This window comes from Epinephelus fuscoguttatus, linkage group LG12, assembly GCF_011397635.1.
Source record: "Epinephelus fuscoguttatus linkage group LG12, E.fuscoguttatus.final_Chr_v1".
NCBI classification, from domain to species: domain Eukaryota; kingdom Metazoa; phylum Chordata; class Actinopteri; order Perciformes; family Serranidae; genus Epinephelus; species Epinephelus fuscoguttatus.
In genome coordinates, this window is record NC_064763.1 from 17,945,883 (window position 1) to 18,193,084 (window position 247,202).

A 247,202-nucleotide genomic window follows, 5' to 3' on the forward strand; every position below is an offset into this window, starting at 1 on the left:
CCTTGAGTGCGGCTGTTGATGACGTCGATCTCATGGAGGGACACTGTGTGCACCACCTCTTTCCTTTTCTGTAGCTCTCCCTCTGGGCACTGTACAAACTGTGTCTACAACACAAACACAATGAACCGTGAAAAATCTGTCCCATTTCAATGTACAAAATCAGAAAAATAACAAGACACGGAGCAATGCTGTCATTGCAGTTAGATTCTCCTGCTTAGGATTTCCCCGGTGTTCATCACCCAGAAAGTTTTTACCATGTGACGAATTATCCGCAGGAGTCTCTTCCTCTCCAAAAAAAAAAAAAAAAAACAAAAAACGGACCAGGTGATTAAACCGGGAAAAACACTGAATAAAGCAGCGTCATGATACAAATCAATGTTCCTCCGACCCTGTTCGGCTGGGCTGCTGGCCCAATTCCTGCTAACCTGTGCTCACCTTTTTTAACTGATAACTTAAGATCCAGATATTGAAGAGGTTTTTACCAGGAGCCGAATTATCTGCAGAGGTCTCCACCTCTCCAAAACAAACAGGCCAGGTGATTTGAACTGGTATAAACACTGAATAAACCAGCTTCACGTTAAAAATCAGTGTTTTACTGATGCTGTTTGTTACAGCAGGGGCTGGACCCAAACTGCTGCTAACACTTGCTCAGCTTTTTGCTCTAATAACTTAAGATCCACATGTCCGATAATTAAATTTTCATCATCCGGTTAAAAACGACAAAGATCCAAAAAGCACATTGTAAAAATTTGGCTTAAACTGGATAAAAAGTCAATTTATGACAGCTTCTGGCAGACGACCTTGACGAATGCCTAAAGGGGGTCTGATGCCACTTGAACACTGTCTGTACTCAACTCAACAAAATATGTATCATTGGTCTATTCGAGTATGGTGATATTCAACAACGAATTGTGTGAAGGCAAATGGACGTTAAACATCTGCTGTTGTTTGTGAATCAATGACTGCACCAGTGAAGTTTTAGTGATGTGACAGTTTGTGGATACCTGAGCTCCCATGGCATCATAGTCTCTGGCTCTGGTGAAGGAGCGGCCCAGCTTGCTGATCTTTCCGGTGGCTTTGTCGATGGTAATAACATCTCTGATAGAAAACATCAGAACGTTAAGATGACGTGTGTCTATCCGACAGGCCTGAGTGATCCTGATTAATGAACAGGAGATTAACTCACCCTGCTTGAACCTTCTCTTTACTCAGACTGTCGATCATCTTGTTGCCTAAGTCGTATATTGTCTCCATCTCAGTAGTCTTTAGAGTCAGCTTGCCCACCTTGGCACCCTGAGAGACAAAGATAAATGTGTAATTTCCTTTTGGCCATGACTGCCTTCAAACAAGTCAAACAGTGTGGTCTGTTAAAAAGAATGACTGTGTAAGACAGCCCGTTATGACTGCACAAGGAGCCGACATGTGAGCAGCTTACCGTTCCAGTGGCCGGTCTATCAATCTGGATCTCCACCACCTCTCCTTCAATAATCTCTGTCTCTTCTCTGTGACAGAAACCCACTGTGAATACAGATTGCTTTCAAACAATAAGAATCACAAAACACAATTATTGCTTACTCACTTGATCCTCACTCCGATGGCTTTTCTAAAAGCTTGGCTGAGTGCCTCAGTTTTGCTCATCTCCAGAGAAAAGATCTCACTACCGGCCAGCGCTGTGAAGGGTGTATCGGGGCCAAGAGACTGGGCGATGCCTGCATGAAAAATATAATCTCATCTGAATTTATACTCAGCTTTTGAACCGGAGAAAATAAACTTATGCTTCAACGAAAATAGAACTTAAGCCAATTACAACAACAATATGACTTCCAGAGGAGGATGAAATGATATTGTGTTCTGGAAAGCCTCCAACGTGGCCCTTACCCATAGCGATGGCGGTCTTTCCTGTGCCAGGTTGGCCAGCGATCAGGACTGCTCTGCCAGCAATGTGACCGTCTTTGATCATCTCCAGGATGACCCCCGCTGCCCGACGGGAGGCCAGCTGGCCGACCATCCCCTGAGACACCTGCAGGTGAATAGGAACAGGTACCCTTGAAGCCAAACACATATTAACTCACATCTGGATATCATTCTGCGCTGTAATCCAATATATCTGCTAAATTCATAACATCTGTGCTAATAATCAAATACTGAGCGTTCACTTGACACACACTGGAATCCAAGAAGCAGGATTACCTTGCAGAGTTATGACCGAAACACATCTATATACATTTCTTTAGATGCTAAATGCCACCTGAAGAGGGAACAAGTCTCAAAGCTACACAATATGAACTTAACGCTACCTGTCTTGGCTCCAAAGCATCATCCAAACCGAGACCACGAATGTGAGAGTGCGCTCCTAAACACAAGATAGAAATGAACACTTTAATATTAACCACATTTGGAGGAAGGACTAAAGACCAGGTACAACATATATTAGGGCTGACCTATGACAACATGCATGCAGCAGTCATCAACTTGTATCCATAAACAGCTGGACAGTCAGTTTACCAGTGTAAATGCAGATGCTTACCAATTCTCTCAATCCGTGTGATGTCACGAACCTCTGGAACCTTTGTAGACGCCATCTGTATTTAATTAAAAGCAGACAGCCGAGATATATGTAATATAAAAAACAATTATCAGTGACAAAGTATGAACACTTCTCCTGTATTTTTACAAAATATATCACAGATATGTTTGCTCTCATTGGATCGAAGATATGCCCCAGCTGTAGCCATTTTCTTTTCAATAGCCTTTTGTTAATCAGGTTTTATGGTACTTTTATTGATTTGATTAATTTGGTTCTTAAACGTGTCTGTGCTTTCATATATTATATTTTATTGTTCTATTTTTAAAAATAATTTTATTTTTCTCATCTTTTGCCTGTAAAGCACTTTGAATAACCTCTGTTTATAATAAGATGCTATATATAGGCTATAAGCTTGCCTTGCCATGCCTAATGAACACTATAATAACACTGCATCAAAGGAATAAGCAAGAGTGGGACTCATCTTACAAAAACACTGCCACAAAGCAACCTTCCTTAGCCGCTATGATGCTTTAGGCTCTGATTACTTTCTGGCTGAGTAAAGTTTAGTATATTTGTATGTAACTAGGCACATTGCAAACAAAGTATTCGGCTGATCCCTGATATATCTTCCATATTTTTCTGTCTCCCTTTTGTGCTTGCTTTTATGCATATCAGTGGCCCAGATGATGGTGGTGAACATCTCTGGACCCCGAACAACTTCAGTATCTATGTATTATAAATATGTCTTTCATATTGGTTAGTGTTTTTTTCTTTAATTTTCTTTAACTATGTTTAGTCTACATAGCTTATGTTGTGTGCCGCCTGAATTCTATCATGGTGGGAGAGGAGGAATATCAGTCAAAACATCTTTATACAGTGTCTTGTTGAAGATAAATTGTTTTTAAAAAGAAATCTGAAATAAACCCCATTAAGAAAAATACTGCAGGAGGAACTAAAACTCTGATATAAAAAATAAAATGTACCTGAAATGAATAAACAAAGTCAGTATACAGGTTCTTAACAGAAGGCTGGCTACAGCCAAAATCCAGCCACAGTTAGGAGCCTCAACAGTACGAAAACATACTCTGTAAACTGGGCTGAGAGCAACTCAGAAACGTTTATTAAGTCATGAAAACAGGCCACAGAGGATTGGAAAGTGGCATACTGCTAAATAGAAAACGGTATTGTGCACCATTGAGTTCAGTTTTGGTTCATTAGTATCCAATAACGTTATTAGTCACAGACATTTTACAGTTATATACTTTCCACTTGTCTTTACAATAAGCCAAGTGCCTGAGTATATGTGTTTTACTCCTGGTCCTGGATCAGAGCTATTTACTTCAATACCTCTATTGATGCTTAAGGTCTTTTGTAATTAAATACCAAAAGCACCAGGTTTCACCCCAAGTCTCAGAGCTAATATTAACCTCATTAACCAGTCTGTATCACATGAATTAAAGTACAGTCTGTCCTGTCCAGCTGGTTGTCATAGTGACAGCTGTAACGCATGCCACAACACAAGCACACGAGAGCGTTAGCCATAGTGCTGTCTTTTAATTTGTCATATTTATCACTTTTATAAAATATCCATATCAGTCAAAAATATGACTCAAATTATATGCGGAAGCCACAACTATTACCTTTTATCATAAATCTATTTTATCGGCAGCGCTAGTACTGCAAACTGTAATGCTAACGCTAGCTAATGTTGTGTTAGCAAACTAGCTAGCTCCATTCATCGGTTTTCTGTTTTCACTAACGTCAAGACACCGCAGAAGATTTGCTCATGAAGCTATTTTAATCAAAAGTAACCTGCTACGACACCAGGAAGTGAAAGAGCAAGATCTTAAGTATTTACTACAGTTATCAGATGAATGTAAACTCACCTGTGCTGCCACACTTCAGAAATGTGAGAATGCGGCGCTTCTTTCTAACGGTGCGCAGAGGAATTGGGTCCGGGGAGAAACAAGTTCCTATTTTTCTATGTACGTATTCAAGTTTAATGCCCTCTGTCGACACGGAGGCTTGTGTGACTCCTCGTTTATGTCGGTTTGGATCACTTAACTGTGTATTTTAGACTTTTTAAACCGCTTATATCTGCCTCACATCCCCATTTGGTGCACCGAAGAGAGGTAGGAAGATTTTAACGTGCCCCTCTGTCTGCTTTTTCTAATTAACAAACCCCATCTTTAAACTACGTTAAACCTTTGACTATTTTTCCTCTAGCTTTCCTTTATGTAATGTGGGATTAACAAAACAAACTTGCACAAAGTTCACAGATAGGTAGGGTGAATTTGTTCAGGGAGGCAGCCTCTAACATGTTTGAAGAGACTAATCCCACACGAAAAGGGGAGGTCTGTGTTTGCAGGTTATAAGACATAGGCATGCTGGGACAGTAAAGGCAAGCCAGTTAAAACTGCTTTGTTATGCCAAACTACTTGCACTGTTTCAAATTGTTGTGTATCTCCAACAGTGAATCATGTCCCCACACAGAGGCCTCCACAGTGGGGTGAATCCTGGTGAACAGGGGCCAATGACAGCCTTGGTGAGCACTGTGTACATTTATCCACCAGAGGTTGCAAGGCTCAAAGGTAATTTTACAGGTTTAACAATTTCAGTGCAGAGCAGCTGCAAAGTTACAGCAAACTGGCAGTGACGATTCAGACAGTATATTAATATTCTGCATTTTGTCTGGAGTAGGGGAGACTGGGGTTGGTTGGAACACTTTTCACTCTCAGGGTATTTCTTTGTCATAATTTATGTTGGAATATTCAAATTAGCAGCAAATCATAGGTGAAGGTGCATGTCACATATTACTAAAATCTGTGAATGTACACAATTGTTTTATAAAATTAGGTGATTTGTGATGAAAGTCAAGCTGTTCATTTGTGCCAACGAGCCCCATTAAGGCTCATTTATACTCCCTTTACATACATCAGTTTTTAATGTAAACATTACTGCCCTCATACTCTCATTCATCTTTTATGATGGCATAGATACAGCCAATAGATAGCGCTAGAGGGCAGAGTCAAAAGTTTCATACAATGACAAACGAGGCAATGGTGGAAGAGGCCTTAATATTGTACCTTTTAACAGAGGCAGCATTGTAGAGGGCAGTGATCTGTGCAGCCATTAACATTATATACATCCCTACATAGACTGAGAATTATTTTCACTGTATTACCAATTCGTTCCATTCTGCCTTTATTCTAATTTCTTCATTGTGTCCCACAGTTGTATCTCACTTGAACTATGCTACACTGCCTTAAGATCTCCAGTGGTACTGTTTCGTTTCATCCGTAACCATAAGCGTTTCGAAAACATGCACAAAAACATATGGACAAAATGAACGCAGATCCATCTCCATATCTAACACTGGGCATAAAGGAGCCCTTAGGGGGTTGCTTTGCACAATCTTAAAATGCAAACAATAGAAACAAAAATTAGAACATTTAAATAAAATAAGAACCAGAAAACATGAATATGTAATAGATCAAATCACAATGTTTCTTTACAATAACTTCCGGACAGTACATTGCTTTGCTTCCGTGCTGGTAGTTTTGGTTTATCAAGACAATAGTGAAATTACACAGTACAAAAAAAGCACAGCAGAAACATCAGATAGGTCGGACCACTGTGTTTATCTGTATATCTGTAAATGTTACAGTCAGCTGAAAATTACCACAGAAATAAACAAATCTGCTGATTTCACATAGATCTGCAATGAAAACAATTGCCAGTTGTCTACACAGTTGTCATTTAAAATAATAATAGACAATTAACAGTATTAACAGTTTTTAAAGGGCCAGTGTGTAATATTTGGCATGGTTTATTGTCAATCTGAATCTGAATCTGAATATTCTACCCATTAATATGTTGTGTATTGTATTGTGTAAGTGTATAATCGCTATAAAATAAAATTCATTTGGTTTTCGTAGCCTTATAATTATGCTTTTTATATATATATATATATATATATATATATAGCAAGGGCCTTGCTTTAGAGAGGTCGCCATCTTGCGCCACCATGTATGTACGGCAGACCAAGCAGACAATCCAGCCAGCCAGAGAACGCGTTTCGCGTGTATAAATAAACCAACGAAGACAGCGGAAGGAAGGAAGGAAGGAAGAAGGAGGAGGAAACAGCAGAGAGTGTTAGTAGTTCGTGGATAGAGAGTAGTGAAAAGTTTTTTTAGTTATAAAGTTTGCGAATGGACCACACTTACCACGCAACAGGAGAGAATGAACCCGAACCGTCATCTGCGAGGAAAAGAAGACGCAACTTCACTCCTTGTGATGCACTCTCTGCGGCGCTTTTCCTCCTGGTGATATATCTCCCCAACGATGGTAGCAGTAGCACCGAAACCCATTCTGTGCATTCAGCCTCTCTTCTCGCCCGCTCAGCATCAAACACATGGAGTTCCTCATCTGTATGCTCCGGCTCAAACAGGTATGGCTCTGGGTCTGTGTCCGCTACAAGAAACTCTTCAAAATTGCGTTCAAAGTCATCCATTGCAGCTGCTATAGACCATTCAGAGACCAGTCAGTGTGCAGGCTGGAGGTTGATTGAGCAGAGAGGGGAGGGGGTCCCCACTCAGTATGGTAAACGAGTATGTGTGTATTAAGTGTGTCTGTTACGCTAGAAGAGTCAGAGTTTGGGACGGAGTCTTTTACCCCCTGGAGTGTTACCGGAGTTTTTGGAGTGCTCAAATAAACTGGCCTTTTTCCCGAACGCTCCTCTGGTCTCCTGCTCGTGAGGGATTCATTACAATATCGTAACACGGTTTAGATTTCTAAATAAATATCCACCTCGTCGCTAGATAGACCTACTCCTGAAAAACTCGTGTGCAAGGCTTTTTGTCCCTACGAGGCCACCGTCATTTACCCGCCGGGAGGGGTGAGCGAGTGAGCCCTGCAATCTAGAATTTGACCACTGATGTCACTGTTTTCAACCCATTTTACACACTGGCCCTTTAATTTTTGAAAATAGTCTAATTTTCACAAGATACAGTTACAGTAACAACTGTTAACTTAACAGTTGGTTGGCTCATGTGGCATCAAACCCCAAAATCATTGTTCCATCCAGCCCCTCTCACATTCGGATGAAACTTTGTGATGAAAGCATGTCAACCAGCTACAATAAGTCTTCACAGACTTTCAAATCTTTTATCAAAATGCAGCTGTTTCCTTTGTCTATTAATCTAAAGTTACACATTTCCTATATCTCCATCTGTCACAGTTTTATAATACATTAAATCCACAGACCACTTTTTTACTTATAAAACTGAATTGCTGCCCTCACCAAAAGTTAGCAGAAAAAGAACATGTACAATTCAAAAGAAATAATGGAGATGTGAAATGGAACACCCTGATAAGCTACCGAAAGCTTAGGAATAGGGGCCCAAATTGTATTTTAAAGTTAGTTTATGAACATGTTGTTGAGGTTTAAGAAAAGAAACAGCAACCGTAAATAACAAACCTTTTTAATGTGATCAAAGGTGATGGAGAATGTCTCAAATACATGGGGACTGGGATCAATTTATGTTTGTCTTTCTAAGTTCCATATTTACTCAAATTGCACGACTCCTCATCTCTGTGGTAGCAGGCTGGAGCCTCTCTGTTTTCAGTCTTTCAGTCTGACCCCCTTGCCTCGAGTAACTGTGGAAAAATGTACTTCCAGAAAACAATCAGTCAGGTATACAATATAACTGAACGATGGCAAATCTTAGCCGCTGACCATAACCTCAAGGATTCTGGAGAAGTTTTTCATATCCTCTACTATATCTTCAAAGTTTCCCCTTAAGGCAGCAGTTTTAGGAATCCACAATTTAAACTCAATGGTCAGAGCTAAAGGTTTTGTTTGTCTGTGTCATCAGTTTGGCTGTTTTGTGGTGGCTTGTGTTTTGTGTTCTGTCCTATTTAAGTGAGCCGTTTGATGTTTGTGTGATGTGTTTGATGAACTGTTAATGTCAGGTTAGGAAGCAACCAAAGGAGAAGATGGTTAAAGAAGCAGATATGGGAATGTGTAACTGACAAAATGCATGTACCCAAGTCCAAATGAACAACATATTTGTCATTATTCTTGTTCCAGAGCTCTAAATGCTGCCTAAAATCTAAAATACATTCTTATTGTCAGGCTGCTTTGACATTAAAAGCCCTTAAAGACAAAATGGCCACTAGCTTGAATTGCATATAATTTTATCTCCTACAATAATCAAGTGTAACTCAGCTACTTTTCCACCTACCTTTGTAAAGAAAAAACAACTTGTGTTGCATCACTAATACTGTAATATCCTGAATCCAGCCTCTTAATGACTAACTCAATGATAAACATCTTTAGAGTCAGACTGGACGAAACCACAAGAAACTGCTGCTAAATGAGGATCAGCCATCTGTGAACTCAGGAGACTCTCAGTCACACCTCAGCTACTCCTGTACAAGTCTTCTCTCAAACCTCTCAGACCTCCACGAAGCCAAAACACTGCTCTTCACAGACAAAGCATTAATTATAACACACAAATAAGTTCTCTGTTTCATACTGTCTCACAACCAGTATGTTTAGATTTCAAAGGGGACACAGAGGACACACACACACACACACACACCCCTCCCCACCCAGTAAAAACATGAAAGTAGCACAAACGACTTTTATTTTTACAAAATTTAAGACTTCTACACCACAAATTGATGCAGAAAAGGCACAAGTTGGTGCATATAAAGGAAGGAAGGAAATGAAGGAAGTAGCAGGGTTGACCTCTAGCTCACCTGGTGCATGCCCCAGGAAGGCTTATGCCTCTGTCTTCGGCTGTACTATGAATAATCCAATGATAACACCCAAAAACTAATCTTATTACAGTATGTAACGTGCTGACACCCAATCACAATTCTTTTCAGAAAACTGATCTAAGTAACTTAACTTTCTAAGTCTAATCCATTTAACTTTGCATTCCTTAACTTTACTGAACTGACTTTACGTTTAGCACAACATGACAATTCCCAACCATGATTCTTTTCCAAAACCTAACCTACATGACTTTACTTATCGAAACCTAACCTACTTAACTTTACATTGAGTACGTAACATGACAACTCCCAACCAAGATTCTTTTCCAAAACCTAATCCACATAATTTTGCTTTCTTAAACCCAGCTTACATAACTTTACACTAATTACATAACATGACAACGCCCAACCATGATTCTTTCAAACAAACCTACATAACTTTACTTATCTAAATCACATCTATGTAACTTTACATTCCTTAACCTTACCTACATAACTTATCTAAACCTAACCTACTTAACTTTACGTTGAGTACGTAACATGACCAACAACAATTTCTTTCCAAAACCTAACCAATGTAATTTTACAGTAAGTACATAACGTGTCGATGCCCAACTGCGATTCTTTTCAGAAGACTGACTAACTTTTCTAAACTCAAGCTATGTAACTGAACTCATCTAAATCTAACCTACTTAACTTTATGTTAAGTACATGACATGACAACTCCCGAGCACGATTCTTTTCCAGACCCTAATCTACGTGACTTTACCTAAAGTACATAACGTGACCACGCTGAACTGTGATTCTTTTCCATAACCTAACCTACATGACTTTACTTATCTAAACCTAACGTACTTATCTTTACGTTGAGTACATAACATGATGACTCCCAACCACAATTCTTTTCAAAAACCTAACCTACGTAACTTTACGCTTAGTACATAACAGGACGATGACCAACCATGATTCTTTTCCACAAACCAACCTACATAACTTTATTTATCTAAACCTCATCTACATAACTTTAAATTCCTTAACTATACCCATGTAACTTTACTTATCTAAATCTAACCAACTTAACTTTACGTTGAGTACGTAACATGACGACTCCCAACCAAGATTCTTTTCCAAAACATAACCTACATAATTTTACTTTCTTAAACCCAGCCTACGTAACTTTACTTATCAAACCTCATCTATGTAACTTTTAAATTCCTTATCTATACTTACATAACTTTACTTCTCTAAATCTTACCTACGCAGCTTTACTTATCTAAACCTAACCTACTTAACTTTACGTTGAGTATGTAACATGATGACTCCCACCCAAGATTCTTTTCCAAAACCTAACCTACATAATTTTACTTTCTTAAACCTAACCTACATAACTTTACACTAATTACATAACATGGCAACGTCCAACTATGATTCTTTTCCACAACAAAACCTACATAACTTTACTTATCTAAATCACATCTACATAACTTTACATTCCTTAACCTAACCAACGTCACTTATCTAAACCTAACCTACTTAACTTTTCATTGAATACATAACATGACGACTCCCAAGCCACAATTCTTTTCCAAAACCTAACCTACGCAACTTTACTTTCTTAAACCTAATTAGGTACATAACATGGCAACACTTAACATTTATTTTTTTCCTAAATCTAACTCATGTAAATTTACGTTAAGTACATACTGTGACAAAACCCAACCAAGATTATTTTCCTAAACCTAACCTGACCAGTAGGGTTACTAATTCATGGGGAGATAATTCATTTAATGTCATATGAACCATTGTATGATGTTGTTGTATGAGGATATGTTGCCAAACCTACGTCCTTGAACTGATGCATTTCATTTTGCTTTTTTTTTAATGCTGGTGATGTTGGTAACACATTTTTATTAGCTGTGTCCATCGGTCGGCTGGTTTTTCCAACCCTTTGGCAGCCACAGTTTTTGACCTTGGAGGCTGAATAAGGCATGACGGTCAAGTGTGTGTGTTTGTGTATTTGTGTTCATGCCAACTGCTTAAAAGGTGCATAACTTCCACATAGAGTCACAGACTTGCACAAGATTTTGTCTCAAGATAGGTAATGAGCCAAAGAACAGCTGATTAACTGTTTGTGCCAGTTGGTAAACGTAGGACAGTGAAGAGCAGTCATAACTCATAAACCGGTTGTCATAGAGGGTCATCATTGTACAAGTGACAAGTTTTTGCAAGGCTGTGTGTGTGAATGCATTAAAGGGAAATTTTGGTTTATTTCAACCTGTCTCGTATCGTCCTAAATTTGTTTCAAGTGACTAGTGACATAAAAATAATAGTTAGCATGTTAGCTGTTAGCCTAGATACAGCAGCGTCAGACTTGTTAAAACGTAAGTGAACGGGCAACCTTCAAGTGCAAAGTTAGTCCACTAAACAAGCTTTTTTTCCACAAAGACCGCCTCATATCGTTAGGATAAATGTCAGAGAACTTATAGAAAACGACAAGTAAACGTGTTGTCTTACCTTACCGGTGTGGTACCATGTTTGTTTACCATCTAGCTCTGCTTTCCAAAGCGCGGCCGAAATATCGCGAGAACAAGCAGCAATCTCATACTGTGCCTGAAATCTCACGAGAACAAGCAGCAACAGCTGGAAGGCAGAACCGGACAGTAGCCTGAAAAGTTCATTCATTTATTTTATGAAAGATTTATAGAATAATGGCTGACTTTTTATCAGACTTCGACTTTGTGGAGGAGGAATAGTTTGAGCCAGAATACACTGACGAAGAGCTTTGTGAAATTAAAGAACGGAGGAGGAGAGAGAGAGAGAGGCACAACAGGTAGAGGACGAGAGAGGAGGAATGGCTGCTGCAAGGCTGCGTAGCTTGTGGTGTACCTGTGAATGCTGTGGCCCAGTGCCCACAGAAGAGGAATGCCTCTGTTGCAAGGAATGGGACCGGTTGCAGCCTTATTTTCAGGATTTCAGGATTATCTTCAGGATTTCTGGATGTGACCGAGGACGAGACACCTCCACCTGGAGTAGTATCCAGCTGGGCTTTATCTAGAGCTCGCGAGATATATTTCGGCCGCTTTGGAAAGCAGAGCTAGAGGGATAAACAAACATGGCAGCACACCGGTAAGGTAAGACAACACGTTTACATGTCATTTTCTATATGTTCTCTGACATTTATCCTAACGATATGAGGCGGTCTTTGTGGAGAAAAAGCTTGTTTAGTGGACTAACTTTGCACTTGAAGATTGCCCGTTCACTTACGTTTTAACAGGTCTGACGCTACTATGCGCCCCAGCTGTATCTAGGCTAACGGCTAAGATGCTAACTATTATTTTTATGTCACTAGTCACTTGAAACAAATTTAGGACGATAGGAGACAGGTTGAAATGCTGTTGCAGCTATTGCTAATTCTCACTTGTTAATATTCTTATGGTACCGTAGATGTGATTTTTTTTTTTTTTTAACTCAAACACTGGAGGATAGTCTTGAATCAGATTAGATAAAGTTAGAATAAAAGAATGAGTAATTTTCTTCAGTCCATAGGAATATTTTGCCTTTGAGCTTGTCAATTCCTGTTGTCAGTGCTGGCATTTTTTTCGGACAATTGGGCATTACAGAACAATTAGATCAAGCTCATGCATCCACGCTAATGAAAACTTGCAACAAGGAGTCATGACGTAGAGGAAGAAAAACTGCCATAGTTTGGTCTGTGTCCTGGGGCCTGTATCACGAAGCAGGATTAATGTCTTAGCGAGGTAACTTCAGGGTTAACCCTGGGTTTTCGGTCTCACGAAGCCAGTTCAGTTCTTATCGCGGTAGATCACCATGGTAACTTACTCTGAACGACTATCCTGCTCCGGAGCAGGGTAAGTTCAGGGTTGAATCTGATCCTATAAAACGCACCACCCACTGGCCAATCAGCTGTTCGGAAAAAAATGACTCCGCTGACAGAAATGCAACCCAGTCATGATGGGAAGTTTAATTCATTTGATTGATTTTGATTTGAAAGTTTATTTTGAACATTAAAAAAGAAAAGAAAGCAACAACAACAGACAATGAAAAGATTGTTCAAAAAGGAGTGGAAAGAAGTTGTAATTTCATCCCACCCCTTCATAAGAAAGAAACTGATCATTTGCGGACACTTAATAGCACCATTAATTAGTGCCAACATTTTGTTTTATTGGAGGAAATGATCCCTGTTAAAGATAATGGGCCTAATTGACAGCTTTGCTGCTGGAAGTGTGGAAAGTAGCCTATCATGTCTACACTTCATGGTGTTTCAGGGATTTTCCTTTTTGTTTTTTAAAGAGGGAGACTAGGTATATTTTGCGCAGCTGTTAATTTCTAACACAGCTCAATATCAGGATGATTTTATTCAGACTATCAATTTGGTGTTGATATGATTTAATTGTGGCGTCAGCTTTAAGCTTTATTGTAGCATATATAACGTTATGACAAAGAAGACCAATTTATCAGACGCATTGATGTTAGACGATAATACACGCAATTCATCTGCGCAGCATTGATTTCATGGGATTCAAGGGTGTGATCAGTGTCAGATGTACAGGTGCAGGTACTGTAGCTACTTGAACTAGTGATGAATAATTTAACCTACACATCATTTTATTTGCTACCTTGTTTTGTCTTGATTTTTCCCTCTCTCCTCCTCTATTTCTTCTTTCCTGACCCGTTTTTTTCTTCTCTATTATGTGATTTCATTGATGTTTTGACAGGGGAATTTCTTTGATAAGCTTTTAGTGGCTTCTAACCTCTCTGGCATTTTTCTTTTTTTAATCTTGTAAATTTTATACTGTCTGTTTTTAATATGATGTGCAAATAAACTAATCTAAACTAAAACTAAACATTATTCATACTGTTATGCGTTGCCACGCATGTTTCCTCCTCCTGCAGCTGCCACGGTGTTGGCCTTTTCTGTAAAGTTGCTTTTCTCCTCCTCATATTTTAGTAGAATTAATCTCTGATCCTCACGAGTAATACCTTTTTTCCCCTCACATACGGCGCTCTGTGAGGACGCTCAGTGACGCTGTGCTTCTCTCATGATTGTGATTGGTCCGCTGTGTGCGCGTTCACGGCTCTTGATAAAGCAATCCTGGGTTGAGTTACCGAGTTGATATCCAGCGTCGTGATACCGATCCTGATTGCCATTGTTAGGGTTAGTCAACCCAGGATAGGTCTGGGTAACCCAGGAAAGGTTGATCTCGCTTCGTGATACAGGCCCCTGATGCCTGTAGACTTTTTGGGAAGACTGGACTGAGTTGTATCTGTAGAATAACTTCAGCTGCCTTCTCTTCACTCTAGTCAGTTTATTATTAACAGGATTGTGTTTTCTGTGTTTTTAAGTTTTGATTTATTGTGTTTTTCCCCTCCTGTGTTCCTGTGCTGCCTTTTCCTCATTTGCCAATCTACACACTTGCCCTGCATCAGCCTCATTAGTCTGTCCCCTTTCCAGAGCTTCTCTCAGCCAATCAGCTCCCTGCCCGCTCTCCTACCTTATCACTTTATTCCCCTCACCTGAGCTTCTCCACCCTTTTCCACCTGCACTTCATCCCCTCGTCAGACTAGTTTGTATTTAAGTCTTGATTTTCAGTTCAGTCTTTGAGGCCGTTGACACATACACGGTGATTTTGATAAACGGAGACATCTTCCTTCGTTTGTGCCCTTCGTTTACACGCAAACGGAGATTTCTCCTCTGAAAACGAGTCTTTCTAAAAACTCCTGCCAGAGTGGAGATTTTGGAAAACTCCGGTTGCGCGTTTGCATGTAAACTGAGATAAACGGAGTTATAGGCAGCCAACGTCACAGTATGCGCCGTAACTTGCGCCTGTGTCAAAAGTGCGACCTATGTTGTTATGGTGACAATGGATACATGGAAGGCTTGAGCTTCTCGTTACACTGCCACCTACAGGTATGGCGTGTGTATATATACATGGGTAAGTGTAAACGAAGATCTTTTTGAAAACGGAGACGGTGAAATGTCCGTTTATGAAAATAGCCGGCAACATGTAAACGGCCTCTCAGTTTGATCCTTTGTTTTGTCGTGTGGGCTTCAGTTTTGCTTTTTTTCTACGCTAATCTTAACCAAAAAGTGATTTATTGATAATGATAATTTAAAGTGAGGGTAGAAATACCATGAAATGTCTTTCATCATGGGCTGAAAATCCAGAAATGTAATGCATTTAAAGACTCTACGCAGGAGAGTCACTGCTTCCCAATGAGCAGCATGTCCGTTATATAGAAAGTAAATATCCTGTCATAATAACAAAAACACTACGCAAGCAAGCTGAACAGGGTTTGAACAATGAATGTTCTACATATATTCTTTAATTTCATCCATTTTAGATAATGACAGACTGTTGCTACAGCTAGCTCTCGCACTGACAAATAATGCAACGGGACAAAGAATCTCACATGTGCATGCACATCTCATTTGCTTCTTGACAATTATGATAATTCCTTGAAGGGTCATTGTAACTAATAATATTAATAATTGTAATAATGATGTAATATTGTATACGGTTATATTTTCTGAGACTGTTACAAAGAAAATTTCACAACGTTGTGACCCCAGTGATAATAGAGGTGAGATGTAAAAAATGCAACAAGGATATTACAGTTTGCCTTTTTTATAAAATGTTTATTGATAAAAAATAAGTGTATCATAATCAGTATAAATGATCATGACATATTTCAATCAAGTAGAGCCTTCCTTATTTGTAATTATAAGTTAAATGCATTTACTTCATACACCTGATCTGACAGTTCATTCACACATGTTGATTTGCAGAACATTCACAGTCATCAAGAACAGCTCCCCTGATCCTCAGCACATTGTGTATATAGTCTAAAAAATTCAATATTGCAAAGTAATTATGACATATAATCAAAGAATAGTAATGTTTTTGTTCTGTAAATGTATACCAAAACTAAATCACAGTTGTACATTGATCATTGGAAGTGTAATCACTGGATGAGCGCAATGGCTGATTCGTACCAAACCCAGAAGCCTGGATAGACCGCCTCGCTGAAGGAGGCCTTGAAGCGGTGGATGAGAGTCATGGTTTCCCCTACGGAGTAAAAAGAGAGTGTACCCCCAGCGTGGTCTAGGAACACCCCGATACGTGATGAGTAGGGTGCGTTGATCTCTATCTGGTCTTTGCTGTGGCGGGCGGAGTAGCTGGAATCAGAGCAGAAGAGGCTCCAGGACTTGCGGTTGTAGCCGATGCGGCAGCTGTCTCCGTAGCCCGTCCTCTTGATGCCTTTGTAGGTGACTCCAATGGCAGCCCCCTCCCCACTCCAGTCAACCTCCCAGTAGTAAGCTCCTCCAGCGAGAGCCTCCTTACACAGGACCTGGGGCAGGGAGTCGAACCTGGCAGGGTGGTCAGGGTAGGACTGGGGGTCTCTCTTAAGGGCGGCTTTCCTATTTCCTCGAGACAAGTAGAGCTGTCGGTAGGCTGTGTTTGAATCCAGGGTGAGGTCACAAGCATCTAGGAAAACAAATTGAACATTTACCTCACAAAAGGAAGCAGTTAACTTGAATTGTTTGTAAATGTAAATGAGGAAGGTTGTCAAAGCCTTGAAGCACCCCTCACCATTGCACCATTAGCTGCAAGTAATTTGGATTATTAGTTCTGTTAGACTTTAACAGACTGCTGCAAAAGGAAAAGTGAGAGACCCTCTGGCTGCACACAGAAATCAGAACAATAACTGGGCTTGGACGTCACCTGCCTGCTGTTTATTTCCACCTCTGCTGGTCACAGTTGGTGGGACACACGGTGGCGTCTCTTAGATCTGCCCGGCCTATTATCTTCCGGCCTATTATCTGGAATGCCAGAGGTATCAACACTGTTTGTGAGTTTGACCACAAACAAAGTCCATCTAACAAAGTGCATATTTAAAAGTGACGTTGGTAACGCTCATAAAAAAGACTTTATGTCATACTTGCTATAACTGTCACTATATCCACACAGTAGTACGCAAAACAAACGAACGTTCCCCTCCTCGTAGTGCTCCTAATAGCATTTGCTAGAAACAAATGCGGCTAAAGGAAAGCAACTAATCAGAGCAGAGGAGTCTCTAACACAGCTGTCAATCACTGCTCAAGATCTATGGTCGAACTGTCAAACTAGGCAGCGCTGATCAAATATAAATAGAGATCCTTTTACTGCATTGCCTTTGTGTGATATCAGACAGAACTGTCAGCTCGTCGCACTCCATTTCCATCTTCAGCTTGACTTTGCTTCCACTCTAACCAATTTCCATTTGATTTTCCAGAACCAGTCACTACAGACCAACCTATCCACTGATTCTAACGTCCTTTTAAGTCCAAGCTGCTGCGTAGTCATGCCAACTTAGCTGTTTTGCAGGGGTTTCAAGAGAGGAGCGGATTAAAGTAAAAACAAACTATGATGTCGTGCAAGACGTGAGAATTTAGAGCAGCCTCGATAGCAGCATCTATCTTGTCAATCATCATTGTTGTTATTACTCCCCATCGGTTGCGGCAAACTGCTTGACAACAGTTTAACAACAGCATTAAGCCTGATTTATGATAGGGTGCTTTACGCTTTTGATTAGTGTTGATCAATAGAATTTATAAAACAGTGTAACATTTTCAGTGTATGCTTTGACGAAAGGTTTCAGTCATCTCCATGGTAACCAGAAACCCCTTGCATTTTTTTACACAGGGGGTCTCTGCGTCCGAGTCTATCCGTGTTGCATTTAATGAAGTGTAATCTGCGCAGACAGCTGTTTTTTAATTTATTAACTGTATATTTATTGATCAGCTCCCAATCTGTCTGTGAGTGGCAGATTCCCCTCACTCACTACCGTGGTTGGGGAAATCAATGAATCAATAAATGTAAACACTGTTGATTTCTTTTCCAATGAGCTGACGTGAAAAATGTTTTTGGTTCAGTAAATGTCTGTTGTCAGTCAGCCTGGCGAAGGCAGTTCGGTCAGCAGCAGCTGCTTCTGTTCACAGAAATGCTAATTGCAGGTCAGTGTGGATTGAAAAGAATTATCTCCATGGCGATGATATTAACACTACTAATCACATGCACACATTGGTTGTATTGGTTGTATTGCTTTTTCATGTCACGATGCCAGACAATATCAGTCAACTCAAACCCAGTGGAGGAGGTGGATTTAAAGGTCTGGACCAGCCAAGCATTGCCTATTTCTTGCATCAAATGTTTTGAGAAACATATTTTAGTGGACTGTTTACTGTAAAGTGAGAAAATTTGCTTCGGCCGGTAGAGGGTGCTTCATTTTGGCTTGACGTGATTGACAGCTGCATTAGAGACTTTTCGGCTGTAATTGGTTGTTTTCATTCACGTGAAGTGGATTCTTGCAATGACGAGGAATATGATTTTTTCACAGACCATCTGTCTTATGTACTACTGTCAGGATATAGTGACAGCTCAGCAAATGTGACAAAAAGTTCATTTTTTATTAAGTCACCAACTACAATTTTAACTGTAACAGCAAGGTGAGACCCACAACCGTTTAACCCCTTAAAGACGATAAAGTTTGTTTTAGTCAACTATTAGTTATAACTGGCAATGTGCTCAAAGATCAGCATTCTTATAATATTACAAATAATAAAATGATTACTTATTACTTTTGTTTGTAATCTGACTGGTTAGTGAACATCAGCTTGTTTTGCCCTCAGTTGAAACAAGGAGGGAGCTCTTAAACTGCAAACTTAATCGAAATCACACAGCTGCGTAAGTGCCAGCTAATATATTTGTAATGAGTCAGTCCCAGCCTCTGTCAACACTGCAGAACATACAGTAGTTACTAGAACCAGATTTTGTGGTCAGCCACAGGGTCTGACAGAGAACCTCATCAGCAGCTAATTTGCCTCATGCACTGAACAGAGCAGGGAGAGCAGCGATCTGTGTCGTAGCAGAAAACAGTATGAGTGGAGCTGAAACTCACATTTCAGGAATTCGTCCCTGTACTGAGGCTCCTGGACTGGAAGAGACTTGTACACGGGGGCTTCTTCATCTGTGAAAGCAAATATGTATATGGTATTAGAAAATAGTGATAGTGGCATAATGGATTATAAAGATTTGTGTTTTTATTTGACTGATCTGAACAGCAACATTGTATTTCAAAGGAGTGTGTTTATTTACTGCCGGTGGTTTGACATTATAATCACAGTAAAAATTTAACCATGTGGTAACTGAGTGACCTCAGGCTGCCCTCTTATGAATAACATCAAACAGGACTACACAAAGCCCTATTGAAGTCAAGGGAAATTGTAAATCTGTCCCTAGTTCAGTGATGCTTCAAGGGACAATTCACCCTAAAATCCAAAACACATATTTTTCTTCTTGCATGCAGTGCTATTTATTGATCTAGATCACTTTGGTGTGAGTTGCCGAGTGTTGGAGATTTTGATCATAGAGATGTCTGCCATCTCTCAAATATGATGGAACTAGATTGCACTTGGCTTACGGTGCTCAAAGCACCAAAAAATACATTTGCAAAAATCAATAGCAGTGTCTCTTTCCAGAAATCATGACCTGGTTACCCAAGACAATCCATAGACCTCGATGCGAGCAGTTTATTGTGAGGTGCAATAAGGGGTGCAGTGTTTTTTCAGCTTCATGCTTCGGTTGCATCTTGTTGCTATGATACTGAATATCCACAGAAGTAAAAATGTTGACACAACATAGAGTAGTCGCTCTGGATGAAGGGAAGGTTGAAGCATACAGGGCGAGAGGACGGACCCACCACTCTGTGTTGGTCCAGTATTTATTTCTCCTTTTGTTTTTGTTGTTGTTCGATGTGATGGTTGGTCTTTGTGGAATTTGTCCCACCCCTCCTCTGCTGTGATTGGACAGCTGAGTAAAAAGTGACAGTGACGAGCAGCTGCAGCATTTTACCCAAAGCTAAATATTTTTCTACTCTCGGTGACCAGAAAAAAGGCAAACATACAGCGCTCAGAGCAGAATAGAGGCTTAACGGCTCATCGTGCTGCTGGTGTTTATATCATAGGTCGCTACCATGAAAACATGAATATAGCAGTTGTTGCAGTTGCTTGCCATGCTTAGCAGTTAGCTTGTCAATAGCAGCAGTATTGAAATATAGCAGTTATCGTGACAGCCCTAGTTTTGTATAGGATCCATTTTCATTCTACCGAACTACACTCACCAACCGCATCAGTGCCCAGAAGGAAGGGTGCATCTACTGCTAGCTTACCTAGCACCACTGAGCTAGCTAACATTACAGCTCAGCCGAGGAGGACGCCATAAATGTGTACATCTCACAGTGTCACAATCGCGAGCCTCTCAGCCATGAGTAGATGCACACTTCCTTCTGCACTGTGATATGGTTGGAGAGAGTAGTTCAGTAGAAAGAAAATAGTTCCTGCATGAGACTGCTCACAACAAGGTCTGTGGATTATCTTGAGTAACAGGGTCATGATTTCTAGGAGGAGACATTGCTGTTGAGTTTTCCAAATGTATTTCTTCACACTTTAAGCAGCACAAGTCGAGTGTCATCTGGTTCTGTTATATTTGAGAGAAGGCAGACATCGCTACGGCCGATATCTCCAATAGTTATTACCACATTACTTTGCTGTCCACATAAAATCAACAACAGGAAAATAATTTTCTTAAATGAATGACTCACTTTTTGTTGACCGTCTCTTTTTGGATTCATCCAGTTGACAGAAGGTCATTTTGTTCACTGCAAAAAAAAAAAAAAAAAATTAACTTGGCAACAGTGGAGTTATGTTCATAGTGAAACCAGAGAATTGAATATATATCCAAATATTTAAATTCACTTTTACAATTTTCTGTGTTTTTGAACTCACCTGCCTTGGCTACCTTCACCAGTTCATCGTTGCCGAATTCATTCAGGTGCTGTTTCATCTCAGAGACGGCCTTAGTGACTGGGCCGAAGGTGAAGTAGGGGTTGACGCTCACTGTAGGCAGCTCCTCGGCCTCTGTCTGGGCTATCAGCATGTGGTAGCTCTGATAAGGAGAACAAACAGAAACGCAGTCATGATAAAGTACTCCTCAAATTAATGTTCTGTTCTTTTGTTCCATTTTGTACCTTGAACTACATTTCAGCTTCTTGCACGTACATTTGCACTTAGTAGTTACAGTGGCTGATAAACATTGAGACCTGATATGCACAGTGAGTGTTGGATACAGGATGTTTTAATGTTATTCCCTAGATCGAGTTAAATCAAGTGTTTGATACTCAAAATTTCCTGTGGGAGAACCCAGAACTCCCCGTTTTATATGTGTCTCACCCCAATGTTAAGACGAAACCAACGCCCCTGATTAGAGGTGATGTTTAGTAACATAAGTTTGTCTGTCTGCTTGGTTTGTGAATGACTGGTGACCTGTCCAGGAAAAAAACTTGCCTCTCCACTGGTGCATGATAAGATACACTCTCGGAAATTGGTGAATATTGTGCCAAAATCATACTGTAAGGGTGGTACTGAATCTATCTCGTGACTCTGGAGTGGCTACCTGGATGAAGTGGATGTGGTCCTCGGTGCGGGACAGCTGGGTGATCTCATTGTCTCTCCTCTTCAGATCCGCGATCTCGTGGCTCAGACGCTCCATGTGGCCCTCTGCGTTGTTGAGTGCTGATCTCTTGTTGGAGGAGATGAGCTTGGCCATCTCTTGCTGCATCCTCTCAATGGAGCGCAGCATGTCGGCAAACATCTTCTCGCATTCCTGCAGCGCCGTGTGGGCTGAGTTCTGCACCGGAAACAAGGATGCATAAATCAACAGGGTGTTGCACTGGTTTCGCGAGAAACAGGCTGTCATCACTTTTACACAAAGGAATGTTGTCTGTGTTGGGAGCTAATTCAACTTTCCATTCATACTTCAGTGGTTCGTCTGGTTTTATCTGTGATGGATGATGGTGGCACAAACCTTAAGTGAGTCCACAGCTTGTTTTAGTTGCTCCATCTGCTTGAGGCGGTCATGAATCTTTTCCTGGATCTCAGCCTGGGTGGCGCCCAGCCGTTGCTATGGGTAAAACAATAGAGGTTGTTGTTGATGATGACAGTAGCTCCACAAATCAACAATTCAAAATGACAAACCATTCAATCGACAATACTTTAAGCTTAGACTCTATCGTAACAGTTAGCAGATTGACGTTGACAGTGGAAGCAACACATGCAGGTAGCAGTCTTATTTTCGTATGGGTGCGTCTCACAAAGTGCTTGCTCTGCTGCTTTGTCATGCGTTACCTGCCACTGTGTCACTAGTGCAATAAACCCTGATAGTTACATGTGTCACCATTGAGTCACAAATTTCACAAGGTTTACGTGCATTAAATGATACTTGTCATGTTGAGCAAAGCATTTAAGAATTGCTAGTACACCTGTTGACAGTCAGAAATCCAGTGCTGTTACTTTAAGTAAAACATACCTGCTCCTCCGCCCTCTCCTGCTCGGCAGACACCATGTCATGACCTTTGTGCTCTTTCACCGTACACAGCACACAGATACACATCTGGTCAGTGCGACAGAACAACTCCAGACCTTTCTGATGCTGGGGACAGATCTGTCTGTCCAGATGGCCGATTTCATCCACCAGCTTGTGCCTTTTAAAAGTGTTTGACTCATAATGGGGCTTGAGATGCTTCTCGCAGTAGGAGGCCAGACACATCAGGCAGGTCTTGACAGCTCTGTGTTTCTTTCCAATGCAGATGTCACAGCCTACATCCTGGGGTCCTGCGAAGTTGTAGTCAGGGGACGGAGGTGGCGGCGGAAAGGATTCGGCGTTGCGTTGAAGGGTGGAGTGCCGGGAACCTCCCAGGCGTCTCGGGGTGGGCCTCTTGTTGTAGGTGACCCTACACTGCGGGCACAGGTACGAACCCGTGTGGTCAGCATGGTCCCAGTAGGTTTTTAGACACACGGAGCAGAAGATGTGGCCACACGGGATGGACACAGGATCCCTGAGGTACTCTTTACACAGGTGGCAGTCGTCCCCGTCAGATGACATGGAGGCAATTTTAGTGCTGTTCCCTCTGATGCAGTGAAGATGCTGTTCAGGCAGTCAGTGACTCGTGTCAGCACAGTGGCAAAGTGATCCCACAGGTACTACTGGCGCAAGTTATATAGAGTAAACAGAGAGGGCGGCTCAACAGGTTAAGCCGAAACCAGTCAAACAAGGGCGGGGCAAGAAAAGGACACAGTGAATGCTTCCATCAGTTACAGAATGTAATGAGAATGAATGAAATGTGTGATCATAGGATACAAGGTTTGGCCTTGAGTGTTGACAGAAGAAGGGATAGTTCCTCAATTTTTTTTTAAATTATCATTATTTCCTGTAGACACCTTAAAAATAAAACACAATATAGGCCTTGAGGATTTTATACTTTTTGAGCTTTTAAGAGATTCAAACAGAACATGACAAATGCTATTTGGAATAATATTAGTCATAATTGCATCCCATATATAAATGAGCAATAAAGTACATTAGGTATCTATGAAACTATGCAGTGTGAGGAAACCACAGGTTGAGCGTACTCTATTGCTGAGTGCCTCAAGACAGACCGTCCTCTTTGGGGATGTGACAATACCCACTTAAGTCACAGCACAAACTGATGTCACACTAAATTTCCAACATTATAAATGATCATTTTTACTCTGTTATTCACTTCTACAGACTTTACTACTGCTCCTACTAGCTATATAGCACTACTGTCGCTGCTGTTTGACCTATGAGTGTCAGGCATGGATCTTTTTTGAACTGACAATAATCTTTAAATCTTTAATATACTTCACTTTGAAATTCTACTACTCTGCCTTCTATTATCTACAGACTTCGTTTAAGCTTTAAACAGGTAAAAAGTAATTGCACTTATCAATATTTTTCGATTGACTGCTGCTTCTGCATACCTTCAGTTACAGAAACCATTCAAATGTCAAAGCATTGTGCTCTTTTAAGACATCTGCTTTCCATGCCTTTAAAATGCAAAGCAGCCTTTTCAGGTAATTTTCAACCTGTGACAGTGTTACATTGAAGCTTCCACCTTTTCTAGCAATGTTTTTCAGCTCTTAGCTTTTTTGGTAATTCAGTTCAGCTTCCAATTCTGACAGTTTTACATTGTAGCTTTGAGATTTTTTTTCCAGCAGTGTAGTCGATCCATTTGAGCATCTTTTAGGCAATTTGTTTAGTATTTCTGCATTTCAGCTGTCAGCATCCACACGCTTCATCAGAGTAACTCAATGCCACTAGTTGCGGCCACTGGCTGCTAACAGCTAACATTAACTAGCTCTCCTGTTGCTGATGTCAGCACAGATTTGTTGTTCACAACAGAGCATTATCAGGGGAAAGAAAGGGTGCCTCCTCTCACCCAGCGATAGTGAGTTTACTAATTCCTGAAGATGTTCTAGGAAGATACGTGTTGGTCCCAAACACGTTTTCTATCATCCACAGGATGACGGACGCTGTTAGCCTTGAGCTTTGCTTTCTTAGCCTGCGCAAAACTGATGTGAGACAACAGAAAAACATCTGCCATCAGTGGATGTCATCTTATTTGCTGATAGATCAAAGGCAGTCAACAGGGTCAATATTGGCTGATATCGACTTTCAGCCGATAAATTGGTGTGTTCCTATAAAAGCCAACAGGTTTCACACCAAAGTGGTTCACAAAAACAGATAGAAATGTTTACACATACAAGCATAGAGACATTAAATAAATATAAATTAGCATGTTAAAAACTTTTTTCCTGAGTCTTTCCACTTTATTGCACAGAAACCTGATGCCTCCACATCAGCAACAGCCGTGGCCGGAGGCATGTTTTTGGGTTGTCCGTACATATGTTCCATTCTCAATATTCACGATATCTCAAGAGAGTGTTGAGGGAACTTCTTCAGAGTTGGCACAAATATCAACTTGGACTTAACAATGAACTGATTAGATTGTGGAGGTCAAAGGTTAAATCTAAAGGTCACTGTGATCTCACAAAACAAGTTATTGGCCATAAATCAAGAATTCATATGCTAATTATGACAAAATTTCACACACTTGTCAAATAGGATCAAATTATGAAGTTATGACATTTTATATCCAAAAGGTCAAAGGTCAACTTCACTGTGACATCATAAAGTTCTGCAAAAACCCTTTCCTGGATAATATTCATCGCCATAACTCAGGAAAAGGTCAGATATTGAATTGGTGACTCTAATCTTGAACTGTGCTGACTGTAGAGATCGTCTGTGCTGCAGGGGGGGAGACACATGGGCAGCATCCATGTTTTAGAATCTGTGGCCTCTTTAAAGCAACATCCATATTTGAAACCTTGTCTACTGTCATGGCTTCATGAGTCTGCACTGACATGGATGTAAACTTTCACTGCGACTTGACTGATTCACAGAGGTATAAAACCAAGAGGAGATCATTCTAGTTTTGGATTGAAGTGTTACGATTTCTTTATCAGTGTAGTTTTATTGAGTTAATACCAACGTCTGGTCTAGATTTCATGTGAATAGCTGCAAAATTTCAGTTTTCATGTACAGTTTCTGTCTGTGAGCAGCATTGACAGTGACTCTTCTCATTGTATTATACAGTCAGTGGCTGAAGTGCAATGACACCATATACTGTAAACCACTTTGTTGCAGTTTGTTAATTTCAGTTTTCCTTCTTGAGCCAGAGGGACGTCCCTAACCTTCACCTCACCTGTAACCAGTTAATTATCAACTCTATTTTACACTGCCTTTCATTACTGCAGTTTCTATAGGTCAACACTGGAACTAAACTATAAACTAAACTGAACTGTAACACCATCAGAAATCAGAAAATGTGCTCCTTGAAAGCAGTTCTAAGAATTCTTCCTCTCCTCAGCAAAATACCTCCCTCTGTAGATTTCACCTTACAGTGAACACACCTCCCAGTCAACATGGAGTTTCAGGGTTGTTGAAATGGAGATAGGAATGCGACTACACTTGATAGCCCAGATAACAGCAGGGCCGAGAAAGCCTCCTAAAAGATTCCATTGTGTTAGAGCCAGCAGGGCCAGAGCCCAGTGCCAGGCATTAAAGGGTCTGTTGTCCGTCAACAACAGTAACTACAGCTGACATGCAAGACTAAATGTGTAGTGTCTTATTTTGAAAGAAAAATTCCTCTCATACTGTTCAGTGCAAGTGCTGCAACACTAACCGAAACTCTGTGTAGTGATGACAGTGAGGTAAAAACTATCAGTGTTTAAAAAAACGTATTTGTACATTTAGGTATAAAATATTTTCGGTTTATTTCAAGTAATAATTTTGACCTTCAAATGACCTTCAGCTGCTGATCTTCTTTCAAATTTGCGAGAATGAATTTATATAAAGACATTTTTATCTTCTTTGCTGACGCTCCGGGCAACTACCCGAGTATAAAAAGCAAGAAGGTTCGCATGGTGCGAGGGGCAGCGGATGGATAAAACAAACTCTGGACTTTGATGTGGAAAACCATTGTTTGTGTCCATTGTGAAACCAAAAATTCATCCATTTATTCATTTTATGTAACCACTTATCCTGTTAGGGGTTGAAGGGGGGATGAGAGCCTATCCCAGCTGACATTGGGTAAGAAGCGGGGTACATCCTGGGCAGGTCACCAGACGAGCATAGGGCTGACACATAGAAATGGACAACCATTCATACTCACAATCACATTCACATTCACACCTTCGGCCAGTTGAGAAGTCACCAGTTAACCCAATCTGCATGTCTTTGAACTGTGGGGGGAAGCTGGAGTACCCGGAGAATATCTACACTGACACAAAGAGAACGTGCAACCCCTACCCTGGGGTTCGAACCCCCAACCCAGGTTTGAACCAGGAATCCTCTGACTGTGTTACTTTAATAATGACATAGTGTACTAGTATGTGTAGCATACTATGCCAGTGATGTATGCCACATGACATGAAGTTATATCACGTTAGTAACAAACAGTTATTTTACGCCAAACCTCAATGTTTTTTTTCTAAAGCTAGCGGCATGCTTTTGTTTGAAAAACTTTTTTTTTTTTTTTTAACCAATGTTCAAAATTTATCTTGAAAAAAGACTTAATGCATTTAACAAGCAAAAACTGTGCAGTCCTTGTGCAAAGGGAATTTTTTTTAAAAAAAATACATGGTGCATGTAATGAGCGGAAATTTACATGCCATCCCTGAACGTCCGAAACTTAGACTCGCATCATATTTATTTTAGCAAGCATCAGTATTGGACGAGATAGGAGTAAGAAATGTGAGTGTTTGTGTTTTACAGAAACTTAAAGACAGTTCAGTTACATTCATATTTACATTGATTCAAATAGGTAATTTACTTTTTTTGCCAATTTTTGTGTAGTTTGTAGTTAACTAAAGGCTTTTTTAACAATGCTTCTCCACTGTATTTGAATCCCATTTGACAACAGTTAGTCACAAGTTTTAATTTTTGCTGTTCAGAGAAGTTATTTTATTTTAGTTACATGGCTAACAGATTAATCCTGCTTGGTGCAACACCTCCACCTGGACTGATGGACATTGTATAAAAAAACAAAGCTGACATTTAGTTTATTTATTTATTTAGTTTTATGTATGGCCTGTGAACAAGACGGCACTATTAGATTATATGTTGTCAGAATGTCATATCACATGTTTATTGTCAATTTCATCACTTTTTATAAAATAGTCTGAACTACTTTTTTGGAGTAGCTTTAATCAAACTATATTTCTCCCTCGAGTAGTTTTGCTGTTGTTAAACTTCCAGTGTGAGGTAACTGATAGCTTTCAAAGCAGCTTCCCCAACATAATCAGTTGAGTCACTGTGACTTGTTTGCTCATCTGATAACAAATTACGCCAGTGCCAGTAGCATTTAAAATGGAACTCAAACTGAAACTGGTCTTGATTCAGTGAGGTGTTTTTCATTGTCTTGCAAAACATTTTCACCTCTTTACAGATTTTGTTGTTGTTGTTGTTGTTGTTGTCTGCACTTTCTTCTACCAGCCTAGCTTGGCCTTTAACCCTGTTCTAGCCAGGCGATGGACTTTGCTTCCATAAAACAAAAGTATAGAAATTTTATGGAGAAGGAGAACCTCTTGGTCTACACTTACTAAACTTAACTTTGATTCTGAGCGACTGCGTGCACAATCATTCTCCTCAAATTCTGCAGCTACTTAAAAGGCACCTAAGAATCAGGTTCATAGCCGACAGGTTTATAAGGGCAAACATGATCACATGAACATCTGTCAGGTATGCATCACATGCATAAGTGTGGGTCAGAAAAAACAAACATGCTTCTTGCCTTGAACTTCCCCTGAATAGTTTCTAAGACAGCTGCTGCGCTCTGACCTTGTTGTGAAGTTTCTGTTTGGCTTGTTATCTTAAACTGCTTATCATGTGTAGTATATTGTGCCAAGCAGAGCTGGAATGTAACCAAGTGCATTTTCCCAGTGTACCGTTTGAGGTACTTTTACTGTACTTGAGTATTTTAATCTCATGCCACGTCTTACGACACTTCAGAGGGCAATATTTTTCTTTTTACTCCACTAAAGTTATATGTTCCTTATCCGCTGTGAGGGTCCAAAGGACAGAGGGATGTTGTATGCTGTAAAGCCCTGTGAGGCAAATTATAATTTGTGATATTGGGCTTTATAAATAAAATTGATTGATTGATTGATGATAACTTGAGTTATTAGATACTTTACAAATTGAGATTTTTGCGCACAGACCATATGAAAATGTACATGTGCAGCTGAAACGATTAGTTGATTATTTCAAAAATTAAACAGAAACTTTTTATAATTGTTTATACATTTTTCATGCAATAATATTTTATGGTTCCAGCTTCTGAAAAATGAGGACTTGCTGCTTTTTTTTTAATTATTTCAAATATTTTTATTTATTAAATTATTTTTTTAAAAAATGTTTGCATTGAATACTTCTACGTTTAATTCTTAGATATGTTTTTCTGATTGTACTTACATACTCAAGTAACATTTTTAATGCAGGACTTTTACTTGTAACAGAGGTATTTTCACAATGTAGTATGAGTACTTTTACTGAGGTGAAGCATCCAACTTATGGGTTGAGCTGAGTACTTGAATGAAAGAAGTATCTGGTACAGATAATGTGCTTCTTACGAGTACAAGTATCATCCCAGTGAAATGTGGCAATATTCATATTTTTCATTTGGGTAGTTGTGTTCAGTCTCTTACTCTTGGGATCAAAAATGATCTGAAGCTGAATTCTAAGACTGCTCTGTCAACAGTTTCTGATAAATAATAACTATAGCGGCCTCTGATCAACTCATATCAAATTCAAGATATAACAACTTCACCTTAAAGCAACTCTTACCTTTCTTGCATTTCACAGAGCACTTAGAAAAATTTGAATATCCACAACTCCCGCCTCCCTCCAAAGTCCCATCCCCCTCCTCCTGCAACTCCACCTCCCCCCAAAGGCCTACTCCCCCCTCCTCCATTACAACTATGATAGACATAGGCGTTGGCATGGTAACGTTAGATACACGGAAGAGGAGAGCGAGTGTAACATTACAACCAAGACAGTCAAACGCAACCCTAGAGTTTTAAAACTCAACCGGAGTCAGTGATGACCGATGTGTTTTAGAATAAGGTTACAGTGCTAACGTTAGATAGTAGCGTTAACGTTACTACTAAGTGGAAACGCACAAGGAAGATAACGTTAATGTTTCAGAGGCTACACTACAGTAGGCTAACGTTAGCCATTAGCAACTGGATGCTGTGTTGTCATATATAACATTATAGCCTATGTTACATTAGAGCAAACTAAAAATACCTGACCCATCTCGTCCCTTTTTAGCGCAGGATGAAGCTGCATCAGTCTTCGCCATCGCTCGAAAGCAGAGCTGATGTTGACCCAAGTTCTGACTCTTGCAGCAGCGAGTTCTTTGTTAGTGTTCGCTCTTTCTGCAATATTCTTTCAGTATTAGGGCGGTAATGTTACGCGAGCAGTTACATCAGTCGGAGGCTTCCAGGTGGGGAAGACAGACAGCACACTCGACCAATCATCGCATTCGGTCCGATTTGCCGTGGTTGGCAATGGTTGGAGTTTTTTAAAACCATATAAGAATGGTATAATTATGAGTTTTTATCTCTGGTGGAATTCACTTACATTTTAGTGTGCCATCAGCTTATTAACAGCATTTTAACCTAAACAAAGAAAAGCGTAAATTTGTGTCGCTTTAAGGCCACCCATCTCCAGTTTAAGTCACACCCACTTGTGATTAAAACCCCGCCCATTCAGAGTGCAGATATAGATACAGATAATATAGTTGGTCGAACAGATACAGATGTAGATAATGGTGTTCTCACTCATCCCTACTGAACTATTAGTGCCAGGCCTATAGTCCATAAGTCACATCTGCTTAATGTTATGACACCTTAAAAATATGAGTCCACTAGTTTGGATTACTTCAGTTATTATCAGCACATACTCATTTAAAATGTGCTGGTTTTTGTCCATCTCCTGGCTGAGGCTGTCGTGACAGCAGAGATGCGCCTTACAAGTGCTGTGTTCCCATTCACATTTGGTCTGTTTCAGTACTCCTCATATTTGTGTATCTAACAGTATCGCCAGAACATGTTTCTGTGTTGTGTCTTCCTGTTTTTATTACTCACACTCAGTGTAGTGTGCCTCATTTCCTTTAATCAAACAGCCATTTGTGCTCTCCTGCACTCACTCTGCAGAAACTAGGTTGACCTCTCTCCTTGAACTTGGACTGAGCCATAGTCTGCTTTATTAAAGAACACTGGGACTTGTAGCAGACATGTTACTCCTTTTAGAGAGGCTTGTTATTAAAGGTATACAAAGCAGGATTTCCCTAAAAGAAAGAATGTACAGACTCATACAGAAGTGATCCCTCTTAATAATTACTTATGACCCACTGGCAGTGTGTGATGGTGTGTTTTCCTGCAGAGACTCTGCCCTCTGCCTGTAGTTTCTTATTATCTGCTGTGCTCGGGTCCCACGGCACTCAGGTGAGGTCAGGGCTTTATTAAAAGGTAGTAATCAGGTGCCAGACTGTGAGGAGGAGACATCCAGGAGACAAAGCGCTGCAAAAATACAAATGGCAAGGTGAATCTGGGGCTGGATTTTACTTTGACTTGTGTGTGTTTTCATATGGTAACTGCATGGTACACCTCTAAGTCTTATTAAAGTATCATGTAACATAAGCATTATCATGCTGCATAATGGCTTTGTGGAAGAAATATTTTGCACATGTGCACTGTATAGTCTTCACATGTCTATCAGGACTTAGACATAGAGCTGCGATAATTATTTGATAATTGATTTGTTGATCAACAGAAAATTAATTTGTACCTATTTTGATCATGGCATAATTGTTTCAGTGGAAAAAAGTCAAACATTTTCTGGTTTCAGGATTCTTAAATGTGAGAATTTGAGGCTTTCCTCTGTCACACATGATGATTAACTGTATTGTTTTGGATTTTCGGACTGTTGGTAGGATAAATTATACCATCTGAAGAGGAAATTACACAGGGCATGTTTCACCATTTTCTGTCATTTTATTGACAACAACGATTAATGCAAGTTACTTGATAACGTAAATAATCGTTAGTTGCAGCCCTACTTATGAACTCTCAAACAAATCAAAGCCATGTTGAAACTCTTGTGCCTCGGCTGTGTTGCTCGCCGCTAACAGGTAGTTAATCTGTAAGCACAGAGCGCTCCCTTTACTCTGCAGGAAGGAAGGAAAACTGGCTTATCAGAAACCTGACCAAACATGGAGAGGTGAAACTGCCTGCTGTATAAAGTAATGCAAGACGTGACTTTAAGGCGTAGCCAGTGTACTTTTTACAACCTTTAATTACCTTTTTTCTGCTACATGATTTTGCATCAGGCAGGAAATGCAAAATGAACTGCATGATTTGTATTTTAAGCAAGATGCCTGTCATGGCAGGGACTCTAAAAGACCAAAAGACTTGCAGAAAAGTACTGGGTCATCAGTATAAGTCGAAACCAGTCGACTAGACTTCATTGAAATGCTAATACGAGGCTATGATGTCAGCAGACACTTTATTTTGCAGGGTGAGCCAGGGTCCCCTCTGAAGTTTTTCCCCGTGCTGCACTTGTAAGAGTGAAAAAATGTGACATAACTTGTCATGAGGAGTGCACACAAATATGCAAAACATGCATTGCAACAATACACCTGGATGTGACAGGAATGTTCTGTGTGTGCGTTTCCGTTTGGTGTCTCAATATTTTCTCTCTCTACACAGTTACAATCTGACTCGTAGAAGTACCCAGACTGGTCTGACTGGACACAGTGTAAATACTCCAACTCTGAACCCTGGCAGCTCTTAGACACACCGCCTGCAGCAAGTTAAGCTTTTAACAAATTTTTTGGGTGATAAACATCCCCAATGTTTGAAATTACTTTGAAACAGCCTGAGTTCAGAGTGTCTCTGTTTGTTTATTGGGTGGTCCCAGAAATTCCTCCAGTACTTTAGGCTGCCTTTATGTTTGTCGGACTATAACCGGTTTAAGACAATGGCGATTCTGTCTGACAACAATAGGTGGAAACACAGCTGCCGAGAAGTGTGCGCACAACTCACCCGCAGATGAGCCACATGAGAAAATCGAGAATAAAGGAAACTGTCAGGAAAATGGAAGCTTTTTTTCTGGTGCACTCGTTGTCACTTGGTGTGCTTTTTACTTTTCATTCATTCTCTGTCTTTTACTCTATGCTCTCTCTCCTCTCCTCTCCTCTCCTCTCCTCTCCTGTCTACCCGCCCTCCCTCTCTCTCCCTCCCTGCTTGTTCAACCTGCTTATCTGAACTGGGCAGGGCTCGATATACTCACAGCACAGGGGGAGGGCCTTGTCTGCTTTCAATCAATAACCTCTGGAATTCAGAAATACAAGTAGGTCCTGTCTCTGGCAGGCTGTACCACACTCTTGAGGGCGGGCTCCCAGGCACACTCGACGGACTCTATCTACTCCTGGCTGTGTGTGTTTTCGCAGGTCTGACTGTGTTTTGAGCCCATCACAATGGCTGATCACAGTTCACCAGATTATTTCAGCTGCTCCCTGTGTGTGAACCTACTGAGGGACCCTGTGGCGATCCCCTGTGGCCACAGTTTCTGCATGGACTGCATCAGCGGCTACTGGAACGAGGCTGACTACACAGGGATTTACATTTGTCCCCAGTGCAAGATCACGTTCACCCAGAGGCCAGTGCTGCGGCCCAACGCCACTCTCAGCATGGTGGCTGAGAAGATCAAGAAGAGTGGCCTGAACCTCAACCTCAACACATCCCAGGGGAACATCTATGCCGGACCAAGCGACGTAGCCTGTGATTTCTGCTCTGGGAAGAAATTAAAGGCTGTAAAGTCCTGTCTTAACTGTCTGGCGTCCTACTGCGAGAAGCACCTGAAGCCACACTACGAATCAGCCACCTTCAAAAGGCATAAGCTGGTGGAGGTGCTGGGAAACCTGGACAGGAAGATCTGCCCGCAGCACCAGAAGTCCCTGGAGCTCTTCTGTCGAACAGACCAGATGTGTATCTGTGCTATCTGCACAGTCAGTGAACACAAGGGCCATGACATCGTCTCTGCTGAGGCAGAGAGGGGTGAGAAACAGGTAAGAAATCCTCCTGTCTCTTTTCAAGGATCCTTTTAATAGATTAAACACTCAAAGCCACATGAGCAGTATAATTATAGTACAAATCTTTAAATCATCTTCTCAGAGAGGTAAAGATTTCATGTCAGGAAGATATTCAGTACGTGAGAGAAACCACAAGCTGTCGAGGCGGGGTGGGGGTTTCCGGCACAACTTCACCTACTTCCAAGGTGCATGGAGGAGGCAAAGAGGTCAAAACTCCAGCAACACTTTTAGAATAACGTTATTGTAATACAAAGATTGTAAGATCAGGATGACCCCAAGGAAGGCAAGATGCAGAAACACGTTGATCTTGTCATATGTTAAGTTTTGACCGCCTTAGAATCTCTCTTACTTCAACTGTAATATGTTTTACAGACTGATAAACCTCTAAAAACAGGCAAATACTTGATACATTAGATTATACAGTCACTGGAGTATTTTGAGTTATAACAAACAGGCTGTTTTTCCCAACTCCTGCCCCTGCGCTACGACTGGCGCCTGTACTTTGACCCATTTCACCAACACTATCAGCTAAACTGGCAGGCCTTCACCGCCAAAACAAAATCCAGCTCTCTGATTAGCTGTATGAAGGCAGGGGGGAGTGTCTTAGAGCCTCTGAAAGCTGCTTTTCACAGAATGTGGTGTTCCAGCTGTGGGATAGATACACAGAAACTTCCTTTCGCTGCGCTGGTTCCCACCTGTGGGAGTGGGGCTGTAATGATACTGGAATGCCAGGGAGTCAAGGCCTTCAGCACCTCATGATCCACCTATCAGGATGTCGTAACCACATTCAAATGACTCACAGATCACATTGTCGGTAAAAGGATGTTCAGGAGATAAGAGTGTCATCAGATACTGTTGTATAAATCAGAGCAATTCTAGTGTTTATGCGCAAGTAATTCAGGAGTGTTTTTATGGCAGCCAGGATTTTTAGGGCAAGATGAAGTCATAATTCATCCTACAGTTTTCTTTACAACACGGGGAATCTGGTTTCTCTCATCTAAAGATTTACAACCTGAGTCTCACACATCTCACTCCATCTCCCGCTCTCTCCCCTCCCCCTCTCATGTTCACTCCCCCCTTTCCTAGATTCCCCACATTCCTCAAGCTTATCTTGAAGAATGGGTTGGTGGGCTTGAGTAAAAGCTGAATTAGAAGCCCTCTATTCGGCGTGTCAGTGCTGTGTGCACCTTGAAACATCTCTTTAAAAGTCAGGCAGCGGTAGATTCACATTCCTAACATGGCCAGAATTCCACTACAGATTTTTCCCCCCCTCTCCCTCTGAGATAAAAGCTGGCCGTATTAAGAAGATTCTTTGAGCAGGGGTTTATTAGACATGCCGAAGGGCCTCCCCAGATATTCCTTGATGAGAAAGAATGTTTTTACTGAACCAACAAATATGGGGCTTTATTTGTCACACAAAAAAACAGCATGACATTCGACTACAGCTTAAAAATCTAATTTAATGCAACTTTTATTATTCTTAACACTGCATAATAAATTAAAGGAGGCCAGCCAGCATGGGAACTCATGCTTAACAAAACAGTGGAATAGATGGGCGTGTTGTGTGCTTTTATCTTGCAGAAACTCTTGGGAATCTCCCAAGCTGAGATTAGACAAAAATGCCAGGAGAGGGTGAAGGAGCTGGAGGAACTAAAGACTGCTGTGGATTCACTGAAGGTAAAGATTATTAAGATTTTGTATTTTTAATTTCATGCATGGAAAAAAAAAAGACGTTGCATTTCACCAGAGCTGCATCTTTTGTAAAACACTGACACCTCTGAGTTCTCTGTGCAGAACTCGGCCCAGAGAGCCATGGTGGAAAGCCAGAAGATGTTTGAGGACATGATCCGCTCCATTGAGAGGATGAGGTCAGAGGTCACCAAGCTGATCGGTATCAATGAGAAGGCCGCTTTCAACCAGGCCGAGGCTTTGATCGAGAGACTTGAACAAGAGATCGATGAACTGAAGAAAAAGGAGACCGGCCTCAAGCAGCTCTACAGCACTGAGGACCACATCCACTTTTTGCAGGTAATGTACAGCTGGAGAGCAACTGTTGAAACAGAAATACACAAAGTGAGGGGGGCTAAAACCCGAAGTAATGAGCACATACGAGCAGTGTTGGGGAAGCTACTTTGAAAGCATAGTTTGCAAGCGACCAGTTACTTTACACTAGAAGAAGTTTAAGGTTCTGCATTTAATCGTTGTTAATAGGTGATCAGGTTGTAACGTAACTTAGAAACTGAGACTTTGTTGGTTGCCTTTAGCTGCCTGTGGTCTGATTCTATGTAAGGGAATTGGAAAAATTCAAAAGATGTGCAGCAGTGGCAAACATTTGCAAAGTAATGGAGTCCCCTAATGTGAACACAACCGGCACCCACCACAACAGAGTCCACACACGTTGTTTGTGTTGCATACATTTTGTAGCAGTAGCCCAGCACAGACAGTTTCACTTAGTGCCCTTTAGCAGCCCAAATTCAGCCAGAGCAAGACAGAGCGCTCTCTCTCAACTGCCGTAAGTCCCCGCCCGATCAGCATGTTTTTCTGTTGCTGCCCTTACATAGATTAGACCCATTACCACCAGCCACAAGTCCGCTATGAACCCCAGTGCTGGGGTTTATACTCGCTGAGTTTGAGTTGCTCCAGTGGCTGAGGTCCAAGCTGCTGTCCACTCCTCTCTTGGGGAAGTAGTGTCGTAGAAGTGGGGAGTGAGACGGAGGATCGGTAGGCTGTGCTAGCTGGCTAACTCCAACAGAACTTTTAAACTAAGGCAAAGCTAACCTAATGAGAAATCTAGTTTGTTTAATTAAAGCTGCTCAGAAAAAGTAGTTCAAATGACTTGTGATGTTAAATTATATAATACATCTTTTTTTTTTTTTTTTTTTTTTTTAGCTTTTGATTATTTCCCTCCATGACCCTTCCATGGGCCCTGTACAAATTTACCGATTTAAATATTTCGCTGATGTTAATACAGACAGAACTTATAAACACAGTGATTTCATGAACAGCAGTAGTACTTTTTGTTATATGCCATCTGTCTTGTTCATGTGTTGAAGGCTTTTTATACACAGGCTGCACTAAAAGATGCCTGAGGGATGCCGTTAGAGCCAAAAATTGCGACTACCCCATGACTAGACACCAGTGAATTTCATAATGCTAATGATTCCTTATTACACATCGAGGGCGTTAAACACATTTACCCTTTGGTTGGCGGGGGGCAGATACAGATACTCAACTAAAGGGAAGCTTTAAAGTATCCTGATCTCAAAAAGGATAAAGACTTCACATGTTTTCAGTGATTTGTCTCTGTTTTCTCTACCCTTTCAATTTGTTTTAGCTGTCATGTTATTATTTGGTTTATGTGATTGCCTCCCATTGGTTGCTGTGACCATATGGGTGAGGCCGCGCCCTTGTTGTCTGCTCTTAAGGCCCAGAGGAAGACTGAGAGTGGTCACAATATATTGGCTCTTTTAATGATTTAGCAGCTACAATAAAGGCCTTTGAATATTTCCTTCCTCACGGAGGATTGGTGGAGTGCCTGGAATGACCTCTTTTGTACTCTTTTGTAGTTTCAGAAGTTAACCACACTAAAAATGGCAAAAAGTAGTTTAACTATTTGAATTATTATGCAGATACGAATCTAGCTGAGCTGCCAAAAATTTGTAGTTGAACTACTACTTTAATAGTAGTAGTTCACAATGGGTGTGGTTTTTAATAGGACAGCCTCCTTACACAGGTTGTACATGACTACATTGGCAGTGTAACGACAGTCCTTTGTATTAATTTGGGCGTTCTGAAACAAGCAGTTGAAGCGTTAATAGCAGCACTTATTATGAATGGAAATTTTGATTGACAAAAAATGTCCCCATCTTTGGATGTCCCTCTCACTGTGAATTGAGTTTTGAAGTGATGTGTTTTAAACACTTTAAAAACCATGTTTCATGTGTTTAAGTACAATTGGTTAAACTCTATGTGTTGCTCAGATAGCTCACATTGATGTCTATTTGTCCTCGTCATGACACCTGTTTTTCTCTTCCCGTCAGAACTTCAACTACCTCTGCACCCCCACTGATGATGGCTTCATACCCAGAGTGACCGTGAACCCTGACTTCTCCTTCGGGGCTGTCAGGAAAGCTGTGGCTGAGATCAAGGATCGCCTGGAGGAGTTTGGCAGAGAGGAGCTGCTGAGGATCTCCAAGTCAGGTGTGACCTTATCAGCAAAAACACTTCTACATGACGGGCAGTAAACACACACAAAAACCCAGTTTGCTAAATATGAATGTTCTGTCTTTCAGTGAGCGAGGTCCCAGTGTACACTACAGAGAGCCGAACATTGGACAGGAGGAGCAGAGGTGAGTTCTGTAGTGATATAAGTCTGCCGGAGGTTAATTATTATTGAGGTTGATGATGTAGTCACTGTAAATTGTCAGAGGCAATCCCACAAAGGGATTGCATGAGAGTGTTTAGTTAATAACACTGCAGAAAAAACACATTGACAAAAGAATTAAAGGTATGTGTGTGTGTGAGTGGGTGTGTGCAGATCACGTTGACCTAACACTGTGCTTCTTCATGTGCAGGCAAAGAAGTGGTGGACAACACCCCTTCTCCTCCTCCAGAGCCAAAGAGCAGAGCAGATTTTGTGAAATGTAAGTTACGTTGTTTGCCTGAAATATAAAAATTCAACTTACTAGATAGATAGATAGATAGATAGATAGATAGATAGATAGATAGATTGACCTCAATAAGATGCAAAATTTACCGAAATGAGTTACAAAATTACCTCACAGAGACCTAAACTAATACAGACAGACACAAAACAAACACAAGGAGACACACAATTTCAATATAATGACATAAAACAACTAAAAAAGACACAAAGTTACCTCAAAGAGACACAAAATTGCCTCAGTAAGAGACTAAATTACCTCAAAGAGACCCAGACAACATAAAAAGACACATAACAACCACAAGGAAACACAAAATGACTACAAAGGGATACAGAACGACAAAAAGGCATAACATTACATCAAAGGGACACAAATCAGAGACCCATAAAGACATAAGATTATGTTGCAAAGACCTAAACTGCTAGAAACAGACACAAAACAACCACAAGAAGACACAAAATGATGATAGGGCGACAGAAAACGACAGACAATTACCCCAGTAAGTGACAAAATTACCTCAAAGAGACACAAATTTACCTCAGTTAGACACAAATATACTTTTGAGAGGCCAAAATGACCGAGAAAAAACACAAACATAGGATAACATCATTGATAAAGTTTTTTTAAATGCAACAAGGTGTAAAGATATGCGAATTCACCATGTAAAACAGAGGTTGGTTGACGTAGCCACCATTGGTTTGTGGACTCTGGTGTGGAAGCCTCGAGTTTGGCATTTTTGCCATTGCCATCTGGGGTTTTTGGAACCAGTGAGTGTAGAGATAACCCTAACGCTAGCTGCTAGCTCGGTTAGCACGATGCATTTACATCCAGTGTTGGGGAGTAGTGAACTACATGTAATTAAACTAGTAGTTTATTAGCTTGCTGGCCATTCAGCTACATTCGTACAGTGATTTAACGAGTTGACTACAAGTAGCCAAGGACTCAAAGGCCTGGCCCATATAGAAGCCTGTCACAAGAATAGGCCTGTTGATTTCAGTGATATAAGCAAATAATAGCACGGGCTGTTAAAAGTTAGGACTAGTTTTACAGTAGATAATTTTGGCCATTTCTTGTGTAGTTTTTTTTTTGTGTGTGTGTGTGTGTTTTTCTTGTGTAGTTAACAGTTGATACTATAAATAATTTTGGGCCATAAAAGAGGAATATACAGGGTTTTTTTTTTTTGTTTTTTTTTTGTTTTTTTTACAGTGCTTCCCCACTGTAATTGAATCTCCTTTGTTAACAGTTAGTCATAAGTACTGATAAGTATTGAATTTGTTGCCTGCTATATTTGGAGTTACCGTGGTGCAACAAATCCACCTGGACTCTAGTTTCTGAATGCAGGTGTCTGACTGATGGAAACAAAAGCTGCAAAGCTACGTTTTCAAAGTAGCTTTCCCGACACTGAGGATAACATACATCATACACTAGACAAGTGTTTGCAAGTGTGCAAATTTGTTGAAGGGTTTTGTTTTCTTATGCAAAGAGTTGGAGTGTAAAGATGTTCAAACACACTATGTGCAATGTTACTGAAGGGGCAGAACAGAGGGAAGATTTGTTGAGACAAAAGTTATAAAGAGAGTTATCTGTTAGTCAGAGGTGAGGTGTTGTGGGGAGTCATTGCTTTGGGCAGGACTTTAATTCATTTACCAAATGAAGACTATAAACTGTATTGATTCTTCTCCTGCAGACTTCTGCCAGCTGAAGATGGACCCTAGCACGGCCTACAAGGAGCTGTACGTCTCTGACAACAGCAGAAAAGTCATCCGCACCAGGGAGCTGCAGCCCTACGGAGACAACCCAGAGCGCTTTGACAGCTTCGCCCAGGTGCTGTGCCGGGAGGCCCTGTCAGGAGGCCGCTTCTACTGGGAGATCGAGTGGAGCGGGGAGTTCTCCATCGGAGTGGCCTACAGGAGCATCAGCAGGAAGGGCAAAGGCTCGCTGTGTCTGCTGGGCTACAACGACAAATCCTGGAGTCTGCTCTGCTCTGACAACGGTTACTCTGCCTGGCACAACCGGGTGGACAAAGCCGTCAGCGGCCCCCACTCCCCCAGAATAGGCGTGTACCTGGACCACACTGCGGGTGTCCTGGCGTTTTACAGCATAGGCAACACCATGACCCTCCTGCATAGGTTCGAAACCACGTTTGTTGAGCCTCTGTATCCAGGCTTTGGAGTTGGAACCTCAGTCAAGATCTGCAATGTGAAGTAACCACTGATATCCGAGCTGTCGTTTTAAAATATCCTCCACGTGTTTCTCATAATATACAGCAGTGCTTTTGGAATATATATTTTTGCAAAACTGTACCAAACCACATTACTGAAGTTATATTTCAAGAAAAATGTTCCTCCTCAGTGTGTTCATACATTTTTTTTTTAACGCTACACATCACGTATTACGTTTTGCATTTTGCTGTCAAATCACGTTTTCATGATAGCTTACGAAAACATTATTAAAACACAAGTAGTACATCACACAAGTACAGTATGAAGTGTTATCCCTTTTAGCATCTGATCATAACTGCTGGGTAATATTATGACATGTCAGTATGTTATAAACGTCTCACTGAGCCAGACCTGTAAATGTTATATGTTGTATGTGTAACTATAATAAATGTACCCCGAGATAACCTGGTGTACATTTTCTCATGAGGATTTTTATGACTGCATAATTCATTTAAAACATATCGCAACCTTATGATCATCTGAGTAATACAGTAACATTCATTTTGGTGCATTAACAGGTATTATTTTGGTTTCAACACATTTTCAACAACATATTTCATTGTCATGTTCTGATATTATCTGATAGTTGTCGCATCAGTTGCTGAAAGTCTGCATTTTTTTTTTTTTCACTTGAACTAACCCTTATTTAATTGGATGTATGTTTACTTATATAATGGAAAACCAGAGTATAATTGATATCAAGAAAAGACTTGTTTTGTAATAAAATTATTCGATAGTTCTAAATAAAGAGCTGAATGAATGGATTTCTGTGGTTTTGAGATTTTCTATTTCTACATTTAAAAAAACATAAAGAATGGTGTTACATCTATATTACTAATTTAAAAGTCTTTTTGGATTAGAAATAATAGGTCTGGGATTTAAATGAGAAGATAGCTACAATTCTTGTTTGTCCTTTAACAAAGGCAAGGTCTGACAAATTTCAAACTTACTAGTATCAACAGAGATATAACTTGAACTTTTAATCTGGGATGTGAATCATTCAGTTTATAATTACAAGCAAGGGCGTAGGTTTTCTTTCAACATTGAAGGGGGGTACATATGTATAGGGGGCTTGGGGTAAATCTTGAGTGTCAAACACAATTGTCATGCACCAATTTGTGCCTTATATCCATCAATTTATGCATCTGCTACGTTGCTACTTGCATGTGTTTGGAAAATCCCTGTGGATCACCTGCTTCTCGGGACTTGTCCCCTCCAAAATCACCTGAAACAATCTGCGCTAACACAAGTTACAGTTGCAACACTACTCCAACATTGACATTACTGACTGCTCCCTCTGTTGGTTGGTTACAGGAACTGAACCACAATAAATATATAATCATTTCTGTCACTTTTGGGTCCAGTGCACATGAGTCAATTCATAGTCAAGCTGCCAAAATAACAGCAACACTTCTGTTTTAACAGTATCTCTAAAAACAATTCAGGTGTCATAAAATAAGACAATAACTCTGGGACAGCAATACGCTGCATTACCACATATGTATTGTACTGTAGATCTTGTCCAAACAACAGCTTATTGATATACTGTATGTCCAAAACCAGCTCATTATGTATATTTATCTTAGGGTGTAAAACCCTAGATTGCTTTGGAAGCACAAACATGGTAAAGACATGTGCAAGTATTTATTTTCTTTAGTACGTCTGGTTTTCCCAGCAGAAATTAGATTGGAGGACATACAGTGTTTGCATGACTGCCTTTAGAAATTATTGGTTTAACACTTTGAAACCAGGAGTGACACCACTTTACTTGCTTTCAGATACCTTTTGCAAGTTTTTAAACCTTTAAACCTTGAGCAAACGGGTGTGATTTCTTTCAGAAACGGGGAAAGGCAATGAGCAACTTAGGGAGAAACTACATTTAAAGTTTATATTTTTGTTTTAAAATTATGTTACAGAATTATTATAATTTTTAGGCACTCTTTCTGGGTTATTTCCATGTTTGTTTGTTTTTGACTGTCCTCTATATTTTTAACTTTCTCTTTTTACAATTTTTTTGGTTCATTTCTTTTCGTTGCGCCTTTTCCCCATGTTTTTAAAAGATATCAAACCAGTTTGCTCAGGTTTCAAAAGGTTAAAATGAAAAACATTTTAGGGCAACTGGGTGCCCTTATTTTTGGTTTAAGTCAACAGTCTTATGTACGGTGAACTGCAGGTTTTTTTGGGGGGACAGGCACTTTTAGGGGGTCTAACCAGTAGGTCAGAAGATTTATGTAAAATCTTTTTATCGCTAATTATACCCTAATTTCCCATGGAAGTAACTCAGCCTTTGCATGTGAGTAAATATTAGGTGTGTAAAGTCCATCAGACCCCAGATTGGACCCTTTGGTGGGCCGGTTCTGGCTCGTGGACCATATGTTTGACACCCCTGTTTTAACCAGTAGGAAACTGACAATACTAAGCCCCTGAGACTGAGGCAGAAATTCAGCCATCATAAATTTATTTTCTCACTTACACCTGAGTTTTTCCCACAGTGGCATGTCAAAATGTCCTCTGTGAAAAACGTCTATTCCACTGTGTATAAACCATACCAAAAAAATTAAATATACTGGGAAAAAAGTGTCCTTCAGACTTTTATTCATATTACCTTTAACTGTACACTCACATTTTTTAAACACATGCATATTCTACACAGAGCAAGGAGTCAGAGGACAAAACTGTCACTTGTAACAATAGATATCTGTTTATTGGTTCCCAGGATTCTTGCAGGAGGTTGAGCATATAACGCTCAAAAGAAGAAGAAGAGAAAAAAAAAGCATGACAGTCCGTATTTTAGACATCATAGCCAACGATGCCTCCTTTGCCGATGCACTCTCCAATGTAGAACCACATCAACACTTCAGTGGCCACCAGTCCATTCCTCGCAGCATCCTGTGAGGAAACAAAACATTTAGTTAGATTTGTTTCTGGAACAATCAAGTATATTGTGATGTTGGACACAGATGACAATCTTCAGGGTTTCTACAGCTTGAGGCAAGTTAGATTTAAGACTTCTAAATACTTTTGTTGCCCAAATATTTTCTGTAACATAAAACACCTGCTTCCACAGTACCATCAGAACCGTAAGACATGTTCTATGACTTACTTTTGACAACAGGATTATTTAAAATATCCTGTTTCACTGACACTGATCAATGAGACTCCATTATTCTGATTACACAATATCTCCTCAAGCACTACTCTACAAAACCCATAATATATCATGACACATTTTGTTTTGTGTTTTATTTTTTGTTTAAATATAATTATTCAAAGCAAAAAAATGTCAGAAACTTTAAGTGAACTCATTTTATAGGTAAGTATAAGCCAGCTCCCTATGTAGACAATTGTAGTTGATTTGCCCGGATTTTTCTGAGCTGTATCGCTGAGATTTCGGCCTCCACTCCAATTCATAAACCTCACTGTAAACGAATTACACTACAAAGAGAGGTCTATGGGTGACTAAGACATTAATGCTGGGAGAAAAAAAATACAATTATGTGTTATTTTTTAGTGCTTGGTTGTATCGAAGTGGCAGCACTAGAATTTTACAACTTAGGCAAAAAAATTAATAATGTGCATAGCTAGATCCTGCGAGGAATAAGTGGGCATCTATCACAATTTTGGAGACTTATGCCGGCCTTACACCAAACAACTTTTCAAGCAATTTCACTGTTGCAGTCAAATTTCTAATTTCGAGATAAAAATCATAGGAAGCTCATGGTGACCACTGTCAACAACCAGTAGCTGCACTCTCTCCAGCACCAAACAGAGCAGCAAACTGGGAAGAAAATATAAACAGAGGGGAGGCGCAAGAACATGAGCGAGTCTTGTCATGAACAAGTGGAGTTGTGCAGTGAAGATTGTCTCTTTAATGTGTCCTCCCATTTGTATCATCAGAGGTTAATCTAGCACAAGGTGATGCTTAGACTGCATTACTCAAAATCAAAATTAATCCTTCGGTGTCTCCCAAAGTGCCGCCCTGCTGTAGGCTTACTCGCACATCTTTTCTGGTTTTGTCTGACATTATACAACATTTGGACTGCAATTTTTAAGTGGCTCTCAAAAGCCTATAGACACATTCAGCCCGACCACAACGTGCACATTGGCTCAGGAAAATGTTGTCTATAACACAAAGTGAAAGACTGTGCCTGTACAAATCCAATACACGGAATAGATCTGAGACAATTTGGGGATCCTTCGTGGCACAGTGTCGCATTATCCTGCAACCATAGGGACTCTGATCTGCCTGGCTACATGAGTGTGACTGGTGTTTACCTCAATTGCTCATTTATGTTGCTTTGCCTTGCTCTCAAGACGTTACTATTGTGAAAGTGTATTTGCATACATTTTTAAACACTGCATTGTTTAGTGTGTCCTTTCTTTCATTGAAAAATTTAAAGTATTAAAAAAAAGTTTGACAAATTATCTTCAAACATGAGAGAGTGTCAGATTTCAGTCTTTTCTGAGTGTTCTCGTGTGTGGTGGGTATTTGTATTCAAGGCGTTTCCTACTCTACCAGGATATTAGAAAGTGTCCACATCTTGTTATTTTGAACGTTCACTTAGTTACAACAACCTGTCAATGAATCGAGGAGACAAGTCCTGAGAAGCAGGTCTAAAAGTAGCATGGCACATACTGTACAAAGCGGTGATTTAACTTAACACATTTGTATTGGGCTGATGATATAGCATGTCATATATTTTAATAACACAAACACAACAGGGCCTGTCTGTCAATAACACTCACCCTCACTGTGAGTTGACCGAGACGTCCTGACTGGACAGCCTTGAGGACGTTAGCGGCCCCCTGGATGGCCTTGGGGATGTCAGCAGGGGAAGGGGGGACAAGCTCAACACGGGCATAATACCAGAAGGTCTGTAGCCGAGGTTTTGATGCGGTGACAGCGGCTACGAGAGAAGAAATAATGCAATTAGGAGTCTGGTTTCCTATGCTGCGGCAAAAGTTAGCTTTCAGTTGCACAGCTCCTCGCATGCCGGTTGGTAGCTTTAGCCACTTAGCTACATGACTTGTGCTAATAGAGTGTAAACATGCAAGCTAGCAAGCTAAATAATATTTAGGAAGACAAAAAAATAGCAAGATGAAACCTCAACATAGTATGTTCTGCACCGTGTAGCATTAGCTAGCTAGCATTACACTCACTTCATTCATCGATTGAATGAACAGAATGTACTGTTAGCTAGCTTTGTTAGCCAGCTAGGTCTCGGTGCAGTTGACAGCAACGACCTAGCAACGTCTTGTCAATAAAGATTATACAACATACAATTTAATCCCACATTGTAAATAAATATTATGTTTGCTAAAACATTAAATTAACTTACCGCCGACTAGTGAAGGTACTTTAGCAACCAGTTTTTGCACTGCCTGTGCCATGTTGAAGCGTTTGTCGATGCTAACTGCCCCCCGCTAGCCGACTGAATGTCACCTCCAGGTGAAGGACCCCTAGCTGCAGCTGACCACAGAACTGCCTGAACAGAAACAGCTGCGGTTTCTATTTATATTGTTTATGGGTTTGCCTCATAAATGTCAAGTTGAAAAGTCACTAAGTACAAGTACTGTAGTGTAATTTTGAGATACTTATACTTTACTTGAGTACTTCAATTTTATGCAAATGTATACTTCTACTCCACTACATTTGTGTGATAGTAGTTAGTTGCTTATCAGATCGAGATTTTAATACAAAATAAACTAAGCACAGAAAGTAAGGAAATTTGTGTTTGGTGGATTATTTCTTTGTTGCAACATTGCTTCTTGGCAATACATCTTATACCGTTGAAAAAAAGCCTGGTCATTTCCCTTTTAAATGGTGCCACATTTGTAAGGAACATCCATTTGTGGGATGAGCAGCAGAGCTGAGTATGTGGGTTGCACCCATGAAAAAGTTGCCAGATCTCCTCTGCCAATACCAAACAGCTTTTTCATGGCTTTAATATACGGTAAGATCAGTTACATAAAAATCTTGGGTTAAAGTTACATACATTCTGCTAAAATACTTATGGCACATCATCATTCTTACATTAGTCTGGAAACTTGTATTTTAGGAGCCATTTTACCTGTGTGTTCATATTTTGCATGTATCTGTTTGTGTATTGTGTTTACAGACTACACTATTTTTGACCACTAGGTGGCAGTGTGTGTGTGTATGGAATATAAGGTAATACTGGTAACAGGTGACATTATTCAGGTATTTTATGGTCACGGTGGAGGGGGAAGTCATTTTGAGCATTTTAATTTCCGGAGGCATAGATAAAGTACAGCACAGAATAAACAGCCAAATTAATCTGGATAAATTCACATGCACATCAAGTCACCAAGGTAATCTATTTGTCTGTATCACCATTTAAAATTAATGGGAACATCTGCCAAAGATACTTAATGGTTTAAGACATTAGCTTAACACTTTTCACCAATGCAAGTGACTGTATTGGGACATTTTGAATGTGATGAACAGTCAACATGTATCTTGTCATGCTGTCATTAATTTTCATGTGGCCCTTTTATGTGTTTGTTATGCATTAGTTGATGTAATCTTTTGGAGATCAACATGGCAGATGGTTGGTGAATGTCTAGAAACACAAGTGAGATTTAAGATTTTTTTCATCACTACTATATTGCTCTCAATTACATTCTCAAAAAAAAGGGGGGGGGGGGGGGGGGGCATGGATCAATACTTTAAAACACCTTACACCAACATACAGTCATTTGCAGCATAACCCTTTGAATTATATCAACCCATATTCAAACAGAATGTTAAATGGAATCTTACTACAAACTGCATCATACGTAATAAGTGGTCCCATGTCGTTACTCATATCCATGGACTGCTCAATATTCAGCTCTCACTCTAATTGTTATGATCAAAAACAACAAGAAAGAAGAAGGGAAAATGGATTGCTTTCTGACCTTCTATTACTTTTTGGTTTCTTCCCTTCTTCTTTTTAATTTTAAATAGCTTGCTTCATGTTTTTTTTACTTTCTTTCGTTGTTGTTTTATGTCCCCCCATGCCTCCCCCACCCCCTTTGTTATTAATATTTACCTATGTACTCTGCTATGTGCTGTTACATAAGAAAATTAATAAAAAATCATTTACAAAAAAAAATAAAACCCAGCATCATACTATATAGCTGTCCCACATCCAGCAAAATCAGATGGGGACTGTAATCAATAAATATGAGTAAACTATGGATGTGTTACGTCATCTGAGCTGGCTTTTATTTTAAATTTCTCAAAAACTGCACAATAAAATCACATTAAATTTGACTTGAACAAAACAATGGAATCCTGTCTAAATTTCACTTTACATATCACACACATACATTATATGTCATAATATGTAGAGCAAATTTGGCATCTGTACTTTATCTGTGTGATTATAATGTGGAGTGGACAATAGTTATTACTGTTCTTTTATTCCTTTTTTATATTTTTTTTCTATATATACACATTAGAGTGGATGTCTGTTGTTTTCTTCTTATGTTTATGTAATTGTTCAATCAATTGTATTGTTGATGAAAACTAACTAAAAATTAAGTTCTTATAAAAAAATTCACTTAACTTTTTTAATTTCTCAAAAACTGTACAGTGAAAGCAGTCACGACCACAATTTAACTTATGTCAAATTACTAATGCATGATTTGAATGTCACGTTGTGTAACTCTGATACTATAAAGATCCGAGTAATCAATCACACAACTGATAATCACCATCGAAACTCAGCTGCTCAGCCTGCCAATCTTCACGTGCCTGGTTTCTTTTCATATCAGTACAATGTGAAATTATGGTTCTTTCAGACACTGACGATTTTATTGATTCTGTATTTAATCTGATTGAGATCATATTGTCGTTGGCTAAATGTTCGACATCATGACATGTATAACACAATACCAAAATACGTTTTTATATCATACACAAACACACATTACAACATTTCTTTGTCATTTATACAGCTGACACTGTTCCAGTTTCATTATTAGCTTATGTTATCTGATGTTTTGGATCCTTTGTGAAACCCCAGGACTAGATTAAGGCAATACTGTCCAATAAGATAATACCAACAGGCAAGTTTGTCTTGTTCAGCTCAGTTTGAAGTCTCTTCAGTAGTTAGGACGGGGAAGGAATGTTTTCAGTATTGTTTGAGTGTCTTTGCCGCTCACAAAGACGATATCTCATAACTATCTTCCTCCTGCTGAGACACAAACAAGAACATATTGTGGTCACTGATTAACTGATGAATGTGTTGACAGATTATGTAATGGATATAATCTTTTAAAGGATTTTTTTTACCTCACTGTCAGAGATATCTCTAGTAGGTGTGTCATGCTGCTTCAGCTTGTTGTAGCCAGTCTTATCCATGACTACTAAGGAAAGATAATGTCCTCCTTCCTTCACAAGCAAAATCACATCCTCCAGGTACTTCTCCTCCACATTTTGTCCATTGACTTCCATCACCACGTCACCCACAAGTAGCCCTGCACTCTGCCCAGGGCCTCCAAAAGCCACCTACAAGGGGGGAAAAGCAAAATCTAACACCACATTTGTCAAAATAATAATAATCATTTTGTTCTTCTTGCCTCAGTAATCTCAGCTCCCAATGTGTCTTAGCGAGTTCTCAGCTGATGACCGCTAAATAACTTATTGTGTTTGACATTAGCCATTCAGGTAAATGTAAATGGTCCCATTTGTTTCCTTGGCTTGGAAAATATGCAAGTACTAATCTTCGAACCAATTTGATTTATCATGAGGGATCCAGCTAAAAACAGGTTATGGGTGGTAGCCATTTTGAAAGTCCAAGATGGCCGCCACAGAAACGTTGAAAAGCTTTCCAAAAATGTGCAGTTTATAAACTCCCCAAAGATTTTGAACAAAGGTTGAAATCAGGACATTGTGAACCTGTTTATCAGTGCTATGCCATATTTCATCCCCACCTGGCTGATGAAGGTCCCAGAACACTGTGGGACGCAGCCCAGGTTAAAGCCAAACCCCAAAGGGCCTTTTTGGAGAGAGCAGCATCTGGGCTTGCAGGAGCCATCCATTTCCTTTTGTGGTGACTGCTCTGTTGCAGAGGCTGATCTGCTGCTTTCCTTTTCTCTCTCAACAGAACCATCCTCACAGAATAGAAGAGGGGATAGACCCAACTACAGATACAAGAATAAGAAAAGAAACTGTAAGAACTATCTGAATTATTTTTAGATATCGCTTCCATATAGATTTATGATGCATATTTTTATTTCTTAATTTTTGCTTTTAAAGATAAAACAAGGCTTGGACCAAGTTACAGAGAGCACCATTGGAAATATAAAAAAAACATTTGCATTTTGGAAAAGACATGTATTTGGTAAGTGATGCCCACCCGGGTGTAAAACTCCAGCCCCTGCTGAGTGATGGTGGTGAAGGAAATCTGTCGTCCACTCAGTCTCACTCTGTCCACAATCTCCTCATGCTTCAGTGACTCCACAGACTCCCCGTTGACCTCCAGCAGCAGCTCTCCGTCCTTCATACCTGCCCTCTCTGCTGGACTGCCTCTGTCCATCTCACGCAGAACATGAACTATTAATTGGAAATAAAATGCACAGATATTTAAGTGAAGGACTAAAGTCTAGAATGCATGTGGTTATTTAACACTCGTTTTGTCCTCTCACATGTGCGTCCTGATGGCGCCTTCTCCAGTCGAAGGAGGAAGCCGTAGCCCTCAGGCCCAGACACCAGGTGCAGTTTTTTGGCTCTGTAAGGCAGGTTATGTGGAACAGCCATGGCGGGCAGGATGGGCATCCTTTGTTGCATGTAGTTCTTCTCACTTTCACTGTCAATCACCAGGATGGTGATGTGATCGCCACATTTTTTCATCTGCAGCAAAACATTATTTATTACTGCTACAAAAAGGCTGTACATGATGACTTCAATCTCAACCCAGACACCAGAAGAAAATGCTGGCATTGTACATTACTGAAAACCACGGATACATTACATTTGCATGGCATTATGTAGCAAATACATTGAATGCTGTGGTTAATGTTAGGGTTAGGATTAGGCACAAAACCACTTGGTTATGGTAAGAAACAGTTCATGTTGGGGAGCACAAACCCAGCAGAAAAAAAAGCAATGTTACTACCGCCGTTGACAGTTTGCTGGAAAAAAAACTGATGGATCATTACAAAACACCCATGTTTACAGCCTCAAAAGCCGCTGGGGAAAAAATGACAGGTTGCGACAAAGCACCCATGTTTAGAGCCAAAAAACACGCTGGAAAAACACTGAAGGATTGCTACAAAACGCCAACATTTGGAGCCTAAACAGCTATTGGGGAAACAGATGCGTGGCTACTGTAAAAAACACCCACATTTAGAACCTAAGATCCGGTGGAAAAACACTGACTGGTCACTACAGAACACCCACGTTGAGAACCTAAAGGTTGATGACAGGTTGATACAAAATATCCACATTTGGAGCCTAGAAAGACGTTGGAAATACAGATGAGTCGCTACAAAACACGTATGTTTAGAGCCACTGGGAAAGAAAAATCGACAGATCGCTACAAAACACCCACATCTTGGACTAAAAAGCCGCTGGAGACACATCAATGACTCGCTAAAACACAATTAGTTTTGCTGTTTGTTGATCTTGAACATTGGTCTGCAACATGGCCTCTTACCTAGTGACACTCCCTCCATCTTCTGATGACAGATCAGCTCATATACCATGTCACCTTTGAAACTTTGATGTGGTGCGTATGAAACGTGCGAATGTAATGTATTCATGGCTTGCACAATGTATAATGCCAACATTTTCTACTTGCGACTGGGCTGTCAATATTGTAATTGAAAACCTCTTTTGTAGGCCATACAAGTTTCAAAAGGTTTGAAATAAACAACAGCACGATAAAATGGGGCCAAATTGTCGTGACGTAACTTTTAAAAAAATGCTTATAATAAAACAGGCAAACTTTGTACCATTCTGCTGAGTGCAGAGTGTGTGAGATCGGACACTGCTGCACCATTCATCCACACCAGGTGATCTCCCTTACACACCCCAGCCTTTTCAGCAGCACCTCCTTTAACCAGGTTCACAGAGAAGCGACCTTTCCCTCCTGCAAAGCAGAAACAGGAGGAGCAACTGAATACCACTGCAAAGAATTCAGCTCAACGCCCCTCCATTAGATATCTAATCTTGAACCTTGGACTTGTTGTGATTACCAGGAGTAGTGTTACCTTCTATGGGTGTGAAGTTGATGCCCAGACCTGAGACAGGATCCCTGGTAATGTGGCAGAGTCTGGGTTGTTTGCAGCCCTTCCCTCTGGCCAGACCTCGGAGGTCTTGACCTCGGGACATGGCCTGCTCATACTCCTCACCATCCAACACTAATAAACATAACTGGTGTCCACTTTGCTTTATCATCTTAGCCACCTGATTCATAAAAAGGAAATGGTTCAAGTTAAAATCCTCTCAGTCCTTTGGAGAGGCGTCTGTGAGTTGAATAATGTATGAAGCTCATCTTACCTCAGGGTGAGGGACATCATCAACATAGCAGTTGTTGACTTCCAGAAGCCTGTCTCCATCTTTAAGGCCACTGCACGCCGCTATGCCTCCTGACACTACATTTCTGATTACATGACCCTGGCACCCCCTCTCCACCCGCAGATGGAAGGCATAGGACTCCCCTTCCTCCCGTTTAAGGACACACAGACGAGGGCTGGGCGTTGACACAAAGTCTGAGCCAGGAAGAGACAGAAAAGCGCTGTCGTACCTTCTCAGAGCAGAGTTTACAAAGAAAACAATTATAAATGTGTATGCAAGATACCTTCTGTGATCACCATCACTGGGTTGTCTATTCCCTCTTTCGGATTAAATGTAAATTTTCTGCAAAGGGTGAAAGGAAAACATTTGACTCAAGGTTTAATTACAAACTGTTGAATATTAAATCTCATAAACTGGTAGGTGTACTGAACAACAAAACAAAGCAAAGTAAAGAACACAATTTCCCTTTTCTTTATGACCCTCTAAATCTGTTCTTGCTCAAGCAGATGAAGGAACAAGAAACGTATATGTTTCTCGAAATTTTAATGAAAGCACTCAATTAATTGCATCAATTACAATTTCAAGATCAGTTGCACAACCTCATCTGTTATGACGACACCATCAACATTTGTCTGTGAAAAGTGGGCCTTATCTGGGGCCCAAAGTCTTAGCAAAATACGTGACCTGCAAAATGACAATTTGTATACCAGTAGCTCACCATGTGTTATGCTGAATTCGTAAAGGAATATTATTGTTTTAACAGGATAAAGTGGTGTTGTGTCAGTATGCCCTTTCCTAACCCTTTCTCCGTGACGCTTAGTCTGTCGGAGCTAAATCGAATGATTGATTACTGATATATTGTCTAAAGCGTCATTTTTATTCAAGCAATATTCATAATGGTTTAAATAGACTTTTTTTTTTTTTTTAGATATTTTTTGGCTATTTTGCCTTTAATGGACAGGACAGGTAAGCGTGAAGGGGGGAGAGAGAGAGAGGGGGGATGACATACAGCAAAGGGCCACAGGCTGGATTAGATTAAATAGACATTTTGATATTATCTCCTGATCTTTGCTGAGCAACAGTTATGTGTAAAAGGAATTAAAGGCCTGTCCCATATAGAGGTCTGTCCCAAATATACACATGTTGATTTCAGTGATTTCAGCAAATAATAGCCTGGGCTTTTAATTGAAATAAGGTAATTGGGAACCACAATTAACAAGAGCAAAACTATATCAAAATATCTGTTTAAAAGCTCTCACACAGCTCGTGTAGTAACATCCATGTCTCATTTTTCCAGTCAGGCTCTGTATATTTTTCCAAACACATGCATTTTCACAAAAAAATGCAATATGAAATACTTCCAACTTACAGTAGCATACCCTGAGTGTACTTGAACATACTTTGCCGTGCATGAGACTGTGCTGAAAATTGTGACATCTTAATGAAAATGCATGTGTTTGGGAAGTACTGTGTGTACTGTGTGTGAGTTGTGTGAGAGTTTGTTAAAGTCTCCTCACGAATTCAAGATAACACGCTGTGAGTAATTGATATAAAAAAGGTCCTTTTGTGGATGAGATTACTATGTTTCAAAAGTCAACATGCCAATTACATCTATATAATTTCTGCTAGGCTGTATAAACTGTAGTGTGGTCAGGTCCAACTCTGTTCTATGCTGTGCTTGATCATCAATGCAGTGTCAATGTTTAAGTTTGAACTGATACTGACATAATGAGGGTATTTAAGAATGTATGAACACTGGTGCAAACATTTAGATAAAAAGCAAACTTACTCTGTCAACCCTATGATTTCCACCACACCTTGAAAAACAGATATCAAATGAATTTAACATCGTTAGCAGCACAACATTCACATAGTGAAATTCAATATTCACACATTTCTGCATTTATTTACCAAAATACATGACATAGAATTCATTTTCACCATTGATACCACACATCCTTTGCATTAAATTTTACAGCATACCAGCACTAATCAGACATGATCATAAACTGTTAATCCCTTGATGTAATATTAGTTTGAACTTACAGCTCTGTGAACGTCTGCGTGGTTCTGTCTAAACTGTGAGGCATCAGCTTAACAGTAAGACTTGTTTTTGTGCCTTGGATCACCAATGTGTTGACTTTAACCTCTCAGCTGAGGGATCATAAAACAGGGTTTGACTTTATGTAATTATCTTTAGTCTTTGCCCTCTCTTAAAGGGAGAGGTTATCAAACGACATTAAACACCTTAAAGGTGCAAATGTCCAACTAATGACTGATATAGAATGGAAACTTGGCAGCACCTGGCACATAAACTATCAGTCAGTCAATCGGCAATTTCAAATAAATCATTTGTTTTTAAGTGGATTATTGCATCAGGACAACTGAGACCGTAATATTTTCGGGAAAATACAATTAAAGGTCCAGTGTGTAAGATATAGGGAGATATACTGTCAGAAATGGACTAAAATATAATTAGTATATTTTTTTGTGTACATCACCTGAAAATAAGAACTGTTGTGTTTTAGTTACCCTAGCATGAGCTTTTTATATCTAGATAGGGAGCGGGTCCTCGTCCACGGAGATCACCACATTGCACTACCATGTTTCTACAGTAGCCCAGAATGGACAAACCGAACAACTGATAGATATAGCAATTCACGTTTTCATGTTGGCCACTGTAGTTAGCAGCCCCTCCACGATGAGCAGCATCAGAAAACAGTGGGTTTTAAATGTGAATTGCCTTATTCAGTGTTTTTAACTGTTTAAATCAACTGGTCCGTTTGTTTTGGGAAGGAAGTGACCTCTGCAGATAATTCAGCTCCCGCTAAAAACCTCCTGAACATCTGGATCAGAAAATAAGGTGAGCACAAATTACGTTATCAGAGAAAAAAGGTGAGCATGCACGCTCTTTGGAGACAGGCAAAACCATGTCTGAAAAACATTGATTTTTCATGTTTAACTGTTTTATTCAGTGTTTATACTGGCTTTAACCACCTGGTCCATTTGTTTTGGAGAGGATGAGACCTCTGTGGATAATTTGGTTCCCAGTAAAAATCACTTGAACTATGAAGGATTTCCAACCAGTTTTGGCAGTTTGCATTCTGCATTCCTTACTGCGAGATGCCACAAAATCCTCCCAAATCTTAAACTGCTCCTTTAAATCTTCACAAACAGTGTAACTGTTAGTCCATGACACCTCATGGATTGAAAAAAAAACATCCCTCTTACATGAAATGTTATGATTGTCTCAATAATTGCACCATTTATTCATTATTTTTTATTCCTTCTTAAGTGTTGTTCCACAGGGATTCGTTTTGGGCCCTGTCCTGTTTACATATATGTAGATTAGATTGTCTTTTGTGTGTCTATCGTGTTAGAAATTACAGCTCAAGTTGCGTGTACTGTTATTGAATTTCGACTAAATGAAAAGAATACAACATTACAGTAATATAGATATATTTCTGCTCTGATCATTTAATTTTGAGAGTGTCACAGGCTTGGCTTGTTGTATAGACACAGAAGCAGCTTTTCTCTGAGCTGCAGAAAGAGGACTGTTGAAGCAACTTTGCTCTCAGATCTGGATACACTCCCTTTCTGCTCTCAGGCTCATTACTGGTGATAATTATAACACTTGCTGCAATCTATATGATAATGTTGGTCAGCCTTGCCTGTCTGAGTGAAGTAATAACTAGTGGCACTTATTTATCTCGTCCTTGCTGCTCTGGTACTGTGACCTGTGCTTAGCCTGCAGCAGCCTTGAACGAGAGCTGATCTAGGAAAATCTGTCTTTTCTATCAGGGCAACAGTCTCATAGAATAATCGGTGATGTCTCCAGATAATCAGAACACTCCTACCTCCCTGCACCTTATAATATTTATTGATTGATATCATTCTATAAAAAAAACTGTCAACAGGGCTTGTGTATGCTCAGCCAGCCTGTCCAGGACAAATCAGGGTTCAATAGAAATAAAATAATGGCTCTTTATGGCCATTAGAAGGAATAAAACATTTCTACCCTCCTGAGACCCAGTAATTCATATTTGTCCTCTGTGAGGGACATGACAGTGAGGCCTTTATTTAAACGCCATGCATGCAGTCTAGCAGTCTACTTGAGTACTGATGTACTGTACAAAGGACATCCTGGGCTTTAATGGAAGCAAGGGAGACAAGTGAAGGAATCTGTTATAAAAACATTAATAAATACATTTTTTGAGAAAAATAAATCTTTGTGATAGGTTTCTTACATCCTAATTACATAAAGGAACAGCGTGAAAGGTTTAGGGGGATTTAGTGGCATCTAGTGGTGAGGATTGCAGATTGCAACCAGCTGAAACATCTGCTGGTTAGAATTCCTTCAATGTCCATTGTTCAGAAAGTTTTTAAGGGGAGCCGTATCATCCTCATCCGTTTCTCTCGTTGTAGATAGGTCGCTAGCCCAGCACCTGCTAACGTGTGCTCACCTTTTTTCTCTTTAACTTAAGATCCAGACATGAAATAAGGTTTTGCCTGGAAGCCAAATTATCCACATCATGGAGGGACTGCTAACTAACACAAATGACCCTGATCTAGAGCCAGTCACTACGTTTACATGCACAGTTTAGTCTAGCTCAACTAGGCCATTTAATTGGATCACTGTCCTTGTCCCAGTATACAAACATGGGAGGGGACCTAATTTATTGACCAAAGTATGTATGACTCCGCTATGATGGGTGGCGATATGCCCCCTTACAGCTAGTTAGTATTGGACATTTTTCCAGTTTCCCTATTACATCACAGACCAAACAATCCACAAAGTAGTTAACTACAGTTAGCTAGCAGCAAACTGGTACCATGGTGGACAACTTTATGGCTCTGTACATTTTGTACGTGCTGTACACTTTACTTTTTCTCTTTCTTCTCTTCCTCTGTTATGCATTTAATGATATTCGACTTCCGGGTCAAAGCCTGGGGCAAAAACTGTGGAGCATGCGTAGAGCGCCTAGACCAGTTCGGGTCCGTTTGACTGTATACATGCAGGAGGAATTTGACTCCCGATTGCTTTATCTGGGTGTATTAGTCCAACTTTGAAATTAGTTTTCCTCTGGGCTACTGTAGAATCATTGTGGTGATCTCAGTAGATGAGAACCGGCTCCCTACGTAGATATGAACGGCTCATTCTAAGGTAACAAAAACACAATGATTGTTATTGTCAGGTGATTGTACGCTAAAGAAAACATACTTATTATATTTCATTAAATCCTACACACTGGACCTTTAAATTATGTAAATTAAATCAATTTTCTTGCAGGTCTCAGGAGACTGTAGTTGACACATTTAACTGTCACTGCTTATCTGTTTGGTTCAGCATGTCAGCGACACTGAGCCCTTGTCTCTCTGACACAGTGTCAAATAAAAACAAACTGTTACAATAACATAAGGCACTTAGTAACTCTGCTCCCAGATGAAATGCATCTCTCACATCTACATGGCTAAGCAGCTCCTTTCCTGAATAGCTCATACCAGAGGCACTTCAGTGCAGCTAATGGGTCACTGTTTGCTTTTTACCCACCATAAAGCTTTTATTTAATGTCCTACAGCATAGCGGCCCTCTATAGACACACTAAGACAAGCTGCTGAAGCTTGATGGTCGAGAATTTTGAATGATCACAGTTCGAATGTATCATTTTTTTTTCAATCTTGGAAGCACTACCCAAACACATAGATTGAATTTGTTCCACAGGGCAAGGTATAGTAATCAAGTGTACTGTTTAACATCTATCTCTCATTAGACAAATAGTTAACTCAGATCTAGGTTTGAGCCTACATGCAGCACAGTACAAAGATAATATATACAGACAACCTAGACAAGATAGCTGACTAACAAAGATGAAGAAACGTTTAAAGGTTTGAATTCATTACCTGTGCTTGCTTTCATGTTGTGTCTCTTTCCCATCTGGGCAGCAGTCACTGACACAGAGAGATGAAACAGTGGGAGTACTGTACGCACAAACATTTATTCTGACCACAGAGAGACTCCTCCCTTAGAGGGACAGCGGGCTTAATGTTTAAACTGTATGTGAAATTTTGAGCACACGTGATTATGTGTAACAACCGCTTCGCATTGTACCATGGACTGATAGTACAAAAGCCATAACGAGATCACTCCCTAACTGTCTGTCTGAATTTTATCTTGTTATTCTGTTAAAGTGAGAACTATCTATGCATGTGTGCGTTCTATATCTGTGCCCTGTTCCCATCAGGATTACAGCCAAGACTGACTGTCAGTGTCAAGGCCAAAGCCTGGTGACAAGTTGCACAAACACACCAACATTCCAATAAAAATAACAGTGATATGTGGTTTGGCGGCAGAGGGAATAATGCTGATGGTGAGCAATGACTAACAACTGATTGACTGGAAATACAGAGAGAAGGAGGGAGATGAGAAAGCAAAGCATTATTCATGGTCATATCTATTTCCCTTGAAGGGTTCCAGGAAGCCAGACAACACTTAGAGACACAGTAATGGAGATGGGAGGTTTATAACTGGGTTCAAATTTTTATGATGTCACTGTATTTTTCCAGCATTTTCTAAGATGATTGGATTTCTCTGGATAAAATATTCTGAGGTTAAAGTGATGACATCCAGCATTTTTAAAGGGATAGTTCGGATCTTTTCAAGTGGGGTCATATGAGGTACTTATCCATAGACAGTGTATTACCTACAGTAGATGTCAATCAACACGCCTACAGTTTGGAGAAGCAGGCTCGAGCCCGACACGGGGGCTAAGCAATGTACTGCTGTGAATGGGGTCAGCAACAAAATGTATTTTAGCTACCTAAAAAAATCAGAATCAATTCAAGTGTACACTATATTTAGATTGTTTTCACTGCTTTACTTTAACATCAGACAGCACTTTTCGATGGGGAAATGAAACCGACAAATCACTCTCTTCAAAGCCAGACTCCATTGAGAAAAACAGTAATTTAACATCATTGAACACAGAAGCTGCTGCTCTAGTCCTGCCTCGATCAGTTATTTTGATTGTGTTTTTAACGTCTTTGGTGTTCAGAAGGGTTAGTTCAGAGTCACCAAAGTCACATAATAACACACACTAACAAACGGTAGATAGAGTCCACGGTAGACCAGCAGCTCCCATGTTCAGCAAGCCAAAAAATTAGAAAATTTGACTTTTTTTTAGGTGGTTTAGATACATTTTGCTGCTGCCCCCATCCACAGCAACACATTGCTTAACTTCCATATCAGCACTCCTGCTTCTATACACTGACTATACATAAGTACCTCATACAACCCCATTTAAAAAATCCAAACTACCCATCTGATGTTCATATGAGCTACAGATAATGATAATACATAAACACGGGCAATTCCAGTGAGCTTTTCTGTGTGCTAAAATTCCAATAAACCATCCACATGACAGCATTGCTATCAACTTATATGTATTCATTATGCGCTCACATCCCTTGCCCCTTTTTTTTAACATGCGCAATGGAAAATATGCTCTAAACTTTTGTCTTTACTTACTAATCATTTCTGAGTGATGCAAGTTGTAATGACACAAAACCACAGTGCATGACCTCTCACCCGCTTGTGTGTCTCCTATGAACTTGGGCAATGAGAGTATGTGAACAAAAAGGTTTTCTTTGGAGAGATGATACTTTTGCTGCAATTCAGGGTAAATTTGTGCAGAGTCACACTGGCATTGCCAGATTTGAGCAAGGCAAATATTCAGGTGCTTTTAGGCAAGTGCTGTATACATGGATTTGGTCAGATGCTCAACAGGTGGCACTGCAGCATGTCCAGAATATTCCATTGTCAGAAAATAGCATTACTCTGTTTGGTGATATCACTGTGAAGTATGGACATTCATTTTTAGGGGGCTTCTGTTGTTCCCCATTAAAATGCATCAAAAACATATAGTTGTTACCCATGTGAACATGAGAATAGAAGCAACACAACATATTGAAACTGTCTCCAACAATGTTTAATTGAGACCTCAGTCCACTAGATGGCAACAAATTCCAAATCAAATATGTGTGCACTGAAAACAGCATTTTATTGAAATTACACATAATTTGAATCACAAATGGGAATGTATTTGCTGAAACTTGATAATGTTTTAAAATTTCTGATAAGATAAGCCAAGTCAAAACCTATAAGTATGGGTTTATGTTGGGGAGGAAACAGGTTTGAACTCTCTACTGCATGTGTAAATTGCTTTATTTTTAATTTTATTTCTGTTTATATTGTAGCCCTATGTTTTAACTTGCATTATTTTATGTCTTACATGCCTATTGTGCTTTTATTTGCATGCGTTTCTTTTCTTTTTGCACATTTAATAAGCATTGTCAAAGGGAGGTCCAAGATTTTCATTGCCAACTACTGCTTCTATAATTGTTGTGCATTTTGTAAGATAATGTTAAGATAATCCTTTATAAGTCCCACAGTGGGGACATTTGCATTGTTACAGGAGCCAAGGTGAAAGTGTAAAACAAGAAGCATTATAACAAGTGTGCATCAGAAAAAAACACAGAGCAATATGACAAGTAAGCTGTAAAAATAAGCAAAATATAGGCTAATAAATAGACAGGCTGAATGGCTGAATTCACATTATTGCATGTAGGAAGTATTGCACAGTTTAGTATGTACAGACATTGCACCTGATTGATGACTGCAAACACTGACAACATTTTAAAAAAGGATAATGAAGAAGTTGAATCGTTGTATTTACCACAAAGAAGGCAGCTGACCCATGGATACAATTCAAAGACACTGGTCCCAACTTTGAGCCATTCACTCTTCAGACCTTACGTCAAAATGATCTGTCTTTATTGGTCCCTCCTCTGACTGGTATTTGTAGCCAGTTAAAACTACTCATCCTCCTGCCTGTTAGGTGCAAAGGCTCACACACAGTCAATTAGTAACTTCCCTTCTGCTGACATTCAAAGGTTAGGCTACAACAGTGAGTTTGTGAAAATGAAATGAAAACCCAATGACCCATGATGGTTTGTGAGGGCATTATTTAGCCTGTCTGTTACAGTTCAAGTCAGATTAAATATTTCTAAGTTGACAATAGGGTGGTTTTACCATCCTCATATGACAGTGAGTGTGACAATAATTGGAGGGAGTTCGGTGAACGTGAATAGTGGTGGATCTTCCTGTAGGTGACAGGTAGCTGCATAGGATGCCACCCAGGGGCCACACAGTACAAAAACAAGAAGACGAAATCTGCAAATTTACACACACATTGTATTCTCTTATTGTTTGTTATTTATAGTCATAGTTTGTTGGCTAAGCTGTTTATTTGTGCTGATTTGTCATTAGCTCTTGTTAGTAATAAATACAATAAATAAAGATTATGTGGATTATCAAAAAAATAAATAAATTATGGTAATTGTTATTTATTTATTTATTTAAATGGGGCACCAATTTTCTTTTTGTTTGTTTTTTCCTATGTAAAAAATAAATAAAACATAAGGGAAATGGTGAGGTGTGTAAGTGCAGAATATTAAAATAAAAAACAAGAGGAAGTGTTTGTGTTGCATTAGGGTTTAAAAAAAATATGTAGACTAATAATGATAATAATAAGTTGTTTTTATTTATTTATTTATTTTCATTTATTTTAATGCTGGACACCAGGGGAAGCCTGCCAAGGGCACCAAATGTGCTAGATCCAGCACTGAGGGTGAACCTTTTAAAAGACAGAGAGAAACAACAGAAAATGAGTGTGTACACAGTATGTTCATTCCTCTAACCTTTGCCTCTGTAACGTGGAGCAGAGTGAATGATAGAGAGAAAGAGAGAGAAAAGAAGAGAAGAGCCAATAGGGCTTTTATGGGACTTTTCAATCCTGGTTCCGGATCCAAGTGTCAGTCCCTCTCAGTCATCCCTGATGGGATCCTCCCAGCCACAGGAAGACACGGAGCTCCCATCTGTGCCTAAATCCTTGCCAAAGCACTGGAGTGTACTAACGGTCAAATATCTGTAAAGGAGACAGTTACCTTTTTGTACGCGTGATCCCATTTGCTGCACATATCTCAAGTCCAAGCATGGCTGCTCTTCTGTGGACCTCACTTGACTCCTCGATGGGCTGCAGGAGCTGAAATGCAAAGAGAGATGGGGGCATGTGGTTGGGGAGTCTATAAGGAAAGACAAGGGCAAAGGCTGCAGAACCACCAGTGCTGCCCCTTTATTTTGCATGGAGCCTGAGGCTAATCTCAGCTTCAGCGGGCCTGTGTGACATCCTTGCAGAAGAGTCCAAAGGCTGCTCTTTTTATCGTGACACACATGGCTTCTCTGTTTGTGTCTGAGTCTTGCGTTTCCTTGGTCTGTGAATCCATGGCAACAGCAGCAGCGTGAATGGTCTATTCAGGACGGCCTCCACTACACGCTCTGCCCCTGAGACTATAGATCAGCACACGAATTGCATGCTTGGTTTGGTCCCGGTTTATTAGACGTGGTCCCAGGTGTGAAACAAAAGTCATCAATTTAATATCAGGAAAAAGGAAATGGGAAACTGCTGTTTGGGCTCCGTGTAATCCTCTGTCATCTCTGATATTCATTCTTTTAACTCTGGAGTGCAAAACCAATCATTTGCTTATTTATTCATGATTGCTTTCCCTAAAATGTTACCGCTTGTGTTCAGAAATCCAAGTACTGTGGTTTTTAGGGGGTTTATTCATACCTTCTGACAGAACAGATGGAGAGAGAAACATTGGTGGTACATCTTTAACATTAATATGATGATGCATGTTTGCGATGCAGGAATTCTTTCTTGAACCTTTTTGTAAATTATATACCCTACCCCAACACTTTCCTGTAGAATCTCTTAAAAATGTGTTTCTTGTCTTTTTTTTGTCAGTAGTTTTGGCCTGGATGGATAACAAGCCAGATGTTGTTTAGTAGGACTCCGATGCTCTTGGGGCAATTCATCATATGACACCTCGGAAAATAGAAAAAGTCAACATCATGGGGAATTTCATCATCATTTCTGGCAAAGTTTAATAACATTTAATCTGTTTTTGAAACTCACTTGATGAATCTGCGATGGAATTATCTGAATCCACATGGACATTCATCATTTGGAGGAGCAGCTTGTGGGGATAAGTCTTAATGTTATGACGCTGGAGAATCTCCACCAACAATTAAAGGGGAACGCCAAACATTCTCATCTCAACTCATCAAATACCGGCGCTTTGTCAGTGTACATGCACGTCAAAATATGACTTGCTAGGTACCCTCCTGTGTCTGTTTTGGACACTCATGGATGGCGTGTCAATGTACACTTACTACGTGCATCATCTCTTTTCAAAATAAACTTCTGTTTTCACAGGAAATGCACAGTTTCTGCTTTTAACATGTAACAGGGTCAGTTATACAGCAGTAATATCTGTAACAAAGTCAAATGTATATTTGTGATATTAAGTATTATAATTACACAAAATTTGTTTCAGTTGTTATTACCTGACATGCTTAGGCCTCCATAGTCAATATGCTGAATGTCTGATACTCAATTTCTGTACCCCTATGTTCACCTTTGGGGATACCTCACCTAGAAAGGGGTATGCTGTTGTACTCCATGGGAGAGGTAAGTGACATTGCTCTCGTAGTACTTTCTGTGGTATAGCGCTGTTAAGCTGTTTTTAAAGTTCTTTTAGCCTAAACTTATTGTATAATATGCTGACATATTCCTGTGTCACTTAATTTGTGTAGGGTTTCGAATTATGTGGTTGTAATTAATGGAATTTTGTTTTTACCTCTTGCTGTCAGGTATGTTGTGTGGGTTTTTATTGTACTGAATTGAATGTAACATGGCCGTCCTTTTGCTGTTGTACTCCATGGGGGCTCAAGATATGTGGTAGTAATTGACCGAGGATTTTGTTTTCCCCTCTTGCTGTCAGAATTGTCAGGAGTAAACGGAGATCGCCTCCAAAGATATCCACGGTCTGGGCCTCTTCATATCAACACAATGCAGACTAGCGTCCATTGGTTACATACAGTCTTTTTCAAAATAAACTTACCACGTAGGTAAAACACTTCCTTTTTAGGTTCATTTCCTTAGATTTAGGCAACAAAAGCATATGGTAAGGTTCAGGAAAAAAAGACATGGTTTGGCATAAAATTCACACAGGAACTGAACAGCAAGCTCCCAGGTGAAAGTCCAAAGTTTGTTTGACCCATCCACCACTCCTCCTGCTCTCCTTATGTGCACATTGTTGCTGTTAATGTTACGTAGTTGCCAGCAGCATTACAAACTGCTGCCGACCAATACGAATCATACCACCATGAAGGGTGCCTCTGTGCGCCTGTATCTGATGCCAATGTCCACTCACAAAGCAGCGGTATTTGACAAGTTGGGTTGTTGCCTCTGCATCTACAACTGATGCCCCTACTGCATATCATACTGCCATTAATTGTGCATCTGTGCGTCAGTCTATGACACGGAGATCACTAACAAATTAGCAGTATTTGACAAGTTGGGAGTGAGAACAGGCTGCAACACCATGTAAATTAAGAATTCCAATATGTTATTTCCATGGTCTAAGAAAGTTTCGTTAATATTTGTGAACATGAGCTACTCTCTCCGAAAGCCGGAAACCAGAGAATTAAGTTTCACACCAGTGAGGTGATAGGGTATAAAGTCTGGAGCAGCCCCATAGACAGAGACTCTTTTGTAGTGTTCTCAAACAGAAAATATACCCATACGCTCAAATTCAGTTGTTCATGTGTACCAGTATTTTTGGACTGTCTTACACCTCTTCCTAACATACAGCAAACAAGCTAACTCTGGCGGATGGAGTGCAAAAAAGTGTCTAAATATACTGCTAGCGACAACATTCAGGAAGCCTGTTGAGCCCTAAGCAGGTCTGTTGCTCTGAAAGTAGGTTGGAGGTGCGTGAGACTTCACCAAAATAGAGCCAGGCAAACAGCTTTTCAAACAAGCGACACGTCACAGCCTGTTTGCTGATGAATGGAGCAGGTTAGGATTTTAATTGGGGACAGCTGACGCAATCTAATGTACACTCATTCACATCTATTGCATCCCTTTAGAAAGTGTTAGACCATTTTGAAAATGGGCATAGTTCCCCTTCAAATACTGATGTTGAACTCTTAACACATTAAAACGTTTACAGCTGATCTCTTTGTTCATGTCATTTATCCTGTGAAAACTCAAAGCACAAATATGCATTTGCCTGCACTGCTTACAGTAGATTTTTCGCACTGATCTGGTCCTTTCATTTGACTGGCATCTCTATATTAATGTTTTTTGCATGCAGATTGACTTGAATTTGCTGTTATTATTCAGTAGATATTAATACAATGAAACACTGCTGTAAAAACAGTATTCTGGTTGGCAGTTTTACTCTCTCACATCTTCCCTAATTATCAGAGACAAACTAATTATCAGAGACAAACAACAATAATCTTCCCAGGTGACCACTGCTTGAATAAACCTTTATTAAACAGGGGTCTATCAGTATCTCTATATCATGTCCTTGTAGGGAGAAGATCGGGGATCTTACTTCATTCCCCAGGCATCACGATATGTGATTGACAAATGTACTAATGTTCCTGCGAACACTGTCTTCTTCAGAGCCCATAATTGCTGCCTCAGCTGAATGACATCTCTCTGCAAAGAGGTCAGCTCATTTGAGGAACGGTTTTCCCAGAATTCAGTTTTACGTTGAGCAACACCATTACATCCTCTGCCAACAGATTGTGGATGTAAAAAAGGGAAATGATCACTTAATGTGCACACTCCACCCAACAGACATTGCATGAGTCCGACCAAAACACACTCTGCCTACAGACATTTGTGAATATGTCATTATTTTACATTATTTTATCATTTTTATTTCTTAGAGTGTCTTGAGAAAATGACCTGAACAGGCACTTATTTTACATTATAAGCTGCATTTTGGTGCAAGAGGGATAATTTAGTTCTCTAAAAGCACTTCATATTTTGCTTTGCTTGCAAGCTTTGAATGGCGTAATCGTTGAACCGGCTGTCAGCTCATCCGCTTGTGACACAAAAACAGTTAATACTACAGAATATGTTGTGGGACACTATCACACATATACTGCATGCTTATGTTTTCTGGGTATACATTTCAAGAAGGATGCAGGGGACACGCCCCCCTCAATATTTAGAACATATGCATTTGTTCCTTCCATTGAAATGGTGGCTTTTATTTTGACAAAATTAAAGACATTTACAGAACACATGGCACGTAAAAATCCACCTCAATGCAATAATTAAGTGTTTGATATTCAAAATTTCCTGCCCCCCTGTTTCATATGTGTCCCCTCAATGTTGTAACAAAACATATGCCCTTGAGTTTATGTACAAGAGGTTTGTTGTCGACATTTTGTCAGCAATGTGTGTCCAGATAATGAGTGTATGGGTGAAAGTTCAGTCCATTCAAGTAAGGGACTGTACTTTATTTATCAGAGGAGGGCGCCAGCTGAGGTGTGACTTCCTTTTTATTTTCATCTTGACCCACCCCAAAGCTACAAATATTTTTTACTGGGGGAAAATGCGTGACCCTCCTTCCACCATTAATAGGTCCTAACCATATTTTTTCTTACACTCACACCAGATGTGGTTATTGGAGCCAATGCAATGAGCAAACAGCACAGAAGTGAGAGTTATCAGCCAAAACGAACAGCAAAATGCAAATCCTCCTTTAAAAACACATCATCATCACACAAGCTTTGTGTGCACTTCAGCAGAGTAAGGGTACATGACAGTCACCCATTGTACCACACAAAACCAACAAAATGTAACACACATTCCCAGACGCACGCATGCAAACACACACACATCATAGCTGGTATTAGTAACATGCACCTAGTGACAATTTTCCCAAATAAACCATAACATATACAATAATGACAACAGTTTTTAGACTTTCTGGTTATGATACATGGTAAGATCTTGATGTTTTTCAAAGAAAACATGCCTTTCAGACACAGCTGAAGTTTTTGAGGTTCAGGTGGTACATAATAATTGAATTTTTTATTAGGTTTTTAACAAGAAAATCAGAAACAAAATAAGACGACAATTAAAAATAAAAACAAAAAAATCAGGCAGGTAGTCTAGCAAATATTAACAGACATTAATACAAAAAGGCAGCTTGTCACAGTAATGTGTCAATCATGAGTGCAACATGTCACTCACAAGTGTACTATACCACATCATCACTGACTTCACTTGGTCAGATTGTTCCCTCCAGACATATATCTGCTGAAACTGTCTCATTGTTCGTTAACCATGTCATTTTTTTCCCAACATCTTTTTGCATGCAGTAGTTTCTATCATTTGAACCATCCACATATGCAGTGTTGGAGTTTGAGGCTGGAATGATCCAAGCTCAGGTTATCAGGCCAGTTTTTAATATTCTAAATATAAATTTATTTAAATTCAGCACCTCAGGTAGTATTTAAAATTTATTTGGCATGCCTCTCCCAGGTTTTGCACCACCCTCTTCCCCCTCATAAGTAGCGAACAATCCCTAATTTGTGGATATTTACCAGTATTGTCTAACAAAAGGCAAATAAAAGGTGATTTATGGTCATGTGATAATAGAGGATGTGTAGCAGACTGACTGGGAGCATATCAAAACTTAATTTAAATGAAATTATTGTTGGATATATGGTTATTGAGAACAAGATAAAGTCGAATTTCTGACTTGAGCTCAGCGTGTTCTGATTGGCTGAGAGGAACAAGTGCACAACACGTAGCACTGACGTTAATTTACAAAGACGAATGATGTGGCAAAAATCAAAGGGCGAACAGAAAGAAGTAGTTCCACTTTTACATTTATTTTTATATATTTTCATGTTGAAGTCTCTTGTCGCTGTTTGGTGTTTCAAGGAGAGTACTATACATATAATAAATATTTTGAATTTTAATAATGAAATCGTCATTATACGCGCCATGATGCACTTTTAAAAAAGTGTGACTCGGTATTCATCCGCCGTATCGAGTGCACTTCCATTTCCGGGATGTTTTCTCTGCAGACCAACCTCCACCGCCATTGCAGGTCCAGGGAGTCGGTGTAGTGGCAGTCAGTCGTTAGCCAGGGGAAGCCCGCAAGTAAACAGTTTGGGGACGAATAAAAAAGTACCATCACACCGACAGCACGTTTTACACCAGGCTTAGAATCAATTCATTTGGACTTTAGACTAGAGGCCCCCTGGCTGTCCGGCTAGGATCTGAGAGGAGAAGTCGTAGTTTGTTAGCATTAGTAGAAACCGGAGGAGAGTGCGAGAGGAACCGCCATGGCTCAGATCCTGCCTATTCGCTTTCAGGAGCACCTGCAGGTATGTGGATGAATGAATTGTCAAATTGTTGGGTAAAGTTTGTCTTTCAGTCGCGATCGCCACGAGATTCCCAGCGGCTCCGGAGACTTTCCAAACACAAGTTGCTAACAAGCTGAGTTAGCTTACTCGAGCTATGCTAACTAGCTTGGCAGGGTGGATGACGTTTATCTTAGTTAGCATCTAGCCTTTTTGCTAACACTTTGAGTAGCCACCCTTGTTCGTGATATAAATGAAAAAAATGTCTGTAATACCAAAGACACAGGATATATGAATATTGCTTAGAAGTCGTTATCTAAAATGTTGTGTTATCCCGGCCCTTTCTTATAAGTTAACGTTATATCGGCCGTTAACACATTAACAGAAAAGGTACTCGTTTATCTGAGTAACGTTAAAACTGCTATAGTACAAACGGGCACTGTCAGTTTGCGATAAAGTTTGTTTGAACAACTTAAATAACTATTCACGATCTCACAGTGACATGGTGGGACCGCCTTCTAGACTCCATTTACAATGACATAGTAACGTGACAGCTGAATGAAAAGTGAAAATATTTCCTCTTTGACACTTCACTTATTTGTGTGGCGTTCACATACTCTGTAAGTTTCACATTGTCCTACAACTTTGAAAATGATTATCCGACCTCCGGAGGATATCACGTTGGCTGATTGTAGAAATGGTCATGTGGTGTGTTGGCTTGTCCCACTGCTATCCGACTACACATATTGAATGACTTTGCCGAAGTTGGCTGCGGCTCAAGTATTCACTGACTTCTGTGTCTGTTGATCTGTGTCTGTTGTCAACCCCTTTCGATATGGTAATAAACCTGATATTACACGCTTTTGTAATACTTAAAAAACAGGTGTTTTATGGACTGAACTAGCTTCTCGGTTTAAATGGCCACACCTTTACTATAACCTCAATAAAGCTGCCAGTTCGTCAGGTTGAGGAAGTGGAAACATGCGCGGCTCCCTGAGCTTATGGATTCAGTCTGGAGAGTGCTGACTTTCAAGGTGTTATGAATAAATTATAGTGACTTTTGGTGTTTCAGTCAAGCCTCAGATGAGAAATGTGATCTCCCTACCTCTTGGCTTTAAGGAAGTAATTTGTTTATTCAATCTTTTTATTTGTTTTCTGGCCTGGTCTAAAGACAAACAGCATCGGGCCTCACAGGCTTATGAGGCTGATGACTTTGGGCTAATGTAGACAATTTTACTTAAAATCCTGGTTGTTTCTCCAGTTTCCCTAAATTTCAAGCAGCCCTGTCTACGCGCAACACTTAGTAATGATAGCAGTGTTTTGACATTGATCCCTCACATGAGGTCAGAGGTCATGGTCAGTACCATTGGAGTAGATTGTGACTTGTTCAATGACAACTCAGCAGAGTGAATGTTTGAACCCAGGCCTCCTGGTCTTATTATTGCTTCCTGCTACTCTGAAACCATCATTTTTCAAACAGATCTTGTGAAAATAGTGAGGTGAGTCTTGTTCAAAGCAGGTGGATGCTGGCCTCAGATTTTGTTTGCTGTTGATGATGTTTCAATAAAAGATATGTAACATTCCTCAAAGTCACAGTGTGGCACAGCATTCTCTGTTATTGCCATATTAGTTTCAGCAGCTGATGAGTTAATACGTAGGCCTATCACAAGGGATTATATGGAGACCAAGCTTCACAAAGCTAAGCAAAGGTCTTTTGTGCATACAGTTACAATGAAATGATTATGGACTGATTTTTGACTCCTTTGTTAAGTCCTCTTGATTGTGGGAGTGGGAGTGAAAAGAGAGAGCAATACAGAAGTGGTGAATTACCGTGGGCACTGTGAATTAAAATTGAACTAATATTTTATTGTCAGCGAAGGGAAAGGCGTGCACAATCATGTCCTGACACTACATCTCTGCAGTTAAATTATATTGGAAGCTTTCATTTCAGAATTTTATCGACACGAAACTTCAAGTAGCTTTTTGTCATTCATACTCGTTGATATGTCTTAACTTAAATATATGTTTTCTGTCTAATAATAGAATTACTTCTTGCATTTTATTTAGATTACTTAGTGTACTTTACCGTAGTTCTCTGTGATATGAACTGTGTGCTTTTCCTGATTTGTGTCATTGGCACGTCACAAGGTCATTCTATGTGACTAATCACCTCCCAAGGGATCTCCACCAACTATCACTAATGCATGACCTGCATATGCTGTTTCATGCATGTTTCAGCACACGTCACTTGAGTCGATCATGCAGAATATTAGATCTGAACAGACGGTATGACCTAAAATCTGTAGCAGGATAGTCCCACAGTTGTGTGAGTCAGGTGCCATAAGGTGAAGGCATGGTTCCTCACAAGAGCACCCAGATAGCAGGAAGTAAGTTCTCCCAGTGTATTGATGCAGTTGATCCACAGGCTCCTGGAGAGACCTACCTGTCATTAGCTTATGGTTGCTTTGGTACGGTCATGATTTTTCATACAGCTATTACAACATCCATGCTCAGCAAAGTAGGTTAAACTATAACAGTAGAGTTTGCTTTACCACTCATAGTGTAAGTTGAACTTGATTGACTACTGTGACTTTAATTATCCTGTTTTCCAACTCTGCAAACAACAAATCAACAGGGCCACTATTTTAATTTTCCTCTGTATATAAAAGCTATGTAATTATTTTAAAATTTATTTCACCATGCCACCATATCACCCAAACTGTAACGCAAAACTCTGAGAGACTTTATTCCAGTAGACTGATGTTTTAAATTTGTAACAGTGGCCTTGTCATTTTACAAATTAGATTTTTTAGGCCTCAGTGTTATGTTATAGGGTTCAAGCAAATCCCTCATTTGCACCAAGTCTTGTAAAACAGCAAAAAATAACCCCTCCTATTTCTTATACAGTTTAAGATGCTAGAAAATTTAGATGTCTTAAGAAGTTAGTATTAAACAGAATCATAGCTGTCCATTTGAATGTGATGTTGGATAATCACTAGGGCTCTAACTTAAGATTTGTCATCATCAACTAATCTGTCAATTATTTTCACAATTATTCAATTAAAGTATATAGAATTTCCCAGAACCCAAAGTGGCATCTTTAATTTGCTTCTTTTGTCCAACCAACAGGCCAGAACCCAAAGACTCTTTCCTTAATATCTTAAATGACAAAGAAAAGCAACAAATTCTCATATACGAACTTGAACCAGCAAATGTTGACACGATTGATCGATTATCAAAAAAGTTGGCAATTAATTTTCTTTCGATTGACTAATCAATTAATCCACCAATCGTTGCAGCTCTAGTACCACAGAGAAGTATCAAGGGCCGGTTGATAAGTTTATTGTCCATTTAATTAAAATACAGTAAAATTGTGATAAAACTCTCATATGCAGATATTATACTATTGGGTCCGTTGCCACATTGAGATGAACTTAATAAATGGCCAAATATGTTGAAATAAAAATAATGCTAATTTAAAATTTGTTGTATCCCATTTATTGCAAGGGAGGATAACACACATGATTCTCACTTTGACATTTTCCACAGAATCTAGATTTTTCTGGACTTAGTGTAGGGAGCCTAAATACAGAGCCAGCTGGCCTTTGCCTACGACAGATTAAAAGCATGCATTTACCTTGGTCTGTGCTCTCTGTCTGTCTCTCCCCCCTCTGTCTTCCTCCCTTCCTCCCTCCCTCCCTCTCCCTCAAACGTTGCAATTGTGTGTCCTCTGTCATCCGGTCAACTTGCATAGCTTGCATTTTTATATATCATCCATTTATACAGTGTCGTGCAGACTTCAGTTAAAGAACTTAAATTGCACAAGTGTCGAGTGAAATACTCAGAACTCAGTGCTTCACATCTTTCTCCACACAACATTGTATATGCACTCACATTGTCATGAGCGCTGCTTTGTACACTTACCCTAACAAACTGAAAGTATTTGACGCTGAATGAATGATGTTCAAAAACCAGTAGTAGCTGCTACTGCTCAGGAGCTTATCATTTTAATGGTTCTTATCATTTGTGAACCAGCATCAATTTTAGACTGGTCCTCGATACCCACCCCCGCCTGGGAGATGGCTGTCTGTAATAATTAAAAATGGCTGTTGATCCTGTTTATGTAATGACAACATGGTGCCCATTCTTTGATGAGAAAGGCATCTCTTGCATATAGTATTTAGTAAGCAGGGTTTCCTTTCCTGATGAAATGGTGTGTTAATTCAGCACAGCATTTCACGCATGTGTCCATAATGACATGTTATAATTTCTTTACTTTCCCTGCATATGTGGATGTTTTGTAAGTATACACAGTAATCACTCATGTTTACAAAACATGTCGTCAGCTTTTCTTTTCTTACTCGACTAAGTGCAGTATAACCACTGAAAACCTCTTTGTTAAAAAATAAACAGACAAATAAATGTATAGTTCACATTTCTGAGGCAAGAGTCTTTCAGAACACCTGGCAATAGTGCTATCATTTATTTAAAAAAAAAAAAAAAAGTATTGACATTTCTTGTATACTAGAGTTGTTCTGATACTGGTATCGGGATAGGAAATGCCTCCGACACTGCCTAAAATTTTGGATCTGTTACATAACCTGTCTGAGGTTTCACACCCAGATAAAACAAGTTTTACCGACAATCAATTCTTCTCCTCCCTAAAACTGTAGCCTACACAGCAAATTGTGCTGTGCAGCCATTGGCAACCGCTGTTGTAGAGCTGAGAAGTAGCAAATTTCGCAATTTCTGTGGCTGTAATTGTTTATATTGTAGGGTTTAAACTGAGCCATGACGTACAACAATCATAGCAGTTATTTCACATCCATACAGGGTCAGAAGTATGCAGCTGTTAATTTAATTTTTGTTTTCATTTTAAGGTAATGGTATCGGATCAGTATTCAGTATTGGCTGATACACAAGTTCAGGCATTGGAATCGGTATCGGGAAGTATGAAATGGTATGCAACATCTCTATTGTGTACTTAATACTAAAACAAACATTTTACTCACATACTTAATCAAAGCAGGGTTAGCCACATGAGCAAATAATCAGACAACCCCAAAGTAATCAGAATTTTTGAGAGTGGAAACAAAGGCATCACAACATTAAAATTATTATATCTTTCCATTGTAAACACCTGTTAGGAGTCATTAGTTCAGTGGACACAGTACCCTCAGATTCCAGTAGTTAACTTTGTGACTAAAATGGTATTTTAACCAAAAGGAATAAAATAAGACCCAGAACACAGAAATACATTTCCTCAAATACCAGGATGACAAAAGTATGCATGATTTGGGCAGCAACGTTGTTCTATTATCTAAGGAAAGCTGTGAGCACACTTAACAAATTTTCCCAGAATGCTGATATGAGGGAAAGAAGACGAAGGAGTGTAATTGGTAGTTTGGTTTATTCAGATAAATGTGGGTAGTTTGAAATTATATGTTTGTGGTCTGAGAGAGGATTCAGTTCCCTGAATACTCTGAAAACATGGGTGTTGAGACTTGGCAGCTCTGACAATAAATGCATATATTTCAGACTTATTTTCATCGGTGTTTGATAGTATATTCATTTTTTTTATATCCATATCATTAAATCGCTGCAGTTTGCCTGGTGGGAATGACTTTAGCTTATAGTGCCACGCTCTTTAAATACCACCTTACAAAGTTTGCAGGTTGCACTTTGAACTGGGCTAGTAACTGACCAGCTGATGTCTCGTGACAAGCCAGTGAGGATACAAATCTGCTGTGCACTTGACATTCTGCAGCCCTGTCTAAATGTAAGATAAAGCGTACGTTTGTGAGAAAAAGGAAACTGCAGTCCCAAAACCACCTCAGCAGAACAAGCCTGGAGTGGAGATGGACGAGCTCCAGAAATGCATGCATTCCTTCTCTCCCCGTTCTCTTTATCTAACTGTAAAGGCAGCCCTCTTGGTCCTCACCCCTGAGCTGGTCACATGTCCCCCACTAGTGTCACATGGTAGTGGAGGAGGCAGCATTGGGCAGGCCTGTTGTTTCAGTCCTGGTAGACAATGGGTCCCTGGTTTCCTGTTGTGGAGCACTGCAACGAAGTGCTGCAAGCCTCAGCACATTACATAGCACATCCTTCCCTGCCCTGCCTTGAACTTTACATGTGGGGGGGACACATTCAGGGTTTTTTTCTGCTGAGCAAGATGCTGCTTTCCTTTGAAGGAAGAGCATACAGGTTAAATCAACAGATGGGACTCCCTTTGGATCTTTAGGAATAGTTCAAATCTGCTGGCTCATTCCTTATCTCTGTAAGATACAGAAGCAACCATCAGCTCAATTTTATGGCTTTCAACAGGAATTTACTCAGTTTGACGTAGCTCCCTTACAGAAACGCACAGTGACCTCTAAGCAGCATGACTGTTTTCTATGAATCAGCTCAAATTAGCAAGAAGGCTCATTTTGGGACCCATATTAAATGTATGCCTGATGTTGCACCTGTGTCAGTGAAGCTTTTACGGCTCCACATGATAAAGAAAGATACAAAGATGTTCATTATAATACTATGCAAAAGTTAATGTTTTCTCATTGAAGTTGAAGTACTTTGTTGCCATTCCCTCAAAATTATTTTCGACACCAGGTAACAAAACATTGTTAAAAAATCACAACAGGTATTAATAAAGGAGTAGGCTATTTCTGAACATCTGATTCTGAACCAAGCACGATAGTCACAGCATAAACCAGAAATATGATGGTACTGCAATGCTGCTAAAAGCCAAGATGATTCTTCGTCTCCACCAGGACTCAACAATTAGGATTGCCCGATTGCCTAAGGCAAGTAAAATGGCAAGTCGGGCCAGTAAATTTAGTAAGTCACCATCAGGCAAGTGGTGAAAAAAAATTAAACATGTCGTTTTTTTCCTGAGCTGCTGATGGAAGTTGCTAAGGAGTGAACCATCTTGTTACCTTATCATTTCTGTTGAGAGATGTATTTGTGCAGTATCGATGGGGCACTTGCGAGAAAATGGCGCTGGGTTAAAGATAAAGTTTTTCAGATGAAGCAGGCATTTCGGGTGATGTTAAAGGATTTGGGCAAAACTCCAACTACGTTTTGTACCATAAAACATGGTTGTTCCTTGAATGCATATCAAGTTTCCAAAAAAGGTCCCTGGAGTGCCACAATGAGCCATTTAGTCTTTTGTCTTGACTGTTATTTGATAACTGCTAATAGATAAAAACATTTGTATAGATGCAAGTAAAAATGGACTTTACACAAGCAGGTTTCTGACCCACTTGTCTGATTGGACCAGTAAAACAAACAAACAAACAAAAAAAACCTGAACCCTTCACATGCAAGTGAACTTGCAAGGGATTTTTATTACCTCATTTTCCCATTAGCTGATGAAAGGATGGGATGTGCATGGACTTGAGCTGATGTGTTTTGGTTCTTCTCTACAGTACACTGTGAATGGAGCTGTTTATTGCAGAGGGTCCAAGCCCCTACTGTGAAGTTTATTACACTTAGTCCATCTATGACATGTATACTGTAGGCTGTGAGTGTTTGCCTGCTTGACCAGTGTACATTTTCTGGTGGGCAAAGAAGAATGTGAAGGGTATTGTTTCCAGTGTTGTATTCAGCATCAGTGCTGTGTTACAGCAACTGATTTTATCTCTCATGGAATAGCTTCTTTGCATATGGCATACATCAGTGTGCTGTTCAAATGGAGGGCAGGCAACTGGAGGCAAAGACTACCATCACAGCACAAACACCTATGATGTGCACCATTTACAGCTGTTATGATTGATCAAATTGGAAAAAACAAGGTCCACTTTAAAATAGTAGGATGTAAAGGGGAGAAGTTAAAGATAAAAAAAACCTCACTGAGTATTAGCGGCAGACGTGGATCAAAAATCTGTCTTCTGGAGGAGCAGAGTCAATTAATGTTTGACGTTGGCGTGTTAAACATGCCTGGAATTATATGCAATCACAATGTGCTGTGACAAGTTATCTGTGTTTTTCGCCACGACTTAGATTTATTTTACAGTGTTTTCCCAGACCTCTGGGAATGGTTGACGTAGTAGGTAGAAAATAGTAGCTAAAGTTAGGGTTATGGAATACATCCATGTAAAAAGTTGAAATATAAAAGACAATTATATTCAAGCACATTTCGTCACCCTGCAAAAAGTAAGACAGCTGTCCTTTTAGTTGAGGACCCAGCTGCACACAAATTTGTTATAGTCCACCAGACCCGGCTTTCATCGGCTCACCTTGTAATGTTAGTAATGTTAGGAAGTCTGGAGGATGAGATCATTTGTAACAACGGTCATGTCCACACCAGGCAAATCAGCCAAGTAGTTGTCTTCTTTTTGTATGGATCACATTCAACATGACTTTCAATTTTCAGACGATACCTGCTGCCTACAGGTAATCACTTTCCTCTATATCCAATTCACACAGTAATTTATCACTTCCTGCCCTGTATCTACATTTTGTGTGTCCTAATAGTCATGTGATTGCAAAGAAGCTATTAACATGTACAAAATTGTCAGCCAAGGCATTCTTTATCAGAGTTTGTGGTGTACTATAAGTCAACTCATTCCTGGGAGCGGTAGTCGATCATCATGTTAGCTCGACTGATTGATGTAAAGGCAGTAAATCTTCAGTAAAACATCCTGTGAGTGAGCAATAAATGGCACTCATTTCCTGACACAATAAAATTGTGATGGTTGGCATTAACCTCTGAGCTTTCAGCGGAGTTCACTTTCTTTTATTTATTTGCATGGAGCCTCTGCTGTCTCTGGTGCAGAAACATTGCCTTGCAGAGATACTAATTTGGGACATGCCCCACTATAATGTCATGTCATTGAAGTTGCAGTTCTGATAGTCATTAGAACCGAGTGAGGCAGAGAGGTTGAGTTAATGGTTTGTCAAGGGACCAGTGATAGTAATTCATAGTGTAATAGTGAGTCACGATGCCTCTCACTTGCAATTCATCGCTGTCATTGCACTGGCTAGTTCTCTGCAACATTAGCCTTCAGGTCTGCATGTAAATTGACTCTGTTATCCCTCCTCTTGACTGTGCTTTTTCCTCTTTTATTTAGCTTTATACCACAAGTATAAAAGACAATCACCAGATAAGTTTGTTAATCATCATGCTGGAGTTTACATGACACTCCCCTTCCCACTCTTCCTTTATACTCGTGTCACACAGTGAGCTTTAATTTTGTGTTAGACGTAGGGATGTCAACCGCTATTCAGATACCACTGAGAATACTTTTGACCAGTTATGTATGTTAATGTATAGGTTTATCAATTTTGAGCTGCAAACCCCCTTTAGCATCACTGTTAGCTCTGTTAGCACCCTTAGCAATGTCAGCATGGAAAGTGGTGCTAATGTAGTTAACATTCTTAGATGGGTTTGTGGCTCAAAATGACTCACCGGGGCTACCTGGGGGAGACTGGAGGGTAGCAACCATGTTTCCGCAGCAACATCATCCCACCACCTGAGTGGTGTTACCAGAGGTAACTGTGAATGAGCGGCGCCGCGAATATCCATGGTAAACTCGCTGCCAACATGTGAAATAATTGGTATGCATTGCTCCTGGGTTGTGACTCAGGTCATATCTGAATTGACAATCGCACCAATGACCAGTTCTGATCCTTGCTTATTAGTGTAAAAGAGGTATTAAATTGCTGTCCAGTCTCCCTTTTGCTCTCCTCTTGCTATACTTTTGTTAATTAGCAGATATATTTAGAGGCTTTGGGCTAGCATCTGGCTATGAAAGCTTGTGCTAACAGCTAGAAGCAGCTGCACCCAGGCTAGGGCAGGCTAGACTAAATGACTAAATGATTTTCCACATTGGTTGTAGCTCTGCTGGTTTGACCTGCTTTCACCCAAATTCCTGCCCATTGATGTCACGGCAGCGTTAGTCTGCCACAGGAGTGTTTTACTATAAGGTTTCCATAGCAAACCAGTCTGACAGACCAAACTGTGGCGTGGTCATCTTCCAGCAGTGCAGCATCTGTCTGTGTTTGTTGTTCTTTATTCCTAGGAACTGAGGTAACATATTCATTGTGATTAGGCCGCACCACTCTTTCCTGTTTTACGACTGCTATTCATTGTGAATGAAAGCACTTCCTGCTGATCCCAGAATAGATGACAGACGGTAGAGTGGGAGAGTAAGAGACAGAGGGTGCACGTAAATCTGTCTAGAAAACTATTGTGTAATGATAGAGGATAACTCTCCTCTTCTGCTTAATACATAGACACACCTCAGTCTGGTTTACAGAGATTAGAGAGACGATCGAGGGAAAGGCAAACAGTCGATTCACACAGTCTTAACTGTAGATCTCGCAGCCAGTCCATGGGATCTTCTGATATTGTTATAAAAGAAGAGTGTGCTCTTGAAGGAGGATGGCAGTTTCTAGTGATCTGATAAAGCAAACAAACTGTTGGTGGTTATTACTGAAATCAGATTCATGTAGTTTCTAAATAATATTCTCCCTGCAGGCTCTTTCCCTTTGTCTTGGGTTTCAATGAATGTTGGCTTTGTAAACAACTCTTCTGTACTGGACAATGGCAGTGATAAGAGGCATGGAGGCTCCAATGACATTATTGTATGATGTCACACTCCACGGTGATTAAAAAAAAAAAAAAACCCCAACTTGAAACACTGCGGTGAAAGCTTGCTCCACAGCAGTTTCTTTCCTCAGAACTGCTACTTACACTTGTTCTGTCAGGTCATTTACCGCAGTGTCATTGAGAGGGAACCAGGTTACACACCAGTGAAAGAATGTGGGTGGGGCAGGCCGAGGGGAGGGTGTGTCCTGTCATTGATAAAAGGTGTTCCCATTTGGTTGAGCAAATTCCTGGAACTGTGGTTTCTGTTTGCTGATTAGGACTCAACCACGGCAAATTGTTGACAGTAGAATCTCATTTTATCATTAGCGAGCCTTAAAATGAATTTTCACCACTAAACACTGTGAAATTGTGGCTTTGACTGGGAAGCCCACCAGGCTTTTTGGCAGAGATCCATTTTGTGTCAACAACAAATCATGAATGTGCTAACCTCTGTGGCTGGCAAAGTAAAACAGTCATTAATCATTGTCATTAGTAGACAGAACATGTCATTAGAATGTAAATTTACCATTTTTCTGTTCAGCTATTAACTAAATGGTCTTTAGGGAAATTTTATTAGTTATTTATGACCGTGGGTAAAAACATAAGTACAGCGGTCTATGAAAGAGAGGTTATGTCAGATTGTGTCACAGTTTAGATTTCTGCCTCTGTAGCTGTAATGCTAATGATGCACCAGGTTTTCATATTAGGTACAAAAGAATTGTACTCTACCCAAGTACGATGCGGATGGACACTGCTGCCCTAGGGACCAACATCAGCAGGTACCAGCAGAGCACAGAGGGGAATCTCTGCTCCTGGCTAAAGGAGGAGCCTCTGCGGTCGGGTGTGGAGCTCTCTGCCTCCCGCAGGAGCTCTGACTGCAGATTAAAGGCAGCAGCGAAGCTTGACCTGGGTCTGTCCGTTCTGCACTACTGTTGATAAAGAGGGATCAGTATGAAATTGAGACTGTTACATAACTAGTTAAAAACTTCTTGTAGTCATGTTAAATATCAGTCCAGTACAGTTGGTGTTCACACCTGATGAGTACTGCACCAGTGTGCACATGAACTGTATTCATGACAAACCATTCACGTGAATTAGAACATGCATCAGCTTCCTGTGTCCAGATATGGTACACAGTGTTCATACTAATCAAATGGTCTGGACTTTGAGGTCAAGTGTACTCTGATTCAGGCCTGACTCCCAGATGTGAAAGCCCAGAGTCCCTCCAGCAGCAGCCTGAGTGTGAGTCCAGCCCGGGCCCTTTGCTGCATGTCATCACCTCTTTCTCCCCTGCCTGTCCTGTCTCTCACACGCTCTCTAATAAACACAAATAACAAAAAAACTATTTGTAAGTACTTATTTGTATTTGCTTGTAAATTAATGTTCAAGGTAATATGAAGTCTAATGTGTAGAAATAATTTAATCCGGTAAATTTGGCAAATGGAAATTATGACACATAAAAGTGCAATTAATTGACTGCAAAATACATTTGTAAAGACATATATACAAAGCCACTATGTCCCAAGTTTGGTCAGAAAATCATGCTTCAGATAGCTTCAGGTTGTTTTACTACATTTGTACAACTGTGTATTGCTAAGACGTTGCAAAAGTAGAGGAAGTTGCAACAGCAAGCATGGTCTATATGACATGTTTTTGGTAGTTTCATTTCCTTCTGATTTACTTCACAGCAGCTTTGCAATTTGTCAGCAGGAAGATAGTGAAGTTCTGTTTGTGTAATGATTGCATTTTGTCATTTGCCGCGTTCAGTGTTATTGTTAAAATCTGGTTTGCCGTGGTGTCACCTCAGAATTGTAACCGTTATACATGGTCTGTACATGTTCAAGAGTCTCAGCGCTCCTGCCCAGAGCTGTTTTGGCACTGCCCTCAGTAGGTAGTGCTGTGTCAGGGTTTGTGTGGGGCAGGCAAGATGCCCTGTTTCCAGCCTTGGCAGTAAATTAGGCTGCAGAGCTAGCTGGTGTTGTGTGCTGCAAAGCATTTCACCCACAGCCTCAGGGTTTTTGCTTTAATGCAGGTTAAACCTCTTTATGTCCTGGATCACATTGTTTGTTCTGCTAGGACACCAGGAAGTCAGGGAAACTGAGGCAACACTGCTGAGCTGTGGAGCTCTTGTTTTCTGATTGAGTTGTTCAAGAGTTTCATGTTACTTAGCTTAACGTAATGATTCCTCATCACAGGTGATTGTCAGGACAGGTGTTCCTCATGCAACAATAGTGCTACTGCATCTTAACCTAATGCAATAGGTTGCAAGAAGACAGACCCTGACCAGCTGCTAATATTCAGACTGCTGTGAGACTACAGTGTTGTGTAATATGGCTAAAGTTGCCTCTTTGGCACGCGCGCTAAGAACTTGGCGTTGAATTAGCCCTCCACCCAGCCGAGCTCTCCAACCGTTGTAACCACGCCACAGCTCCGTGTGTGAAGAGCTGCTGCTCAGTGTCAGGCTTGGTGACCTCATCAGCTGGCTGTGGTAGGGCGAAGCAGCTGACCACAGAGTCAGAGCCTTCATATTGGATGCTGTTGTTGTTTGGTCAGCAGTAGGGCTGCACAGTTCATCTAAATATTATCAAAATGTGCAGTATGACCAAGTGCAATCTAAAACGCAAGGGCTGCATTTTTTAAATAAAGGTAACATGTGCCACAACATACCATTCTAAATGAAGCAGTGTGGTGCTACAGAGATGCCCCAGTCTACAAATCATATTCCAGATGTAAGGAAACATGCTTGTTTGGTACAAACCAAATCAATCAAGCAAAAATCACGCCATCATCTTTTTTTTTCTTTTTTTTTTTTTTTTACTGAGTGAAATTGAAATGCAAAAGTTACCCTTACTACCAAAATCTTCATTCATTTCGCAATCGCAATATCTGTTGGATAATTATTTTTTTGCATGTCGTGCAACCTTAGTCAGCAGCAGGCATTCTAATGAATTTGACTGGTAGAAATAATGTGCACAACTTGAAAGTCACTTCCTGCTTTCTGACAAGTATGTTGTCCATCCCCTCTTTATTTCGCCACTTGGTTGACAAGGCATCTCTTGAGAAATACTGCACTGGTTTGCAGTGAAATCACAATAAATTGGAAGTACCTCTTTTCCAGTGAGGAAAACTGTGATACTACTATTGTCATTGAGTTTCTTGGCAAATTATATTTAAATTGCGAGTTCGTCTGTGGTCTCTTCTGTGTTTGTTTTGATTTAGACTCCCACTCAGCCATCATCAAAGCTACAGAATGCCATAAAAACCTCAACATAAAAAAAAAAAAATAATGTAGTTGTCCCCTTTAACTAAAGGCTATTTATGTTTAACCTAACACGTACCTCACATTTTTTCCCTTTCCTCTTAGCTCCAAAACTTAGGGATCAATCCAGCCAACATAGGCTTCAGCACCCTAACCATGGAGTCGGATAAGTTCATCTGTATCCGGGAGAAGGTGGGCGAGCAGACTCAGGTGGTGATCATTGACATGGCAGACCCCAATACACCCATCCGCAGGCCCATCTCAGCCGACAGCGCCATCATGAATCCAGCCAGCAAAGTCATTGCACTTAAAGGTAAGGCAGCGTGTTGGCATTGCAGAGGCCACATTTTTTTATATCAGTGAAGGAATTACCAGAGAGAGAACTACAATATATTATTTCAGTGTTGTATTTTATTTAACACCTTGTAAGGGGCCTGCAGCATTCAGTTCTGACATGTTTGTTCAATATAGCCACATTATCCATTTAATAATTGAGTATTTACAAATGATTTTCATCTATTTATGTCCATACACATCCAGCTACTTTAGTTTTCCACTGTGAAGTAGTTTTTATTGGCCAACATGTATGTTTTTTCCAAACATTTGTCCTGTAAATATTCCCAAAGTAGCATATTTTTATTCTTTTTGTCCAGCATCCATGATTGCTTTGACTTTTTTGTTGTTTTTGTTTTTGTCTTTTCTATGTTCTTTTTTTTTTTCTTTACTGCTTTCTTATGTGTTTGCAGACGGTGAGTTGAAATTTAACTACTTCATTGTGGAAGTAAAATCCTGTTTTCAAGACTGTTAATGAAATATATCATTCAGCATTGCCTTCAGTAAAATAATGAAGCATATGGACTGTATTGATTATAGCCGACATGACGTTATCCAACACTGTGTACCATTGGACACAACTAAGCTCAGGTTTTGGTACAGTGCTCTTCAAGCCTGTATGTTAGTGGCCTAGCTTTTAATATTTTTCATATATCTGAATCCATCTCTGGATAATTCTTTGGACCTTCTTCTGGGCCATTGAAAATATTTCTTCATAAACAGGATTTAGCTTTCACAACCTTATAGCTTGCTGGCATTCCATCATTTTTATTACATGTACAATTGATTTAGAACCTGTGTTACATGTGGTAATACTGTGGGTAAAATGATTTCATTTTAATTCACATCTCCTCTCAATTTTCATTTGAAATCCATGTCCTTATCCATCTATGTGAAGTGATAATTCCCCAATCCTGTTGTTTCACTTGTTTCCCAGCTTTGTTTAATATTTCTTAATTAATTTAACAACATATGTCAAACTTGTGGTTCTCTTTATACCAAGCACTGAAGTTTAGTGTTTGCTCCAACAACCAGAGAGCGTAGACTTAATGCGCTGACATGTAATCTGTAATCTGAGAAGTCTAATGGCATCTGATAGATGCATTGATTTGATTTCACATGTTCTCGATGGGACATCGTTCTGTTACATTGGGTTCCAGATGAGGAGCGAACTGAGTGAAGAAGAGATATTTGGTTATAACTAGGGATGCACCGAATATTCGGTAATCGAATATATTCGGCCGAATATTGCAAAAAAAACCACACATTCAGTATTCGGTGGAATAAGTTAAAAGCAAGGCCGAATAATAGTGGCATGTTTTGATAACGCAATCAAACAGCGTGCCGTGACGCGCGGAGTGAAATGTCTGCAGTGTGGCGATCCGTCCATCACGGCACTTGCATTTGCGACTAAAAATAGTTTTGAGCAAGCAAAATAGGCTTAAATCATTCAGCACGCTGTGTGAGCAGCCTACAGATTTCAACCAGCAGCAGAAACGAAAGGCGAATCCCACCGATTGTGGGTTGAACGGGGGCCAAACACAGACAGTAATGTATTCCTGTCAAATACGGCGGCCATCGGCTTACCCGGCGACGGAGAAGTCAGTTCCAATAATATCTTCTTCTTGGTGTCATGACTGCCCAGAAGTACCTGAACAGCCGAGCCAGCCGAACACAGGTATGTGACGTGTCAGAGGAGAAACGAGCCTTTCACATTTCTCTCTTTCTGGCAGTAACTGCCCACAAACCTCACCGCACTTTAGGGACTGTTCGTTACTTATGAAGGGACTGTCAGGGGAGGAGGGTGGCTGGTTGATTTTTATTTTATTTATTTATTTTATTTTGATCCCCTCTATGTTAATCACTTATTGATGCTGTTTTTGAAGTATGAATAAGTCAATAAGTAATTCATTCCATTGAAATATCATTGATGTATTATAGAAAAGTGATTTATCTTTTTATAAATGACAAAAGGCACATCTGCCTCATTTTTGCTGTGGTATCGTGATACTACTCAGAACCATGATATTTTCATTGGTATCGCACAGTGGGTCCCAATTTTGGTACTGTGACAACACTAATCTGGAGGGGGTTCATCTGCAAAAACTAATGAAAAACTAAACAATGATATTCGGTATTCAGTACTCGGTATTCGGCCAAGCATTTAATAATATTTGGTTTCGGCTTCGGCCACAAATTTTCATTTCGGTGCATCCCTAGTTATAACCTGTGAGGCTCGCTTGTCAGGTTGTGAGAAGTGGGGTTAAAGGAATACTTCAATGCCAAATGACCATTGTATATCAGTTATTCACCCTGTGACTTTGTGAAGAAAACTGATTTTGCATGCTTTCATGGTGAACGGAGACTCCAAAAATAGGGGAGATTCTTGATGAATTGAAGTCATGGTCGACTGTGTTTAACAAAACTACATCAAAATATACATTTAAAAATTCTCACACAGCTTGTAAAGTATAATCCAAATCTTATTTATCCAGTCAAATGCTCAGTACTCCGCAAGCAGACAGTAATTTTACCTCACTGAACACAGGAGCTGCTGGTCTGTCACTGCCACGATTAGTTTGTTTATGTTATTGTGTGACATTGGTGAATCTAAACTGATCAAGGCAGTGGTAGACCAGGAGCTCCCTTGTTCTGCGAGAAGAAATTACTGTTTTTGTCAGTGTAGCCTGGCTTTGAAGAGAACTTGGATGAAGTTTTCCTTTCAGATTAGTTCCCTGTCAGAAAGGGATGTCTGTTTGGGAAGCTCTCAGCATATGACCGGATAAATGAGACGACATGGGTTATACTACAGGAGTTTGTAAATTGATATTTTGATTTAGTTTTGCTATTGTTAAACGCGGACCCTTATGATTTCAATTCATAAAGAATTTTCTCTGTTTTTGGATTCTTCATTTACTGGAGGCATGCGAGTAAAACAAAGTTTATTGAACAAATTCATCGTAACGAGGGATGAGGAATTGATACACAAATGGTTATTCGGGAGATGAATTACAGTATCCCTTTAAGAAGCATTTGCTGTCCAGCTGATCCAAGAGCCAAACAGCCATGTGTTTCCATTTGTCTGTGTTCAGCTCTTGGCCTTGTCCTTTCTCAGCTGTTAAAATAACAGTCTATGAGCCAGACAGCTTGTGTGTTAGCGTTTTGGCTAAACTATTTCCCTGTGGTCAGAGCTTTATGCAATGCACTTAGTGGGTGTCTAAGGCCCTTTGTTCTTTCAGGTTTCTGTAAAGTGACTGTATTATTTTCATCACTTAAAACCATCATTAGGGCAGCTCATTTTACTTGAACAATTTTTAAATTACTTACCGGGCTTGGATGTATTGACTTCAAGTAAACATACGTAATGAACAACAGCAAGTGTCAATATCTTACGATGATGAGGTTATAACCGGTAGAACGTCATTGTTGGTATGATGCCAGACTAATTATGGTAAAAGAACTTTGCAGTTGGGGTGGGACAAAATATCAATATGGGAACATCAGGGTTATTTCCTCTTGTGCAACATTTTCAAAACACTGGCACCTAATACAAATATTTTTTATTAAAACATGCAAAATAGATCCCTCTTATAATTTGATGTACCAGAGTCACTACTTCATGACTCTTTGTCAACTGAGTCAAAGTGAAGTGAAAAGAAAAGTGGCATTAACTAACTTTCAGTAAAGAAGAAACTCGCAGGAGGAAAATGGCAAACAGTTCAAACACCGTTAGTCTAGGCCTACTTTGGCTTTTACAACACATCTAGGATAAACAAAATTGCTAAAGACTAAACGATATGCAAGAATGGTCTAATAAACTTAAAGTATGTGGGCAAGGCAACCAACATGCCCGGTCACCATCATTATCCTGCTCTTGTGTGGAAGAAAATAGTGTTTCTTCTGCTTTTAATTTCATTTCAGTTTAATCTCAGTCATCAGATTCTGTGAAACTGACACCACAATTCAGTGAATAATTACATAATGGCTCATTTTTGCCTTTCAAGGAGTATTTTTTCTTCTTCAGCTGCACAGTCATGGTGATGCATCCTTGACTCGCTGTGTCATAGGCAACATATTGTGGTAGTTACATATCATGAGTTACCCTGCAATTCCCACCCCAACTTTGCAGGTGTGACAGTGAGCATTTGTGTGAAACTTGCCCTCCTATTTTCAAATGTATTCATTAAAATAAATGATTAAATAGCCTTTCTTAAGTACTATTCGGACAGTATTAGTTTTACATAGGGATGTGGACTAATGTCAGTTTACCACAGGATGTCTGTAATATAAATGTCCGATTCGCATGGGACAAGAAATCTCCGTAATTCTACCAGAGATGGGAGTGGTAACTGGGTTTGCGCCCTGGCGTCACCTCCCTTTTCGGCATGTGCGTGCTACCTTGCTTCCTGTAAGCATCAGCTGAAGGATAATAATAATTAATGATTAGCCCAATATGAAATATTGCCCTTGATCAGGATCGTGTATACACAACGATTAGCAATATGGATTTATATTAGGCCTACCTAACACAACCAGAAGTCTTGTGGCTCTGAAAAGTGCTTTCTTCTCGACCTTTTTGATTGGTCTCCCACGTAGAGCTATGCGATCATTAGAAGAATGTCCACTATCACGACTGCCGACAACACAGAATGCTTCTTCAAGCACCCCCATCGTCGAAAAAATGCGGAAAAATGGTTGTAAACAGGACGTGACGAAATATTTACATACATTTTTGCAGAGGATCGTGTTCGCGCAGGATTAATATTACCTGAGGTATTTTCTCTGGACTGTGTTACAGAAGGTAAAAGTCGCCGTAATTTTTACTGACATTATCCGTAATGATTACAGACATGGCGCGTTCGGACAATCCCTGGTAATAATTTCTTTATCCCACGTCTCCACGTTAAACTAATCTCGTCCAATAGGGCTTTAGCTGACTGTCCTTTCTACTAAGGACGTGGTACAATGTGCAGCTATAAATTGTGTGCTGAACTTTTATAGAGTTCTAGCTTATTGCTGACAAACATGTGATATGCAGACATGAGCAGGAGTGAACATTACAATAGTGCTGTCTCTGCCTGTTATGCAGCCTGGTTAAATGTTACACAGGAAACACATAAGTCTTCATTTTGATTCTTTTAGAGGACACAGACTAGTTTGAAGCAACTTTCACCCTGATTATATTTTCACATTTATACCAAAGGTATTGTGTTAATGCTGCAAAGATGAAGGCACGGTTCACTTCAGTTTGCAGTAAGTGGGGTCCTCTTGTGATTAGGATGGCTAAGAAAATGCTTACCGCAAAAAAAACTGAATTAATTGGAAGAAGTGCAATTGAACTTTAAAATGAGTTGTGTGATTACAGACAATATGTTAGAACTTTGTGAAAAGTAACAGTCTCAGTAGCTCAACAGTGTATGGAGAGCTCCAGATCTATATTGGATTAAGTAGTAGCACCTGTCTTTCTCTCACTCATTATGCAGCGTAGGGTCAGATTGTTCCTCACTCTTTCTCCCCCCACTGTCCTCCCTGCTCAGTCTACCATTATGATGCTTCTCAGCTGACCTTGTCACGTGACACAGTATCGAGCCTTAACCTCTTCATGTAACCATGTCTGAAGGATGGACACAATGTGCACACACACACACTTCGACAGCTGATCATAATTCAATTAAAAATCCCTTTGCTTGCTCTTTGAAATTTGGCTGCTGCTGCAAGTGATCCATTCGCCATATCGCTTATTGTACTCTGATCCCATGGCTTAGTGATGGCAAAATGATCTTGACAGTTGTGCTAACACAACAATCTTTGCTTTTTTTCTCACTTTGTTGATGAGAATTGAATAATGAGCAAACAAGGAAGTCACACTGCTTCTTAATTCAGCTTTAGCTCACTAAAATAACCTTTACTAATAAACAAAAAAATGCAGGTGAGTGAACCTTTTTTGAACATTTAGTGAATGATCTGTTATCAGGACAAACTTAAGTTGTTGTCAGTCAACCATAATCATTATTGGAAACCTTTCCTGCAACTCTTGTCTAAAATAGTTCACCCTTCCCCCTTAATTGTGCCTTTATCTGTTGTACTCCAACTGTTGTATTCCACCGCTATATATTGGACTCAGATGCAGATGTGTTTGCCTTTTTTGTGAGTTGTTTGTTTCTTGCTTCTACCCTCTGTCCGCTTTGTTTCTCTCAATGAAGGCTGTCCATATGATGGGGTGGGCCAAGTAGTCGGACATGACAATACATGACATCTACTGAGTACATTTATCAAACATTTTTAAAGAGCTGTGGTCAGTTTACAGTAAAATACTGTGTTTATTAGTGAGTATTCTTAAAGGGAAACGTAGGTGTTTTTCAGCTTGGACCTTATTTTCCCATATTTTTGTATCTAAGTGACTAATGGGAGCAACAATTTTTGAAATTGGTCCAAGAGGTAAGCATGTATTCAGTCATTTATAGCCTCCAAGCAGCATCTATAACCTTTTTTGTCTTATTTTGTGCTCGTTAATGCACATTACAAAGAACGTTTTTCCTTATTCTTAACTTTTTCAGTCACTAATAATTGTATATGGCATTAAACAGCTCTGCAGTTACATGTTCTTATTGGCCTGCCAGTTCATCATGTACCAATATAGTTTGGAATAGATACATTTACTTGCTTGAAGTGCACTTGATTGACTTGACTTTAAGTCACTTATTCCATTTTCCTGTGCCAGTGGTCTCACTACACTTCAGATATGACACTATTTCCGACTACAGCATGTATGGCATCCCCTTTCTATCAGTCATGACGTCGTTGCTTGATGAACTCTGTGTCATGACGACCAATTTTTCAAACTTGAATCTCCCTTTTCTGTTGAAACTTCGTGTTTTCTGTGAATGTGTGGACACACTGTCACCAGATGCTATAACATTCCTCTTGGGCCTGGTTCCTGCCCTCCTTTCTCCACTCTCTAGCCGCCAAAACCCTTCAGATCTTCAACATCGAGATGAAGAGCAAGATGAAGGCACACACCATGACGGACGACGTTACCTTCTGGAAGTGGATCTCCCTTAACACAGTTGCACTTGTGACTGACACTGCTGTCTACCACTGGAGCATGGAGGGTGACTCACAGCCTGTGAAAGTCTTTGACCGCCACTCTAGCCTGGCAGGCTGCCAGATCATCAACTACCGCACTGACGCCAAGCAGAAGTGGCTCTTGCTCATCGGCATCTCAGCCCAGGTAAGTAAAGTTTAATACCAGATATGTAAAGTTAAGTAGGTCAAGACTGAAACATGCCGTCATCGAAGATAATATTTACTAGATAGCCTGTTAGCATTCATTGATAGCCATAAATACACAGTAGCTTCAGCAATGGTTAGCCAGTCAGTTATATATGTATGTTTTTATACATATTAATGTGTTGTTTTGCCCTTTTCAGCAAAATCGGGTAGTTGGAGCCATGCAGCTCTACTCAGTTGACAGAAAGGTGTCCCAGCCCATTGAAGGCCATGCTGCCAGCTTCGCCCAGTTCAAGATGGAGGGGAATTCAGAGGAGTCAACTCTGTTTTGCTTCGCTGTCAGAGGGCAGGCTGGAGGGAAGGTGACTGGTGTTGTAACGTAACAGAGGAAACAGATTTTAATGTCAGTCTCGTAGCAAAATCTGAGTCTATTTCTAACTTGTGTGTTTTTTCTGTGTGACGCAGTTGCATATCATTGAAGTGGGGACCCCACCAACTGGAAACCAACCATTTCCAAAGAAAGCAGTGGATGTGTTCTTCCCTCCAGAAGCCCAGAATGACTTTCCTGTGGCCATGCAGGTATGGGGCACATTTACAGAATTGACCACCTGAATCACACTAGGGCTGTCTCTTTTCAAAGAGTAAAGTTTGAAGGAATTTGAGCTACATTAAGAGACAAAGAGTGTGTCTTTCCCTTCAATATAGTCTATATATTTTCCTCTGCTCTGTTGTACAACTGCAGTGTGTCTTGAGACTGTGGTGTGTTTTGAAAATTTAGCTCCAGTTCTGTCATTATTCCCAAATACCTTCTCCCAAAAAGTGAGTCTTGAGTAGACAGTCAGACATACTTGCCAACCTTGAGACTTTAAAAATACAGGATATTTCTTTCTCTCAGTACTCTGCATTTTTCTCTCCATCTCTCACTCACTGAGAAGGACGAGGTGAAAGCAGCTTGTTTACTGCGTCACATGTATGCCAAGAAACGACATTCAGCACAGCTGTGTTGTTGTCAGAGTGGAAACAGTAGACATTTAGAGTCGGAAAGCTTATACATGCTGTCCAGTGCTAGAAACAGGTTGTGATAACAAAAAGGAGGAAAAAAGTTGTTAGAATTTAGCAGCAAGTTTGGAGAAATTCGGTAGAACTCTTCTCTCCTGGATAAATCAGGAGCGTTGGCAAGTATGCAGTCAGATGAGGTTGTACAAATGGCGTTGCTCCACTCATTTTTGCTGCCTCACTTGTGTTGCAACTAGCAAGTGAATCCTCAGATTTATTGTCTTTGTGAAGGCAGCTGCTTTGTGTGAAGTCAGCAAACAGCCATGTCTTTGCTGATTTTTCCGTATTACGATATAAAACCCAAAACATATCCAGACGCTGCTTCTCAGGTCCTTTGGCGGCACGATTATCCCATCAGCACAGCTTTGCTCGCTACTGTCCTCATCCATTTTTATTCATTAGCTTAATCGATATGGCATGAATAAATTTTAAGAGCACCCTCTGCTGGACCTCCAGACAGACTACTTCAGACAGTCTGTTGCACTTTAGACTGTAAATCTTGAGTTCGAACACGTCATTACAGTTCAGATATTCAGTTTTTTTCCCACATTTGAACAAGAGTTTAACTATCAAATAAAAAGTGACACTCATACAAAGTGAAATCAGTCAGACTGATAAAGCAAAATCAGCTCCATAGGTTTTTGTGAGGTTACCTTAATCAGATTTACTGACCCAACATTTCATCTTTGGTTTTTCACAGATAAGCTCCAAGCAAGATGTGGTTTTCCTCATAACCAAATATGGCTACATTCATTTGTATGATTTGGAGACCGGCACCTGCATCTACATGAACCGCATCAGCGGAGAGACCATCTTTGTTACCGCTCCACATGAGGCCACCGCAGGCATCATCGGAGTCAACAGGAAGGGACAGGTAAGAAGGTCAACCTTTACTCAACCTGTGGGTGTTCAAGAAAATTAAATGTATGTTTAGCATGGCTGCTCAGTCTTGTAAATGTCAAAGTACAATTTTTCTGTTGATTCTATCACACAGCCACATCAGAACCACCTCTTTATTATTCAACCCTTATGTCATCAGCAATCTCATGTACAGCAAATCTGACACAGGTGAATGAATGTAAACAAGCACAAAATCAACATTCATTGTTGCATGTGCTTATAACAACAACTCCTTGTTTGTCTGTCGTCATCAGGCAAGCTCAGATTTTTCCAGGACACATTATAAATAATCCAAGGTGTAGTGTTTCACACAGAGAGTCGGGAGAGGGTTGTATCTTACTGTTTTTGTAAAGCCGAACCAGAGAGGAGAACTGGATCCAGCCAGCTGATGAATAATGTTCCAGCCAGGCCACACACCACATGAATAATTGAGTGAAGAGAGGAAAGCTGATCTGAAGCAGTGACAGATCTCGCTGTATGGCAGGGCACTGAAGTGCGTATGCATGTGTGTACACACATCACATGCACACAAACACAGAGGCAGTGATCTGAGAGATAATAGGCCAGGGTCATTGCCTCCAGTTGAGTGGGTTGGTTACCAATGATATTGGTAATCTGATACTCGGTACATTAATACAATGCTTTTCCCATACATTTCTTTTAAATCTGCTGCTGTCTTTGGTCAACAAACATCAGGACTTGCATAAACAAAAGCTAAGCAGATAATGAAATAATTGTTTTCTGTCTAATATATTTTATTTATTGCTCTCTCAGGAAACTAAAAGAAGCATTGGTGTAATTGCCTTCTTAACTCGTCACAAAACACGCTTCATTCAACCGTCTTAATTAGTCTTGGTAGTTTTCCAATTAGTTAGTCCAACAGACACCAACTCTGGTTTGGTCGAAATAAGTCGTATGAGTCGTATTGACCAATAAGGTAAGCAGTTCATTCGGCGAGGTGGAACACATTGGCAGAAATGCAGTCCCGGAACCCGTCATCATATGATGATGACTCAGCTTTATATTAGCTTCTGTTTTGAATGTTTTTGCACTCATATGCAGATGTATGTTTGTAGAGATTAGCCGAAGTGACTCGTGGCGTACAGAAGAAAGAGGAAGTCATGGCTCAGAGATCCACTGGCTACACTGGATCAGTCCAAAAAAAAAAATGACCCTCACCCCCAGAGGCTTATCATCGTCAGACCAAAAGTCAGTGGGTTTTGAGATTGGATGTGAAAATGCTGATCTACACACTGTTTATCCGGCCAATCTCTCCGTCTCTCAACCATCCACTGAGCAGTGTCTCCTACTCGTTCTTTAGGATACAGCTACTGTAACATTACATCATGTTTCAACCAACATGCAATTGATGGCAACAAAAAAACAAAACAGGAAAATTGGAATTACAGTAATATTTTAAACTTGTCAGCAGTTTTGTAATTGGGAGCTATGGACTGAGCAGGGCCTGCTTGTGTGTTTTGAGTCTCAGCATCAGGATGTCTGATACTCAGACTAGGCAGTGTGTATGTGCCAGACCTGGCCTGACGTTGACATGCAATAATGATAGCTGCAGCGGCAAAGCAGAGAGGGACAGAGGAGGGAAAGGAGTGAGAGAAAGGAGTGAGGGAAAGCGAGGGCCCACCACCCATCAGCACATGATGTCAAGCGGGAGGCACAGCCTGGTGCCCTCAATCCTCTTAGTGCTGGTCCTCTCATCCAATCACAACCTCCACCTTATCTTCCACGTCATGAGCATGGCAGAGACCTGCGATGTCTGCCCTGCAGTTTTACTGTTCTGTGTGTGTGTGTGTGTGTGTGTGTGTGTGTGTGCGCCCGTCTGGGCTAGTGTATCACTTGATACGACAGCTCGTGTCATCTGATGCTCTGTGCTCTCTTGTTGAGAACACTTGTTCTGCCAGGTTTGTCTCTTTTTCCATCAGACTCTGGTCATTGCATTCAGATGGCAGTGTTACATTTAGAACAATTTTTTCCCCACTCAATCACTGGCTTACTTTTGAAGAGGATTTATTGAAGCTGCCACATTTCTATTTGTTGTGATTCCTGACTTTAATGTTAGCCTCTTCATCTCTTTCGGTTGCTGTATCCTCCACCCTGACCACACCTACATACTGACTAGAGTCTCCACTAAGGGACCTATTTATACTCCCTCTTTTCTGTCCATTTCTTATTTCAACTGCCCCCAATTAGTCCGCCCACATTAGTATAAGTGATTCTGCTTTAGTGGCAGGAAGAATGAGGTCTAGTCACCCGTGTTAAAATCCGGGGCGCTGACCTGCTGGGCTTGTTTGTAGAGGGGCCAACACTGGCTGTCTTTCTCCTTCGCCCCCCCTCCCCTTTTCTCCACCCAGTTCTTTTCATTCAACTCATTCTCCTTTCAGTCTCTATTGCCAGACTGCTCACAAAAGCCATGCGTTACACTGACCCACTAGTAATACATTTGCATTCAGCAGCCACAACCCAGGGCCAGACAGCATTTAATGGAGTTTAGTGCCATTGCCCACAGTTATGTTCAGCTGAGCTCTCCCACTCTGCTAATTTCTGGCACACAACGTTAATAAGGAATGTGCTGGTTTATTCCAATGTTGTTTAAATGTATCTAAGGGAAAAAAAAGACCATCCATCTGTATTGGTCTAGCTTTAACTCAGATCCTTGATAAACATTGTGGGGGTGGGGGTTAGGAAGCAGTGCATTTAACATCATGCTTCATTTAGATCCATGCCTTGAGTTACTGCAGATTGACTTTGTTGGCCTAGTTGCCCTTCCTAAGCCCCACCCCTTTTTGCCCTATGCTCCAGTAACTATTAAGCAAGCCCGGAACCAGGCAGAACCTCGATCAACTCTCCTCCTTCCTGTTATACTTAAATATACTGTGTGCTAGGCTCATCTATATTAAAAGGGGAACCAAAATTTGAACATGCTTAAAAGATGTCAGCAGAGTACTGTCACAGTCTTCACACACATATTACATTTTAAATGGCACTGTTGGCATCTCGAAGCCACCAAGGCTAACAATTTAGCAAGCTTGCAAGTGGAGGAAGTGCAGGAAACGCAGAGGCATAATGACAGAGGAAAAGGATGAGGCCGTTGGGAATATCATCATTTTCCTCAGACATATAAAATTCTGAAGAAAAACGGCATATGACTAAAATAACAATATATTTACTCGCCATCCAACAAAAAATGAACTTCTGTGGTCTCCGCCATTTCTGAAAATGTCAGCAAACACGGCACAGCTCGTGAACTCGAAGCTTTCAGAGAATTTCCACTTAAGAGGTTGTGAATACCACAAGAAGGAGGCGTTCATATGGACTGTGAACACGGTCAACATGACTCCATTTGAAGACAGCAACAGAGATTTGGAAAGGACAGATAGGTTGGTTGCTCATATATTTTTAAGATGACGTGGCTTATTGAGATCAAGGCCAATGTTTCTTTGTTTATACCACCATGGTTTGTACTCAGTAATAAATACACAGAGTACTTCACTGATCACCAGAAAGGTAAAAAGGGACACATAACAAGCAGTGCAGGAGCAATTTTTCCATCAGAATTATTCAAAGAGCTTTTAAAGAGGATAAAAGCTGTCAGCATGATGTCACTGTCATCTCATCTCTTGTGTAATGTACTGCAACATTGTCTATTTTCCCTGGAACACAGGTGCTGTCAGTCTGTGTGGAAGAGGAAAACATCATCCCCTACATCACTAATGTGCTCCAGAATCCAGATCTGGCTCTCCGCTTAGCTGTCCGTAACAACCTCGCCGGTGGTGAAGAGCTCTTTGCACGCAAGTTCAACACCCTGTTTGCTGCTGGAAACTACTCTGAGGCCGCCAAGGTTTCTGCCAATGCGCCAAAGGTACTCCTCTTGTCAGCATGGGGCCAATCAGCATCTCTCTAACATAGTCTGAACAAAGTGTAATCACAGGGTTATATTATTGGATTGCATTATATTCAACCCACTTGTTTTTCCTTGTGTGAGCCATTTAGCTCTCCTCTTACCTTCAGTTGATCTTTCCCCTCTCAGGGCATCCTGCGAACCCCAGACACCATCCGTCGCTTCCAGAGCGTTCCGACTCAGCCAGGCCAGACCTCTCCCTTGCTGCAGTACTTTGGTATCCTGTTGGACCAGGGCCAGCTCAACAAGTTTGAGTCCCTCGAGCTCTGCAGGCCTGTCCTCCAGCAGGGACGTAAGCAGCTCCTGGAGAAGTGGCTGAAGGAAGACAAGGTATTGTATATCTCCATCTCAGCCTCCAGTCACAGGAAGACGCTCTTCCTGAGCTGCCTGTTTGTTTACATGACCCACCTATGATATTGGATCATGTGAGAACATCTGTTATGCAAGGAATTTGTGACGTTGCCCTTTGAAACTGTAGATTTGGGTGGTTCTGAGTAGTGACGTTCCTAACGACTAAATTCCTTGATGTTTAAACGGAAGTGTCGACAAGATTTTAAGTACAAAAAAACCTCAGATAACAGTGGTATTTTCTAGCTGTACCGACACAACTGCTATTATTGTTTCCAATGCTGATGTTACTTGTCCTGTGTTTCAGTTGGAGTGTTCGGAGGAACTGGGTGACCTGGTGAAGGCAGTGGATCCCACCTTGGCTCTCAGCGTCTACCTGAGGGCCAACGTCCCCAACAAGGTCATCCAGTGCTTTGCAGAGACCGGTCAGTTCCCAAAGATCGTCCTGTACGCCAAGAAGGTATGTGTGTCCGGCTGAGATAAGATTTAAGCCCTCAGAGGTTTCATAATTCACAAATGATGCAATGCATGGCCAATAATTGAGAGGTAAAGGTAAAAAATGTTTCACACTTTAATGAAATTGTGTGTCTCAAAGAAGTATAATGAACATAAGAGCCTTTTTTGTTGGACTTAATCACCTAAATTAATGGATTTAAACATTGGCACTGAAATGTGATTGTAACGTCGATGCATCAACTTTTTTGTTGCAGGTGGGCTACACTCCAGACTGGATCTTTCTGCTCAGGAATGTTATGCGAATCAACCCAGAACAAGGCCTGCAGTTTGCCCAGATGCTGGTCCAGGATGAAGAACCGCTGGCTGACATCACACAGGTCAGAAGAAGGAAGAGGGATTTTAAGTGATCCATCAGGAATACATGGACTTTTCTTACTCTGTGTCTTATGATTGAAACTAAACAACATCAGTTTAGTTGGAGTTTAAAAATCAGCTGTTGCCTTGCAGCACAGGGTGGATTGGGTTGTGCTGCAGAGTCTTTGAGGTTAGGATGAGACCTAACTTTTTCTCAATTAAGATAAAAATTGTGGCCCTCTTAAATGCCAAATCTGCAGCCAACAAGTCGACCCCAAACTTTCCTTGAAACTGGACAATGTATTTGACTGTGTCATACGACATGCCAACATCTGTGAACCTCAGCTATCCTGTAGTATAAAGGAAATGCACCTCTTCCTTTGCTTCCTGCTGCTGCAGACACTCTGCACTGCAAATGTCAACTGCTGACAGAGCTTTCTGTTGCCTAAAGTGCTGCACTGGCAGGTAAGAAGAGTAAAACATAGCATCGAAGACTTTGTTCAATCTTCAAAAGAGGGAATGTGTTGTATTCAGCCAACTTTCTCTTTTCACTGTAAGTGGCTTTTAAGCAGCTTCAAAAAATGATGTGGTCTTCCTGCATCTCACCTTAAATCCTGTCAGTGGTGCAGAGTTTTAGGAGACTGTAGTGGGAGTAGTATGTTCATGTTGGAGGGAGGTTTTGTGCACTGATAGCGACAGTGCGGTGCTACTTTTAGGGGTGTAACTTAACATGCATTCATCCCTAATGGTTTTGGGATAGGACGTTCAGTTCGGTATGCAACATACATACACAGCCCTGTGACCCAAACAGTCAGAATGGTTTATAAATGTCTACTATTCATGAACTCTGAACAAAAATTCTAGAGTGTGAGTTTCATCTGGGAAAAGTTTGGCAGTGTACTAGTTACTGTCTATCAGCTGTAGCATGAGCATGCTTGGCAGTTTAGCCTGTAGTTTACCCCGACTAAATTTTGTTCAAGGAAAGGTTTTGACAAGTCGTATTTCTGTCAGGGTTTTAGCAGCAGGTGACACATGTTTCCTCTCTTGAGCGGTTCTGTGCCTTTGTGTCTCCATGTCTGTACAGATCGTGGATGTATTCATGGAGTACAACCTGATCCAGCAGTGCACCTCCTTCCTCCTGGATGCTCTGAAGAACAACAGACCCTCAGAAGGACCACTGCAGACTCGCCTGCTGGAGATGAACCTCATGCACGCTCCACAGGTCGACACATACTTCACTAAACAGAACCTGATTAATAGATCTGGGATGCACTTTTTTTCCTAATTTTTTTTCGTGCTTCATGTGATGGGTGCAGGTTGCTGACGCTATCCTGGGCAACCAAATGTTTACCAACTACGATCGTGCCCACATCGCCCAGCTGTGTGAGAAGGCTGGACTCCTGCAAAGGGCGCTGGAGCACTACACTGACCTCTATGACATCAAGCGTGCTGTGGTGCACACACACCTGCTCAACCCAGAGGTAGGCTTAATTTACTGACTGAGTGAAATTAAAACTAGACGCTATTTTTCTTTTTCATTGCCTATCATGGAATTGTTCATTAATCTATGGTAGATATTGTATGACCTATCACTTAAACTAACATCCCCTCCTCCACCTCCAGTGGCTGGTGAACTTCTTTGGCTCCCTGTCGGTGGAGGACTCTCTGGAGTGCCTCAGGGCCATGCTGTCAGCCAACATCCGCCAGAACCTGCAGATCTGTGTGCAGGTGGCCTCCAAGTACCATGAACAGCTCACCACACAGTCTCTCACTGAGCTCTTTGAGTCCTTCAAGAGTTTTGAAGGTGAGATCACAAACTTTACACTGGCATATGGCATGATTTGATGTTTCAGTCTCTTTTTAGTGAAACACTGTGATCAAAAAATCAGACTGGACTGAAACAGTTCCTCAAGAAACTTGGGGAACTCGATCACTGAAAATCATCAATGCAAATTATATGTATTGTCACCCATATAACTATACAGTGCACTGAGCTTTGCACAGATTACTATAACTGTCACACAGAGAGACCTGTATTATTTTCTCTTTTGTATACTTACTTTTCCTCCTGAAAAAAGCAAAAGTATTTCTGGGTTCATGTAGGGTTGAGCTTGAATTCTGGGCCCCATCATAGCTCTAAAGCAATCAGGTAATAATAACATGAAATTTGATCTAAAATAAGTTTGGATAAAATGACAAAATTATTGGTTTATGTTTGACTAGACTGACTGAAATGTTCACTATAATCTAAAGACTAAAAAGTTGTCATTGACTAGAACTAAAATAGTCATGGGTTTCTTTGACTAAGGCTAAAAAGCACCAAACTTTTAGTTAATTGACACTTGACTTAAAACAACAGGGTATTGACAGGACTGAGACTAATTAAAAAATACCTGACAAATTAACACTAAGTGGTATTTGACTCGTCCTTCAGTTGTATTCATGCGGTCACGCACTTGATGACAGATGTCCCCAAAATATCAATTAGTAAAGTAGGCCAGAGCAGCGCAGAGGCCAGACAATCAATAGATTGAGCAGAATGGCCTAGAGGTGATTTAGTTCACCTCAGCTATTACTGGAATAATGAAGCATAAAGGCTAATGGAGAGGAGCAAAACTGCAGTCACGGAGCTAAATTTTTAATGTCTTTAATATCTTTAGGATGTATTACTGGATCTATAATGCTATCATTAGAGTGGTAAATGACTTCTCTGTGTCTCTCAGGTCTCTTCTACTTCCTGGGCTCTATTGTCAACTTCAGTCAGGACCCTGAAGTTCATTTCAAATACATCCAGGCCGCCTGCAAAACGGGCCAGATCAAAGAGGTGGAGAGGATCTGTAGAGAGAGCAACTGCTATGACCCTGAGCGCGTCAAGAATTTCCTCAAGGTAAAGCCGCAGGGATAGCTGGAGTGATCAAACGCTGACATCTTACATCTGCTCCTATCTTTCTATTCTTTACTCATGAGATTTACTTATCTCTCTCTTCTGATCCACTCTGTTGCTTTTTTCAGTGTTAAATCTTGTCTAAACCACAACAGCCTTTTCAGGATTTAACACCATGTTTGTGGTAAGAGGATAGTTGGGTTATTTTTTTGGAGCGGGGTTGTTTGACGTACTTCTCTAGTCAGTGTGTTACCTCCAATAGATGGTGGTTGGCATGCCGCCAGTTTGAAGAAGCAGACAGGAGTAACCCCACTGAAGCCCAGCAAAATACTTCTGTGAACAGGTGACAGCAAAACATATTTTAGCCACCCAAAAAATGAATATTAGTTTAAGTGTACATAATATCTCTTCAAAGCCAAACTCCCCCTGACAAAGACAGTAATTTTATCTTGTAGAACACGGGAGCTGCTGGTCTACCACTGCCTTAATCAGTTACATTGTTTTGTTAAGGTTGTTATATAGTTGTACGTAGGCTCTACACAGACCCAACACTGTAGCCTATGCAAGTGGCCTACGCCGCTGTGCACTTTTATACTTGTGCAGTGGTGTGTCTGCAGGGTTTCTACGCCACTGTGTTGAGTTTCTGTGAAGTGCAGTTAAGTTTGATTGATTCGGAACACCTAATACACTCATAAAACATGGCTTAATAGAATTAAACACAAGTACAAATTTGGCTCCATTATAACTCTCAACGTTCACAGACAAATCACAAGACGTTTTTTTTCCTCATATACATGCTTACATTATGTTATTAGCTTACACCTGTGACATTTTAGATTGCATAAATATGCCTCGTGCCTAGCAGACTTTCCTCCTCAAATATGAAGCCAGGATAAATCACACGTAAGACTTCAAACATTATTTTGTGGGGGTATTGTTGTCTTTGCAATTTATTGTTTCTTATCTGTGAAATAGAAGTAGATAAAAGCTTAGCTTCTGCAGAGGGAAATGGTTTCAGCTTACAAAAATGAACAGGAGGTCTGCACACCACAACTTGTAATATTTCTCGTGATGTGCAGGTCAGGCCATGGCATATGCCACGGCATAAGCTACATGTCTACGCAGAGCTTACGCCATATGTAGGGCATCAATTCAACGCAAAAGTATAAATCCCACTTAATTGTGTGACTTTGGTGAATCTGAACTAACCCTTTCATATGCCAAAGTCGCACAGTAACACAAACTAATTGATCGAGGCAGCAATAGACCAGCAACTCCCATGGTCTGTGAAGTAAAATTACTGTTTTTGTCAAAGGAGTCTGGTGGCTGTAAGGAGAGCATAGATAATGGCTCCAGTTCCCTGTCAAAAAGGGCTTTCTGATGGCAAGGTACAGCGGTGAAAATATTCTAAATACAGTCTACACTTAAACTGATATTGATTTTTGTAGGCTGAGAAAAAATAGTACATCATACAGTCCCGCTTCAAAAAAAAATCTGAACTATCCCTTTGAAGCAAAATTTTCGAGTGTTGCAATTTTGCATTCATACCACATATCGTTTAAAGTGCTTTAAAATGCTATTAAAAGAAAAGAGATAAATATTTTGACCGCTTTTTATATATTAGAAAATGATCACTGTCACTAGCAGATCCCCAGCAGTCAATTATGTTTTGTGCTTTTCCTCCTTTGTCTTTGGAATGGCAGGACATGTATCAGGTAAATCCATCCCTCCCCCACAGCACAGGACCTCTCCCTTCTTTTTTTGCTTTCACCCTTACCCCTGAACTTCAGGCACAGGATTGAAACTGGGATTCGTATGGAGGAGTATATACTTATACACCACAATCCATACACCCATACTACATAGCTTTATGTAGTCCTAGTCATTCATTAGATGTTCTGTGTGTAATTACAGTTAATGCTGAACAAGTCAGGGTCCTGTAATACGAGCCTCTAGTCAGTGTAGCATGTTGTTGGATGACACAGACAAGGTGCACAATCCCAGTTTGTTAATCCTGTATGAGTGTGGATAGCAGCGTTGTGGTACAGAGGACTAGTGGGTAGTGCTGTCTAGTGTTGACCCGACAACTGGCAGCTCTCTTCTGCGAAAAAGTAAGAAGGCTACTTTAGAGTATTTAGAGGTTTTGTTCTGTGACTCTACTGTGAAAGACACTAATTTTGCAATGTGACATCCATTTGTTGTAGTGACAAACCTTTTATTTCCCATTATTGCTATTGTTTTAAATGTGTATATTTTTAATCACTTAAAGGGTAACTTCTGTATTTTCAACCTGGACCCTGTTGTCCCATGTTTTTGTGTCTAAGTGACGAATGAAGACAACTGTTTTGAAATTGTTTCACTATTGAGACACAGTGCTGCAGCAGTTAAATGGGCTGTAATGTAACCACTTGGGGTATTTGTGCACCATCAGTATAGTGTACGTCCAGTGAAGGTGTTGTTTTTGCCACTGACGGGCTCAGATTAGTAATGTAAGTGTTTGGCAGCTTATGCAAAGGATCCCTACAGAGATAGACCTTTTTGTAAAAAGAATAAGATCCTTTTTGTTTAACCAGAAACAGCCTCACAATCACCAGACTCTGTGTATAGAGGCATCATATTTTTACATTTAACTGGTTGAATTAGCAGTTAATTTCAACCAAACTAGAGTCATTGATTGTTTGAACAGTGTAAAGACAAACCAAGATGGTTTTTGTGAGTTTTATGTAGTTTCTTTTAACTTTGAATTAATTGTGTATTATGATTATAGAATCGCTGTTGATTTAAATGGAGTCTGGTGGGTTTGGCAAAAGCGATTTTGGTGCTGTCTCTCATTCAACGAAGAGGATCTTACTCTTGAAAAAAAGATCTATCTCTGTTGGGATCTTAAAATATTAATCCGAGCCTGTCAGTGAAAATAACAAGCGGACAAAGATTACATGGCAGCCTGTTTTGCTGCTACTGGCTGCCGTGCTGTCTCTCAATACTGCCCCACTTAAAAGGCTGTTGTTCCCATAAGCCACTTAGACACAAACATGGGAAACAGGTTGAAAAATACCAAACTTGCCCTTTTAAGGAGGGTTGACGTAGCTGGAAAATGATATCTTATATTTCATTTTCAGTGACTGAGAATAAAAAGTCTATATTCTATATGAAAAATACATGTAAACACGTTCTAAGTGCAGTGGTAAAAGATCAGCCCTGTTGCACAAAGGTTGGTAGATGTTGTGTGGCTTGTTTAGAGCAGTTTTGTTTGTTGTGTCATCTTACTGAACGTGGCCTCTATCCCTCCACTGTGTGTGACGACAGGAGGCCAAACTCACCGACCAGCTACCGCTCATCATCGTCTGTGACCGCTTTGACTTTGTCCACGACCTGGTCCTCTACCTGTACCGCAACAACCTCCAAAAGTACATTGAGATCTATGTTCAGAAGGTAAGGCTCAATGGAGAAGCATTCAAATGCATCACGATTACACTACATCCTCGTATTACAGTAATAAATTCATGGGTTTTATTGTTAAACGTGTGTCTCAGGTGAATCCCAGCCGTCTGCCTGTTGTGGTTGGTGGACTCTTAGATGTGGACTGCTCCGAGGATGTCATCAAGAGCCTGATCCTGGTCGTCAGGGGACAGTTCTCCACTGATGAGCTGGTTGCTGAGGTGGAAAAGAGGAACAGGTACTGCAATATTCCACTTACATGTTTCATAACGTTACTACAAAAAATTTTAAGTAATTTTGTTTTACCAGATAAGGATGAAGTTTTGACTTCAAGTTCGAAAAGGTTAATCATCAAGAGAGAGTTAGCCAGTAGGCACAGTGATGTAGATCAATTAAGAGGTTTATTTAACTTGATTGTCTTACTTTCTGTAACTTTATTATAACAGTGATCTTACGAGGAACCTGTGACTTGCTAGGTCTAACACGGATCCCCACATGGAGAGCCGTGTTTATCTAGTGCTCCAAGTAGGGTTTGAATCGTGCTCCATCCCTATCTGACTGCTCACACTGCGTCTCCGCAAACATCCTGACATCCGTTTTCTCCTGCAGACTGAAGCTGCTGCTGCCCTGGCTGGAGTCTCGTATCCACGAAGGCTGCGAGGAGCCCGCCACCCACAATGCTCTGGCCAAGATCTACATTGACAGCAACAACAACCCTGAACGCTTCCTGAGGGAGAACCCGTTCTACGACAGCCGCGTGGTGGGAAAGTACTGCGAGAAGAGAGACCCCCACCTGGCCTGTGTGGCCTACGAGAGGGGACAGTGTGACCAGGAGTTGATCAATGTGAGAATGAATTTTCGTTTGTGGATCTAAATTTCTCTTGTTCCACTGCACCTTTGTTGATGTAGTACGTTAAACCATCTTCACTGTAGCAGCAGGAATTCTAATTTTTGTTCTTTTCATATCAGGTCTGCAATGAGAACTCCCTGTTCAAGAGCTTGTCTCGCTACCTCGTGCGCCGTAAAGACCCTGACCTGTGGGCTAGTGTGCTGCTGGAGACCAACCCCTTCAGACGCCCACTCATTGACCAGGTAAAGTATACACAAAACAAGTGTTATCTGATTTATACAGCTCCCTAGTGCCTCTCTAAGCCTCTACTCCTCTGCCCTCAGGTGGTGCAGACAGCGCTGTCAGAAACTCAGGACCCAGAGGAGGTATCAGTCACAGTCAAGGCCTTCATGACCGCAGACCTGCCCAACGAGCTCATTGAGCTGCTGGAGAAGATTGTGTTGGACAACTCTGTCTTCAGTGAACACAGGTGTTTAGATGTAACACTTTTATGTGTGTATGTGTGTGTGTTCCTATTGGGGAGGTCACAAAAGACAATATTTCAGTACCAAGTCAATGCCAAAATTCTGAAAACATTTCACCAGGGATGCAGTTCTTCTGAACCTGACGAGGGCAGAGGTAGCATTAACCAAATATTGTCCATCATTGGATTAATCTTTTTAATCAGTGAAAAAAATCTGAAAGTTGTCCGCCATTTTGCCAGATTAGAACACTGAGGGTGATCTGCCGTAACTTTAAGTAATTCACACATTCACACACATTTATTAGCTATTGTCCAGTAATATCTATGATCTCACGTACATGACCTCGCTCATCAAAACTAAAGCTTGCTGAGGGTTTCATGTCTTCTCTTCTTTCCCACAGAAATCTGCAGAACCTGCTGATCCTCACTGCAATCAAGGCCGACCGTACCCGTGTGATGGAGTACATCAGCAGGCTAGACAACTACGACGCTCCCGACATCGCCAACATTGCCATCAGCAACGAGCTCTTCGAGGAGGCCTTTGCCATCTTCAAGAAGTTTGACGTCAACACCTCTGCTGTGCAGGTCAGTCATCAGCTCTCAAAAAGCGAGGCTAATGCGTTATTGACTTGAGAAGCGTTGATGGTCTGTGCTTTGTGTTTTTTTAACCTAGGTGCTGATCGAACATATTGGCAACCTGGACCGGGCCTATGAGTTTGCAGAACGCTGCAATGAGCCGGCTGTGTGGAGCCAGCTGGCTAAGGCTCAGCTACAGAAGGACTTGGTAAAAGAGGCCATCGACTCCTACATCAAAGCCGATGATCCCTCTGCATACATGGAGGTGGTCCAGGCTGCTGATAAGAGCGGTAAGGAGACTTCTTGGGGTCAAGGAAAGATGTCAGAGGGAAAAAAAAGCACCAGGCTTGGTTGAGGATTTTACTAAAGGCGCAGTTCACCCCAGTATCATCATGCAGTAAGAAATGGGCGTCAACTGATGCACAACAGGCTCATGCTTGTGACAGCATGAGATTCAATCATCAGTGCCGTCCTCCTCGGCTGAGCTCAAACATTAGCTAGCTCAGTGATGCTATGTGAGCTAGCAGTAGATGCACGCTTCCTTTTGCACAGTGATACAGTAGGCAGGTGTAGTTGAAATAGGTTGAAATTAAATAGTTCCTACATGAAACTGCTCACAACAAGCTCTGTGGCTTAACTTGAGTAACCGGGTCATGATTTCTGGAAAGAGACATCGCTGTTGAGTTTATTAAATGTAGTTTTTGGCACTTGGATCACCACAAGCCCAGTGCCATCTCTACGGCTAATATCTCCAACACTCTGCAGCTCACACCAAAATACTCTAGATGAATAAACAACACTACAGGTAAGAGGGAAAATATGTATTTTTGAATTTCGGGGCAAACTGCCCCTGTCAGTTTATGAGTGAGGAGGAAAAGAACACCACTTAACTTATTGTGAGCAGATCGATCACTATGAATAGAAGGCAGGGTCCCAGAGAAAGCTGTTCGTTGTTTGCCAGCGTCACTTCGATTAAAAGCAATCAATATGAATCACATCAGCTGTGTTGTGGAGTTTGTTGTTTGAGTTTTATCCTTCGGGGGAATCTGCTGATAGTTGCAGCTAATGCAGCAATGCTTTAGTGAAACTGCACACAGTCAGCATAAAATACAGTTGAGGCAGTGTTCTCCATCTAACAGTAAAGATAAAAAGGTTAATGCAGAAACACAACAAGGGCTTAACCCTGTGAACTCTGCAGTAGAAGTGGTCCGTTCTTGTCTACATTGTTTTGTTTTTTTTGCTTATTGTGTATCATTTCTTGAAGTATCTTCAAAACGTTTATCTCCCTAAAATCTGTACAACCCAAGCTAAACGATATTTAAGTCAATAAATTGTAATAACTGATTAAAATCATTGAAATCGTGTCATATATTGATCCAAAAGATTTGTAAATGTAGAAACATGTCGCGCAGGTTTTTCACCACACGTAATATAGTGTAATGACATCATCATGAGCGTACAACATGATGACACGACAGAAAGAAGCCTTAGCTTTCTGCTGTAGAAAGAAGAAATGTTCTAGATATTGTGGTTTTCATCTTATATTGGTTGAAACAGGATCATGCAAACAACAATCTTCTGCCACCGGGACTGGGAAATACTGGCGGTTTTTAAAGGGTTAATATTACTGTCGATGTGTTTCAGGTAACTGGGAGGACTTGGTCAAATTCCTTCAGATGGCTCGTAAGAAGGCCCGTGAGTCCTACGTGGAGACAGAGCTCATCTTTGCCTTGGCCAAAACCAACCGCCTGGCTGAACTGGAAGAGTTCATCAACGGACCCAACAACGCTCACATCCAGCAGGTGAGCTTTGCTCTCATACATCCCTCTGTGAAGAGGCTGTCAGGTCAAGAATTAAACACGATGTCTTTATTGTATCTGTTCTGTAGGTTGGTGACCGCTGTTACGATGAGAAAATGTATGACGCCGCCAAGCTGCTCTACAACAACGTCTCCAACTTTGGTCGTCTGGCTTCGACTCTGGTGCACCTCGGGGAGTACCAGGCTGCTGTGGATGGCGCCCGGAAGGCCAACAGCACCCGCACCTGGAAGGAGGTGTGCTTCGCCTGCGTGGACGGAAAGGAGTTCAGACTTGCCCAGATGTGCGGCCTCCACATCGTGGTGCACGCTGATGAGCTGGAGGAGCTCATCAACTACTACCAGGTCAGACATCATTTCACATCATCACCTCAAACAAAAAACCTTGTTAAACAAAATCCTCAGTTTGAATTAAGTGTTTCAATAAAGTGATTCATCAGATTAGATTCATTCAAGGTTTTCTTCTTATTAAATGAACTTTCTGTAATGAGTAATATAAATATTGTTCTGTTATATAACATTATAAAACTAGCTGAAGCTTATTTACTGATGGGTCAAGAAGGAATCCAACAGGTCAAGCTTATGGTGAAGTTTTAGTGCACCCTCTGCTGGATCACAAGGCAAACTACTTCATAAAGTCTCTGGCTATTAGACTGTTAATTTTCATTCAGTCTTACATAGACGCACATTTACCACATTCCATCCTCCCCTCTTCTCTCTCAGGACCGCGGTTACTTTGAGGAGCTGATCACCATGCTGGAGGCCGCCCTGGGTCTGGAGCGTGCTCACATGGGGATGTTCACGGAGCTGGCCATCCTGTACTCCAAGTTCAAGCCACAGAAGATGAGGGAGCATCTGGAGCTCTTCTGGTCCAGGGTCAACATCCCGAAGGTCCTGAGAGCAGCAGAGCAGGCTCACCTGTGGGCCGAGCTCGTCTTCCTGTACGACAAGTACGAGGAGTTCGACAACGCCATCATCACCATGATGAACCACCCTACAGATGCCTGGAAGGAGGGACAGTTCAAAGACATTATCACCAAGGTACAATTTAATCACTTGGCTTTTTTCCATGTCTCAAATTGTGATGTTGTGATTCTGTCTGAATAAGAAATACTCATCTGTCATTGGAGACAGTTTTATAAAATGTACTAGTCTCATATTGCACAATATTCCCTGCACCGGTGTTGAAGCTTATTCTTGTCTCTAATTGTTTTCCTCTGCACCCTGTGTAGGTGGCCAACGTGGAGCTGTACTACAAAGCCATCCAGTTCTATCTGGAGTTCAAGCCCTTGTTACTGAATGATTTACTCATAGTGCTTTCTCCCAGACTGGACCACTCCCGTGCTGTCAACTTCTTCACCAAGGTACTCTTTAGAGAATTAACAGGAAATAATTGTCTAGAAATTCATCATGATCACTTGTTTTACGCAAACTTCCTGCAGTTAAGCATTTGGGTTAATTGTACAGTTGTTTAATCGCTCCTGATAGGAGAATAAGCACGACCAACTGTTCATCATGCAGCACCTCAGAATATTTACCTAACGGTGGTGGATGGAAAAGATATATTCACATTTCTTTTGCATATTTTCATGCTAAATTTGGATGGAGTGAGATGATCAGTGTTTGTGTGTGTCCACAGGTGAAACAGCTGCCTCTGGTCAAACCCTACCTGCGGTCAGTACAGAACCACAACAACAAATCAGTCAATGAAGCACTTAACAACCTCTTCATCACAGAGGAGGACTATCAGGTGAGAGGTGCCTTTGACAGTGCTACTGAATGTTGTTAAATATTTTGTTAATGTCATTCTTTGATTTAATACTCTCCCCTAATCCCGTCTCGCTCGCGTCAGGCACTGAGGACATCAATAGATGCCTATGACAACTTTGACAACATCTCACTGGCCCAGCGCCTGGAGAAGCACGAGCTGATTGAGTTCAGGAGAATCGCTGCTTACCTCTTCAAGGGCAACAACCGCTGGAAACAGAGTGTGGAGCTCTGCAAGAAAGACAAGCTCTATAAGGTTTATTTCTTTACTTTATTTGTGAATGTTTCTGATGCACTGCCTTTATCGGCTTAGAACATTCCTGACCCTGCGTGTGCTGTGTCTCCCCTGCAGGACGCCATGCAGTATGCGTCAGAGTCCAAGGACATCGAGCTGGCAGAGGAGCTGCTGTCCTGGTTCCTACAGGAGGACAAGAAAGAATGTTTCGCCGCCTGCCTGTTCACCTGCTACGATCTGCTGCGGCCCGACGTGGTGCTGGAGACTGCCTGGAGGCACAACATCATGGACTTTTCTATGCCATACTTCATTCAGGTCATGAGGGAGTACCTCAGCAAGGTGGGTCAGCTCTTTTCAGGCTGGAGTTTAGTGCATTGAGGATATTTTGATATAAAAGAAGGCCGCACAGCTGTGCAGCACTACTGTCATCCTGTCAGAGAATCAATATTGGCCATCGGTGAGCGTCTGTCGCCCTAGTTTTTGCGGTGCATCCCACACTGTTGGCACTAGTGGGCCAGTGTCTGCTTTTTTTTTTCAGCCTGCTGAATTACTGGCGGAGCTGAACTGTCAGTCATTGACTGGCAGTTCAGCTCAGCACAAGAAGAGAAACAGAAGTGAGGAAAGCAAACAGATGACTAAACGAAACTTGTTATAAAAGTGAGATTATTCTTTTTAGCCATTGAGCTCTTTAGAAAAGTTTCATGATGGTTCATGTTATTGTTCACTGGCGCACGGAAAATATTATCTATTCTTTCAGCATCAGGTTGTTGTTTTTTTATGTGCTAACTGGCTAATTAGAATCTTGAATTCGTCCTTTGGTTTCTCTTTTTGAATGAAGAATACAGACTGCCACCGCCTGCTGGTATGGAGAGTTAATTCCTCTCATGCAGGCACAGAATGTACGTGCCACTTGGCCGTTGGCCGTTGGCTGTAGTCTGCGGTGTGTTCAGGTGACACAACAGTATGGCTTCATCACCACTATTTCTTTGATGTAGGTTTGGTGAATCTGATCAAGAGAATGTCATGGTGGCTGCAACGGCAAATAATCAGAGCTTCTGGCATGTTTACACATATAAAATCCTAAGGGCGGAGACACATGCCACGTCTTTAACTATCTTGAAAAGCTAATATTGTGCCTACTCGGTGTCTGCTTACAAGGGTGCAGAGGCAGGTTGACCTGACATTGCTAAGTCAGCATAACTAGCACCACATCATTGCTGACTTAACCAGAAATCCTGAGTGCGGAGTAGATCTTCTTCCAGGCCTTGTTTGTGTTAAGTGTGTTTATAAGTGTGTTTTCGGCATTAAAATATTGTCAGTGAAACCGATGTAACATTCTGCGTCGCCCTGCATTTAAATGGTGGAACTTCTTTTCCATATTTACATGGGACTTATGCTTACTGAAAAATAGAGAAGACATCTACCAGCTGTGATTGGTTGATCCTTGTCACGTGACATGTGGTGTGTGATACTGCATTACAAGAGCTTTGTTTATTTAAGGGCGCAGCTGTCACACCCTGAAAAATATGCACTTGGGAATGGTTGCATGCCTTGATGGTGTCACTCACTTTGGAGCATGCCTTATGCGCATCTACACTGAAAACAATGGCGGCATCTCAACAGGCCTTTCTTGTATTTAAAATATGAAGATACTGCTGTTTCCTCTTTGACTCAAGTAACAATGGAAGGTATCAAATGAAGGACAAGGTTGTCTGTTTGCCAAATGTCTTCACGGGGGAATATTTTTAATTTTCTTTTCTATGCTGCACCTCTTCTCTTCCAGGTTGATGCAGTTAAGGAACAGGTGAAAGCTAAACGCTCTGTTTTTGATCTTTGAGTTTTTAGCTTGGAAGACTGCGGCCTTGAGTGTGCATGATTTTAGCTACACTCTCACTTTGACACAGTCACTGAGACATGTTGCAAGCTGAAATTGTAGTTGTTTGGGAACTTTGTAGACATGTAGTCTCTAAGAGGAAACTAACCTGTAACCGTCTGCTGCAAGAATAGAGGATTGGAGATTTTGTATTCCCTAAATTGACATTAGCCACATCAGAAAAAAATTCAGATGTGATTGGGTGTAATAATTGAAATGATGGCCGCCTGACCTACAGTGCCTCTGTAAGGGAACCAGTGAGTATGACAAGTTGCAAACTCCAGCACACTCACAATACATTTATTTCAGCATCTAGATCAAGCACTGAAACGTCACAAGTAAGTAAATGTGTTTCTGCAACATAGACAGTGTGCTGGAGTTTGTTTGCAACTTTTGGTCGTCCCTCTCCTATGCACCTGATGGATGTGAAAGGTGTTTTTCTGAGTTGTAAAGGACAAGAGAAAACAAGCTGCATTCTCTGAGTGAGAATCATTGCCTAGCGAACTCTGTATTCAGATTATTTTTTAAGGGCCCATAGTTCTCCTTTATCCCCTGCTTTAACGAGCCAGCAGCAGACTGCTACAGAGATTAAACCAGAGTCCAAAGAAAGTCTACCCAGAGGAGTTTGATGGAGAAAATGCACTGTACACCACAGCTTTAATCATGGTTGAAACATCTGTTGACTTTCTGAATTCATCATTTTGTTTTCCACTGGAAAAGCTTTAGAGATTATAATAAATTATCTGTAACGTCACTTAAATAATTTTTCATTTGTGTATCTATTACTCAGCCCATGTTGTGTTGAATTCGTGACAAAAACATTTTCTCTCCCATGCCTCCATAATGAATGAAGAATCCAAAAAAAGAGGAAAATTCTTGATAAATTTAAATAAACAGGGACTGTGTTAAACAACAGCAAAACTATATCAAAACATTTCACTCTTATACAGCTCCTGCAGTATAGTCCAAGTCGTATGTTCAGTACTTCCCAAGCAGACAACCTTTTCTGAATGAAAAGTGAAACTTATCTATGCCCTCTTCAACGCTAGACTCAACTGACAAAAACTGTAATTTTACCTCACTGAAAACAGAAGCTGCTGCTCTGCTCCTGCCTCAGTCAGTCAGTTAGTTAGTTTATGTTATTGTGTGACTTTGGTGTTTTAAAGGTTAGTTCAGATTCACCAAAGTCACACATTAACACTAACTAACCAACTGATAGAGGCAGTCGTCGACAGAAGCTCCTATTTTTAGTGAGGTAAAATTACTGTTTTTGTCAATGGAGTTTGGCTTTGAAGAGAGTATAGATTCTGAAGGTTTTATATCATAAGGTTTTAGACAACATACATGTGTTTGGGAAGTACTGAGCACATGACTGGATAAATGAGACTTGGATTATACTGTACAGGTTGGGTAAGAGTTTGTAAAGGGATGTTTTTATATAGTTTTGCTGTTGTTAAATGTGGTCAGTTATGACTTACAAAGAATTGTCACCATTTTTGGATTCTTTGTTCACCATGAAGGCATGTGAGCAAAGTAGTCTTGACACCAACATGACACAGAGTGAGTAATGATATACAAATGTTCATTCAAGGTGCATTTCCTCACAGATATTAACGCTGCACAATATGCAGCTGTTTTTTAAAGGTTGTGATGTATTAGCTAGTTTTGGGAATAAAGCATGTGTTGAACTGTCTCTTGCTGATATGTAGCAATCTGGCTTTTGGTTGTGCCTGGCTTCCTGATGGGAGAACCTTCAGTTGTAGGGAGCACCTGGCCTGAGACTCACCCTCCTTCTCCTCCTCCTCCTCCTCCTCCTCCTCCTCCTCCTCCTCCTCCTCCCATACTGCATCTTAGTCCTGCAGCCTCTCACTCACAGAGCATGAGACTGTTTCTGTTTACGGTGAAGCTTCAGCTTGTTGTAGATGTGTGCAGAGAATTAAATTTAGAGAGCTGCTGTTTTCTGACGAGGCATGGAGAAACTGAATGATAAATGCATTTATACAAGATGTGGAAGTGCGCTGCTGAGCAAGCCCTTACTTTGAACTGTAGAAATAACCTGCATCCAGGTGCTGCTGCTTTTCCCTCGAGGGCTTGAAATGTACACTTTGCATATTGTCGCATCTGACTTGCTGCCTGAAGAAGTTTTTTTTATTATTATTTTTATTTGTTTGTGGATTTATTTAAAGAATTGGCTGCTTTTATTTTTACTGTCAGGCCAGCCATCCAGACTTTAAGAGCAGAGGAAATGAAAATATGTTTAAAGCAGGGGTAGGCAGTTTAATTTTGGCTTCATTGGACAAAAATCCCATTATGGACTTTGAGCATATTGTTATTCAAGTGGACTGAAAGAGCACTATACTTGTGCACCTCCTCTTGGCCCCTCCTCTGTTTTCAGGCCCTAGAAAATCTAGCCCATGACGGGAGACTTTGGCCAATCACTTATCATTCACAGAGAGGGTGTTCCTCTTGGCTGTTCTACATATGCATGTGCACATGCATGTCCCTTTAGTGAAAGTCTGATTCAATGGTGGAGAATCCTGCAGAGAGAGTCTAAAATAGTCTGATAATAAACAAACTAAAATGCATGTCAATATCACCAAAGTGTTTCAGAGATTGAGAGAAAATGTTGCCAATAATGTAGCCTTCTGCTAACTGGAGCTAAAGGCTCACGGCTGCGGCCTCAAGTTGACATTTATACAGCTAAAGTTAGATAGAGCCTCAAATCTCCACCTCACTGCCCACCAACACAGACCACCTTGCTGTGAGGAGAGTGGGCAGCAGCTCTGGAGACGTTCCCCCAGTCATATTCAGAAAGCGCAAACCCCGGCTCCAGGGGAACAGTCAGCCCTGACTCCCTGCCAGATCAGCAAACTTTCTGTTGCTGTAGTTACAAAAGTTAAACTGGAGCTGCTGCTGGTCATCAGCCTGCTGTGAGACCCAGCACTGAGGGGTTTGCGCTGGCTGAATTCAAGCCGCTACAGCTTACGACTGACAGTCCATCTGCGGAGTTGCAACTTCACAATGAAAAAATTATGAAGCGTGTGCATATGCCCGTGGTCATCTGGTGGGAGGGGCTTAGGACAGAGAGAGGAGAGCTGCGGGAGGAAGATGTATTTATAAATTCTGCTCTTAATTTTTTCAGATTTCTGCTTGCCCCAGCTTCAACTTTCTTTTTGTTTTGTTCTTTATTAATTTGTTTAGCATTTCTTTTTAGACTTCTTCCTGTTTAAACTTAAGATCAGTACAAAAGATGAAAATCTCTACATCCTGTCTGTATACTAGATAAAAAAGCGATCTTGTCCCTGACAGTTTTGTCTTGCTACTGCGTGAAATCTGCTGTCGGCCCACACTGTTGTCAGAAAAGTTGTCACAGATTAGTTAACAAATAATGCATCACTTTTGTTTTTCTTTTTTGTTTAGTATGTTGTTAACTTATTAATCATTGTTGCTTTGCTCTAAATGTTCTGATTTCTTTGCTTTGCAGGTAGATAAACTAGAAACCTCAGAGTCCCTAAGAAAAGAGGAGGAGCAGGCAACAGAGACGCAACCCATCGTCTACGGTATGTCCTTTAATGACATTAGCGTCCATGTCACTGTCATCAAAAGCATAGGCAGCAGTCCTCTCTTCATGACCATATCAGAAGTTATTAAAATTATATAATTATACAAGTGGTCATTTTGGGGGTAAAGTGTTTGAAACGTTTCCTGTGTGTGTATCTTGCAGGCACACCTCAGCTGATGCTGACAGCGGGCCCCAGCGTACCCGTGCCCCCCCAGCCGGCTTACGGCTATGGCTACCAGGCGCCTGCAGGATACAGTCAGCCAGCAGCTCAGCCAGGCTTCGGCTACGGCATGTAAAGACCCTGACCCCTTCTCTCCACATGCAGGCTGGAGCAACCATCCATCCATCTCCCACAGTCCTTCACCAGACCATGAGTGTCTCTCTCTGACCTCTACAGGCAGCGGGGGGAATTACACACGACCCTTGTTTCTGTTTTTTTTTTTTTTTTTACTTTTCCCCCTTTTTAAACTGTCATGAAGGACTCAGTTTTATTTCTGTTGTCAAAGAAAAAGATCGAATCACAAAGATTAATTTTCTCACATTCCGTGTTGACTAGATTAATTTTTCTTTTGTCTATTTTATTTGAATGGGAAATGGTTTATGTACAATGGGCGGGGGGGCTTGTGGGAAGAGCTAGTCCTCTTCTCAGTTTAAAAAAGAAAAGGTCTGTTGTGAAGCATCTGATTTGCACTCTGTAGTGAGAAGAAATTAATGTAGAACCTCTTCCTTTTGATGTGTGTGAGCAGCTTCTTCTGTCCGACTGTAAAATGCATTTAATTATTGTATATTCAGACACACACACACACAAAACGCTACTATGTTCCTCTATATTTGACTGCCGCTACCATGACCACAATCCTGAAACACTACGTCGTGTCCCCGCACACACACTTCAGGGCTGTTTCTTGAAGAAAAACCCAAGAGAGTATTTTACACACAATTCCAGCTAAGCCTATGCAGGACTCTCCAAATAAATTTGCATTCAGATGACATTTCCATGTGCTTTGAATACTGCTCTAATGTGGGACCATTCCACCTCAGGAGGGTCTGCAGACCTGTTTGTGTTTGACTAACATGCCCCGTGCCCCCTCTCTATGCTGCGGTTTGTTTCTGCTGGATCTCATTTTAGGTGTGCAGGAGAGAGATTTTTCAGACTTGGGGGGTTGCCTTTAACCTTTTCAGTCAACCTGCTCATCCAGCTCAGAAACAGAATGACAGGACTTGTGGTAATTTGAAGTTTTTATCAAAGGCTTGCGTGTATACAGGAAATCAATCATTAACTCCTTTGAACTTATATTCTTATCTAAATTACCTTAGATTTAAATTGTGCACTTAAGATACTTGATTGTGCATAATCAGGATCATAATGAATGAAACAGCGGTTTTGTTTTCCACTTAAAAAAAAAATAAAGGCTTCTTGTTTGTCAAGAACAGTCTGGTTGTGTCTTAAATATATGATGTCATGAAGCGTTCCCACGGTCAGGAAATTCCTGGCCCTAACGAAATGTTTTGGAAAAGTTTTGACTGCACTTTATCTCAGCTGTTGTTTAAAATATGTTCATAAAGTGGCTTTAAAAGGTCTTCAATTTAAATCCTTTATACCAGATGACACCATGTCCTTCAGGTCCAGTGTAAGATTGAGGGGGTTTTAGTGACATCTAGTGGTGGAGATTGCAGACTGCAACCAGATGAAACTCCCATATTGAATTCCTTCAGTGTTCATTTTTTTTACCAGGAGCTGAATAATCCACAGAGGTCTCCTCCTCTCCAACAACAAACCCAGTGATATTAAACTGGTAAGAACATTGAATGAAGCAGTTTCACATTTTAAATATCAGTATTTGTCTGACGCTGCTTGTTGTGGAGGGGCTGCTAACTACACAAGTCGGCATGAAAAACAAAAACAGCCCCTGTCTTTCAAGAGCCAGTGTTTGGTTTGTCTGTTCTGGGCTACTGTATCAACATGGTGATCTCTGTAGACATGCCCGTGTCCTATGTGGATATAAACGGCTCATTCTTAGCTACAAAAACACAACAATGCTTACTTTCAGGTGATTACACACTAAAGAATACATACTTATTATATTTCTGCCAATATCCACACACTTGACCTTTTGCAGGAAAGTTTTGAATATACATTGTTTTCACCTCCAAGGACATGCAAAAAAGTGTGTTTACTTGGTGTTGGAAAGAGAATATTTTAGGTTGTGTTGTGTATTTCTAACGCAAGTTTAAATTTCATTTGAAGTGGTATTTAAAAAGTCTTCAATTTAACTTGTTTATACCTGCAAACACCCTGTTTTCCTGTCTTAATATGCTCAGATCAGTATAACAGCAGTGTAGTACGCACACCCTCTGGTGGTACAGATCAGAGGGTGCTACAAGGGTGCTGAATTTCCCCGTAAAATGTCTTAACTATTGAATTCCTCCACAAGGAAAACACTTGTTTTTCAGTATGAAAAAAAGTCTCAGTTTATGCAGAATTCATGGCAAATTAGTTCAACTTAATACATTTTTGTGAGACGAATGAATTGAGACGTCTGACTGCAAGTTTAAGCCATAATCAGTCTTCATGCAGCTGGCCCCTGATGGAAGTTACTAAAACTTTTCTATACACTCAACAGATTTCTCTCAAACTTTGGTAAAGAAAATCTGTGTTAGTGAGCACTTCTCCTTTTCCAAGATTATCCCTCCACTCGACAGGTGTGGCATATCAAGACACTGACTGAACAGCATCATTACTACAACCCCTGGCAAAAATTATGGAATCACCAGTCTTGGAGGATGTTCATTCAGTTGTTTAATTTTGTAGAAAAAAAAACAGATCACAGACATGACACAAAACTAAAGTCTTTTCAAATGGCAACTTTCTGGCTTTAAGAAACACTAAAAGAAATCAAGAAAAAAAAATTGTGGTAGTCAGTAACAGTTACTTTCTTAGACCAAGCAGAGGGAAAAAATTATGGAATCACTCAATTCCGAGGAAAAAATTATGGAATCATGAAAAACAAACAAACAAAAGAACACTTCAACACACCACTAGTACTTTGTTGCACCACCTCTGGCTTTTATAACAGCTTGCAGTCTCTGAGGCATGGACTTAATGAGTGACAAACAGTACTCTTCATCAATCTGGCTCCAACTTTCTCTGATTGCTGTTGCCAGATCAGCTTTGCAGGTTGGAGCCTTGTCATGGACCATTTTCTTCAACTTCCACCACAGATTTTCAATTGGATTGAGATCCGGACTATTTGCAGGCCATGACATTGACCTTATGTGTCTTGCTTCAAGGAATGTTTTCACAGTTTTTGCTCTATGGCAAGATGCATTATCATCTTGAAAAATGATTTCATCATCCCCAAACATCCTTTCAATTGATGGGATAAGAAAAGTGTCCAAAATGTCAACATAAACTTGTGCATTTATTGAAGATGTAATGATAGCCATCTCCCCAGTGCCTTTACCTGACATGCAGCGCCATATGATCAATGACTGTGGAAATTTGCATGTTTTCTTCAGGCAGTCGTCTTCATAAATCTCATTGGAACAGCACCAAACAAAAGTTCCAGCATCATCACCTTGCCCAATGCAGATTCGCGAGTCATCACTGAATATGACTTTCATCCAGTCATCCGCAGTCCACGATTGCTTTTCCTTAGCCCATTGTAACCTTGTTTTTTTCTGTTTAGGTGTTAATGATGGCTTTCGTTTAGCTTTTCTGTATGTAAATCCCATTTCCTTTGGGTGATTTCTTACAGTTCGGTCACAGACGTTGACTCCAGTTTCCTCCCATTTGTTCCTCATTTGTTTTGCTGTGCATTCTCTGTTTTCAAGACATATTGCTTTAAGTTTTCTGTCTTGACGCTTTGATGTCTTCCTTGGTCTACCAGTATGCTTGCCTTTAACAACTTTCCCATGCTGTTTGTACTTGGTCCAGATTTTAGACACAGCTGACTGTGAACAACCGACATCTTTTGCAACATTGCATGATGATTTACCCTCTTTAAGGAGTTTGATAATCCTCTCCTTTGTTTCAATTGACATCTCTCGTGTTGGAGCCATGATTCATGTCAATCCACTTGGTGCAACAGCTCTCCAAGGTGTGATCACTCCTTTTTAACTGCAGACTAACGACCAGATCTAATCTGATGCAGGTGTTAGTTTTGGGAAAGAAAATTTATAGGGTGATTCCATATTTTTTTTCCCTCTGCTTGGTCTAAGAAAGTAACTGTTACTGACTACCACAATTTTTTTTTCTTGATTTCTTTTAGTGTTTCTTAAAGCCAGAAAGTTGCCATTTGAAATGACTTTAGTTTTGTGTCATGTCTGTGATCTGCTTTTTTTCTACAAAATTAAACAACAGAATGAACATCCTCCAAGACTGGTGATTCCATAATTTTTGCCAGGGGTTGTACACAGGTGTGTCTCAGGACAGTCACAATAAAAGGACAATCTAAAATGTGCAGTTTGATCTTGGGAAAAAATAAAAGATATTTATCAGCATTTTACATGACAGAAATGGATTTATCAGTCCCAAAAATCAGCCAGTATCTGGTGTGACACCATTTGCCTCCTGCCTCTCACAGAGAGCTGATTAAGTTGTTGAATGTGACCTGATGAACGTTGGCCCGCTCTTACAATGGCTGTGTGAAGTTGCTGGATGTTGGCAGGAAGTGGATCATGCTGTCGTATGCGCCATTCCAGAGCATCCCAAACCTGCTCGATGGGTGACGTGTCTGGTGAGTATGCAGGCCATGTAGGAACAGAAAAAGGCCTTTTACACAGAGGACATTTTGACTTGTCACAGTAGACAAACACAGGTGTAAATAATTCCATCCATAATGGCTGAATTCCATTTATCTGCTCTGATTTTAGGGTCATATATTGTGTGTGCTGCTCTCGATGAGACTCACTGGAGCTATTTGTAACACCTGTGCTTTTCACACTATGACAAGTCAAAATGTCTGCAGTGAAAAAGGCCCATGTGTACAGATCCTTGCAACATGAGGTCATGTGTTTTGGGATGGATTTTTACAAGTTTGTGACCAAAATTTGAGAAATAAATCTGTGTATAAAAAGTCTTGGCTCTTGAACCTGTTCAGATCCCCGTCCATTCCAGCAGACCAAACTTTTTCTAGGATGTCTAGATCTATGAACACTGTCGTCTGACTCCACCCAAATGGACAGACTTAATTGAAGGGATGTCTATTAGTCAATCACAGTGTTCCATGTCTCCCAAAGTGGACTGCAGCAAAGCCACGCCCCCTTTATGAACAAGCATGGCCGACCACGAGGCAAGGAGGGAGATGAGACATGTTTCTGTTTATTGATAAGTACATGATTCGTGTTTTGTGTTTTAAGTCTTGGATCTTAAACTCAAACCTGTGAAAAAACTGAAGCAAAAAAGAGTGTTGCTTTTAAATTTTTCTTCAGTTCATTTCCAGGCTTCAATTTCAACTGTAAAGCAGCATGTAATACCAGGAAAAACACTTCAGAATTTCTTAACAAAATCCAAAAGCCTTCCAGTCAAACTACAATATGAATGACATCAATTTAACCAGCTGTACTGCAGCGTAATGTCAGATCAGATCATTCATGGCAGTGTGTGACCTTCATTGTCTTCTGAATAAATACTTTGCAGCATTAACAAACTTAATTCAGAAAAACACAGGTGTAATCAATAACATTAATAACAGCATTTCATTTATACAAGCCAATGTTAAGGCACTGCTATTTTGCATACTAGCTCGCTTCACTGGCTTCCTCTGACACTAAATGGTACCAAGCCATCTTTAATGTTAATAGTAACTCCTGTGCTTCTCCTGAAAGTCAAAATGTCTGCAGTAAAAAACACAAATCGCTACTGTTATTTTATTTTGTCGGGGTTCTAATGAGATCAACAACAGTTTTCATGTTTCCTCTGATCATCATGTCCTCAGACACAGTGTCTGGGGTGTTTTTGTTACCATCACAGTAAAGTAAAGCACATCAACCTCCTATTACTGCTTTTCAACAAATGTGATAGGCATATGTGTCAAAAACTGCACCGAAAAATTCAAGTAAATAACATGTAATCGAGGCAACTATTGTTGTGTAAAAAAATATAAACTCCTGGTCGCCCAACTTAGCTTCCATTGCAAATAGCTTTAACAACTAAGATGTTGTATGCAAGTCAGACTGACGTAAACTCAGGCTCTAGTAGAGTTTTAAGTCCCCGGTGACGTTGTCGATCAGATCAGCCGGGCCGGGACCGATGCCCAGCACGGTGCGTGACCCAGGCGCAATTTGTGTCCTTCCTGCATCTTGAATCAGGCTGACAGGAAGCCCCACTTCTTTGGCATGACTCAGCAGATCAATCAGGGTGTCCTCATCGGGGGCCTTCACCACCACCTTGGGCTGACCGCAGTACTCCCACTGTTTGAGAAGCTCTGGGTTCCTACGCTGAACCTGTTTGTAAGCCGACACAGCAGCATGGGAGCACTGGGCAGCCACCTTCCCTTTACCCATCTTCAGGTCATTTCGCACCACCAGGATCATCTTGAACTCGCCGCCTTCTCCCATCACACTTGCTTCACCGGTGCCATTCCCCATCGCTGCCATCACGGTTTTGGATGTCTGGCCCAAGCGAGCCCGAAGGTGCCAGCCGAGGAGGAGCCCACAGCCGAGTCCTGCGACGAGACCCAGGCCCAACGGACCATACGCCAAGTCCATGTTGTTAAACCTGCAAAAATGACAGAATACAGTTAGTCTGTGTCACACCTGTACCGTTTACTACAGTGATTCTGCTGCTCTCAACTAGTTACATTGAACTTTTAATAAAAAATTTAAATTATATGCCGCTAATGTTTATCTTTCCCCATGGTCTAGAAAATGGCACAGAATATTAGTATCTTTCAAGTAAGGCTGTCAGCGTTAACATGTTTATCGCTATGTGATTAAAGTCCAAACATAATGAGTTATTTTTTGAAAACTGCATTAACTGCGTGCTGCTATTTTCGTCGATGCACCTTTACTTGTGGTCACGCCATCGTTGTGGCTTCCTGCTACCACAATGAGGGAAAATAGTGACACCACTCTCACTCCCAAAATTTCCAGATGGCTCAATTGACAAGTCAAAAGTAATATGCACCTTGTGTCAAACGGAATTAAAATATGGGGCAACCACATCGCAAAGAATCATTTTGGAGTGTGCCAGTCATTCACCACAGACCTGTGAATGAAACTAAATCAAAGAAGTTAACTACAACACTTGACTGACTGCAGACTAGTCAACATCGAGGAGGACTTGAGTCTAGGGGACATCCTCAGGTTGGCATGTTGTGACCAGTCATACGCCTTATTGTCAAAAGGAACATTAGTTTTATACATACAGGACCTGTATGAATCAGAAACTGTAACTCCTGAAAAGTGCAAATGATGTCAAGATCTAAAACTCGAGAATATATTGCATATTTCTTGCTCTCATTTGAATCCCAATCAATCAAATCATTGCGTTAGCTTGTTAATATGGACTTCAAGAACTGTTTTGAAATTTAAACATGCACTTTAAAAACGTGATTAATCACAATTAACTATTAAATTAATTCATAATTAATCGTAACTAAAAAAATAATCATCTGACAGCCCCTTCTTTCAACATACTGCATTAAAGTTAGAAATTCCAGTATGGTGACAGCACTGGCACACTGTTTACAAAGCTGACATTCCTTCCCCTTCCCATTATTAGTGGGGTATTTTTGTTTGAAGCCTGTGAACAAGTGAGCACTAACATTATATGCAACTAACTCAAATGTAGCATAATCTGCTGACGTTATTATTTTGTAGACTTTTTCTTTATCATTTCGTATCACATTATGAATTTGATCCTTTTTCTATCACAAAGTAGCTTCAACTACCTTTTCTGGTTAGCTTTAGTTAGCTAAACTATATTTCTCCCTCAGTTAGCTTTGCTCTATTTTAGCCTCTCCCAGAGTGAGCTAAGTGCTAGCTTGCAAAGCTATGCTATCAAAGTAGCTGCCCTAACACTGGTTACCGGTGTTTACGTTATTTAGTAACTTTACTAACCCTGTTGCCTGTAATACCATCTGACTAGAAAGCTAGTTCAGCTTGTCAACACATCACCAATGTAAGATTTGGCTACACTGAACGCTTTCTTTAAACTAACGACAACTTCGTGGGCTAACAAGCTAACGCTAGCTTACTAACTTTATTGTAAGCTAACGTTAGCTTCCTGGCTAGAAGGGAGACCGCTTCAGACATCAGACATCACTTTGAGGACAAGCAGACTCAAACATTTCAGGCCCTGATAGTGCCATAAAAGTGCAGGACAACTGTTACACGGCAGATAACACTGATTACATGTCATACCTACCGGACTGTCAAACGTGCTGAGTATGAATGAAGCTTCTTCTACTTCTTCTTCGGTTATTTTTGGCGGTTGGAATTCAAAATGGCGCATTACCGCCACCTACTGGATTTACCCGGAAGTTTCCACTTACTGCATAATTTAATACTAAGGGACTGTTCATTACTCATGCGGCGCGAGGGGGTGGTGCAAAAAAGGGGGAGGCATGTCAAATAATATGTTTAAGCACTGAGGGGGACTTTTGTCTTTTTTATTTTGGCTTAGGGGAGCTTACAAATGTTTTTGTATTTATTTCACACAGATTTTTAAAGAAAACATGCTGCAGACAGATATTTTAAGTGAGACATAGACCTAGAATGACTTGATTTTTAGAATATATTTCCTGTTTTTTTTTTTTTTTTTTTACTTTATTTGATAGGACAGTGTGTAAATCTGAAAGGAGGAAGAGAGAGAGAGAGGACAACATGCAGCAAAGGGCCAAAGGCTGAAATGACACTTCGGCCACTGCGGCAAGGACCTCACCTTTGTACATGGGATGCCCACTCTACCACTGAACTACTGGGCACCCCAGAATCAAGTGATTTTGATTAAATATCACTCAGTACGTTTACATGCAGCTTGAGAAAAATCGAATTATTGGCTGAGTCCGACTGAAACCAGACTTTTAAATGCACGTAAACAGATTAGTCCGACTGAAATGGATTACTGTTAATTTATCATGTTGATCTGTTCTGTGCGACATCTATTGCACGTCTGTCCATTCTGGAAGAGGGATCCCACCTCAGTTGCTCTTCCTGAGGTTTCTACCATTTTTAAAAGGGTTTTTTTGGGGGAGTTTTTCCTTATCCACTGCGAGGGTCCTAAGGACAGAGGGATGTCGTATGCTGTAAAGCCCTATGAGGCAAATTGTGATTTGTGATATTGGGCTTTATAAATAAAATTGAAATTGATTGATTGAAATTGGACTATCTGTAGCTCGACTAACACACCTAGGTAATTCAATTGAAAATGGAATTATTGCTGCATGTATCCACTTGGTCTGACTGGAGTCGGACTCAGCGTTCTGCGCACGCACCAATTTTTCTTTCGCGAGCTTTCACCTGGAAAAAGAAGGAGATGACGCAGCAGCAGTTCAGTATATAGCAGTGCAGTACCTCCCAGAAAAACAAACGGAAACAAAACAGAGGTCGCACTTTTGGACGGACAAGGAAACTACTGTACATCCATCTCCGCCATGTTTATTCGTCTTTAGCTTCCTCTTTGGGTCAACCAGAACTAGTTAAACATGCACTATATTAAAAAAGGACATAGCACTGCCTATCATGGCGGAATCAGATGTACTTGGTCAAAAATTGGATTTTCTCTTCTGCATGTATACTCAGACAAGACGAGAAGTCCGACTTGACTGATTAGCTGAGCTATGAGCTTAGCTTGACTACTGCATGCATGTAAATGTACTGATTATTTTAAGCTCACATTTGGTTGTTTTTTTTTTATCTGTTGGAAGGGTTCATCGTACATAATGTGTCCAAGGACTGTCATGAATTTGAAAATCAAAAAATAATATCTGTTTTTGCAGTTACTAACCATGATACATGGTGTAATTTTGGTGATTTTTTTTTTTATTTTTTTGAAAGAAAACATACCTTTCAATACCACCCACTGTATGTTTTCTTCAAAAATCACCAGAATTACACCTCATAGCCAGAAACTGTAAAAACAGAAATTATCATTGGATTTCTGATGGTCCTCAGACACATCATCATTAAAAGATTCCAAAAATAAACCGTTTGCACGAACTAACCAGCATGCATGACAAGAGCAGAATACCAAGGCTATTTTCAACCCCAGGCTTCTTCAACTTAACTTTAGAGTTTCAAACATCAAGGATAAGTTTTAAATATCTAATAACTCATTTATTTATTACTTATTCAGTGTTATGGGAGGATAATGCATTTTCTGCCAGTCACTCAGAGAAGCTCAGGGAAAAATATCTGTAGCTTCAGGGAGGATCAAAATCCAAAACAAAGTCACACCCTAGCCATCCATCTTCTCTGATAAATAGAGAACAGTCTCTAATTGTAAGCAGCCCTCCCAATCCAGTTCACACACTAATGCCCTACTTTCTGGTTGTTTGAGAGAGCCTAAAAGATTTTTTATTTTTTTAAAAGCTACTGTACATCTTCTCCAGAAACAGGGCCGGCCCTAGACTTTTGGATATTATAAATGTCATTTGAGCTGAGTTTTCCTGTCCAGTTTCTCAAAAACTGTAAAACCACACAAACTTCTGTATGGTTATAGTGCATGTCATCCTAAACAGGAATCTATTGGAAATTCCTTAACCTATATGGTGCAGTGGTTAGCACTGTCACCTCACAGCAAGAGGGTTCTTGGTTTCAACCCTGGGTGGGGGGTTCTTAAGTCCTTCTGTGCAGAGTTTGCATGTTCTCCCTGTGTCAGTGTGGGTTTCCTCCAGGTGCTCCAGCTTCCTCCCACAGTCCAAAGACAGGCAGGTTAATTGGTGACTGAAAATTGTCCGTAGGTGTGAATGTGAGTGTGAATGGTTGTCTGTCTCTATGTGTCAGCCCTGTGATAGTCTGGTGACCTGTCCAGGGTGTACCCCGCCTCTCGCCCACTGTCAGCTGGGATAGGCTCCAGCCCCCCACGACCCCTAGGATAAGCGGTTACAGAAAATGAATGAATGAATACATAAGAAAAGTTTTTATGTGAAGTCAAATAAAGTTATTTGATAATATTTTAACTTTGGAACTCCCTTTTCCAACACATTCTCACTCCGACCATGTCACATATCTACATTGGGTCATGGACTTTCCACCTCCAGAGATGACGTGCAAGGTACCCTGGGTGTATTGGTGGTCGATGTTCTGGGACACCGAGTCAAGTTTTGCCTGTTACATATATTGTCATAGGTACAACACCGCAAACTGACTTTTTTTCCCCTCAGCAACTAAGGCACATGGATGGGTTTAGGCAACAGAAACACGTGGCTAGGTTTTGGCTACAAAGGCACATGGTTAGGTTTCGGAAAAACAGAACAGGGCCACAGCAAGGCCTTCACAAAAAAAAAAAAAAAAACATGATTACGCCTTGACAAAAGGGCATTTTGGACATCAAGGGGCAAAAGGACAGGTGCTCGAGCTCGTGCCTGCACCTGAGTCCCATGCATGTCTTTTTTAAATCCTGTCTCGACACTGCCTTAAGTTAACAACAGTCACATTGATGCTGAAAACCTGTGTAGGCCTTCTTTTTTCCTTTTGAGAACAGAGTGACCTGCTGGAGAACACTCACCAGAAATAAATGTCCTCACTCTGATAAACAAGATGATGCTGACACTAAAACATGGCGACTTGCAGTTGAGGTCTTCAGACTCTAGTTATGACCTGAAAAATGTGATGTCCTGAGGTGTTCTTTTTTTTTCAATTTGGGAATTAGCTGAGCTCTCTTTGCCGAAATGCCATTCATTCACTCTCTGTGTGAAACCTACAGAGGACTGAGAAGTGTTAGAAGTGCGCTCCAGGAAAGTGATCCACTTATTTATAGGCCTTTAATTAGACTGGCTCTCTGGAGGTTCCAGGCAAATGATGAAATCTCCCCCTCTTTCTGTGCGTCTCTTCTGTCAGCCTGCTCTCCCCTCCCCCGGCAACTCTGTATCAGTACTCGATCCCTCGCTGGCCCCCTCCATCACCACACCCTGCGCTCAAGTTGTGATGCAGTTCACGGGTAGCGTACTTTTGCCCTACATTGCCACTGGGGCTCCACCAAAGGGTTTCATTTGAGCCCAGAGCTTAGTGTGGATTAAACATCAGCTGAACGGTGAGTTTACCTTCTGTGCATAATGCATGCTAAAATACATTAAGCTGTTACACTGCAGCCCTGCTTTGTTTTTACACTGTGTGTGAATTTATAATCTGTCTCCAGTGCACTCTTATTATCTGTGTTTGAATGTGGACACTGATTGCAGCTTCAGATGTCTCACCCTCAAGTGTGTGTGTGTGTGTGCTCTGTGTTGAGTTTCACATTGTCCCTCGCACAAGAGTTACTCAACAGGTCTGGGTTGTTTTGGAAGAAGCGATTGCGCAATCAAGTGCTGGAGCTGCGCTGCGCTACTGTGTTTCACATGAGCTGTAGTGGTGTTATGAAACGGTATACTAGGTGATGCATGGAGTTGTAATTGTTATGCAGAATCAAGCATGTATGTTTGCAGTGACAGCTGAGGTGCATGTTTTGCAGAGTTTGGCACCAATATCTTTTGCTTATTACACATTGACGCACTTCATTGAGCCCTATTGTTGGACAGTGCATTGTAGGTGTGTACTATTGTGCATAAAGCATTGGCACAGTGCTTCAAGTGTGAGTGTGAGCGTTCAAGGTTTATGGTCTGTGATAAAAAAGCTCTTGTTTGTGGCTTCCTGAGAAGGGCCAAGAGTCCAAATGCCTTGCAGTCCAATTGTCTGAGAAGATTTTTATATTCTTCTGTGGGACACTAATGTTGCATGAATCAGACTTCAGTGTTCTAACTGATCATAATGCATTTGTCCTTCAAGATAATGCAGGACGCCTAAACATGCTGGACCTACATGTTGCTCTTTAAAATTTTCAGGTCACAAGTGGGAAAAAAATCAAAGCATTTACACAAATCTCATCTTGTATCAAATTCCCATAGAGGCATCATGGCCTGCTGTAACATCAGTGCTGCACACCACCTGGTATTCACATACGTCTTGGGTGATCGGATCACAAGTGAGCAGCTCTAAACACAGGTGTGAACACCTCCTTCACACTGGTCAAAAAACCCACTAACATCTGGCTTTTGTATTCAATGAGAAAGGTCACAATCAGCAGTCATTCCTGGACAAATGACTCTGCTGTAGTCACAGCAATTTATCAGCTCTGGCTCCAATCGGCTTCGATCGGCAGGTGGAAATACACTTAGGTGGACAAGCTAATTGACATACTACTACTACTACATACTATATATAAAAAAAGAAGTAACCACTGTAACGTTTTCACTGGCCTCTATCCTGCTTTCTACTCTTTACGAACGTGTTTTCCAGCCCTCCCTGCAGGTCAAATATGACACACCAGGAAAAAACAAAAAAAGTACTCATTAGATCACACCAAGGCCTTATTAGGTTACCTGTAATCTGCAGGAGCAGGAAAACACTGGCTGCTCCACTGCTGTGTGGGAGCGTATACAGACATGTTTTAGTGTGCAGAGTGCCGTTTCTGTGTATGTGATTCTCTGATAATTGCCTGTTTCTTTCTCAGCAGGACTTCTTCCCGATGAATGTGATGGCAGAGTGTGAGGCTGAAGTTGAACTACCTCAGAGGCATCTGGGCGTCAAGGAACAGCCAAATGGAGAGCTGGCAGGTAGAAACAAAAGACATTTAATATACAGCTGAGCAGTAATCTAAGGATCTAAAAGTTTTTGATGTATTTGCACGATTTTTAATTAAAAATGTTAATTCCTTATTTTCTTACTTGTGTGCAAACTTACAATGTCAACGCTGTGTGGCTAGACTCAGAGCTGTCTGTGGATGAGAGGGAACACAGGGACAGTGAGGAGCATGGCAATCTGGTATTATGGAAGAAACCTCTGCTCACACTCCACTTCTTCACTCTGGAACTGCTCATCACTCTTAAGGAGTGGCTTTGGAGGTAAGACCAAAAGTGGGATGCAGCTTCCCCCAAAAGCACTCCCCCTTTTCTGCAAAGTTGCACCTTAGGCATTAGGCCGTGGATCTTAAATGCATTTGGTCAGTAAAAGTTTACCCCAGAATTTAGAGTCAAAATTATATTGATGTTTGTAATTAAATGTGAGAAACTTAATTAAAGGGAAAAAACAACTTAATTATGAATTTAAAGATGTTATTTCAATGGCCTGGTAAAGTGTAGTCAATATTTGTGACCATGAGCTCCTCTCTCCCAAAGCCATAAAGCAGAGAAGTAAGTCTTAAACTTGTGATGTCATTGGGTATGAAGTCTGGAGATGCTCTATAGACAGTGAATGGGAGTCTGACACTGGCGTCAATATAGAGGGGGCAACAAGACTTTTTGTCTCCTCACTTTCTGTGTGCACAAGAAGACACCACGGGCTCTATTTCTGTGGCATGGCCAGATCACAGTCAGGTGCACCCTGGTAATTTCGTGTGAACCCCGGCCGCTGCAAGGACTCCACCTACATGGGGCACCCACTCTACCAGTTGAGCTAGATGTCACTTCTAGACTCTCAATTTTTTGTGGTGCTTTGTGAACTGTTTTCAGTGCGACCCATTCCCAACAGACCTGTTGATGTGCAGAAGAAACTGCAGAATAATTTATCAAAACGACATGTTTGATGTGAACATAAGCACGGGGTAGGTTGTGGTTATTTTACAACAGTCCGTTACTGGTTGCACAAAATGAAAGTAGCGGATCTGCTGTGCCTAATTGTGGTTCAACAGGGCTTCAGATGGCTCTACAGGGTCACCAGTGTAAAGAAAAAACTGTCAGTGTAGTACCAAGGCGCATCAGAAACAATGAATGTTGTTATTTACATGCTGGAAATAACCCATCCCATCACCTGCAAGCTATTATAGCAATAACTACCAAAAACAGCCCAAACTCGGTGAGAGCACACAGTCTCCTCATGACATGACATCATTAGATGACAACTATATTTCTTGTAGGAGATGGAGCAACAACATCGGCACCATTTGTCTGTGAAGTGGTGCAGCAGTACTAATTTTAAAGCCTAATTTCCACGAAGCACTCCAGTACGGTGCAGTTCACCTCAGTATGCATTTTTTACGTTTCCACTGTAAAAAGTTGTGGATGGTACCAATAAAACCGTTCCTAATGTCCCCATTTTTGGTCCCCCCTCTGTTGGGGTACCTAGCACACAGATCTGGTACTAAAAGGTGGAGCTGTGAACACTGCAGTCTGTTGATTGGTCAAGAGAGGACGGTCACTCTGTGGCTGGTTTTGAGGCTCATGTAACCACTGTTCATTTTAATCAGCATCAGTGAGTTTTACTTATATTAGTAAACTATAGCTATAAAATAAAAGGATGATTTGTTGCCTCTTGCAGCAGCTGTAGTCTGAGAAAAAATAACTGAACTCACTCGGCTGGCTGCCGGTGACTTTTAAGGTGGAACGGTTACTTGTGATGTTACACATTAAATTTCAATATGACAACTTTGACCATTCCTTTAGGTTTTATTATCTCTCTTGAATGACATACACTTCTAGTAATGACTGTGTCTTCAAGTGCTGAACTGCATACATTATAATCCTCACTACACTAAACCCTCGCACTTGCCTGAGAAGGACTAAATGCACAAACCTGCCATTTTTAAAAATCCCATCAAGAAAGACTCTCATTATTGCCTGTTGTATTTTGTTTTGATAATATCAGCGTGCAACCTCGTTCTGTGGACGATAAATGAGGTGCAGGCTTCCCTTCGTATCACTGATGATGATGAGTGTTCATTAGACCTAGCAGTGCTAACAAAACATTAACATACCACTAAATTAGTCTACCATTGTTTTTATTTTTCTTGGTGCATGCTCATTACACAAAGCAACAATGGGCATGCGGGAAATGAGGAGATTACATGGTTTCCCAAGTGTTCCATTTATGTCCATACAAAAACAAAGTACCCGGAGTTTTGAAACATATGCACAATAGAGGGCAATTCTAAAAAAAAAAAAAAAAAAAAAAGTTATAGTGACCTAAAGACACAGTTTCTGTGTGGAGAGGCCAAAACGCAGACGAAAATATTAGTTTTCAAAAACATCTGTATAAATGTAGACATTCCTCCTGGTGCTCTCAGTGTCAACGATAACATTTTCCTAAATTTATTGTCTGTGGAGCAGCTCCAGATGTACACCCTATGACATCACAAGTTCGAGTTATACCACTCTAGTTTTTGGATTTAGGAAAGAGTTGTTCATATCGTCTTTAGCCATAGGAATAACAGTTCCTCTCCAAAAAAGATAACGAGGTAAAGATTGGACTTTTAGTGCTGCAATATAAATCTAAAACACACAGGATACAATGTACAAGCTGTTTGAAGAAATTCAATATACATGTATTGCATGTGGGTAAAAAAAAAACTAGTAAAAGATGAAAATGAATCTTACGCCATAATGTCTGTGTTTGGTTATACTACCCTATAAACTTTAGTGCCAGTTTAACTAAGAAAGCAGCATATAGATAAAGATTTCTGTATGTGTTATTCATGTGTTGATGCAGCAGCAGCTAAGCAGTGTTCTTGAGATGTTAGTTTTTATTTATAGAGGTGCTAGTGCTGCTTGTCAGTCTCAGGCAAAAAGAAGATACGATGGCTGTGGGAAAAAAAAGCCATCATGCACTCTCCACACTCTCCCTTGCACACACAAAAGCACAAACACAGACAGGTTGACCTTGATTTTCTCTGTGCTATAAACCCAGAAGGCCTTCTCCCTCATAGTTTAGTCTTTACTCAGATGCCTAATGGAGCCTATAATGCAGCACAAAGGAATGGCTTATCATTTTTCCCCTCATAACCCCTCATCCTTACTGCTGACAGAGCTGGCAAGGTCTCTCTACCTCACTAAGTGATGTCACCTCAGCCACAAAAGCAACAGCATCGGCACAGACGACATCAGACTGTGCTGTGATGACAAATTCCTCGTGCTGCACAACATGTCTTCTGCGCACCTGATAATCTTTGTTGACACGGAGGGCCCAGAAGAAGGTCAGAGTGTACGCGCTGGGAGGCCTCTGTGGTTAAGTGTGTGAGGACAACGTGTTTATTTTCTAAACTACAAGAGGATGTGGTGAGCCGCAAGCACCGCGAGCAGTGTTCTGACTGAGAGAAGCTGCTGCTCACCAACACTCAAAACACATGGTGTTGTAACTGCTGCAGGGGGATACGTGTGAACACATTACGAGCGAGCAGAGTTTATCCTGAATGTTGATAGAAGTGGTTTGTAATTTATAGCATATGCACAGGGAGTCCTCAGGGCTCTGCACTTGTTTTGCTTAAGATGGTAATGGGGCAGTGGTTGTTAAACAAAGGGAGGAATGAGATGGGGATATGCGAGAGACTCTTATTTTGTAAGAAATCATCGTGGTCAAATTACTGCAAATTCTGCAGTCGTGTAAAACGAAGTCTGAAACAATTGGTGCTGCCCATTAGAGTGCAGTTTAAAAACACAAGCCATTCCTGAGTGAGGAAGCTAAGGACCAGTATTCCAGTTGTGATATACAGTCAATATAGCCCAGTGGTTCTCAACCTTTTTAATGTCAAGGACCCCTAAATTGATAGAAACTAGGTCACGGACCCCTGTTTAGTAAGATTTCGCTTGAGAGACCTCCATATGGAAAGATCTGGGTTTTTAGACATGATTAAGACCAGAATTCTGTTCTCAACTTCAGATGAGGAGATAACCATGGAGGAAGTGAAACCTATGATCAGAATCGTCAGTCTTATGACTCTTTTTCACATTAGGCTCACTTATATACCAAATAAAACTTTGAGAATCAACTATTCCAATTTTTTTCTGGGGACCCCTGGACAGGGTTCACACTAAACCTTCTTTTTTGAGGTCCAATATGGCCGTTAATATTCCAGATTTCCAGCAATATGGAACAACTACCAGACATACATTCAAACAGTAAGGAAACACTTCCAATTATATATGTGAAAAATAAGCTAAATCTGGGTGTTGGTGGCTTAGTGGATAGAGCAGGTGCCCCATGTACAAGGCTTTTGCCACAGCAGCCTGGGTTCGAGTCCAGCCTGTGGCTCTTTGCTGCATGTCATCCCCCCTCTCTCTCCCCCTTTCAAACTTACCTGTCCTGTCCATTCAAGGCAAAATGCCCTAAAAAAACATCTTTAAAAAAATAAATAAAAATAAGCTAAATCAAGAAGTGGTATATTGAAGAGACAAAGGACTTGGTGCACCACGTGTCACTTTAAATCACAAAGCCTGCTGTCCACTGTCTGGCTTGCCATTGGTGGAGTGAAGAGTGTCTCCAGCCTGCTCTTTAAGGAGACCCATGGTGTGTTTGAAGGTCTTCTGGAGGACATGATTCATGATGCTGTCACCTAACTACAGCGAGCACGCTAAGAGGAAGACCATAACCACTGTGGATGTGGCGTATGCTCTGAAGAGTGACGCACTCTGTATGGCTTTGATGGATAAATCAATCCATCTGTAATTAATATCCCAAAATCTGGTCTGTGTAATATAAGTTTATATTTAAGTTGTCTCAGCAATTTATCGTATAAGTCACACAACATTAGGCTATCTGTTACGCTATTTTTAAAATTTATTTGCCATATTTTCCACCAGACATTTTGGCTGTTGATATTTTTATCTGCACCCAGGGTACCTTGCATGTCGTATGTGGACGTGGAAAGTCCATGACCAAATGTCAGTATGTCACGAGGTTGGAGTGATAATGTGTTGGCCGGACAACCACATATGAAATTGGTAAAAAGCCTGTGTATGCCACCTGACATTAACCCTGCTCCTGGAACTCCCACAAGGACCCCTGGATGTCCCCAGGCCCTATTGAGAAGCACTGATATAATGTACTGAAAGCATACTGAAAGCATTTCTTTATCAACAGTAAACTGTGTTTTTAATGGACACACTGCACATTGCTGGTCTTGTTACATCCAGTTAACCTCAATAATCTAAAGACTGAAATCGCCCTCACAGCCAGGGCTGGAAATGAACTTCTTGAACACTTGCCACTGTAGTTGGTGAATGACGCAAACCCAGCAGCCACTTGCATGATTTACCAGCACTTAGCTGGGTGCTGGTGCTAATTTCCAACCCTGCATACTGTATGGTTCAGCCCGACTGAACCATCTTTGTTTTGTATTTGATTCTCAGTGTAACCACACATTACAACATCAGGAAGGAGAACAAGGTCTGTTTCCCTATCTCCCCGGCTACAACAGGCAGACTATATGAAGTAAAGTAACTGAACTGCAGTAGCACATAGGGTTAACTGATTCCTTACACCACAGGCAATTAGAAATATGCAGCATTCACGTGCACCCCAGATGGTGCTATTTTCCGAGTTGGAAAGTCATTCACTTGGATGTGTTCATGAGCTTAAAGTAATGTGGAAACAAAATTGACACTAAAGAGAAGATGTGTTGCATTTAAACAACACATTGATAACAGTTTGAAACTTTAAATTACAAAGTGATTTTGATAGTACAAAGAAATTGCCAGAGTGATAAATAATACAGAATAGTGGTTCCCATCCCTTTTCCTAAGGGACCTGTTTTTTATTAATTTATTTTATTATTTAGCAAAGTGATGACCCCGGACTAAGTGATGCATTTCATGTTATATTCAATGCATCACAGCAACTACAACAGTACAGAACAACTGAAACTGCGGGCTTCAATTAAGTCAAATTAAAAACACAATAACCACAGGAAGTTTGTGTAAAACAGGCAATTAGGATAAATTCCGACCAAATCATTTCCTGTAAACATTTATTCAGAGATGAGTTTTCCTGATATTCCCTAAAGCAGGATGAGATGGTTTAGCAAAGAGCAAAGGCTCTGTCAATAGAGCTTGCGTTATGGTCTTCACTGTGCCCCCATCCTGTGAGATGTATTTTGGGTTTATATCTTGAATAACATTCTAAACTTTTAGAATAACAATTTCATTTAGTTTTCTTTACAGAAATGAATGAAAGGCTGATATTTGGCCTAATGTATATATTTTAAAAAGGTTTTCTTAAACCCCTTAAAATCAAGAAAGCCTCATGAGCCCTGTGATGCTTTAGTGACCCATAGTGGGGGTTGGGATTCCCAGATTTGGAATCAGTGGCATAGAAGACAAATGCAAACATCTTACAGTACATGACTGAAAACTGATCAGGTGATGCCTACATTTCCTCTTTTCATAATGTTCACATACGACTCCCAGAGTTGAAAAAAGTCTCTCTGCTTGCCCTTAGAAATGTAAGTTAGTCTTTTCAGTCCTACACATTCCTTTACCCACATACTCTTCCAGCATAACGCAATAGCCCTCCTGGCTTGGAGAAGTCCGAAGTCCAGAAGTTAAGTCTGTTTTGGTGTTTGAATGAAGTCCTCTGGATGTATTCCAAGCACACACAGTATGGCATTTAAAGTGACCTTGCTGTTAAACATCTCTGACAAACATTTTATAACATCTTTCCAGAAGTAAAGGATTTTTGCACATTACCATAGACAGTGAAATAGTGCACTTTTCTTCTGTTCAAGCACAATCATCAGGAATATTAGCAGACATATGATAACGTTTGACAAGAGTTATGTACATTTGCATTAACAATTTATAATGAAGTAATTTAAGCCTTCTATGTATTGTCTGTTTTTGTGCCAAATCCCAATCAGTGCTTTTAAATGTTAGTTTTAATGGAAATGTAACATTAACAACAAAGGAGAGGAAAGTAATTAAACAATAATAACATAAGATAAAATAAACATACAAGGGGAAATATAGATTTATCTAAATTATCTGATACAGTGGGAACATTTTAAGAATATCATATCTTTTGTGCTTTTTCCCCTTTTATTGATTTTAAGGGTTTTGCATACAGTTTAAATTAACTTAGGAGAGAAAACAAGACATATATTGACATTATTACAGAGATAATTTTATGTGAAATACGGAGAAGTGTCCCCTTCACTCAACGTTACCTCTACCAGCAGCTGACTGACTGTCAAGGTGGGCGTGTAGCGGACGGCTCGCAGTTCACTTGTTTCACTCCGTTGATTTATGTCGATCTTAACATTACTTCTGACACACTCAGATCGGCCTCTCAGGACACTGGTAAGTTCATTTATGAAAAAAATAATTTTGTTGGACATTCAGACTGACTGAAAGCTAATTAAGTTGTCACCACTGGTGGCTAGATAACGTTTTGTAACTGCATTTTACCCGCACCTAAGGACGGACGTTAGCTAAAATAACGTTACAGCGCGGCTAATGTTAGCTTACACTATGTAGCTACTAATCATTTTAACAATTCTAGCGTTACCTGGCTAACTTTACTTTTTCTGAGTAATGTTAATGTTAACTTGGTTAGGAGTTCCCAATTTAAAAAAATATTACGTTAAAGTACATATGTAACGTTAAATAACAGAGCGGACACACAAGTACCTCGAAGTTGTAACGTTACTTTAGTAACGTAATGTAATGAGAGAGGCTAATTCTGGTGGCCATTCGGACTGACTGAAAGCTGACTAACTTAGCACCGTTACAAACTAGCTAATGCTTTATAACTGCATTAACCTGCGCCTAACGACAGCCGTTAGCCAAAATACAACACGGCTAATGTTAGCTTACACTAACATAGTAGCAAATCAGTTAAACAATAATAGCCTCACCTGGCTAACATTAGCTTAGCAAGTACCGTTAGCTTAGTTAGAGGCCCCTAATTCAAATTTCATAAGCAAAAGTACGTATGTAAGTATCAGAAAGTGAAAACACACATTCCTCAAAGTTGTAATGTAAGTTGTAATCACTTGCTATAATAATCATACTGAATATTACGAAAATAGCTGCAAATGTTTTTTATAGTTCTCTTCTTTAGTTTTATTTAATTAGTTTCAAAACATGGACTCCAATAATTTTGCGAAAAATCCTGAGTCAATATTGTACCAGACAATGTGACTGTAAAACAACATTTATGTTACATCTTCTGTAAGCATAACATTTTAATACAACATATAATGTATGCATTTAAACAGTACAAATTCTTATGTCAATACAGAGCGTTTCTCCATACTGTAATGCCATTAGCGCATTTGATGACGCGTCTGATGACATTTCAAATGACATCGCGTGCGCAACGACTTCTGGTCGGCCGGAAAAACACGAAAAAAAAATCACAGGCCTTCTGAGAAATTGCAAGCCCCCGCAAATATTGCGGACTTTTGTTGAATACGCGTTAATTATTGCGATCGCAAGATTGCGATTTTCTGGAGGGTCTGATTAGTTACGTTAGCTAAATGTAAGTATACTTAGTGCTAGTTATTTTCAGCTACTGATAGTTAAGTAGGTTAGTCTCTGCTCATGAGTGCAAGTTAGGTCTGGCGCTTAATCAAGAAGTCCTCCGGTGTCTTAAGTAGGGATGCATGATATTGTTGTTATTTTTAACAATATCTGATATGTCAATATATAACAACTTATATGGCAGATAACCGATACCGATATTGATATATCCACTTTTTTCCCCAGCTAATTTTAGTGGTCATCAAGTCTCTTCTGTAGTATCATATTATGCATGCATACTCCTATCATGATGGCCCACCAGCAGATGGAGACATAAAATAGCATACGTTTAAATGTATGCAATATTCATTCATTGTGCAAAATAAGAGAAAGCATGTTGGCTGATGCTGATAGTTCATTTTAAAGTTGATATTGGCTGATACCTGTGATGTGCCAATATTATCCCTTGTCTTAAGTTAACTTCACCCTTCTCTCAACCATCAGTTGTCAACTCAGAGGAAAATTTTGCTGCTCACAAAAAATATTTTCTTTGTCTCATCAGAAATAAATCAGTTTCTCATTTTAAGATTACTAAATTCTGATCAGTTTCTCCTAAATCCCTCCAGCAAAAGAATAAATCAGCAGGAGTTATTTTGCTGTGCTCATAGGCTTCTCAGAGGTTTATCAACCCTGAGAACAGATAAAATACACAGAGTTGAGACTTGAATTGCCAGTCAATGTTACTGTTATCTCAAGAGCTAATTATGTAAGACATAAAGATTACTGCAGTAAGAAAGGAAAAAGAGCATTGTAAAATTTTTCTCAGGAGCTGAATATAAGTCTTAGTTTGAGAAAATGGTCAAAAGCTCATACTGATGTTATATTGAGCTCAGTTATGTCCAGGAGAAACAAGCTTGGCAAAGAAAAGATCCTGTTTGGATTTTTCTTTTTCTCTTGAAAGTGGCTTTAAAAAATGTTGTTGTTTTTTTTTTTAAAAAATTATAATGTAGGCTACTGTGTAAACAGAGAAGCTAACATGCGCCCTCCACAATACACTGATGACAATATCACTTGCAGACTTTGTGTGTGTGTAAATATATACATATATATAACACAACAGGGAATCAGGGAACAGGGAATCAGCCCCACATGGCAACATATTTCATTGTCAAATCTCTGGGCTTATTGTTGTTTTCCTACAGTCAGGGCATTTCAGGTTATTTTTATGTTGTTCATTAATCCAGAAATCCAGAATTATAATAATATCTAAATTATTCAATAAAACTACATGTATTTCTCGTGTCAGCAGATGGAGCTTTACCCCACTTTTCCTGTGTGACTGGTTTCCCTTTAAGTGTATTACCCCCATGACTAAAATTATCCTATGGAGAACATGCCACTGCTGGTTGGCGAAGCCTGTAATTGCAGTGGCTTGATTAGTCTCCAGCAGATGTCTCTCTCCCACAAAGTTAAGATTAAAATTTAGCTCCATCAAAGAATTCCTTTCCTTTCACTCACACTTCCTCAGTCATGCCTCTAATGATTCCTCATCTTTTTTCTCATCTGCCATTACATTTTGTCCTCCTGACTCACCATCTTGTTTACCATTCACTTCTGCCTCCTCATGTCCGCATCCATCATTTTCCACCTTCATTCTCTTCTTCTCCTTCACCCAGGCTCTGGCAGCAAAGACAGACAGTGTTTGGCCTGCTGATCCTGCTTATCCTCCTCTCCATTGCCTACTGTATTGAAGGAACACACCAGAAGGTGACTCAATACTATACTAATATTTTTCATAGTACAGTAAACGCATACTTGGGATGCCGTAGAGGGTCACCACCTGATCTCTTCCATGTTGTTAGGCAGACATAAATCATGAAGTCTGGGTCTTTTAAGAGAGGTTGTGAGCTTTATTTCTGTGATGGTTGCTTGCCTTATAATTATGGAGTGCAAGTTACAGTTTCCTGCCATTTTTACCACCATAACACCTCGTCCTAAACAAAAGCAATGTGACACGAAATCATATGCAGTAGGTCAGCGCACCTCACACGGAATGAAAACAAAGTTACACAAGCGGTGTCTCCGAGTGATGAAGTATGGATGAAGAAGATTTATTCCCCCCAAAAAACGGATAAAGTCAGCTGTGTGGGATCATTTTGGCTATTGCAAAGATGACCAAGGGGTCATTGTTGACGATGGCTTTCCAGTTTGTAAAACATGCTGCAAAAAAGTCGCGGCCAAAGGATCAAACAAGAGCAACATGATACAACACATGCTGTACAACCACCCGGCTTTACATTCGCAAGTAAAGGTAAATGCACAATAAGTGGGTTAAAATACGTCAATCTCAATTTATCTAATGTAACACTGAATTAAAAAATTATATGTTAGTGTGTCATTTGCAATTAATGGCGTAGTGGTATGATACGAGTTGGGCTTACAGTGCAACGTGACAAGCTAAGGCACATCTCAAAAACTTTTTTGATGGATAGTTTTGCAGTTTGTGTGCACACAGCGTGAGGTTGTAATGGTTTTGGGTCCATGTAGCTCTTTGGAGTGAGACGACAGGCAGAAACTCACGTCCACACGAGTGCCGGATTTCACAAATGCTCGTCGTTTATTTTTACATCAACCTAAAAACACTCCAAACTTACCAAGCCCGGTTGTACGGCTACTATATTTTCATACATGAACAAAATAGTTGCCACACGTACTTATAACCATCACTGTTGTGTTGAGAGATAAAAGAAAAAGCAGGAGCACATGGACATAAATGAAACTTAAAGATCTATAAGGAGTATTCATGTGATTTTACACATTTATAGTGTGAAATTAATTCATGCATAATAATCGTAAAACCGTGATTATTTCTCTGACAGTAAATGTACCAAGAAAATCTATAATCATGACATCCCTAAGCCTATCCCAGCTGACACTGTGCGAGAGGTGGGGTACACCCTGCACAGGTTGCCAGACTATCACAGGACTGACACATAGAGACAGACAACCATCCAGGCTAACAATCACACCTACGGGCAATGAAGAGTCACCACTTGACCCAACCTGCATGTCTTTGGACTGTGGGAGGAAGCTGGAGTACCTGGAGAAAACCCACGCTGACACAGGGAGAACATGCAAACTACGCACAGAGGGGCTCCCCCATCCCAGGGTTTGAACCCCCCACCCTGCGTTAGAACCAGGAGGTGACTTGCTGTGAGGCAACAATGCTAACCACCTTGCTGCCCCCACAACCTGATGCTGAATAAACAAATTACATTTAGAGTATGCTGGTGAGCAATGACAGTTACAAACCATTTCTGCTAAAGAACTCGATGGTTTAAAACAAGCGGACCTAATATAACAAGCTAGTTTAGCTCACAACTTCTTGACTTAAGCTGTTTCTCTTCTCCCGCGCTGAGCTGAACTGCCAATTCATGTGATTTCCTCCGCTGTCTCCGACACAGATTCAACATACTGAATCGACTGAAAGACAACCGACAAGGACCAACTAGTGCCAACAGTGTGAAACGCAAAACCTAGGGTGACAGATGCTCACAGATGTCCCGACATTAACCAGTGGCCGAACATTGGCTTGGTGTGTCAAGGCCCATAGGAAGAGGTGTAACACTGAATGTAGTACACATACTTTGGGCGGCTGTAGCTCAGGAAGTAGAGCAAGTGTCTGTCCTTTCAAAAAGTTGGTGGTTGGATCCGTGGCTCCTCCTGTCCACAGGTTGGAATTTCCTTTAGCAAGTCACTCAAGCAGCCCAAGTCCCACAAAGGCCATGTTTAGATGACAACGGTTTCTCTAAAAACGGAAAAGTCTGTCCTTTGCGTTTTAAAAAACTTTATATGACAACGTCATTGAAACGATCCCCGTTCACATAGAGCTGCAACATCTACTGGAAATGCTGTAGTATGCACGCCAGGCCAATGGCTGGCAGTGTAAATTTGCAAAGCAACACCACGGCATGACACCCTGCGCCTGCGCTGAAGCGCCTTCCTCTACAATGTGGTGATTACAAACCAAAACAAGACACACTGGGGAAAGAAGGCACTGATAAATTTGTCTGGATGGACGACGAGGTGGAGTTGCTACAGTAACAGATTTACACTTCACTTCAAATCAACAGGGTGAGCAGCACAAACAGAGCTCAGCATTGTTGTTGTTACGGTCGACTTTCTCGTGCATGCCTAGTGACTGGAACCGTAATGCGCATGTGCGAAAAGTTTCCGTTTTCAGACGAACTGGATGTTGCAAGTTTACATGACAACGGAGACGCTGCCGTTTCCAAAAAGTTGCACTCTGGAACCCATTTTCAAAACGCTGCGTTTTCAGGCACCCAAAATTAAGTTTACCGTTTTCAGTTGAAATCGTCGTCGTATAAACGGGACCTAAGGTTGAATAGTGTTATTATTTACTATTCATTTAGGTCCTTCATAGTGACATGCGTGATTATTGTGTCCCACAAAATTATAAGCGCAGAGATTGGGATTTGCACTGCAGGATCACAAGAGTGCCTGTGAGAGGATATTTGCACGAGCATCATTTCTAACAAGTTTGTGCTTGTGTGAGTGTGCCTACATCACGTTCGTTTAATAATTAACCTCCCACAAAGCCTTGTTGTACCTGCTAATCTCTTGTGTCCACAGGGCAAACTTGTGGAGTTGTGACTGTAAACCACAGCAGACTGTGCTAAGGATCTGAATCGAACCCTTCCCCTTTATTTTTCCTTACTTTTTGTGTTTTTCCTGATATGTTCTGCAGTATTTTGAAACCCACTGCCATAAAACTTTTTTTTTCCAGTGTAATACGCACAGCCTGAGTAGTTGTGTAATCAGTTCTCAATAACCACACGTAACAATCGCCCATGGCTGGCACTGCACTTCCCAGCAAAGAGAGAGGCAGTGTGTGGTGTTTTTGTTTTGCTGGGTTTCCTGGGAAATGAAGTCTTCGGTCAGAGCCTCCCCCACTCCCCAGTGCCTTCAGTCCCCTCCCTCCTTCCCGTAATCTACACAATCCATGCTTCCTCCTGAAAACGACCTGCCTTAGCTCGAGGGAGGAGGTGTAAACTGAGTGATAGATGGAGTGATAGTGGCAGATGAGCAGGAGGAAGAGGAACACTGAGAGAAAGAGACAGAGAGATCTTGGCTTGTCTTACTTTACGAGTTGTGTAAGAGCTGGCTGCCACCAAAAAGAATAATGGTGCTGTTCTTCTGTCAGCGTGCTGAACGCTCCTACCCTACGGCTCTGTCCTCTAAACTCAACAACAACCTCTGTCTCTAAAGGTCTCTCTCTCACTCTCTTCCTCTCCCTCTCTTTCTCTACCACTCACTTGCCCTCTCCCACCCTTTTAAGTGCCCTCTGTTTTGCACACTTTCACTCTCGTACCTTCTCTCACTCTGTCTCTGTCCCTCCTCTCTCTGTGCCCCCCTCCCCTTTCTTGTTTTCCTCACACTCTGTGCATGTGTCTCTGCCATGTGGTTGACCGTCCCTCTTTCTGGCCTCTGCAGTATGTGCGCTACATGGAGAAGAAGACGCTGTGGTGCGCCTACTGGGTCGGCCTGGGCATCCTCTCCTCGGTGGGTCTTGGCACTGGCCTGCACACCTTCCTCCTTTACCTGGTAAGAAAGTGTTTTCTGTGACTCCACGACAAGTTGCCCGCCACTTTCTCACAGTGCAGTTATTCACTTGCCTGTGCATGTTTATGACAGAGCTGGAACTCAAACACAGTGGATGATGGTGGTGCAGTGACGCAGGTCTCAAAATACTGTGTTGATGCTGTTGTTGGGTTGTTGCTAAGGCTTTAATAAGAGCATTATTAAAAGCTTTTGGAGGCTCCTTATGCATTTGCACATGCATACGTGAGTTAGTATGGGTTTGTGAGTGCGTGCATTTCAGAGTGGGGCGGAGATGAATAGACGCTGTGGTAGCCGCACTGTTTTGACAGGCAGTCTAGGAACAATCGCACTCACTGACCCCTCTGACTGAGTGCACATGAGGATAAAAACACTCTCCCTCCCCCTCTCTGAGTTCTTTCTCTTTCCTTTCTCCTTATGCTCCTGCTCCCCACTGCGTTGCTCACTCTCACTTTCTCTTACACTCCCTCCCCTCACTCGTTCTCCTTTTTATGTCTCTCCTTTGCCTACAGTCCCCCTTTTACTCCCCCCTTTCCTTCTCCCTTCCTATTTCTTTCTATTTTTCCCCCAACTCTCTCTGCCTCTGAGTGTTTTTGCTCACTCTCGGGCATGGGGAGGTGTTGGGTCTCTACTGCTGATCAGATCAGGGTCCCAAAACATCTGCTTGTCTTCACTGCCCCATCTGTCATCAGGGAGTCCACGGTCGCACTTGTATGCCCCGGCCCAGTGGAGCTGAACTGGAAACTTTGAAGTGCGTGTCCTCCATTCTGCTGTTTTTAAAAGCCAAACTCTGGCGCTCCCAGATGTAATTTGAGAATTTTTGTGCTACTCTCCCTCAGTGGCTCAGCTCACTTTTTCAGACAGTTTAAATGTAGGATGTCACCATCTAGTGAGCGTGGCTGCTACTGCAGGTTGCGGTGTCATCGAGTTCATGACAGAACTTGGTGCTCCTTGCTGGAGCTGCTGTTGTGCATTTTTTATAGAGTTGTACTGATATTGTTTTTTAAAGGCCGATACTGGTGCAGATGTTTTGGACTTAATCAACAGATACATGATGTTTTTGCGTGGATATTCAAATAAAAATGTTTTTTTAAAACATTTACCTTGTATGTATATTCTGAATAGGAATAATCTCACCTCCACTGATTTCTTGTCGGCCTCTGAAACTGCATTTAGACCAAGAGAATGCGCTATAAGCATTGAAACATTACAGGCTTTTACACATTGACAGACCATAACCTGTTGATGGCAATCCAACTCGTCTACACTGGAATAAAAGATGAATACATTTAAAGAAACAGCCTGTAGTTAGTGTGGATATATTATCACTTTGGAGATGAATGTCGTGAATTGGCTGATATTCGTTTTTCAAATAAATTGTTGCCTTATTGTTAGTCCAACCGTATTTGTTTATATAAAGAACCCTGCCTGATCTATTATCTGCTTCCTCTTTTTAACTCTGAGCTAAAACCACAAGTGAGAAGCACAAAACTGACCCTAGAGAATTCAAATTATACATCTTCTATTCTGTAGATACTTTAAGGAGCTATTGTGATTCTTATATGATTTTATGGCTGTCAGGCTTCTTGCAGATATTTCTGATTTCTGACAGAACAAAAAGTTTCTGGGGTAAGTGAGCAGTGGCGAGTTCCAGCAGACAGATTGTCCTGTTTTGAGGAACTAGGACTGGGTCAGTCCTTATAACTGGGTCAGACAAACTCAGAACACTTGATAAGATTTCCCCGCAAACTTACAAGACGAAAAGACCCTGTCCACTGAAGTGTTTTTCCCCGAGGCCAGCATATTTTTTAATTATTTGCAATGGGAGCAGTGCATATTTATGCTATGCTACAAACGCCAGCAGCGTGATGAGACACTGAGCATCTATTCGTCATTGAGCGCTGCATATTTGGCATTTGTTTTTGAGCACCAAGAGATGAAAAATATTCAACTTTGGGTAAAATACTGTACTCGTCACTGTAACTTTTTATATAGCCGTCTAATCGCAGTGAAGGATGAAAGGGACAAATGCACAAAGACCAAGCGTCACATCTTACATGTACAAGAAGTGTTAAACCACAACAATGGAGGAGAAATATATTAATATACTTTATACAACATTTAGTTCCGGCCCTGCAATCTGATTGGTCGAGAGACAGTAAAACTGTGACGATAGTGGAGTGCAACATCACGGTTATTTCACTGTGTATGTATCACTCCGCCTCACAGCTGATTGCAACCAACAATCAAATCAAAACTGACGGTTAGTGTCAGTTAGGTCAGCAGTTGTGTTGTAGGCTAATTGATTCATCCACTCTCAAACAGCCGAAAATATGGATTTATTTCCTAAAATAAGTTTTGAACTAAACTATGAATAGTCATCAGAGGAAGATGAGGGAGAGGAGAAGCTGAATCCATCTGATCACACATCCAGGTTTGTCAGTGTTTCATCAGCGGAGCTCAATGACTTGGAGAAAAGCAACATACTGTCAGATCAGAAGGCAGAGTCGGCTGTGCCTGTGAAGCGACAGTCCACCATGCAGTCACCAGAGACTTATTTCACCGGCTGCACAATTAATGGAAACGTGCAGATAAATGTGTATAAAGAGTAAGTGCCTGGCGCACCATCTCTGCGTTACATAGCAACAGTGACAGCGGAGTCCTTAGGGAACTATTTTTGTTGGCGGAAGACAAAATGCTTAAATTATCTATTTTGTCCTAATTTTTCAACATTTCTTAATCAGCCTTGCTTATTTAACTGTTGTATAAAAGCAATATCACACAAGAGGGATATTGCATGTCATGCAGTATCCCTCTCGTGTGGCCTGCGGCCTCGTGCCTATGACCGAATCACAACCGTGACGATATACGAGTATAACATCACTCCCTCTCGTGTGATATTGCTTATATATCTATACTTAAGCAATATCACTCCCTCTCGTGTGATATTGCTTAAGTATAGATATATATATTAGTATGTTTCCTCTCGATAATGCTTGTGATTCCACCAGTTGTCCTGCAATGCGTTTTAGGAGTGTCCCAATAGCGACTCTCTTCTCTCAGCCGCTAAACACACGCATGTCATCTATTTTTAACTCAAGCGCATTGCACAGAACAAATTGAGCCGGAAGCCAGGAAGTGGAACAGCAGCATCCAGTCAACTGTACAAATAAACACCCAGTAAATATAATTATACGTAAATATAGATACAAAATACTAACTAAAGCACAGCCAGAAGTCTTTGATCCATGCCATTTATAACTGGTCTTTTAATGGTACTAACTTCGTCTCATTGTTTGTGGTCTACAGCCCAGTAGAGCTGCAACAATAAATCAATAGTTGCCAACTATGAATTTAATTAAGGACTAATCTGATAATGAACTAATCAGTTTAAGTCATTTTTAAGGAAAAAAAAGTAAAAATTCTCTGATTCCAGCTTCTTAAACATGGATATTTTCTGGTTTCTTTTCTCTTCAGTGGCGCTAAATTGAATATTTTTGGGTTGTGGACAAATGGTTGATGTCATCTTGGGCTTTGGGAAACACTGATCCATATTTTTCATCATTTTCTGATATTTTATAGACTGAACAACTACTTGATTAGTCGATTAAATAATTAACAGAATAATTGAAAATGGAAATAATTGTTACAGCCCTACAGCACAACAAGTAGTAAAAAACAACACAAGATTTAACTACGTTGCCTATTTACTTATGGTAGAAGCACAAATATTGACGAAAAAAATGACCAAATCATCAAAATCTGTGGTGCAGCTGTGCTTGGTGGAATCCATGGGTAACTTGCAGCTTGACCTTTCTGCCACTATTTTCCTTCCTGTCCATAAGACTTAATAATATGCTAGAAATGAGGGCTGAAGTGGGCCTCTGTGTTTACCAGCTCTTGACTTTAATTTACCCCCATGTCAACATTTGGAGAGAGCACCACCACAGTTACTCTGTAAGTGGTATACAAGTGCACCACTAGAGATACACACCCGCTCAGGAGAGACGGGCCGCTTCTCATCCAGTAGACAGGTCAGTGAAACACTGTAATTGCATTTTGTCTTCAGCAAACTTCCTAAATGGGAGGAGTCAGTCAATTAAACAGTTACTTGACTGGCAGAAAATTAACAGCAACAGTTTTGGTGTTTGGTTGATTTTGTTGTTTTTTAAAGCAAAAATAGCCACAACTCCCCAGTTCCAGCACCTTACATCTGGATGTTATCTAGTTATCTTGCTTTTTTATGAACCAAAAGGTTTTGGACTGTTGGATGGACAAAACAAGATATCTGAAGACGTCACCCTGGGCTCTGGGAAATTGTAATGGACAATTTTTCAATATTTTCTGACATTTCACAGACAAATTGAGAAAATAATCAGCAGATGAATGGATGATGAGAATCCTCTCTAGTTGCAGTCCCACTTGATTATTTTATTTTACAGTTTTAGATTACATTCTGCTAAATAGTGTTGCATATTCAAATAAAATCCACCATGACTACGCTCTGTTTGTAAATATGGCCTGTGGAAATGAATAGACAAATTAATATGAATTAATCAAAACCACTGTGTTTGTAAATAATAACTTATTTCTAATTTGTCAGATGTTTATGATTGACCCAGTTTATTACTGTTAACAGTCAGTAGAGGGTGCCAGTGGTTTTTAGATGCTGATAAACCAGAAAAATCAGTGCAGACTAGTATTGTAGTGGTTGACATCAGGGTATTTCCTGGCTCTAAATGAGGCGGAGGTGGTACCATCCTGATCATGTACACGCACGTGCAATGGTACCGAGCCTTTAACTGGCTCAAGGGAACACTTACTGCAACACATTTGAGGGGTTCAAATGATTATATGATTGGAAAAAAATACGCTAATTTGTGAATTGTGGCCAAATTCTTGGATGGTTGGTTGTGTCTGTAATGTGAATTCCTGGATTTTAAATAATTCTACTGAAGAAGCAGATTACGTGACCTGATTAAGATATGTGACTGAGAACATGACCACAAAAGCTGATGTGCTGCTGTGTCTTGTAAATCAGTTTGATTCTGCTGGCAAAATATCATTTACACAAATTTAGATCTCCTGTTGTTGAAGCATTTAAAATAATTGTATTTGAAGTAATAATAATAATAATAATAATAATGATAATAATAAAAAAAATAATAAAAATAATTATTCATGAAGTGCTTCTCAAAACAGAGTTACAAAGTGCTTTACATGTCAATAATTAAAACAGACAAGACATGAAAACAACTTTTAAAAGAACTGATAAAGACACTGGTAGATAAAACTGAAATAAAAGAGAGTTTAAATGAACTTAAAACTCAAGTAAAATCAGGAAAGTCTCTCTGATAAAAGTGTATTCATCATTACATCAGTAATCCCTCCTGACACACGTTTAAAAGACACTTTTATAAGACAGTTTATCCTTTTTATGTAATTGATTTTGATTATTTTACTACTTAAACTTTTTGCGTTTATAAATGAATGTGGCAGTCATGGTCTCAGGTATTGCAGTGAACTCATGTAATGTCTTTCAGATGTTTGTTTGAACTGTTGTTGACTTTTTGATAAAAAAAAAAACCTACTTCCTCACGTTTCATTGGAGTAAATGTCATAGTCTCAGTACAAGACGGAGTTCAGACACACATAGCGGCACATGGAGCAGCATTCACAGATGCTGAATCCAACAAATGTTTTAAACATTTATGAACTCCAACTGGGAAAATAGAAAACTATTATCAAACAGCGAGGTAAAGTTTTGTTTTCTTGGTGATTTTTTTGTTGTGGTGGCAAAGATGCTGGGCTGGCCCGCACTTTGCTGCGGTCCAGAGGGCTATTTCCTTTCTTTTTGGCAGTTTTGACAGCGCCTTTCCGGTTGTACTGGTGTGATTATAATGGCGCCACCACGTGGGCCTAAGGGCACGTTTACACATGAGCGAATGCAGGCGTGTGACGATCACCTGCCAAGGCAATATCAGGGCTGTGCCAGATGTGATGGACTCGGAGAGCAAGCTTGCTAGCTATTGTAAACTACCTTGCTAATAAATAGTGCAAAATATGATGTGATTGGTACATTTTTCATGTTCTTATGTTCCATGCCTGTCCGCATCTCTCATGGGGGGCAGTTTGCATTTTTCTTGTCCAATTCTGTACAATATCTGCTGCCTAAACACAGCAACAGTCAGTGTCTCTTCCACACATAATGCTTTGCTATTGGTTGAGGCTGCGACTTTGCTGGTCAAAGTTCACAAAAGTTGAACTACACCAAAGCAGCGCAAATAATCGAATTTGCTTTTTTCACCTGAAGCAAATGTCTTATTTGCCCCTTCACTCGCTTTGAACTCGCTTGGAAATGATAGGAAGGTAAATATTTGCCAGTGTTAAATTTGCTTATGTGTGACCGTTCCCTAATGCCGCAATTACACTTAGAAATGACAGAAATCCACCAAGTGCAACGCTTGTTAGAAAATAATGTTTTCCATGAAGACACCTGTTTTGTCGAGAGGTGAAGGTTGGATGAAATTTTGACTGCCTCGTAATTCTCGATGACTTGTGTTCTCATTGAATTTGTATTCACGTAAAGGCTAACAAACAAAAATTGAAAAGACTCCTCAATAAATCGGATTATTGAAGGGCATAGTAAACCATAAAACTGTGGACAAATACATTTTACTGTACTCCAGTTTTTCTAGTAATCTATTACATGAGCAGTTCTTTGGTAATTCCTACCTCTCTGTAGGAAAGGTGTGAATACTCACAGATCTAATAACCCACAAGGTCCTCTGTATTACTTTCTTCACATGACACAACATGTGACTTTATGCTGTCATGTGACTTCCCCAACCTCTCCAGTTTTCATCACGTGTCTGTCCCTTTTCTGGGTTCTTTAAAGGACTTAATTACCCGATTGAAGCTAATTATTTTTCATTTCCTCCAGTTACAGTAAATGTGTGGTCACATTTCTCTCTGTCAACAGCACAGTGTTGACTCCATTGAACTGCTGCTACGTGCAAGGTTTCTGTTTAACCTCTGTGAAATTGATATGACAATCTTTTACTGCTAAGATGTATTTTGTTAGAAACAAATGACATCACATATTAACAGACATCATTAGTGGTTGGCAGGAAGCATTATGAAGAGCCGCCAACAGAGGGGGGTGCAGAACCAGTAACATGCAAACCATCCCAGTCAATGAAACCAGAGCAGAAGTGGCAGCTCTCCTGTTCCCTGACATGGGCAATTGGTGCCCTGTGTCTCCTCTCTGTGTTTGCGTCCCGCTGAGACTGCGGGAGATCATTGTGCGCCGACAGGACTGGTTATTGGAGAAAGATAAAACCCTGCAACTCAGGCGTGCAGAAGAAAAAAGCACACTTCTTGGCACACCATCAAGTGTATTTTATCCAGCTGGTCTGAGGGAGGAGGTCGTGGGTGGGTGCTCATAATACAGACCATGAAAACAATAAAATCATGCAGGAGCACTGGAGAGATTTCATTTCATCAGGGGGCTGCGGAGGAAAGGATCAGTACACACACATGCACACTCAGGCGCAACGAGAGTCCTGCACCTGCGCATGTATCTGCCATAATGATAGTGAAGATCACAATTATGAGTGGGACCGGCTTTCATCCCCACTTAGGTTTTCAAGTATTTGTTTTCTAGTGACAACTAGTGTCACTGCCCTCCATAAATCCTCTTTTAACTGAGAAGGGGTTAGTGATGAGTGTGACTCTTGAAAGCTTGGGAATGCTGTAAATATTTTAGAAGAGAGCTCATCTGAGTCATCCACCATTAAATTACTTTCAGTAATGGCTGTTGCCATTAAGTCATTATGGGCAGCACGAAAATTGTTGTGCTCAACGTTAAATCAACAGCAACAAAGAATTAAAGTCATCATAATTGAAGCTGCGCACGTTGCTGTTTACATAATAGCAACTAGGGTAGTCTTTTTTTCTGTTCATCCCAGCTTTGAGCTGTTTTATAAATGTGAGAGGTGTACATGTTGTGTCTGTCTGGAAGTATGCATTTCAGCAGCCGTTAGAGGGGAAGAAACAACAGCAGTCCTATGGAATAACAAAAGAAATCTAACCATGTTTGTAGTCTGTTTATGACTCATGATTTACAGTGCCTTGTCCTTCAGAAAATAAACCAGTGGCTCAACTAAATAAAGGCACATTCTGTAGTTTTCTATATTCAGTTTCTTTTAGGATCGCTAAATTATAGGTTGCAGAGGAGGTTTGTGTAGAATATACAGATTTTCCCCAGCAAACCCCCTAAAATTAAGTTTTGGCTGTTTGGCAATTACCAGGAGCACAGCTTTAATTAGCCCCAACTATCGCTGCAAGCGCAGAGCAGGTCTGAGAGCGTAGCTTCCACACACTGTCCTTGCACTGTTGTGATTATCACGCTCACACTCACACACACACACACACACTGCTGCTCGGGGCTGAGATGAATTGCTCATCTGCTGATTCTACACTGTCATGATACTGGGGTACCAATTCAACATGTATTGCAATTTTGTACTGCTATCATATTGTCCTAGAGACTGTATATCATGACACATATTTCCAAAAACAGTGTGCATATCATGTCAGTCAGTCTGTCTGTCTGACATTTACTTCAACACAATCACATACTGCATAGAAAAGTGGTAAAAATTCAAAGTAAGCACTCTGTGACCTTGTTCTGTTTAAGGTGATAGTTTGAATAAACTTTATACTTACTCAAATGTCCATGTACAGTAGAATTAATAAACGTATGTACTTTTTGTAAACTCAGACTGCTTCATTTAGCTGTTCCTGCTCTTTTTCTCTTGCGAGCCCTTTTTTTTCCCACAAAGATGGCGCTATAGGGCCGATACAAAGTCCTTGTTATGCCTCTTTAGCATTTTTACACAGAACGAAATTACGCCTGCATCATTCGCTCCGGTGTGTGATTATAGAATGTATGCTGGCATCGTGGAATCAAAAGAGGCGTGACCGGCATGACATGTAAAACAACAACAACGATCTCTAGTGTGACATAAAATGCGCCTGCAGCGCTTTCTAAAACAACAGTAGGAAAACATGGCTATAACAATCATTTACTATTCCTGTTTTATGGCGGCTGATCTCCTCTTCTGCTTGGAGTGTAGGCACTGTTTCTACCTCCCGTGGTGGCTTAAAGGCGAGACAACTCTGCCCCCCCATTCCGTGATTGTACTTTATATACAGCAGGATGAGGCGGCATAAAGGTGCAATTTCCTGCCTTGAACAGGCAGTGTAAAAGAGGCATCTCTCTCATCTCTCATCTCTTATCAGACCACAAGTGACACAAGAATTAGCTAGCTAGCTCAAGCACCCCACAGTTCCTGCTGGTAGGAGACTATTTGCCGGGTTCGGAGACAGAGCTAACAGTCCCAGCTGTAGCAACTCAAATGCAGCCAGTACAAACCCCAGTGCTGGGGTTCACAGCGGGCTAGGTCTAATTTATGTAACCACAGCAACAGAAAGTTTTTGCGGGGCGTTTACTCTGGGCTGGCTGAATTTGAGTTGCTGTTCAAGCAGCTGAGGGTCTTTGTCCTAAGATCATCTGTGATTATCTGCTTTCTCTCCTCAGCTTTGTTTTTCTTGAAACAGATATGATGTCACATTACTTGTAGCTTACCACAATAAAAGTCTCAACTGCTTTTCACCTCCACATTTGAATTTACTTGTTTCAGTTATTTAAAACTCTGTTAAAAATCCCTACTGCTGCTCAGGTCTTTAAAGTTGTCCAACTCATATGCCGTTGTACAGTTAAGTACAGTCCACCCACACATTCACAGTCTGACAAGAACATGTGGGCGAGGGAAACTCGGTCACAGCATGGCAGGGTATGGGACAAAGGACTTGTGTGTGTGTGTGTGTGTGTGTGTGTGTGTGTGTGTGTGTGTGTTTGTGTGTGGTACACTACTCCTCACTCACCTGATCATTGTGTTGCTCACACAGTGACAAGGCTCACTACAACTCCAGAAGCAAACAATGGGTCACGTTCACATAGACAGAAACCTAGTTGCTTTGTTTGAGTTGTGACTCATAGTCCTGCTGGTCTGTGTGACCTGGACTAAATGTTCCACGACTCATAAGTGTTTGGGTTGTTTTTCTTTTTGGTCACCTGACAAGTGTCGATTAGAAAGTTGTTTCAGAGCTGATAAGCCTCTGGGTCGGCTCTTCAGAAAGAGTTTACGCTGAGTGGTGTGGACTTGATGTATACATAAACCAGTATATTGATTCAGGGTTTTTTTTTTACTTTGCTGTGCATACTTTATGTGTCAAACATGACTCGACAAAGCATGGCCGCTCCTTTGTTCACCAGCGAGTGGGAATTGATACCTTGCACGCATGTTAGCCGCAACATGAGTGACACATCGGGATCAAGTTCAGTAGTTCTTTGAAAAGCTGAAAAGCTACTCTTGACTCACCAGTGGCTGGCAGTAACGGATCTCGCTTTAACTTCAACACCTCTTAAATTCAATTTGAAGCCATTCATTTTTAACTACATCGAGATAGTGTGTCAGAACTTTATCGCCTGGATTTGATCCTCCCACTACTGAACGGGCAGTATTACTTACGTACCATAAAGATTCGTTGGTCGGGGATTTTTACTCTGGTAAGCTATGGATCTGCAGCTGCTCAGGAGGGAAATCTAACTTTTGGGGTTTCACTTCCTTTGGCCAGAAAGAAGAGGGCAAAAACAGTACAACTGCTTTCATCTATAATTTTTCAAGTAATTCATTTTTTTTCTCCGAACGTTGGAGACATGGATCTGCCCAAACATCTTTTGACTTACTCATCTTCACCAAACTCCTTTAAAGATGAATACCAGAGAGATGTGTAAATAGGAGCTCTGTGTGCGTGTGTGGTGTTTCAAAAGACCTCTCAATCTTAACTGTCACACCTCAGCCATTCAAGGCATGCGTCTGTCTGTCTGTGTCTTGGAGGCCCTGGGAGTCCTGTTAATACCAAGTACAATAACCATTCGCTCTGAAAGACGTGCATTCACTCACTCACTCGCTCATACACACAGTCCACAGGAAACAAATCCCGGGCCAAAGTGGGCTTAGTGTGTAGCCAGTCTGGAACGACACCAACAACTCTGCCAGAACAAGCCAAACCTGACCAGACCAAACCAGAGCACTGCTGCTGGCACACTGCAGGTTTTTAGGTTATTTGAAGTTTTGTTATGAAATTCTAACATTCATTTCACGTGGAGCTTTTCAGTTACCCATCACACACCCTCAGGTGGGTGTGTGTTGTCTCCTTTTTATCTGTTGGACTTTCCGTGGGGAGCAACATTTTGTTTCCCTGCATTAGTTTCAGTTAAATGGAACACACTCAAAGAAGGACTGTACACTCATTGTACTTTGATGTAATTCATCCATAGCGTCACCATTAGGGTTGGGTTCCTATATGACCGGTACCTACTGGACCAAATTACAATGCAGCATTCGGTAACTCATTTCGGTGCCAGATTGTGTGTGTAGTGAGTATGCAGTGGAGAGGGAGACCTTGTGTTTTCTGGTGGCACTTGATAGTGAGTCTACATCGACCGAAGTAGACAGTACGAAGTTAAACATAGTTTTTATTTATCAGTGAATAAATGTTACAACTGAGCCAGGTTCTTGTGTTTTGCATTCCACCTACTGATTAAAGTGCAGGGAGTTAGCCCTGAAGTTAGCGAGTAAAGTTAGCCTCCCATGAGAACCCAACTAGGCTCACTTAAGGTGGACTGCTATTAAGGTAGACGATCCTACATTGTAGTGGCAATCTTAGCCGAACCTAAACAGATAATATGAGAAATGTCACTCTGCTGAGTCTTTCCTCAGTTAGGGACCTCAACTCAAAATCTATTTTACTGTTATCAGTACTGTAGCTGTTATTTAGTGTTTATTATAGTAGCTGGGTTTATATTTATGTATTTATATATTTTAAGCTGTTAAGAGTTAATACATTGTTCAATTTCAAGTTCAAATTTGCCTTTGCAATTTAAAAAAAAAATAAAATAAATTAAGGATGTTGACTGTCATTTTGCGGTTTATTTTAAAAAAGGTTTGGTTCAGACACCATTTATACACTGGTACCATTTTAAAAGTACTCAAGCTCTGGTAATAAGAAATAAGGCAAGTTTCCCATTTCAATTTGTTAAAAAATTTGATTATTTTTTAAGTTTAGAATTAAATTGGAAGCTTCTTTTTTGCCTCAGTTTTTTATTTCAGAAGGTGTGAACAATAATCAACGATCACCAGTGGGCGGACATACAAACATAACAATACACTTAGTAAGCAGACAAATAATTTAAAAAAAGCAGTGACAAAGTTTTACCTATATTCACAAATGCTCAAAGCCAGAAATGGGTCAGGTCCATTATTAATAACCTTTTGAATTATTCCAAGCAAGAAAATTAACGGGAATGTATTGTACATATTGTGTTATGTATTCAATCCCAAATGTTTAGCCAGGTATTTTAATCTAAAACAATCTCTAAAAAAATTTCCCAGATATTTAATAGAAGTAGGATGGATGATTGACCTCGTTAAGATAGAAAATTATACCAAATTTTACCTTGAAGTCTAACCTATGGCATTGATGTGTCCTCTACTTTAAAAAAATACAAATTTATGTACACATTATGTAATCTATGTTTTATGCATATTATATACACAGAGCAGGCTTTTTTCACAGCATGTCTTTGGACACAAAGTCCTGCAAAATATATTTTCTGGTCAATTCAGGAATATGTTATTTGCAACCTTCACAGTTGAACTGAACAGATAAGCTTTGTGGAAAAAAATGAATAGACTCAAATGTTCACTCCTACTGAGGAAGGGGTTGTTTGTTATTTATCAGTGGATGGGGGTGTTTTTGTTTTGTTTTGTTTTGTTTTGTTTAAAAGTCACCCTCTTCAGAACTAATTTTTTTTCTTGTACCTCTCTAAGCAACTTTGGGGGGGGGAAATGCATGACCTTCCCACCAACATTAGCCATATTTTATTATATTCTGATCAAATTTAGGTCGTATTGGAGCCAGTGCAACGAGCAAATAGCCTGGAGGGAGTGATAATTATCAGCAGAACAAACAGCTACTTTCTTATGCAAAATTCAAATCCTCCTTACAAATAACATCATCACACAAGCTGTCGGTGCACTTCAGTGGAGTATGAGTGTGTAACAGCCACCAAGTGTCAGTCCTACTACACAAAAACAAAATTTAATAAGCCTACACACATATCCATGCACACAGCACACACACGCCCGGCATTAGAAACATGGACATATAACGACTGTTTTACCAAATAAACTGTAACACACATGACAGTTGCACCCAGGGGCATAGCCTGACATTCTGGGCCCTATGCGTAAGCAGTGTCTGTGGGCCCCCTGCCCCTCCTCTCTTGAAATCTTTTTCTTTACAAAGTCAGTTTGCTTTCTTTCCCTTTCCTTTCCTTTCCTTTCTTTTTTTTTTAATTTCCTTTTTGAACTTTCAATATCCCTTTCTTAGAGAAAGATGTGTATGTTGGTGCTCCACCAGCACAAGCAGTCACTCACTTGGCTGCAGCTGCATTTAGTGTAGGGGCAGACTAAACCATTTTGCGCCTAAAGAGGTGACAGGGGCCTCAGGGAGCTCCCACTGTTTTTTTATACAACGTTCAGTGTTTCAACTGGTTTATTCAGCCAGTTTTAATTTAGTTTAGGCACTCATTTCTTCAAACAAAACCAAACTTTTATTTCAGGCTTTATGAGCCATGATTTGTTGAAGGACCTCAGGAAATTCAAAAATCCAACATAATTTCCGTTTTAAAAGCTTCTGGCTGACAAATTGTCTAAGTTTGGCGAATTTTTTAAAATAGAAAATATGCCTTTCAAACCCAGTTGTGGATTTCGGGGTTCATAGGGTATTTAAAGCTAATAGAAAGTACCAAAATTTAAAGTTGTTTGTCCCTCTTCTTAGCCAAAATTGAAAATTTAAGTCCCTCACTAATGCCTAAAAAATTATTTGATGTGCCTCCCGTGTTTTGCACCACCCCCTTCCCTCTTTTGAATAACCAACAGTCGCTAAAGTCAAATGCACACAACATAATTGCATTAATTTTCCTTTTAGCATGTGTACAGGTTATTTAATTTGCTCTAAAAGTCCTGATTGTTTCAAATATTTTGGATTGAAATGAAAGCATTGTCTTTCCAGTGTATAATCCGTGGCTCAGTGGGGGGTCAGAGTGAGTGTGTCTGTCTGCTAGTCAGGGAGAGCTTTCTGAACATGAAGTCATATGGTGAAACCACACGGATAAATCACCAGACCAGCCCCTCAAACCTCCAGCATCTCACAGTCAGCGTGTGTGTGGGTGTGTGTGTGTGTGTGTGTGTGTGTGTGTGTGTGCTTACCACCCACTTCTAAACACCCCCGCCCCTCCTCTCTGTCTCTGCTCCATCACTGGCCTCAGTCCAGCGTTCTCTTACCTCCCTCTGAGATCCTGACCAGGGCTTCTTCATAACGAACTAACCTCTAATGTTTGTCCTGCTTTGCCTCCAGCAGTCTCCCACTGTAAGAAGCGGTTAACAGGTTATGCTAGCCGGACCGTGTCTAATGTGCTTAAATGGCCCTTGACAACCACAGCGACCTGTTAATGACTGGACCGTCCTGTGGTCGTGGTCACTGAGAACTGGTCAGTTTATGGTCACCCATTAATGTCTGGTTTGGGGCTTCAGAAGCAACTATATTTGCCACCATAAACTAACAAGAGGAGTCCATGCCATGACTGGTTGCAGGGACGATTATGGGCTGCATCTGCTGGGGTCTCGTACTGATTGTATAATTCTCCAGCACAGTTTGTGGTAATTTTGGTAATTTAAAGTGCAGCCCAACACACAACTTGTATTTATAAGCTACAGACAGCACACACTTTGAGACTGACTGTTGTGCGCCACTCCTTCCTAATGGAAATGTACTGGTTTTTGAAATTTGATGTGATGCGTGACGAAATTTCATCATGACTGCGTTCACTCTACTGTGTCTGTTTCTGCGTGCAGAATGAACAAGTAGTATAATTTAAAATGCAAAAAGCCCCCACCTTGTCATCACGCCTACACTGCTACATTATGCCATGAATGTGTGTGTCTGCAACACAAAGTCACACAGAAGAAAGTATTGTTTTACATGTATTTAACAATTCAAGACTATTCCAACAATTGCGTTGGAGCCCCTGGACCAAAGACAGTGATTAGCCAGTTGGTGTCAGCAGCAGCTATTGGCCAACCAGCTTTCACTTCCTCCTTCAGTGGGCACACTGGTGCATACTTTGTTTGTGCTGTGGCAGTGAGAGGAAGCTCCTTTCCGCTCATGTGCTTAGGCAACTGCAGTGCTCATAGGCAATCCCTGTCACTTTACCCAGGATAGAGGTTAAGGAACAATTTGCTACACATCTAAAGTCATTTGTTATCAGTTCACCCTCATCATGTCAGACTACCCAGAAGTTTGAGTGGCCACAATGATCACTACAAATTAGTAGATGTAACCCAACACCTGTCTTTGTGGACTTTGTGTGCTTTCTTAAAGTGCTACAAAATGTGGCTGTATCATCTTTAATATTTTGTAACAGAGCTGATAAAGAACATCTGGGGCTGCAGAGATGCCCCAGACTACAAATCATATTCTAGATGTAAGGAAACATGCTTGTTTGCTACAGACTCCAACAAAAATCCTTCATCACGTACATACCTCCACGTCGGTGATAGCCGTAGCTGGAGGCATTATGTTTTCGGGTTGTTCAACTGTATCATTCTCGTGAACACCTTTAAGGAATTTCTTCAATTTTTTTATATTTATTTATTTATTTATTTATTTTTAGATATTTTTTTTGGCCATTTTGCCTTTAATGGACAGGACAGGTAAGCGTGAAAGGGGGAGAGAGAGGGGGGATGACATGCAACAAAGGGCCACAGGCTGGATTCGAACCCGGGCCTGCTCTACCACTAAGCCACCGACGCCCTAGAATTTCTTCAAATTTTGCACAGTTGTAAGTGAACGTCAAATTTTGGAGGTCAGTGATCAAGGTCACTGTGACCTTGCATCTGTCTCATTCTCGTGGACGCTATATCTCAAGAACACCTTGAGGAAGTTTCTTCAAATTTGACACAAATGTCTGTGTGGACTGAAGAATAAACTAATTGAAATTTGGTGGTCAAAGGTCAACATATGTTTTGGCCATAGCTCAAGAATTAATATGCTACTTATGACAAAATTTCATACAAATGTTTAATAGGATAAAGTGATGAATGGGGTATGATGATGATGATGATGAGGCATACGGCCGCAAGGTGGTAATTCTAGTTATATTTTTTTCTGTGAAAATGAAATGTAAAACTTTCTACCTTTCTCATAATATCCATAATATCATGAGTCATATCGCAATTGCAATATCTATCAAAAAAAAAAACAAAAAAAAACTGCAATATGTTTTTTATTTCCTATTGTGCAGCCCTAGCTTCAGGGCGTTGTGTAGTGCCTTGGTACGTGTCCACAGGATCTATCATTTCCATGCTTCCCATTTATTGTCTATGTAAGAAGCAGTGCAGTGCATTCTGGTAGCGCAGCATTGTGTTTCAGTTTGTTCTCATTCTTATTTGGATGAAATTAATTCTACGCTACTTAATGCAAATCAGTGTGTGGCATGACACTCTGCCTCTGGAAATTCTGGAAAAAAATTTGAACTAAGTGTTGTAAATCTATAAGGACAGATTTGGCAGCTGCATGGCTTATTTCTTGCCTCAGATGTTTTCAGGAACACAAAGGATATGGTGAACTCATGACAGAATGAAAAGCTCCAGTGTTTGTTGTTTTGGACTGAACAAGTAAAAAAAACGCAAATAGAGAAAATACAGTGTGCGACCGCTTAACGAGAGTACCAGCTAGAGGTGCATACACCACCAACTGGACTGGAGTGTGGAACAAGAGATTAACTGGAGCATGTGCAGGCCACACAATCACAGAATTTGGGCTTCGCACAGTCCACACAGACCCATGCGGATATGGAAATTATAAATTGGTCTTCAGTTTGAGCTGATTAAAAAAGAAATAAAGTAGGACAAACAGCTCTTCCTGCAAATAAATAACACCACTTTAAAATACAAGGATGTTGCTCCAGACAAGACTTAAATTTCAAGAGTACCAGTAAGATGTAGTAGTGACCATACTTTGCCAACACACACACACAGAGACATACTTTATCACCAGATCCAAACTGTGTGTGTCTCCTCAGAGTCTGCGTGGATGTACTCATACCCAGGAGTGGGGATCCCACTTGATTTGGAGGCCAGGCGTTGGTTTCTGCAGGTCGCCACAGGAATGCCAGCAATGTTGCCTCCATTGTGGATCCCATCGGGTCGGAGAGAGGAACTTTGTGCCTCTGTCAGTACTGATGTGTATTTTAGTGGCTGCAAACATCATCAGCATTCGGCAAATCTCAAATTAGATGCAGTTATGAGGTGGAATAGTTATTTCAGCACACACACACATAAACCCTCACCACGACTTTGTTTATAGTAAACAGTGTATAAGATGGAACAATGGTTTCTCTCAGAGAGGAAAAAAATACTTCCTCCACTGTGTAGTTTTTCTCTGATATTAATCATCATCCTTGCCTTTTAGGAGATGATGTGTGCCTGTTTGTCCATGTGTGTGTCATAAAGTCAGAAACAAAGTGAGACAAAGCAGCTACCTGTTGGGGGCTGGGCTGCACATTAGCAGTGAGTCACCTGGACAACAGAGGACTGGGCTTTTGTGTAAGCTGAGAAGCAGTGACACAGCATCAGACGGAGAGAGAGAGAGAGAGAGAGAGAGAGAGCGAGCAGGGTACTCAGAGTCACGCAACGCTCTCTGTTGGCAGGCTGTCCGTGTGTGTTTGGTAAACACACATTACCTGAGATAGAGTTGGAAGGTGTGAGCAAGAGGAATATAGTGTTTCTTGGTCACACAAGCCTTCTGCTTGAGGAGTCGGTCTGTGTGCATGGGGTGTGTGTGGATGTCGGGGCAGTGTGATCCCATCGGAGAGTTAGTTGGGAGGATGTGAGGTCTGGGAGTATCCAGCCTGACTGGGTAGGGACTGGGAGTTTCTTGACTTCTCCCTCTGGGTCACTGAAGATTTTTCCGTTTGTCTTTTGCTTTTGTAAGAAAACAAGTGTGTAAAAAAACCTGATGTTTTCCCTTTAAACTTACAGTATTGATTTTCTGCTGCTAGGGATCTCTGTGAATACAATAACAAAAGTCAGAGTAATGCCGCCATTCCAGTGGGTTCCTTCCAGTTAGGATTTTTTTAGTGTTTATTGTTGAAGTTTTTTTTTTTCTTTTTTTTTTTTCTGGTAGCCGAATTATCTGCAGCGGTCTCCTCCTCTCCAAAACAAATGTCCCACGTGATTAAAATCAATAAAAACACTGAATAAAGCAGCTTCTAGTTAAATAATCGATGCCCAGCACCTGCTAATGTGTGCTTACCTTTTCTCTCTGATAACTTAAGATCCAGATGTTGAGGTTTTTACCGGGAGCTGAATTATCCGTAGAGGCCTCTTCCTCCTCTGGGTTTGAACATTGTGATATATTCGGGATACACAAGCACACAACTTAAAGTATATAACATCGTTCAAGTCCTTTTTAGACATTTTAATGCAGAAAAGTTACATCTTATATCTCAAAGTCCTGGATGGTGCTTTTATAAATTATTAATGTACATGTGACTCAGCATGGTTACTAATACTGTGTGTACAGAAACTAATCTGTGTCATCTAAAGGGAGTACATTGTTCCTTGAGAAGACATTTCTGTTTCCTGTTGCCTCACACGCCACTGTCCTGCCCACCCACACTCCATCCTGTCCCGTCCTGCTTTGTCCCATGCAGCTCCGGAAGTTCCAGCCCCACCCCAGGTTTGCCAGATTGCTGTGGTGCTACATTGCGCAATGCCAAACGCACGTTTGCATGCGTCACTGGGAGCACCCTGTCTTTGCACAAATACGCATGAATGTAAACACACAGAATAGACAGAGTACACAGGGCCTGCTTACATTGGCCCCACTCTGTGGACCTGCCTTTATTTGCAGGGATCACACGAGTGTTACTGACTTGTTTGATAATCTCTGTCATTTCAGATCCATGTAGATGATTGTTCACTGCGTAACATGGGTTCTTAACAGAGGAAATGCAAAGTTGCATGACCTTTTCTTCCCGACTAGATCCTGTTCGCTTTACCTAACAACCGTATTGTCAGAATGACTCAGTGTAGAATAGCCAACTGCAGCGTTTCCTTGTTCCTCTCAGACAACAAACTTTGATAAGTGAAATTGTGCTGCAGGAATAACAGATTTCAGAGGAACTTTTTGTACCTTGTTCTGTTAAGCAAGCTCTTGCTCACGTCTTTGACCTAAGTAGGAAATTAAATTACTCTTTAAAACAGGTGTGCTGCATGAAATCACCCTTCAAATAAGGTCTGTTAAATGGAAGTCAGCCATTTAAAAGAATACTTCATCCCCCCCCCTACATGACCATTTGACAGTCCCTCCGGTGTTTTGGGGGGCTCTTTTTGGGATTGCTGCCTGAAATGCCTGATTTTACGGCAGTTTTTCTAAAAAACTGCAATGTTCTGTCTTTGATTCAGAGCCTATAATTATGAGTGTTCAGCGTTTCCCACAGAAATACAATCTGTTTATGATGATGAAGTGGATGGGTGGGGGGCAGCAACAGCTGATTGCAAGCCACCAGCTGTTGATGAGTCGGGACGAGTTCAACTCAGTGCCGATTTCGAATCAGTGCCTTGGGATCGTCTCTGTGAGCCACTCTCCTCCTCCTCTCACTGCACGGTTAGCATGAGCTAACACAGCACAGTGTGATCCCATCCCGACTCATCACCACTTGGGCCAAAGCCCTACAGCAGCAGTTAACAGGCCGAAGGGCACGAGGGGATGAGCGAATCACTATGCTGCACACAGCTGTGTTAAATTGACAAATTTGCTATAAAGTTGTGGTGATTGGACAAAATCACAAGGTCACACAGCAGCGGTATACCTGCAGTTTATTTGTTTAGTGAGGTTAAATTGCTGTTTTTATCTGGCTTTGAAGAGAGCATAGATGCATTTCACCTGTAGTTTAGCTTCCGGTTGGAAAGAGCTTTCTTTCTGGGAAGTGCGGAGCATACGACTCAATAAATGAGATTTAAATTATACTGTGTGAGTTTTGTGAGAGTTTGTAAATGGACGTTGTGGTATATTTTACCGTTGTTAAACGTTGGTCTCTTTATTTAACCCATGTTTAATCCATCATCCATCAAGTTTTCTTCCCAAAGTCAACATAATAAAGGGTGACACATTAATATACAAATGATTATTTGGGGAGTGAATATTCCTATAGGGTATATTTTTAAAAGTATTATGTGAGGAATTTCTTATGTTTAAAATAATAGAGGTACAATGAGAAAAAGGAGGCTTCAAATGACCAATGCTGGTTCTTTATTTCAAAGTGCCAGAAGTGTGTTGAAATGGAGTTTTCTTCTCTTTATATGTTCGTTTTTGTATTTCCGTGTAATTGAGTTTAATTGTGAGTATGTGTGTGTGTGGCCCTAGGAGTCTCCCTACTCGGCGGCGTTGTGGATATTGGGATGACTTGTTTTCGGGTTTGAACAAGAACACAAAGCTGGCAGCTCAATAAACTTTCACCACACCACAAGAAATCCAACCTGCACTTCTCGTCCTTCCTTTGATTCCTCTGTTTTCTCACTAGAAGCCTAATTGAAGTGAGTAAATAAACAAGAGCCAGAAATGTAAACCAGACCAGGCCCTATCAAAGACAGCGGGTCCTTAAGTATGCTAATGTCTCATTCTTACAAGAGAAGAAGTCAAACATTAATAAATTCTGTCTGGAGACTTTTAGATCCTGCTTCTTTTTCCGCTGCTCTTTTCTTCATTATTATTGCCCTCCTGTGGGCAGATGGCTGCACTCTGTTGTGTGTGCACGTCACCTGGGAAAGGTGGGAAAAATCATCCCCCGTGCTCTTGAACACTACATGTTTTTTAGCTTGCCTTTCTTTGTGTCTTTGAGGTTCATTTGTTTGAGCGAATAAATATACAAGTGTGTGTGTGTGTGTGTGTGTGTGTGTGTGTGTGTGTGTGTGTGTGTGTGTGTGTGTGTGTGTGTGATGAGTGTGTGCACACCAAATGGTTTCTACTCCCCAGCTTTGGTTTCCATCCTTGATTGTTTCCACCCGGGGCCCTCCACTCTTTATCTGTTGACACTTCTCCCGTAGGCTGTGAAACAACATGAAGCAGCTTAACGCTCCAGCTTAATTACAGTTGTGTGTTTTTCTCCATTTCCTAATGGCCTGTTTAACTCATACAGAGAGGAAAGCAGAAGGCATATCCACTCTTGATGCTGGTTTATAATGAAATGCAGAGGAAGTGTTCCAGAGCCACAGCCTACTGGTGGCCCACATATAACTGTCTTCATGTTGTCAATCAGTATTTGACTCATGTTTGTCTATTACTTCCTATGCTAATAACAAAGGGGTCTTCCTCTGACTCAAAACTACTTCCAACAGGTGGACTCACACCTCCCACTCGTCTCTTTTTCTCTTCATCTTCCTTCTTCTCCGCCTGTCTGTTTGTTTCTCAGGGACCACACATAGCATCAGTGACCTTGGCAGCCTATGAATGTGGCTCAGTGGATTTCCCCGAACCTCCCTATCCAGACCAAATAGTCTGTCCCCAGCAGAGCGCACCAGCAACAAGCTCTGATGCAGAGCAGGTGGGCGTGGAGGCCGCAGGGGCGGATGGGTTGGTGAAGTCAGCTGTCATCCAGGGAAGCATCTCTCTGTGGACCATCATGTCCAAAGTCCGCCTGGAAGCTTGCATGTGGGTGAGTGACTGTTATACACTGGCTGTGCATACTGTAGGCTGGTAGGGCTGCACGACATGAGACAAATATGTGATAGTGTTTTTGAGTATCGCAATAATGATGTTAGTTGCAATAAATAAATAGATAAAGTGTACTTTGTCAGTATGCTGCTGAAATACAACTAATTGCATTGAATTAAAAATGTGCATTTGAATGCACATTTGAATGCACATTTGAATGCACATGAACATTTTTTTTATTGAACAGATTAAAAGACTGAACCAGGGTTTGTTAGAGATCCTGGAAGTGCTTGAATTTTTAGGGGGAAAATCAAGTTCAGGAATACCCTGAAGAAGTCCTTAAAATTCAGATGCACCACATAGCGCTGTCTTTGTTCATCAAGTCATCGTAATTAAATTGCTCAGAATAAAATCAACACCAGAATATTTTTGGCTGGCAATGCATGTCTGTAGGTCAGTTTTGCTCCTCTTCAGTTTACTGGGTGAGAGGACATCTCTCCAATTTCCCACCGTTTTCCCACCGTTCCCACAGTAATAGAAGCCGCCACTCACTAGTGGCGGGCGACTGCATGACAGTTAAGCGGCCTTGTATTTCTGGTGCCGACTAGCGAGGGGGAGGATGTTTAATCGTTTGGACGTCAAATCGCGTGCATCCCTAATTCAATTTTGCATTTTCAGTCTGAACCCTGTTAAACTGTACACAAGAGGCACCAGTAAAAAAAAAGAATGATGGTTAAATTTTAATTTTAAAGTGCACTTTACTACTCTTATCTTTCAATTAACTTACCAAGTCCCTGGGTGTATGTCACAGTCTTTCACAATGTGTTTATAGTGCAACATAACTACGACGATAGAAAAACAACATATTGTGCAGCCCTTCCGCCTGGAGCAGCTAAAGAGCAGGCGATTACAGGATCTGCACACAGTTAAGCTTTTATAAACATTTCTCATGGCTCAGTTTTGGTCGCAGTCTGCGTTGACCTTGCAAATTCGCCACAGCTTTGACCAGCGTTCAGAAGTGTGTGTGCTTTGAAATATTGTTGCTGTCAGGTGGAAACCTCATATCTCCCAAATGCCAGTTTCTCATGCACTAAGAAAAACAGTCCTGTTTTCAGATTGACCGCCATGCATTTTTGAATTTATCCAGTGGGTTTTGAAAGGTGTCATTAGAAAGAGGGTGGTAGAAACGTGAAACTTACCAAAATTGAAGGGGCAGCATTAAACTATGCATGCCAAGGACTCCAAATTAGGTGCACAAATCAAACTATGATTTTTTTTTATTAGTTAATATGCAATTCACGCTGTGGTGATAGAACGGTGAAAAAGGTGAAATTCATCTGTGTTCTCTGCCTGTTAACACCTTAATTCAAAGATTTACTAAAATCTTTTAGATCTCCCTCTGACCATGTGAAAGACTCCCCGCACCCTAATTTTAGAATCATTGTCGATTACTTGTTCATTATTTTTTGCAGCACCTCCACCAGTAAAGGCTCAAGCTAGAAATGATTCAAATTTGCATACACACTGTGGGTGCAAATGTATTCATTGATAACCCATTTGCTTGGAAACCCCCGGCTCCTTATAGAGAATTTCCCCCATGCAGTGTCAGTGGTTTCACACCTCTAACCAGCCTTGTGGCTGCTCAGGAACATGAGATATTCTCAATGTACAACCTTTTTGCAGCTACAGAACCGAAACATTTTACCATTTTTTGTAGAAATCTATGTAAATAGCATGTTAAACTGACCAGTGTTTTAACGCTTGGACTTAGACAAAGAACAGATGACTACCTGGGTGTCCGCATTTAGAGTGGGGCTGTGGTGGTTTATCAATGACTCACACATGTCTCAGAGTTACCATGAAACCACTGACTAGCTTGTGCTGCTGTCACACACACACACACACACACACATGAAAAGACCAGATATGTGCCACAGTGATCTAGAAGTCACATTCCTTTATAGATCTCTTTGTAACTACTGTTCACTGTTACTGCTTTTCATGAGAAAGGCAGAACTGCCAAACAGTGAGAAAAGAGAACTCAGTCACTGACACGTGACATGACTTTTATCGTTCTTTGTTATCTGTTTCCCTGTTCTGCATAATGTGGAAGGTGCTGAGGTGAGGGGGAAATACACATCCTCTGCTGCTTCTTCTCTACCAGGAGTTTAACAGGAACCAGGCAGGCCTTTCATTGCCTGTTCTCTGCTGTTATTGGCCCCTAGGCTTCCTTATTGTTTGTAACAGATTAACTACACACAGAAACACATATGCAAAATTGGCTTGGGCACACATACACATGTAGTAACTTTTAAAGTGTGAAATCGTTTTGGATGATCATTCCATTTACACAAATGCACATTTACAATGTAACTAAAGGCCTTTTATTTATGACTCACATTCACCAATCCTTTTCTTTATATTCTAAACTAAACACTAATATTAAGCTAATATCAGTAATCGTTTAACAAAAAATACTGTGATCGTCACCTTTAATCTCTCATAATGGCATCACGTCATAATTAGACACACCCTGTTTTAAAGGGATGGTACACCCTTAAATCAAAAATACATATTCTTCTCTTACCTTCAGTGTTAGTTATAAATCTAGATTGTTTTGGTGTGGGTTTGTTGAGTGTTGGTGATATCAGCCGTAGAGATATCTGCCTTCTCTTCAGTATAATGAAACTCAATGGAGATTATGACCCGGTTACTCAAGATAATCTGCAGACCTTGTTGTGAGCAGTTTCACCCAGGAACTGTTTCCTTTCAAACAAACTACACGTCCCACATGTGTCACTGCGCAGAAGGAAATGTGCATCTACTCCTAGCTCACTTGGCACCACTGAGCTAGCTAAGGAGGAGGACACAATATATGTTAACATCTCATGCTGTCACGAGCACGAGCCATAGACACATGCTTCCTGACACCCGGTGATATGGTTGGTGGATGTAGTTTATAGGCCTGAAGTTCACAGCAGTACTTGTGGACAGAGACAAGCCGTGGAATGAAAGAACCACTGGTTCAGCTTTGATTTTTTTCATAATAAAAAATATTTTATTTACTTTATTATAACAGTACTTTATTTAACTATATTGTAACTGTAGTTTGTTTAGCGTTTCAGTAGTCTACTGTAGTTTAGAGGAGGGTTGAGAATATCGACATATATATCCTGTAATGCGAAATAGCCTAAAAATATCTCAATATTATTTACAGGCCATATTACCCAGTCCGAGGTAAGGACTTTGTATTTTGGATTTTGGGGCCAACTGTCCCTTTAATACATCTAAATCCCATTTAGTTCCTGTGCTAGGCACGCTGATCCTGCGCGTAAAGAAAAAGATAAGAGACTATGTTTGATCAGTTGGTGCAGCGTGTTCGTCGAGTTACATTTTGTCTGAGCTAAGCCACAGCCACACCAGCAGCAGCTCCACGCTCTGAGGTGTGATATAGGAGTCCGTGTTTGTGGGTGTGTGCACCACCCAATCCTGTTGGATTCACCACCACACCCCTGTAACCCCAGCCAGGCTGAGGCTTGTCAACTCTGCAGTTGGAGACACCTGTTGCACCCACAGTTTCAAGGCACCCACACCAGCATTCCTCCTCCTCCTCCTCCTCCTCCTCCTCCTGCCAGCTTCCCATCTTCTGGATACCCTGGTGATGAGACATGAGACTCCTCCCCTCCCCTCCCCACCACCACCACCACTACCACCTCTTCCTCTCCCCCTCTCTCCTTTCTCTTTCCCCCTTTCTCTCCGTCTCTTTGTCCGTTTCCTCTCGAAGCCTCTCTGTCCACTACTGCAGCTCCCTTAAGTGCTCCACTTCAAACGCCACCACTGTGCAGGTGGACGTCTTTCAGTGCCCCCTACACAAGCACACACAGGCGCATGCACGCTCACAAACAGAGGCAGAGCTATTGAATGGAGCAGCTGCCAGGGAGATTAGGGCACGTCTCCATTATGAGAAATAACTGGCAGATTTCATCAAAGACTGCAGTGTTAACAAGAGAACAGGGTGTCCAGATTAAAGATGCCAGGTTTTGGGATAGCACCGCCTCCTGAGAATGATTGTTTGGGCTTGTTGTCGCTGCCATGGTTGCTAACTACCCACTAATCATCTTCTGGCACAGCCATCCAGTTACATACAAGTAATGTGGCTGTGATTAGTTAGTTATGTTCTTCTTGGAGAGAGATTGCAGCCGTGATTTTGTGTACGTACCACCTAAACAACTGAATTCCACTGCGTTTTTTTTTTTTTGTTTTTGTTTTTTTTTCATCGCTGTGTGTCTGTGGATGCTCGAGATGATTTGGGGCTTGAAATAATCCATATTCCATCTGTAATTGTAACGAACTGTATCCTCAGCATCTTCTGTCAGCCCCCTTGCACCCCTACTCTCCCTCTGTGCCTGGAAACATTAAAGTAATGAGCTGTGAGCAACTCCAAAAACACTGCATTTCTTGGCGGCTGTTTTCATTGTGTTAATTAAGTCTGTAGCCCTCACCCCCTCAACCCTTCACTCCCCCGTCTCCATGTTTTGGCGGTATGAACTTGGTGAACCGACCAAGTGCCGAGGATTTATTTCCCTCAAATCACTTCCGCTTTTTTCCTGTTAAGCCCCCCTCAATCACACAGCCTCCACCACTTTATAGCTACAAGCTCCTTTTAGCTGTCAGATATTGATATCTTGGTTCCTCTAGACCCCCCTGAGCTTGTTAGCACTTCCTAAATTTTCCAGAAACACTGCATTCCACATGTCCACAGTCTACTGGAGCGGTGCAGTTAGCGGTGCAGTGTGTTGATATGCTGTTTAGAAGTGGCATCTGGTTTTTCACCTTCCCCGGGTCTGTGTTTTATGTCTCCATGATCGTTTAATAATCTGTGGGATTTTCGTTCTCGTAAATCCTTTCCGTTTTATTCCTATTAAGTGCTCTGATCGCACAATCCCAGACGTCAAGCGGTGCAAGCTCCTTTGGATCGTGGATATTGATATTTTTGGTCCGTTAACCCCCCCAAGGAACTGTGGTAGCATGGTTGTTATAACAATTAGTAGACAAATATAGCACTTTTACAACTGAACCACTCAATGCATGATTATAAAAATAACACTTTAAGGCAATAAAATCAGCCATGACATGATAAAACTGATTCAAATTAACAGCTAACATCTCTATCGCTCTCTTTCTAAAAAGCTGTGTTGAATTTAGATTTATTGGCATGTTGAGACAGACACATGTGTTGCCAAAACAATATACAGAAGCACGTCACACCAGGGAGTACTGTAAACAGTGAACTATGAACAGCTGAGCAGCAGTAACCAACAACCCCCACATGTGTATGTGTGTGCATGTGTGTGTTTCTGTGTGAGCAGGGCGCAGGCACAGCCATAGGAGAACTTCCTCCTTACTTCATGGCCCGAGCGGCACGTCTGTCCGGCACCAACCCCGACGACGAGGACTACCAGAGGTTCGAGGAGATTCTGGACCAGGGCGAGTCCGCACAGGTGAAACACCGCACCCTGCATCATCTTCGGCCCCTTCATCACCCTCTGTTATCTAACCTCCCTCACACCTTCCTCCTCCTTCTGCCTCTAATGGCTTATTTATAGTTGTACGTAGTAGAGCTACCAACAATTAGTTTCACGATTAATCATTCAATCCTTTCATGTATAAAATGTCGAGAAAAAGGTGAAAAATGCTAATCACAAGTTCCCAGAGCTCAAAGCAACATCTTCAAATGTCCAACCAACACTTTAAAACCCATTCTCACATTTAAGAAGCGGAAAACAGCAAATATTACAGGTTTCCAGGAAAAATGACTGAAACAATTAAATGATTATCAAAATAGTTGGTGCTCTATGCAGAGCCACAAGTGGCATGCATTATTGTGAGCATTTATACTTGTGTGGTGATGTTTCTGTATTGCTCTGCAGTTACACCTCAAAATGCTACTTGTGAGGTTTCTGTGCACCTGTGATGAGTTGCTGTGAAGTGCAGTAAAAGTTTGATTGATTCAAAACAAACCTAAAACACACATAAAACAAGGCTTAACAGAGTCATGTAGGAAAGAGTCCCCAAATCCCGGAAATGAGTTCGCAGCTTAACACTTGCGGTTGCCTTGTCTTGAAATTGGTGGGTTTTTGGTTAGAAGCCTGGAGTAAAGTCTGTGGTTAACACAAGCTGAAGAGACTTTGACATTTTGTTCTGTGGCATAATATGCGTCAATAAATATCTCACACATTGAATTTTTAAAGTTTTTTAAAAAAGGCAGTTGCGAACAAGTGGCTAAATGAGACGACAGAGCATCATTACACTGAACACAGTAAGGGGTTCAAGGGCAGGTAACAGAAATTCTTGTTTGCCACAGATCTAATTTTCCACAGTAATCCAAAATTTAGCTTTTTGTCGATAGAATCAGGGTGATGTTAACTTCCAGGTTGGCCTACAAAAAAAAGGTCATCCCTGCTATATTTAACAAAAGCACAAAATTCAGCTCCATTATAACTCGCAGTTTTCATAGACAAAACAGTTGTCTTTTACTTGACATGTTTTCCCCACAAATACAACATGCTAACATTACTAGCACAAGCCTATAACAATTTACATTGACTTAATTAGCCTTGCACCTTGGAGACTTTTGTTCAACCCAGATGAAGCCAGGATAAATCACACACATGATTTCAAATGCTATATTTTTGGAGGCTTTATTGTCTTCACAATTTATCTTTTCTTGTAAGCTTTGTTTCCACAGAGGGAAATGATTTTTTCAGCTCACAAAAATGAACAGAGGTCTGTGTGCCGCAACATGTCGCTACAGTTCTGGGGAGGTGCACCTCAGGCTACAAAGTCAGCTACTGTGTCAGTTACGACATAGGTACAGCGTCAGTTTACTACAAAAGTATAAACTGTGCTTTATTCCTTTTTCTGAAACTGTAACTTTTACTTCTCCCTGCTTCACTTCAGTCCTACCTCTTTCTTCCTTTGTACTTGTGTGCTTGTTCTTTGTTACTCTGTCGCACTTGTACCATTTTATTTCTCCTGGCGTTGATTTATCTTCACAGTTTAGGTATTTTTCAAAGTAGGACAGTACAATCTCCCTGAAGAGTGTGTGTGTGTGTGTGTGTGTGTGTGTGCTGACCACTGACTAAGCCCCACCTCAGTGTCTCAACGGTATCAAATGCTTTCACAATGTTATGACTAAGAGAACAGAAATGATGCACTCGAGTGAAATGTTCCCGCCATTTCCGGCCCTTCATTTCTTAATTCCCTGTATGAAAAAAAAAAAAGTTCTCATATCAAACATCCCTGCAAATGTTTCAACAATGCCAAACATCTCATTGTAAATATTTATTTTCCACCCTCTTGTGATTATGAATGGAGGAGGAGGAATGAGGGGAAACATGCGTGTGGTTCTGTAAAGGATTTACATCAGACCTGTCTGTCCTGACACAGACTTCATCCTCAGGAATGCTTTTCTTTCTCCAACAGCGTGGGTCAAACAATCAGACAGGTCAAGTGCAGTAAAACAACTGAAGCCATAAATGGTTTTGAACTTTGCAGCACACTCACTCACTCTTGTACTTGCAAATAAACTGTAGCAGACTGCACCAGACTGTCAGCAAATATACCTTTTTTTTTTAATGAGGGTTATCCTAGATATCAAGGGATTACTACAACAGTGTGTTAGGGCCTTTATAAGTTTAAAAAAAAAGACTGAGCTGGGTTAGGAGGGTAATATTACACAACAATGACCCCTGAATTTAAGAGATTTAAGTCTGAAATTTGAGATAAAAACCTGGAAATTCCTTGACCTTAGAAAGTCATACATTTCTAAGAAAAAAAATCAGAAATTCTATGAAAATAAAGTCACAAATTTACAAGGAAAACAAATATATATATATATATATATATATATAAAAAATAAAAAAAATGTAAAATAGTGTTGTTGTTTTTTGTTTGTGTTGTGTTTTTTCTTGGTCAAGAACACCATTTCACTTTCCAGGGTTGGATCAACCTCAACACACCACACACCATGCTGTGGTCCTACTTTATTTTACAGTACAATAAAACACAATAAGTCATAATTTGTATGAAAATAAGACAAATAATGTATTTATTTATGTAAGTCAGTTATTGTGCATGATAGACAATTTACTATTGTCAACATATCAGCGTACATTTTAGATTATACTCCTCAATTAAGTTTTGTCTAAATTACTTTTTACTGTTATCTAGTGATCTATTAACAGCAACCTGTCGTTACACCATTACAGCTTATAATATTTGTTTTGCGTTGTTTTACAACATTTCTAAAGGTTTTACTTGTAATTTTGTGACTCAAATCTCAGAGAATTTCTAATTTTTTTCTCACAGATTTATGACGATATAATCTCGGGGCATAGCAAAGTTTTTTATCATAATTTTGTGATATTTTCTTGTCAGACATCTTCCACTTCAATGTCAGTGCATATCCTAGTGTTAATCTTGTACATTCATAACTTATATGTTTGTTGTTTTTTTCTTTTTTAGTTTAAAAATTACCTCCCTCCCCAGCTCTTTTTTTTTACTATTTTATTTATTCGTAAATTTATTGGTTTTTTTTGTCATATATTTACCACTTTAAATTCAGAGAACATTCAAGTTTTTTTATCCTTAATTTGTGAGATTATCATCAGGATATTAACCCACTCCCCCGATTAACTGTAAATGTAATTTTATCTTCTTTTTTTTTTTTTTTTTTTTTAAATTTTTTTTACTTTATGTGATCCTGGTACGGTGTTGAGATTCAGAGGAGTGTTTACTTTGTTTTCAGTATTAATTTCACTTTCCAGCATGCAGGATTACTGAATTGTACAGTACTTGCATGCTGTCTTTTACACTGGGGGAAAAAAGCCTGAAAAGTGTGCCTCTGGTCACAAGATGAAATTAGTGCCATTAATAGGTTAGCCATGTTTGTGTATGTGTTAGAAATAGAATTTAAAAGTTTTTTTCATGTTGTCACCTGGTATCACAGCTCCTCTTTCTGTCTTTAAATGCCAAGGATGTTGCCACCATATTCTGTTTCTGTAAGGTATAAAACAAGTTTACACTGTTATAACCTGAGCTCTGTTTGGATATAAATAGTATTTTAAAGTTTAATTCAAACTTTGATTGTAAATTTTAGGAGCAATCCATTCATCTGATTTTCAATGAAATAGCATGTCAAACAATAGAATAATATTTTTTTAAAAAAACTATTACTAATTTTGGCCGTTTGCGATCCAAATTCCTCCTGATGGGGTGAGTCTCTTCTGACTGAGGTGGTTACATGATGCATTTTCTTCTGATTAGGCTTAACTCTGATTATTAGTGGAAAATTAGGGGCCATGTTAAATGGACTTAATGACATATGTAGTCTCTTTGAAGCTTGTGGCAGCAAGTAACGGAGACAGAAAACTAACACCTACAGGGAAACCACCTGTGGTTGAAGCTGCTTTCGTCATCGATAATGCCCGATCATGCAATGCCCACATACTGAAACAGCTGCACTGTACTTTAATAGTAAGTTTAATAGACAGACTTTAATAGACAGTTAATAGTAAAGCTGTCCATTTCATTACTTTATACTCATGTAAGAAATATACCAATGTCAATTAGATAGTAATCTGCGTCACAAATAAATAAAAAGAGGGAAAAGCGGTTATTATAATCATCCACTCATCAATTTGACAGGAACAGACGTGATCACAACAAGCGATTTCCACTGTATTGCATCAACGCTCCTTTTCATTATCAGCGTATCAGCATTTAACTGACTCCCAATGCGCGAACTGACGTGACCTTTTGAGCCACTAATATTGAAACTGATTCAAGGAAGTCACACAAAAAAATGTGTTGAGAAGAATTCCTGCTGCTGGTTCAAGGGCCAGGGGTGCAGCACCTGCTGTAAGCTCCACTGTTAATAATGCTGTGGACAGCTGGGCAGGTTGGCACCGACAGCAGCCCTGGTGTTCGGACCACATGTGTGAGAGTGCAGCTCTGACATCACTTACTGATAAAGTGGCGCTTCCCACTGAAACTGCAAGAAAAGAGTGAGGACAGTGGAAGAGCGCGACAAACAGGGCGGCACAGGGAAGCGGAGAATTTGTCTAAATGATCATCTCAACATCGAGGAGCTCCTGCTCGTCTTTTCCCAAACAAACTAACAGTGTGACGCAGGAGGAGCATCGCCTGGTCGTCTCGCATCCCTGCGAGGGCTGATTAGAAGTGACGCTGCATGCTGCTGTCTCAGTACGCAGCTTTAGTCTTGCTCTCTCTCTCTGACATTGTCCCTCTCTTCTTATGCTCTTATTCGTTCTCACGCGCTCCTCTCGTCTCCCGCTGTGCGTTGCTCTCTCTCTTGCTTTCTCTCTGATGATGTCTGGCAGCCGAGTATGTATGTAATGTGTGCTCATGTGATTGGACAGCATCTGGAGGCAGGTTGCTAGCACCAGCGAGGACCTGCCACATACGGAAACATTTTTTCCCTCGCCAGGGCTTTTTCTATTACTCGGATGTTCCCAGGGTTCCCTCTTTCGCTCGAGGAGATCCCGCAACACCTCTCTGATTTCACCTCCACCTTTTACCCTTTCTACACCTTTCTAAGGTGGAGACAGAGGCATTCATCTGCTGCGGATTTGTGTCAGAGTTTTTTGATTGAAAGCTGAAAATCAATAGTAGTAGGCCAAAGTGGAAACAGACTCCCCTGGGATTGGATTGGAGGAACTGTGGTATCGCTGGATCTTTGTGTATGAGACAGGAAGTGGTTAAATTTTGTCCTGAAGGATGTGACCCCCCTTCACCCCACCCCCACCCCCTCCCACCCCCCCCTCCCCCCCAAAACACACAGACTCTCTCCCACATACACACACACACACACACACACACTCTCTCTCTCCACCCTGTGGCAGCAGAGCTGGATTAGGATGCTGACTTCGTCCCCTCCGCTCAAGTAACAGAGGTGCCAGCAGTTTGACTTAAACCCAGTGGTATTTCTCCCAGCCTGCACGTGCCAACTTCCTGCCACAAGTGCACGTGATGCACAGCAGCAGAGCACTCTGGTTGTTTTTTTTCTCATTCATTCAACAGAGCTATTCAAGAATAATGAAGTCATGCCTTTTCTAACGGCTCCAGACGCTGATGTCATGAACATCAGCTTTTTTTTCCCCCTCTTAAATCTTAAGCTCAGAACGCTCGGTGTGCCGGAGAGGAATCCTCAGCGCTGACACAGACTGTCTCGGAGTGTCCCGCATGGATCGAGTCCATGATTGCTTGTAACTTGATAATGAAGTTATTTCCTGCCTTTTTTTTTTTTTTTTTTTTCCCATCCGGCACGGAAAGGGTTAACAGGCTGTGAATTCTTGATTGCCAACTCCCAGGATTGTATCTCCTGTAACTCAAATCAGGGCCATCTGCGCTGGGCGTATGCCTGCCTTCCCCCCTGGCCTACTGCACTCAAAGGCTCTCTGTGCTGTGGTTTGCCCGGCCCCGTCACGTGACTTCTCTGAAAGTGCCCCCTCCCTCCTCCTCCCTCTTTATTTCCAGTAAACTGTTTGAAAGGAGGGGGGTGAGTCAGAGTAAAACCAGCTTCCCTTTAACCACAGCTTGTTAAAGAATTTGTCAACGTGGACTCAGGGGTGCATTTTTTGTGTGTGTGTGTGTGTGTGTGTGTGTGTGTGTGTGTGCGCGCGCACGTCCGGATAGATCTGAATGCGCAGCTCTTCTTTTTTTTCTTGAAAGGGGACTTGAGCTTCTATTGCGTCAGGAGTCCTTAATCACTCCACTTCCTGTGCCAGAGAGAGCAGGCGCGGGCTTGTCAGGAGTTAATGAGATGAACTTTAGCCATCTTTGTGTCGGGGGGCTCGCGGCCGCTTTCGGAGATGTGTGTGTCTTCTGTGTGAAAGACTTTCATTGAGAAAAAAAAAGAAAACAGAGAGAGAGAGGGAGAGAAAAAATGTGCGTGGGTGTTGACTTGTGTATAGGCTATGCATAGATTTTTCCTTGTCTGACACTTTAATTTTCCACATGGAGCAGAGTGCCTTGTCGCTGCCTGCTTTTTGTCTGTGTTTGAACTCTGTACCCCATCAGCACTACTGAAAACAAAGTGTTTGCTTTGCCAGCTTTTTCACAATGAAAAGTCCAGTTTTTTTACGAGAGAGCAGCTTTTCGGCAAATCCAAAATAAACAGATGTCACATCATATAATAATGTAACCAGGCAAAGGAAGAAAAGTCACAATCATAGTCATTTCAAAACCCTGACACTTGAAACTGTTTACATTTATAGTGTCGAGATAAACATATATTTTTTTGTCATTTTTTTGGGTTGCTGTATCAAGTTAAAAAAAAAAAAACGGTCCTCCCTTTGGTTTTCCCCTGTGGATTTTTCTACTCATCACCTGGCAACTGTTACCACAGATATACAAACTATCATGGTAAATGTAGAGGACATGCTCCTGTGTATAAAGAGTCATTTTTAATAGTCATACATAATTTTATAAGTGCTGAGTTTGTGACAAACACCCTGTTATTCCTCGTTTATTACATTAATTTATCTAATGATTTTTTACTGTGATTAATTCAAAACAGGCATGGTGCGTCTCTTATGTTTGAAGTGATTGTTGTACCATTTTATTTTAAATAAATTCCAAATGTTTCTTACACAAACGTGCTCATGAAACACATGCCTGTACATGCTGTAAATAGTAAGAGACAAAGCTGGTAAAATGTGGTTTCCGAGGAGCACTTTTGATTTGCCTATTCAAATGAGGAATTGGTTAATATGACTGTCAGAAGTATATGGGAAGGAGTGGGGGGGAACCTATAAACAACAGATCAAATGCGGGTATTGTTCCCCGCAGACAGAGGGTTGGCTCCATGTGGGGTGACTGTGCAGACTGCGAGTGCAGCATCTGTGCCGAGCAGCCAAATCTGGAACCAAAACCTCCACGGTTTTAATGACGCTGCACCCTTGACAAGATCTTACCAAATGTAATTGCTGCTAAACCCAGCCCTGCAGGCCGCTGGTGACGGGGGTGGAGGTGGGGGATTGGAGGGTGGAGGTGGAGGGGGGGGGCGACAGGCAGCCCTTGGCAAGCTGCCTGGCAAAGATGGTGATTTTCCATAAGCCGCCAACAACAGAGTCTGGATGTCTGAACCCCAGCCATCCAAGATAGACACTTCCCTGGTCCCAGAAATGCAGAATAGAAAGACAGTCCAAGTACACAGTTCAACTATAGTAAATCACGGTGTCACAAGTTCACACACACACACACACACACATGTACACACACCCTTTCGCACCCTCCCCTCACCTCCTCGGAGACCCTTTGTTAATGCTATGGTGATATTTTCATGCTGCACCAGCCAAAAGAAAAACTACGGCACCTAATGTAAACAATGCACATGTCATGATGTCAGGAAATGAATGGGATTCACAGGCACTGATTGGTTCTGCAGGGTTCTGTCCACGCTGCAGCACTGTCAGGTGTCCCCGGTCCAGACGCAGTCCTCAGCGGTTCAGCTGTAAACCGACCATACACATTCCTTCCCTCCCTGTCTCCCACCAGCTGAGCAACACACACACACACGCACATGCACACGCTCACATACACACACGTGTGCACACACTGGGACCGGCCAGAATTAAAACTACAGGCTAGACCAAGGAGAAACCTTCGTGATTGGACGTTAGTGGAGGCAGAAATTCAAATTGTAAGCCAATCAGATTCAGTGTCCCTTCGCTCCCCCCACCACCACCTTATTAGGCGACCTCCCATGTCTCTCAAATTTCCTGTCCGCTTGGTTGCACCCCGCAAAGAATGTCATCAGCACTGTACTGGTTTTGTTGACCATATTAGGTATGATCGAGTATTCCCAGCCCCCCTCCTGAGTCTCTTTCTTTTAATTAATATGATGCTTTAGAAACTGAGGCCTTACTTTTTGGAAGAAAACATGTTGGGTTTTTTGTTTTTTTTTTGTCTGTTCATGAGTCATAACAGTTTTTCTCTTTTGTTTCTTTGTCAGCTGATTTGATGTTGTTTTAGATGAGAAAAATATGCTTTCAGTGAGAAAAGATAACTTCACATACAACAAACATTCATTAAAGATATTTAAAATAATTTCAAAGACCACTAACTGAGAGTTTCATCCTAAAATGCAAAAGATGCACATGAATGTACATGAAACACATGAAAAACATCAAAATATCATGAAAACATAACTGATTTGGTTCAGAAAAAACATGAACAATTTTATAAATGTCTTATGGTGAGTTTTTCCTGTAATACCAACATCATTATGTGTTCATATCAGCTCTCTTTTTTGTAAATGGAAGATATTTTCTAGAATCAATACACCTTTTTCTCCAGAATTTTAATTGCAATAATTAATTTATTACGATAAGGTTCTAACATAATTGCTATTCTGTTCACAAATATAAAATTAATTTAATCTGAAAGGCAGAAAAAGATGCTGTGAACACAAAACATTACATAATTTCATATTACTAGTGCAATCTCAAATATAAACATTTGTTACAGCTGACACAGATTTAAATTTAAGATAATTTATGAGCATAATTCTATGTAAGGATAAATTAAACATACATTGAAAGCTTTAATCTACAAATACTTATTTAGATACCAAAAAAACAGCGGCCCCCAATAAAGAGTTGTGTAAAACAAACATTTCATCCAATATAACATATATAAAATTACTGAAAATATTGATTGTGAATTTGATAGAATGAAAAAATGCAGTATTACAACAGTAAATGAATTAACTTTGCAAAGAAAGAATAATCTTAATGTTTTACATAAAAGAAGTGCAACAACTTCAAGATAAGTTCCCACAAATATAGAAATAATTGTAACAACGAATGGAAGCAGTTTTTGGCTGTAAAATCTATATTCTCTGCTGCCAGCAGATCAAATTGTTCCTATATTAAGGCCTGCAAAATAAAAAAATCTTGCACCCAATATTCTGAAAATGCCCTGTCCTTGATATATTACAGTTATTGTTTTAAGAGTTTCAATTTCCACCCAGAATCAGACAATTTCTGTGCAAAAAAACAATTCATTTTAATTCAACAATGGCAAATCTGGCATGAAATAGAAGTAATCTTTTTTATAAATTACCTAGATACTGAAAATGTCATCCAGAAATACAAAAAGGTCCTGGATCAGGGGTTTCCTCTGCGTTCCCTCAATGTTCCCAGAATTAGTTTAGGTAAGAATCCAAACAGATTAAGGCTCCTCTTCCCAGAAAAGGTATATTGGGGAAAAATCTGTGTCATTGCTGTGAAAAGAGGCTTTTGTGGAGCTGTCAGGAGGGTTAGGGCAAGAGCAGCAGAAAAAGCAAGAATCTGTGAGTCACTGGAATGACCAAAGTCTGTTCACACATTCCCAGTGACAATTGAGTTAATAACTTGTACGAGATGTTAGATACAGGCATGCTAAAACCAGTTTATCACTTTCCCAGAATGTAGAAGAGTGTTTAGGGACGAGCCAAATTCTTTGAGAATATGTGGCAGGTGAATCAGTGCGTTTCGGCTGTGATAGATATTTATATCGACAGGATGGTTGTGAATTTACTTGATTTAATTGTGAAACCCACTTTTTTTTTTAAAGCCAAACATTAAAAAAAATAAATTTGACCTCTAAAAAGTTGTTGATTGTCACATAAATAAATAGTTTTTTTGGTTAGAAAAACTCAAACAGGCAACTTTATCCCACCTAGAGTTCCTCCTCGCTTACGCCTTTCACATTTATTATGGTAAATGTGGATAAATTAAAATTAAAACAGTGCAAAAATTATAAAACATGCATGTTTAGATATCAAGTTTTAAAGATTTTAATCATTTGAAATGAAACAACTAAACTTATGAGTGTTTAGGAATAAAAATTCTAAGATTTAGCAAGTGAAAATCACTGACGGTCGTTAGGGTTAGGGTCTTAAAAATATATATATTTTTAAGTTTGAAGCAGTTTGTTATGCTGCACATCTAATTTCTGAGCATCTAATGATTTAGTTTGTTGGCTGTTATCTTCCTCAATAATTGTGTTTTGTAGAGGGCACATTTACAGGATGGAGAAAATCCTCCAGCTTCTGCGCCTTTGCACTTATTTAAAAAACAAGCAGAGATTAAAATAAAACAAACAGATTATTCAGTAATATTTCGTTTCATTTGGACCCCAGCATGTTTTTAAATATAAAATGGAAAGTTTTAATGTCAGTAAACGGACAATGGAAGTAAGTTGAAACATTAACAGTCAGAGATGATGGAGAGATCCAAAAGGCAGATCTTTGATTATACAGTGTTATCTCAAATTAAAATCTTACCCTAAATAATTTGTTTGTGTCAATGTGCTGTTTGAATGGGTTTCCACATTTAAAAGAAAAAAACAATTCAAAAACAACATTCCAGCCGGATACACACATGTATTTCACACACCTCTGTGATATTCCCTCATCCACAGGAAAGCTTAGAAAAACACTCACTCTTTGCTCTTTTTTGCCCATAATAAATGTTTCAGTGGCCATATTCATTATTTAAATCCAAACAAATTTACTTATAAATCTGAAATTTACCAAAATTTAATTGTGAATAAATTATCATATGAATTGTGAATCAGTAATAATTATTTAAAACTGTTCAGATCTGTCAGACACAATTCTGTTTTTATAAAGACAGTGTTATATGTGTTTGATGACAACTTAACAACAATAATTAGAGGAATAAATTATTTTGCAATTTCCTGTTTAGGGAAAATCTGTGCAGCAGGGAGATGAGATATGTCCTGTGAATAAAGCGATGGCTGTATCTTGTATACAGCGTACTGTGTGGTCACTATCAGCTAAACATCAGGTGTCTATAAAAAAATTAAATCACACATTTTCCCCTCTTCTGCTCTTTTGTAGGACTTTGCCACCCGGGCAAAAGTAGCCGTGCAGAAACTCATCCACAGGGTTGGATTCTTTGGGATTTTAGCCTGCGCTTCTGTAAGTCAAATCACACATTAAGTTTATTTGCTTCTGTAAAATATTCTTCAATCAATCCATCTTATTGTTATTTCACCATAAGTCTCTGTGTAAGGCAGAGTGAGAGAGCTTTTCTCTGCGATGAAGGTGTGACATAAATACATAACACTGTACTCAGATTGTGAGCTTTAGCAGTTTAAATCGTTTTGTCACATTAGTATCATGATCAGGGTCGGAAATTAGCACCAGCCATGTGCTGGGAAAATATGCAAGTGCCTGCTCAAGTTGCCAACAAAACAAACAAAAGACTAATATGGTAATCAATTGAGTGTCTGGTAGATTTTGGAATCCAACAGCCACAGTAGCAGGTGGACAAAAAGTTTATTTCCAACCCTGATATGGTGTGTAGATATTTGTGCATCATGCAAAGGAAAAAAACAGCTGTGAATTGTCAACATACAAACAAAAAATAGATTTTAGAAAATGTACATATGACAAATATCAGATTCTGTGACCTTCTGTAAGTGTGCCTATGGGGTACAGATTTAAATATTGTGCCACGTTGTTTCATGCACTTTCTCTATATTATATGATTTTTTTTAAGATGACTTTACACGACATTAAGTCTAATCATCCGTATTGTTCCCCCCCAGATTCCAAATCCCTTGTTTGACCTGGCAGGAATAACATGCGGACATTTTTTGGTTCCCTTCTGGACTTTTTTTGGTGCAACACTCATTGGGAAAGCAGTCATCAAAATGCACATTCAGGTGAGCTGCATGTATTCACTTATTTGCTTTCTTTAAAAAGGACCACGTACAGTTTAAAACATAGATGTCACCATCAGATGCATTGCACCAGATTATAGTTTTGAGCTTATTCACATTTGTTGTCCCGTGGCAGGTCAACAACAAACAAGAGAGTAATGAAAACATACAAAGTTATTGAAAAAAGAAAATTATACGCAGCAGCACACAGTAGTGTGTAAAATAAAAGCCATTAAAGTCAAGCCAAAGTCATGAGAGCGTAATATAGAATTCAGTGTCAGTGATTCCGCCCCCCCACCCCCCCCACCCCCCCCAAAAATTTACAGTAATACAGTAAATACAGTAAACTTTAACAGCTCTGGATGTGTTTTACTTGTCTGGCGTCTTTTCTAGAGAAACTAAAGTTATTCGTGCCAAAGTTTGAGCTCTGCATACATGTTTAATTCAGAGGAACAAGTGTGTTGAATTATGAATCACACTCATGCACAGCATCCCTGCACTGTATTCTGCTGAGCAAGGAGGCCATTTTGTGCAGCCAATGTAAGGGGAGTCAACCATTTTGTGATCGCAGCTGCAGCAGCACCCCCAGCACATTATACACTAGGCTGGTCAGACGACAGCAGATTGAGGATTTATGGGAAAGTAAAAGATATATGCTAACCCCTTGAATAGGAAAGTGCCGTTAGGAGGACTTGGCACCACAGACGTTCCTTCTAATCCTGGAAAATCTTCAATTTGCGTCCAGGAATTTGCAGCATGTCTGTGATTACCGTCAGGGGCTTGACTTTCTGTTTTTTTAAGCAAACGTTGGAATTTGCTCACTGTGATTCAGAGAGGAAGGGTTAAAAGCTTTTCTTCCCTCACTAGGCCTCATTCCTTATCATACGCAGAAACTATTGTCCTGCACCAAACTGAGAAAAAAGGTGGTGGTGGTGGTGGTGGGGGTGAACCTAGTGAGCGCAAGCTAAAGCTGATAAACATTGTCCGTGGGAGGTGATGGAGAAAGAGAGATGGGGGAGGAAGAGAAGGGGGGGGGTTGCATGCATGGTAGGCACAATCACACACACACAGTACCAGATTACACCCAGGGGTCCCAGGGGCCCACACTGACAGAGGTGTGTCCCTCCCTGTCTCACGGACAGAAAGACTTCACCCGGCTCTTCAGCATGTCTGGGGGGCCCCAATCTCTCCTGTAGCTGCTTGGTTCAATCTTCTTCAGGCTCTTCAAGTTTTCTGCTTCTAATGCAAATGATTCAGTAGTTTACAGTGTGTGAGCAGAAAACAAGAAGTGTTGGGCGAAGCAGAGCAGGTGACGTTCTCCCTCATGGGCCAAGAGGGAACAAAAGGGGATTTTGAGGCTTGTGGTGTGTGTGGGCGTAGAACTCTCAATGCTTCAAAGCGTGTTTTTGATCTGGGTTTGTACCTGTGTGCTTCAGGTGTGTTCTCACTAGTCTCCAAGGAAAGGCTTTTTTTTTTGCTGTGCTGCTTCCGCCTTTTCATTAAGCTTCATGTTTGAATGTCTGCTGTTGAATGGTTAACGTCAGCACCTTTGTGACGCAGCAGGTCACCTGAGCGTGATGGGTGATGTCATGTCAGGCCCTTGAGACAGGTGATTTTGCTGAGGACAGAAGAGGGTGAGGTGTGGCAGATGACTTATGGACTTGTATACTGCAGAAGTGAAATTAGAGAATTGTTTTTGTTACAGCCCGGGGTTCTCACGGGTGCTGGAAATTAGTGCTGCACAGTTAATTTAAATATATTCAAAATCGCAGGAGCTGCAATGTTAAATTGTGCCTCAATATACCATTATAAATGAGGCATTGTGGTGCTGCAGAGATGCCCAGGCCAACAAATCATTTTCCAGAGGTAAGGGAACATGCTTGTTTGGTACGGACCCCAGCAAAAATTACATCATCGTCATTTTTAAACTAAAATGAAATGCAAAAATGACCATTCCCACTGAAATCATGACTCAAGTCGTGATATCTGTCAAATTAATCACTAAATGATTTATTTATTTATTTATTTATTTCGGCATACTGTGCAGCCCTACTTGAAATCCTAAAAGTTTGTGAATTTGAGGGTAAAAATCACAGCCTTGAAAGTTTTTGAAAACAGACATACACAGACATGGGTCATTGAATGGGTGCTTGAATTTATAGATTTTGTGCACAGGGTTTGTACAAGGTTCTTGATCTGTTTGAATCTTTTTACTTGGTCCTTGGAAAAGTACTTGAATAAAATTGAGAGGAGAACAGAATGATAAATAATTGTATAACAGCGTATTAAGGAAAATATTTTAAACTATAAAGCCGAGAATAGTCATGATTGAAATTATTTTTTGATGTCCTATGCATGCTGTGAGCGTCAAAAGTTTGGTAAACTCTGCGTCATGATGTTTTGCTAGCCTGCAAAATGCGCACATTAGAGTAGGGTCAGCTGTTAGCATGAATGGCAGTGTGTGTCTGACTGTGGATTGTGAAGCTGTTGAATGGATGTGTGGCGTTAGCTTGCTAGTTGCACTGGTGGCTGTTAGCAGCTAGCGCTCCTTGTTAGCCACTGAGCCGCTGTTGATGCCCACAGGAATCCACCCAGATCTGGAATATCTACAGTGAGTGTATGGCTTGATGTAGGGCTGCACATTATTGGGAACATTATCAAAATTAAATTATGGCCAGATGCCATATCCAAATCACAGGAGCTGCAATTTTTTGATGAAGGTAGAATGTGTCCCAGCATACCATTACAAATGAAGCATTGTGGTGCTGCAGAGATGCCCTGCCCTATTCATATTCCAGACATAGGACAGCATGCTTGTTTGGTTAAGACACAAATCACATTATCTTTTTTTATTTATTTATTTATTTTTTTTGCAAAAAAAAAATCGCAACTTCTATCAAAATTGCAGTATCTGTCAAAATAATAGCAGTCTGATGGTTTTTGCATATTGTACAGTTCTAATTTGTTTGCTGTTTGACAGGCAGGTGAGAGGCTCAGTTGTCTGTGAGCATGGCTGTGTTGTATATAAACAGTCTGACAGAGCTGAAAGTTAGTTTTTTAAACCTCGAGACAAACTTGTTGCAGATTTAAAAAGAATTCAGGCTGTAGTTAAGTTTTTTTATGCTTCTTAACTGTGAGATCGATAAGTCAGAGTTGTCTTGTTGTCTCAAATGAGTTATTTATGATCTCAAAATTTGAGCTTTTGAGCTTTTCAAATGATGATCAATAAGTGTGTCACTATTTCTAAATTACATTTTAGGCACACGTTGTATCAGCGGGGTGATTCACAAACACTGAGTGCTTTTGAGAACAAGTGATGCAGCGTTGAAACAAATAGTGGAGTCATCGATGTGCCGGCTCTGCGCTCCCTAGATTTTCCTGCTTTTCTGTCCTTTGCCAATCACATGCCTGAATAAAAATAACCAGTTAATTAAAGTTAATTTCAGGCCCTGGTAGCATGTGTGTACAATTCTTTTGCAACAGATGGTTGTGGAGAAAACATTTTCAACCTGGGAAATAAGAATGAGTGCTTGAAAAGGTGCTTGAAAGTCTTTCAATTTGACCTGCCCCTCTCTGTACAAACCCTGGAAAGTGGAGTTATTCAGATAGTTGTTTTACGTGGTGAAAAGGCTTTGTTTATCTGCTGTCTGTGAGCTTCTGTGCAGCCTGCTAGCTCTCATAAAAAGTCTCAGTGTTGCAGTAGTAATTAACCTTGATCTGTGTCCTAAACTGTGCCATGTTTTGTCCTTGAATTTAAGGGAATTGGGCCTTTAAAGTTGTGAATTTGACTTTTAAGAAGGTGTGGGAACTCTGTACGCCCTTTGAATTTTTTTAATCTGAGAGTTAACACGAAATTGAATGCAGGATGCTCTCACTTCCACATTACTGTCAATTCACTCAGTACACCTCATGGTTTTTGATAATGAGTGTTCCTTTTCTGTAAACTGTTGAGAACTGACGTAATGCTGCCCACTTGCTTTTGTGTGTGCGCGTGTGTGTGTATGTGTGTGTGAGAGAGACAAAATGGTTATGACTGGGATGTGAGCAGCTCTTATCAGCTTTATCAGTTAACTGAAATCAGAGAGTCAAGACGATGTCACCGTCAGTTTCCGAGCAGACACATTTAAAGCATCTAAGTCAGCTTTCCTGTGTCGGCCATCTTGTTGTCCCTTCTTCCTTGCTTTGTGTGGGATGATAAATCACTCGTCAGTGCCTGTTGGAGAGATGTGGGTGCACAAAATCAATACTAAAGTGCATGACTTCAGAACGTCCTCCTGAGGCTGGGGTTAAAAAGTTGCCATGAGGAGATACGTACTGCACCGTCTCATGTTTATTTTCTGAGGCACAGAAATGTCAGTGTCCTTTTTTTTTTGTTGTTGCAGATGTCAGTTGTAAGTTGTGTTATTTCTGTGACATGGCCATCATTATGACTTCAAGTCTGTCTAACCTTCAGTGACGTTTTGAGGCTTTCACACCCACACAAATTAAAAGACAACCAAGTGACTAAACACATGCATGACCTGGATGGCATCATGTTACGTAACCTCACAAAGGACACTGTCACAAAGCACTGATCAAAGACTGCTGTCACATGCAATTAAAGTCTTTCCATGTGGATATGATGTTCTGGGTGTTGTACTGATGTGGCTGTCACATTTGGTTTTGTTCAGTTATAGTGTCATTTATCTTACTGTATATTTCCTAGGTTTTTTTTAAAATGTCTTGGACATTACTGGTGGTCCTCCCAGCGAGGCCAGTTTGCAGCATTTGTACTTTAAAACCTCGAATCAATATACTCAGTAGCCAGTTGAGGTCCTTTATTGAGAATGATCTGCATGTCAGGAAGTAGTGTGTCATTTCATTTTATCATTTAGCCTGTTGCAAAAGCATCATGGAAAATATTCTGCTTATGAAATGAAATAATGTCAACTAAATTGGTGAATTCCACCCACGGTGACTTGACCCCAGGGAATACTTCTGCGGGGGGTAAATGAAAATCTTGTGGTGTAGCTGATCTAACTTGAAAATTCAAAAAATTTAAATAGCAATTTGATTAGAAAAAAAATAAATACATATGTATATCCTTATACTGAGTCATCTGTAACTCAGACACAATGTGTTGTGATTGAGAGTGTGTGAGAGGTAGTCAGCAAGTGAGCAGAGAAGTCGGAACAATCAGCTATAATAATGTGTAAATGCTTAAAAAGTAGCTAAAAATAATGAATATACTGGGGATGCACTGATTGTGAAACTGTGGGCCAGTATCAATGTTTAAATTAACAATATCCCACATAGCAAAGACCAATGTTTTCCCCTTTTTGTGCCAGGGACCCAAAGAAATCTTTATTTAAAAAAAAAATACTGAAATGTTTAAAAGTCATTCAGCCCCCTGACGCCTTGACAGTGAGTTTACTGCAGCCTTTTGTTCGGACGGCGAAGATTTCTGTTCGTCCCACATTTTATATATTGTCTCGGGGACACCGTTAGTCTCAAGCCCTGCTTTTTTGCCTGTAACACAACAGAAATTTATCACCCACTGCTATCGGTGACTGTTATTGCATATGTGGATCAGCCGAAGGCGATCAACAAGACAAATATTGGTCGATAACAATGTTTGGTCAATAAATCGGTGTATCCCTAGAATATGAAGTCCAATTAATTAACTAACTAAAAGTAAATGGTTGAAATAGCTCCCACTGATTGTACAAATGCAAACTTGACCAAACTAACCTAAACACTGACAGTTTAATTCCATGAAAAAATACAGTAAAAGAATACGTAAAAACATATGATATAAAATATATGCAAAATAATGTCCAGTTAATTACAAATCCAAATGGACACATATGGAAGCTGAGAGGTGGTGTTGATGAAGGGGTGCTTGAGTTCATATGATGCAGGGGTACGTCCTGAAGGAAAGGTTGGGAACCACTAAACTAAACAACATGAGACCTTTGAACACTCTTGGCCTCAGTTAGATCAGAAACTCTTACACGGTTTTCACATTAGACTCTATATTCTTCTAACTTCTAACACGTTATATTGAGTGAAATATCCAAATCCAGGATGACATTTTTATGCCTCCATCATTATATAAAATGGAAAATTCTAGTTGTCTCATGTATCATTTTATACACTTTTCCCTGTAATTCGCCAGTATATATTTAGTATCTTTGGAAACCTTGGGATCTCGACTAGAATTTAAAATAAGGTTCTGTGGGTTTGAACAATCCTTTTCTGCACAACACGAGTTTGTAATGATGGACCCGCCAAAAGCTCTGTTGGGTTAAGCCTTTCTAATGGCATGTTGAAGGCAACCGAGATGTTACTGGATCAAACCACATTTTTAGTGGTAAAAAAAACAAAACGCTTGTTTGTTTATAAGAATACAGTAACAACTCAAAGGGCACGTAAAGGACCTTGAAAAATCAGGTCAGTTATTGGGTGCATGTTCCTGCCACCCTGCAGGAAGACACAGGGCTGATATGAGCCAGAATGGCCTCTAGTTGCCCGTCTGTCCCTTCTGGCTCGATGACTAAGCAGGAATCAGACCGGACAGGAGCCAGCCTCCAGTCCAGACCCCCTCTAAAGCAATGACACATCTCCTTTGATTGTTGTACTCCTCTGTCCATCCATCCTTTAAACACACACACTCCTCTGACAGCCAGTGTGATATGCTGACCTACTGTTGCTCATGTGTCATAGAGCCTTGGCCTTTTATTTCTTGACCTCCATGACAAAAGGGCGTCTTCATGGCTGCTTTTAGACCAAACCGCCTTGGTGGTGCAAGGCATGGGCTCAGGCATAAAGGGTAGTGTGTGTGTGTGTGTGTGTGTGTGTGTGTGTGTGTGTGTGTGTGTGTGTGTGAAGGGGAGTTAAGGAATTACTGATCAAACTATGATGCACATACTGCCTTGTTCTGCACCCCAGCAGTGACCTCATGGCTCAGTAACTGACTCGCTCTTTCTCTGTGTGTTTCTTTGTCATACAGAAACTGTTTGTGATCGTCACCTTCAGCAGGCACATAGTGGAACAGATGGTCTCCCTCATCGGGTGAGTAAGCCTCAACGGGTGTGTGTATGTACTTGTGTGCATTTGTTTGCTCACCAAAAGTACCCTGTGTGGGGTGTGCAGCTATCACACATGAAAGAGTTAATGCAGAACTTGACGGTTGAAGGACGATTTAAGGTGGTCATGTGGCATTCAAGTAATCTATGTCCCTTTGTGTGAAATCTGTCTCCTCTTCCTCTGTGTGACTCTGATGAAGGTCATGCAAGGCAAGACCGGGTTATTTTTGTTGCACATTTCATACACAGAGGCAATTCAAAGTGCTTTACATCATGAAAGTCTAGCCTGTTTTTAAAAGTAGTCAAAGTTGGGGCTCATCTAAGATCTTCCGGAAGTTTATTCTTGCTCTGTGTGGCATAATAAGTGACTGTAGCTCCACCCTGTTTTGTTTTATTACTTCGCAAACTGGTCCCTGGTGACCTGAGAGGTCTAGATGGTTCATAGTGGGGATGTACTTTGCCTTAAACCATCACGTAGGGCTGCACGCTACTGGAAACACTGTTTTCTTCTGCTGTGATATATATTGCAATATGAAAAAATACACAAGTCTTTACTAGACGACTTGAGTTGCTCCATTTAGAAATATTTAATCATACTAGAGTTAGTGGTGTGACTTTATAGGGGATTGCATAGAAAATAATAGTAATAAAAGCAGAAGAATGACTTTTCTTTGAGTGCGAACCATCTTATGAATTGATTTTAGATATGCTGGTTGACTCACCATGACACCATTGTGTTCATATAATATTAATTGACCAATCCAGACTAAAGTCAGTGGTCTCTAGTGTGTCATATTAATAATGCACGTTGCTTATCCTAGTTTATGAGGCACCCTCATGTTGCCTCCATCCTGTTCCTGCTAATTTTCAGGTTGTTTTTCAGGTCAACTGCTGGCGTAGCGTGCTTTGGTTGTTTATCAGAGACTTTTCTTGAAGATTAACACTAGTGTTACCTTGGAACTGTAGTTGGGAGGCTAACTCAGTTTAGCCTCACTCATAGCTGGTAACGAGCTTTTACAGAGCGGCAACTCTGCGGTGAAGAATGGACAGAGACATCATGATGACGTTGCATCAAACGGATGCTTTATTTCTTCATTTTTACTATTTTTAGTTGTTATACTGGAACCTGAGCTTATCTTGATAATTGTGTGCTGAATACTGTAACATCTGAAAGCATGCATTTCACTGTGTCTGCAGCATCTACCAGCCCGCTAATGGTACTTTTCTCGATTCTCAATTCCCACAACCAATGCCGCCAGACTACGTCAAATACATGTGCAGTATATCTATTAGATTAGAGGAGCAGTTGCAGCAGTTTGATGGCTTGAAAGCAAACTTTTAGACCCAGCACTGGATGTCAGGGTGTGCAGTTTTCATGGCAACACCGCTAGTTTCATCTGAAGTAGTTTGGAAAAATGATAGACAACACTAGAGGGCTATTGTTTTAAATTGTTTTAAGAAATAATGAAAATTAATGAACAGTTAAGTTAAACTTTCACTGTCCCTGGTGTTCTGTTGCGGTCTGTGCCCAAAGTGCACTCTGTGTGTGGTGCAATGAATAACTGAACAATATACATATATATATATATATATGCCAACTTCACTTTAAATTAATGGTCCTGCTCCAAAAGTAGAAAATCAAAAGTGGCAGCTAATGCTAATATGCTGGTAGGCCACCACAAATAAATGAATGTGTGGGAAACCTTGTGCACGTAACCCGTCGACTTGGCCGGTAACATTAGTCATAAGAAATAAAAACCGTGTGAGTTTTCCTTTTGTATCAAGCAGGCATGTTTGAGTTAATTTGCCTTACTTGACATCGCACGCCCTGCAATGCGACTATTGCATATGCACACAACCTGATATTGATGCTGAAATGATATATCATGCAGCCGTACCATCAAGTGATTTAAAGAAAAATTGAGAAGTAGTGTCACATGATTCCTTGATCGCCATTAGAGCTCTAGCAGCAGCATTCTGCATGAGCTGTAGCTGGCAAATGGTGGAGATAAACTGGATCCATTGATGTATGCTAAGTTGACAGATCCTGTTCGTTTCCTGTGGAGAATAGGAGATTCAGCTGTGCGTTGCATGATGGGTATCGTGTAGCGAGTTGACTGATCATTTGCCATATCTGAATTTGTATTATCATGACTCAGCCTCAGCTTTATGCTGTGAAACTCTAAAACTAGGCAGTGCAGATCAAATATGGTTAATTACTTTGTTAGTGCTACTGTCTCAGAAACATATTTTAGTGTATTGTTTAGCTGTAATGCAAGAAAGTTTGTGACCTGGTTTCCATGTTAAATAGTTAAGCCAAAACCAAGCACCTCCCACCAGCTGGACTGTTTTGGTTCAGGGATGTCTTTCTATTTGTTTGCCAGATTTGATGTAACTGACAGGAAGCATGAATTTGTTTTTTTCTAAATCTTGTTTGGACGTATTGTTCACTTTGAATGACACAGTGATTTTGGAAGATGTCTTGTTGCTCTGTCCTGCCTAAAATATTGCAGACCTTGAAACAGAGGTTTTGTCACATTTTGTTCCCCTTTTGGCTCCTCACTCTGGTGTAATAGTCTACATGGTGATTAATGGCTTGGATTTTTCCACTGGATGACTATGGGCATGAACATGTTCCAGTTGATTCACAGGACGGGATGAACTCTTGTCTATCATGGAAACCTCCTCTTCTGCTTTATCTCTCATGATGCACTGTTGTCGTCCTTTTAACCAATCAGCTGGTAGCTACCTACCTGACCTCATAGGGAGCACAAGCCAAAAGACAAAGCAGGATCACGACTGCTGTCGCATTTTTGATAAAATAAGGCTCTTCAGGTGTCAGACGTCTCAGACAGGATGTGCTAATGTTTATTTTTCTGGAGCTTCATGGCAGGGAAGAAATAGTCTGAGTCACTGGTGAGAAAGATTTCACAAAGGGAATTTATTTGTGCCAGTATTTGTGTATACCAAGCTGTTTTTATCACGAAGCCACCAGACACAGGCTGGTTTTGTAGGTGTAAAACCATTAAAACCTTTAACAAAACAGTGCAAACAAAATGTAAAAATCACACACATACACACACACACACACACACACACACACAGCCTCTAGGCCTCTTTTAAAATAAGGGCTACTGTAGATTTAAGTGTAAAGAGGCTTGGTGCTAGGTGTGGGTGCTGATAGGTGCCATGATGGGTGTCCTTGTAGAGGTGCCAGGGGTTGCAGCTGGAAACTGCCCTCGACACACCTGCTGGTGGGAGTGTCGTTTATCACACACACACTCATACACTTATGCACGCTCTTGGGCTGTCTCACACACTTGCTGAAATCAGGCGATGAGATTGCATCAGCTTTCGTCCATCCTGTGTCGTCTTTTTACACGTTTGCTTTCTTTCTAAAATTAATTTTTGGAAACGTTGTTTGGAGAGCGGTCCTGAGGAAGCTGTTGTTGCTCTTTTCTCCACGTGTATTTTTATAGACAGTGTTTGATTGTTTTAATGCCACAACTCCTCCCTACGTGTTCTCATCGAGGTATAATACGGTTAGATAGCACAAGCTTCTTCTTTAATGTGACTGTAGTGCCAGCTTTTAGGAGCATACTGCCACTAGCATGAGCTTTATAAGAAAAGTTTTTAGATACTGTGTGTATGTGTGTGTGTGTGTGTGTGTGTGTGTGTGTGTGTGGGGTTGTGAAAGACCTGTCCGCTCTGTCTCAGTCACTGTTCATTGAGCTGCAGACGCAAAGTGACAGATCATTGGTTATTGACAGGTTTCAGTCTGACTCACTGCCCCGCTTCTTCTCTAAAGGAAGTTTCCCCCTTTACAACTTGTCAACCGTCAGCTTCCTTCCTCGCTGAGGCCTTTCCACCTTCACCTCTGATTCTCTGCACTGCTCGCACTCTCACTCTCAATCACGCATCACCTTATGAATGGGTGACAGCCTTTTGATTTTAACCCTTCATGCACCGACAGACCACAGTGACGGTGTTAGCTGTGCAGGTGCTTGAAAGTAAACTTACACCTCTACACCCGTTTAAATGCGGGCACCTGCAGTTGCCCCCACCTACCCACTCTGCACAGTTGCCTGAACACATACAAACCCTCTGTGCGTGTGTACACACATAAACATGAGGCCTCTGGATACCCTATTTTTTTTTTTTTTTTTCAAAAAACTTAGTTATCCTAATTTTGCACGTCTTGATTTTTTTTCTCACCACAGCCCCTTTTCCAAAAAATTTCATTAAGTATTTAAAATGTGATTTAAAAGCGTGATTTACTTTTTTTTCTTGATTTATCGAGTATGAAATGATTTTCTGTGAAGTTCTTATTTCTGGTTGTTGCAAACAGATTCCTTTAGAGATTTAGAGTCATGACTGTGTGAAATGTGTGATGACTGTCTTTGAAAATTCTTACACCAGTGACTAATTTGCTGTGTGGTCTGATAGCTTTTTAACATTCTAGGTATTTTGGATTATAAAAAAATCAGAATCAGATTTATTGGCCAAGTGTGTGTGCAGATACGAGGAATGTGACTCCAGTCTTTTGTTGCTCTCAGGGTTCATACACAAAGCATAACAAGTGGAGCACAGATGCCTCACTACTATTAACATTTGACGACCATGTACAAATATATAAATATAAAGATAGAAATATATAATATAGACATAAATCGTGTCTTTATTGTGGAATTTTAATATTCGAGCTCAGTTTGTTTTTGTTTGCTTGGCTCTGGATTTGCTCTCTGTAAACTGAGGGAATAGTATTTGTCTTTGTGGGTGAACAAGATGACCGTTGCTTGGACTTTGGCCATGGTGATTTCATTCTCTCATGACATAATACTAAGCTACACGATTAATTATCTGCTCCGTGCATGTCAGGTGAGCTGGTTGGCAAACAAACACACAAGAGGACACAGAAGTCAGAGGCTGTAACCTCTCCGTAGTGACCATGTTTGAACTGTAGACTGAAGAAATTTGTTTTATCTGTTTTATGTTGTTTTTTGTAGCCATTTTCAATTATTATTTTTTTTTAATTTAAGTCAAAAATCATTTATCAGCTTCATGGCAAATCACACACTTTTCACTATGAGTCCATCAGAACTTGCTGTCTGTTTCAAACTGAAGCCATTCTACTCTGTGAATCCCCTGAATTGCATGTTTTAGTCTGACCTTTAATTTTTTCTGAAAAAGACGATACTTTGAGTTTCAGTTATAGTGGAAAGAGTTTTGGTGATAAGAAAGAAGACCTGCTTGTGTATGGTGTTGCCTCTGCTTTATCTAAGCATTGCACATGCATTTCCTAACTTATATTTAGCGTTGATGATACTGGAGTTTCCTACTTTGAAACAATATTTTGAAAAACCTTAATATTTAAGACCATTTGAGATACCACAGGGAAAACCAACGCTGAGGGCATACAATTAACATTTTTATTTAAAAGATAAATATAACATGACAGTGAGACTTTTCTTTTCTTGGTTAGTAGCAGAGACCAGTAGAACGACTGTAGTGAACAATAGCAATAAGAGAGAGTGAGAAAGTGAAATCAGATATTCAGAATCATTATCGATAAATTGATATCTTCAAAAACACGATCAGAAGCTGATTTTAAAAAACACATAACCACTGGTTGCTGGCTAGTGTGACTGTCAACAAATTAGATCTGTAGCATTAAAGGTTAATGTTTAATTATTTGGGAAATATTCCTGATGAAGGATATTTTCTTATTCGCTCAGCAGGGAGTGTCCACAAACTCCTCTAAAGTTTCATTAAGAAAATGATGCGTTTTGCAACACTGTCACTTAAAAAACGGCGATGTGGCAATCACAGTTGTGTATCATGATTTAGTCATATGATGTCCTACTTGTTTCCAAGTATGGGCCTTTTTTTAGGGATGTTTCTGAATGTTTTTACTCATTCATCAGCAGTTTGAATCCAGAAAGTAGTTATTCTATGAATGACAAATGGAAAGTGTGTTACTGAAATTCAGTCTCACCAGAGAGCTTTGGATCTGAGGCTTTAAACGTCATGAGGCTCTAAAACTGTCAGCAGCCATTTTCATCACCTCCGTTAACAAAAATGACCAGCTCCAGTTTTTTTACTAGCTGGAAATAAAAATGTAGAGAATATGCAGAAGATTTTTTTTAGAACAAGTTGAACATAAGTGAGTTAAAATTTCCATTATACATTTATGACTGTCTGATGTTCCCTTTGGGAGTGAGACTGGTGGAAAAATAAGTCCTGTCCTTTGACAGTTGTTCTATCAAGTGAAGTATTCTTCCTTTTTCAACTGTTTTTCTAATTACTGTCTGTTTGGGACAAAATAAAATGTGTGTCAGACGTTTCAAAACTTGATATATGACTTCTTCATGTGTATTGTGGAAACAGACTCTCATATCTCTGGCAGATGGGTTTCACTCGTTTTCCTGTCGTGCAAAGCATTTAAGTTTGAATCTATAACCTTCTGTCAGCGGTGGAAGGATAATAATAAAGATAATTTTGCTTTGAAGTGCCACAGAGTCACAATAAAACCCTGCTCGGATGCCTTTTGGGCTGATAACGAGAGCTGATAACCAGGTCGGATGGAGCTGCGTGTCTGATCAGACTTGTTAGGTTTCTTGTGTCCTGTGACTAATGTACAGATGTCTCCTCTTCCAGGCCAGCCTTGCGTGTACAGTCATTGTTTAAGGCAGGAGAAAATTCTGCACACTCACATTAAGCGGGGCTTTGATCAAGATCTGAGGCAGTTATATGTCAAAAGGTTTCATGCTGTTATTTAATTAAAAGTGTTCATTTTGCAGTTTTTTGCCACTAGTCATTAAAAAACCTGCTCAGGCTTCTCATCTTTTCTAACAAGTCTTAAGAGTTTGTAGTTGTTGGTTTTTTAACTTAATTTTTATTTATTTTTTCAGGTTGAAGGGAAAAGAAGAATATTTTTTTATTGATCAAATCGCAGTCTTACAGAAAGAGTAAGTTTCTCCATCCAGTAAATTTCGTTAATAATTGCAATCCAGTCATCCTTTGAAGGGGGGCTCGCCTGTGATGGCTTTCTTGCTTGTGACAGAAAGTACTTTGTAAAGGTATTTGTCCTGGGTCTTGAGGTTGTCCAGGGTTTTTCCCAAGTACAATATGACTAAAGAACAGTCAACTTTTATTCCAAAGATGATCCTTATCTCTTTGGCAATCTCTTGCCAATATGGATAAATAAGTGGGGATCCCCCAAAAATATGAAAGTGGTACGCCATTGATTTACCACGCTGCCTTAAGCATTTGTCAAAATATTGTATTATGTTTTAATTGGTGGTCCTCGTTTGACCCTCCCAAATATCATTCCAATCATCCTCAGATATCTCCAGGTCTGATTCCCTCTCCCTTTTTTGTTTGACCCTGGTAGTGGAATAATTTTTGGAATTTTGTAATTTATTATATATTTGATAGTGAATGTGCCTCTATTTTTACAACAAAACTTTAAACTTAAACTAAACTACTTAAACTTACATTATATTATATTGTCTTTCTCTTGGGCTTGTTGTGGCTTAAAATGCCTGATTTCAGAGAAGCTTTTCTAAAAAAAACCAAAAGTGATGTATGTTGTGAAGTTTTTAGGCCTTTTTTGCAACAAAATTTCAGGTACAAGTGAAAACTGCACAAATAGTTGCAGGTTTTTTTTTTGTATAGTTCGTTTAATATAAGGGATGCACTGATTTTGACAGCCAAACACTGGTTTCAGACGATGTTCACCATTGGTCTATCAGCAACTACGATGACATTCACCAATGGCAGTGGCTGACGTTTTTATTTTTCGGCGTTTGGTCTTTATTGGATAGGACAGCTTTAGAGTGACATTGTGCCGCATCCTTTTATGCTGATGCCGTCCCTGGGAAAACCTTTATTTGCCCCAGAAACGTTTTCTATCGTCCCCAGGACGCCATTAGTCCTGGGGACTAATGGGGGACAGAAAAACATTGGCCTGGGGGTGCCCACTTGCTCACCTGGTAGAGCTCTACTGGTGTTCCAGCGACAATTGAAAACGTTTTCCAGATGAATAGAGATCTTCCCCAGGATGCTGTTGACACAAAAAGGACACAGTTAACTAACCATCAACTTATCATAGGACACACCCTATTGTTACCCTGGTAATGCTACAAATCCGCATTCAAATCGTCAGGAGGAGAGCTAGTTAACGTTAGCTTTAAGCAACCAGTGGCCACAACTAATTGCTAACTGAGGTTGCATTGAGTTACATTATAATGCATTTAAGCTCAATTCAGTAAATGCTGGTACAAAGCAAAGGTACATTATGACGTTCTCATGATGTGTGCAAATGTAATCTTGTGTTTAGGTTTGGGCGAGAAACTTGAATAATTTTGGCTGTTTCAAAGAGAAATTTTTTAATGTTTTCACAGAAATTTAAAAGAGATGTTCGAGGTGGAATTACGTTATGTTATTCATAGTAAAAAGTCTTTTGAAGCAGTTATTTAAAAAATGTTTTCATGTAAAAGAAGGTTATATTTAAGGTTGTGTCATACATTTTTATGATTGAATTTGCACTCTAAAGGTACAGTAATTAAGGGTTGAATGACTTTAAAATGGTTCAGGGTTTTTTTTTTTGTTTTGTTTTGTTTTGGTTTTTTTGAAGATTTCTTGTTTCCCTGGCACAAAGGGGGGGACATATAACAATAAAACATTTGCCACTGGCCAAATTGTTATTTAAACATCAGCCTAAAATATCATATCTGATGCACCCTTGTTAAAGATCAACTTGTTCAGTAAGAATTAAGCTAGACTGTTATGAATTTGTGATTTATACCACACTAACTTTACCACTAACCAGCATATTTAATCCAACTCTCCTTAATTCTGTCAGCACTTGCAGTACATCTGGATATAACAGCCTCTACCATGGTGATCTGTCTTCTCTGTTGTCAACACATTTCAGCCGTTGTCTTGGTATGTTGCAGCAATATACTGGTTTAAAGGTGCACAGGGATATACAGTATCTCACATAAGTGAGTACACCCCTCCCATTTTTGGAAATATTTTATTATATCTTTTCATGGGACAACACTATAGAAATGACACTTTGATATAACTTAAATTAGTCAGTGTACAGCTTGTATAGTAGTATAGATTTACCTTCCTCTGAAAATGACTCAAAACACAATCATCAACATCTAAACAGCTGGCAACATAAGTGAGTACACCCCACAGTGGACATGTCCAAATTGTGCCTAAAGTGTCAATATTGTATGTGCAAACCATTATTATCTAGCACTGCCTTAACCCTTTTGGGCATGGAATTCACCAGAGCTCACAGGTTGCTTCAGGAATCCTCTCCCACTCCTCCATGATGACATCATGGAGCAGATGGATGTGAAGACACCTTGTGCCACCCCACCTTCAGCTTGAGGATGGCCCACAGGTGCACAGGTGAGTTTAGGGCTGGATACATACTTGGCCAGTCCATCACCTTCACCTTCAGCTTCCTCAGCAAGACAGTTGTCATCTACTAGGTGTGTTTTGGGTCATCATTTGGGTCATGTTGGAAAACTGCATTGCAGCTCAGTTTCTGAAGAGGGGCGATCATGCTCTGCTTGGAATTCATGTTTCCCTAAATGAACCGAGCTCCCCAGAGCCGGCAGCACTCATGCAGCCCCAAACCATGATGCTGCCACCACTATACTTGACTGTAGGCAAGGGACAGTTGTCTTGGTGCTCTTCACCAAGGTGCCACACATGCTGAAAGAGCACCAAGACAACTGTCCCTTGCCTACAGTCAAGTATAGTGGTGGCAGCATCATGGTTTGGGGTTGCATGAGTGCTGCCGGCTCTGGGGAGCTCAGTTCATTTAGGGAAACATGAATTCCAAGCATAGCATGATCGCCCCTCTTCAGAAACTGAGCTGCAAGTTTTCCAACATGATAATGACCCAAAACACACCTAGAAGATGACAACTGCCTTGCTGAGGAAGCTGAAGGTGAAGGTGATGGACTGGCCAAGTATGTATCCAGCCCTAAACTCACCTGTGCACCTGTGGGCCATCCTCAAGCTGAAGGTGGGGTGGCACAAGGTGTCTTCACATCCATCTGCTCCATGATGTCATCATGGAGGAGTGGGAGAGGATTCCTGAAGCAACCTGTGAGCTCTGGTGAATTCCATGCCCAAAAGGGTTAAGGCAGTGCTAGATAATAATGGTTTGCACACAAAATGTTGACACTTTAGGCACAATTTGGACATGTTCACTGTGGGGTGTACTCACTTATGTTGCCAGCTGTTTAGATGTTGATGATTGTGTTTTGAGTCATTTTCAGAGGAAGGTAAATCTATACTATTATACAAGCTGTACACTGACTACTTTAGTTATATCAAAGTGTCATTTTTATAGTGTTGTCCCATGAAAAGATATAATAAAATATTTCCAAAAATGGGAGGGGTGTACTCACTTATGTGAGATACTGTAAAAGTTGACAGTATACAGTGTTCATTTACTAATCTACGATATTGAAAAAAAATGCAACTGGACGGAGAATCTCCCCTTTATTTTAGTTGTTTTCACAGGGGAGACTTTCACACATACTTTCATTAACAAAATGGTGTCAAGTTTCAATTATCATAATAAAACTTTTGTTCAACCAGAAATAACCTTTTCATTTTCATTCCATTAAGGGTCATTCTGACTGATGAAACTCATGGGAAACTACAATGATTGGTGAATTTGTGGTAAAGTTACTGCGATGGGACAAAATTGCACAGTGAGGCGGATTTCAGAAAGACTGGTTGAATTTGCATTAATTATTGGGAACGCAACATCCTGGAGGAGCTCATAAATTAAAGCCCTAACTACAGAGCTCTCACTGAACATTTCACACCCTGAGAAACAATTATGACTACTGTCTTGTCTTATCCCACAACATGCTCATTTTCTACACTTGAATTCCCCTTGAATTTATTGTGCAAGTGACGTCAATAAGCAGAGAAGGAGTTCAGAGAACGAACAAGCCCCTTCTGCTGTGCTCCATATAACTTCAGGGCAACACATTCATCTTTTTGTGTGCCCAATCCTCCCTGTCCTCCTTTTTCTTATCTCAGCTGGGGCTTAGTCAGCCAGTGAGGTGGTGATATACAGCAGGAAAATCACTCATTGCATGCAGTAATGGAACAGGGAGCTTTCATATGTTTGACATGCTGTCTGGGCCTCAAGCCCCCTCGTTTGATCTGTTGCGAGTCGCTTTGTTTGGGCTGAATTACTCCCTCTGATTCAAGGCACTGTTTCTGCAGTCATATGTGATGATGACATGTGAACAGGAAAAAAACAGAAGTCTTTCCTAATCATAAGAACGGCTGTAGCGATGAGGTTCATTGTTGATGAGCTGGTGATTCACAGTCTGCAGGAATCCGGTGTGTTCACACCTTGTCAGTGGTGACTGTGGTGGGACTGGGTTTAGTTTCTGTAGAGATCTGGGAAAGTAAAAAGTGTAAGTTGCTGGTTATGGCTGTGAGAATGTGGAAAAGAGAGAAAGTGAAGAGAGAAACAAAGACAACAAGACAGACACCATTTCAGTTTCTGTAATGGATCAGGGCTCCAGACTATTTTTTTACACAAGCACATAATTTAGGTGCACCAAAAAATTTTCACTGCCTTTTGTGCAGTTACCTTTTTGTCAGCACCCATGCAGTAATTTCTTTCATAGTGGTGGAATAGTCCACAGGAGTCACGGTTAATTCCATAACCTGGGTTTAGAAGTAATGGTTTGATGTGAGTTGACTAAGGATACATTTCATTTCATTTGTTCTGAACAGACAGCAGCGCAGAACAGACAAAATCCTCCTACTGGGGACTGGGGTTACCATTTTACCCTCTGGCAACCTTTTAACATATATATTTTTTGAATTGTAAATAGAAGAACAAAAATTTTCCCAAAAGGCAACAGGTCACGCAGGCTGTAAAATTGAGAGGCGTCATTTATGCTATGAAACCATTCAGTTCAGTTTCAGACTAGATGTTAATAATCCCTTGATCCACATACCTGAGACTGTGAGTGAGAGTAATAGTGCCATCCGGGGGTTTCCGAGTGGGAGCCAAAGGGTTAAGCAATGCTGTGACTCTGAAAATACTAAATAAATAGAATAATAATGAAAATTAAATAACTAAATAAATCTGGTGCATTAGAAGGAGTGTTTTAAATAGTTCCACCTTGGCTATATTCCAATTATGTTCTGTTCTGCTTTTGCATCTAAAGCCCATTATAATCTAGAATACTTTTAAAAGACTAAAGTCTGACAGCCCCTCACATCTAAAATATTTAATATTATAATATTTGCCAGACTCCTGGTGGAAAATATTACGCCGAACTCCCTTTAAGAAATATGACATATTAACAATTCCTTACATGTCTGCGAAACAAACTTTAGAAACACAAGATAAAAGGTGTCATATGTCGATAGTATTCTAGTCAGTTCAGCATCAATATATTCCATAAAGATAAACTCTGTTGGTTGACTGAGCTATTTTAGTGGGGCGAGACCGTGGGAACGGTTTCAAAAATTATAATTTCTCACTAAAATAAGTGCCAGAAAGAAACTGAATTATTATTTATTACTTTCTCTTCCCAATGATCTGCACATCTTGGTGATGGCGTTAAGTGAGCCTTAGCATGTTGAATGTGTCTCCATTCACTTAACATTACCCTAAAACTGTGAAGCAGCACTATCACAACATCCTCATCTTGTACACAACTCTCTCCATTGCTTTTGAAGCTGACCGGGACCCTGCAGACGGGTCTTCTAGGTTCGTTTTTTCATTTGTGCTCGCCATAGTGTATTTGACTTGCACGCAAATCAGCTTGTTGTGCTACCCCCAGCACCTGTTGCAAATATCCTGTGGCTAAAAGTTTTTGGGCAGCTCTTAGTTGTGCCATTATGTGTGACCAGTGAAAATGTTCGGTCGCATTTGCCAGATTTTTACTCACACTCTGGATGTGAAATGTGAAATATCTCAACTTCTGGCTCTGCACCTTAAAATGATTGCTCTCAGTAATCCATCACCTTGATTGAGTCAGCCACTCTCTGTGTCTTGTATTAAGCTTGACAAATCCCTCAGACTCGTGTGTCAAGGGAGGCCTATCACTGTCAGGCTCTCGGGGAGAAAGCCATTGAGATGCAGAAAGGAAGAGCTGAGACCTGAAAAGTTATCCAGTAAAAACCGGTGCACGTCTCCATGAGAATGCACCCATTTCCATGCGAGTCCATCTCTAAGGCGGGAGTCCATTACCAGCACAATGGGCTTGCAGATGGCTGTTTCTGGCCACACAAGGCTGTCGGCATTAGAGTATCACAGCAGGCGGCCCTGCTCAGAGGGAGGCCAGGGGAGAGTCACAGGTCAGGACAGGGCAGCCGGGGGTTGTAAGAGACACTCACTGGATCATACTGGAACTTTCCACATCACAATCAGAATTTTCATGGTATTATAATCAGGGTAAAGACAGACTCCAGTTGTTTTAGCTGCTGTGTAAAACCTTAACTTGGTACTGTAATACCCCTTTTCCACCAAAATTAGTGCGTGTTTGTGGATTTTTTAAATGTGGGAAAACCTGCTAAAATTAGGCAATAGACTCTTTTCCCATTGCCAGAAGACAAGAGCCGTGAGTATGGCTACTCAACGTTATTTTTACATAGCAGGTCTATTTATTTTTCTCTGCGTGCAGCTCTGCGGCTCTGCAACAGGCTAAAACTACACAGAACTGTATAAAAAAATAGCCTGTTTAAAAATTTAAACCTCATTGTACCAGATGAAATGCAAGGCTGCAGAGCAATCTTGTATGTTTTTACATTTCACATTAAAATACATTATTCAGTACCAGTTAATATAGCCTACACTTTCCAAACCCTTCAAAACCAACTGCATTATCACTTGTTAAAACTCAATACACAAACAGTGGAGCTGAGGCAAACACATGCTGCAAAGACAGGGTCTGTGTAGCAAGCAAAACACCCCACACTGCTTTGTCTACGTGACTCAAATCGTCCGTGCCCCATGTATTTTGGCCATAACTCAGACCTTTTGAAGCCTCATGTTAGCTTCAGTCAGGAGGACAAGGAGGGATGATTTCAGCAAGCAAACCTGTTTCAGCAGTCATATGTCCACCTGACTGTAGTTTTGAGACAGACTTGCAAAATCAAGAACCTGACCTTTAATGTAAAACATGTTTCTTCTAATGTTCCTGTTTCTTGCTTATCTGGAGGTCACCACACATTTTTCTGGATGTTAACTATCAGCTCAAGTGAAGTTGGTTCACTGGAGAAGTGAAATTGCTGAGAATCACGCAAACTATTCTGGGTTTTCATGGTAGTGCAGTTATTTGTGTGCGTGTAAAAAGTACTGAAGTTAGGGGCGAAAAGTCTGTTGCTACTTGTTTCCACTGAATTTCACTCATCTTAAACACACACCCCAGCTCATATAGAAACTAGGTTTGTATAGTTTCATACTGAATGTGAGGTTGTCTGAGTTAAAGGTAACTGTGGCCCTATCCTGTAAGAGTTGAAAGTCACCTAACAGGGAGGGATTTTTTTGAGCTCCCTGTGTCACCACATCAGTCTGTGTGAAGCAAAATGCACCAATTTGGGGCAAAGGTTTTTCGTCATCAATATGTATTTTCTGTGTAACAAAATGACAAGACAAATATGAAGTGAAGTGCAGTTCATGCAAAAGCTTTCCAGCTTGCATTACTTTGCATCAGGGTGGCTGAAGGTCATTAAAAAGTCTTGATGTCTTAAGTACATTCAGATTAGATGCCTCTTCTTTTAGTCACGTCCCCACAAGAATCCTCAGTGTTTGCGCCACAGGAAACATTTTAAAAGGAGCTAACAGACTTATAATGTACCATCATTTCCTCTGTAATATCTATTTTATATTGCTGTAAAAACATTCACAAATTTCTCCTTCAAACAACTGCATTTATTCAAGTTTCATGCCAAAAACAAAATTTTACAAGATTAGTTTGAACACATCATGAGAATGTTATAATTTACCTTGCCTATTGCTCATTTTTACTGAATAGAGCTTCAAAGTACCATATACAGTAATTCAACTCAAGTTCCTGCCACCTGCTGCTAACAGCTAACGTTAACTAGCTCCCCTCAACACGGATTTGTCGCTCACAGTGTAGCATTATCAGCGAAACAACAGGTTTTTTCTCTGACATGTCAACAGTCAGTACGTTTACATGCACAGTTATATAGTTGATATACAGTTTAATTGGACTACTGTCCTCATCCCAGTAAACGGGAGGGGAATTGATTTATTGACCGAAGTATGTCCGACTCCTCTAAGATAAGTAGCGATACGCCCGATTTCACCTTGTTAGTATTGGACCTTTTTCTGGTTGACCTAGTGCGTCAAAGACAAACAAGTTAGCTACAGTTAGCTAGCGGAAAACTGGTAACATGGTGGACAACTTTACAGCTCTGCACATTTTGTCTGTCCAAAAATGGCTCTGGATGTAGATTTCACCATGTTATCGGCTTCTTTTTCTGTTACGTATTTAATGCTATTTGACTTCTGGGTCAAAGCCCAGGGCAGAAACTGTGGAGCATGTGCAGAGCGCCAAGGCCAGTTTAGGTTCGACTTGGACTAACATGTTAACATGTATTTTAAAAGTCCAATTTTAGGTGGACTAACACAATAAATCGATTTTCTTTCGATAATGTCATGTAAACGTACTAAGTGAGTTTGTTGTGTCCTGACCCTTGGATGACAGGAGGCCTTTAGTCTTGAGCTCTGCTTTCTAGCCTGCACAAAATTGATGTGTCCCAACAGAAAAAGAATGGCCACTGTCATTGGTGAATGTCGTCTTATTTGCGAATAGGCTGATGGCAGTCAACAAGACGAATATTGGCTGATCCAGATGTTCGGCCAATAAACTGGTGCAACCCTAGACACAACACCTGTATGTACACAGTGCCTCTTTTTTCGCCACTCTATGCATTTAGATCATGCAGTAAGTCTACTGTTAAACTAAGTCTTGCTAGCCAGTCTGCTCATGAGTTTATTTTTTCGGTGCAGAGCAGTATGCACGGACAGTATCATCAGTGTCACCTTACCTCACTGTTCATTTTCAGTTCATCTTGAGTAAATTTTCACTTTTGGTGTGTATTTCCATCACAAGTTTGAGCTAAAACTTGTAGCCACCCTGTACATGTAGTGATATATGACCTCTTCGCAGTCTGAAGCTATCCTCTTGTAGAAGAATGGTAAAGTGTGTATGTATTTCTTAAACTATTTACACCCCTGTCACATCACTGATCTTATAAATAGCCCTGTTTGAGCCATTATTTGCAAAGTCTTCCCGTTAACCCAATCTGCCAGAAGGGAGTACTTTCGATCCTATTAGTCACCGGGTGCTTCGGTCACCTGAGAAGCACCCTGACAAAGATGGCATTGATCAGCCCTTCCATGGCCTGCCCTTCTCTCCTCAAACATGGTCAGACGCCTCACTTAGGATGACGGGATCGGAGGCAAACAGGGCGAGACAGTGGGAGTGAGGGATGGAGCGGCAGGTCGCGGCCGACTCTTTTTATACAGCGTCGTTAAGTTTAATGCGAGGCCTGGCGGGGCATCTCCCCCACTTCAATTCTGATTACCTTGGCCCACGAGCTCTGACAGAAATACAGAGGCAGTAACAGTCAGAGAGACGTTTGAGTCTGAGCCAAAAGGTCTTACCACAGCCATTTAGAATAATATTCAATCGCTCAAGAAGACTTATTGTTCAGATCGTGTTCTGTAGGCTTATTTCCGCAGTTAACAGCACAATGAGGGACTCAGAAGGGATACACAAAGATGTGAATGTAATTGTAGCTTTGATGAGTAAGTGTGTGTGAGAGAAAGAGACAAAGAGAGGGAGAGGTCAGATGTGTGTTCCAGGTCTGGTGTCATATTATGTGCCTCTCAGGCACAGTGTGTGTGTCCCGGGACTTTATTCATCCCTGATTCATTTGTTTTGGTCCCCGGTCTCACACTCTGCGCCACACTACACATCAGATCATTCCTACACATGCTGTGCCAAGGCTATGAAATTACTAATGTATTTATTCACCAGGATGGCAACTGGCTTGTATGTTGTTTTAGGAAACAGTTCTCCATTGATTCATTTTTAGAGCAACACGTTTATCACGGGAGCACAGCCTGACCTTGAGCTCTTAATCACTGTCGTCCACTGAAGTGTATTGTTTTGTGAATCCAGTGAACATCGTAGTGTGTGCTGTAAATTCACCAGCTGTCATGAATGTATGTGTGTTTGTCTGTGTTGTGTGAGAGGAGTCATCCCAGACAGGACCTGACTCAGAGGCCAGCCGGGCAGCCGGGCTGGGACCCCTCTCCCTTCCCACACTGCCTCCACCACACCTCAGTCAAAACAGACATGTTGTCACCATAGAAAATAGAATGGATAGAAAGGATATTGAAGTGTTTGCCATGGTTGTTAGACGAGTGCGAAAGAGCATGGTGATTGTTGTTAGCTGTTGGGGTGACAACACACAGGAGTGGGGCCATGAAGTGTGTCACACTCAGTAGTTTGAGAACTCAGTTATTGCCTTTTCTTACACCATTTTCCTGACCCCCTTCATAATCAATCTGCAGTTTTTTAAGTGTTAATGGTTCAGTAAATATGTTCAGTAAACGGAATCAGTATTGGGAAGTAAAAAGTGGTCACAGAATATCTCTAGAACACAGCTAGATTTATCTAAAGTAGGTTGGGAAAATGATGGACAACACTTACACAAGGGCGCAGTGGTTCTAAGAAATACAGCATTCTATTTCTATATGAATTTAAAAAGTTTCACTGTGACTCTGCCTGGTGTTCTGCTGCTTGGCCTGTGCCCAGAGTATGCTCTTCACTGTGAGAGTATGTTGCTCTGAATAACTGAATGGTATGAATATCCCAACAACACTCCTAATGAACAGAAGAGCTACAAAAATATAAAACTATTCTGTGGCAGCTAGTGACGATATTGTACCTTTTGAGTGTACAGGAAACCCTGAACAATATTGAACACATATTCAGTTTGGTCAAAATAAATCCTTAATACACACAGTAAGAATATGCTCATCAGCACGGTGTTTATCCTCGTGGTCTCTCTCATCCTCTCAGCTGAGCAGCGCTTCTCACTCATTCTTTGAAGGCAGTAACGTTACATTATTTTTCAACAAACATGCAATTAACTTTTTGAAAACATACTACTCCACTGCTTGTTGTCATTACTGCAAAATCTCACCTCCATAAGTTCGCAACTTGTCGCAAGTCGGTTGGTTGATACGGAATTTTATCTGGAAGTTAGCTCGTTACAACAACCTGGTCTCAATCCCAACCTGTCAAATCCTGATGCTTGGCCAGTGGCCCATGGTGTTAGACACCAATGGACAGAGGCATCCTCAGCAGCAGTATGAGATGCACTGGGCTGCACTACTGTAGTGTAAAGAGTGAGAAAGTCCAAGTGTCAAAAACACAGTCAAACAAACGCTGGACTTTCACCCTTGAGTCTGCTGTTTGTGTCCCATGTGAAACCAAAACTCAATTGAGGTCTATTGAGAACGACGTAGTGTGCCACTATGTGTAGTTTAATATGCATGTGATTTACGTGACGTAACCTTAGTAGCAAACATTTTTATTTTATGCCAAAGTGTACAAAAAGTTTTGTTTTTTGTTTTGTGTTTTTACATTCAGAGATGATTTTGTAAAAGACTGTATGCATTTAATAGGCGGAAACCGTACATTTCATGTATAGAGGAAGTTTATTTTGAAAAGACAGAATGCATATAATGAGCGAACATTGAAACATCATCCATGAGCGTCCAAAACTAATGCAAGGGACTACATAGTGCCTAATGTGACGAGTTGAGAGTCAGAATGTGTCCGCTATGACAGTTGCAGTGGCGGCAGCACAGACAAAAATGGCCTCCTGCTGCGATGATTTGAATGGGAATGTTTGTTCTACTCTGATTCTATTTCTATGGTTGTCCCCCATCGGCCAGAGTCACAGCAGTGACAAGTATTTGAGAGAGACAGTGAGGAGGGTTGTTTGTGATAATTCTTCCCGTAAATATGCTCGGTGTTGTCCAGTCGTGGCTCATTCATGTTTGGCCTCAGCCTAAAAAAAACGGGGCAATCATAAATCTTAATTATGAGGGGGTTGTGTTTTATTTGTTTTATCCCAGACACATAAATCATTTGCTTATTATTTTATTTCTTCGAATTTCAAAGATTCACCACTGCGAACACAATTTATTACTTTTACTAAATCTGAGGACCAGACCGCTTTGGGATCTTAAATCACATTGACACAGGGTAACAGTTTTATTGGAAAATAATGTAGTATTTTGCTTTTTGCTCGCCTTTTCAGTGTTGCTCCAGCACATTAAGATGTACTGTAGTATACTGTCTGTCGCACAGACATCAGGGACTTTCACTTGTATGCATTCGGTGGCTCCTAACCACAATCTCTGCAGCATGTAAACTTAAATGCAAGGCTGTACTGTGTGTACAAATGATTAGCGAGTAAATCATTTAGCTATATATAATCACTGTAGGCAAATTGACAATGTTTTCCTTCTGTCATGTACAAATTTTGTTACAAAAACAGATTGAACTGAGCTTGCTGGCGGTCTTTAAGCTCAATTTCTCTTTGTTGTTTTGTAAAACAGTCACTTATAGAGCCGCCAAAGTAGAACGTGAAGCGGAAAATGTATACAGCATGTTGTGGTTTGTAACAGGTAGGTAGTAACCTATGTGGTTGTCTGAGCAGCATGTCACAGTGTATATGAACCACACAGACTGCATACACTCCACATTGTACTGTACACTGGAAAAAGTCCCTCACACACTCTTGTGCTCTAACCTGCTGTGTTGGATTAGTGACATATACATCGCAGCAGAGTCGAGCTTCAGACGGTCTCAAGTTCTCATTTATTCAAGTGCCATTAATTTTCCGCCCTGTGACCTTGTTTCTTTGGTGTGTTTCTGCCCCTCACGTTTATTTAAGGTGTCGTAATGTGTTCATTTAACCCCTCTTGTGTGGTTCTGACTTGTGAAAATGTTCCTATTTGGGACCGATAAAGCGTAAATTTAAAATACAGTAGGTGTGGTTATTGTGAGGTGTTCATTTGGAAAGAGGTGTTGTCTTATAGGAAACAGTGACTATGTTAACATGCACGCTAATATTCCACTGTTATTCCGAATGACAATACGGGTCATGTAAACAGCATATTCTGAATAAAGCGTTTTCTGATTAAGACATCTGGAATATCCAGGTGTTATTCAGGTTTTAGGAGCATTCTTTGGACATGTAGCACATCTGGAATATGCATCTCAAACAGGATTTTTACTGTAGTTTGCACCACACTGCCTCTTTCCTGTTTACATTCAGCTATCTGCATTGTACACAAACCAACTCGCCAACAGTTTGCAGAGCTGGGGTAGAGATGCTCAAAAGAAAAGCCCACATTTCTGGCCAGTAGGAGAAACACACCTATTTTTAAACATTATGAAAGACTTGCCAATTTTTTTCAAAAAGGTTGTTGAAGGAACGAAAGAGGATGGTTGTGTTTGTACCTTTTAAAAGTCCGCCACCAATGGAGAACTTTGAAATAATCCAATTTTGATTCAAAGATGTAAAATGGCTGGTGGCTCCAGCTGTGTTACTTATTTTGACTTGATAAACAACATGTAAATCAGAGAATGCACAACTGCATATTTGTCTAACTTATGTTGGATTACTTTATCTGCCATTTTCCGTGAGAGGCTGTGACTTGATTTCCATTAATTTATAGATTAATACATGATGTGCTTTTTGCAGACTGAAATAAATGAACAGTTTAATTTCACTTTCACTGCACTTGATGTTCTGCACATTCTGCACTCCGAATAACGTAAAGCCGTATATATATATATATATATATATACATATATATATATATATATATACATATTCTAACAGGGCTCCTGATGAATGATGCAGCTCCAAAAATACAAAATCAAAATGTGGTGCCATGTGTTTTTATTGTGGCAGGCCACCATAAATAAATGCACATGTGGGAAATCCTGCCATGAAAACAGCCTAGTAGTAGTTGTTGGTTGTTTTTTTTCAAAAAAAAATCAGAATATTTTGTGTGTGTAAACATAGTCAGTGTCACCATAGATCTCACACAGTGGCCATTCCTCCAAGCATGACATCACAGGATGCATGGAGCTTACTGAGTGGTTAATGATCAACCTGTTGAAGAAGGTTTAGGAACCTAAATAATAATAACTTTTACAGCCAACACAGAATATATTTTTAAAAGAGTAATGAAGCCTCCGTATCTTATCTGGAAATTACCAATATAAGCAAGAACATTTTGGAGACTGTTTACGGAAGTCTCGTTGAAGGTGTTTTAACTTTTAACCCGTGTGTTGTGTCCAGAATTACAAACATGGCCAGTAAAATGACTGGGGAAAAGCAGAAACAACAGGGATGTACAGATAAAATCCAGGTGAAACAAAAGCTTGACATATTAACAACCAAGAACTTTTATTAGTTTAAGTATTTAATTACTATTAGATTCCACAAAGCAGCCATTCTCCCAAGTACGACATCCCAGGATGGATGTACACCCAGCGATGCCCTACTCCTCTTCCTTTTCTCCTGTTCTTCCATCTCCCCCTCTATTTCCAGCCTGCCTGTCTCTGCCGCTCTATGACTTGTTTGGATGTGTCTCCAGTCACATCTGACTCATTGAACAACCCTCTCTCCCCATTGAGAGGGTCCAGGCCTGGTTACACAGTGACCCAGCACACACCTCCACACCCAGTGGGCACCTGAACCCGGGGGGTCGTAGGGGCCTGGAGGGCTGTTTTATGTAGCTGTCTGGGAAGTGAGAGGAATAATAGACTGCTATAATTGGTGCCCCCTGATTTCCTGGCAGCACTGCGGTCACCCAAGAGGATAGCATGTGTCCGAGCTCGTGTGTGCATGTGTGTGTGCTGGCTGACACAGATGGCTGTGTGGAGCGGGGATGTGATAAACACGCTGGGCAGGGGGATCTCCGTCCAGGAGTGGGCTCCATGCTTTAGTGGTGAAGTCATTGGGAAAAAGCCCGGTTGAACTGGAGGAGGAACAGACACACACACACACACACACACACACACACACACACACAGATATTACCTTACAACATTTGCACGTGAATCCAAATTTTCCTCACACACTCCTCCTCCCATAACTCCATTATTTAATTATACTGACACTTTGTAAAATCAGATTGGAGCAGTAGTTATTCATGAAGCCATGAGCTGATAAAAGGAGTTAGTGTTTTGCACAGAGATGGTGCAGAGGTCAGTACCTCAGGTCAGCGCGCTGCCTAACCACAGTGTGCGTGTGCGTCTTGCAGCGTCTGTGCTGTTATGTTAGGTGTGAACTGTGGCCCTGTGGAGCATTGGGTAACACAAGCGATTGCCTAAGCCAGTTGTTGTGATGATGTCGTAACCAGTTGGACCTGGCTGAGGTTTGGCTGTCATGTGAGCCCTTGTTCTCTATCATCCGCTGTGTGGGACGTTAGGGCACGTGTGTGTGTGGGTGTGTGTGAGAGTGTGTGTACGCACTTTTGGGGTTTCATTAGCATGAAGAATTGTGAGTGCCATTGGAGGTGGCAGCCTTCAGAAGGGGCAGATGTGTCAAAGGTCTCCTGACTCACAGCCTGTGGAATTCAGGTTTCACAAAACTATCAGAGGACGCCGAAACACGCTCTGTGAACGGCAGCAGGAAATGATAGTTCATTAAAAAATGAGAGGCTGACATGGCACTCACGGATTAACCCTTTAACAGCAATAAAGAGGCTGCAGGAAGCGAAGAGATGTGGGGTTTTCCCTCATTATCTCCTTGTTTTGTGAAAGCTTATCTCATGTCTTTCCTGATTATTCTTCAAGTTAGCTTCTTTTCCTGGTTTACAGGCACTGGTGTCTGACTGGTAAAAGATATATGACTTGATTCAAGGCTGGAATAACTTTACTGCAAAAGTACACATTTCCATCCCTCATGAGACCAAATGTGTAGCTTTTTGTTCCTAATTGTAATAATGTAATTGTAGTTTCATTGTCCATTTATCTGTCAATTATTTTGCCAATGAATCAGTTAATAGTTTTAGTCTATAAAATGTCAGAAAATGTTTCCCAAAGCCCAGGATGACTTCCTCACATATCTTGTTTTGTCCACAAGCCAAAATATATAGCCAAAATATATTCAGTTTACTGTCACAAAGGAGTAAAGAAACCAGAAATATCACATTTAAGAAGCTGGAATCACAGACTTTTTTCTTTAAAAATATTCAAACTGATTAATTGATTATCAAATTTGTTTGTGATTAATACACTAGTACTAATTGATTAATCGTCACAGCTCTAGTGTACACTCTGTAGCCCAGCAACACTCCCCAAAGATACGAATACTTTAATTTTCTTTGTTTGAAAAATGAGGCAAAAGTAACTGACTGTAGGAACTTTCACAGGGAATATATACTTGTTTTTCTCTCTGTGTGTGTGTGTGTGTGTGTAGGTGTGTGTGTAGGTGTGGAAACTTATCAGCTCTCCTCTCAAACCCAGAATATCTGCTCACCTTATAAAATCAGTGCTTTTTTTGGTTTGATGCTCTGATCTAACACTTTGATTGTAACGTCCACCACTCGGGGCAGCTCTGTTGAATTCCAGTGAGCACGCTGATGTAAATTGTGAAACACTTTTGTCTTATTCATATGTTTATCTTGCACAGACGTACTGTGTGACCGCACTGAGAATGAACTGAGGAGAAAAAAAATGGAAAAAGTGATGGGTCAGATGGCTTTGAAGGACGGTGGTGGTGCTGTGGTTTGTCCTGTATCTCTGAGCGAGAGCTGTTCAGAAATATTGATCAAGCTGTGTTTGAATTTGTTCTTGGATGAAGTGGTATTCCCCTAAAGCAGTTATTTTACATACTGTAATGGCACAGTGTGCAACAGAGTGTGTGGACAGGAAATGTCAATTGTCTGTCTGTTCTATTTGAACTTAACATATATCAGGGATACAAGCAGTTTTAACAACAACAAAAAAAAACAACTCCTCCACACACATTACACACATTACAGTCAGATATGTTAAACTTTTTATTCATTTCTTGAAATATTAATGTTACAAGTTCACATGTTCACATTCACTGCAACATTAAAGTAGGACTTTTATTTTGACAAAATTAAAGATATTTACACCATAAATTGATGCAGAAAGGACACAAATTGGTGCACAGAATTTCACCAGAATGCAGGACAGTAGTGTGCTGTGGTTTCTTCTGTGTAACTGAGCAAGAGCTGTACAAAAATACTGATCAAACTATACTGTTTGGTCACTTTGAATTTATGCTTGGATGAAGTGGTATTCCCCTAAAGATCAGTTATTTTGCACACTGTGATGTCAGAAGCTTCAGAAAGTGTGTGTGGACATATGACGTGGAAATGTCAGTTTTCTGTCTGTTTTCTGTTTTATTTGAGCTCATAGTGTATACAAAGCATCACACACATCATTTACAGTAGTAAGTCATGTTGAACATTTCAAACATGTTAATTTGTTCAAATATGTTAAACTTTTTATTCATTTCTTGAAATATTAATGTTACAAGTTCACATGTTCACATTCACTGCAACATTAAAGTAGGACTTTTATTTTGACAAAATTAAAGATATTTACACCATAAATTGATGCAGAAAGGACACAAATTGGTGCACAGAATTTCACCAGAATGCAGGACAGTAGTGTGCTGTGGTTTCTTCTGTGTAACTGAGCAAGAGCTGTACAAAAATACTGATCAAACTATACTGTTTGGTCACTTTGTGGTTATTTTGCATATTGTAATGGCACCAGCTTGAACAAAAAAAAAAGTCTTAACAAAGAGTGTGTGTGGACATATGACGTGGAAATGTCAGTTTTCTGTCTGTTTTCTGTTTTATTTGAGCTCATAGTGTATACAAAGCATCACACACATCATTTACAGTAGTAAGTCATGTTGAACATTTCAAACATGTTAATTTGTTCAAATATCTTTGTTACAACTTTGCATTTAGCTTCTGTTTACACATAGGTGTAGATTTCCACACATCTCCCTCAACTTTTAGAACATCTCCAATTGTCCAAGAAAAACATGAAAGTAGCAGAGGACTTATATTTTGACAAAATAAAAGACATTAACACCATAAATTGATGCATAAAAGACACAAATTGGTGCACAGCAAGTCACCAGAATACAGGACGGTGGTATGCTGTGGTTTCTCCTGTATCTCTGAGCGAGAGCTGTTCATGTTCAAAAATATTGATTAAACTATGTTTGGTCACTTTGTGGTTATTTTGCATATTGTAATGGCACCAGCTTGAACAAAAAAAAAAGTCTTAACAAAGAGTGGGTATGGACAGGAAATGTCAATTTTCTGTCTGCTTTCTATTTTATTTGAACTTATTATATATTCAAAGCATCACACACATAATTCACAGTACAGTCAGTCATACTGAACATTTTAAACATGTTCATTTCTTTCAAGACCTTTGTTACAGCTTTGCATTTTAGCGTCTGTTTACACATAGGTGTAGATCTTCATGGGAGATGCAGGGGACACGTCTCCCTCAATATTTAGAACATGTGCATTTGTCCAAGAAAAACAAAGCTAGCAGAGAACTTTAATTTTGACAAAATAAAAGACATTAACACCATGAATTGATACAGAAAAGACACAAATTGGTGCACAGCAAGTCACCAGAATACAGGACGGTGGTATGCTGTGGTTTCTCCTGTATCTCTGAGCGAGAGCTGTTCATGTTCAAAAATATTGATTAAACTATGTTTGGTCACTTTGTGGTGTTCCCACAAAACACTGTTATTTTGCATATTGTAATGGCACCAGCTTGAACAAAAAAAAAAGTCTTAACAAAGAGTGGGTATGGACAGGAAATGTCAATTTTCTGTCTGCTTTCTATTTTATTTGAACTTATTATATATTCAAAGCATCACACACATAATTCACAGTACAGTCAGTCATACTGAACATTTTAAACATGTTCATGTCTTTCAAGACCTTTGTTACAGCTTTGCATTTTAGTGTCTGTTTACACATAGGTGTAGATCTTCATGGGAGATGCAGGGGACACGTCTCCCTCAATATTTAGAACATGTGCATTTGTCCAAGAAAAACAAAACTAGCAGAGGACTTTAATTTTGACAAAAATAAAAGACATTAACACCATGAATTGATACAGAAAAGACACAAATTGGTGCACAGCAAGTCACCAGAATACAGGACGGTGGTGGTGCTGTGGTTTCTCCTGTATCTCTGAGCGAGAGCTGTTCATGTTCAAAAATATTGATCAAACTACGTTTGGTCACTTTGTGGTGTTCCCACAAAATACTGTTATTTTGCATACTGTAATGTCACCAGCTTGAACAACAAAAAAGGTGTAACAGAGTGTATGGACAGGAAATGTCAATTTTCTGTTTTCTAATTTATTTGAACTTATGATATATTCAAACCATCATGCACATCACATACAGTACAGTCAGTCATGCTGAACATTTTAAACATGTTTATATCTTTGTTACAGCTTTGTATTTTAGCTTCTGTTTGCACATAGGCGTAGATTTCCATGGGAGACGCAGGGGACACGTCTCCCTCAATATTTAGTATATGTTCATTTGTCTAAGAAAAACATGAAAGCAGCAGAGGACTTATATTTTGACAAAATTAAAGACATTACCACCATAAATTGATGCAGAAAAGGCACAAATTGGTGCACAGAAATTCACCAGAATGCAGGGTGGTGATGTGCTGTGGTTTGTCTGTGTATCTGAGCGAGAGCTGTCCCAAAATATTGATCAAACTATGTTTGGTCACTTTGAATTTATGCTTGAATGAAGTAGTATTCCCCTAAAGATCAGTTATTTTGCACACTGTAATGTCACAGGCTTTAACAAAAAAGTAACAGAAAGCGTGTATAGATGAGAAATGTCAATTTTTTTGTCTGTTTTATTTGAGCTCATCGTGCATACAAAGCATCACACACATTACTTACAGAACAGTCAGTCATGCTGAACATTTAAACATGTTCATTTCTTTAAATATCTTTGTTACAGCTTTACATTTTAGCTTCCGCAAAGTCGTACATGTAGATTTTGTGGAGAACTTATGGGACGTGTCCCCCTCAATATTTAGAACATGTGCATTTGCCTCCCCCAACCACAATAAAAGCATGAAACTAGCAGAGGACTTATATTTTGACAAAATTAAGTACATTTACATCATAAAATGATAAAGAAAAGCTATGAAATAGTACACAAAAATTCACCAGAATGCAGGAAATTAAGTGTTAGATGCTGGTGCAAGACCCCCAAACCCATTTCATATGTGTCCCCCAGTTTTGAAACGAAACCTACGCCTTTGTGTGTACATATATTACACCTAATTAATTCATGACTGTCCTTTTGGCATAAGAGAGATTTACTTTTGACGTTTTTAAAGATACATTTATTGATTCATTTACTGACTAAGTCAAAATGACTTGAGCCACAATCTTTTACTCCTAATATCTAGAACATCACCTATTTGAAGCTGATTAAAAGATTAATCATCACACACTCCTCTTACATTTCAGAATATGTGTATGTTTATAAAAACACCTACAGTGTTGATAATAAGTCACATATAATTACTGGCAATCAGTTTTCTAGCTGCAGTGAAGCTTCTGCTTTTTTGCTCAACTTCTGGAAGTAATTCAGTTGGAGAGCAACTGTTATAAAGTTTGATAGGATCCACACATGCAGGCTTTTATGGTTGTAACATTTTAAGACTTTTCATTACTGTTATATATATACTTTTTAACTATCCCATATTTTACTCTCCAGAGGAAGAAAGTAAGAAGAGTCATATTTAATAGATCTGCTCGGACTTACTGCAACCTTTATTTTAATGCTTGGCAAAGAATAAGTTATGTACATTTATATTTTTAGATGCAGAGCCACTAAAGGAGGATTATGATACATAAAACATAGAAGTGTTGCTTATATTTATTAATATACAGCATTGTTTAAAGTGAAAATCCACAGTTGGATTCTCCGCATGACTGCCTTTTTAAATAAATGATGAAAAGAGGACAAAAACTAAAAATGTGAGCATAAGTTTAGCAGATTTATGTCATGGCTGTTTCAGGTTATTTAATAAAATTATGTATTAGTAGTTCTTTATTTTATGTATTTAAAAACTTAAGTATCAGAGCTAACTTCTCTTCCACAGGACTACTTTTACATTTTGTAGTAAATTATGCTCACAGTCAATTGATGGGATTTTGTAGTAAATGAGCCTTTGTAGTTAAAACAGAAATTTAGCTTTTTGAGCATAAAGATTTTACTAGACTTTTTCTTTTAAAAAAAAAAAAAAAGTTTTGTTCAGACAGATTAATTTCTGTTTCTGGAGGCCACAGTGTTTAAGAGACTCACTTAGAAAAAAAAAAAAGATGCAAGTGGGGAGTCTTCTGTTAGTCTGACTTAAAGCAGAGGATTTTAACAAACCAGTTGTTAATGTTTGTTCAGTAGCTGCTGAGTAAATAGCTCAGGCTTATTGTTTGCCAAATTACATCTTATGGCTGTTGTAAATTTCAGCTTCTTGTGTTTTTTCTCCCCCGCCTCGCCTCAACTCAGGAAGGACTCAGTAAACCAAGAATTTCTGAGCTTTTCCTTAACATCAAAATTTTACAACAGCTACAGCACAACAAAATGCCATGTATCGCCTACATTTAACACATGCTCAAGTTACAGAAATTTCCAAGTTTTAAATCTCAGACTTAGAAAGATATCTTCTTTCAGGTACTCACGGGCAAGTTATGAACACACCTACAGCAGCAATTCTTAAATCCAACCATTTCACAACACCTTTCTGCAGCAAGTGAAAATATATTCCCAAAAAGGACAAAGTCACCAGATTTTTTAATGGCACATACCAGGAGACGGTGCTGGCTCTGAGGCATTAAAAACTTGTTTTAGACTGCTAGCTTTGAGCTTCTTTGTTGGTGGATTTGCCCAGGCTCATGACTCAGTGTTGCTCATCGTGTAGGAGATGATTCGCCCGCCATTTCTGAAAACCTCTCACTCTTTGTCCTTGCCTGTTGGCTTTTATCTGCTGAACTTGTGTATTTCCCCCTGTATCTATTCTCATATTTACACCCAGGTTGTGTTCATTTTTTAATTAGTTTTGTTTCTTCGTTGTGGAGATGTTGGGATTTTTTTGTGATGTGGGGGATGGGAACAGGAGAGGCTTTGTTTCCCTCCAAAAAAAAAGCTTGATTTTTGATACCATTTTCTATTGTGTAATTTAAAGCCATCTGTTAGACTTCCTGTCTGCTTTGCCCATTCACATGTATCCATTACCTGGTATAAAGTTAATCATTACAATAAGGCTTCCTTGTTATAAACTCATTTAACTTTTTCTTTTTTTTTGTTTCGCACCATAACATGATAGGTGTGGAGGTGTGGAGGGACGGAAATGACTTGCCTCCCTCAGAGAAAGTTATCGGCTATAAACTCAACCGTATGTGACACGGCTGCCCACGCAAACCTGCCTTAAAAATTCCTTGATGTGTCTTTGATGATGCCTCCCCGACGTGAACATAAGTGGAGCATAAGGAATGTTTTTGAAACAATAGCTGAGGATGTAATTGGCTGTGCATAGCCACAAAAGAGAATAAGTGAAGGTCTTTAGTATGTATTTGTTTAGTGATTAATCACTAACTCCAGCCTAGGGATGGGCCACTGATTCGCTATTCTAGGGCATTCTCTGCAGTCTCTCGCGTCTTTTTTTTTTCTTTGAGTGTGTGCAAGAGGGAGTGGGGTGTGGGGGGGGTGGAGGGGTTCGGTTGTATGCTTGTAGTTGGTGGCTAAATCTTGTAAAGGGTTTCCTAATATGGGCCGTCTTACAGAAGCGCCCTCCCTCTGTGGGCCATCCCCCCCAGATCTCAGCCAGTGATGACACAGCTCGGGTACGACTCACTTCCTCATTAATTGGCTGAAACCAGTTCTTACAGGAACCGCCTGTGATAAATGTGAGAGTTCTGAGAAGTCATTCATTTCTCCTCGCTGCAGCGGCAGAGGAGGCACTGCAGGGGAGTTGAACGAGTTCACCGATGTGTGTGTGTGAGTGCGAGCGAGAGCGGCGTATGTGTGTGAGAGGAGAGGAGAGCAGAGGAGAGCAGAGCGGGAGAATGTGACTACTGCTGCTGCTGCTGCTGCTGCCGCCACTGCTGTATGAGGACCAGCCAACTTTATTTTGAATTATTTTTTGTTTTTTTTTTATTTATTTTTTATTTTTAGCAGCGCTGTTTTCTAAAGCCGTGGTACAGTCTGTACTTTTTTCTGTGTGTGTGTATGTGTGTGTTTATGTGTGGGGATGAGCAGGGATCGTTGCTCTCTCCGTCTTTCTCTCTTCTCCGAGAGAGGAAGCAGGGGAGACCGACACTATACAGGACATAGGACAGCATGCCTCCCTTTGTTGCTGCCCTTGGGCTGGTGAGTAACAATGATGTGACGTGATTTGTGCCCCCCCACCCCCGTCCCCCCCACCCCACCCCCCCACCCCACCCCCTCCTCTTCCTCCCCTCCATACCTCCCTCCCTCCCTCCTCTCTCTTTCTCTTCTTCCTTCCCTCCCTCTTTCCCTCCTTTTCCTCTCTTCCTCTCCCCCCTCCTCCTCTTCTCTCTCTTTCTCTCTCTCCGTTGGTTGAGGCAGAGCTGTTCCACTGCTGGGTGCGGCACTGCAGAAGCCCTTCAGGGAGTACTTGGAGGCCCAGAGGGCCAAGCTGCACCATCACGCCGGAGAGGGGATCCCGACTGTAAGTACAGGGGGGCCTCACAGCTTCTATTCATTCACGTGTGCGCGCCAAGAAAAGAATGCAGCCCCCTTACTTTTGCCTCTTTCACTCCTTCTCCCTCCACTTTTTTTTGTCTGTGTGTGTGTCCCTTTCTTCTCTTTATCCAACCCCACCTTTTATATCTCTGACCCCATTTTCTCTCACCCTCTTTACCCTCAGCTCAATTTTTTTCCCCTTTAAACTTAATTTCATGTTTATAACCTGTAGTGTTAGAGTAGATTACAGAGGCTTGTTTAGGGCCAGAATGACAGAGTAGGTTAGCACTGCACTGGGCGGGCTGGAGGGGAGGGAGGAGAAAGAGGGGAGGAGGGGGAGGAGGAGGAGGAGGAGGAGAGGGGCCAGTGTGGGGTCTGGCTCCACTCGCCGTATTGAACTGTACTACTGTAGCGCGGGGCGTGCTGACTCATGCTCCATCTTACCAATTGGGAGTGTGTGTGTGAGTGTGGTCACTCCCCTATGTGTCACACACACACACTTGCACTCGGTGCCCCGCCTGAACCCAGCACTGACTGTAGACCGGGGCGGGGGCCCCCCCCTCCGCCAGTGACAATCCATCAAAACCCCCCTGTCTAGAACAAAAAGAGCCAGTTGTAGCCTATTTCTCTTTCAAAGCTTTCCCCCTCTCCTTCCCTCTTTCTCTCTCTTAAGTGATTCATTGAAATTTTTCTGTTTTTTATGCGCTTACGAGGAAGGAGGAGGAAAAAAAAGGATAAACTTTGAGTTGCACAAGGACAGATTAAGGCATTTCTAGAACAATGTTCCTTTTTTCTTGTAACTTGAGCCTCCTGCAGTTACAGGAGAGAAGCGAGAGGCAATTTAACTTGGTGGAGGCAGGCTGCAGGCTGGGGTCAGTGGGGGCGTTTAGGAGGGAGGACGGCGGGGGCTGCCGCGTGTTTTATTACCCCTGATCTCTATCTGTCCTGCACATGGAGCTGGATCCCCACCTAGCCTACAGCATCAGGAGCAGAGGGGAGAGCAGGGTGTGGGGTGAAGGGGGTGAAGGGAGGGGGGCTGGGGGTGGAGGTGGTGGTGGTGGTGGTGGTGTTGGGGGGGCCCTCAACTATACTGACCGAGCTCCTCTCTCCTCTCTTTCTCTCTGTTCTTACTGTGGTTCCTGGCAGGAGGAGAGCTGGCTGTCGTGGCTCTTTGAGAAGGTTGTGGTCATCATGGTATGCTTCTTTGTCTGCTCCATTGTCAACTCCATGGCCCAGAGCTACGGCAAGCGCAAGCAGCAGGAGAAGAGCAAAACGGAGTGAAGGCCAACTTCAGAAGCTCCTTCGCTCATCTCAGCTGTCCCTCCCGGCTCATTATCCGAAGCAAAATATCAGCTTTCTCTCCTGTTAATTGTGTGTTTACGTTGAACTGGGACTTCCATTTACTTGCTTTTTCTGAAGGCTTTCGCATTTGGTAGTGATTTCTGCAATTGTGCTTTGTGAGGTAGGTGCTTGTTGGAGTGCGTGTGAGCTTGTTGTGTTGTTTCGTGTTGGTGCTTTTAGCAGCTCCACGTGAGAAGAAGCTGCTGGCAATAGTTCTCCTTAGTGAGGCCTTAAGCTGCACTGTCAAAGGACCTTAAAGTATTACATGTCCGTAGAGTCACTTCAATTGAATAAGCTAGTTAATTTTGAAGTTACTTGCTCAATAACCTGATTATTTATTATCTCTATTAGCTGGTTTATTAATAAGATTGTATTTATTACTGAACTGTTGAGTTCTGTGTAGTGTCGGCTGTGGTTAGGTAAGACTGTAAATGACTGTTTGCTCCTTATTTCTACATTATAGAGCTCTAAGTCAGTTGTTGTAGAGATGTTAATGAGTGTGCTGTGAGATGACCACTTCTTTTGTGCGCACAGTAAAGCTCGTCAAGGTACTTTTGGATGAGAAATGATAAATCGGCCATGAATCACCCCTGCTGGTCCCTTTGTCTGCCCGTATTGTTCTGCTTCCAGGAAGAGAGCACATGAGTCAGCCCGGGGCTACTTTACCAGATGCAGCCATATATTGAATCAGATCTCTGTGTGTGTGTGTGTGTGTGTGTGTGTGTGTGTGTGTGTGTGTGTGTGTGTGTGTGTGTGAGACGGAGAGGGATAGTAGGTTGCGTGGCTGCCACATTTGTTGCTCTCCCTTTTTATCTTTTATGGATTAAAGCCACTAATAGACTCGCCTGGGAGTCTCAGTGAAGCAGGTAGTAGCCTTAACTTCTCTGTGTCGTGTCTTTCTTTGTCTTCACTTGAGCTTTTTTTTTTTTTTTTTTTTATCCTTGTTTTTTTTACCTCAGCAAGCTCACGTTTGACATCTCCTGAAACAAAACATTTTATACGATCGTTTCGGATAACGTCAGCTGACTCTCGGTATACGCAGCACCTTCTTTCTTTTTTTTTTTTTTTTTTCAGAGAAATGTGCTATTTTCTTCTCCCTTGTCTGTACCGCCGCTGTGCTACGCTGGACTGAGCACAGTGGGCGCTAGAGCAGGCACAAGCAGGAGCGAAAGAGAGAGAGAGAGAGAGAGAGGAGGGGAAAAAAAAAACCTCAAGCGCACAGTGAAAAGCGTCTGTGCCGTTACCTCAGCTGAACCTTCGGATGAACTCGTTGCACTGGCCCAGTCACGGAGCCAGGAGACGAATCACTCGAGTAGATTCAAAACAGAGGGGTACTGTTAAGCGGGCTGAACCCTGCGCTCTGCACCAGCTCTAGTCAGAACACTCACATCTCCTCTTTTCTCCTGTCATGGTAAGTCGGACTAGGATTTTTTTTTTTTTTTTTTTTTTTTTTTTTTTTTCCTCATCGTTGTGTACATACGTCTCAGGCATGTCCGTCACTCTCTCGGCCTGTCAGATAGCTTATCAGACTGGTGTTGGCTGTTAAGATTGCAAGGCGACAACAGTCTGTAGGCTGTCTGACATTTCGGGCTCTTTCATCTGACCAGCATCCTGTTTTGTCCTCCTTTTCTGTTACTGTCATTGTCTCGGTTAGCATCAGTTCCCATTTAGAGGTGTGTGTATGTGTGTGTGTGTGTGTGTGTGTGTGTGTGTGTGTGCAGCGATGTCACTTCCCTTTATCCCAACCGCTTGTGAAACGTCAGAAACCTATTGTTTATTTCCTCCACGCTGACGTGGGTGAGGGTTTTAATGTGGTTTTTATGTGGAGGGAACTGTGTTTTCGCATGTTTGCAAATGCAGATGTAGTGATGTCAATGGTGTACTTCTACGTCTGTGTACGTGTGAGTTGGCTCTTGAATTTCCAGAGAATCCAGACAGTACACACCTTATTGCAACACATCACATTGTGACACCCAGTCCTAGGTATGGTACACGCAGTGCTCACCCAGCTCTCCCCTTCCCTTTTACACTTCCCTCTTCTCTGTTACTGAGAACTTTCTTCTATTGCTCAATATGCACTTTTTTTTTTTGTGCAGGAGGCTGCGCTTTATTGGAACAACTCTCTAGAGGGGGTGTTTTTTCTAAGGGCCACAAATTGGTAATTATACAAAGCTGAAAATCATTGCTTGACCAGCGGATACTTTTGCCACAAAGCCTCAGTTTTATTTTAGATTTTTTTTTTTTTTTTTTTTTTTTTTCTAGAACTTTTTCCTGGTCATAAAAGCAAAATCATTGGATAACACTGGAATGGCTCGCTGGCTTACAGAGTGTTTTTCTTGGCAGTCTCAGGATGTCCTGTTCCATAAGGGAGCCCCCTTTTGGCATGCCTGTCTGAATGTGTGTGTGCATGTTTGTCTAGAAACTCTGTTTATATTTCGATGTGTAAGTGCCTCTATTTCTTGTCTAATAGATGTCTGTATCTGCGGGGTTATTTTAAAGGTATGTATGTTTTTCATCTGCTTTCACTATAAATAAAGTCTGTGGGAAAAAAAAAGAGCATCTGTGTTCTGTTCATTATGTGATCAGTCTCGACCACACTGGGCCGGCGTTGACCCTCAGGCCTCCGAAGAATCTCACATGTCAGCCGAGAAAGAGGGTCAGCAGGGATACTGAGTCCATCACAACTCCGATTTCCCTGTCTAATGTTTCACATCCAAACGGTTATCACGTTACTGATTTGCTCTCCGCACACTGACATCATCTCCATTTCAGATTCCAAGTTAAGCCTTTGCTGTGAGTTGTGAAAATAGCAACACTTAATGCTCTTGTGACAAAGTGTATTTTAACTCAACAGTCTCACCAACTAAACTATAATCTGTGGAGTAAATAATAATAATGATGTGAAACATTTGACGCACAAAGTGTGTGTCTATATGAAACATTTTGGGTAACTTACTATGAAATAATAACAAAATTATGATTGAAATTGTGTTTATAAATGCATGTATCAGAATCAGGTTATTGCCAAGTTGGTTTTCACAAGGAATTTGCTGTGGTGTTTTGGTGCAAAACATAAACATAATAAGAGAAAATTGAATTAAAAATAAAAACAAGTATTGCACAACGACATATATATGTCGTATTGCACAACGACATATATATATGTCGTATATCGTATATTGCGTTAAACGACATAAATAGAGGATAGGATAAAGTTGAAATGAATTTTAAAACATTCTATTAACATGATTTTATGATGGTATTACCGTAAAATATCAGGCTATTAATAAAAAGAAAACTTTACATTGGTGTGTGTGATTAGCGTCTCAAGGTCAGATGTGTGACCTGCGTTAAAGGACCCTTGCTGAGAGAAGTCCTGTTCCCAGAGCAGCCACACCCTGAGCACCACGAAGACGACTATTTCCACCCACCGCACCCCACCCTGACTTACCCCGGGGCTCTGGCTGAAAACCCAACATGCAAATCCTGCCTGTACAAACAGGCTGGGGGACTGATAATTCAAATAATGACACTGCTTTTGTCCTTCCTCTCTTTCTGTCTCTCATCTCTCCATATGCTGCACATGTACTACAGTTGAATCCGGGTTTAATTTGTGGCGCACTGACCCCCTCCACCTCCACCTCCCTCGCTGTCTCCAGTTTTTTTGCCCCTCCCTGTCAGCAGGCTAACCACCGAGGGATGCTGAAATATCACTGACTTCATCCACCGCCCACCCACGAGCCCACTCTGCGTTTGGTTATCCACTTAGTTCCTTTCACACTCTGTCTCATTACATTATGCTGACCAAGTGGATTTTTCTCCTTTCGTTTTTTTTTTTAATTCAAAATCACATTAAGATCCTTTTGTTTTTCTAAGTAGCAGTCAGGGGGTCATATCAGACGAAAGTGAAGTCAGCAGGCAGGATGTACGGCACAGGAAAAGTTGCTTACCACAGGAAATGAATGAGCACATCATTGTTGTATTTGCACAATAGAATGAGAGTTGATTACAAGAATAATTTAAACGTCACAGAGTATAATAGTGAAACAATAAGAAGCACCATTTGCTTGTGACATGCAAGTCACAAGCAAATCTTTTAAGCTCTACATGTAACTTTTTACAGTGTCCAACAGTAGCTAACATTAGCTAAGAAATGGGGTCCGCCAACTTCAACAATTAACCGGCACCCACCACAACACAGAGTCCATGTTGTATTTACGTTATATACATTTTGTCGAGGAAACACTGACATGTATTTTGATACTATAGTTTTAGCTGGCTAACATTAGCTAACATTAGCTTGCCTTCAAATTGCTAGCTAGCAAACACCACAAAATACTAAATCGAGTGGATAACATTAGCTAACTCATCCAGACTCCAGGGCCTGGTTTTGAAATTGCCGTATCAGCCAAGAAGCAACAAATGCCAGTTTCATGCAGCATAGATTTGTTACAGCTAGCTGGGTGGCCAACGAGCTAACCATAACCAAAGTTAAGTTTAGCCGGCTAGCTTTAAAGCTATGCTGCATGGTTGCTTTGTAACATTAGCTGATGAAATAATCTGCAAACATGAAGCCAATTAGCATAACGGAGCCAGTGGTCCAAATTAAATATAGGTAGTTTTCAAGGTATGCTGTGATATTTAAATTGATGTTTAGCATACTGTATATTTGCTTATCTACGATATTGGGGGAAAAAATGCAACTGGACAGAAAATCTCACCCTTTTTTTGTTATTTTCAAGAGACTTTTTCATACGTACATCCATGAAAAAACGATCACAATCTTTAAATAAAGTAATAAAATACTTGTTTAACTAAAAATAACCTTTCCATTTTAAAGAGGAAGGTGCCACTAACAACACGGATGTTCTAAAGTCACAAGTCAAGCCTTAAATTCTGATGATCTGGTCAAACATTAGCTTTTTAGCTAATGTTAACATTTGACCAGCCAATAGGCTAATAAGTTAGCTAAAAATACATATTCATGTAACCTTCCTTTGTGGGTTTTGTGGTGATGAATGAAGTTGGATATTTTGGTGGAGGTGTCACTGATTTTTAAGCTGCATACTGCTGCTCTCTTCTAGCTAAGTCATCGACAGCATAACCCTTGATTTCAATTTTTATCATTTTTGGACTAGCCACCTCCATGATAACTGCCTTGTGCGTTGGCCTCTGCTGGTCTGCTGCTACTTAGTAGGTTGCCAGAAAATTAATCATGTTTAAAAAACAAAACGTAACTTCTCAATATCTCAATAGCGTTCTTTTGAGTCATCTGTGTCAAGTCTATGGCCCAGTCCCAATACACCCCTTGCCCTTAACCCTCTGTTTTGCGCATTTACACCTAGGGGTAGGGTGTCCCGGTTCTTGTCAGAATAGAAGGGTAGGGTGTTAAGAGCATTACAGATGTATTTTCTTCGTTAATAAAGAACTAAAACTTAAAATAGCCATCGTATTACCTTAGTGTAATGATGTATCAATGTAATATGGTCTTTTTCTTGACAACAAGCGAAACAAAAGTGATCGCTAGTATGTTGATGTTTCAGCAGCTAACTGGCCAGCTAACGTTACAGCATATTGATATATTTTTAATGTCACATCTCCCCCGTTTGATGGCATATGGTGCCCAAAATTTGACTAAAGTCCAGCAGCGAAATTGCTGGACTTGTTAGTGCTCCCCTAATATCAGTGCAGACTGGCAGGGTAGGAGCAGGGGTTGCTGACGTTATCTTACAGAGCACTGTTTGATTGATTGATGATTGATAGTGTGAAAGTTGTTTACGAGTCGCAAGTGACCTGACCAAGAGAAATCGCCGCAGCACAAGAGGGCATATACGCAATGGTTGTCCCATTTTATAGAGGAATTTTTCAACCACTACCCCTTGGTCTCCGAGGGGCGAGGTGGCATCTGAAAATCAGGGGTAGCTATAAAAATTTTCAGTGATTTGGCCTAGGTCAAGTCTCAAGTAATGAGTTTCAAAATCAAAGTCAGCTTGAGTCTTTTATCATTGTTAGCCAAGCGAGTCTCAAGTCCTCAAATTTGTCAAGTCATGATTCCAGTTCCCCACTTCTGCTTTCTGTGTGCGGATATCTCTTTATGCACACATGTTTATATGTGCACATCATAACTGTGGTTACTGTAAAGTCTCAGCTCTTAAAGCCTTTGTTTCCTTTATTGTGGCTTTGGCATGCTGAGATCAAACGGGCTTATCAGCGTCCTCAGACTCTTCGTAATTCGCTCCATCTGAGAGGAGAAATATTATTGGTCTCATTTAAATCAGATCCCAATTCAGAGAGATTAAATGTCACTCGGCTGGCCTCTGTTGTCGTGTGATTTACGATGATTTAAATATTTCATTCAAACAGTTACTATCTGATGATGCACTGCTTCACAGATTGAATTTGACACAACAAAACACGTCTCCCTGCGCTGTGCTAAACTAAATTATGTGTGGGTATTTTAACAGAGCATAGTTAGGCAGGAGCATCTGCTGTTCCTGCCCACGCAGTGCCAACATGGCAGACAGCCTAATGGTTGGTGCCAGGTGGCAATGCCAGGGCACCGTGACGAAACACACACACACACACACACACACATCTGTAGCTCTTCCGCCTGCATTTTTCTCAACAAGTTATGTTTTTTACAATCGCTTACATCCTATTGTTCAATTATTACAAATATTGGTAATATATCAATGTTATATAGATATTGTAACATGAGACTAGAAATCATTTTAGATTTTGTGTTGTTTTCCTGGTTTTTAAAAGCTGCGTTACGGTAAATTGATGTAATTTTCTGATGTTATCAGACTGTTCCAGCTGCTCTATCACTGTTTTTTTTTTTTTGTTTGTTTGTTTGTTTTTTTACAATTTCTAACATTCTTTTGTGCCATCTGTAGTCACAAGTCCAAAATCTCTGTTTATACCCTTTATTCAATTCATGTTTTTTCTGAATATACACATGACAAAAATACTAATTTTTTCCTACAAACAAGCTTACCCTAATACCACAATTGTCTTGATTACAAATGTAATCAAATATACTGATTTTGTATTGATAACGAGACATGAGATATTGTGTTAGATATTGGATAATACTGCAAGTGTCCTTTCCTGGTTTTAAAGACTGCATCACAGTGAAATAATCTAGGTGTAGTAGTAATTTATTTTGGTCCTTGTTAACGATTTTTCATGAAGAATGCTCAGAATAAACAATAAATAACGTCCAGGCATTTAACTAAAAGGAAAAGACAAAGTATAGACTAAGTATAAGAGGTGTAGACTGAAGCCGAAGCTTACTATACCTATGAATAACTCATTTACTGCGAAGTTAAAGTGACAAGAAAAATTCCAACATATTTCATACAAAATAATAAACAGACCCTAGTTTTAATTTTTGTTCTACTTCCATATTTTATTTTTATTATAAATTCGCATAGTGATCTACACCATTTAATTCCTTATCACAGCCACTTTACAAGTTAACCCCTTCAACAGATATACATCTATACTCTATATTTATTTGTTTCTCTAAACACACCTATTCCCCTAACGTCAAACAGCCTCTGAGTACATTTAGGAAGCAAATTATTTTATGCTTTGTACATTATCTGTGCAGTTTTAACATCAACTAGATGACAACATTTTAAAGTTTAAGAGTTAATAAATACAGCACTGGTGGTTTCATGATAATTTGATCAATTTATATTTTTATAGCTCTTTTCTGTAGCAAAATAGGTAATGTATGAAACTATGAGAGCACAATATAGTATCTATAGTGACCCCTGGTTCTGTAATTTTCGAGACTGTTATAGCTGTTCTTTTACTTCTTTTTTAATTATTTACAATCACTAACATCCATTTATGCAATCTGCAGGCACATTTTCAAAACTCTAAACCCAATGAGCACAACGTCTGTCTCGTGGACTGTACCTTTAACAAAATGCATGTTGTTTTCACAAAATGTGCAGTCAGTTAATTAAAATGTTTTAATTTTCTTTACATACAAGTTTAATACCACAATTATGGATCTTAGTCTTAATTATGGAACCATGTCTTATTTGCTCACAGCATGCCAAAAAATTAAAGTTCAAAACCCTGAATATAGTATAAAGTCTCCACTTCCGCAACAGCAGCAGCTCAAAAGCTGGACTGGAACAGCTGATAAGCAGTTTCTGAATGAAAAGATCATTGAGGTCAAGATGTAAAATACTCCTAAGGAGAAGGAGACAGGGCATGTCTTGCTGCCAAGTATGTATCAGCATGCAACAACCTGAGAGACAGTGAATGACCAACACACACACACACACACACACACACACACACACGCAAAATGTGTTTATTGATTTCTACTACTGTCTTTGTTCTCTTACATATTTACCTATTTTAGTTTATTTAATAAATTGTACATATACTTTTTCTTTTTTTATATGACATTATTGAAGTGTGAAATAAATAAATAAATAAATAATAAAAATAAATACATAGATTTAAAAAAGACCAACCACAGCTGATCCCAATCTCAATTTGAGATAAAACCAGGTGCTAAAGTTCTTTTAATAACATGGACATATATAGTAAAAAGGGGACTTTTTGGATTGATTGTGTTTGAAACAGAGTTGATCGTGTAGATTAGAACCGGACTCTGTGTTGTAGTGTGTTTCCCCTTCTATACCTTTTTATTTCGCAGATTTTTTTTTTACAACTGCTTACAAGTGTTCATACCTATACTTCAAAATTGTCTCTTAAATTTTTGACAAAGAGGAACACACACAGACCCCACAACTGGCTGAAAAGTTAATTTTCTGCTCAAAACCACTTTTTTGAAAAAAATAAATACCAACTTTAAATTAAAAATTTTTTTTTTAAAAAAATCTCTACATACACAAACTTTTTCAGAACACCAGCACAGTGTTGTTGATCACACAGTAAATTCAAGCACAGTGATTTTCAAAGTACTAACAAATGATGGCATTACAGAATCTACAATGCTTTTTATGTGTCAGTTTTATTTGCATTCAATAAACAATATGAAATCCACTGGGATTTTTTATAATTCAGTTTCCTCAAACTGTAAACCACTCCACATTTTTGTGGAATGTCGAATGTGTGCGTTTATTAGCAACATCCTAACTAAAAATGAACTGCTCAGCTTTACTTTATAAAATTTACAAAAGAAAAAATATTAAGTGACAAGATTAAGACATGATAAGAAAAGAATAATTCTTTATTCATCCTACAGCAGGGATGTCAGCAACATGTTGGCAGCATAGGGACAGTGCAAACATGAAGCATCACTGGGAAAAAATACAAGTACATACTGGTTAAAAAGAAACACACAGATCAGTACAGCATGTAAATTGTAACTGTAACAAACACAAAGCAATATAATAGATTAAGAAGGCTGGCTCTGTGAATGGCTGCAAACTGGACTCATTTGAAGCAGTGGTGGAAAGGAGGAATTTGAACAAACTGTTATCCATCATGGATACTCCTGAACACCATCCTCACCTCATACTGGACAGACAGCAGAGCTCTTTCTCCAACAGACTGATACAGGTTCACTGTCACAAGGACCGAAACAGGAAATCATTCCTGCCCGAAGCAAAGCGCCATTTAATACCTCATCTCTGTCTGACAGAAAGCACTCAGAGCTACTATTGCTCCTCTATAGCTTAATAGTTACATCCCAAGCATTTGTTTGCACTGCTGGTCATAACCAACTGCACATTTTTAGCTATTTTGCACAATTTTTAAAACCTCTACCTGACTTCTCACTGTGTTGTGTATATAATTGATCTTCTAGTTTTACTCCTGTAATTTTGATATTTTAAATTATTTCTGTACATTAAATAAACAACATCATACACTAAAAATACCTCTACAAAAATGCAAATCAGCAAATTGTCACAATCCAATGCCACTCCTGGCTTTATCTGCCATTATTTAAATCGGTTTGGTCTGCACCGAGACGCTTTGAATCTTCGACCAGAGGGCAGCTGCTCGGACTCTGTTTGCAGAACATGAGAGGAGTCATTAATGATCTTATTGGCTTGACTTAGAGTCGCCTGTCCAAAAATAGACTGCATGGAAATGTGCTATTTGACACCTATTATTTCCATGCAGTGTGGATCAATCAGTCAATCAATCAGTGATGGAAGCATAGATGTTGCACCTGAGTGATGATTGTAAACCATAAAAAAACAAAAGCTAGATATAATGAATAGACTGGCTAACAGTTGCTGCAGGAAAAGCTTTATTAGCAACTTGAAATTGTTGCCAGTGGTCAACAAAAAAAAAATCCAACATGGTGTTTGGTTCCAAATGTGTAAAAATAAAATACACAAATACGGTTTTGAAAAAAGGCACAAAAGGGAAAAAGAAATCACAACAGTGCAGAGTTTCAGGCAGTCCTGGTCCAGCTGCTCCTCTGCCTGCTCCTCTTCCTCATCCTAACAGTTTTTATTTCTGTCTCTGCTCCTCCAGGTTGTTTGGTTTATAAAACAAAAAATTACCTTGTTGATATACATTTCCATTTAATTAAACAAACTGGACAGCCCAGCTGTTGAGCTGCTGTTGTTGCAGAAGTAGAGACTTTAACGTTTACTCTCATTTAAATCTCACATGAAAAAACACCTGTGCCATAGTTAGTTTTGTTTATCTGTTATTTTAAGTGTCTGTTTCATATATGATTATTATATCTTCCTTTTTTGTCTGTTATACTCCCATGTTCAGGAGAGGAATATTATTTGTAAAAGAATAGATTTGAAAGTCTACAGGGGAGGTTTTCACCATAAGCCCTTTGAGATATCTTACCACTCCTGTTTCCTACCAATCCCTGTCATGTTTATTTTTATATACTTGTTTTTTCTCCCATCTTGTGTGCTAATACAATTCAAATTCAAGATCCATAATATTACAGGGTAGGAAAACGTTTTGTGGGACTGACTACACACTGTGAAAACAACATGACTTGTGTTTTGTTAAGTGTGGACCAAAGGATGTTAGTGATTATAAAAACCTGTCTTGAAACACATTTGTGACCAAATGTTGTAATCACAAGTAGCAATGTCATGTTGCTAATATAAACCTTTAACTGCAGCAACTCTGTCACTTAATATTTTTTTTTATCCTGTAAATTCTATAAAGTAAAAATTATTCCAGTTATTCTTGATTCAGATCCCATGTAGCTGCCACTAAGGTAGCAGCTACTCTTCGTGGGGTCCACACACAACAAATAAAACAGAAAATAAGACATAAAATATAAAAAGTCTCATTAAGAATGTGTAAAAGTCAAGCCAACAACTAAACATCACAACACGTTACATTGCATTAGACATAATTCATAAAAAGTTGACAACAGCATATTCAAGATAAAAACTAAACATAAAATATCACATTGCTCTTTAAAAAGTTGCCTTACTGGGTGCTGCAGTGATCATCTTTGGAAGACCATGATGCATCGTGATGGCTCAATTCATCACAGAATTGCATAAAAAGATCTTGTGTTTCAGAAATACCAGCATCTTTGCATGCCTTGAAACCCACATCTGAACCAGACTGTGCAAAATCAGGATCACATACAACAGGTGACTCGGGAGTTTTTTAATTTTAAGAAAATGAGCTATGGTTTCATGAAATGTGTTGAAACAAATGAGGGAAACTGTAATGAAGACAATGTGGCTTTGAGTAGAGCATTAGCTGTTTGGATATATGTGTGATGTAGGTGTGTTAAGAGTTTAGAAAAAGGTAAAAGCTCGTAAGCAACACTCTGCTCCAAATCAGGTTGTGTATTCGTCGTCGTACTTTCATGCACAGTTGAAGAACTCTGCAATCACAACATAAATCACGGTTCAGCTGAATTTAAGCTTTGTCCGGCTTCGTTAGTTTGTGGTGAAGCTTTCAGAGGAAAATATCAGTGACTAAACTTTGTGTACACTGTTCAAAACAAATCACAAATAGGCTGCATGACTTACTTCATGGGTCGAACACAGAAAATCCTTTTCTCCTAATGTGGCTACGTGTCATAACAAGACAGACAGAGAGGAGTCATAATGGCTCGTCATGCTACTCCCACCTTTTGTGTCCCAGCAGGAGTTCTGCCAGGCAAACTGCGTCATTCAGGTGTGTCATAAATTCACAGGGGAGAACACGACTGTGTCGTAAGACGAGATGGCACAATAATGCAGCAGCATGCCTGAGAGTAGAGTGGGCATACAGCTCCAGAAACGTACCTAATACTCCAACACACACACACACAGAAACAGCTCTTTGATGTGAGAGGACGTCACTGAGTAAACCTTTGGAATGCTAGTAATCTGACAGTATGGACTCTCCTCCTCCGCAGCCGTGGCAGATTTTATCCTCGGGCGCTGAGTGCAGCTTAAGCACAGCTTTACATGTCAGTGCAGGTTTCTGTGTCATGACATGATGCCATCTCAGAAATATTACTCAGGAATGTCTCACACTGCCTTCCAAGCATACCAGTGATGGGAATATGTGGTCTGCCCTTTCTGCTGGATGCAAATTAGGCAACACTATACAATTACGCTGAAGAACAGCCAGTAGATGCAAATCTGAACAAAGGTTTACGTTCAGTGGATGGCACTTGATTTATTGACAGGTGTGGAAAATGCTAATGGCAATAGTCACTTTCCAGCTTCAGGTGGTTGCACAAGAGGAAGTCACCCAAGTCAGGAGGATTCTTTCTCAGGGGACGGTGCGTTTTTATGCCTCTGTGCCAGCCGTGACCGGAGGCATTATGTTTTCGGGTTGTCTGTACATACGACGTACGTCCTGTTCTTGTGAACACAATATCTCAAGAACAACTCAAGGGAATCTATTCAAATTTGGCAGCAACGCCTACTTAGACTCAACAATAAACTGATTAGATTTTGATGGTCATAGGCCAAAGGTCAAGGTCACTATGACCTTGTTTGTCTCATTGTTAAAGCGATATCTCAAGGACACCTGAAGGGAATTTTTTTCAGATTTGGCACCAACATCCTCTTGGACTCAAGAATGAACTGATTACAATTTGGTGGTCAAAGATCAAGGTCACTGTGACCATGAGTTTGTCTCATTCTTGTGAAGGCAATATTTCAAGAAGACCTTAATGGAGTTTTCTCAAATTTGGTACAAATGTCCACATGGACTCCAGGATGAACTGCTTACAATTTGGTGGTCAAAGGTCAAGGTCACTGTGACCATGCATCCCTCTCATTCTTGTGAACGTCATATCTCACATTCCAGTTTTGTTTTTTTGTTTTTTTTTACATTTTTTAAGCCAAAGAACAAATTATCAGCACAAATTTCATTTTACATCAACACATTCTCATTCCAACCTCGTCACATATTGACACTTGCTCAGGACTTTCCACGTCCATACAAGATGTGTGGTGCGTTGGTTGTTGATGTTCTGGGACGCCGTGTCAAGTTCTGCCTGTTACATCCATTGTCTTTTTTCAAAATGCACTTCCGTTTTCACAGGAAACTTAACATTAATAAATGCACTACGTCAGTAAAACACCATGAATTGAGTTGAAGTTTTTTGGCCTTAGAATCTTATGGGACGGGAACACCGCTCTCTCTGGAAAAAGTCTGTTTGTTGGACCCATCCACCACCCCTCTGCCCGCCCCAGTCGGACTTTCGGCACCTTAACTTTCGGCCTTGTCCTGCCGCATTTCCCCCTGACGCCATCGGGCGCCATTAAACTGTAAAGGCAACCGGCCACGTATCATGCCACCATTAAAGGACACCTTTTTTTGTTGGTTTTCTGTCGCTGCAAGTCACTGTCCAAGCGCCAGATTTTGATGACTTCAGAGAGAGACCGGGCTCTTTACATAGAAGAGTTTTCTCAAATTTGGCACAAACATCCACTTGGACTCAAGGATGAACTGCTTATAATTTGGTGGTCAAAGGTCAAAGGTCAAGGCTCACAAAATATATTTTTGGCCAATATTTATTAATTCAAATTCTAATTTTGACAAAAATTTCACACAAATGTCCGATAGAATAAAATGATAAAGTGATGTCATTTTATAGCCAAAAGGTCAAAGGTCAACAACATTTAGTCAGATACTGAATTGGTGACGTTTCCTGGTATGTTTTTTGTATGTTTCAGAAAACCTGTTCGGCCACTGCGGACAAATATAAATGCATTTTCAGACCACTTTGTTTCAGGTTGTTAATGACCCCAATACCCAGTGAGGTGCAACCAAAATATTACAGCTCACAGTTCGAACATTTTATTTCTCTCCAAAATAAAAGTCCTGCCATTCCTGCTACCACAGAGGCACTTTTGTGCGTGTGTGTGTGGGACTAAGATTTGGATAATGCAATAAGGCAAATCTGCTCTGTTCTTTCTGTGAATTGTTGTAAAGATCTACAACGAATAAAACAACTTGTGAATACACCTTGGAAAAGCTCAGATTCCGCAAGCAGGACTTTTGTGCCCGATGTTTATCTGTTTTCTGACACGGCCAGTCGGAGTTGATTTGCCACATCTTTTTACCCTTGCAGTCGTCTGTGGTTTTAACAGGTCCAGTGAGCTCCTCCACAGCTCAAGTTTAGTCAGGCTTCACCTCTTGGGCACCGATTATCAAATTATGTTTGTCTTTTTTCTATGAGAAGTTGAATCACACAGTCAGCATTCTGTTACTGTTTTTTCTATGCTTGCAGAGAGTTGCCATTTTGATGACAGTGCTCGACGCACCACGTCCAAAACAAGAGAGGGGTTCGCCAAAACCAGTAGGATTCTTCCCCTTGGGATCATTAGTGTGCACAGTCAATGTGCGGGTTAATAGAACAAGTTTGGAAAATATGCATATTTGCTGTCTTTTTCAAAAGTTATCCATTGTGTCAGATTGGTACATCCTAATTCATTAAAAACCAAAGGAAAAAAAAAACGTCCCTCCAAACTGAACATTTTGTTTTGATGTTGAACAAAATACAGAAATCTATCAGGCACACCACAGTACCCCCTGTGTCTGTATACCGCCATCAAAAACATATGACATTACTATTACCAGCTCAAGCTCTCAGCCTTTATGGCATTGCAATCAGGGCTAATTTTAGTCTTGTCCACATACTCTGCATGAGGTCTGTTTACCGCATGCAGCGCGGTTGTAAGCAGCGTGCCCATCAACGTGCTGCAAACAACCACAAAGAGCAAACAAAACCAGACACATCCATGCCAGACTACACAACAAACACACTGTGCTCCCAGCTCATCTGGACTGACTTTTCTGCAGGGATATTCCACCAAAGGACTTTTACTGCTTTAACAACCTCACCTGAGCCTCACAAAAATACTTTAGCTGTGATAATCACCATGTCTATCCTTCACCTCCACTGATCCTTTCAATACCAAAAAGGGGGACTTCTTTAAGAGGAGACAGGACTCTGCAGACAGCAGGGTGTCTATAATTAGTGCCATATACTGACAGGGTTTTACAAAAAACTTTCTGGAAGTCCTTGATTATAAAGATATATCAGTGCTTGACTTTATTTTCTAATCTAATCACTGTCCTGATGGAAATTAAATTTCTTGAAGGAATTTTAACGTTTACGTACTTATTTCTCCTTTAACAGCCCAGTCGGCAGAATCAAATGCTGGCATTGTTTGTTTCTGCAAACCATAGCTGTGTTACATTTGTACGTTTCATGCATATCATATTAACATTTCTTAAGTGACGTTGTTTCAGATGACATGTATTTGAACTGGATGGTGTTACACCCACGTGAGATGGCTGCCAAGCAGCAGACAGCAGCAGACCGGTGTTTAAGACTAGCATTCAACAAAAGTAGATGCTTTTAAACGACAGGTTTTGACATTTCCATCTGTATCTGTTGCAACCAAACCAGATATTTTTTAACAGCATATTGAGACATTTTCCGCCATGTTTGTTGCAACCAAACTAGCCATTTTTTAACAGCATGTTGGAATATTTTCAGCCATTTTCGATTGCTACCAAACTGGGATTTTTTCAAAGGCATGTCGGAACATTGCCAGCAGTGTTTGTTGCAACAAAACCAGGTATTTTTAACGTCATGTCGGGACATTTCCAGCCGTGTTTCTTTTTGACAAAACTGCATATTTTTAACAGTATGTTGGGATATTTCCAGCCACAGTTGTTGTGACACAACCAGGTATTTTTTAACAGCATGTTGGGACATTCTCAGCCTTTTTTGATTGTGACCAAACTCAGAATATTTTAAAGGCACGCTGTGACATTTCCAGGCTTGTTTGTTGCAACAAATTGGGTCTTTTTTTTTTTTTTTGCTAAGAGTATGCTGGGACATTTTCAGCCATAGTTGTTGCAACTAAACCAGTGTAAGTACCGATTGTGTCCGGGCTGCCAGATTTGTCCTGGGTCCTGCGCTAACTGATGACGTCACGCATTATGATTGGCTTTATGGCAGACACAAATCCTGATTGGTTGTAGCCATGGTTATTGCTGGAAGTTTGAGGAAATGGTTGTAGAGAGTTTGAGGAGAGAAATAAAAATAATAAATCGGAAATTCTCTCTTCAGCTGTATGCTGAATGAAGTATTAAAACATTAACCTGACAAGCGGCAAACATTAACGAGATCGGCTCGGTTCGGATTAGCCTTCCTACGAGATCGGCTCGGTTTGGATTAGCCTTCTTTTAAGTTAGCTAACGGCTAGCAGCTAATCATAAAACAACTAAAAAGAAGAGAATTGCATAAGAAACATAAGAAATTACTGTTAGATCGACTCGGGGTCGGAGGGCGTTTCACAAATCAATGTACAATGTTTCACAAATCCAGGGTTAGTGTATCATACACTATATTTATGTGTAGGCTATCTGTATACAGTATGAAAAATAAATAAACATAACAGCATGTCATTGTAAGTTGGTGGTACGTGTTATTTTCAATATAGTGTCTCAATTCAACATAGAAATTAAAATTTTCCCGATCTTTCTCCATCCTTTCAACTCGCCTGCCACTAACGCTGTTTTCCCTCTTGCATAACGCTGTTTCTCTCACATTCAAATGCAACCACTCAGCCAATGCCATTTGTCTACGCACCACTCAGCCAATGATAGCATGTCGCGTCATCAGAAGTCGTGGGACCCCGGACAAATCTGGCAGCCCGGACACATTCGGTACCTACACCGGGTATTTTTTAACATCATATAGGGACATTCTCAGCCATTTTTGATTGCGACCAAACTGAAAATATTTTTAAGGTACGCTGCGACATTTCCAGGCTGGTTTGTTGCAGCAAATTGGGTATTTTTTAATGGCATGTCGGGACATTTAGAGCCATTTTTGTTGCGACTGAGTTTTTTAAAGTTGAACCCAAAGTTAACTCAAAAGTTAAACTCAAACACAGCTTTCCTGAGTCAATGCCCGGTGCTGAGTGCCACAAACACTGCAACTGTTGTCATTTGTTGGTCTTGAACATCACTCTGAAGGGTCAATTCGGTGTTGGCTGGACCCATTTACCTCTCTTATGTCAGTTGCTCTGAGCATCTAATAATGACACAGATGGGTTTACACTGGATTGGTTGGAAAGCCTGGTGGGTCTTAGTCAGACGCCTAATGGTGCCCCCAGCGTCATTATTGTGACGCCGAGGGCAGCCTTCTGACGCAGAAGGAAGGGTACGGCAGTTAGGTCACTAAAAAAAACACCCAGCATTGAGCAGCACAAGCATGGCTGTAAGAGGGGGTTGGCGGTTAGGTTTAGGCAAAAAAAATACTTGGTTATGGTTAGGATAAGATCACAAATGCGGCAATGGATGTTGTTGTTTGTTGGTCTCAAGCAACGCCCTCCAGGGTCAAAGTCCGGTGTTGTCCACCAGTTTAGAAACCAGTGTCAAAACATTATTAAATATATGGTTATGCCTGTGAGCTTCAGCTTCAATTCTGTTGCACAATTTATTCATCTCCTACTTTGAGGCATTGTGTCGGGTTAGACATTTCAAACACGGTTTGCTGTTTAATTGTTCCCACACAGATCTGAGCCAAAATCCAACACAGCTGACCTGACGTATGGCTGAGACCTTGAGAGGAGTGGCACAAAATAAACAGGGATTTGCTCTGCAGCCCATAATGTCTTTCGGAGAAAACACTCCCTCACCTCCTCCAGTATGTTGATGTAAATTCTGCTGTCACTTTTTCACTAGATGTTGCTGTTGGATCTTGGCTCTGATCAGATAGCTTATTGTGATTATTTGTGTCAGTTACAGGCTGCTGTACCATTAAATGAGAACACCTGCCATTTTAACAGTTTACAGGGCAACTGAGCGTCATAAAAACAGATACTGTTTTCTGAAGTTATTGGTGCTTATTGTTCACATAAAGAACGTTCAGATTACGATAAAAGAACACTCCACAAGTCTTTATCCTGCGATAAACACCAGTCAATCATTCAAGGAAAAAAGAAAACATTACATCAAGACGCTGACAGCTTTCGCCCTCCGTTTTAAATTAATGACCTTCCATATTGACAGAGTCCAAACATGAGAACACAGCGCAGTCAGTTGATATGCAAAGTGATTTTTGAATGAACACAACACTGACCTCAAGTCATCACACAGACCCACAACAGAGCTCCGAGACTTTCTGACAGTGTCTAGTCTGTTCTTTTGTAAACATAAACAAAGCTAAACAAAACAGAGAACACACACAGAAAACAGATTCTGTTACCCACTGCAGCTGGTTTTGATCACCGGGCAATCAAAGTAAAACAAACGATCAGATGGAATTGAGGCAGCGCTCAAAGTAACGCCTCCCTGCAGGGGGCCCGTCCCGAGCCTCTTGGGGGAGAGGTTTCAGGCAAACCCCCACAATAAAAGAAGCTGTGGTAGAGAATGACCTTCTTGCTCTGAAACCGAGGATGTAATGGGAATTTCATCTGCAATCATTGTCACTTTTACTAAATTATGGTGGAGATCAAACATGGTTCAACTGTTCAACTGTTTTAGGAAAAATCTCATCAATACTGATGTCGTGCTGCAGCTGGAGAAGTATATTGAAGGAAATCAGCAGGAAGCGATTCTTGAAAATTACGTTATTTAAAGGTCCATTGTGTGGGATTTAGTGGCATCTAGTGGTGTGGTTGCAGAACTGGAACTTCTACTGCGTGCCAAGCGAGTAGGGGAACTACGTAAATGGAAATGACCCTATCTAGAGGCAATGATTGATTCGTTCTGTCTGGGCTGCAGAACAATAACATGGCAGACTCTGTAGAAGACAGGCTCCCAGGAAGTGCCTTGGGCTTTGAAGCCAATTTGAAATAGTGGCCAACATTTAAACCTCATCCAAAACTCTGCTGCCTAAATCTTGACTGGGACTGGAAAACATGACCAAGTCACACCAGTCACTCCTGGCTTCGTTACCTACGTTCCTCCTGGCACCCTGAGATCCTCAGATGCATCTTTTCTTGTTGATCCGAGGTCTGGATTCAATCACAAAGGTGACAGAGCCTTTGCAGTTAGAGCTCCATGACTTTGGAATGACCTGTCAGAGGAGACCAAGGCTGCAAACTCAGTCTCATCTTTTAAATCACTTCCGAAAACTTGTTTAAAGTTGTCTTTCAGTGATTTTAACTGCTTTATAATTGCGTGTCTGTCATGTGATGCTATTGGGCCCAAAAAGATTTTTACCATAGCATCACATGCCGAAAGAATTCACTGTAAATCAAAGGATTCATTGTTTGAGTGCCACAACCCTCGCAAAAAGACTTGTTTCACCTTTGAGATTTGATCTGTGCGGTCTGAAATACTTTCAAAAGTCTAGAAGAGCTGCAGAATTGAATAATTTTATCCCGATTCAAGTTAGCGGAGGGCTAAACCAGAAACGCATTCTCATCCCAAGTCGCCACTCATCAGAGCTTTGTCAGTAGACTTTCACATCTACATATTATGCGGTATACTCCTGAGTCTGCTGTTGACTTTCCAGGATGTTGCTTCCAGCACTGGGACATCAACAAAAGCACATGTTAGGTTTAGAAAAAAACTTCGTGGTTTGTCTCTACATTCATAAAGTTATCAACCACCGAGCTCCTTGGTGAAAGTCCGGGGTTTGTTGGACCCATCCACCACGTCTCCAACCTGCCCTATAAGGACTTTCCAGCTCCTTATATTACATTGTTGCTGGCAGTGTTCCTATGGCGTATCATACCGCTGTGACAGGTGCCTCTGGCTGCATTATGAACTGACGCCACCTGTCTGCGTATCATACTGTCACGACAAGTGCCATCCGACCATCCAGTGGCGTACCATAACACTGTGAAAAGTTCCATCCAGTATAGGTGTCTGACTCCAAATCATCCAAATCAAAGCAGTGGTATTTGAAGGCTTCGGAATGAGAACGGACTGGTAGAATTGGAAGTATCGGGACCAGCTAGTGGAAGTCTGTAGTGCACCTGCTCTATGGGCCAAATAATGCAGAAGATCCAGGTAGTTCACACCCAGGAGGTTGAAATATTTTGGCTTCATACACCACTGAGTAACTTTCACAGCAGTGAGCGGAGCCCCGCCTCAACACTGACTAGGGTTGTTAACCTCCCCCTCCTCACTTTCACTGATGGTTTCTGAGGTGGACGGTGTGTCAGAGTCTCTTGCTCGAATAGTTACAAAACAAGTCAGAAATACCGGTAGAAATACAGCTGATTGGCCAATACGTGAAACAAAAAGTGCTGCACAGTGATTTAGCGCAAGCTAGCACACATGATTGCACATGATTCATGGATAACAGTTAACTTTTCATTAGCCTCTTTTACACTGCCTGTTTAAGGCGGGAAATTTGCGCTGTAATGCCACCTCGCTGTGCTGTATATATCTAACCTTTAAGTCACCATGGGAGGTAGTAACAGCAATGCAACAGTGTCTTACTAAACAGGACAGCTTCAAGATGGGATCACGTTTTGACGATGTGTTATGTGTGTGACCAAACGCAGGAGATTTAAAACATAGCTGTTAGCAGTTAGCAGTTAAATCAAGGGGAAAAAAACAGCCGCCATAAATGTCTGCAAATTAGGAAAGCAATGAGATTCAGGAGCTCTTGACTTTCTGAGAAGAGGACAAGGCCAGCCGCCATAAAACAGGGATGGTAAATGGTTGTTTCTGCCATGTTATGCCATTGTTGTTGTTTATAAAGTGCTGCTGATGTGTTTGTTTTATGTCACACCAGAGGCTGACGCTGTGGTGCTACATCACACCTGTCATGCCTCCTCTGATTTTGCAAAGCCTTGATGCAGTGTATAACCACACACTGGGGCAGAACGATGCTGTCGTTGATTGGTTCTGTGTAAAATTTGGGTCTAATCGAGTCTTTATATTAACTTTACATAAGTAAGTCACATGTGCAAATTATTTCATAAGGACCTCATCGGGGTCACAGACCCCTGTTGAAGACCCAGGTTATAAGCCATTTCTGCCAATAGATGCCCCTAAATCCCACACACTGGACCTTTAATACGCACTTACAACACCTCCTGTTTACCCCACTATCATCATGAGTAATTGTGCCCTCAGATTCTGAAAAACACTGACCTAAAGAGTGAAACTGTTTCCCTCATATCACTGTAAAAATCCTACAGATGACTTGTTTCATTGTTGTGCAGTCAAAGCGAGTCATCTGCTGTTATCTGACACGAATGTGTCCTATCTGTACTGAATTAGCTTTTTAAAGTCCCCCTTCACTCAAAAATGTGTTCTGCTTATCGTTACTTCTCCTGATGCTTCATCTTCACTGTGCACAATGGTGGTTTATGTGCAGAGTTTGACACTAGAAGGTTGTTTTCACATTCATCCACAAAGGGGGGAAGTTTCTTTGTACTCACCTTAAACACGTGCGTAGGAGCAGGATTTTGTGACATCACAAGTTTGTAATCCAGTCATGGGCTAACATGAAATTTACATGAGTACGATGTGGAAACTTGACACTGAGAACTTATTTACAGTGAAGCAGTAAAACTTTCAGATTCTGGATTTGATGGAGTTGAACTAATTGAATACAGTTTATATTAAAACAAGTCTGGCTGTGATCTTTAAAATTGTTTAAATTTTGTCAAATGAAAAGGAAGCAAAATGTTTCTGATATTGAGAAATTAGTTGGGATTCAGCTGAGGTGCACTGAACTGGATAAACTCAGATCAGATTTTTAATATAGTTATCACCACTTTTGTTGTTAAATCATCAGATGAAAAATTTTATTAGATTATCTCAAAATCAGTGTAGTCTATCCCCCGTTATCTACTTTGGAAACAGAAATGCAAAACAACTGCTTTGGAATCTCCAAATCACATTATCTTTTAGCCAAGGAATCCTCTGAGTCTTCTTCACTAAAATCTAATGCCTGGACATCAGCTTTACAAGAGGATTTCTCTTCGGAGAACCGGGAAAGCCGCATAAGCACACACAAAATGTTCATTCTCGGCTCAGATTGCTGCATGCATCCATGTGACACCAGGAAAACCAAACGAGTACGAGAAATACCTCCATCCCTGACCTGTGTATTCAGTGTGCACAGGAGAAAGGGACCTGTCTTCATTGTTTTTGGTAATTTGATGATGTGAAAGAGTTCTGGAGGGAGATTAAACAAGCTCTGGAGAATATATTAGGCATTTGACCCAAAGCTTTTCATTTCAAGTTTACACCCTGATGAACATCATACACCCAATAAAGACACTGCTGTCTTAGATCTTTGTTTACTGCTTGCAGAGAGTTATCTCACTCTCTTGGAAAACAGCCAGTAAACCAAATTTCATTAACTGGTTTAAAGAATAGTCCATTAACTCTGCCTCTGGAAGTGATTTGTATTTTTATGTTTCTGCCTTTCAGTCACTTTTGCTGGACACAATAAGTTACTAGCTATCATGCAATCGTTCATATATTTATATCAAATTTGTATTTTATATTTTTCATAGGAATCATTATTCATGCATTGTTTTTACTTTTTAATCACCTTACATTAGCACTTACAGTGACAGCTCTCAACACTTCACTGCTGTTTTTATTCCGTTTCTATTCTGGGTGATTCAATTATCATGACCTCTGTGTCCATGTCAGAAAAAAGAAAAAGAAAAACATGTTTCTTTTTTCATTTTATTCCACACTTAGCTGACACCAAAAGGAACATATAAAATTGAAATGATAGATCAGTCATTATTTTTATTATTTAAAAAGTGTCCTTCTAAGTGTGGTTTTTGCTATATTTCTTTTGTTACCGAGCCAGATTTTGACCTTCAATCTTGTTTAATTCTGATTTTAATATTAACTTGAAATACAAATGCCATATAAATTCCCATTTTAATGAAATGCATTATGTGTTGTAAGATATATCAGCATTTTTTTTTCATTAAAACAACACCTGTACCTTGGGGTTACTGTCATTTTCACCACACAGTACAAAATATCAATTCAGGGAGTGTTAGTTTACTTGTTGACCTACAGTCATGTGAGAGGAGAGCACATGACTTCATAGAGGGAACTGAAACATGACATGTCTACTGGTTGTCACTTTCAGACTTTCAGCTCATATTATATTATATATTATATTGTGTAATTTGTGTATATTTAATGCTATCTATCTATCTATCTATCTATCTATCTATCTATCTATCTATCTATCTATCTCTCTCTTTCTCTCTCTCTCATGCCATTTATTATGATCTAAGACTGGACTGAAGTGCTTCAATAACACAGTCAGATATTAGGATGAATGAAAAATGGCTTTCATGTCCTGAGGAGGATTTCCTTTTCCTCTCTGCCACCTACTGGTGAGACCAGGCTGTTGTAGACAGACCCTGCAGTAAATTACAGGGACATAATCTGATTATGACTGGGTGGAACCCACTACAGTCTTCAGACTTCACCTCTTACAGTAGCCAAAAATAGGTCTTTTTCACAGCAGACATTGTGACTCGTCAAAGTAGGAAAAGCACAGGTGTTACTAATAACGTTAACGATGGCTCTGTTTTATTCAAGTATCTCCATAGCAGGTGTCACACACTTAAATTTAATGCTTTTAAAGAGCTTTTTAAGTTAATTTTTGACCAGATTCAAAACAGATTTTTGGGTAAATCATCTTTTTCTTATTCAAGCATTGAAGGTAAGTGTAAAGTTATGTATATAGTCTCGTGCAGAGGTAGGTTTTATTCAGGAATATCATTGTTAGAGTGAGATAAGGCTAATCCACATTTTGCCAAAGTAAAAAGACAGTAGGTTCAGGTAAAAAAATTGTAATATCAGAAACTTTCACACAGAAGTGCTTGACTCATTTTGACACATGGATATTAAAGGATGGATAAATTAAACCAGATAAAATATGTGTGGCAATTATGACCTCATAAATTCAAATTTCATACTATTTAATGACTTTTAATACCTGATATTTTTATAATTTAATGGGACTTGTTAATGATTTGCATAAGCCAATCACAGTGTGTAAGTGAGGAAGCACGCACTACAGTAAGACCATGAAACTGGAACAGCAAAATGGAATTCAGCCATCATAAGTTTTGTTCTTTATACCTGTGTTTGCCACTGTGATAGTTACAGTGCTTTGCTGCTGTTGTTCCTGCACTGGATATCAGTGATCTCCACTCAATAGACAAAAAAATTGTATGTAACCAAATGAAAAGAACTGGAAAGACAGGAAGTCCTCTGCTCCAAACAAAAAAAAGTGTTTGTTTTTCCACGCTGTATTTCCCCACATTGCTGACGGCCATGTTCTGTGTCATATAATGACCAGATGTGTCATACAGAAACAAATATAAATGCTGTCCCACAAAATGACTTTCTGACATCACAGAGTAATGTGTTCCACTGTTTGGACGGAGAATTATTCAAAAGAAAACTATGGTTAAAGAAAACAGTGATTGGGGAAGTACTCAGATCCTTTACTTCCTCCTTCTTTTGTCATTCATACTGGGAACCTGTTATTGGCCTAGTATATATTGTATGTATCAGACTGCACCTTATTTGCACCTTACTGTCATGTTGTTTAGGTATATTGCAACTGCTGCACAATAATGTCCTCAGGATAAATAAAGGTCTGATTTATCTTAGGGTAAAAGTACCAATGCTGGACTGTAAAAATATTCTGTTACAAGTAAAAGTCATGCATTGAAAGTGTTACTAAAGTAAAAGTATGTAAGTATAATAAAGAAAATGTACTTTAAGTATGAAAGGTACTCAATGCAATATGATACAATACTATATACTTTATTGTCCCTGTAAGAAATTCATCTTGGACTCGGGAGCTGCACAAGCATTGCTGCCTAACAATGATTGTCCAAAAGAAATGAAAAGCATACACCCTAAAAACATAAAAAAACCACATACTACACATAACAGTATTGCACATCAGCCATTCATATATCATGTGTGTATCATGATATATACAATTTATCAGAAACTATTATTACTCTCATGCATTAATGTAAAAGCAGGATTGTAGTTGTAAGTGGAGCTTATGTTTAACTATTGTACAGGACTGCAACTGATGATTATTTTTTATAATAGTGTAATCTGCTGACTATTGTCTAAAGTGATTGTTTAGATTGTGAGAAATGCCTGTCGATTAATCGCTGCAGCTGTACTTCTATACACTGGTGGGTAGTTTACTGGATGAGAGAACATCTCTTACA

General features: G+C 40.4%; 8 protein-coding genes and 1 long non-coding RNA gene across 17 annotated transcripts in view; 3 read left to right on the plus strand and 6 right to left on the minus strand.

Annotated features, from left to right (window-relative positions):
* ruvbl2 (RuvB-like AAA ATPase 2) overlaps positions 1–4,534 on the minus strand; it is a 7,300-nt gene extending 2,766 nt beyond the window's left edge. The window contains exons 1-9 of the mRNA XM_049591436.1: positions 4,414–4,534; positions 2,528–2,582; positions 2,298–2,353; positions 1,879–2,020; positions 1,580–1,709; positions 1,436–1,502; positions 1,187–1,293; positions 1,005–1,098; positions 1–104 (exon numbers count right to left, since the gene is read on the minus strand). The exon at positions 1–104 is cut by the window's left edge and continues 115 nt beyond it. Coding sequence (XP_049447393.1) covers positions 1–104; positions 1,005–1,098; positions 1,187–1,293; positions 1,436–1,502; positions 1,580–1,709; positions 1,879–2,020; positions 2,298–2,353; positions 2,528–2,582 — 755 coding nt within the window. The 5' untranslated portion in view covers positions 4,414–4,534. The remainder of the gene's footprint in view (positions 105–1,004; positions 1,099–1,186; positions 1,294–1,435; positions 1,503–1,579; positions 1,710–1,878; positions 2,021–2,297; positions 2,354–2,527; positions 2,583–4,413) is intronic.
* Positions 4,535–15,947: 11,413 nt separating this feature from the next.
* On the minus strand, positions 15,948–23,406 carry ftr83 (finTRIM family, member 83). Its single transcript, XM_049591438.1, has 7 exons — positions 22,735–23,406; positions 22,234–22,329; positions 21,823–22,056; positions 21,156–21,315; positions 20,972–21,028; positions 19,271–19,339; positions 15,948–16,818 (listed from the first exon to the last, which is right to left on the minus strand). The coding sequence occupies exons 1-7, from the start codon at positions 23,308–23,310 to the stop codon at positions 16,295–16,297; spliced, it is 1,716 nt and encodes a 571-aa protein (XP_049447395.1). The 5' UTR covers positions 23,311–23,406; the 3' UTR covers positions 15,948–16,294.
* A 9,745-nt stretch (positions 23,407–33,151) lies between these two features.
* Positions 33,152–41,596, plus strand: ftr82 (finTRIM family, member 82). Its single transcript, XM_049591437.1, has 7 exons — positions 33,152–33,922; positions 35,528–35,623; positions 35,741–35,974; positions 37,987–38,146; positions 38,239–38,295; positions 38,521–38,589; positions 40,298–41,596. The coding sequence occupies exons 1-7, from the start codon at positions 33,332–33,334 to the stop codon at positions 40,816–40,818; spliced, it is 1,728 nt and encodes a 575-aa protein (XP_049447394.1). The 5' UTR covers positions 33,152–33,331; the 3' UTR covers positions 40,819–41,596.
* A 1,914-nt stretch (positions 41,597–43,510) lies between these two features.
* Positions 43,511–46,329, minus strand: atp5l (ATP synthase, H+ transporting, mitochondrial F0 complex, subunit g). The gene is made up of 3 exons (XM_049591997.1): positions 46,172–46,329; positions 45,579–45,739; positions 43,511–43,721 (listed from the first exon to the last, which is right to left on the minus strand). Exons 1-3 carry the CDS (start codon positions 46,221–46,223, stop codon positions 43,623–43,625), a joined length of 312 nt encoding a protein of 103 aa, XP_049447954.1. The 5' UTR covers positions 46,224–46,329; the 3' UTR covers positions 43,511–43,622.
* Positions 46,330–48,727: 2,398 nt separating this feature from the next.
* On the minus strand, positions 48,728–61,194 carry pdzd3b (PDZ domain containing 3b). Of its 2 annotated transcripts, none has more exons than XM_049592532.1 (12): positions 61,095–61,194; positions 58,264–58,311; positions 54,152–54,179; positions 52,646–52,704; positions 52,345–52,556; positions 52,056–52,251; positions 51,798–51,934; positions 50,490–50,694; positions 50,201–50,397; positions 49,776–49,985; positions 49,135–49,350; positions 48,728–49,036 (listed from the first exon to the last, which is right to left on the minus strand). In XM_049592532.1, exons 2-12 carry the CDS (start codon positions 58,295–58,297, stop codon positions 49,001–49,003), a joined length of 1,530 nt encoding a protein of 509 aa, XP_049448489.1. In that variant the 5' UTR covers positions 58,298–58,311; positions 61,095–61,194; the 3' UTR covers positions 48,728–49,000. The 2 variants fall into 2 exon arrangements, with proteins under 2 accessions (XP_049448489.1, XP_049448490.1); XM_049592533.1 differs by having other exon boundaries at positions 48,728–49,033; positions 61,095–61,189.
* Positions 61,195–68,376: 7,182 nt separating this feature from the next.
* On the plus strand, positions 68,377–116,000 carry cltca (clathrin, heavy chain a (Hc)). 3 transcript variants are annotated; one of them, XM_049593208.1, is made up of 31 exons: positions 68,377–68,689; positions 82,618–82,825; positions 89,808–90,076; positions 90,276–90,437; positions 90,541–90,654; positions 91,832–92,005; positions 95,711–95,908; positions 96,077–96,277; positions 96,603–96,755; positions 97,006–97,128; positions 98,190–98,327; positions 98,422–98,586; positions 98,729–98,909; positions 99,829–99,992; positions 103,296–103,421; positions 103,523–103,665; positions 104,037–104,271; positions 104,397–104,519; positions 104,601–104,746; positions 105,142–105,325; positions 105,414–105,606; positions 106,961–107,118; positions 107,205–107,477; positions 107,856–108,173; positions 108,365–108,496; positions 108,772–108,882; positions 108,985–109,155; positions 109,252–109,473; positions 110,918–110,938; positions 114,492–114,567; positions 114,732–116,000. In XM_049593208.1, the coding sequence occupies exons 1-31, from the start codon at positions 68,648–68,650 to the stop codon at positions 114,863–114,865; spliced, it is 5,058 nt and encodes a 1,685-aa protein (XP_049449165.1). In that variant the 5' UTR covers positions 68,377–68,647; the 3' UTR covers positions 114,866–116,000. The 3 variants fall into 3 exon arrangements, with proteins under 3 accessions (XP_049449165.1, XP_049449166.1, XP_049449167.1); XM_049593209.1 differs by lacking the exon at positions 110,918–110,938 and having other exon boundaries at positions 68,378–68,689; XM_049593210.1 differs by lacking the exon at positions 68,377–68,689 and having other exon boundaries at positions 82,688–82,825; positions 83,259–90,076.
* A 3,864-nt stretch (positions 116,001–119,864) lies between these two features.
* ptrh2 (peptidyl-tRNA hydrolase 2) lies at positions 119,865–123,020 on the minus strand. Of its 2 annotated transcripts, none has more exons than XM_049592804.1 (2): positions 122,941–123,020; positions 119,865–121,290 (listed from the first exon to the last, which is right to left on the minus strand). In XM_049592804.1, the coding sequence occupies exon 2, from the start codon at positions 121,278–121,280 to the stop codon at positions 120,765–120,767; it is 516 nt and encodes a 171-aa protein (XP_049448761.1). In that variant the 5' UTR covers positions 121,281–121,290; positions 122,941–123,020; the 3' UTR covers positions 119,865–120,764. The 2 variants fall into 2 exon arrangements, with proteins under 2 accessions (XP_049448761.1, XP_049448762.1); XM_049592805.1 differs by having other exon boundaries at positions 122,937–122,991.
* A 5,161-nt stretch (positions 123,021–128,181) lies between these two features.
* LOC125898259 (uncharacterized) lies at positions 128,182–142,195 on the minus strand. The gene is made up of 3 exons (XR_007450607.1): positions 142,099–142,195; positions 128,454–128,487; positions 128,182–128,319 (listed from the first exon to the last, which is right to left on the minus strand). It is a non-coding gene; the product is annotated as an uncharacterized LOC125898259 (long non-coding RNA).
* Positions 128,229–222,462, plus strand: LOC125898257 (vacuole membrane protein 1-like). Of its 5 annotated transcripts, XM_049592017.1 has the most exons (11): positions 128,229–128,326; positions 128,476–128,614; positions 138,613–138,703; positions 142,451–142,561; positions 164,247–164,489; positions 169,858–169,989; positions 181,422–181,502; positions 182,135–182,251; positions 189,240–189,301; positions 220,120–220,222; positions 221,383–222,462. In XM_049592017.1, the coding sequence occupies exons 1-11, from the start codon at positions 128,239–128,241 to the stop codon at positions 221,515–221,517; spliced, it is 1,302 nt and encodes a 433-aa protein (XP_049447974.1). In that variant the 5' UTR covers positions 128,229–128,238; the 3' UTR covers positions 221,518–222,462. The 5 variants fall into 5 exon arrangements, with proteins under 5 accessions (XP_049447974.1, XP_049447973.1, XP_049447977.1 ...); XM_049592016.1 differs by lacking the exon at positions 221,383–222,462 and having other exon boundaries at positions 220,120–221,241; XM_049592019.1 differs by lacking the exons at positions 128,229–128,326; positions 128,476–128,614; positions 221,383–222,462 and adding an exon at positions 135,710–135,772 and having other exon boundaries at positions 220,120–221,241.
* Positions 222,463–247,202: the final 24,740 nt, after the last annotated feature.

What these genes read in the sequence shown, in the direction of transcription:
- ftr83 (XM_049591438.1), bottom strand. Translation starts at nt 23,310, where the DNA reads ATGTCATCTGACGGGGACGACTGCCACCTGTGTAAAGAGTACCTCAGG. An exon ending in AGGAGAGGGCGGAGGAGCAG is followed by an intron (nt 22,330 to 22,734) that starts GTATGTTTTACT and finishes TTTTACCCATAG; the next exon opens with CAACGGCTGGGCGCCACCCA. An exon ending in CAGGGACGAATTCCTGAAAT is followed by an intron (nt 16,819 to 19,270) that starts GTGAGTTTCAGC and finishes TTGTTTTCCTAG; the next exon opens with ATGCTTGTGACCTCACCCTG.
- ptrh2 (XM_049592804.1), bottom strand. Translation starts at nt 121,280, where the DNA reads ATGGACTTGGCGTATGGTCCGTTGGGCCTGGGTCTCGTCGCAGGACTC.
- cltca (XM_049593208.1), top strand. Translation starts at nt 68,648, where the DNA reads ATGGCTCAGATCCTGCCTATTCGCTTTCAGGAGCACCTGCAG. An exon ending in GCGTCAAGAATTTCCTCAAG is followed by an intron (nt 99,993 to 103,295) that starts GTAAAGCCGCAG and finishes GTGTGACGACAG; the next exon opens with GAGGCCAAACTCACCGACCA. An exon ending in TTGATGCAGTTAAGGAACAG is followed by an intron (nt 110,939 to 114,491) that starts GTGAAAGCTAAA and finishes TTTGCTTTGCAG; the next exon opens with GTAGATAAACTAGAAACCTC.
- atp5l (XM_049591997.1), bottom strand. Translation starts at nt 46,223, where the DNA reads ATGGCACAGGCAGTGCAAAAACTGGTTGCTAAAGTACCTTCACTAGTC. An exon ending in AGTACCTTCACTAGTCGGCG is followed by an intron (nt 45,740 to 46,171) that starts GTAAGTTAATTT and finishes CTTCTCTCGTAG; the next exon opens with CCGCTGTCACCGCATCAAAA. An exon ending in TCGGTCAACTCACAGTGAGG is followed by an intron (nt 43,722 to 45,578) that starts GTGAGTGTTATT and finishes GTTTCCTCACAG; the next exon opens with GATGCTGCGAGGAATGGACT.
- LOC125898257 (XM_049592016.1), top strand. Translation starts at nt 128,239, where the DNA reads ATGAATGTGATGGCAGAGTGTGAGGCTGAAGTTGAACTACCTCAGAGG. An exon ending in CTTAAGGAGTGGCTTTGGAG is followed by an intron (nt 128,615 to 138,612) that starts GTAAGACCAAAA and finishes TCCTTCACCCAG; the next exon opens with GCTCTGGCAGCAAAGACAGA. An exon ending in GCCTGGAAGCTTGCATGTGG is followed by an intron (nt 164,490 to 169,857) that starts GTGAGTGACTGT and finishes CTGTGTGAGCAG; the next exon opens with GGCGCAGGCACAGCCATAGG.
- ftr82 (XM_049591437.1), top strand. Translation starts at nt 33,332, where the DNA reads ATGGCTGATCACAGTTCACCAGATTATTTCAGCTGCTCCCTGTGTGTG. An exon ending in CAGAGAGGGGTGAGAAACAG is followed by an intron (nt 33,923 to 35,527) that starts GTAAGAAATCCT and finishes TTTATCTTGCAG; the next exon opens with AAACTCTTGGGAATCTCCCA. An exon ending in CAGAGCAGATTTTGTGAAAT is followed by an intron (nt 38,590 to 40,297) that starts GTAAGTTACGTT and finishes CTTCTCCTGCAG; the next exon opens with ACTTCTGCCAGCTGAAGATG.
- pdzd3b (XM_049592532.1), bottom strand. Translation starts at nt 58,297, where the DNA reads ATGGGAAAGAGACACAACATGAAAGCAAGCACAG. An exon ending in ACTCTGCACTCAGCAGAATG is followed by an intron (nt 50,695 to 51,797) that starts GTACAAAGTTTG and finishes GTTTTGCTGCAG; the next exon opens with ATGAAAAAATGTGGCGATCA. An exon ending in GAGATATCTCTGACAGTGAG is followed by an intron (nt 49,037 to 49,134) that starts GTAAAAAAAATC and finishes TTTGTGTCTCAG; the next exon opens with CAGGAGGAAGATAGTTATGA.